Consider the following 288,358-nt stretch of genomic DNA (forward strand, 5'->3'; position numbering starts at 1 on the left):
AGTTGATGCCTGATATCTGGATTCCAGGTGAACTCCTTTCCTAACTCCACCATTTCTTTAATGTAACTACTTGGTAAATATATAGTGTATTATTAGAGTCTACTTTCTGAGAAACGTGGTCTTGGAAATCAGAGAGCTAATACCGATACGACTTTCCTACCACACAGCAAGGAGATGTAGCCAGATAGGACCTTCAAGTGCAGCTCCTGTGTATGTCACCCTTATCAACTTCTCGCAGAGCATTTCAGATCAGACGTTTGTTAGCAGGCGGTCATACGCCGATAGACAATACAGCTAGTAGTTAAGAGCATAGCTCTAGAGCCACATTGCGAGGGCTTAAATCCTGACTCAGTTATTATTTGGTGTGACTTAGGGAAGACGCTTACCTCTGGGCTCAGTGTCCTTATCTGTAAATTAGGTGTAATGATAAAATAGCACCCACCATATGGAAGCGCTGTAAATATTAAGAGTTAATACGTATAAAGTGCGTTGTTCAGAACCTGGCCCATAGTAAGTACTTAAAAGCACTTGCTATTATTCGTATACCATGGTTGCAAAGTTCTTATTCATGGAAAGAGCTTCTGGAAGCTTGAAACAAGTGGCCTATTCCCATTTATAACATTTGGATCCCCTTCAGAGCAAGCCCTTTCCCCAGGTCATGTAATGAGGCTCTCCGGGAGTGGAGTGTGGATTTGCACAATTGCTCTATCCTGTATTCTTTGCTCACTTCTTCAGCCCATTCCATCCCCCTCCGTCAGCAGCAGAACTTGAAGATCCCCAAAGCTGATCCGAGATGACAGTTCACAGCACAATCTGCTTATCCGTGAAGATCAGCTGCTGGCCTACTAATGTGGCCAACTTCTTCTGTCTTGGTCCTTTCATGACTTAGAAATACAAGTACCCTGAGGCACCCTGAGGGCTATTCGTCCTCACCTCCGTCACTGTGCAGCCCACGTTCTTGCCCAGTGTCATCCACCGACAGTTGCCGTATTCGATAAATGGAAATACAGGATACCCGGTTAAATTTGAATTTCAGATAAACAGTGCTTAATTTTTATTTGTTGTGCTGGTATCTGGCACCCGCCCACCGCGAGCATACTCACCACTAGGCTTCCTGACAGCAGCCCTGCCTAGCCCCACGCCAGGATACAAGACGTGAACAGGTTTGCTTCCATTGAGCCATATATGCCAAACCAAACACAAACTATATTTCCTGGCAACATAAACCCACAAGATGCTTGCAGATTACAGATCTGTGCTCAAATACATTTGGGAAACTGCATTCCCTTCAACTCCAATCACTTCCATCCCAGTTTAGGGATAATTCTTGTCTAATATTTTGGTTCTACCTTTTTTATTATCTACATAATAATATTATCTATAATATATTACATGTAAGACTATATATAACTTCATATATGCCATATTATCTATAGAATAAATTCATGTCAAATATTAATCTTATACATGGAAGTTTATTTAGATTTATCATATTTTTTTTTTATTTTTTTTATTTTTTATTTTTTTAAATTTTTTTTTTTCAACGTTTATTTATTTTTGGGACAGAGAGAGACAGAGCATGAATGGGGGAGGGGCAGAGAGAGAGGGAGACACAGAACCGGAAACAGGCTCCAGGCTCTGAGCCATCAGCCCAGAGCCCGACGCGGGGCTCGAACTCACGGACCGCGAGATCGTGACCTGGCTGAAGTCGGACGCTTAACCGACTGCGCCACCCAGGCGCCCCAGATTTATCATATTTTTAAACGATTTCCTTGCTCACCATTCCTTCGTATATCTGACACCTTTCTTCTGGGATCAGTTTTCTCCTTCCCTAAAGGATGTCCTTTTCATGAAAAAGAACTAAGAGTTCCTTTTAGTGAAATCTGTTGGTGGCAAACCCTCAGTGTTTGTGTGTCTGAAAATGTCTTTTTTTTGGCTCTTTATTGGAAGATAGTTTGATTGAGAATACAGTCCTCAATCCTAGGCAGAATCTTTCTCCCAAGATTCTACTCAATATCCCAGTTTTCCAGCTGTAGTGTTGTGACTAAGAAATCTGCTATATCATGCTGTCAGTAACAGACATTTCTCTGTATGTAATCTGTCTTTTATCTCTGACAAGATAAATGACCTTTTCTTTGTCTTCATAGACTCATTATAATAGGTTTAGACATGAATTTATTTTTCTTAAATATGCTTAGGATTCATTGCAATTCCTAAACCTATAGACATATACCTTCCATAAATTCCATACTATCTCCTGCCATTATCTATGTAAATTATTACTCTTCTTTTTTTCTGTTCTCTTCTCCTGGAACTCCTAACAGACATAGTAACATCTGCACATTTTCTGTTTCTTTTGAACTTTCCACATTTGTCTCACTGTGTTTCCATCTGAATAATTTTTTTCAGAATTTACCTTCTAGTTCACAAATTCTGTTTTTAGCATTAGCTTACCTGCTACTTAATCTGAACATTGAATTTTAATTTCTTTTTTTAAATTTTTATTTATATTGAGGGAGGGAGAGAGTGCAAGCAGGGGAGAGGGGCAGAGGGAGAGAGAGAGAATCCCAAGCAGGCTTCATGCTCAGTGCAAGCCCATTGCAGGCTTGATCCCACAAACTATGAGATCATAACCTGAGCCAAAATCAGGAGTGGGTCACTCAACTGGCTGAGCCACCCAGGTGCCCCAAATTTTAATTTTTTTAATCTTTATTTTTATTTTTGAGAGAGAAAGAAACAGAGTACAAGTGGAGGAGAGCAGAGAGTGAGGGAGACAGAGCAGACTCCAGGCTCTGAGCTGTCTGCACAAGGCTTATGCGGGGCTTGAACCCACGAACCGTGAGATCATGACCTGAGCCGAAGTCGGACACTTAACCAACTGAGCCACCCAGGTGCCCCCTGAATTTTAATTTCAATAATCATGTTTCTTATTTCTAGAAATTCTAGTTATTTCTTTTTCAAACCTACCTGTTCCTTTGTAAAAGCATCTTATTCTTCATGTTTTCCTTCTTTCTTTTATTTAAATAATCTAAATACTTTTATTTTATGTTTCATATCCAGTAATTCCAATATCTGAAATCCTTGTAGATAAAATTCTGATGTTGTTTCTGCAAACTCATAATAGTTTATTTCTTTACATGTTTTGTAATTTTGAGTTTTGAACTCATGTTCAGTGGGCTCTATCTATGGAAATATTGAAAGGCTTGGGTGGAGAATGAGTCCCTCCAGAAGGTAATGTTGTTTTCCTGTACCAGGAACATTAGAGCATCATAATCTGAAATTATAGTAAGTTAATTTCTTACCTTGTAGTTTCTCAAATAATAAAGGGACTCTGTTATTATGAAATATAATGTGAGACTCTTCCCACATAAATATCATAGCCCAAGATAGAAGTATCCCTTATCATCTCCCTTTTCTGGAATGGATTTTTTTCTGGTTTTTCCTTTCATCCAACCGAGTAGACATTTGAGGATCCAAACTTAATGGAGGTGTCTCAGTTCTAACTTCTGTCTCTCACACAGCAGCTGTTAAAACTCAAAGTATTGGGGCACCCGGGTGGCTCAGTTGGTTAAGCCTCTGACTTGGGCTAAGGTCATGATCTCACAGTTTGTGAGTTCGGGCCCTGCTTCCAGCTCTGCCCTGACAATGCAGGGACTGCTTAGGATTCTCTTTCTCTCCTTCTCTCTCTCTTCCCTTCCATGGCTTGTGCTACCTCTCTCTCTACCTCTCTCTCTCTCTCTCTCATAATAAATAAATAAACTTAAAAAAAAAAAAACTCAAAGTGCTGGGTTTCTAGGATTGGAAAATCCTCCCAGCTCAGGTGTGGCTTCACTGCTTGCTTACTGGCCTCCTTTCCTCCTTTGTATTTTCCCCCTGGGGATATCCCCAATTTGCATAGCTGTGCATTTTACTCCTATGTTTTATCCAGAATTTCTAGGTGTTTTGTGAAGAGGTTTTTTAGGATGTCTGGTTCAGAGTTACTAGAAAATGGGGTCCCAGACTGCATTCTCTAGCTCACTCTTGGAAATTCACATTGCATATCAATCAGCATATTCTGAGTCTTCAAGTAAATAAACCAATGAATACTTATTTAAATCAGTATTTCTGGATTTTTTTTTTACGCTGAAACCCACTGTTCAAATAGTACTTATCCTTTAGAGCTAGTAATTCCTGAATACTCTTAGGGAAACAGTGGTGTAATAATTTGAATTGTGATAGTGAATGAGAGTCTGTCTGCTACTGGACACAAGCCCTTCTTGATAAGCTTGGGGAGTGGCCAAGGACAACTGTGCAAACCAGTCCTCCTTGCATTGCTGAGGGGTTTTTGCTCTTTGTTTCGGGTCCTGTGTGGAATCCAGAAACCCTGTCTGTTTGCTCTTCTCCCTGCCAGCACACAGAACTAATGCTGTCTCTGTTTGCACAAGAAAAGAAAGGATGTACTTTCCATTCTAGCCCTTGTTTTCATGCCCAGAAGTTTCCATGGTATTATTCTGGATGCCAAAACTTTCCAAGCCCAGTGACAAGCAGTATTTGGGTACAACAGTTGTATAAAATCTGTTCTGCCATTTTTGAATAAGGAAACTTACTATATTTATTTTTAGACCATAAAGTGTCTATTTTTCTGACAGCTCAGGAACAACCAACATTGAAATAGAACTTTGCATGGAGCTACTCCTGACTGAGGGACAGAAGTTAAACTAGTTCTCCACAAGTTGAAAAAAGTTTAAATGAGCTGCCTAAATGGAACATAATCCTATGATTATGATGTTGAATTGAGTCACAGTGAATTAAATGGACAGGTCATAAATTTCTTTCACACTGGATTATAGACAGTCCATGTGCTTCTGGAACAAAAGTTTCCTGAATTGTGGAGTTTCATAGTTAAGAAAACTTAATCCTGTGAATATTTTCAGAGACTAGAAGAATAGTAGAGCACTGTTATGGAAAATATAATAACGCAATGTTAAAATCAAACTTTATATAGACAATAAATAGAAATAAGATTTCTCTAGAAATAAGACAATAAATAGAAATAAGACAGTCCATGTGTTTCTGGAACAAAAGTTTCCTGAATTGTGGAGTTTCATAGTTAAGAAAACTTAATCCTGTGAATATTTTCAGAGACTAGAAGAGTAGTAGAGCACTGTTATGGAAAATATAATAATGCAATGTTAAAATCAAACTTTATATAGACAATAAATAGAAATAAGATTTCTCTAGGAAATATTTTTATTGTTTGGTTACAGTAAAAAATTTACCAGAAGACCAGGGTAAAGAATTGAGTCTCTTCCAGCCCTAAGGTCTGTCTTTAAATTTCCTTTACTGACTTTAGGACTGCAGATTTACCAGCTAGGCTTCTAAAACAAATAATCCAGAACAAACAATGGCTGTATTATTGGCAATATCTCTCTAGGGTGACTGGAAGATGTTTTACCACATACTTGGGAAGAAAACCTGAGTAAAATGGTTAAAACTGTGTTCTTATACTCCCCAGAGAATTCTTGACATTGGTAGCAGAGGCTAAGGACGCTGATGCCGCCATTGGGGCTCACGGTCTTGCAAAGGGTCATATGTGACTCCCAGGGAACGAGCAGTATTAGCTTCAAGGGAAAAGCAGGAAAGGACTTGCCAACCTCAAAGAGAAAGAGAAAGTGGTCTTGATGTCATACGGTGCCAACCTGAGTCTGGTTCAAGGTGGACTTTTTTGCATCAGTTTGACATTGACATCATCTGCCCAGGGCATGAGAACATGATTGTTTAAGGCCAGGGTAAGCAGTTGTACCATTGCTAGGTAGAATCAACTCCTGTACCATTGGCTGAGAGAGTAGAATATTGATTAAAATCCTTTGTGTCCTGTTCAAGTTAGAGATGATACAGAGATAGGTTTACACCTGAGGCCATTGCCTGAGACAGCCACAGAAAGCTGTTCTCCATTCCCTATCCATATCTGGAATTGAATGAAAGAAAAATAATTCATTCTCTAGTCCCATCATCTTCCTGGGTTGGACATGTTCACTTCCAACCCTACTCTGGGTTGACTCAGACTGTCTGAACTTTTCCCTCAGCAAAAGCCCCCTGGGAGCAGGGAGGCATCATTTTGCTACCAGGCTAGCTTCACCGACTTACAGAGACAAGAGGATCTGCTACATAGCACTTATGTCATAGCCATAAACTATGTGACATCCTCACATCGCAGAGAAAGAATATGACGGAAGCACAAAAAACTCAACACAAACCAAGTGTCAGAGCTGTCTGCCTTGTGGCAATAACCTTGAGATGATTTCACAGGGGCAGAAAGCAACCAAATTCACATCCATGAAACTGTTCCCGAACCAGGCAACGCCAACTGCCAGACCACCCAAAAGGGGCAAAGTGGGTATGAAGAAAGAGGAAAGTGATTAGGTATAGACACTTGAGGGTTCTAACATGCCCAGTGGGCTCTTCACACCTGCATTTCTCCCTGTATCCAGCTCTGTGAACTTTGTCCACCAGCTGTGAGCTGGTTTAATATGGGGACATTATGCCTCATTCATCTCAAGCTCCCACATAGGAGCTTACGGTGCGTCCTGACTGCCTTGGACATATTCTCATGACTTAAAGTCCTACAAACACCCAGTCAGGAAAAAAAAAAAATAGGTAAAAGTAAATAATGGAAAGAAGGTTTACTTTAAAAGAAAAAAAAAAAGTTAACTTTAACTTGTTTGCAGTTCTTAATTGATGAAGCTAATGTTACGATGTTTACTAAATTTTGCACAGAAAAAGCTCTGTAACTGACAGATTTTATAGACAAACAACAGAAAGGCATTTTAAGAAGCACTTCAAATTCAACAAAGGTAAACAGAATTCATCATTTCCTCTCAAAATCCCACCCTTCCCGGTGTTTCTCTTCCATGAATGGCATCACCATGTATCTATTTTTCCAGACCAAAGATCAGAAAAGGTTTTTTTGCTTCCTTCCCCTTCCTCATGCCCCACATTCAAGTACCGAGCTGTGTCATTTCTATATTCTAGCAAACTTTTTCTTTATCCCCAGTTTCTCCTCCTTAGTTCAGGTGACCATCCTCTTCCACCCATACACCAGCACAGCCTGCTAGACTGTCTCCCTGATTCCATTCTTGCCTTCCCTCCTTCCATCTATCAATGCAACCAGGCTCTTTCCTCACCAAAAACCTTTCAATAACTCCTTAATATTCTTTCAGGAGTATGTAAACACTATCTCTTGGCCTATTGGCCCTACACAATCTAGCCCCTGCCTTCCCCCTAGATATTTTTCTTGCCCCTTTCCCGCTCATTCCACATTCTGGCCATGCTGTGTTCTCTCCCATCTTTGCACATGATTTCTGGCTAGTTCCTATTCAACTTCTGGTCTCTGCTTAGATATTCCTTCTTTGAGGAAGCTTGCTTGAGCCTCTAAGTCAGGTTAGATGGTGCCCCATGTAATTCTATAGGACCCTGTATATCTATCAGAACACAGCATGTTTATTGCAGGTTACTGGCCTATCTTTTCCCCAGAAAGTAAGTGCTATATAGCACCAATGCCTAGCAGATGGCGACCTCAATGAATACTTTGAATGAATAAGTGAATGAATGAATGAATGAATGAATGGATGAATGGATGAATGGATGTTCAACTACTTATACGACCAACCTCTTTTAAACGCTTTTAAGAAAAAAATATTTAGGTGCACCTGGGTGGCTCAGTTGGTTAAGCATCCAACTATTGGTTTTGGCACAGGCCATGATCTCAAGATTTGTGAGTTGGAGCTCCATGCTGACGCATCGGGCTCCATGCTGACAGTGCAGAGCCTACTTGGGATTCACTCTCTCCCTTTCTCTCTCTCTCCCCTCCCGCACTCTCTCTCTCTGTCTCTCTCAAAAATAAATAAACCTAAAAAAATTTTTTTAATATTTAAAGATATATCCGGGCCAAATTAGAGATAATAAAAATTAGCATAGCAAGGGGTTCCTGGGTGGCTCAGTCAGTTAGGTGTCTGACTCTTGATCTCAGCTCAGGTCTTGATCTTGGAATAGTGAGTTCAAGCCCAACATTGGGCTCCACGAGGGGTGTGAAGCCTACTTAAAAGAAAAAAAAAAATCAGCACACCAAGAATGGGAAAATTGTAGTTCAAAAGGATAAAAAGATCTCCCCTAATTCAGTTTTCACACCAACCTCAGGAATCCAGTTGAATTATTTATTTCCAAGTGGATCCCACAGGGTCAGGGTAAAGTCTGACCTGTGTTCTTTTAAGTAACTAGTCATCTCATTCGTCTCTTCCTTCCACAGTGTAATGCTTCTTGAACCATAATCTCCACATAACCAATCGGATGGAATCTCTTGACTTGTTTCATGATTATTTAAAACAATGATTGCTTTTGTTCTTCCAGAACTTGCTAACAATGGCTAAGTTTTTAGTTGGTTGAGACACTGTGCCAGAAGAAATACTTAACAAAAAGCTTCTCCCCACCCCTTTATAAAAGCAGAATTACATGGAACAACACAATGGATAATTTTGTGACTGAGCAATTTGAATAATGGCATTTTGGACCCTTAAATCTTATTTTAAATGATTCTGGGAAGTTTTTTTTAAATTAGGAAAATCTAATAAACTGCCCAGGGGTAGATACTACTCACCACATCTCTCTTCAGAGCATCAGGACCTGCCTATAGTCCTGAGTCAACTGGACTTTAAAATATGTATAATATGACCTTTACAATATGCTCTTGATCATGTAAAGATATATGGAAAAAAACTACAAAGAAATATATCAAAATATAAGGGGAGATTATTTCTATATATTGGGAATCTGGGAGATCTGAATTTTCTATTTTTTTCTACTTTTCTGTATTTTTGAGTGAGCATTTTTTTTTTTTTGGTAATCATTTAAGGTGGACATTATTTTTATAAAAATCAGAGCAATTTACATATGTCCATAATATCAACTAAGTGAAAAAGAAATGTTTAAGGAGAAAAATGGCCAAGAGAAAAAATACCAGAATTTAATAGTTTCTGTATGATTTCTGTTTTCTGGCTTTTTATGTTTTCCAAATTTTGTATAATTAACACAGCACATACTAATTTTTAATGCAAAAAAAATCACTCTATTTTCTTAAATTAAAGGTAAATTAATACAAGGCAGTAAATTCTACAAAAAAAAAAGTTGCAATAGTAAGCAAGATTATTGGAGGGGAATTCTCTATGAGCCATGTATTAGGAATGGCCTCATGGGAGACAGAGATTTGCAAAGCCTTAAAGTATGGGCAGGTGTGACTGGGTAGAGAGGAAGGGCGAAGGCACTTCAGGCCAGGAAAGGAGCCTGCTCACACAGTGGAGGTAGAACCTTATTACTCGAACGAATAGCTCATACAGGGCAGTAGTGGGTGATGGGCATGAAGTTGAGCTCCACTCAACTAGAGAGGGCTGTGAGTGTCCAGTGAAATACCTTGAGTTTATTCTGCAAGCAAAACATCGGCACTTTTTACCATAAATGCCCAAAGCAGCCCAGGAGTTGATTTGCAATTACAGTTGACCATGGAACAACACAGGTTTGAACGGCATGGGTCCACTTATACACAGAACTTTAAGAATAAATACAGAATAGTACTATAAATGTTTTTTCTCTTCCTTATGATTTTCTTAATAACATTTTCTTTTCTGTAGCTGACTCTTATAAAAATACAGTATATAATATATATAACATACAAAATAGGGGTTAATCAACTGATTATGTTATTGGTTAGGCTTCCAGTCAACAAGAGGCTATTATTAGTTAAATTCTGGGGGAGTCAAAAGTTATACATAAATTTTCAACTTCACAAGGGTGGGGTCATTGCCCCTAACCCCTGTGTTGTTTAAGGATCAACTGTATATTCAAGTGGTTGTTTCCACCAACCATTGGCCCAGTTCCAAAGTCAACAAGACTTTCACTGATGCCATCCCATTTCATTTTGTGGCCTGCATTCCACCTCCTACAGCCTTCTCTTTAATATTCTTCCTCTTCCTCGAAGGTCTTGATTTCCTGGCTACTTCCCCAACCTCTCCCATATAGTGACTTCCCTACTCTACAAAGCCATCTTCCTCCCATCCACCCCCATCCAAGAACATTGTTCTTCCCTTAATTGATGGTGGATAAGAAATTACCTAGCTCGGGGTGCCTGGGTGGTTCAGTCAGTTAAGCATCTGACTTTTGATTTTGGCTCAGGTCATGATCCCAAGGTCATGAGACCAAGCCCCGCATCAGACTCCTCACTGAGCATGGAGCTTACTTAAGATTCTCTCTCTCTCTCTCTCTCTCTCTCTCTCTCTCTTTCTTTTGAGGCATCTGAGTGGCTCAGCCAGTTAAGCGTCTGGCTTCAATTTGATCTGTGCTGACAGCTCAGAGCCTGGAGTCTGCTTCGGATTCTGTGTGTGCGTGTGTGTGTGTGTCTCTCTCTGCCCCTTCCTGGCTCATGCTTTGTCTGTCTCTCTCTCAAAAATAAATAAACATTAAAAAAAAAAAAAAAAGATTCTATCTCTCTCCCTCTGAGGCTCTTCCCTGTTTTCTCTCTCTCATTCTCTCTTTCAAATTAAAAAAAAAAAAAAAGAAAGAAATTACCTAGCTCTAGTAACTCATAATAAAGGAGAAATTACTTATAAATTGTAACATTTACTTTCAAGTGTGTACGCATTTTAAAAGAGGTCCTTGTTAACCCATTGTAGTTGGAACAATGGAGGGCAGGAGGGAAGCTTTTTAAGATACGTGTCTCATTCTCAAACAAATAAAGCCCCTTCAACTTCCCAGAGCCAACAACTTTGGAAAAGTTGTCAATCATTTTACATCCTTTTAAATTTAAGACGGAAAGCTGCAGGAAGCAGAATCCAGGTGATCCTCTGAGTTCGGGCCAACATCAGGGAGTGTTGGTACTATCACCAGATGATGCTCTCCTCACACTACACAGCTGGCCAGTGCCGGTGAGGGACACAGGTGAGTGGTGGCTGGACGAAGAAATGCCCGCCGTCTCAGGAACCCAGACAGAACCAGGACTTCCTTTGACCCCTGGAGTTGGATCACATGTTTTCCTGTTTATCCTACTGCCCTCCTGTTCAGGGCACACTCAACCTGAGCCCGTGCCCACATCCAGGAAGGAGAAGAGGAGATAGATATGCGTGGGACAGCACTCTGTGAGCTGGAAGGGGGGGTGATGTGTGGAACAGATGTGAGGGCTGGTTATTATTAGTGCCCTTGGTAAACAGGAGAGCAGCTTACCCGGGGATGCAATCAGCTGTTTTTGTACTGGGGCGAGTTCCAGACATGACTGCCTCTGCTCTCTTCCCAGCTTCATCTGACTGTCTTTGAAATTTGAAACTGCTTTTCCTGCTTCTAGTTTCTTCACTCTCAGTGTACTTGCTGAAGTCACGTATATAACAACAACAACAACAACAACAACAACAACAACAACAACTGTTGTAACGAACCGTCCAGGAACATTTCTAAGACTTCCTGTATTAAACTCAACCTTCTTTATAACCACCTATCATTGTTACTGTTTTAAAGATGAAGATCCTGAAACCCAAAGAGTTGGTCAAAAACAAAACTCGACTAAATACATTTAAATATCTGACTGGCTCTATTGAATCACTTCATGAATCCAGCAGCACCCCATCTGGCAGATAGAAGGGAGATCTAAAGAGCTACACGGAAGGGAAGGTTTTAAAGGCTGATGAGGAAGTCATAAACAAGAGACCGGAATATTCCAGGCAAGGTCTACCTTCCTCTGCAGGGAGGGCAGGGATCATGGAGATCACCTCACTAGAGCTGATCAGGTAGTTCTCAGTTGAGTGTTTAAAGGTCACATCCCCGGGAGGGGCTGAAACTGCAATTAGGTTACTATGTCTTGAGTGGCTGACATAGTACTTAGCACAAGTGACTCCATTTGGGGTCTGTAGTTTCTTTTTTGACAGAGTTTAAGTCATTATCCAAGGTCACCCAGCTGGTAAGTGGCAGGGTTGGGATTTGAACCATTCTTAACCACTCTGCTACACTGCCTCGTTTACCTGGCAGCGGAACCTATCCGGTCATTTTGGTTACTGGTTTCTTCCAGTGATGACTCGGTGTCTCATTGTAACCCACATTACAAGCCCCTCTGCCACTTGCCTGAGTGTCGCTGGGTCAGCGTTTCTCAGCCTTCAATGTACTTCCGGATTGCTTGGGGGATCTTGTTAGCATAAAGTTTCTGATTCAGTAGTTCTGGGTGAAGCCTGTGATTCTGCATTCCTATCAAGCTCCGAGGTGATGCCAAGGCCGCTAGCCCGTAACCAAACTTTGATAAGCAGACTCAAACTCACACCTGACTTGGTACAACAGATACACATTCCAGCTCTGTTTCCTTCTCTGCCATCAGCGCGCACTCACGGGGCTGCCTCCCAGGCACATGTGTCACCTCTTGGATCCACCTGATACACCTGTGAACATCTTCTCATTTGCAAAACCAATCTACGACCCCCGTTGCTGCCTCATCCTTCTCCTCCAGCTGTTTGTGTCTTCTGTCTTTCTGCCTCGCTCTCTCTCCCTCCCTCCTTCCTTGTCCCCTCTCTCTTTCCCCTTTGTATTTTTCTTCTCTCTGACCGGTAACAACCTCAGCTGAGTAAAATTCACTCCAGTTCTTGTTATTGGACTTCTCAGCAAACAAACGCAGCATGTGTTTCTTGCTACCCAGAGATCCTGTGATTATGATAATAAAGTCTACCACAATCTTTAACCAGCCTGAAGGCCGCTCGCTGCCGTGGGATGTGCGCACAACACACAGAGGAGAAACATGTGGGAAGAGAATTGGGAGTAGAGCTTGGAAGAACATTCTGTACTGTATGGGTTGTTTACAAGGGGCCTTGATTATTTATTATGAACGTTATTATTCTTCCCTATAATCACAAGAGAAAAGAAAACGTATCGTTCAACTTCAGGGATATTGCACAGCACTGGGAAGCCGCCAGGAATTGACAAACAGCCTGAGGAGCTAAGGAGGGCACCCAGAGCTCCCACCACCGAACCGGGCTGCCCACGCCTGACGGCCAACACGGCCACTGCAGGGTTCCCCCTTTACCACCACCCAACACTGCGACTTTTTTATTTCGTGGAAACCTCTGATAATTAGAACGTGGTGAAAGGGAGGGCCTTTGTGCATATAATCGCACGAGCAAATACCATCTCCTTTAAACTTCAAGGCAGCACAAAGGCATGTGAAGGGGACCCTAGATTAAAAACTACCCATCTGTTATGGACTCCATGTTTGCATCCTCCCAAAATTCTTGTGCTGAAGCCCTCACCACCAGTGTGGTGATATTCGGTGGTGGGGCCTTTGGGAGGTAGTTAGGTTTCGATGAGGTCTTGGGGGTGGAGCCCCTAGGATGGGGTAGGTGCCCTTATAAGGGAATGAAGGGAGCACAGCTCTCTCTCCTCCGGGTGAAGATACAGAGAAAACTCAGCTGCCTGCAACCCAAAAGAGGGTAGCAGAACCCAACTCTGCAGGCATCCTGATCATGGGACTTCCAGCCTCAAGCCTGTGAGACAGAAATTGTTGTTGAAGCCACCCAGTCTACGGTGTTCTGTTAGGGCGGCCTGAGCTAAGATATCATCTAAGAGAAGCATATTAAGAAAGATGAGTGCTGAAGAAATTATACAGAAATGAGAGGTAGGATCGTTTAGTGCAAAGAAGTATAAAGAACATTCGATATGGAGTTAGAAGGTCTGGATTCACATGCCAGCTCTGCCATAATTAGGGCTGTGAATTTGGGCCCCTTCCTTAACCTCTCTGAAGTAGTAACCCTTCTCTCATGGGCTTGCAGCAGGGATCAGACGGACTGGAGCACGTGAAGGGAACTTCCAGGAAGTAAGCATGCACTAAAAATTGGGGGAATAGAATAAATAAATAGAATACAGGAGGGCCTTTTAAAAGGGATGGTTCTTTCTCAGAACAAGAGAGATCCATGTGTCTGCATCCAAGTAGAGAAAACCTGCCCCTGCCCATTCCCATGGCTGCTGACCAGTTGACAAGAAGGGTTGTCTGCCTCACTTGACAGGACAGCATGCCTCCCACAATACCCCAAGGAAAACACACCTGTAGTTAGACTGTCCTCTGGGGCATCAAGAAGCTGGAAAAAAAAACCAAGGAGCCTGAGAAGTTTGCTTACGAGCACAGTTGGAAGCCCTTGATGAAAATACAACGGAAGGACAGGCGTATTTTTACATTAAAGGGTTTTTAAAAATACTTAAAATCAGAAGGTCAAGGCTTCAAAATGCATGATGACTGGATGCCTACCTCCATTCCCATCTGCTTCTGCTACTTCTGTGAACATGTTCTGACCTCAAACTGTGGGTGGAAATGCAGGAAGGATGCTGTCTGTGCGTGAGTGTGAGCCTTGGAACTTGCCTAGAGTGCTTCTGACGCCCTGCCAAGAAGACATAGACAGACACAGCCTCCCTATGCATCTCAACTCGCTAACGACACTGTAACTCTTGGAATGAAAGGGCCTCAGCATGTTCTAAATCACATGTCAGGTGTTACTAGAAAGAGAGCTCGTGATGATTAAATGAGGAGAATTTGAGGCAAATCACAGACTTCAATACCAAGCTCCTAGAAGAAAACAGTGACCAGCTTCAAGACCTTGGAGTGAGCAAAGATATTTCTGAAACAGAGCATAAAGAGAACTAATCATAAAAGAAAAAAGACTGATAGAAACATTTCTCTTTAGTATTACGAACTTGGTGTCCATCAAAAGACACCATTAAGAGATAAGAGGCCAATTATGAAGTGAGAGGCGATATTTGCAGTACATGTATCTAAGAACTCCTAGCCCACGGTGATAAAAGAGTACTACAAATCAAGTTTTAGAAGGACAAAACCAAAAGTTCAAGTGATCCAAAGTCTCGAACAGTCACTTCAGAGAGGACGATGCCCAAATGTCCAACGTGTACGTAGAGAGGTGCTCGACATCGCCAGTCAGCAGTGAAATGGAAGTCAAAAGTCACAGGGATACACCACCACTCACCCACCAGAATGGCTAAAATAAAAGACTGAGCAGGGAAGAGGATGTGGTGCAACGGGTACCGCCATATCCTACTGGTGGGAATGTAAACTGCTTCAAACATCTTTACGGGGGACCCCTGTGAAGACGGGCACTCCTGAGATAGAAGACACCTAGTGGAAGGGATAAAAATAAGGCAAGTGTGTTTGGGGAGATGAATATCAGAGATCTCTTATACCCTTGAGGCCACCTTTATCTACTGGTTGGTGCCCTTGGGGACTCCGGCTGGCCTTTACACAGTTCTCCTCGTTGTATGTTTCTTTCTCTCTTTCCCTTGGGTTTTTTTTTTTTTTTTTTTTTTTTTTTTTGGATCTCTAGGTCTGGGACCATTGATGTGGCTCCACTCTCACCACCACCCACACCCACACTCTCACTCCCAGTTCCAACATTTTTTTATGACTTCGGGGGGCTACACAAAGGAATAAGCAGCAGTTTCATAGATGTGCTTCCTATTGCTGCAAAATGCGTGCCTATGTCGCCCCTTCTCATGCTGTTAAGGTTTTGTCAAAAGATACTCAGGTTTATTGTACACTGAACTATAGTCTTTTCCTGTAATTATTCTTTATTAAGCTCAAATGCTTGTGTTTATCATCTTATTTAGTAAATTATCCTTGATCCTTCTTCACGCCCGTTGCTTGGTAATTCTGTTGTGTTCCTGGTGCCTGATTCCTGCTCCCCTTCCTGACGCCCAGCCCTCCTGCCGGGGCCTTTTCAACTTAACACTGTTCACAGTTTCATGAATTTCTCATTTAGCCAATGGCATCATTTTCCCAGAACAATTTGGGAATATTGGATCACAGCCTTCTTTCACAGCCTGTGAACATTTCTATGCTTGAAGTTAACGATACAGTTTTAGGGTAAATGTTTAAATCCAGACTAATCTCAATTTTCCTTAGACTTAGTACATAGTATACTAAGATTCATGAGAATTATTTTTCTGGATGGAGTCTGATATTTGGGCCACTAAACGCTTTCATGTGTTTAATTCAAGTGGTCAAAGGAAGGACAGATTTGCATGCAAGACCATTGCTAGGAAATTTATCCTTGAGGTTCTCAGTAATTTTTTTTCAGTGTCATAAACTCTGCCGATCTCCATCAGTAACTGGAACTTGCAGTACAAAAGGGAAGTTTCTTTTGTTTTGTTCTATCCAGAATTACAGGGATGGGTTCTCCTTCTGTTGCAGCCACCGCTTATTGCCTACTCGGTATTCATTTTCCCCTACCACCACCCCACTCCTTTTCTGAATGCAGAACCCTGATTTTGTTTCAGGGAATACTCAGCAATGGATCTTCCCCAGCCATGGCAATCTCATTCCTGATGGCCTGTGATTGGTCTAGAGATGACCGTCTGCTACAGTTCATTCAGCCAATGCCATGTAAGCAGACATCTGGTAGGTGGAGCTTCTAAAAAATAGCTGCCTTCCTGGTAAAAAGGTACAGCCCGGCTCCTCATGGCCCTTTAGTTCTTCCTTCTTCCTTTGTCCTGCCTGGAACACAAGCCCGATAGGAGAAGTGCAGTAGCCACCTTGTGAACGAAAGAGAAAGGCCAAGAGACATGCAGAGACATTGGCTTTAATGTTGTTGAGCCACTGAATTAATATCAGGCAACTGCCCACCTCTGACTTCTTTTTATGTGAGAAAAATAAACCTCTAACAGCTTAAGCTTATCTAATTGGTCTTCTGTTACTTGCAGCCGAAGGCATTCCTAGCAAATGCTCTCCTTTATCATGATGAGGTAAAGACGAAGTAATACTTTATTAAGCAGCTTCTGTACATCAGAGATTAGGCTGCTTTAAATATGTTAGCTCATTAGCTCTTCAGACCACTCTATAGAGTAGCTCTTAGCATCTATAGCTACAGATGAGAGCATTGGGTTCAAAGAGGTTGAAGAAAAGGCAGATCCAGGATGAAAGCCAGGTTTGTCTGACTCCAGTGTCCCAGTTCCTGTCACCATCCTGCACTGACTGCCAACAGCTGAGTAGAGCAGATGGAAGCTTGTACTATTTTAGCTAAAGTATGAGCCCTTGGGTAGTTTAAAGTAGGAGTATCTGGTTGTTTGTTTGTATTTGTTATTGTCTTTTTTATTAATACCCTTAAAACAGTGTTCTACAAAGGGCTGGTCTAGAAGAGGCTTCCACTGCCTTGGTTTTAGGTTCAAAAGTCAGGTAGAGGAATGTATGCCAATGAAAGTAAGCAAAGCCATAGGTTTTCCACTGGAGGAAAAATGACACAATTGTGTGTCACTCTCAGTTATTTCAAGCAATTTCATGGGAGAATGAAGGAGTCCAGTTTATTAAACACAAGCAGAGTTAGCCCTCCTTCCCCACCCACTCCGTGTAGGTAGAAGGTAGGATTTAGAAGATCCCAGCCCAGAAATATTCCCCACAGCCTGACATAGTCTCAAACATCCACCATTAAAGCTACAACAGGATGAGACAACAAAAACCTCAATTATAAAAAAACACATCTTCTTATAGGAATTTCACCTCCCCACCCCTTCTCTGGCCCCTACTCTTAACAGATTGCCAGCTGGTTATTTCATTAGTAGTCATGAGCCCAAAAGGAAAAACAGTAGGCAGGAAATAAGAATGCGTCATAGTGAACTAAGGTACAAGTGCATAAAGCCACAGAAGTAGGAGATAAGAGATGGAACACTGTACCATTAATAATATCTTCATTCATTCATTCCACAAATATTTGAGGCACTATTTTAGGTGCTGAGCACAGATCTGTGAATATGACAAAGGTCTCTGTCTTCTCAAAGCTTACATACTAGAACAGAGATATATCTATTTTTAAAAACCTAGGTAAATCTATTTTATGCATATGTTTTTTATGATCTCAGTGATAAACACTATGAAAAAAATTGTAAAGTTTCCACATAAAGAGTGAATGGAGAATGACCCTAGTAATTTCAAGTGAGAGAGTCAGAAAGGCTTCTTTGAAGAGGTAATATTTGAACAGAGTCTTCAATAATAGGAATGAGGCCACTATGCAAAGATTGGAGGTAGGGGGTTTTCAGACAGCATGTAGGAACGGCATGTGCAAAGGCCCTGAGATGCAAATATACCTGATGTGTGACCGTGATTTGGGACATGTTAACTGGGAGGTAGGAGATGAAGTTGGAGAGACAGGAATGCCAGACTGCATAGAAGTTTGTGGACCTTGGAAGAAGATGGAAGGCATTGGAGGGTTGTACACAGGTGAGTGACCTGATCTGATTTACCTTTTTCAAAGACTACTTTGTGGCTCTGGAGGATGGACTCTAGGAAGGCCAAGCATGGAGGCAGGAAACCAGCTGGGAGGCTGTTGCAGGAATATAGTGAGAGATGATGATTTGGATTCACTGTAGGGGTTAAAGGAAACAGGAATCAAAGACCATTCCAAGCCCCTTGTGGGATGGTGGTTACCTTTTCCTGGGAGAAGGCTAAGGTGGATCACCGGGGAAGGATACTGCAGGAGAGGGTAGGACTTGCGAACCAAGAGTTCCATTTTGAACAAGTTACATTGGAGAAACTTAGGAAACATCCAAATAGAGTTGCTGAGCGGGCACTTAAATAAAATGGCAGCACTCATAGCAACCACCACGATCATTAATTAGGCACCAACTATGCACAAGTGTCCTCACAAATGTCATCATGCTTGGCACTCCTTATATAATAGGCATTACCACTGTCATAACCCCAGAAATCCAAATTAGGAAAAAGAGACTTTCCCAAAGGTCAAGCTACTTGTCCAAGATCCTACAGCAGGTAAGTGGCAACCAGGTGGTGAACTCAATGCTAATGATCCCGAGTCCACTGAGCAAGAGGGCCCTTAGGGAGAACTTTCAAGACCCTTTATAAAGCTATTTGTGCAAATCTAGGGAAGTGAGGCAGGGGTGGGACTTCCCAGGGAGGCCACTAAACTTCCTTAGGGCTCATTCCCTGGGCTACCTCAATCCCTTCTTGAGGAGAAAGGGAAGAGATTTTTCATGGACTAATGTCAGTCACCCTGTAAGTTTATTAAATCTGAAAAGCTCTCCATTTTAGTGCAAAGATTGATTCTTTCCCATCTCCTCTCTCAGGGCTTTTTAAAAGTCTGACATTACTTGACCACATAGAAAATATTCTCAGATGCACTTGTGAAGGGGAGAGGGACTGCTCAATTTCTGGGCTAGAGAAAGGGCAGCCGCCAATGAGAGTGCATTAAGAGCTCTGCCTCTGGTTATTTAACCTCTAACGATTTCTTTAAAAGCTCCTAGAAACCTGTGTGGTGGAAAATAGTGAATCCTGTCATCACTCAAACTGAAAATAAACCATGATTCCATCTTCTAAGGGCAGCCAAGCAGCGACATTAGCAAAACAACGATGGATGGCAGATCCGGGAACCTCTGCCGAGGTCCTCACAGGAAGAAAGAGGAAGGTCAGACTCTGTCTTCTTGTTTCTTCTCACAAGAGGGTGCAAGCAAGTTCTTGTGAGCTTATAGGTCCATCGAAGGACACGAGGACATACTTTATACCCACACGGTACAGTAGATATTCCGGTCCGAGGTCTGAAAGACACCAAACGTGCAGCATTAAATGTTCCTTAGTCTCAAGGAACATTTTCTTTTTCAAATCCACATGGCGACACAATCCAGATTTCCAACTTCTGCCTCTCTTTCTCGGGTTTTCTCCCAGATAATTTAAAAGGGGGAAAAAAAAACAGCTCCTCCAACAGATCAACAGATTGTGATGAGTTGATGTTCTGAGCTTGAACAATGCTTTCTTTGGCATCCCCCTCCCCCTCCATCTTGCCTTTTGAATTATATTAAACCTGACATTATCCAAGGACTTTTGCATTCGCTGAGTTTTCAACTTGGTGCAATCTGCGGCCAATTCCAATAATGTGTCTGATTCATTTGTGCTGGAATCATGAGAACCCAGCCCACTGGACACCCCTGAGGCTGCTGCTCTGTGGATCTTTTCTCTTTTCTCCCCCTGCCCTGTTTCCTTGAGAAAAGGGATAAAGACTACACCTGACTACTTACTGGGTTATTTGCCTTATCTCTCCCCACTCCCCTGCTGCCAGTGAACTTCAAACTCAGGAACAGTCAAGCAGCTTATAAAATTTCACTTGCCCCTGTCAGCTCAACCAAGTAAACCTTCCTCCTGGAGGGGGAGCAAGGGAAGAGTAGACAAAACCCCAGACTCACTGATTTCAACTTCCTAAAGCAGCTGAGCTCATATGGTGTTCAGATTATTATTTACAAATTGGCATCTTCCAAAACAACCGTAAGTGTGTTATTAAGATAGAAGCCTAGAAGTTTCCATCCTAAGTAAGCACTGGTGCTTTAGAAAGGCAAAGTGGGACTATTGGTTTAGTCAGCTAATTAGCTGTTGCCTCCTCACCCGCTAAGAATTTTCTCATGCCACTAATTCAATAACCTAATTAACAAAAAGATATATATATATATATATATATATATTTCACATATGTTCTCTCTCATTTCTTTATCACAACTGTACATGAACTAGCTTTAGTATTACCTTTATTGTCTAGATGGGGAAAACAAGGTCGAAGAAGGTACTGCAAATTAAGGCAGAGACCAAATTTTAGGCTCTGACATTGAATTCCACATGTTTCTCCATTACAAGGGATCAGACAAATATAGCCTTAAACTTGTCTTAAGATTCTTTACGTTTTTAAAGTTTTTAAGATTTTGTTTAAAAAGTTTTTAAGACTTTTTAAAAGCTCAAACCAATAGCATAATGGTTGGTTTTATTCTTTAGCAGATGGAATCCTCTGAATGCTTGTCTACAAAATACTGAATACTTAAAGAATATGAGAGAGGAGAGCTGGGGGGTTTATCCCACCCAGAGATGAGCACACTTGCCTGCGTATAGTGGAAATCCATCCACATTTAATAAATGAATCAATTTCTGGGTGGTTATTACATAATTTGGTTAATCTATTTTATTTTATTTTATTTTTAAAATTTTTTTCAACGTTTATTTATTTTTGGGACAGAGAGAGACAGAGCATGAACGGGCGAGGGGCAGAGAGAGAGGGAGACACAGAATCGGAAACAGGCTCCAGGCTCTGAGCCATCAGCCCAGAGCCCGACGCGGGGCTCGAACTCACGGACCGCGAGATCGTGACCTGGCTGAAGTCGGACGCTTAACCGACTGCACCACCCAGGCGCCCCTGGTTAATCTATTTTAAAACAAAGTTGGGATAAAATTATATGCCAATTTCAAAAAAAATGTGAGTATTACCATATGCATAAGGAAAGTAATCGAGAAAAATATGTACCACGTGTATATTGTCTGACACAAAATAATTAAAAAGAAAAGAAGGAATAAAAAAGAAAACACATTATAGCATATTTGCATTATAGTTACAAGGGAAGCCAGACAGACCTATTTGTAAATTCCAGATCCTCCACTGTCCATGGTATGATTGGAGGCAGGTTACTTAACCTGCTGTGTCTCCTTTTGCTCACTTGGAGGTGATAATGATGTGTACTTCATAGTACTACTATAATGATTAGATGAGATAGTGCCTGGCATTCCATGAACTATTCTTACTATTGTTACTCTCATCCTTATTATCATTTCTCCCCAATTCACATTTCCGTGAGCTGAAAATCACCATGTCATGACCCCGCTCTATCAGCAGATATCATGCAGACCCGGTTGCAATCGTAAAACACAATAGCATTCATCACATGGAATATGGAACTAGAACTTTGTTTCCCCATGCTTGTCTCTCAACTCACCATTCATAATACATTCGTACGTACATTCATACATACATACAGTAAGCCAAAGAATTGCTGAGACAATAGTTAGATGGAAGAAAAAAAGGCAACCTGGCTTCAACCCAACTGTCATGAACCAATGGCAGATGGACGGATGGCACAAGGACTTGTTCTGTGAGTCTCCATCCCTGTCTGCTTATTTTCTGGCTTAGTTCGGGGGAAGGAGAAAAGAAGCTGTCCGCCTTTTACCTACTCTGAACATTTGATGGTAAATCATTGTTCACTAACTTCCAGAGGCAAATCAGGAGAGAGGGCAATAACAAGATTTAGGTTTTGGGTCTTTTTCTTGTTGTTTTTTTTTAATAGTCAACCGGAGACATTTCATCCCTGAGACAACAGGCCCCGTGGAGGACAGGGGAGACAGTCAAGGACTGAAAGTTGCAGGATTCTATGTAAATCCATATACTGAACAGCAAGATTCCCTTCCCTTACCCAGATCCCAGAATTTCCACAGCCAGGTTTAAAATCCTCACACAGGAGTTTGGAAGATCCTTCTTTGGAAAAACTCAACAAACGTGCCCAGGGGTCGGAGCAGCTCGGCTTCTGCACTGAGCGGGGTGGGAAGTTGCTACTGAAACAAATTACCACAAACTTAGTGGCTTAAAAAACATAAATTTGTGAGCAGGAGCCAAGATGGCGGAACAGCCTGGAAGGTTTTTTTGCATCTCGTGTCATGAACTACAGCCAGACCAACACTAAACCATCCTGCTCACCGAGAAAACTGATCTGAGGATTCACACAACAATCTGCACAACCTGAACCACAGAACTCGGCGGGTACGCGGTGCAGAGAGGTAAACTGAGGGAGAGAGAAGCTGCGGAGGGCAGGGAGCCGATTTTGTGTGCGGAGAGAGGACGGAGATGGGGGGGGGGATACAGGAAACGCACGCCCCCAAAAAGCAGCTGGAGAGAAAGTGGAAAAATGTAAATAGCCGCAGGGACCGAACTAAAAAGGGAGAAAGGAGAAAGGAGAGGGTTTAACTTCCATTAAGACTGTAAACAGGGGAGGGCAGAGTCTGAAACGCCGCAGCTCCATACCTGGCGGTGCTCTGGTGGGAAGGGCGAATCCCCAGGAGCAGAGTGGGGTCCGGGCGGTCCTCGGGCCACACGGGACAGACGGTTCCCTTGCTGGGAGGACATCTGGCGGAGACTGTGGCCTCCCGGTCCCAGCAGACGCCAGAGAACAACCACATTCGCTGGTGCTAGAACAGGGTCGTTGTGGGTGAAGCCTGATGCCAGACGTGCGTTGTGATTTTCCATAATCCCCGAAATGCCGCTGCTACACTGTCTCACGAACTTTTTCTGGGGCGGGCTGGCACCCGGCCGCAGTCTCGGGACATCGGCAGCAGCACAGTCCCACGAACATTCCTGGGGGCGGCCGGCACCCGGCCATTGCTCGGTGAGACCCTCCCCCAGAGGATCTGAGCAGGTCAAAGCCTCAGTCCCTCGGAAGTGAGGGGTCGGGAAACACAGCCGCATCTGAGATAAGACTCAGGCGGGAGGTATCGCCTGGCAACCTGCCAGCTTGGTCACCGACAGTGTAAAAGCGGGGAGCAGACAGAAGCGGGAGACAAAGGACGGGTGCATAATTGCTGATCATGGAGAACACAGTTTGGATACCAGAGGCTGGGTGGCTGGGGGACGCCATTTTCACCACTCCCGCGCATGCGCATGGACACCTACAAGCGCCACAACAATCCCTCCCAGTAATCTAAGCAGCGCCACCTAGTGGAGAACCGAGCCATTACACTAACCCCTGCCCAGCTGGGCCAACCTCGCTCTTGAGGAACACAAATCTCTCTGCCTGCTTCGTTAACGGACTATGAAGTGCTTCATAGGTTGACTTCTAGGGGAAAATGATGTAATTTCAATCATATTTCAGTCTATTCACTGGTCCATCTATTCAATTTTCCTTTTTTTTCTCTTCCATTTCTTTTATTTTTCTTGAACACGGAAAAAGAAAAATTTATTTTTCGTTTCAATTTTTATTAAAAATATCTTTCTTTAATTTTTTTCTGCTATATTTTTTAATTTCTTGTAAATTTTTCAAACACTACTTTACTTCCATCATTTCATTTTATTCTATTTCATTGTATTCATTTTTTCAAATTTTCAAACGTTTTCCTTTTTCTTTTTTTTCTTTTTCCCCTTTTTTCTCTAATCTATCAAGCCCCATTCAATGCCCAGACCAAAACACACCTAGGATCTAGCATCATTTATTTGATTTTTGTATGTGTGTATTGTTTTTAGTTTTTTAATTTTAATTTTTTTTTTAATTTTTTTTTCAACGTTTATTTATTTTTGGGACAGAGAGAGACAGAGCATGAATGGGGGAGGGGCAGAGAGAGAGGGAGACACAGAATCGGAAACAGGCTCCAGGCTCTGAGCCATCAGCCCAGAGCCTGACGCGGGGCTCTCACGGACCGCGAGATCGTGACCTGGCTGAAGTCGGACGCTTAACCAACTGCGCCACCCAGGTGCCCCTAATTTTTTTAATTTTAATTTTTTTACCCCATTAATTCCTTTTCTTCCTGCAAAATGACAAAATGAAGGAATTCACCCCAAAAGAAAGAGCAGGGAGAAACGACAGCCAGGGATTTAACCAACACAGATACAAGCAAGATCTCTGAACCAGAATTTAGAATCACAATAATAAGGGGTGCCTGGGTCGTTCAGTCGGTTGGGTGTCTGACTTCAGCTCAGGTCATGATCTCACAGCTCATGAGTTCTAGCCCTGCATTGGGCTCTGTGCTGATAGCTCAGAGCCTGGAGCCTGCTTCGGATTTGTCTCCCTCTCTCTCTGCCCCTAACCCACTTGGATTCTGCCTCTGTCTCTCTCAAAAATAAATAAACATTAAAAAAATTAGAATCACAATAATAAGGATACTATCTGGGGCTGAAAATAGTATAGAATCCCTTTCTGAAGACATAAAAGAAGTAAAAGCTAGTCAAGATGAAATAAAAAATGCTATAACTGATCTGCAGTCTCAAATGGATTGAGTGGCAAGGGTGGATGAGGCAGAACAGCAACTCAGTAATACAGAGGACAAACTTATGGAGAATATTGAAGCAGTAAAAAAGAGGGAGACTAAGGCAAAAGAGAATGATTTAAGAATTAGAGAAATCAATGACTCATTAAAAAGGAACAACATCAGAATCATAGGGGTCCCAGAAGATGAAGAGAGAAAAAAGGGGGTAGAAGGGTTATGTGAGCAAATCATAGCAGAAAACTTTCCTAACCTGGGGAAAGACACAGACATCAAAATCCAGGAAGCACGGAGGACTCCCATTAGATTCAACAAAAACTGACCATCAACAAGGCATATCATAGTCAAATTCACAAAATACTCAGTCAAGGAAAGAATCATGAAAGCAGCAAGGGAAAAGAAAGTCCTTCACCTACGAGGGAAGACAGATAAGGCTTGCAGCAGACCTATCCACAGAAACTTGGCAGGTCAGAAAGGAGTGGCAGGATATATCCAATGTGCTGAATCGGAAAAACATGCAGCCAAGAATTCTTTATCCAGCAAGGCTGTCATTCAAAATAGAAGGAGAGATTAAAAGCTTCCCAGACAAACAAAAATTAAAGGAGTTTGTTACCACTAAACCAGCCCTGCAAGAAATTTCAAGGAGGTCTCTCTGAGGGGAGAAAATATGAAAAAAAAAAGACCAAAAAGACTAAATGCAACAAAGACTAGAAAGGACCAAAGAACACCACCAGAAACTCCAACTCTCCAAGAAACATAATGGCAATACATTCATATCTGTCACTACTCACTCTAAACGTCAATAGACTAAATACTCCAATCAATAGACATAGGGTAACAGAATGGATAAGAAAACAAGATCCATCTATATGCTGTTTACAAGAGACCCACTTTAGACCTAAGGCACCTTCAGATTGAAAGTAAGGGTTTGGAGAACCATCTATCATGCTAACAGTCAACAAAAGAAACCCGGAGTAGCCATACTTGTATCAGACAATCTAGACTTTAAAATAAACTGTAACAAGAGATGAAGAAGGGCATTTATCATAATTAAGGGATCTATCCACCAAGAAGACATAACAATCATAAACATTTATGCTCTAAATGTGAGAGCACCCAAATATATAAATCAATTAATCACAAACATAAAGAAACTCATTGATAATAATACCATAATAGTAGAAGACTTCAACACCCCACTTAGAGCAATGGACAGATCATCTAATCAGAAAATCAACAAGGAAACAATGGCTTTGAGTGACACACTGGACCAGATGGACTTAGATATATTCAGAACATTTCATCCTAAAGCAGCAGAATACACATTCTTCTCCAGTGCACATGGAACATTCCCCAGAATAGATCACATACTAGGACACAAATTAGCCCTCAACAAGTACAAAAACATCAAGATCATACTGTGCATATTTTCAGACCTCAAAGCTATGAAACTCGAAATCAACCACAAGAAAAAAATTGGAAAGGTAACAAATATTTGGAGACTAAAGGACATCCTACTAAAGAATGAATGGGCTAACCAAGAAGTTAAAGAGGAAATTTAAAAGTACATGGAAAACAAAGAAAATGATAACACCATAGCCCCAAACCTCTGGGACACAGCAAAGGCAGTCATAAGAGGGAAGTATACAGCAATCCAGGCCTTCCTAAAGAAGAAACAAAGGTCTCAGATACACAACTTAACCTTACACCTTAAAGAGCTGGAAAAAGAACAGCAAATAAAAAAACCAAAACCAGCAGTAGACAGGAAATAATAAAGATTAGAGCAGAAATCAATGCTATTGAAACCAAAAAAGCAGTAGAACAGATCGATGAACCAGACGGTGGTTTTGAGAGAATTAACAAAATTGATAAAACACTAGCCAGTTTGATCAAAAAGAAAAAGGAAAGGGCCCAAATAAATAAAATCAAGAATGAAAAAGGAGAGACCACAACCAACACAGCAGAAATACAAACAATAATAAGGGAACATTATGAGCAATTATATGCCAATAAAATGGGCAATCTGGAAGAAATGGACAAATTCCTAGAAACATAAACTACCAAAACAGACTCATAACCAGTAAAGAAATTGAATTAGTAATCAAAAATCTCCCAAAAAACAAGAGTCCAGGGCCACATTGGTTTCCAGGGGAATTCTACCAAACATTTAAGGAAGAGTTAACACCTATTCTCTTGAAGCTGTTCCAAAAAATAGAAATGGGAGGAAAACTTCCAAACTCTTCCTATGAAGCCAGCATTACCTTTATTCCAAAACCAGACAAAGACCCTACTAAAAAGGAGAACTATAGACCGATTTCCCTGATGAACATGGATGCAAAAATCCTCAGCAAGATATTAGCCAGCCGGATCCAACAATACATTAAAAAAATTATTCACCACGTCCAAGTGGGATTTATACCTGGGAGGCAGGGCTGGTTCAATATTCACAAAATAATCAGTGTGATTCATCACATCAATAACAGAAAGGACAAGAACTACATGATCCTCTCAATAGATGCAGAGAAAGCATTTGACAAAACACAGCATCCTTTCTTGATAAAAACCCTCAAGAAAGTAGGGATAGAAGGATCATAACTCGAGATCATAAAAGCCATATATAAAAGACACAACACTAATATCATCCTCAATGGGGAAACACTAAGAGCTTCCCCCCCAAGGTCAGGAACAAGACAGGGATGCCCACTCTTGCCACTGTTATTCAACATAGTATTGGAAGTCTTTGCCTCAGCAATCAGACAACACAAAGAAATAAAAGGCATCCAAGTCAGCCAGGAGGAGGTCAAACTTTCATTCTTTGCAGATGACGTGATACTCTATATGGAAACCCAAAAGTTTCCACCAAAAAACTGCTAGAACTGATCCATGAATTCAGCAAAGTTGCAGGATATAAAATCAATGCACAGAAATCAGTTGCATTCCTATACACCAACAATGAGGCACCAGAAAGAGAAACCAATGAATCAATCCCATTTATAATTGCACCAAAACCCATAAAATACCTAGGAATAAATCTAACCAAAGAGGTGAAAAATCTATACAATGAAAACTATAGAAAGCTTATGAAAGAAATCGAAGAATACACCAATAAATGGAAAAGTATCCCATGTTCCTGGATAGGAAGAACAAATATTGTTAAAATGTCAATACTACCCAAAGCAATCTACATATTCAATGTAATCTCTATCAAAATAACACCAGCATTCTTCACAGAGCTAGGACAAACCATCCTAAAATTTAGTATGGAACCAGAAAACACCCCAATAGTGAAAGCAATCTTGAAAAAGAAAACCAAAGCAAGAAGCATCACAATCCCAGACTTCAGGCTGTATTACAAAGCTGTAATCCTCAAGACAGTATGGTACTGGCACAAGAACAGACACTCAGATCAATGGAACAGAACAGAGAACCCAGATATGGGCCCACAAATGTATGGCCAACTAATCTTTACAATGCAGGAAAGAATATCCAATGGAATAAAGACAGTCTCTTCAGCAAGTGGTGCTGGGAAAACTGGACAGCGACATGCAGAAGAATGAACCTGGACCACTTTTTACACCATACACAAAAATAAACTCAAAATGGATGAAAGACCTAAATGTAAGACAGGAAGTGATCAAAATTCTTGAGGAGAAAGTGGGCAAAACCCTCTTTGACCTTGGCCGCAGCAACTTCTTACTCAACACGTCTCCGGAGGCAAGGGAAACAAAAGCAAAAATGAACTGCTGGGACCTCATCAAGATAAAAGCTTCTGTACAGCAAAGGAAACAGTTAGCAAAACTAAAAGGCAACCGATGGAATGGGAGAAGATATTCGCAAACAACATATCAGATAAAGGGTTAGTATCCAAAATCCAAAAAGAACTTAACTCAACACCCAAAAAACAAATAATCCAGTGAAGGAATGGGCAAAAGACATGAATAGACACCTCTCCAAAGAAGACATCCAGATGGCCAACCGACACATGAAAAAATGCTCATCAACATCACTCATCCTCAGGGAAATACAAATCAAAACCACAATGAGATACCACCTCACCCCTGTCAGAATGGCTAACATGAACAACTCAGGCAACAACAGATGTTGGCGAGGATGTGGAGAAAGAGGATCTCTTTTGAATTGTTGGTGGCAATGCAAGCTGGTGCAGCCACTCTGGAAAACAGTATGGAGGTTCCTCAAAAAACTAAAAATAGAACCACCCTATAACCCAGCAATTGCACTACTAGGCATTTACCCACAGGATACAGGTGTACTGTTTTGAAGGGACACATGCACCCCCATTTTATAGCAGCACTATCAACAATAGCCAAAGTATGGAAAGAGCCCAAATGTCCATCGATGGATGAATGGATAAAGAAGTGGTACGTATATACAGTAGAGTATTACTCAGCAATCACAAAGAATGAAATCTTGCCATTTGCAACCACGTGGATGGAACTGGAGGGTATTATGCTAAGTGAAATTAGCCAGTCAGAGAAAGACAAGTATCATATGACTTCACTCATATGAGGACTTTAAGATATAAAGCAGATGAATATAAGGGAAGGGAAGCAAAAATAATATGAAAACAGGGAAGGTGACAAAAACATAAGAGACTCTTAAATATGGAGAACAAACAGAGGGTTCCTGGAGGGGTTGTGGAGGGGAGGAATGGGCTAAATGGGTGAGGGGCATTAAGGAATCTACTCCTGAAATCATTGTTGCAGTATAATGCTAACTAACTTGGATGTAAATTTAAAAAATTAAAAACATTAAAAATAATAAAAACAAAAACAAACAAACCAAAAAAAAACAGACCCGGGGGTCAGCAAACCTCATTCACAAACATAGAGCTTCTGATCAGGGATGAATTTCTAAAACATGATTGGACAGCAAAAGATCACGTGGTATTTGAGGAAAGCTCCTAACATGAAAAAGAGAGACCCAAACAAACAGCAGAAGGAATTTGAAGACTGCAGAAATGGTGTCAAAATCAGAAGAAAATTCCCCCAAAAGTACAGAGAGAAGAGAAGATATTGTATCCATGAAACAAGAGTAATCACAGAACAAGGAAGAAGTCTTGGAAATTAAAAAGAAAGAAAGAAAGAAAGAAAGAAAGAAAGAAAGAAAGAAAGAAAGAAAGAAAGAAAGAAAGAAAGCTAAAATTTAAAAAAAAAAATTGTTTTTCAAGTGAGACTCCAAGATAGTTTAGCAAAAAACAAATGAGAGAAAACAATACCAAGATTGGAGTACTGATCCAGAAGGTCTGTATCAGATAAGATTAGGTTTGGCTGCATATAACAGAAAACGTAAAATGCTAGTGTCTTAAATGTGCAAGGGTTTATTCTATCTTAAATGGAGCTAGGCATAGTAAGGTCAATATGGCAGCTCCAAAGAGACCCCCCATCTTTTTCTGTTTAAGTTTATGTATTTATTTTGAGAGAGAGAGAGCATGAGCAAGGGAGGGGCAGTGAGAGAAGGTGAGTGAGAAAATCCCAAGCAGGCCCTATGCTGTCAGTGCAGAGCCCCACGTGGGGCTCAATTTCACAACCATGTGCGAAAACCAAGAGTCGGACGCTTAACTGACTGAGCCACCCAGGCTCCCCAAGACCCCATCTTTTTACTCTGCCTCTCTCAGCATATGGCTCCCACCTTCAAATTCACATCATGATCCAAGGCAGCTGTACTCCAGCATCGGGAAGGCGGAAGCCAGGAGGGACAGAGGGCACTCCTCCCAGCTAAATCAGCTCCAAAAGCAGTGTTCCAATAAATCCCACACCAGCACTTTCACTGACATCTCATTGGCCAGAACTTAGCAACTTGTTTTCATACAGCTACATAGGAATCTAGGAAATGTGTTCTTTTATCTAGGCACTTTACCACAACCAACCAGTAAGTGTTTTCCTACCAAGGAAGAAGGAGAGGATGCAAATGTTTAGAGAGTCTTTATTACAGGGTCCAGTTTCTGGACCCTGTAATATAGTGTCCAAAGAAATGGAGAGAAACAGAGAAATGGATAGGCAGAGATTACTCAGAATTAGTACAAAGACATCACGTCTTTATGTTGATGGACTGCCAATTACCAAGCATAATGAATGGGAAAGGACCCCATGAGGGCCCATCCTAAGATTTCAGATTCCCGGACATAAAGAGAAGATCTAAGGTAAGTTCACAAACAAGTGATCGGGGCTAAGAAAAAAAGTGGGCTTGTCAACCGCACCCCTGGGACCTGTAAGACAGTGGAGAGGTGCCACTGAAATTTTGAGGAACATAATCTTCATCCTAGAGTTCCCTACTTGCCACAACTAACAATCAAGTGTGTAAAGTCTCAACCATGAAAGAATGTGGTGGGCAAGAAACCAAGAAAGAAGAAAATGTGGGTTCCAAGCAACAGGAGATCCAGCATGAGAGGAAGGGTAGGAGAACTCCCCAGACTGCCGCTGGTTACCAGGCCTGAGGAGCAAACAGCCCAGTTTGGAGGAGGAGAATGAATGGATGGATTATCTGAAATTTGTACTGAGAACCCATGGCGGGGGGAGGGGGGCGGTGTAAGAAAATTTAGCAATAGACACAAAGAAAACTAAACAAATGAAAAATGAAGTCATTATAAAAGCTAAATCCTTATCCACCATAATGGAAGTTAGGTGGTAATGTCTAATTGAACTATAGCATTTCATGCACATTACTAAAGTACGGACAGAGGGGAAAAAAAGAAAAAATCTGTAGGGGCTGGAAGTGGTTGTTTCTACAGAAGAGGGAAATTGGAGTAAAGAAATTCTTCATAAACCTTTCAGCATCACTTTTAAACTTATGTATATTATCACTGTGATTTTAAAAATCAGGTTTTGTGGGGCGCCTGGGTGGCGCAGTCGGTTAAGCGTCCGACTTCAGCCAGGTCACGATCTCGCGGTCCGTGAGTTCGAGCCCCGCGTCAGGCTCTGGGCTGATGGCTCAGAGCCTGGAGCCCGTTTCCGATTCTGTGTCTCCCTCTCTCTCTCTGCCCCTCCCCCGTTCATGCTCTGTCTCTCTCTGTCCCAAAAATAAATAAACGTTGAAAAAAAAATTAAAAAAAATAAAATAAAAATCAGGTTTTGAAATATGAAAACAAATAACCGTGTTGTTGTCCTTTTCCTAAGTTATCCAAATGTAGTGGCATCCTTCATTGGAATTACTAAGAAGAAAAATATTAACTGAAATAATTTACTAGATGAATATGAATTAATTTTGTCTTTATTAGGAACTTGATACCTCTACCAAGTGATCCTATGGATTCTAGAAATCAAAGTTTCTATATTCAAACTCAATCTCAGCACCTACAAAAAAATGCCCTTTTATTCAAGAAGGTCAACACCAGACACACAAATACACACAAACACAGCATTTCTGTCCATGTTTCACTGATTCTATTTGAAGGCTTTAGAACAAAAGATCCACAGGAATGGCTTACCAAGTACCAAACTATTAAGTTCCTGGGTCCTTGGAACACCCATCTAACTGTTGATTAAAAAAAAAAAAAAAATCCAGGGGCACCTGGGTGGCTCAGTTGATTAAGTATCTGACTTGATTTCGGCTCAGGTCATGATCTCAGGGTTTGTGGGTTTGAGTCCCGCATCAGGCTCTGCACTGACAGCACTCTCCCTCCCACTCTCTCTCTCTCTCTGAAAATAAATAAATAAACTTTAAAAGAAAAAGCCAAGAAGCGTTAATGAGATAAATTGTGGAAGGAAAGAATCTGTCAAACTGAACCAGGAAAGGAGACAGCTAACATAACATCTCTGCAAAGATAAGTATTATTTGAAAACTCATTGTGCAAATTTGTCATTGAGAACTCCAACTACTTCAAAGCCGGTTCCTGGGCTGATGAAGACAAAGGAATGTATATGTGCCGTGTTAATTTTACATGTGCCCAAGTACCCGGACGCTCGTTCTCTCTCTCGGAAAGACGAATTGATTGAAGCGTCCCAGGAAGCTTTTTTCACCTTGCAGATAACAACTAGAAGACTTATTGGACCTCTAAAGTGCGTATGATGAGATGGGCAAAATAAAAGCCTCCCTCCTTGAGTGAGTTCCTGCTGAGCCCAAGCAAGAGAAAGAGCAGGGAGGGTTTGATTCTGCCGTACCTGAGCTCTGTGCCTTTTCTCTCTTGCAATTTCTTGTAATTTTCTGTCTTGTAATTTCACTCCTAGTGACATGTCTTCTTATTTTCCAGATGCAGACTTTTCATATGTTAGCTGCCGCTAGTCCTCAATCTCACTCCAAACAAACACTGCATTTTGAAACCCAGTTGCCCTCAAGAGGAACATCACTCCTGGGTAGACCCATCAAACGAGGAGTGAACCACAACCAAGCTTTAGATGCCTGGGCCCCTGCACTCTGACCACTGGACTATGTATGTAATGACGAGGAAATTCGCTCACGAGGTAATGTTAAGTGAAAAAAGCAGAACATTTTTGTGTCCACATGTTATATTATACAGATGGGTGTGTGTGTGTGTGTGTGTGTGTGTGTGTGTTTCAGAGAGATACATTAAAATATTACCTGTGCTTATCTGTGCTATAGAATGATTATGGGTTCTTTGCAAATTTTCTTCTTTGTGATTTTCTGTGTTTTCCAAATTTTCTCTATTGGAAGCCAAGAAAACATATTACTTTATCATTAAAAAAAAATAGGGGCGCCTGGGTGGCTCAGTCAGTTAAGTGTCCGACTTCGGCTCAGGTCATGATAATCACAGTTCCTGAGTTCGAGCCCCGTATCGGGCTCTGGGCTGACAGCTCAGAGCCTGGAGCCTGCTTCGGATTCTGTGTCTCCCTCTCTCTCTGCCCTTTGCCCGCTTGCACTCTGTCTCTCTCTCTCTCTCAAAAATAAACATGAAAAAAACTAAAAACATAAATAAATAAAAGAAACGTTGAATAGAACTCTTTTTTTCTATTTAAATTTTTTTTAACGTTTACTCTTTTTCTGAGAGACACACAGAGTACAAGCGGGGAAGGGGCAGAGAGAGAGGGAGACACAGAATCTGAAGCAGGCTCCAGGCTCTGAGGTGTCAGCACAGAGCCTGACATGGGGCTCGAACCCATGAACCCTGAGATCATGACCTGAACTGAAGTCGGATGCTTAACCGACTGAACCACCCAGGCGCCCCTCTTTTTTTCTTTTTAAAGCCAAAAGAACTTCTAGCATATTTTCCACCTGCTTGCATCTTCTATGTTATAATACAAATTCTGGATGTGTGGAGATATACTAGGAGTTACACCCTGAAATTCCTATACATTTTTTTCTGGGCTGGACCACATGGTCTTTGGTATCATAATCTGGCTTCCCTGCTGAGGTTCCATTCTTCAGCAGACTTTTCTAGTGCGGTGCCTTCCCCCACCTTCACCACGTGCTTCCTGACTATTTGTTTGAATAGCCAAGAAGGATAAATATTTAAAGCTGATCAAGACGCACTTTGATTTATGAGCATCTCTTTTTGGGTGTTTTCAGGATCCAGTCCTTTATTCTTGCTAAGGAGCAGAGAGTTGATAGGCAATGCCATTAGACTAGTGTGCTATTCCTTTTTTTCCCCACATGACGCAATATCTTCCTTCAACGTTACATTATCTCAGGTCAATAAATCCCAACACTGGGGAAAAAATAGGAATACCAGTCTTTTTTAATGACAGGGAAGCTCAGCTACTCTGATATTTGAACTTGTCACCTTCTAAATGTGGAAAGAGGGGGACTAAGGTTTCTTTTTTTGAGAATTTTTTAAGGGAAGAACACTGTGTCACCTGGTTGCCTGACCTCTCAGTCAGAGAGGCTGTCACTCTCCTTTGTTGCCATTAAGTGGCAGTTTAACACCACGTCACCTGCCATCATCTGGATATGCAGAATTCCAGGGCTTTTGAGAACAGTTGCTTCTTGATCATCCTTGAGAACAAACAGGGTGTCTCCGTTTCGGCAATACGAATGCAACCAGCCCAAAATGAAAGGAAAATTTAAAGCATGTCTATTTAATCTTGGGCTGCTTTTTTTTTTTTTTTAACGTTTGAAACGTATCGCTATTATTCAGAAGTTTGCACAATTTTAAACAAAAGAAACAAAGCTACAGGGTTGAGCTCTGACTCAGGAATTGCTCCAAAACTGTCTTTCTTATTCTATCATTCTGGTCTGCCCTGCTCCATGATTTCACACCTTGAGGGTTTAGCCAGAATTCTCTCTCACCAAGACAGAAATAAAGCATCCATTTCAGCTGACTTGTCACCCCTAAGCTGTTATCTTTCTGGTGCAGAATATTCCCTGGACAGATGACAAAAAGAGGGCTAGATATTTTTTTGGTAACTAATTCGTCAGTTCAACATCTACTGAGTAGTGACTTATTGTACGACACCTAATGTGCCAGCTGCTGGTGGTACTGAGACAGTGACACCATTCCTTGCCCTTTAAAGATGAAAACAAATAAACCAACAGCCGTGACACCATGATCTAAGTGCTGCTGTGCAGACGGAGAAAGAAGGTGTTAGATATTCAGAAGAGGGGGGCCCCTGGTCCACGTTGAGCGTTCAGAAAGCTCTCCTAAAGGAAGTGGGCATTGATATTGAAAGGTGAAGAGGAGTGCTTTCTCCAGGTAGCAAAGAGGGAAAAGGGATTCTGACACAAGGAAACGGCTCCGGTGAAGGCAGGGTCGGGAGCATGTGGTGAATCCAAGGGTCTCAAGTCCCCTGGGATAGCGGTAGCCCAGTGTAATACGGACAAGGAAGATGAGGAGGGAAAGATGATGGGGGGGGGCAAATCTTGGAGGCTTTATAGGTAAGACTAAGTTATTTAGCCCTTATCTGGAGATCAAAGAAGAACAATTGAAAGATTTGAAGCAGGAGAATTAAATGATTAAAATTTCCCTTTAGGAAAATCACTATGGATACAGAGTAGAGAACAGTTGGAAGGAACAGGAAGAACACGGGAGCCAGAAACACCAGTTTGGAGATGATGGCAGGAGACCAGGCCTGCACTAAAGAAGGCACCTGGGAGGCAGAATGGACAGGGTTTTGTGATGGGTCAGATGGTGGTGGTGGAAGCGAGGGGAGAAGGTTAGGATGAACCGGGTTTGGGGCTTGAGAGAATCAGTGAGTGATCATGCCATCAACAGAAACCAGTCCTCCAGAAGGAGGATAAATTCTGCTTTAAAGGGCTTCAGGATAGCTTTTACCAGGATGGAGGTTGCATTGGCACAACTACGCTGCGATGGTGGTGAGTCATTCCTGTAGTCGTGCATTCAATGAATGTGCTCTGCGCCGGGCGCGATGCTGGCCAGTGAGACGAGGGTCCTACAGCCCAGGATCCACTGCTGTCCATGTGCCACTCCTTCACCGGCCCCGAGACTCTCCCGAGCCCATTACCTTCTGAGCTTCCATGTCATCATCTCAAATGTGGTGACCAAACCCTCAGCTGGTTCGCCTGACCGTTGTGATAACATTGGGGAAAGCCCTTGGTAAACTGTACTCGCTAGAAGCTGAGTGACAATTTCGCCTTGTAGATGGTTGGACCATGTTGGCCACGGGAGAGCCGAGAGAAACCAGGTGAAGAAAACTAATCTTCCCAGCAATGTGACAGACCTGGATGGAAGCGAGGAGGGAGCTCAGAAAGCCCATGACCCCCTTCCTACCCTACGCTGACTGTCTCCTTCCCCCACAGTGTACAGGGAGGTAACCTTGGAAAGAGGGATGTACTCTGAAACGGCGATGGGGGAGTTCGTAAAACTGAGAACAGTTGTCAGTGAAGTCACTCGTTTTAAATAACAATTCCTTTTAGTTGGTGCTTCCGGTGAGTACAGATTAAAATATGATTCCGTAAACCAGGTGAAGTTCCTTATAGTCCTGTGGTGCTTGGTAGTAAAACACAGTGCTTTCAATTGTGTGAATTTCACAGAGTTCGCCCCTTGGTGTTCTGATAAGGACTCTGAGACGTGGCGGGAATTATTACACTCATTTTGTAGATGGAAGGATTTATATTTGGGGGATCCGACAAAGCTATAAAGTAGTGAACGTCACACAGCTAGTTGATGAAACCTTGAATCCACACATCTGTGGTCTCGGGGATGAAGGATTTTTTGGTATTATTTTATATATTTACTTAGAAGGGTCAATAGTTTTGAAAACTGTGTGAAATCTTGGTCGGCAAATCCCTTCCCAGTTTCCCAAAGAACAAGTCTAAGAGGGTATTTTGGAGAGTTCCTGGTTCTATTTTCTGCTCCCTCTCTTTCCTGAATCTTGAAACCCATTTCTCTACTGGTTCTCTTAACCTACATACAACACGTTAGAGTCTCCCTGATTCTCTCTCCTCTTCTAGGTATGATGTCATCTCTCTCCTCTTCTTGGTCAAGATTTCTGGGGGAAACGTAGCTGGTCTACACCCCCCCCCCAGCTTTCCTGTATTTCAACCCACAAAGATTGGGCTTCTGCTTGGCCTATGGCACTGAACTTGTAGTTACCTGGGTAACTGACGACCTCCCATTGTCACACGTTTTGGCCCTTCAATGTGGCCACCAGGCGGCATGACACTGTTGACCATGTCTTCTCTCTCCCTGGTTTCTGTGCCCCCTCTCTCCGCGCTCCTTCCTTGCTCTCCCCCTTCTCCCCCCACCTCCTTTGTGGGCTGGCTCCTCTTTCTCTGACGGTTCAGTAAAGCCCTGTATTCTCTATACACCTTGATGATCTTCGTCTCTCCTTGCTCCGGACATGAGAAAGGTAGATCTCAACCTTTTTGTGTTTGCAGCACATTCTGGAACGGTAGAATTTGTGGAGGCAGCATGATGGAATTTAACCACACCCCCAGAGAGTGAACTATATCCCCTTGTTGCCCTTTGGCACAGTGTGGCTGTTTAATGGCATCGTTAAAATTGTAATAAATACTGCAACAGAAGGTTACATAAGATTATGAACGCTTATTACAGGAGAAGTTAAGGTAGTCAAGATCCAGGTTAAGTGATGACTGATCCAGGTTAAGTTCCATGGAGATCTGAAAAATGAAGAGGTGTTCATTTGGGTGATGTTCGCTACAAAAGGGAATAGCATGTGCAAAGGGCCTGTAACCAGAAAGAATGTTACCTGCTCAAGGATCTGAAAGCAGGCCCACAAGGCTGGAGTGAAGAGACTGGGATAGAGAGGCAGAGTGGTGGAGACTGTGAGGGCCTCCGACAATGCCCGGGATCTTAGCTGTTACCATCAGAGCAAAGGGACAGATAATGGGGGTGAATAATATCAGCTTTGGGTTTCAAGACGATCTCTCTGGCCACACTGTGAAGAAAGGCTTGGAAGAAGAGACACAGGATGTTTCAGAGTGACCAGTGGGGGGGGGGGGGGGCTGCTGCGGACACGCTGGAGAGAGGGGCCGGGCCCCAGGATCAGGTGTGGCACTGGTGCCTGTGGGTAAGACCAGACAGATCCAAGAGAAGAAATCCACCTCGGGGAAGAGTGATGAGGGAAAGGTAGCTGAGGAAGTTGCTGGGTGGTCCAACTGGACGGCTGGGCAGATGAGCGGCACCCAGAACGGGGTAGGTCTGGGAGGAAGACTGTGAGGATGGTTTCAGACTTGCGGAGTTCGAGGCTCCCGGACTGCCAAGCCCTGTCAGACAGAAATGGCCTCCCTTCCCCAATTTCTGACAGGGAAAATTCCAGTTCATCCGTGGAAGCCCAGCCCAGGTATTACTGTCCCCCTCCTTTCCCACACCCGACAGAGCTCATCATTTCTTCTCTTATACTACCTCACCGTCCAAGGCAAACTCCTCTCTTGCACGGAAGTGTAAAACTCCATTTGCAAGCTCGTGTCCTCTACTAAGCTGTTTGCTCCCTGGAGGCAGGGCTGTGAACTGATCTTTGCACTCCCAGAGCCAGTACATTATCACCATCTCACAGCTGCTCACAAACACGTGAAGAATTGATGTGGATACATGTAGAACACGCTTAAGATCTCTATAGCACCCGTCTCCTGACAAGCTCAGGAGGTCACAGCAGACGTAAACACGTTTCCAAGTCGAAGGTGCGAAAGGTGAGCTATTACAGGCGTTTGTGAGCATCTGGAAGAGAAGAGACGTTGCCCTTCACTGGGTCACTGTATCAGCTGGGGTTACATTTGGCTGCAAGGAACAGAAAACCCAGCCTCGGCTTAAATAAACGGGGACTATTTTTCTCACAGAGCAAGAAGTTCGAAGGCGGGCTATTGCTGGAATTGCTTCGAATGCCCAGCAGTGCCAGGCTGACTTTGTTTCCCGCTCTGTAATCCACATTGGCCTTGTGGCCTCACGCTCCTTGTCTCTCGGTTGTCATCTGGTTGCAGCGGCCCCAGGTCTCTCGTTTGCGTGCGGGCATAAAGAACATGGGAGAGGGAATGACAGAGCCAGCAGCCTATCTGTTTGACTGGCTCCCGCTAGGGCCGCTCCACACAAGACCGGACGGGAACTCTCTGGGCTCATGGAAATGTCTTCTCTGCTAATTTATCTTCTCTTCCTTTTTGTATTATAATTCTAGTCATCACGTGTCTGTTTAATGAGAACAAGCATTAGGGACTCAGAGGAGAAGCGTCTGGTTATGTTTCAGATTTTTTTTTTTTTAAGTAGCGTTCACCTGTGCACAATTGTTTATGAATTTTAGGTTTCAGATTTCATGCCCGGGATCATTTATTATGGTTCTCAAGGAGGAAAGGCGGGAGAAACACGGGACAAACAGGCAGGAAGCAAGTACCTCATTGGCTTGCACTGACTACCCTTATGCCCTTATACACCTAAATCTAACAGAAACCCATGTTCTTGACAACCCAGGAGTGAAAGACAGCCAATGTGAATTATTTGTCCTCGCTATGAACATGAGTAATTAAGAAACCAGCTAAGGGCTGTGTGGGAACATACTTTGACAGCAGCTCCTACAGAATCTGAACCCAAAGACAGGTTGCAAACCATGTGTGAGATCCTTCCTGCTGCCATTAACGGCTGCTTCCCGTGTTACCATGCACTTCATATACGCCTGGGCACACCGCTGAGCGCAGGTGTCTCCTCCACCCCAGATCAGAGGTGCCTTTAGTGTTAGAGACCCTGCCTCCCTCCCCGGCACAGCTTCAGGGCCCTGCAGATAGCCCAGCTCATAGCCGGTGTTCAAATACCGCAGGGCTGAGTGAAGGGTCCATGAGTACCCTCTTAGCTCCTCCACTAGTAGGAAGGCCAGAACACAGGACATAGGGAATCCTCACAAAGGATCACTGTACCTGAAGGAGTACATCCAGCTTCACACACACACTTTCTGTGGGTTCCAAGAGGCCTCAACATGAAGCGTCACTGGGATTTGCTGGCCACACCAAGTTCTTGGGGCTCAAACTTATTTCGGTTTTCAAACACAGTCGGCCTTCTCTTCCCTTGCTGCACCAGGGACAATCTACCTCCCCCGGCCACTCTTCCACCTGGCTAATTCATGCTCATCTTTGTTAGCTCATGTGTCCTAGACCTCGCCTCCTGGAGAAGCTTTCCCTGACCACACCCCCCCCTCAAGTCTGGATCAGGTGCCCCCTCTACGAGCACACGCTCTTGGTTCTGGATCATAGCTGCCCATTACTTTCTTTGTGGACCGTGAACTCCGAGAGGGCAAAAGGCGATTTTGTTCTCCCTTTTGTCACCACAGCTTATGCCGCCTCCCGGAGCATAAGAAGGGTTCCAACTATCTTGCGGTACACTGATGAAGCAGTGGCGTGTTCCCAGAGTGGCGGTGCCTTAGGCCCCCTCTCTCCGCAGCTCTGACTCCGGACGCGGACCGGGAGTGGCGCACCCGTGTCGCTGGGACCCGCCCCCGGGCTCCGGAGCCGCCCCGCCCGCCCGGCCGCGTCCCCGCGAGCTGGGCGGAGGCGGCTGGGGCAGGAGCCCGCGGAGCAGGTGGGGCGACGGCCCCGCCTCCGCGTCCCGGCAGCACCAGAGCCGGCGGCGGCGAAGGAGCCGGGCGCACCGAGCGCAGCACCGAACGCAGCGTGGTCGCGGGGGCGGCGCCTGGAGCACGGCCTCTGCTGGACTGAGCCCCGAGCCAGGAGGCGGCGGCGGCGGCGGCGGCGGCGGCGGCGGGGACGTCGGCCGGGGCTCGACTCCTGTCCGGCCCCCGGCACGGCTAGCGGCAGGTGGCCGTCCGCGCGCGTGTGCAGGTCCGTGCCTGGAGGGAGAGGGGGGACGCGCTGTCGCCGCGGCCGCTCGGGCCGGTCCCGGCGCGGAGTGGCCCGCGGCGCGGTCAGGGGTGCCGCGCGCTCGCCGGTGTCCGGGGATCCCCGCCCCCCACTCTGCCCGTCGCGCCGCGCCTCCGGGGCCGGGCCGTAAAGGGACCGCGGAGGGAACGAGGTCACCGCGGGGTTGCCTGGTGACTTCCCCCCGACCCGACTGTCCGGTGAGCGGCCCCTGGCGCCCAGGCCGCCTGGCCTGGTCCTCGCCCAGCTCTGCCTTGCTCTCTTCCCCGCTTCCCCCCCAGAACAAAAGGCTGGGGTCTCGCTGAGGAGGGGGCAGTCGCAGGAAGAGCTGGCGCGGAGTAAAGAGCTAGGACATTGCAGGGCTGGAGGTGGCTTTGGGGGTACAGAAGCAGCCCCCAACGAGGAAGCCAGTCTGGAGATGTGAAATGACTTGTCCAGGGTCACACAGCTGGTGCTTAGTGACCCGGCTGGGGCCAGACAAGCGAGTCTCGGGACTCCCCTCCCAGCGTTCATCTCCAGGCTCCTGAGGTCGGTAGTCTGTGCTCTGGCGATTTAGATCTGGCCACACATGGGATTTGGAGTCCTTTGAAGGAGTCAGAGAAGGTGGTAGAGCCTGTCCCCTCCCCCCCCCCCCCCCGAGAGGCGTGAGAGGAGCAGGGCTGCAGGAGAGGGCACTTGGGAAGGGGGTGTGAGGAACGAGCCCTGCCCCCGTGGGCAGGCGGGCACAGGCTCTCAGGAACAGTGCCTTCCTAGCACCGCGTGCCAGCCGCGTGGGTGTGCCTGTGGCAGGAGCCCGAGCCGCGTGGGGACCGAGTGCACGCTGCTCCCTGGAAAGAAGTTCTGCTGGGAGAGGCCCGGGGGAGCTGTTCCCGGCTGGCCCGGGCTGCCCAGATAGCATCCCTGACATTCAGGATGTTGTTGTGTTTTGTGAAGGCAGTATTTGGAAGCAAAGTTACTCTGTAGCAGGAAGTTGGACTGTCACTTTGCCTCCCCGAGAGAGCCTGGGGTCATTGGCTGCAAAATGAGGGCCTTGTTCTGCATGGACTGAGCGATTGAGAAAGTTCATTCCCCATCCCTTATTTGCAAAATCTTTTATCTCTTCAGGAGAAGGATTGGAAGTCTATTTCTTATGGTCAGCCACAGGATATCACTGGGACCCCGGCCTTCCCTGGGTTGGGTTGTTTGGGTTTGTTTGTGGTTTTTTTGGTAACTTCAGGCAAAGCTAATCATGGCAGTGCAGGAGCATCGCCCGTATTAGGAGCAGGGTTGCCTTTGGGCCTTGCAATGACCTGGACAGCACATGAGGGGGGCTTCTGGGGTGTTGGAAATGCTCTCTACCTTGCCTTAGTACCGATTCCACGGTGTAGACATATAGATGTTTATAAAGTCATTCCCTTGAGATTTGTGCGCTTGGCTTGTGTATGGGTTACCTTGATAAAAAAAAAAAAGTAAATAAAAATTTAATGCTAAAAATCCACTCACTGTGGTAGCACACAGATTAGTGCAGTTTTCCAGCCAGTGCATTTTAGAGACACGTTTCAAAACCACAAAAACCGAATCAGAAAAGAAAAAAAAAAAAAAAAAAGGACAGGGGAACGAACGAAAGTGTAGAAAAAACGGGAAATGAATTATACGCCGCAGAGACCTTCACCACATCACCCCGTATGAGTCAGTTCTTTAAGGGGGGGAGAGATTGTTATTCTGCCAATTTTACAGATGAGCAAATAAAGTCACACACATTTAAAACGCCTTAAATGCCTTACTCGGGGGAGCCAGGGTTAAGACCCTGGGTACACAGACTTCAAATTCTGTATGTATGATGAGAAACAGGCAATTTTTGGCCACCTGAAGCAGGAAAAAGAGACTGGAAGCCTGGCTTCCTGCCCTGCCCCCTTTTTGTTCCTTTCCAGGAGTCTCTGTTGTTTTCATATAATTGTGCGTGTGAGATTGTGTCACAGGCTGAAGTTAGCCAGCAGCAGAAGGGATGGAAGAAGCGTGTGTGTCTAAGAACATACAGTTTTAGAAACAGGAGAAAGCCAGCTGGCCTAGCCTGCCAACGCTCTTTTAGGGGATGTATTGTTCAGAAACCATAAAGAACAGGTTGCGATTTTGCAGTTACTCAAACACACACACACACACACACACACACACACACACACACACACTAAATAATATAATCTAGAAAAATTACGAGAAACCAAAATGTAGTGAACTCTAGAGAACACATAGAGTTTTCACCAGGGAGGAACAGTCAACTTTCCCACATCCTAGAATTTATAAAGATATGTTTGTTACTGCTTGAGTAAAAACAAAACCAGAAAAACCACACACTCTACAAGAATAACTCGGCAGATGAAGAAGAGTTGTTTTCTAGCCAACGTGTTATAAATAGACGTCAAATTTGGTGCAGAAATATTTGAAACCTGAAGGTACAGTAACATCATGTCCAGAGAGAAAACTTATCCTCATGTGTGGTCTTCTAGTGATTTGATATTTCTACCTATTAAAGAAGTAGAAACGTGTTTGTTTTACCAGCCAGTTTCATACTGAAGAGTTGGGAGGTTGGGCTTATTCTTGGAAGTACAAAGTTTTGGGTTAGAGCACATGGGTTATGTGGAGCGACCAAAGAGGTATCTCTAGGTGAATCTGCTTAGCCGAGTGCCATCAAGCATGATTATGCATCACAAAGTTATCTTTAGGAGACTTTTGCCTTGTCACAGTAGTGTTCCTGCCATCTGGCTGCTGGAATATTTAGAAAGGAATCGTAATGTTTGACTGACTTTGCTGATAGTATGACAAAACAAACTTTGAGAGGGAACTATTAAATATGAGTTAGGATCGGTGAGAGAATGATTGGTGACTTCTCATGTAGTCACTGTGACAGAACTGAAGAGACGTACTGTTCCCTGCTGATGCCCAGCAGGTACAGCACGTACGTTTTCCTACCGGCTTCAGCCAATAACACACTTGAAACTCCCCTTTTGCAATTCTTAAAATTTTTTTTAATGTTTTTCTTTATTTTTGAAGGAGAGAGAGAGAGAGAGAGAGACAGAGCATGAGCGGGGGAGGAGCAGAGAGGGAGGGAGACACAGAATTCGAAGCAGGCTCCAGGCTCTAAGCTGTCAGCACAGAGCCCGATGCAGGGTTCGAACTCACGAACTGTGGGATCATGACCTGAGCTGAAGTCGGACGCCCAACCGACTGAGCCACCCAGGTGCCCCACCCCCCCTTTTGCAATTCTAGTTGGGTCTTTCCTTAGACCTGTTCAAGTGGGAACCTGACCCAGTGTGCAGCAAGGGAATCGTGTAGTTAACTGCTGTGGTTAAGTGCCAATGAGATAAAGTGAAGCAGAGCAAACATGGGAAAAAGGCCAGGCGGACGATATGTGGAGCAGGTACTGTGTGGAAGATTTTCAAGTGCACCTGGAAGGGACGTTCATCGTGTATGGGTGATGTATTCCAATGAGACACTGAATCTGAGATGGTGACATCCAGGAAAGAGTGCTTACGGAATGTAAGCTCCTAGGGAGTAGCTACGAGGAAGCGGCAGCCAGCCTCAGTTCTTGAGCTTATGAGGACATGTGTCCATAAAAGTGTGTGTGTGTGTGTGTGTGTGTGTGTGTGTGTGTGTGTGTGAGAGAGAGAGAGAGAGAGACAAAGCAGGATTCCTGGGGTGCTGTCCACTGTGCCTTGGGAGCTAAAAGCTAACAGGTGCTCCACACTTACTATGTGCCAGGCTAGGCTAAGACCTTTCTATGTATGAAATCATCGCAATAGCCTTATAAAGGAGCTGGTTCTTCTTACTTTCATTATCAGTTGTGACAGAGAGACCAAGGGCTAATCTGCTCTTAGAATGATCATGTCACACCCTGCTCTCAGCAGTCTGCTATCAGCCCATTCATAACCCCAAGACACCCTCTACCTCCCTGACTCTCCCTTTTTGCAACTGAGCTCCTGAAGGGCAGGTACTTGTCTGCTTCGTCTCTGTTCCCAGCACCTGCACCATCATGGCGTATGATGAGTACTGCATGAACAAGAAAGTGAATGGATGAAAACCCTTATGTTCTAAGATCATAAGCCAATTATTTTTGGATTATCTGTCCTTTTGACTTTTACTGTCTCATTCCCCTCAGTTGATATGGATCGTCAGGCATGACTTTATGGACAAGATGTATAATAGATATCTCCTGTAAAGCTGTAGGATGGTAGGGGTCCCTGGGTGGCTCAGTTGGTTAAGTGTCCGACTTTGGCTCAGGTCCTGATCTCGCAGTTCACGGGTTCGAGCCCCAAGTTGGGCTCTGTGCTGACAGCTCAGAGCCTGGAGCTTGCTTCAGATTCTATGTCTCTCTCTCTCTCTGTCTCTCTCTCTGACCCTCTCCTGCTCATGCTTTGTCTCTCTTTCTCTCAAAAAATAAGTAAAAGTTATTTTTTAAAAAGCTGAAGGATGGGAAACTCAGCCTACAAAATCAGAAGGCCTCTGCTTCTTTTAGAAATTCAATATTATTATTTCTTTTTTTGTAGAAATTGTATAATTCAGAATACCTGGGTCTGAATCTTGTGTTCATCACTTGTTTGTTATATGATCTTGGACAAATAACTTTGCTATGCCTCGGTTTCCTCATCTGTCAAATGGGCCTGATAATAGTAGTTATTTCATATTTAGAGTACATAAGATAGGTTCAGTGCTTAGAATGGTACCTCATTCATAGCAGTGGTCAATAAATTAGCTATTGTTATTATCATCTGATGCTTTTATTTTTTTTTTAATTTTTTTTAACGTTTATTTATTTTTGAGACAGAGAGAGACAGAGCATGAACGGGGGAGGGTCAGAGAGAGGGAGACACAGAATCCGAAACAGGCTCCAGGCTCTGAGCTGTCAGCACAGAGCCCGATGCGGGGCTCGAACTCACGGATCGCGAGATCATGACCTGAGCCGAAGTCGGCCGCTTAACCGACTGAGCCACCCAGGCGCCCCTCATCTGATGCTTTTAAAAGTTGTCTGCCTTAAATATTCCCCATTCCATACACATTTGAGGAGTTTACAAAAATAGATAATAAACAGAAAATTAATAGAGAATGAAACCAGGGTAAAGAAAACACAGATTGGAAAGCAAGATAAAATCAGAGGTAACTTAGAGAATAAGCCTGTTTCATAAGATGCAGGTAGTTTCTAGAGATGAGTCTACTGTGAGGTCTAGTATGGTTTCTGGAGAGAAGGTTACAAATTTGCCAGAGCTTCCCAGTGGCCAGAACACAGAGGAAAGAAAACACAAATAGTTACTTGATCCACAGTGACCATGAGATAAAAACAGATCAGTTGCACAGCTTTTCCTGGTCCCAAAACCTGGGACAACTTTCTCCTGGTGGGTCTTCAAAGCAGTCGTTGCTGCTGTAGGAATCTAAGTGTTCAACATAGTCCCTACTGTGAACACAGTGGAAGTTTTGTGGTAGAAGGGCAATAATAAGCGTTTCCTAGAATGTTATTGACTATAGTTCTGGAGACCTAATCCCAGAGCACAGCCCAGTAAAAGCTCTTCTGTGAAGGACCAGCAAGCTGTGGTTTGGGGACATGCTATTTTCTTAGCTATGTTTACTGAGGGCCTAGGAGAGTAGAAAGATTCTTTCTTCCAAAGATTGTCATTCTTGGGAGAGTCAGGTGAACAACCCCATCTTTAAGAACATTCATTTTGACTAAAGCCATTTAAATATGCCAGATCAGTTGACTTCATCCAGAAGGGTGTTCCATGCACATATGCTCATTAATAGAGTATGTATTCATGAATTTTCTTAATGCGGATAGTCCCATAATCTCTGTTTAGCTGCACATTTTATCACAGTGTTTGGAAAAAGAAAAATCCAGTGCTTTGTACTACCTCTTAAACCCCTTAATGCTATCAGGACTTCTGGGTAGTAAGAATAAATACTTTGGTTTTAAATTTTTTTAGTAATCGAAATAATGGTCATGTCTTTTTAGTCTTACTATATGTTATATGCTAATATAATCTAATATGCCTAACAGTAAATATATATATATTAGTCCAAATATGACTTGTATCCATTAGGATTGCATTCAGTCGCCAAGCCGACCAAACAAAACAAAAACAACACACGCATAAGAATCTGACTTAAACAGTTATGTTTATTTGTCTTGTGGAAATAGACTCCCAGGAAAGGCAGTCCAGAGCTGATGGAAGAGCTCAGACAATGCTTTCAGAGAGTCTGTCTCTTTCCATCTTCCTGCTTCACCCTCCTTAGCCTATAGGACCTCATCTTACATCTGGCTGCTTCATGGTCACAAGATGGCTGCTGTGTCTCTGGGCTTACATCTGGAGTACAGTCAGGAAGAAGAGGAAGGTGTAAATATCCGAAGAGTGAGAGCCCTTCTAGTGCGAAGGTGTTACCTCTTTATTCAGAAAGTGATGCCCTCCCCAGCTGCTCCCACCTACATCTCGTTGACCAGGATGATGTCACAAGGTTGCTCAAAATATAGGGAAGTCTGAGAAATCAAATATTTTTAGCTGAGTAAATTGCAACTCCTACCCCCGCCCCCCCCCACACAAATTAGGGGTTTCGCTATGAGGAAGAAGAGGGAATGGTTATTGAGTAGACAGCAGTACAGCCACCTGACTTGCTGCCTTTATTAGCCATGCCCTTGACTTAATTAGAAATTACAGAAGACAACTCAGTAGTTTAAAGTGTTATGCGTTTCCAGATCTTCATACAATTAGCACGCGAGAATGAAGCATACCCAACTGCCTTATGTAAAGATTCCTGAGTCGCTCTCACCCGTCCCGATTCTTTTCTAAGTTTTGGATCTAAATTTCCATGTGCTGAAAGCACTTCATATGATTCAAAGTAAACCCACTTCTCCCTGCCCGTCTACCCCTGGTGCCCCCATCCACACACTTTCTCCCATCTTCCTTATTTAACCCTAGATTGTCTTGGCAAGGAGTACTGGGGTTATCCTGGGCTGATTCTTCTCCCCCATCTGAACATGCAAGCTAATATCCTCCTTGCCTGGATCCCATGATGCTAATTCAGATAATGTCCATCCTCGCTCGTATGGATCCCCAAATTTTTCCACCTGTTCACTGCTTCTCCCTATAATTCATGTTCCTCACGTGGCCCCAGGGTGCTGTCTTTGAAACCCAAAGTATTTTAACATCTTTCCTGTCTTTAAAAGCCTACAAAATGAAGTTCAAATTCCTTGACAACCTGGCTCTGTGAGCTCTATGCTGGCTGTGACTGGTTTCCACACACGCCATACGTGTGCGCGTGGCAAAGCTTTGCTCATACCCTTCTCACTCCCTTCCACCATGCAAGGCCTGCCTCAGGGTTTTCTTATGCTTTTTACTTGTCATTACCCATGGGAGCAGTTAATTCAAAGCACTTTATATTTCTATTAATATTTTTTTTTTTTTACCCTGGGGGCGCCTGGGTGGCTCAGTCGGTTGAGCGGCCGACTTCGCCTCGGGTCATGATCTCGCGGTCCATGAGTTCGAGCCCCGCGTCGGGCTCTGGGCTGACCGCTCAGAGACTGGAGCCTGTTTCAGATTCTGTGTCTCCCTCTCTCTCTGACCCTCCCCCGTTCATGCTCTGTCTCAAGGATAAATACATGTTAAAAAAATATTTTTTTAATATTTTTTTACCCTGGATTCTGTTTTCCCTGATATTAATCATGCTGCACTAGTTTTTTGAATAACAGCCTTATTGGATTGTAATTCACATACCATAAAATTCACGCTTCTCAGATGTGCAATTCAGTGGTTTTTGGAGTATTCAGAGTCACACAACCATCACTGTCATCTAATCTCAGAACATCTTCATCACCCCAAAAAAGAGACCCATTAGCAGTCACTCCTCATATTCCATCTCCTCAGCCCTGACAACACCCATCTACTTTTTACTTCTATGGATTTACCTATTCTGGATATTTCAAACAAGCGGGACCATACGGTCTGTGGCCTTTTGCGACTGGCTTCTTTCACTCCGTGTAATGATTTCTGGGCTCATCCAAGCCAACGCATGGATCAGTCTTTCATTCATTTTTATTGCCGAATAAGATTTCATCCCCTGGCCATTTTGTTTATCCACTCGTGGGGCGATGGACATTCGCGTTGTTTCTACATCTTGGTTCCGATGAACCACATCACTAGAAATATTCACGTATAGGTCTTTGTGTGGGCATAAGTGTTCATTTCTCTTGGGTAGATAGCCTGGGAGTAGAGTTGGTGGGTCTTACGATAACTGTTGGACATCACAAGAAACTTTCAAACTTTTCTGTGCCATTTTACATTCCCCGCCCCAGCAATGCACAGTTAGCTCTGCCTACGGTAGGGGGAAGCCTCTGCAGAGAACCTGGCACCCGAGCATGTTTTAGAGAATCAGTAGTCATTTTCCAGGTGGCAGAGGCTGTCATATGCAGCCTGACTAGCATGGGCAAAGACACAGAGGTATAAAGAAAAGGTACATAAGAAAACGTCCCGGGTGTGGTGTGGGTAAAGTATAGGATGCGTAGAGAAGAGTGGAGGATGAGATCTAGAACTTGCCTCCGTATTAAGGAGCTGTGAAAGGTGGTGTGTTAAATCGGGGAGTGATGCCCTGTGGTCTGAGAGGCGTGGCCTCTGGTCACTTGGCTGTCACTGAACTGTGCTTGCTGCCACGGGAAGGGATCTGCCTGGCGAGAGATGAGGTGGCTTCTGGAAGCAGACTGTTTGACGTTCTAGCAGAGCTTCAGGCAGGACGTGAGGCTAGAGGTGCCGGAATCTGCTGGGCCCTTCTCTGGCCCGAGCTGGAACAGTAGGAATAAGGTGAAAATACTTAAAGTCTCAAAAGTGACCCTTAAAAAGACAGGATTTGTCTCTCAAAAGTTTAGGAGGACTCATCATCCTAAGTGAAAAGTTACCACCTTCGCCTTAGAAAGTAAAAAGCACCCTCCTTATAAAATCTGACATCATCAAATATGTTAATTAAAGAGGTGGTAATTTATTTTGCAAAATGACTCCTTATTTTGTAACACTGATTACGGGCTTCCATTGAATAACAAACTCCTTTTGTATACTTAAAGCATACCCCGACTTTCCAAAATTAGAGATGCCGTTTTTCAGAAGGAAGCTGTTGTATAAAATGAGACTTACTTATAAATGTGTGATTAATATCATGTATTTTTAATAAGCTTTGTTCTTCTTTTAGCTCATTCAAAGGCAGCAAAAAAAAAAGACAGGAAATCAGTATTTTCTGCTTTCACCCTTAGGAACCTCACACACAACAATTTTTATGGCATTTAACTATAATTTAAATACCTGAGTCAATGATAAATATTATCAATATCTCCAATTTTCCCTTCGCCAAATACTGTTCAGATATTATAATGAATTCAGTGAATGATCTGGGAACAAATTTGCGTTTCCCTAAGAGTCTTCTAAAAGGAAACCAATTTGTGAGCTCATGGTAGGTGTGACTTACTAGGTTTCATATTAGATTGTGGTTAAAGTATGTCTTCATTGTGGAACTCACATAGACAAGTCTGCATTAATCCTTTAAGCATTTCAGCAGATAATTAACTACAATCTCCGATGGGGGCCGAGCAGATTCAGCCCCAGGAGCTATTGTCATCAGGGCTGGTGTTTCTCAGGTGTTAAAAGTCCTCCAGATCACAGATGTGAGAGGTGAGTGGGCACTCAGCTTAGTTTCCCTCTCACTTTTGTGCGTCAATTCCAAGTCCGGTATGCCATTTTCATGGATCCATACTGCGGAAATTAAATGAGTCTATAGAAAGCCTTTCGGTAAAGGCTCTTCCAGTGGTGTGGGACAGAGAGTTTCATCATGCTAGATATTCCGCAACAGAGCTTTTCAAACTTTCGCGGGCACAAAAATCACTTGTTGATAAGATACTCCCAAGGATTCTAATTCAGTAGGTCTGGGGCGGACACTGTGCCTTTCTTACATGTTTTCCACATTCTAGAGCCGCTCAAACTGTGGTGCCCAGGCCAGCAGGGTTGGTCTCACCGGGGAGCTGGTTAGAATTACACAATATCAGGCCCCACCCAGATGACTGAATCAGAATCTACATTTTTACAAGATCCAAGATCCGATGTGGGGGCTCAGACCTCATGAACTGTGAGATCATAACCTGAGCCGGAGTCGGACACTTAACCAACTGGGCTACCCAGGTGCCCTGTATTTTCAAGTGACTTAAGTTAGCATGGTGCTTAGAGCATGGACTTTGGAGCCAGGCACCCCAAGTTTAAATGCCAGCTTCCCCACTGATTTCCTGTGTGACTTTGGATAGTTTTCTTAACCTTTCTGTGCCTCCGTTTCCTCCTCCGAAGAATGAGGATAATAGTTCTCTATCTGACTGGGCTGTTATGGTGCTTAAATATACAAATATTCAAATATACCAAAAGCTCTAAGAACAGGATCAGACACATAGTAAGGGTTATGCTACGTCAGAGCTAACTTGTTTTACTATTCCCTAGAACTCAAATGTTCAAGGATTTTTCTATGTGGTTTATATTCCCCTCCCCCCCTTCCCCGCTTACTTAGGCCAACATGCCCCAACTCCCCCCAAAAGGCTAAATACCTCCAGGACTTGCATACCATTAAGGAGAGTGAGGATATCAACTTTCATTCGGCCAGAAGAGGACAGTGTTAAGTGGGAGAGGTGGCGTATGGGACAGGTGGGAAGTCCCAGGAGAGGACTCTGCCCATTTACTCATCCAACAGTGAGGAAGTGACAGCAGAAAGTGAGCACTCATAGATGATTTTCACCATCACCTGGAGAAAAGGGTTTTTTTTTTTTTTTCTTTATCCTTTTCCGTACAGCTTTGGCAGCTTTGCCACATGCTTTTCGAGAAAATGTCTTATTTGTGCCTTATGTGCTCACGGGCTTGTGGGTTATGATTTCCTGGCCGCAGGGCACCTTTGATAAATAAATGACTGATCTGTAGGGTGGCGGGACCCGGCTGAGACCATAATGCAAGCAATGGCTTGTCCCATGGGGCTCATTCGCCTTTATTAGTTCAGAGGTAAGAAATCTCTGTTCTTCTGAACCCCCAATTCATAGGCAAAGAAACAAAGAGATTCAGTGGAACAGTGACAAAACATAAAAAGTTATGAGTACACGGAGAACCTTATTTTCAGATTCCTATTGAAATGTATTTTAAGAACCAGCGAAAGAAGCTTTTGTCAAATAGTGGCAATAATCCTTCTTCCTTATGTTTTTAAAATAGGCACACATTCTATTTGTGAGCAACTGTAAACTACCCTTGGGGGGAGAAAAGTGAGTGTATCGTTTTGGCAAAAGCAGCTAGCGTGTAAAATCCCTTACCGTAAGTGATTTCTCCCTGAAAAAGCTCAGTTGGTGTACATATATGTGTAACTTTTTATGTTAATGCCATAGGCAAGCCCAGTCCACATCTCTTTCTGAATCCGGTGGGGCAGGAAGGGGAACAGAGGGGTAGGAGGGAGGGTTTACCATCTACCCCCCCCCCCCCGACTCCCGCTAGCTCCTGGTAAAGGGATTGTACTGTGGCGGTCTGCAGATCCTGTGGGACCTGCAGATGTGTTCTCTTGGCCCAGTGATTTTTAAAAGTGCTTTCTGAATTAGTTTAGCCACACTTAAAAACTGGATTTCACACAAAAATCTGGATTTGGGGCCTTTGAGCGCAAACTGGGAGGATGTGGCCCATACTGGTCTTGCGTTCCCGCTGAATATCAGTCAGCCAGAGCTCAACGGGGGCCTCCACCTCCAGACCCGGACCGTCACTCCCGGGAGCCAGGGTTCCCACACACCTTGCCCATATCAGTGGTCACAAGTCGGCTCCCTGCGCAAGGGATGCTGGGAAAAGGAGCTCCTGGCTTCTGGCTGAGGGAGGCAGGACTCCTGGGAGAAATTCCTCAGGCATAGGAAAAGTGTCCAAGAGGTGATGGATGGCCACAACAAGACGGACGTCCACCCGTACCCGAGAGAAGAGACACTTGCAGAATGGTGTCGTGCCATTTCAGCCCCTCTGTGGTTCCAGCCTTTCCTTCTTCTCCACCACGCCTACAGCGCCCCCCAGACGGCTCGCGTTCTCCCACTTCTGTATCTCTGCCTCTGTGCCCACAGCCCTCCTGGAGCCACCTCTGCACCTGCGGAAGCACGCAATAGCTTCTACCAAAATGTGTACCTATTGCCGCCCCCACCCCCGGCTCTGAATTAAAGGTGACATTCCTCGGCACTCCCCAGCCCTCACGTACCCTACTCCACCTTTTATTGTAGTTCTTGGTGGTGATAGTGTGATGATGAGAAGTACAGTTTCCAGTTATGCGTCTGCTGTGTGTCACAGCCTCCCTGATGTTCTTCAGGTACTGTCTTTTAGTCCCGATAACGAACAAGTCAAGCATTAGAATTGTTTCACAGATCAAAAAAATGAGACCCCCCACCCCCACCCACCGAGGCTAAGTGACTTGGCCAGGGACCACACAGCTGGGAAAAGCAGAGGCATGAGTAGGGCCCGGGTCTGTCCGACTCTCAGAGCAGCACGGTCCCCTGTGCTCAGGGGGTCTCATGTGGACGTGGCATCAGTTGTTGCCTGGACACCCTCTAACGCTCGCTGCTTGAACATCTAACCCGCATCTATCCCAACGCTATTTTCTAGAGTTATTTCATGAGTTGGGAGGAAATATCAAGGCCTTTGAGAATCCGGCTTTTTTTTTTTTTTTTTACCCTAGACACTTTTTAATACATTACAGAGCAAAATAACAGTTTTAAATGTGTCGGGAGAGCACAAAGCTTCAAAGAGCTCATGGGAACAGCCTGTGACTTCCTGGAGCTCTGCATTCTTCACTGTCAGATTTTAACAACTACTTTTCTAGATAATTACTTAATTATTTTATCTGTCAGGAAAAAGCCTTCACAGCCATCAAGTACTGCATGTAAAAATACCCTTTAATCCTCAAGTTTGAAAAAAATCACGCCGGCGATTTCAGCGAGCCGGAAGCCCCGTGGCACCTACTTACGCTCAGATCTCTCAGGATAAAGCTAACGGACGGCAAGCGGTGTTCAGGTTCAGGGAGAGCAAGTGGGAGAATGATACTTCCCTGAATCCGGTCCTTTCCACTTGAGGGTCTCAGAAATATTTAAAAACCTTTGCTAACTGGAAACAGAGAAGTCCTATGACCTGAATTATGCCAAGTTACTGAAACAAAGAAATGAGGTCTTGGATCCGGGAGGCCAGAGCGTTAACTCATCTCTGAAATTCACCAGAAACGAAGTAATGTGTCTGAGTCAAAATCCAGTTCCCCACCATAGGAAATGCCAGCGTCCCCCACAGAGTCGTTGAGGGCATTAAACAGAACGGTGTATTTTAAGTACCTACTACGGTGCTGAGCACATACAGGGGCTCAAAAAGTTACAGCCAATCCTTATTACTCACAGATTCCATAGTTTGCTAACCAACCCCAAAGTCAGTATTCACAGGCACTTCCGTGGTTGTTCAAGGACACGCACAGAGTAGGGGAAAATCTTGAGTCGCCCCGTGCACGGATGTCTGTTCCCAGCTGAGGTTGAACGAGGCAGCCCTCTGTATTCTTGTTTCAGGTCTCCTACTGTAAACAGGCGTTCGTTCCACATTCTGTGTAGTGCCATGTTTTTCAAATTTTTGTCTTATTGCTGATGAGTCTGCTGTCTTTTTTTAAATTTTTTATTTATTTTTGAGAGAGAGAGAGAGAGAGAGATGGGGAAGGGGCAGAGAGAGAGAGGGAGACACGGAATCCAAAGCAGGCTCCAGGCTCCGAGTTGTCAGCACAGAGCCTGATGTGGGGCTCCAACTCACAAGCTGTGAGATCATGACCTGAGCTGAAGTTGGACGCTTAACCAACTGAGTGTCCGGGTGCCCCTGGTCTGCTGTTTTAAATGTCCCCTCTGGCATATAACGCTGAAGTGCTGTCTAGTGTCCTTGAGCACAAAAAGGCTGTGATGTACCTTATGGGGAAAATGTGTGTTAGATAACCTTCATTCAGGCACGAGTTATAATGCTGTTGGCATGAGTTCAAGTTAATGTACCAACAATATATATTAAATTAGATGTCTTTAAGCAGAAACACTCATAAAACAAGATTACATATTAATGAATTGACAAAAATCTTGTGACCAGATGTCCAGAGGGGTCCAATCCTATGTTTCTGCAAAGAGCAGAGGTTCAGTATTTGCTAACTCAGTGCTATGGCAACTTCAAGAATATAACTACCACAAATAATGGGAATTGGCTATATTCTATTAGGTTCCTATATTAGGTAGCTTAAAAATTAGTGGCTATAATAGATTAACTCCAAACCCTCCATGACTTAACACAGTCCATTTTTCATTTCTGTAAAATCCAGTCAGGTGTTTGGCACATGGCCTTAAAGAGGGGAGTCAGGAACCCGGATTCCTTATATCTTTTTTTTTTTTAATTTTTTTTTCAACGTTTATTTATTTTTGGGACAGAGAGAGACAGAGCATGAACGGGGGAGGGGCAGAGAGAGAGGGAGACACAGAATCGGAAACAGGCTCCAGGCTCTGAGCCATCAGCCCAGAGCCTGACGCGGGGCTCGAACTCACGGACCGCGAGATCGTGACCTGGCTGAAGTCGGACGCTTAACCGACTGCGCCACCCAGGCGCCCCCCAGATTCCTTATATCTTGTGGCTGTGCCCACACATAGGACCTTTGCTTGCAGCCAGTGGATGGAGGAAGAGAGGAAAGCCGTGGGTAGAAGGTCTTTATGAGCCAGCTACAAGTGGAGCTCATCACATCTGCCTTCGTTCTCTTGGCCACAGCTCAGTCACATGGTGACATCTAACTTCAGAGGAGGCTGGAAAATATAATCTAGCTTCGTGCCGATCGGTTACATGAATAGTTTTGCCACAGTTCCCCATAATTATTTCCTCTGGTCATTTTTCCTTAGATAAATGACAAAACCTTTATGTAAGTGACATTGAAGCTCCTTTTTTTAAATGTTTGTTTGTTTGTTTGTTTAGAGGGAGAGAGACGTAGAGAGTGAACAGGGGAGGGGCAGAGAGAGAAAGAGAGAAGCCACACTGTCAGCACAGAGCACACCACAGGGCTCGAACCCACACGCTGTGAGATCATGACCTGAGCCGAAACCAAGAGTTGGACGCTTAGCCAACTGAGCCACCCAGGCGCCCCGACATTTAAGTTTCTGAAGTTGCTTCTCTAATCCCTTTTCAGTTCTTCACCAAAGGAAGCAGGTCTTTCTCCTCTCATTTGTTCTGCTTAAAAGATGTAAGCCTCACCTAATGAGACCTCTAGATTTTCTCTTGCTCTAGAATAGTTCAGCCAAGTCTTTAATCCCTACTGTCAATTTCTGAATGAAATTATTTTGCCACTGAATTAAGGATCATCATAAAAACGTATACCCAGGGCCTTTTATGAAATAAATTGTTAAAATACAAATCACTGATCATTCATATTTGCTCCAGCTAAACGGTGGGCTCACATCCAACTCGCTTTAGCATTCAGCCAGTAAAATGCCAGCTTCATCTGACTCTCCATTATTGTCTAGTGACAATTGACATTTTATTGTGTAATAAAATGACAGGGCCGCTACCTGGAAGGAGTACCAATGACCACCTGGGGTCTCTGCCCAATTTTAGTATAGTTTTACTCTCTGGACTTGGATGAGTTTTTTTTTTTTCAGTGTTTCTGTTCTTGTTTTACTGTCAAGGGAAGAAACAGTGACACATAAATTACCAGGCGTGAGTAACTTCCAGGGGAATACTTTATAAGACAATTGCGCTCTCCTACAGTGACCAGCTCACGCACCTCTTTGGAACTCTTGCAAAAACTATCAAGGGTTCTTGCCACATGAAAATTGAACTTACATGTATAGCCTACACCATGTTAAATTTTGCACAGTTTTAAGGGATTCTTTTTTTTTTAAGTTTATTTATTTTGAGAGAAAGAGAAAGAGAGAGAGCACAGCAGGGGAGGGACAGAGACAGAGGGAGAGAAAGAGAATCTCAGGCAGGCTCCACACTGTCCGCACAGAGCCCGACTCAGAGCCAAACCCGTGAACCGTGAAATCGTGATCTGAGCCAAAATCAAGAGTCAGGTGCCCAACTGACTGAGCCACCCAAATGCCCTTTAGGGGATTCTTAATCCTGCTGAAAACAGGGTAGTACCATATGATCCAGCAATTCCACTCCTAAGTATATGCCCAAAAGAATTGAAAGCAGAGTCTCGAGGAGATATTTGCACACCAGTGTTCACAGCAGTATTCACAGCACCCGTAAGGTGTAAACAACCCCAGTATCTATCAACAGATGAATGAGTAAACAAAATGCGTACACATACAATTAAGGAAAGACATTCTGACACGTGCTTCAACACGAATGAAGCTTGAAGACGTTAAATGAAATAAGCCAGATACAAAAGGACAAATATTGTATTTGAAGTACCTAGAATAACCAAATGCACAGTAATATGCAGTAGGATAGAAGCTACCAGGGACTAGGGGGGAGTTATTACTTAGGGTGTACTGTTTGGGACGATGAAAAATTCTGGGAATGATAGTGGTGTTGATTTCACAACATTGTGAATGTACGTGATGCCACTGAACTGTATACTTTAAAATTACAAAAATGACCAATTTTACACTGTATACCTTTTACCACAATAAAAAAAAAAATCACGCTGAGAAGAGGCCGGATTTAGAGCCTGGGAAGCCTGGGTTCCAATCCCAGTTCTGCCAGTTAATAGCTATGTGGGACTTCGGGCAGGCTATTTAATAGCTTTGAATGTCATTTTTCTTACCGATAAAACTGGGACTACACTACTGACCTCAGAGGCTTGTTGTGGAAATTCATGTGATTAGCTGGTCACATAGCAGCCACAGAGGTAAAGAGAACGCGTATTAAGTAAGCAAAATCCTGTGGACTAGATTAAGAACAAAGTACCAGGTTACAGAATTGCTTCTCGCCTCTAAGAGATAAGAATATTAACATTGAATAGTACAAATGCCGCAGGAGTTTAGAGCTAAAGAAACAGGCACAGGCCTTGTTCTGGCCTTCCAGTAACCTCAGAGACAGAAGGAACACAGAAGTACCCCTGCCTGAGTCAGATGTTTATTTCTATTTCCACTTAAACTGTTGTTAGGTTCTGACATAGGTTTCCCTCATTCTTCTACGTGGTGGGAATTTTATCTAGTATAGGCTTTAAGTATAGTTTATCTAGTGTAGGCTTTTTTGGCGTGTCTTGATGCGGATTCTGAGACACGCACATACACACACACGCACGCAAGTGGCCCTGCTCCGCAGAGAAATACACTTACTTGCAGATCAGACATCTTATAATGTTAGCTGTTTGAAACAGAACCGTACTTGCAGATCTGTGCTCCAAAGCCCTCTCTGTGGCACATACCAGTCTGTATAGAAACAACAACACAACAGAAAGAAAAGTAAGAGCTGACAGTAGAGAAGGAAGCAGGAGAATGATTAATGCACGTGGTAAGCCTGGTTCAAGGCTGGCATCGTGAGTAACGTTGAGCCCGTGACATTCAGAAAGGTGACATTTCATTCCATTTGTTCTGCTTAGGAAAACTGGAGCACGTACAGAATATTTTTAAATTGCATCAGAAATGATTAAAAGTGTGATGCTAAGGAGATCGAACGCAGTTGTTTGGAAAAATCATGATGGAGCGAGGTATTGCCGTTGACATATATTCTACTGACATTGAGACATAAATAGCTAAATTTTACCAGTTTTATCACATAATTCTGTCTAAAATCTAGCTACTTCTTCTGTGTCTAGCACTTGACCCAATGCCCGCCTCACAGTGGGCATTTAATATTCATAGAAAGCATGAATGAGTGAAAGAATGAATGAATGCACAAGGGAAAGAAAGAAGCCATCCATTACATGCATGTGTCTGCGTGTCACATATTAACCTGTACGTGGATAAAGACATCCGGATTCGAAACTCTCTCTTTCTCCCTTTCAGGGCAGAAACCATTCTCCTGGGGACCCTTCGTAAGCAAGAGACGCTGACGCTGTGACATATGCCAGTGCCACCACCACCACCACCTCCTCCTCTGCCTCCACCTCCCCCACCTTTGGGGGCTCCTCCCCCTCCCCCCCCACCAGCGCCCCCGGTAAGACCTGCTGTTTTGCAGTTTGTCAGTCTGGTTCACTGTTGAGTGTAAGCTGCTTTGAATGCACTTGAGCAGAAGGTTTTCAGTGTTCAGAACCACCTCCCCTATGGCAGGTGGCATTTTCGGGGCTGCCTCTGGGGGCTCCAGGGTCCGATTCCAAGCCAGCCCCGCCAGGTACTTCTCTCCCCACTCCTCCGGAGCTCTCCCACTTCTGTCTCTGTGTTGTATACAAACATCTGCGTAATTTTTCTTCTGAGTCCTGCTGCGCAATACAGCTTCCCAAGACCCCCTAACTGAGGCGAAGTGCACCAGCCGATGTGGGGTGCTGCTGAGTCGGCTTCCAGTGTGCCCTTTGGGTGGTGATCACATGGCTTGGGCTTCAGTTGCCTAGTTCTGGGTGCAAAGAAGAGAAGTGTCTTGCGAAATGCCACAATGAAACATAAATCTCTAAAGGAAACTTCCGTATCTACACAAGACTGAATTCAGTCCATTCCCGTCTGTGTTACTGGACACTCTTTTTCGGTGTAATAGTTTGGGTTTAGAAAAAGAGGCACAGAGGACAGTTACTTCGTTTTAGAGAAAGGACTTCTCAACCTTGGCACCACTGACATTTGGGGCCAGATAATTTTTGTCGCGGAAGGCTGTCCTGTGCCTTGTAGGATATTTAGGAATATCCCTGGCCTCTACCCACTAGAGGCCAGGAGCACCCCCAGTCGTGCCAATCAAACGTGTCTCCAGACTTTGCCGTATGTTCCCTGGGGGTGCGATCATGCCCCCTCTCATCTTAGAAGAATATCAGTGCTTAATGCTGACAGTGAACCTTTTTTTGGGAGGAAAACCTGGAGCACTTCTCCCCACTGAGCCTCCACTCCACGGGCCATTGCAGAGAGCCAGGTCTAGCACTGACCACGCCTCCTGTTTCCAGTGGAAAATGAAAGATACGATGCCATGGTGATGTGCACACAGAGACAGGGCTGCCTAGGGATGATATGAACCAAGTCCGCAGAAGCCAGGAATAGACCCTCTCCTGCCATCCCCCACCCCGGTGAGAGTGAGGGCATGCCTGGGTGCCACCCCCGGGACGTTTGCTTTCCGTGCTGACCGTATCTAACATGCCAGGGACGCATCCTGAAACGTGGCTCTTGCCCTTGAAGGGAGTGGAAAGAAAACACATAACGTGAATTATATCTAAAAGCTCTCCAACCAGTATAGGAAGAATAGAAGTAAGTGTTGCAGTTCCCCTGCTGAATTTGATCCCACAAGGGATAAAGGAGATGAAGTTTGTAAGTGAAGGAAACATACATGGGACTGTCACGTGGCTCTTGTGTGGACTAGCCAGCACTGAGGAAGTGCCACTTCTAACAAGTTCAGATACCACAATACACAACAGTGTAAACTTAGCCAGAATAAATAAATTTGTCAAGACCCATATCATTGGAGATTGGGGAAATAAGCCCTTTTAAACACTGCTGGTGACACTCCAATACTTGGGACTCAATAAACGTTGAATGAGTCTTTCTGGAACATTCTCTGGCGGAAAACCATAAAAACCTAAACGTATCATACTTTCTCCTCTGGTTATCGAGTAGTTTTGTTTTTGAGAATGACTTAAGAGTTTAACCCTAAAGGAACCATAAAGAATTTATACAAGGATGTGCACAGTAATGCTATGTATTCTAGTGAAAACTTAGACCTTAAATGGTTTATAAGAACTAAATGAGATTTAAGTCATGCTGTTAATTAAAAATTGCATTTTGTCATAGAGTTAATTAAAAATTACATTTATAACTGTGCTTATTATGGCAAGTAGTTATGGAATGATGGATTAGAAACAATGCACATTTTGTGTGTAATGAAATCAGCTAAATAATATGTATAAGTAACCGAGATCAGAAGAGAATGTTGAATGCTGATAATTTTAAATTTCATTAGGCAGTTCTTTTTCTTTAAAGATGCTTAAGTTCATAATAAAAATAATGCTACATTTGGTTAATTTTTTGCATTCCCTCCTCCATTCCTAATTTTTTTGAGGAGGAAAATAACCATGTAAATTTTAATAATTTTTTATAATCACATCTTTCTACAATCTGGAAAAAATATACACAATGAATATTAAAGGGAAAGAATTAACATCCTTAGTATATAAAGATCTCTTACAGATCAATATGGAAAGGATAAGTAGAAAAATGGACACAAGATATGACCAGGTGGAAGACATACAAATATTCTAACCTCACTACAATTGAATAAACACAATTTAAAATAAGGAGAAACTTATTTAAACAATTTAAAATAAGCCCCAACACGGGGCTCAAACTCACAAACCACGGGATCATGACCTGAGCCAAAGTCAGACACTTAACCAACTGAGCCACCCAGGTGCCCTGGTGATGATACCTTTTAAATGTTGGCTCAAATATCAGGAACCAAGCACTTATAATTTTTAATGGGAACAAAAATTGGTATAATTCCTTAAAACACAATTTGTTAATATAGATCAAAACCCTTTACAAAATGGCTATATTCTATGATACAGTTTCACTTCAAGTAATTCTCCTTCAGAAATGAATCATAGATGTACGAAATATTTAGCTATAGGATATAAATGAAAGCATGACTTGTAATAGCAACCAAAAAAGAAAGAAAAGAAACAATCTAAAATTTTAATACCAGGCAATTTCATCAAAACCTGATTATGCAATCCACAAAATACTAGGCAGCCATTTAAAGTCATATCAAAATTATTTTGTAACTTCCAGTGTAATGATTGACTCAGGCAAGGATCATCCATGAAAGCTAAAAACACCTCGTGAAACGTTTTGGGGGAATACAATGTGCATAGGATCCCAAGTATCACCCAGATTACTTCTAATTACAAAAGAGGAAATGTACTTTTAAAATGGTAAACTTAGTGTCGCCTATAACGGAATGACCTTATGTCACTAGCCTTTTGCAGTCATGCGACAAGAAATGCATAGCATCGCCCTGTAAAAATCACCTGCCAAAAATGAATGTACTCTGAGCAAGCAATTACACACATCCGGATGTGGGATCTTCTCCAGTAGAGGTTGGCAAACAAGAACGGAACCCACGGTCCGGTTTTTGTACAGCCCGTGAGCTAAGTAAGAATGGCTTTCACTTCTTCAAATGGTTGCAAAAAACCCAAAGAAAAATATTTCATGACACATGAAAATTATGTGAAATTCACATTTCAGCTCATAAAGGTTTATTGGACTGCAGGCATGCTCTTTTGTTTATATTGTCTGTGGCTGCTTTCATGCTACAGTGGCAAAACATCAATGAAATAACTTGTTATTCCCCCCAGAATGATTTTATTTTCTCATTCATCAGACTGTAGTTTTGAAATTACACCCCGTTATTATTATTATTATTATTACATTTTTAACTTCGTCAGTAAAAATGTTGTGGAAATTTTGTTCTCTTTTTTTGGTTGTATTGTACTTACGTAACACCGATGATTTTGCCTCTTGGCCCACAATGCCTAAAATATTTACTCTCTGGCCCTTTACAGAAAAAGCTTGCCAACACCTGTCCTACAAGCCAGCTGGCTTCATTCAGCCTTCTTTTGGTCACCTGCAGCCAATGATCTTGATACACTTGCACTGGATCTTGTCCCTCCCCTGTGCCACTTTGCAAGGACTTCCCGTCCCTCTCTTAACTGTTGCCCATCCCATCTCTCAGACCTCTGCTGTGCCCCTCCTGCCATGTCTCCTACTTTAGGATCTCAGCGTTGCTCTTCCTTTTGCCTGGAAAGATCTTTCTGTGCATCTCAGCTCAGATGTCACTTCCTTGGAGCACCATTTCCTCACACCCACAGTGGCATTTGTAACCTACTTTGAACCCCTCCTTCATAGCAGTTATCAGTTTTTAATTTTGTTTCTATTTGACTGGGGGCCACATTGTATGTTTTGTGTGGTCCTTTAGTTCTGTGTGCCTGGCTCATACACGGGCACTCTGCTCATTGAATGAATGAGTGAATACATGTATGCATGAATTAATATCTGCATGGAAGGGTTGAGAAAGGGAGGTAAATGTCTTCCTAACCAGTGGTCAGGACTTTAAACATACATGCTCATGGAGCAACGTGGCAGGTTGTTCTAGACGTAACCTTTGCAAGGACCGAGGGCATTTTGTGTGTTATGTGGGATTCCCCTGTCATGGAAAGCGTCCTGTCAAGCTTCGGCTTAGCTCTGGAAGATCTGGGGATCAGACCAGGGCCAAAAACTTTTTGGTTTCTTCCTCCCACCTCTCACCTCTTCCCTTCCTGTCCCTCCATCCTTGTCTCCTCTTCTTGGGTGATGTGCAGCTTTTCTTTTTCTAAAAACATGAGCGTGGAACCAGGAAGAAGGCAGATGGGACTTGCTAAAGTTTGGGAGCAAGCTTTAATTAAAAGCCAGACAGTCTTCACCATCTTCTTTCCCTTCTTTTCTTGCCCCATAATCCTCTGTCTTTTGTCTCATCCCTTTAAAATCCAGTAACAATATCAAAATTGCCTGCCTGGTGTATTGGTCCACTTACAAGGAAATTATTATTGTTTCTTTGGTTACAGGATGTAACTTTTTAAAAATCTAAAGAAAATATAATGGATTTGATTTTTGAAAATGCAGCAGACTTTTACTGAACTTTTGTTTTCAAATCTACCTACGACCCTTTTGTAGTGTCCAATATGAGAGAATAAACTCCTTGAGGGCCTATGGTTTTTTCGTTTTCTTGCCATAATCACATAACACTGTCTACTCAAGAGGAAGGAAATATATATGTCTCTGACCAACTGATAAACCGTTTGGAGTTGGGTTGGCCAAGGGAAAGCCTGATGGTAGGGTCATGGCCACAGCATGTGTTTATTTAAGAAGCAGGTTTGTAAATTCTTGCAGCATTATTTTTTAATGTTGCTCTTCAAGCTTAAACATCTTTTTTTATTTATTTTTTTAACGTTTATTTATTTTTGAGACAGAGAGAGACAGAGCATGAACGGGGGGAGGGCCAGAGAGAGAGGGAGACACAGAATCTGAAGCAGGCTCCAGGCTCTGAGCTGTCAGCACGGAGCCCGACGCGGGGGCTCGAACTCACGGAGCCCGAGATCATGACCTGAGCCAAAGTCGGACGCTTAACCGACTGAGCCACCCAGGCGCCCCTCAAGCTTAAACATCTTAAGGAAAAAACAATTCCCCAAGGAGAACTTGTATCTTATTATTTCAAAACAAAGGGGAAACTGGCTTGATAATCATTTATTTACAACGAAAAGCAAAATTCTAAGTAAGAAAACATCATGGTGCCATATATTTCTGCCTGTCCGTTCTGGAGATAACACTTACTAAAATGCTTCAGGGAAATTGCAGTGAGAAGCATCTTGTGGCCCCGCGCTTTTCTGTCCCTCCTTACCATTCGCAGAGTCTTTGTTGGCATTCGGGAAACCCTGCGATATTTTTTTCTCCTTGCAGTCTAAGGATTGCATGATTCACAGGCAAGGGGGACTTTCCAGTGTCAGGAAGTATCAGCTGTGGCTTACATTGGGAGGTTTTTCCCACCATCTCTGGGATGCAGGAGCTCACGTGGTGTAGAAAAACATGTCAACCTAAGAAAGAAAACGTGGAAAATGGAGTGGTATCTGAAGTCCCGTGAAAGCCTTTTTCAGAGTTTTGTGTTTGCTGTGGTTAAAAACAATGCAGAGTTGAGGGGTGCTAGGCGGAAGGGGGGCTTAGTAGAATTCCATATTACCCTATATTCTGGAAAAGGTCATTTGCATGTCTGCTGGTGTATTTGGAATAATGAGAGGTTAAAAAAAAATTCTTAAACACTGTCACTCCGATTTTCATGACGCTCTGACACTTTGATTAGTGTTGCTAATAAGGGATTGAGAACACTTAACCCGGAATTCACAGTGACCGCTGGGACAAGGAGAAGGCGTTTGCATTAGGCCAAGCTATTAGGAGAGTATTGACGTGTGGACTCTCCTTCACACATTGCAAAACTACACCTTTGTGTTCAAGTAATTTTAAAAACTTGATTCTCCCTCTCGTGCCCATTTGCACCCACAAGGAGTAGCACTGCTCCAGTGACAGCGGAGAGCCTGTCTTTTGCAACAGATCTACTTGGTGTGTGAGCGAGAGAGGTGTGGCAGGACCTGCCAGTTATCCTTCCAAAGGGCCATTCTGGGCGGTATTTAAATGTGTTTCTTGTTTCTGCAGCTGTGAGGTGGGAGGGGTGGCAGGAACAAAAAGGAAAAGGCTTGCAGGGGTGTGCTGGAGGCCAGAATTATGCAATAATAATGCCTGGGACTTGGCCAGAGAGCCTGCAAGCTCTCGTGAAAGGCTTTTATCAAATTTCATAGGAGCCCAGGAGCGTAAGTCACTGTCCTGCAGCACCTGAGCTGAGGGATAAGGCAGGAAGGTGCCATGGGAGTGTGAGGCCAAAGGGCCACTCGTGAAAACCTCGGCCGTCTCTGTAGCCATCCCTACCCAGAGATCCGTCTTATACCCCAAATCTGCTGGCCCTTTGCCTTTGAAAGCTTTTTAAACTGCAGCGTAACTAACAATTCCTAAAAAGCTGCAAGTGACCCATCATATGTATCCTGTCGTACTTAGGAGCGCCACTGTGGTTTGGAGCCTGGGATCTTTGGGGGTGGGGGGTGGGCCCCCTTCCCCCAAACTGCTCCTTCCTTTCTTGCCATAAAGGGAGAACACTACCAGTGTCAGGTTATCGCTGGCAGTTAGAGATCCAGCCCAGACGCACTAGAGAAAGCCGTAGGAGGGGAGACGGTGCTGGGACCCGCCGGCACATCTCTGCAGTCGGGTGTTGACGACCGGTAAAAGTCACATTTTCTGGAACGTTTAATGAAAAGCAGGTAGCATGGCGTGAAAAAAGCAGGCTACCTATAGGTAGTGTGGTCCCAACTATACAAAACTGTTTGGGAAGATGCTCACTCATGGTCTCATGGCTCGAGGTCTCTGCTGCTTGCAACACTGGGCACACAGTGGGGACTGAGCTCTGTGACCGCAGACTGTGCCCTTAACCTTGACCAAGCCATTATGCCAATTTATGGAGCTTTCGCTGCACAGACTTACCCAGTCTCTGCCTCTGAGGAGCCTAGAGCCTGAATCTGGAGAAGTCCGGTCTTGTCACTGATCACTGCTCCGTCAAGGTAGGACTGAGTGTGCAATTGGTTGTTCCCAGAGCAGAAACTTTGTGCCTTGAGTTGCTGCCTCATTATGTGCTTCCTGCATATGTGATCCTTGAGATCTCATCTTTTTTTAATTTTTTTTAACGTTTATTTATTTTTGAGACAGAGAGACACAGAGCATGAATGGGGGGAGGGTCAGAGAGAGAGGGAGACACAGAATCTGAAACAGGCTCCAGGCTCTGAGTGGTCAGCACAGAGCCCGATGCGGGGCTCGAACTCACAGACCGCAAGATCATGACCTGAGCCGAAGTCGGACGCTTAACCGACTGAGCCACCCAGGCACCCCTGAGATCTCATCTTTAAAGAGCCCTGTGTCCTCTAAATTAGTCACCTTTCATCCTAAGCTTGCTTCTCTGAGCATCAGGCACTGAACGTGTCCTGCTAGTGTTTTGAGATCTCTCTAGAACAGACAAGTTCAGAACTGAAAGGATCACGGGGCCCGTGAGCAGTTAGTGAGTGGCCCTGAGACCGTGCCTAGTACTGACCTAGGCACATAGTAGGCACTTAATACCTAGCCTTACTTCCTGAACTAGTGAGTTTTGCGAAAATACAACTTGCAAGGCAAACCCGCTGGGAGCTAACCAGCCAGCACTTTACGTCTTATACCTGCATAAGTCTTGAAAGCCAGAACACGTTCTCTGTTGTGTCAGAACAGCCTCAACACATTCAAATTTCAGTAAGAATGTTTTATAAGGCGAATGCAGTTCTAGCAGAAGTAACACATTTAGGGATAGCAAAAGTTAACACCCAGTTATTATTTTAAAAGCCATAAAAGCTCTACCCGTTCCAGTTTGTTACTCTTTTCAAAGAGAATAGACCTTGCTCCTTTCCTTTACATAAACACATTTCAAAACTCCAGGAAGGCGACACGATGTACCAGTTTTGGACATGGGAGCTGTAGATTTCCATTTTAATAAGGTCTGTTCACAATAGAGGAGTTGGAATGCGTTTTCAGGCTGGCGAAGGCAGGATTGCACCTGCTCCGTGTACAGTACTTAAAACATAAAGGTGTAAAAACATGTTTGTGTTCTCCATCGTCTGTTCAGCCCTCGCTGGGCCGAGCCATCAGGGTCAGCAGGGATCATGCAGTGATGCAGCGTGGTGTGTTAAAAATAAATGAATTAATTCAATAAATAAAATGAAAACATGTGGGCTTTAGAATTGTGCAGATTGGAAATTGAACCCCTGCTGTGCCACTTGCTAGCTATATGATGTCGAGCAAATGCCTTAGTAACTCTGAGCCTCACTTTTCTCTCTGTAAATGGGAATAATAATACAACTTCGTAAGGCACACTGCCCGTAGAGTGGTAAAGACGTGTAGAATGCACAAATCATGGGGCTATTATGAGGATCCAAGTAAAATACTGATAGAAGCTGTTGCTTATCCAGTGCCTGCTTAGTCAATGGTAGCTGCTATTATTTCAGGGACCAGGAAACAGCTGGGCACGTAACCAGATCTGGGACTGGGAAGTTGAGGGCAAGGGTCCCTGTGGCCAGTGTGGAGCAGGTGGTCACTCCCCAGAAGTCAGGATCAAGGTTGGAAGCCTGAGTTATTCTTTAAAGTGGGGAGTTAGGCCAGTGGTCGGAAAATAGTCCAAAAACATGGCAGAGTTTACCACGTCCGGGTTCTCAGGGTCTCCAACTCCCCTGTGCCGGTATCTGCTCCTGTAGCACGATTCCAAGGAGGTGAATGGTTGGCCTCCTCTCCTCTCTCGTGCCTCCCACGGAGCTGAGTGGCCTGCGACCAGGGGTGTAGCAGGAAATACCTGAAGTCAGCAACAGAGCCCTCAGCCATGCAACCGTGGAGGAGGAATAAGTGGAGATGTGGCGCGTCCTTTAGGACGATCCCGTGGAATGGAAGCCCGGTCCAGATATCTCCAACGTGTAGAGGAGGCTTTGTTTTCTCAGCTGCTGTTTGCTTTGTCGGTTTACAAGCAGCTGGGCAGTAGCAGACCAAGAGGCCACCCGGGGGAAGGCACACATTTCCATGGAAGGTTTCACGGTGATGCTCGTGCAAGAATTCCAGCGCAGCTGGCTGGCTCTGGACCCCTATCTAAAGAAAGATGTTCTCTGGGCCTTGTGACAGCTCTGGGAGGCTGTGATTCAGTCGTTATGGTGTGGTCTCTCTCTGCCTGGCCCAGACTTTCATTTAAAACTCTACCGGCCAGGGGGAGTTTGAACACTGATGGGATACTGGTTGATATAAAGAAATTCTATGCCATGGAAGCATAGAACGTCTGCTTAAAATTCTCTGTGTTGCCTCCTCCCCACCATGTAATGTGGCTCCTGTTTTTCTGGGGTTAATGTCACAGTTTTAGTGCCACCTCCCTACAGCAGATCTGCTGTCTCTAATCATTGGGTCACAGAATGGCTTGGTTTTTCCCTCCTAAGGCTGATCCCTGATTCCAGTGACTCTGAAGGGGAATGTCGGAGAAGCTGTGAGGCTGGCCATCACGATATCCCTTGCTACTTTTTATTTAAATAAGCCTTGAGGCCTAGTGCGGACGCCAGATAACAAACAGTGGTTTGTAAAACCGTTGCCTTTACCGTCCTGTGCCCTGGGACAAGGACACCTAGCACTAGCTGGTGTTTTCTGCTCCGAGCACGGAGGACATTGCGGGAATTACTAAGGCAGAACTTTCCCAGCCGACAACGCTTCCAGCACCAAGGTCACCCCACCCAGATATGGAAGAATTTTCACCTTCGACATTGTCTCCTCTCTGACTGCATGCCTCTTGTGATTGTGTTGCGGAAGGATTCCGGAGGCGGGTGAGGGAAGAGGAACTTTGAAACCAGCTCTGAGGCAAAAGCTTTGGCCCTCGAGGTAGCTTAGGAAATATGTTATAGCATAAAACAAAACAAAACAAAACCTTGTGGGTTCGGGAGCAGGTGAACAGCGCATCTCAAGAAGTCAGATCGCAGACATCCAGGGACTTCTTTAAATCTCACAACTGGGGGGCGCCTGGGTGGCGCAGTCGGTTAAGCGTCCGACTTCAGCCAGGTCACGATCTCGCGGTCCGGGAGTTCGAGCCCCGCGTCGGGCTCTGGGCTGATGGCTCAGAGCCTGGAGCCTGTTTCCGATTCTGTGCCTCCCTCTCTCTCTGCCCCTCCCCCGTTCATGCTCTGTCTCTCTCTGTCCCAAAAAAATAAATAAACGTTGAAAAAAAAAAATTTTTTTTTTTTTAAAAAATCTCACAACTGGGACGCCTGGTTGTGTCCCAGTCACTGGTTGTGATTTCGGCTCTTGATTTTGACCCTTGATTTGGCTCAGGTCGTGATCTCACCGTTTATTGGGTTGGAGCCCATGCTGCACTGACAGCACAGAGCCTGCTGTGGATCCTCTGTCTCCTTCTCTCTCTGCCCCACCCCTACCTGTGCTCGCGCTCTCTCTCTCTCTCTGCCTCTCAAGGTAAATAAATAAACTTTAAAAAATAAAAATAAAAATAAAAAAGTAAAACCCACAACTGTGAAATATAGACGTCTGCCCTTTTGGCCGTGCAGACTCAAAGTTTTTAGAAACTACCATTGGTTCCACTGGAGGAAGAAAAAGTACAGTCATGCTGGGGGTCAGATCTGCGACAGGAATAGAGAGCACAGCTGCCCCTCGAGGCTTTGTCACACAGGACAAAAATGGCCCAGTAAAACCCATTCCTTTGGCTCAGGGGGCCCTCGTGCAAACACAGACCAGGACTGGTAGGTGAGTTACTTTCTTTTTTTTTTTTTGGCCATTAATCCATAACTATTGCTTAAAAATATGCACCAAAAGCCCTTATCGTATCCAAAGGAAGGATTTTTAAAACCTAAGGGAAAGCTAAGGGAAAAAGCCTCACTGGAAATGTGACGTGTCCTTGCTCACTTCCTCAAAGGCCACCATGGAGATTTGCACCCACCGAGGGGAGCATGCGCCCTTCCTTCCCCCGTTTCGAGCAATTGCAGAAAGCTAGGGTCAGTATGGGTACAAGCAGAGACTCACCACCAATGGTAATGGTTGTTCCCAGGGGGCAGAGAGCACTGTGCCCGCTGCACACGGGTTACCACCACTCCTGACAGCCTGGCTTAGAGCACGGCCTCACTGGCTTGCACACTCGTCTCTCCGTGAGTACAGTAAACCCTCCTGCATCGGTTCGGCTATTGCCAGGCCCTGTTGTCAGTTGCACTCACTTTAGGGGCTTTGGGTCCAGGGGCCTTCTGTCTCTGTGCCAGGAAAGGCTGCCCTCAGAGGATCCTGAGAGTGGGGGTCGGGAGACAGAGATCGATAATCTTCCTTTCCCCCCGGGGCCCGACAGAGCAAGATGTGAGGGTCATTTCCTCGTGTCCAAGATTTTCTCTTTGGCACACTGGTTTTCCCATTTCCATTCCAGTAATTTCTAAGCAGCATGCAAACTCACACATCAGCTCCTCTTTCCCTCTTTGGAGATGTCACTTTAGCTCAACCTACCCTTCCTTATTTTGACCAAATACTTCATGGAATCAGCGATCCCTGACCCTCACATGGGCAAAACCATGACTGCTTCTCCTCACCAGGGCCATACAAAACCACCTCCTCCCTCCATTGATTTTACGTGAACGTGAACAATATGATTTTGTGTTCGAGGCGCATAAATATTCCATTAGTTACAGCGCCAGACTTGGCCTGTTTGGCTTGGATAAGAGCAGTGGTCAAGTGACTGACGTGGAAGGCTTGGCGAACTTTCTGAAATTCAATGGTGTTCCTTCCTGCTGCGCTTTGGCACAGAGAAGTGGGTTGGTGAGACCAGCCACGTGTCCGTGCCGGTTGGGCTGGCCCCGAGCAGGAGTTTCAGGAGCCCAGCTTCCCGCTCATCTGCCTCACCCGTGTCCCCTGTGTGACCTGGGGAGTCCCTGCCCTTCACCCTCTCAGGCCGCACAATGGGGACGGTCCTCTAGGGGAGAGGCAGGGGGTCGCTGTTGATTTTATTTCATTTGACTTTGTCAAGGACTTGCTTCATTTTGTTTTAATTGTTGCTAAGTAATGCCTAAAGAGTAAAGCTATTCTAAATCTTGAAACATTTGTAGGGGCGCCTGGGTGGCTCAGTCTGGTAAGCAGCTGACTCTTGATTTCCGCTCAGGTCATGATCTTGTAGTTAGTGAGTTCGAGTCCCACATAGGGCTCTGTGCTGACAGTGCAGGGTCTGCTTGGGATTTTCTCTCTCACTCTACTCCTCCACAGCTTGTACGATAGATATAGATAGATAGATAGATAGATAGATAGATAGATAGATAGACAGATAGATGTTTAGACATTGACTTCAAAGACTGGATTCTCAAGTGCAAAATGGGAAGAGGGTGAGCAAGGAGAGAAAAGTATCCTAGGGAGGATTTGAGGAACCAATGAGATTTTATTTGAAAACTCTAATCTCACACAAAAAACACACTCTCCCTTGATTTAGCTTTTAGGTGAAATGAACAGCTGTATTAGGATACACTATTCTAGGGGCACCTGGGTGGCTCAGTCGGTTGAGCGGCCAACTTCGGCTCAGGTCATGATCTCGCGGTCCGTGAGTTCGAGCACCGCGTCGGGCTCTCAGAGCCTGGAGCCTGTTTCAGATTCTGTGTCTCCCTCTCTCTGACCGTCCCCCGTTCATGGTCTGTCTCTCTCTGTCTCAAAAACAAATAAACGTTAAAAAAAATAAATAATAAAAAAAAAAGGATACACTATTCTGGAATGTTACTCTAAATTTTTTTTTAATGTTTATTTTTGAGAGAGAGAGAGAGAGAGACAGAACGTGGGGTGGGGGAGGGGCAGAGAGAGGAAGACACAGAATCCGAAGCAGGCTCCAGGCTCTGAGCGGTCAGCACAGAGCCCAACGCGGGGCTCAAACTCACGAACTGTGAAATCATGACCTGAGCTGAAGTCAGATGCTTAACCGACTGAGCCACCCAGGCGCCCCTGGAATGTTACTTTAAGGCCTTGACCCCAGGAGAACCAAGACCAGCAAGAATCACCCAAGCACCCAGTTCTCTGACCTGCTGTAACTTCTTGTATGTCGTCCCCTCCCTGGTGGCAGGCCCCCTTGCCCTCTTCATTGGAGGAATCGGTGTATTTTGCCAAACCTCTGGGTCTGTTTGCTACCAGATATTGTTGCCTCCTGCCCCGAACTTGGAGCTATTGCCACAGACCCATGATGATGGCTGAGTTACAGGTTTTGAGGACAAGTTTGGGAAAAAACGGGTGTGCATCCAAAATCATCTGCCATGGACATTTTTCCATGGCAATTATAATAGTACCTTTGGATTATTATTGAAAATAGTAATCCTCTAATATATTACTGTAAACAGCTTGACAATTTCACAACTTCCCATAGAGCCTCACTGGATCTTTCCTTATCCTCTGTGAGAAAGAAAAGAGCTTTATCTAATGTGGGTTCCCCTCGAAGTAGACTTGGAGAAAAGGGTCTCTAGGTAGTGTATTTGAGAGGTGATGCCTAGAAGCCCTGGCAAGGGAACGAGGAAGGAAAATAGAGGAGAGAGGAAAGCAGGTGAACGGTGTGTGGGAAAGTGGGGTGTCATCCTGCAGGGGACCCCTGAGAGACTCTAGAATCTGCCTGGATTGTGCTACTGACGGGCGAGGGGCTAGGGCTTTATCCACCAACCCTCGTCACCCTTGTCACCGTGGAGTGCATGCCCCTCCGGGGAATCCCTCTGACAGAGACCCACATGCAGTTAGCATGTCGGGGCGCTGTCTGGTGTCAGCTTCCGGGCGAGGCAGAGCAGGCAGGTGATGAGACCCAGCAGCATCTACTAGAATCATCGCCAATTCATGGCAGACGAACGGCGGTCCAGAGAGATTAAGTACTTGCTCAGAGTCGCACAACGGGTGGAGTCTTTGCACTTCGTCACCTGCATGCTGTCCCTTGTACCGCCCGGCCTCCAGGGCTGCAGTTATGTCAGAGATGGCTGGGACATGCCCTCCAAGCCCAAGACAGCCAGTGTTAGGAGGCCGGAGAGCAGGACTAGCAGAATATTTTCTCTGATGTGCTTCCCCCATTTGCATTTCCACAGGGATCTTTGCCCGACTAGCGTAGCTCCTTCTTTAGAGGTAACACAGCAAAGTGATGAAGATTTCCGAGCCAGCCTTCCTGTGTTTCTATCCTGGAAATTGAGGGGCCTTGGGCAAACTATTTAAACTTTCTGTGCCTTAGTTTCGTTCTCTAAGTACTACCTGCTTCGTAATGGCTGATGCAAAGACTGAATGAATTAATACATGTAAAGTGCTTAGCAGGGAATAGCAGCCATAAAAGTGTTAGATGGTGTTGTTATGGTGCATACGGACGGTCTTTTTCCTTTCACTGGCTTTAGAATTCATGCGAACTCATTATGAAACGAAAGCTCACAGTTCATCCCGCATTCACGTCTTGGTAGCATCTTGCCAAGTTTAAACGCCATTGCACTTGAGACAATTTGTGTATCGCCTGTCTTCACCCTACCTTGATCAACTCCCTAAGGAGGGAGGTCATGCGGCCTTACTCTTCACAGCATGAGCAGCGCCAAGGGTGGGTCCAGGCCTCGGGAGCTTCTCCGGAAATTGGTGTTCTGTGAATGAGAGCGCACCCTCCCAGGAGTTCGCTGGTGACACAAAGCTCATGTTACACAGGCAAGCCACCTGCTGGTGGTGACATCAGCATAAAAAGAATTTGAAAGGTTGAACCAGAGATGTACTCCTCCCAGAATTTTCTCTATATTTATAGAACACTATTCTGAGGCCCTCAAAAGAATTTTCAGCTGTGGCTCTGTCCTTTAATCCTCCGTGAGATTAAATTGGAAGCGAAGATACGGAGTGGGGCGTTCTGGTATGCAGTATTAACATCCACCAGCAATTATGGGTATTGTTGTTTCATTACAGATAACACTGTGCGGCAACAGGTGGGCTAATTTTAACATCCGTTTGACCTTGACACACTGTTCAAATGGGTCAGGGTCAAATTGGGTGTCATGTTTTACGTACGAGGACCTCAGACCCACCGCGGCACGCGGAGGGCCCTAAGGCAGAATTGACCTAAGCCAGGGTGTTTGTTCACAATTACCAAGTTCTTGCTGGTAAAGGTTGGAGGTGCCCAGTGGTGGGAGGTGGGTTATAGCTACACGACCTACACACCGAGTCACAGATTCAGCACGGTATGGGCTGTCCCCTTCCAGTTCGTTTGTTGAAGTCCTAACCGCCAGGACCTCAGAATGTGACTGCTAGGGTGAATGCAGAGAAAAGTAAGGTTAAATGAGGTCATTATGCTGGGCCCTAATCCAATAGACCCAGTGTCTTTGTAAGAGAGGAGATAGGGATGCAGACAGGCAGGAGACGGCCGCCTGCAAGCCAAGGGGAGAGGCCTCACAGGAAACCAACCCTGCAGAGACCTGGATCTCAGACTTCTAGGCTCAGTACTGTGGGGAAGTAAGTTCCTGTTGTTTAATAAATTCCCAGGCTGCGGAACTTGGTTACGGCCGCCCTGGCAAACGCATACACGATGCCTTCATTCGTCGGCCAGTGCAGAAACCTCAGCACCTCCACCATCTCGGTGACGCCCCCCTCAGCTACCCCACCGCACCTTGAGGACAGGTCACTTGGGGCAAATCTGGTCCCAGAGCCAGCCACCCCCAGACAGAATCTGCAGCTTGTTTCTTCACTCCCCTGCTGCGTATGCACGTCCTTTCCCCCAACTTTTTGTGCTTTTATCGATTGTTCTGTTCTTGCTTTCTCTGTTTTGTCTTCTTTTGTCTACTGTTTAGAAACACGCAGAATCTCTGATTCGAAGGGGCCTTCTGCCCCTAAGACCTCGTTTAAAGGCCTCCAAAAGCCTTTGCTACGAATGACATAAACTGCTGAGGTTGCTGCAGGAGTCATGCATTTCAGAATCAATGGACAGATAACTTCTATTTCTGGAAGCTCGGATCAAGAGTTGTGTCGATTCCGTGCAACCTTAAATCATTTTAGCATCCATTATGGGACGGTCTTCCAGCCATCACGAAGAAAAGCGCTCTGCTTGCTCACTGCATAGCCTTTGCTGGCTCCCTTCCCAGGACCTTGCTGTTACTAGCTGATTTCCTGCTGCAGCGGTGGGGTTCAGTTATGGCTGGAGTGCATGGGTGGACCCAGGGTGAGCCTTCGCAGGTCCTGGTGTAGACCTAGCCTGGCGAAAGTACAGAGTGGGTTTGGGTCTTTAATGGCACCAGAGAAACCACAAAAAGTGAACGTCAGTCCTCTTTTTTTCTTTTTTTTCCAATCATCTCACTCTCTCTTTTCTTGGTCTCCTTCACTTTTTTTCAGGCCACCTTCCCTCTATTACTTTCTCTCTGTTGCCAGAGTTAGCAGATAAAAAATACAAGACGCTTAGTTAAACGTGAATTTCAGCTAAACAGCTGTACTACAACTAAAACAAATCATTGTTTTAGTGTAAGTAGGGAACAGATACGGACATACTTAAACTTGACATTTTTCTTGTTTATCTGAAGTTCAGACTTAACTGAGTGCCCCGTTTTTATCTGGCAACTCTGTCTTTGTCTCGGAATATGTGTTCTTTTGTGTGTTTCTCTTATATATGGGTATGTATGTACATAGAGATGTAGCTGGAGAGAGATATCTCCCTCACAGGCTTTCCTTTTCTGTCTTTTTCCCCTGAAAACCCTACAGGCATACCCCCCACCTTCATTCATATGCACAGCAATGGTTATATCCATATTTCTCCTTCCACCTTTCTTCACTCTTCCACATCCTTTCCCCTGTTATATATCTCCCATATCTATCCTTAAAAACTATAGTTTTCCTTTCCCTAAATCTTGGTCACACTTAATAAATAACTTTGTTTCCTTCCAACTTTAAAATATTGAGGGGGCGCCTGGGTGGCGCAGTCGGTTAAGCGTCCGACTTCAGCCAGGTCACGATCTCGCGGTCCGTGAGTTCGAGCCCCGCGTCGGGCTCTGGGCTGATGGCTCAGAGCCTGGAGCCTGTTTCCGATTCTGTGTCTCCCTCTCTCTCTGCCCCTCCCCCGTTCATGCTCTGTCTCTCTCTGTCCCAAAAATAAATAAACGTGGAAAAAAAAATTAAAAAAAAAAATATTGAGAAGTAGATGGGGCGCCTGGGTGGCTCAGTCGGTTGGGCGTACGACTTCGGCTCAGGTCATGATCTCGCGGTCCGTGGGTTCGAGCCCCACGTCGGGCTCTGTGCTGACAGCTCAGAGCCTGGAACCTGCTTCAGATTCTGTGTCTCCCTCTGTCTCTGACCCAACCCCATTCGTGCTCTGTCTCTCTCTGTCTCAAAGATAAATAAACATTAAAAAAAATTTTTTTTAAATATTGAGAAGTAGAATCCTTGATAGCTCTCTCTTTAAATATTGGTAAAATAAGGTCATTATCAGCCTTGATATTCTAATTTGCTTTTTTTTTCTTCTGATTTATTTATATTTGTTTTGCCTTGCTGGATCACTGGACCTAAACATGAAAATGGGATCATACCCTTGTACAGAAGGGTGATGGCATAGGATACAGTCAAGTAAGAACCTCATGGGCGGCATAAGAAGTGTGAGGGATTTTTTTTTTTTTTTTTACTTTTGTTACCTTTCATTAGTAAATCTTAAAACCTATCAGTCAATAGGCATAAATCCCTCTAATGTCTGTTTTCTTACAAATCATTATGCTAGGCTGTGGGATGGCTAAATCAGTGAAGTCCTTTGGTCTTCCCCCTTGGATAAGACACATGGAAAGATCAGAATCCAAAGTAATATGTATTCATTGCAGCAAAGAATAAAGAGTGTATGGAGAGCCAGAACTGAGTGGCAACAGACCTTCATCATTAAGGGATTAGGTTAAAATGGCTGCCGGGCTCACCAGGATGGAAGACAGAGCAGGGGTGATGAGGGCGCTCACCCTGGGCACTTCCACCTTCTCTCAGTTTGCACCCTCAGCACCTCCCTTATCTCACCCTTGTCCTGGCTCTGCGACCTAGCGCAACTCAACTTTGCTCCCTCATAACCCAGCATTTCAGAGGGGAAACCAAATTGTTTCTCTTTCAGAAGCAATCATGGCACCATTTTTTCCAATTTGAGAAAAACATAAGTAAGTGACTTTCTTTTTCTTGATTTTTGTTTCATCATGCTCCACTTCATTCCACAAAAAGTTGACACAGCCGCTGTTTAAAATTCCACAAACTTTTCCTCAGCCCCTTTCACAGTGGTTGGCTTCTGTGGTCTGTTTGTTTTCCTTTTCTGGCTTATCAGTTGTCTAAATCAGTTGTTTGGTAACAAAAAAAATTCAAAAAACTGTGCGGGCATCCTCCAATGGTATCATAAAACACACTTTCTAGATTTCCAACTCTTGCAGACCAGCTGTTGGCCACCGATGGTATCTGGGGCTTCCAACCCTTCCTTGACCTCCCCCCTACCCCATGACTTTGATGACTAGAGTGCTTTGATATTATGATTTTCTTTAAAGTGTTTCCATTTAAATATGAGAATCTGAAATGTTTTTGTGTGTGTATGTGGTTTATTTTTAACTGACCTTATTATTCAAAGCAATTTTAGGTTCGTAACAAAATTGAGTGGAAAGAATGGGGAATTTCCTTATACCTCCTGCCCCTGCACACGTACAGCCCCCCTCCACCCCCCTGCTATCAACATCAGATTTTTCATCAAGACTTATATTCCGTGTTTTGTTAAAGATTCAGCATCTTTGAAACTATCTCTTTGAGGGCATGGTTACCCAAAACGAAGAGAATAACCAAAGATTAGTAGAATTTTTTAAGTGCTCATTTAAAAAAATGTTTGTGTATTAATGTTTTACAGTGTCTTACATACTTTCTGCCTGTAGAAGGATTATTGGTTCCTAAAATGGGATTAAATGTACCGGAGATCAAGTGGTAGCTGGCACATCGAAGGCGGTTGACGTTTGTTGACTGTATTGACATTCTATTCCTTGACGAAGCTTGTGACTTCCAGATGCTTCGCCATCTGAACAGTCTTTGGCCTGGGAGCCAGTAGGTTGGTGGTCTTTAAATGGCTTTTCCTGGAGCTGGGGTGCAGCCCCTTCCTTAGGGTGCAAAGGTGACTTCACCGAGTTGCCAAGGCGGGCAGAGCTCCATCAGTGCAAAGGAAGGACGGTGGCTGGGATGTATCTAAATTTGCAGAAGCAATTGTTGCAACAGCCTACCTCACTCTGGTTACACAGAGCCTCATCAGTAGGCCTAATTTTAGGAGGTGTAAGACGAAAATACAGTTGAGAGGAGTGAACTAAAAATAGCCCCCCCCTTTATTCTGCTACAATTCACTCCCTCAGCTGATAAGTCTGTTCAGTTTATGCAAAATTCTTCCCCCTGTCATAATTGCATGAAGACTTTTGACAGTTATTAAGCACAACGCAAACCTCCATCTCGTTTTGATTCACTGCAGCTGTCATGACCTTCAATTTATTTCTGCCGTCCTCTGGAATTGCTGGCATTCTGTTCAACAGATGCTACTGTATTTTTAAGGGAGCATTTGAGGTGGCCCCATTTTATTAAAAATACGCAGGGAGCGTCATTAATAAGAGTACGTTGTGTGAGGCTCAGGTGGGCCCCTTCTGTGATTCTCATGACAAAAATACTTTTTGCAAAAAAAGTGGACGCTGTATTTTCATGTTAAAGAACCTAATTTTATTTTAGTGAATATTCGGAGTGTTTATTGTATGGAAGACATTGTGCTGAGCACTGGAAGCATTGATGAAGACATAACTTCCGCCTCAAGGAACTTGGCTTGGGGAAGACAGATGTATGTCAAGATGTGAAATATGTGATCTCAGCAACTGGAGTCAGAATTCTTCTTAAGGAAGGACTTGTGTTGGGAACACATCTTGATAAACCCTGGACGGGTTGTGGGGGCGGGTGGAACTTGAAAGCAGGAATGAGGCAAAAAATAAATAAATAAGAATGGCTATACCGCACCACACAAAGCCAGAGGAAGAATGTGCTTCATTCATAAGTAGTTGGGCAGAAGGAAAAGATAGTTAAGAAGGGGGATGGGGGGAAGGGGCCAGAACACTGACTTGAGGTAGGTGGCTACGGAGATGCTGGGCCAGATGAAACCCTTCTGTGTTGTGATGAGCAAAGGCCATTTGAGGGCCAGGGATGCCCAGGGCTTGATGTGAGGTTGTTGATTCTTGGATTGAAAAACCCTCCTGTTCTCCACCCACATTTCAAGTAAGTCTGCTAGGCTCTTGAATGATGTGCGTGTTTAGGGGTTTCCCTGAGGGGGTGCAAGGGGGTGGGGTGGAAGAAGAAGGGAAAGGCTCATAGAAGGCTTTGACCTGTGTTTCTGAGACCATAAGGAGTAGAGCAGAGACATGATGTGTGAAAAAAGGAACCTGGAAGCAAATGTGCCCACAAGACATAAATTCCCCTGAAACTGCAGAAATCTTTGGGAGGCTTTGGGCTTCCCAAGGGCATCAAGAAGGGCTCTGAGCCAGTCTCCTGTAGATCTCCAGGGCTCAGGAACCCCCAGTTGATATCTGCTTATCTAGGTTAAACTTCTAAAATGCGTGGCTATTATACAGTAAGTGGATGAGAGTTGAAATACAGTCAACTCTGACTCTTGGAGTAACTTGGGCTTTTCTGTGAGAGGCTTCATAGCTAGCCCTTGGAAAATAGTCTGATTTTAGTTGGCAGAATGGGAGGAGAAGAGTATGTCCTGCAAAGAGAATGCATGAGTATTAACAATGAGATACCAAGTGCAAGACCCATATAGGGAATGGGGAACAAGGCAGGCATGGGCAGTGGGCAGTATATAAAGTGTTGGGGGTGGGGGAGGTGAAGACATGGAATGTGGTCAGATTCTGGACAGCCTTGAACACCAGGCCTAATGAGTTTTATCCTCATCCTGTGGGTGTCTCATCTAGATCTAAAGAAAATTGGACAATCAATGTGAAAGTTTAACTAAAGAATGAAGATTCTGAAAGCAAGAGGCCCATTAGGAGACCATTTAAATTCATGACTCTCGGGGCACCCGGGTGGCTCAGTTGGTTAAGCGTCCAACTCTTGGTTTCAGCTCAGGTCATGATCTCAACAGTTTGTGAGTTAGAGCCCTGCGTCAAGCTTGGGGCCTGCTTGGGATTCTCTCTCTCTCTCTCTCTCTCTCTCTTTTTCTTTACCCTCCCCTGTTCATTCTCTGTCTCTGTCTCTCTCTCTTTCAAAATAAATAAATAAACTTTAAAAATGCATATCACTGAAATAAACAATAAATAAGTTCATGACTCTCAGACTTCCCACCTCCTCCTACACACCTGAAGGTTGACGTCCTCCCACCGCTAAGAATGGCGCTGTGGTTTAAGTGGTGTGGGTGAGAAGTGAAGAGTAAGCTCAAAATGTGGTGGTGGAACTAGAAAGGGCGGTAGGAATTAGATATGTTTTGCAAGAGAAGCTGACAGTAAGTGAAACTGACCAGCTATAGAATGTCAAGAGTGTGAAATAGGGAGTCTTGGCTTTGAGCCTATGTGACTCCAAGGAGAGTGCTGAGATCCATATCACAAGAGGTGTAAGGAGGGCAGGTGTGTGTGTGTGTGTGTGTGTGTGTGTCTACACGTGCACTCGTGTGTTTGGGGTGTGGATGGGACAGAATGAGTTTTGGGGGGATGTGTTGATTTAAGATGCCAATGGAGCCCTTGCGGGGAGATGTTCAGCAGCCAGCTGGAAGCATATGCCTGGAGCTACACACTCAGCACATTCTGAAGTGACCTGTCTATGTTGCATAAATGCCAGCAAGGTGGCTCGAGTAGATTCCAGGCGTTTCTGCTCTGCTGGCACCTTTCTGAGTCTTATCCAGCCAGTAATATGTGGAAGCATCTGGCTTTCCCGCTGCTCCTGCTCTGTTCCTGCCCATAAGAGATGCTCAGGGACTGTGTGTTGTTGAGTGAGTGAGAGTACTAAGCCTCATGTTGACAAAGCTAGAAGAGTGAGAACAAGAGTTTATATTTTTCTTGTGGATTATGGCACGGAGATACCTTCCTGTATTTACTTCTATTTGGCTCTTTGTCCGTATACATATAAATGTGTCAAATGTTTTCCCGATGAAAGAAATATAACTTTACAAAAGAGGTTTAAAAAATATAGGGGCACCTGGGTAGCTCAGTCAGTTGAGCATCCGCCTTTGGCTCAGGTCATGATCTCATGGTTTGTGGGTTCGAGCCCCAGATAGGGCTCTGTGCTGACAGCTCAGAGCCTGGACCTGCTTCGGATTCTGGGTCTCCCTCTCTCTCTGCCCCTCCCCTGCTCATGCTCTGTCCCTCTCTGTCTCTTAAAAAATAAAACGTTAAAAAAAATTTTTTTAATATATACGAAATATATAGAGTCTTAATTCTGCCATCCTGCTTATTTCCTTTTTTCCTTTGTTTTGACCTGTTAGCATAATATTTTATGCCACTTTCTGATTGTCATTTATTTTAGATATTGTTTGTTTATCATTTATTCATTCTGGATATTGTCCCCCTAAAGAGCAGCAACCTGAAACTGTCTGTTTTTTCTTTTTTTTTTTCTTTTCTTTTTTTAGAGAGAGAGAGAGAGCACAAGTGGGGGAGAGGGAAAGGGAGAAAGAGAGAATCCCAAGCAGGCTCCACGCTCAGTGCAGAGTCCGACACAGGGCTTCATCCCCATGACCGTGAGATCATAATCTGAGCCAAAACCAAGAATCGGACGCTCAACCAACTGAGCCACCCAGGCGCCCCCTGAGGCTATGTTTGTCGAAAATTTTAGACCAAAAGTCAGACAAATACAAATTGAATTCCTGGCATGCAGCAGCCACTGGGTCGAAGTGGTGAAAAATGAAGGCATTCACACTTACCCCTCAGGGTTGCTGGGAAGGCACACATGTCAGAATAGGAAATATTTGTAATTATAGGACTACATTAGGCACAGAGCAGGCAGGTGAGAGAAAGACCCACTGGGGTTTTCAGAAAGTACTTCATGGAGAAGGTGTATTTAAACCAGCGGAGCCACTGAACATTCTCACCCAGAGGAGGGACTGGTGAAAATGGCGTCTGGGAAAGATTTTCTGGTTGTAGGGTAGGGGGTGGTGGGATGGGAGAGGGAATACCCAGAGTGTTTTGTAGGGATTCAGCCATGCAGTAGTGGGGAGAGCCTGGCATGGTTGCCCAAATGGGAGGGGATGTTATTCTAGCACTCCGTGGTTTCCACAGGCCCCCTGGGGGTTGTCATTCAGAGTGCTTTATTCTTCCCAGGACGTGTTCCTGTTGGCTGCTTTGCACGCAGTACCTCCTGGCCGACTCACCTTATTCCATGAAGGTGTCACGCACATCCAAGCTAGACGGTTCAGAACTAAACTTAAGTTCAAGATGAGGCGGGGGCGGGGGGCGCGGAATGTCAGCCTTTCTTCTTAGGAGGAACATGAGACATGGTTGTTTCTGGGTGTTCAAATTTACTCGTATTGTAAAAGAGTCGCTCTAGGGCCATGAAGTGATAAAGGGTCAGAGAGTCCCTCGGGGGGTAGACAAGCGTGGCCACTGGGGCTGAGAAGGACCTGGTCACTTGTTGCCCTCAGGATAATGTTATCTCTGTTCTGCAGATGAACAGAAATCAGAACTTGGTGAGGAGCCCAGTGGGCACATCAAATTAATACATGCCCGTGGTTTAGAAAGGAACCAGTGCAGAAAGGCAATGATAACAGAAGAGCGGCAGCATGAGTCCCGAGTTTAATGTTCACTTTTTGGTGGGGGAAGTAGGAGAGATGATAAATCTGTTGGGATGTGTTGAGTTGAATGGAGGGAATCCTCTGGAATCCTTATTTTTAACTGTAAGGAAAGGCTGGCTCCCACTGATGCACGTCTGATGGCTTCCTCCTTGGATGACTCACTCTACCAAGATCGCTTAGCCACTGGCAAACTGAACTCAGATGCTTCCTTAAGTGTTCACTTGGCCAGAAGAGAACAGTAGCTTGTAGAACCTGCCATCGAGCCCAGCCTTTTCCACTATGCCATACTACCTTCTTGCCAACATGCCGGTGACGATGCTTTTAGCGGCCCAACGGCGTTAAAAGAAGTGGCCCAAGGGAAACAAAGGATGTGAGCAGCATGGACCACAGAGCTATCAGGCAGGGTGTAGAGAATCACCTATTGGACAAAGAAGGATTCCTTGGTTGCCCCTCTTCATCGACAGGGCCCGGAAGTAGAGTGCGGTCCTAGGGTGATGACAGAGCTATAGAAGCACATACCCAGAGCAGTTCCGGTCTGGTGTCCTAGGGGCCAACCAGAGAGGTGGGGAAGCAGGTTCTGGAATGGATGAGAATATCACCAGATCCTGACGTAAGACCCTCTCGGTGTTGGTCAAGATCCATTTACATTATCATCTATGACAGGTACAAAGCTTTGAGAACATCTTGAGCTTTCCAGAAATTTCAGAATCCCCCCCCCTCGGTTGGTATTCGTGCCCTTTCATATTTGAGCAGTGTTCAAAATCTTTATCTGTTTCAGAGTCAGCAAAGGGAGGCCAGAAGCTGAAAACCCCTGCCTTTCGCCCTGCAGCCAGCAGGGGCGTGGAAAAGGAGAGTAGGGGGCTGACTCTTAGAAAGAAAGAGGTGGGCCAGTATGGTCCACCCACAGGAGGTTCCATGTTACCTGACGAGGGAGTTTCAGGTACAGGCTGTTTACGGTTGCGGGTATCAGCCTCGGAGCTAGGGTTACCCTGTGCAGTTTCCATTTTAAGTGCCCTCCGTCGTACTCCTGCCAAGACTGTCGCTGGCTCACGTTTGAGGCACCAATCAGACTGCTCTGAGTCCATCACTCAGCCCTGGCAAAGGCCTAGCACTTAGCTCTTCGGGCCCCAGCCTTCTACGCAGCAACACCTGCCCTTCCTTTTCCTTCCGATACCCCCTCCCTGCCCCCTTCTTCCTGCGCTGGCTGTCACACTCCTTGTCAAGCAACATCTACCTCGGTCACAGGCCAGAGGATAATCGGACCACTCCCCCACCCAGCTGCAGGCTTACCATGCGTTCCTGGGTTTTCACCTTCAATATTTGCCCGGGTGGTGTCATTACTAAGAGACTGTAGGGCCTGGTGGCCAAGGGACCCTGACTTGGCCTGGCCTCACCTTTCCGCTCTGCCCTCGCTAGCAGTAAACAGTGCACCTCATCTGTAAAGTGGACATAACCCCCTTAACAAGTACTTACATCATGGGGTGGGCGGGGCAAGTGCCTTTTACATGAGTTAATACATGTCAAGCCCTCGGAACGATGCCTGGCGCGCGCAAATGCCTTCCCGTTTCTTTTCCTCATTGCCGTTGTCATTGTTGTCACCCTATGCATGCTGCGGCCTCTGGACCCAGACTCCAGAGTGACCCGTGTGCGTAGCGGAGTAAAAAGAAGTAACCAGGTCTCAGGGAAAGTTGTCTATTTCAAAAGGAAGAGAGGAAGGAATCCGAGGTTTCAGCTGGGGTGAATGAGAGAAAGCCTTTAACGGAAACAGGGATGCCGGAGTGATGTGCTCCCTTTGACAGCGGTGTTAATTTATTAGTTTGCAGATAATCTGGTGGGACGAGAGCATGTTTCTTTTTGGTGGTTCTTTTGGTCTGGAAAAAAAAAAAAAAGGAAGGTATGAAACCTCAACCTGTTTTTGAGACACTGTTCAAACTATGATTTATTTATTAGCAATTCCTGGTGCCAAGCCCTGGACTCCTAATGCTGGCCTCTTTGTTTTTTTCTTTTTTCTTTCTTTTTTTTTTTTAAGTTTCAAGGTTGTTGTTTCTGGGTCCGGCCAAGGTTTTAAAATCAGGTTTTCTCATCATTTAAATTTTAGTCTTAAAAGCCTGGGAATATGGGCATCACTGAAAAAGGGAGATGGGTGCTGAATTCAATTCCCATCTCTCAGGACAGAGTAACCAAAGGTTAAAAGGGGTGAAGACAGCTTGAGGAATAGGGGCTTCAGCATAAAGGCAGCAGCTTCCCTTCCTGCCCCTGCATGAGCAGACAGATGTCAGAGAGCAAGGGGCTAAGGTTTATATAAAGTTCATTTGAATGAAGTGCTGATAGATTACTCACACAGTTTAAAAAAAAATAAAAGAGCTGGTGGGGCGCCTGGGTGGCTCAGTCGGTTGAGCATTCCACTTCGGCTCTGGTCATGATCTCGCAGTTTGTGAGTTCGAGCCCTGCATCAGGCTTTGTGCTGACAGTTCAGAGCCTGGAGCCTGCTTCGGATTCTGTGTCTCCCCCTCTCCCTTTGCCTCTCCCCCGCGGTGCGCTCACTCACACTCCTCTCTTTCTCTCTCTCTCTCTCTTTCTCAGAAATAATAAATGAGTAAACTTTAAAAAATAAAATTTAAATTAAAAAAAAAAAAAAAGCTAGATGTGCCGGTACTAAAAGGGGAATGGCTTGGTTTTTGCATGCAAAGAGTTTCCACTCAAAAATAAGGGGAAATGCAAAACAAATGATCTCACTTCCAGAGAAGTGACGGTTGGTCTTTTAGCTCTTTTGTAATTAAATCCGGACGCACCTTAAACAAACCTTAAGACTGTGGTGGTAAGATGCTTTCCTCAGGGGAAAGAGGCGGGGAGCAGAGCACCTGGAACTCAAAACGCAAAGTTCTGTGACAAAACATGAGATGTCCAGATTAGGAGGTTGGATGAGTTTTATGACCATGTTCTACAGCAGCTGGGACAGGTATCTTATCAGTGTAGCCACGACATGGGTTTCCAGATACACAGATTTCCAAGAACTGTACCTGGGACCTGAAGAGTTTAGTAGGATGTGACGGGAACTCTGGCGCTGGATATTTTTATTGTTTTAATTTGGGTACCGTTGACCTTGTTGGAGAGAAGAAACAACAGCTGAGCAAGCACTGCCATCAGCACTGTTCCTGGGAATTCGGAGACCCAGGCTTCTGCCAGACCCTCCGTGCAAATTCTGGCAATGCTGTCCAAAGTGAACTACGTCCTGCACCTCCTCATTGCTGGGTGTTCATCTGGACCTTCAGACATTTTTTTCTCGCTTATCCTTAACCTCCTACTCCAACGACCAGTTGGCCTACAGCCACCATTTGTCACCGACAAACTGTCCAATTCCAGGACACCAGTATGCATGGATAGCAGTTTCAAAATGGCTAGCCACTCCCTCTGTGGGAAATAACACTATCATATAGAGTCTGGGATTTCTATAGAATTCATTGACCTTAATTCTTAAAAGTTTTGATTCATTTACACATTTACTTGTATCACTGCCTTTTTTTTTTTCGTACGACACACGGTGAGATTATTTCATTCATTTGTAATACTCTTGGATAATTTTGTCACATTCTGCATTCTTTCCTGGGATATTCCAACTTCTTAAATGATTATTTTTATTTGTGTCCATACGGTTTACTGTTTACGCTATAAGAGTTTGTGGGTTTTGACAGATGCGTAAAGGCAGTTGTCTGTCATCAAAGTATCTGGGAAATGTGTCACCGATTGGGCCTCCCTGCTCCAAAGAATGCCTGATATGTTTACCTTGACCTTGTCTCTAGTTTTGCCTTTTCTAAAACGTCATATGAATGGAATCCCAGAGTAAAGGTAAATAAATAAATGAGGGGAAAGAACAATATACAAAAACTTTAATATTTGAGGGGCGCCTGGGTAACTCAGGTTAAGCGTCTCTTGATTTGGGCTCAGGTCATGATCTTCCAGTTCGTGGGTTTGAGCCCCACATCGGGCTGCATGCTGACAACATGGAGGCCACTTGGTGTTCTCTCTCTCCCTCTCTCTGCCCTTCCCTGTTCATGTTCTCTCTCTCTCTCTCTCTCTCTCTGTCTCTCTCAAAATAAAAAGATAAAACTTAAAAAAAATTGTTTAAACCTTTAATATGTGAAAGACCTGAGTAGTGCCATAGAGAATTACAGTGTGCTTTGGAGAGGATGTGTGGATCATATAAGGAAAAGATTGATTTGGAGAAGCTTACAAGAAAAAAGATTTTGTAAAGTAAATTTGGTTTTGATATAGAGTTTAAAAGAGAAACACAAGGTTGGGAGGTATGGCAGGGCTGGGGCCAGGGGTGCGTTCCCAGAAGAGGCAGAAACGTGAGCAGAGCCTTGGAAGTAGAAAAGGAACGCGGGAGAAATCTGGAGCAGTTTTAATTCCTCGAGAAATACAAAAGAAGGTTGAAAGAGTCCTTGGAGGAATGTGGCTGGATTCCTTGATTTGGGGCAGAATGGAGAGTCACTGAAGCATTTTGAGGAGAGTCAGACAATGGGTGCCTTAAATGCAATTATCTGAGGGTGGCCTTGAATAGACTGGGATCTGAGTTGTGGAGACCAGAGGATCACATCCAGAAAATAAATAACAAAGAATGCAGTTTTACCCTGCTATCCAAAGGTGGAGTTCCTTTGAAACATTTTGTAAGCCAAAATGTTGTAAACTCAGGCACCAATTACCATTCGTGTATATAGGGCCACTTTTGAGCATTCCCAGACCCCAAATACAACCTCTCTTAGGCTTTTCTGATACCTTAGGACACGTCTGACCAACGGGCACACAAAATAAATCAAGACAAAGCACAGGTGCTCACAGGCACAGTTCAAAGCTGTGGCGGCTTGCTGCTGAGATGCTGAGTGTGGTTCTCAGGACGGAGCTTGGCGGGGCGGTTCTCGCCGCTCGGGGTGCACGCCGCCTCTGTAAGGCTTGTTGCAAAACCAACACTGCGCGCTGTTTTCGCTTTTCACCTTGCTTCGTGGAAGCAAAAATCCTTTTCTGATTTCTTTCATTTAGTCAAAGTAGGCGCTAATGTAGGTCTTTTGTAAAAGTGATGTAGTGGGGACTTTCAAACAGTGGGGGATACCTATATGTGTATGTGTGCATGTGTATATGCAATACGTGTGTTCACACGTATACAACCATATATATACACACACATGTAAACACACACACATAGACACACTCCCTGACAACAGGATCCTGGCGGTCTCACCCATACTGAGTCCCCAACTCCTAATCTAATGGCACAGAGTCGGCACTCAGATCTTAAATATTATTGAGTCACATTAATAACCAACAGGTTTGCTCTATTATTTCTGTTTGCCCTCTTTTCAGGGTCCCTCTCTCCAGCAACTTCTGTAAACTACTCACAGATTCATTTTGCTTGGATGCGGATAAAATAGCTTTTTATTTTATTTTATAATTTAAAGCTGTGTTTTTGCCCAATGTCCCATCCACTATCTGTCTGTCGGCTGCCTTTTTAAATGTATGGCTCCGGTGTAGTTCAATATCTACTCCCTGCCTCTGAAACCCATCCCACGGGCCCTGTTGATACACGCCTCAGATCCCTCTTTCTCCGTATTTCTTTATTGCTACTCTTTCCTTTCCCAACCTGTATTCTTCTGTTTTCTTCCGATTATTCCCTACTGAAGGAACTTGGAATTCATATTACGATCAAACTTATCAGTGTTGCCAAAACAAGCACCACAGGTAAAGCTTATAATTAGGGAGGGACTGCCATATAGTGGAACTGCTTAGCTGGTGTGGGTAGGAAAATGCTGGCATTTATAGGTAAACTCAGCTTACAGAAATGCAGTTAAGCCCAGCAGAGCATATTAATGGAGGCTTTGAACTTTTTGTCCCAAGTGAGATGGAAAAACACTGCAAGTTTTGAGCAGAGTGACATAATCCGGGTGGCAGGTGCTCTAAGGGTGAGCGTGTTGCTCTAGGAACAAAAAAGGACTCTTCACCTGGCCTTCCAGGATCAGAAGTCCTCCTGGAATATAGCCAAGAGACAAGTGTAAAAAGAGCAGAGAGATTAGCTCAAGCAAAGGCCCAGGGGTGAGCTCCAGCAGGGAATGCTGGAGAAGTGGAGGGCCTCGCACAGTGTGAAGGTATTTGAACTTGATCCTGAGGGCCGTGGGGAGCCAGCAGAAAGTTTTGTGGTGGGGAAGGCCATGACAAGCGACATGTCCCTTATACAGTTCATTCGGAGAGCTGAGTGGAGGAGAGCAAGAAAACAGGAGGCATGAAGACCAGATGATGGAATCCCAAGGTGATGGTGGCCTGTGTAGGGGTGAGAAAGTTTTCCTTTTTTTCCCCCTCTAGGTTCTTTGGCTGGTGTACTAATTAAGTTGACATGAGACAGAGTAACGGGAGAGAAACGAGTTTATTTTGAATGTACAGAAGCTCATAGAAATAGGAAATTCAAGAAAGTGGCCAAAGCAGGCAGCTTGTAGACCTTTTATTTTATTTTTTTTCAACATATGAAATTTATTGTCAAACTGGTTTCCATACAACACCCAGTGCTCATCCCAAAAGGTGCCCTCCTCAATACCCATCACCCACCCTCCCCTCCTTCCCACCCCCCATCAACCCTCAGTTTGTTCTCAGTTTTTAAGAGTCTCTTATGCTTTGGCTCTCTCCCACTCTAACCTCTTTTTTTTTTTTTCCTTCCCCTCCCCCATGGGTTTCTGTTAAGTTTCTCAGGATCCACATAAGAGTGAAACCATATGGTATCTGTCTTTCTCTGTATGGCTTATTTCACTTAGCATCACACTCTCCAGTTCCATCCACGTTGCTACAAAGGGCCGTATTTCATTCTTTCTCATTGCCACGTAGTACTCCATTGTGTATATAGACCACCATTTCTTTATCCATTCATCAGTTGATGGACATTTAGGCTCTTTCCATAATTTGGCTATTGTTGAGAGTGCTGCTGTAAACACTGGGGTACAAGTGCCCCTATGCATCAGTACTCCTGTATCCCTTGGGTAAATTCCTAGCAGTGCTATTGCTGGGTCATAGGGTAGGTAGGCAGCTTGTAGACCTTTTAGACGAAGAAGCAGTATGTTTGTAAAGAAGCAACAAGACAAGGAAGTTTAGGCTTGGGGTAGTTCATTGGAAAAGAAGTAACAAGGTTTGTTTACACAGCCCTCTCAGCCTTGAATTCCCTATCGATGACGATAAGGTGCCTCCTTTCCTCCTGGTACAAGGAGGGTACTATTCACATGGGAAATTTATCTCCTGCAAACAGGGGAACAAAGGACGGTCAGTGTCCTTGCATTGGCGATTTCCTATGTCCCTTTAATTCAAAATAATCAATATGCCAAAGTGGTATATTTTGGAGCAGCCTGGGAGGAATGCCATCACCTGCATTAAGTCAGCATCGCAGGGATGCAGAAAAGGAACCAGGTTCCAGAGATCACTCAGGAAGAATCCGTAGGAGCTTGGGACTTGAGTAGCTGTTGGGAATGAGGAAAAGGGAAGGGTCTGAGATGGCCTCCAGGCCCCTGGGCAAGAAAGTAGCTGCCAGCCTACAGCAGTCAGTCATGCTGGGGAGGAGATGACTGCAGGGGATGTCCTTCACTGAGGGCTTGAGAATAGGAACAGATACACCTAGAGCCCCAACGAAGGGGCCTTTAATTCTGCTTTCCCGCCTGTTAAAACACAAAACTCAACTGAGTAAACATAAAGATCTAATTGGCTTTATTCAGTGATTCAGGAATCAAGGAGCATCCCTTAGAGCAAATAGAAAGGAGATGGGCAGAGCTGTACCAAGTGGTAAAGGCAGAAAGAGGGTGGGACAGGGAAGTCATAAACAAAGGAAAGGAATGTTTCAGGCAAGCAAAGGGCAAAGGGAAGGGCAGGGATCAATCACACAAATTACCTTATGGGTGCTGGTAGGATAATTCCAGATCGACTGGGGAAAGTTCACATTCCCAGGAAGGGCTGAGACTGCAGTTTTGTCTTGGTCTGCTCTCTTGGGGACAAGTGGCTCCGTTTGGGACCTGTTGTGCTGTTTTAGCCCTCCCTTTAAAGGAGGTAGCCCTGCACGAGGTACCTCTGTCCTCTAGGGACCAGTCACGGTCTGCATGCAGTGGTTCAGGAAACCAGGCTTTCGTAAAGGAGGTTAGAGGGTCCATTCTTCTTGCTTGTGGATTTTAATTGCCTATTTGGCTTTCTGAAAACGAGACCTACTGCTGTTGGATCCCAGTACACCTCCTTCTGGAACAGCCTGACTTATGCACATTTGGGGTGTCAGGAACATTGTGTCAGTTAATTTTCTGTGAAAATATTTTGTGTCTCTCTTTGGGATCACAGGCTCTCTGTGTTCTCCCACATAAAGATGGTAATGGCAGGCGGGAGACAGTGCTGGCTGTCCTGGGGATTCAGGTTTGGTAACGGGATCCCAGGACGCTGGCTGCTGAGAGCTGTCTTCCCCCAAGTTTGGAGAAGGCGGGAGTGGGCTGAGGGCCGAGGTAATGGGCAAGCAGTGTGCCTGGACACCCGAGAACTAATTTTAGGTTTAGCAGCCACATTGGAGAATGTACCTTTAGGAAGCTGCGAGGTTGACATTGTGCAAATACGATAGGATTTAGAGCATCCTTGAGATAGACAGCCTGCCAGATTTGGATTAACTGGCTGGGGTTTTTTTAATTGGTGTTTCTCACAGAAATCGGCATGAATCAGACAGATGCAGTAATGGCATATGGCAGCAAAGCGACAGACAGCAGGACATGCAGCTCAAGGTTTTGATCTGGGCTGGACTGCCATCCCCCACCCCATCCCTCCACTCCCCGCCCAAACCCCACTGGAACCTGATGGACTCATTTGCTGAGATGACAAAGGGACATGCAAACGCTTTTATAATTTATCGAGAGGGGAGGACAGACACTTCACCACCTTGGCCTGGTCAGAACTATCTTTGTTTTTGTCTTTGTGATCTTACTGGCTCACTTGGGTTCTTCAGCCTTTGCACGGCTCGGGATGGGCTAATTTGCATTGCTCTTCTGCTACGTGGCATCTTTTTGGGGTTCACGCTATTGCATTTGGAGCTCACTACTGGGGAACTGAGTCCACAAAAGGTTTATGTGGAACTCAGCAAATTGCCACACTCAATAACAAGGTTAAGAAAGAACAACAGCAAACATCGAAGGAATGTTTTGGTTTCGGGTGTGTGTGTGTACACACACGTGCACCCTTGCACATGCACGTGGGGCGAGGGAGACATGTTTGGTGGCTATATTTGTCACAGGACAGGTGTCCAGGAGTGGCTTTCTCTCTGTTGATTATATTTTTAGTGAGTTGCTAATAACCAGGATTTGCAGAGAATAAAAGAACCAGTGAATATTTGGAAATCTTTCCTTTTCTGTTTCTGTGCCCTGTAACCACAGTAACAAGACTTCATAGGGTTTTTTAAGAAGCAAATTATGATTGAATTGCTAATAAATATTGCAGATGGCGTAGAAACGACTGCCACTGAGTAACACAGTTTTCAGTGTGCAAATGAATATGTCCTTAGATGTCCTTTTGTGCAAAACCCATGAAGACTAAATCTACATGGTCCCCTTAGCCCTGAAGTTATTCATTCTGGACCTCACCAGAGAGGACGGACTGATGCCATATCCATATCAGGGGAGGGAGAGCCCTCTAGTGGAAAATCATCAGGGTAGACAGTACAGCAGGAAAGAAAGCCAAGAAGTCAAAGAAGAAATGTTCCATTTAGTCCCGCAAGTTGAACTGCAGCATGTAAACATGATGTGACTCGCCATGTCCTCCTGCTGACTTGGAAAATGTTTATCAAAAAATCTTGGCATGTGGAATCATCAAGAATATATTGAGGCCTGTGCTAAGTAGGTACTCAAAGTCATTATCCCAAGGGCTCTTAATGTTCTTCATAGCCCTCACCTAAAAGGTTTGGGATGGGCAAGATCAGGGTGTAGGGGGACACATTTTGGTGATAAATTAAAAAACCAAGTTTAAATTAGATGAGATGATCGGGGGCACCTGGGTGGCTCAGTTGGTTGAGCGTCCGACTTCGGCTCAGGTCACGATCTCGTGGTTCATGAGTTCGAGCCCCACATCGGGCTAGCTGCTGCCAGCTTGTCAGGGCAGAGCCCACTTCAGATCCTCTGTCCCCCTCGCTCCGCCCCTCCCCAGCTTGAGCTCTCCCAAAGATAAATATTTGAAAAAAAAAATTATATAAGATGACCCACTCGCCCACAGCGGGATTATTAGCGACAAGGTTTGTTCCTGGGTCCAGCTACTTCTTTGAACAGAAGAACACACCGTTCTAACCCTTGCCGTCCCCAAGGCTGTCACCTGAGTTGAGCCATGACTATCATTATAATGCACTGTGTTATTTATCTTGTAACTAGGAATAAAGCTCCAAAGCGCTTTCTCTCCCTAACCTCTGAAAATAATACATGTTGAGATTGTGATGCTAGATTTTTGCAAAAGTTTTCATACCCTCTTGACTGGGTCATGATATTTCCCTTGGCCTTTTATTCCTGCCATGAACTACTTGTAAATAAAATGAGAGGAAACTCTAAAAGATTTCAAAACTTGGCAGTTTAAAAGGATTTATGGATATTAATGGTTTCTATCGATAGACTTTAAAAGCATGTTGTGTGAGAAATGCCCTGTTGTACGTGTGCATTAATAATGCTTTCTAAAAACGTGTATCATCAGGGCTGGGGCCCCTTGCTCAGCTCTGTTACTGACTATTGTCCATGAGCCCCCGCCCTTCAAGGGTTCAAAAAGCATGTTTCCGGGCAGCAAGAACCCAGCTTTGAAGCTTATGTCCTTCAAAGTTCATGGAAGATACATCACCAGGGCAGTAGAGGCAGCCAGTGAAAATACACCCTCAGCACATTTTAGCTAAAACCACAATTGCCTTTGTTTCTAGTCTGTGACACTGGAGAGTCTCTGACTAAATAGCCAACAAAGCTGGATTGTCCTTTTCTGAACGGAAAATGGCTACAGCAAGGATTTGTAAATCCTGTCTCTACTTCGAGGACCATCTCAAGGTCTCTTACCTTCCTTTGCAGCCTGGCAAATATGGCCACTTCTGAACTCTCGGTGACCTTCCTCTCTGTGGGACTTGCATCATATGTTTACGATGTCATGGCTTAATTCCATGCATGTGTGCCCTGTCTCCCTGGCACACCCACAATGCCTTTGAAAGCAAGGTCAATGTACTCTACGTCCTGAGTCTAGTTCACGCGCTCATTCATTCGTCTGGTAGCCGCTGTGCCTACCTGTGGCCAGGTCCTGTTATACCCTCTGGAAATAATTCGTGAACAAAACGAACAAGGTCTTTTTCCTGACAGAGTCCTCTGGGGGTGGTGAACCCTCAACTCGTAACCACAGATGGAAATTTTCCACGAGGAGAGACAGATACAAGTTTACGTCAGGCGATAGAAGTTAGCAGAGGAAAAAGGAATAGGGTACCCTTAGAGAGAACACTGGGTGGCCTTGCTTAGATTGGGGGGGGTCAAAAAAGGCCTCTGAAGTGGTGCTATTTAAGCCAAACACCGAAGACACATGGCCTCCCCCAAATAGCAAGAGCTAAGAAGTATTTCTGGCTTTGAGAAATGTTTAACTAGATCTCGGTTCACATGGTATAAACCTTCTAACTGTGTTTCCTCCGGACTCTATCTTCCAGCACAACCCAACCCCTCCTCTTATTTGCCACCAGCCTACATATGTTCTTTCTGGTGCTCCCTGGTTCTACAAGCCCGTGGAGACCCCTACCATGTCAGCTCACGCGAAAATGGAAGTGTTTAAAAAAAAAAAAAGAACAACGAGATTCAACAGAGTAAATGTTAAAGATCTTATTTTATCCAGCGATCCATGAATTGGGCTGCATCCCATCCAGCAGAGAGAAGAGAGCCCCAAGGAGCTGTGCAAATCGAAAGACGTTTACAGGCAGAAAGGAGCCGACGCAGGAAGTTATACTAGCAAACAGCGGATTGTGTTATTACGTGCGGTTCTAATCGGATCCCTCTTATTCCCTTACAGGTGGGTACAGACGCTTCCAGCTTGAGAAAGGCAGACCCCAAAGGTCGGAGCGCTCTGTTGGCTGATATCCAGCAGGGAACTCGCCTACGGAAAGTCACACAGATCAATGACCGCAGTGCCCCACAAATTGAGAGTGAGTGAGTGGCGGGGCTAGGCCTGCTGTGAGGCGAAGGCAGGCCATGGGAGGCTCAGCCAGGCACCGCTGGCCTGCTCAGGGAAGTTACCCAGCACCCACTCTGGGCCATAGCAGACTTGCTCAATGCACAGGCCACGTGGGTGAGAGAATCGGAGCTTCCTTTCCAGGTCGGCAGATGATCCATGGTGTATCTTCTACCCCTGTGCAAACGCTAAACAAACAAAAACGTGGTGGGATAGCTTCTTTTTAACCGTGACAAAATCCACATAATATAAAATTCACCGTGTTAAGCACCAAAGCGTCCAATTCCGTGGCATTTACCCATCCACAGTGTGGGTGCGGCCATCACCCCTGTCTCGTTTCAGAACGTTTTCATCACTCCACAAGGAAACCCCGCGCCCGTTAGCGGTCACTTTCCATTCTGCCTCTCCCCCCATCCCTGGCAGCTGCTAAATCCACTTTCTGTCTCTATGGATTTGCCTCTTTGGGCTATTCCTATAAATGGAATCATACACTCTGTGGCCTTTTGTGACTGGCTCCTTCACTTAGCACGCTGTTTTCAAAGTTCATCCATACTATAGCACGTGCCAATGCTTTACTGTTGACTAATATTCCACTGTCTGGCGATTTCACTTTGCGTTTATTGACCGTGAGATAACCTCTAAAGATCACCTACCCTGCATCCTCATAGCCCTCAAACTCAGTGAGAGAAAAATTAAAGTGTCATCATTAAAATATGCCACGTTTTTGTTTTCACGAGGAGAAAGATGTACTCAGAATTCTCTCCTAGGGTCAGATGACTGCAGCTTTCTATGTATAGAGTAGAGATGATCCAGGCTGAGGCCTGATTCTGCTACCCGGCAAATCTGGGGATTTCTCTGAGGTTCAGTCTGCTTACCTACGAGATGGGGGAAGATGATCATACCTGCTTTTTTTGCTTTTTTTCATCAAGATTGCTGAAGGTTGAAATAATACATGCGGAACTATTCACCAATGTCGTCTCTCATTATGTCTTCATGTAGTTTTCAATGATGCACGTGATGGTAATTCCCAAGGATAGTCCTAAAAGTATAATTGTATCTAGTATCTGTAACTATATGTGTTAGTACACAAGGATAGACAAATTATTTTAGAGTATTTTCAGCAGTTGCAATAAAAATTAGTTTCCAGTTGGACCCGCTATCTAATTGGTTAAGCCCAGTTACCAGACAAACCCATTTGATCGGAACACTCGTTTCCTAATCATGCCAGTGAATAGGTAAATGTATATGAATACTCAGAATAATCTAAACCCATTCATCCACCAGTGGGCACTGTGCCCTGATTTCTCTGTGCAAGTGAGCTGCAGGCTCTGAACATTTCTTGCTAGGAACTCTTCCCTCAGCCGAATGTCTTCTCATCGTACACAGTTGGTCATCACACACGTCTGGAAGGCTGGAATTAGTGACCCCTGTCCCCCAGGGTTTCACGAGCTTTCTCTCCTGTAGAAGAAAAGATTCAGGGAAGGGTAGGGGGCTCAGGGAGTGAGAGCCAGGGAGACAGAGAAGGAAAATGCCAAAGCACAGATCATTGCAGACCTTCACTTCCTGCTTGCCATTCTGGGCCAGACTCTGTGGACGAGAAGTTAAAATTACCAGCTGAACTGAATCTCTGGGTTTTCTCTGTCTGGTCCTCCCACAACAACCGTCGAGTTGAAAATAGGGCCGGCGCCACACCTGCAGTGTGTGAGCGTTCTCATTCGAAAGGTGCTGCCGGTTCCCCTGCCGGCACCTACGGAACGGCAGCGTTTAGGCCCCTTTGTTTCGGCCACTCTTCAGGGTACTCGGCTGCTGATGGTCAGTTGCGTGGTTAGGTCCAGAGGGAACAGCAGACAGCACGAGCTGCAGCAGTCTGCGGGGCATCCGGGCAGAGGGCGTTTGGGAATGATGCCCACTAGAAGGGGAAGGCTGGAGGTGGGGGAACGAACGGGAAGGCTGCCCCAGGCGGTGCTGGACCACGGGCCTGGGATGACAACTGGCGGCTCAGCTCTGCTCACAAGTCCTCACCCACCTGCCTCTTCTCTGCAAAGGTTCTAAGGGAGGCAACAAAGAAGGAGGAGGTTCTGCAAACTCTCGAGGCGGAAGCACACCCCCAGCCCTGGGAGATCTGTTTGCCGGTGGCTTTCCAGTGTTGCGTCCAGCAGGCCAGAGGGATGCAGCAGGTAAGGGACAATTCAGACTGGCTGCCTCGTGGTCTTTCCCTCCTTAACGTGTGGAACCAACAGGGCGATCCTCACGTGCCAGGAGGGTGGTGACGTGTTTTTAGTGAAAAGTCGTATAGCAGTAGATCATGGATTGGGGAGCACGTACTGAAAGTATCCAAAGCATCATGCTCAAGGGGTCTTGTAAGTCATCCCTTTGTAATTACTGAAGAATGATTTGCCGTAGTGTGTAGTGTTTCGCAAAGCTGTGACTGGGGCTCAGACGGCAAAGTACGGATGAAGGGTATAAATCGCGTTAGAAAATCATAGTGACATCACTGTAATGTGAGTCATTGTATCAGTTAGGCATTGCTGTGTAACAAAATAGCCTAACACTTACGGGCTTTAAATAGCCACTTATTTCGCTTATAGTTCTGTGGTTGGCCATTTGGGGTGGTCTCAGCTGGGCCCCCTCTACTAGCTCCAGCTTGAGTAATTGGCTTTGGCTAATCTTACAGTTCTTGTTCTTTGGTGCCTCAGCTGAAATGACAGACCTGACTGATCCATACAGTCTCTCGGTATCTAGCAGACTATTTGGGATTTTGTGCACGTCGGTAGCAGGGTTCCAAGAAAGAGGACGGAAGTATATAAAGTCTCTTAAGACTTAGTCTGAGAATTGGCACAATATCTCTTCCTACCGCATCCTCTTACCCAAAGCAAGCCACAGGGCCGGCCCGGAAACGAGGGTGGAGAAAGACACTTCACCTCTTGATGACAGGATCTGTAAAATCACATTTCTTTTTTTTAACATTTTATTTATTTATTTATTTATTTATTTATTTATTTATTTATTTTTTGGGGACAGAGAGAGACAGAGCATGAACGGGGGAGGGGCAGAGAGAGAGGGAGACACAGAATCGGAAACAGGCTCCAGGCTCTGAGCCATCAGCCCAGAGCCCGACGCGGGGCTCGAATTCACGGACCGCGAGATCGTGACCTGGCTGAAGTCGGGCGCTTAACCGACTGCGCCACCCAGGCGCCCCGTAAAATCACATTTCAAAGATACAGAATCAGGAGGGAGTGGACAAGCAAAGCCATTTCTGCAACCAGTCTACTGCAGCCATTTGTGTGTTAGTGGATATCAGATGTTTTGAAAGCATCGCATTAAAATTGGGCAAATATATATTTATTGTGGGTAATGGGAATACTGTTTTCCTATTATTGTTCTCTTTAGCTAGCAAGCTGAAATAAACTCCAAGAATGTCATTAATCAGGGAACATCAAGCCCCAAGCATTGCTGGCATAGAATCTTCTACCGTGTGGCTTTGCTAATAACCTTTGGCTGGTGGTGGGGGGCGGTGGGGGGGTTCTGTGGCTGTTTGACATAAGGAGGTGCATTTGCTGCTGTCACCTACTGATAAAGTCCAGCAAAGATAAGGGCACTAGGGTGCTTTGAGGTCCAATTGAAACCCTCTCGGAAGCCATTTCATTTCCTCTTTTCTGCTAAGGGCTTGGCAAAGAGAGTTGACATTTCTCAAGGCCGCTTTCTTTTCCCAAATTCCTGAGTGGTAGCAAATAAACATCCTGTAGGGTATAAAATGTCCACTAGTTTCTCTTCACAGAAGAAAAGATAGGAGAAATACCCAGTCAGGTTTAACAGGGACCGGCCAAAGGAAGCCAGGTCGTCTCCATTCCTACCTGTCTCCTGTAGGACACAAGTGAGTGGGGTTTGAGCCACTCTGTGAAGACAAGCATTGATTTCTATAGAGGACATAGAAATCCATGATGAAGTGACCGGTGATGCATGCTACAGGATAGAATCTCAAAGACAGAGACAATAAACAGATGCATGGGCTGGGTGCCATGTCAGAGTAAGACCGACCATGGCTCTCCTCTCTCAAAACACTTCCATCAGCTTCCTGGCCATTCAGAGAGAAGGGCTCTAGTCTCTGCTACCTCTCCATGGTCTTGCCTCCCGCTCTTGCTAGCACACGCCCTCCATTTCAGCCACATTGTCCTCCTTGCTGTTCTTGCACACACCAGGCATGCTGTTGCCACAGGGCCCTTGCACTGACTGCTCTCTTGACCGGAAACACTCTTCCTCGGGTGTCCACATGGCTCATTTTCTCCCATCCTTCAGGTCTCTGCTCATGTGGCACCTGATCAACCTATCAGTGAGGCTTTATGCATCCAGCCCACAAAAAATATCAGTCCCACCCCCTGACTCCATATCCCCTCTACACTGATTTAATTTTCTTGTATTACTTTTCACCATCCGATATATATTTACTCGTTAGTTTATTTCTGTCGTCTCCCTCTAAATATAAGCTCTGTGAAGGCAGGAGCTGTGTTTCTTTTCACTGCCTTAAAAATGCCTGATGTATGGTAGGTGTTCAGTAAATATTTGTTGAGTGGAACGTATACGTAGGTAGCATGGTTGCAGAGAGCCATGAGGCCCAGAAAGCACAGAGTCTAGTGCTCACAGTACTTTTGGGAGTCCGTGAAAATGTTTGGATTTCTTTTAAAATCACTTTTAGGGTCAAAGATTCTATTTGTCTTTATAGCAACACGTCCCTAAAATGTCCTCCAAAGTCATAATGTGGCCTTGGCTTAGCGCTCCGAAGGAGTGGCCGTTAAAATAAGATAGGATGAGTAAACTGGATACTATGGAACGTGTAATGAGACTTCCACGCAGTCCGAGATCTTCTGGAAACACCCACAGATTGAAGAAGGAAAACATATTTCATCTGTTTAAAATTTATGCTTTTTAATGTTTATTTATTTTGGAGACAGAGAGAGACAGAGCATGAGCAGGCAAGGGGCAGAGAGAGAGGGAGACCCAGAATCCGAAGCAGGCTCCGAGCTCTGAGCGGTCAGCACGGAGCCCGACGCGGGACTCGAACTCACAGACCGTGAGATCATGACCCGAGCCGAAGTCTGAGCCGCCCGGGTGCCCCAAAACATATTTCATCTTTTGATAACCCCCCAGGCTCTAGATGCACTCAAGCTGGCCTTTCCCCACCCGCTTTGTGGCCTCCTTTTGTGTTTCTGTTTGGATTTCCAGGGTTAACGTCTATGTTATGAAGGAAAACCTCCTCCTTCCTTCCCTTGGCACTTACTCCCCTTGGCTCTCTCCACGGGCCCCCTGCTACCTGGCTTCCTGGCCTGCACGCAGGCTAATTCCTCTCTCCTGGGGGCCTCACCTCACACGTGTGCTGCCAGCTGTCTGCTTCATCCTGGAGTGGGCATGAGCATAAGCCGAATGAGGATTTGTGCCTTCCTTGCCTCTGCTGTTCATGTCACAATAAAGATAGGTTTGCCCACGTCTCATTCGCCTGGCCGCTTAGTCAGCAGAGGCTCCTGTGTTTTTAACTGACTCATTCTGAGCGTTTCTGAATCTTGGAGACATGGTGTCCTTAGTCACTTAGAAAGTCAGGATTGGTTACTCAGCGGCTGAATCTGCTCCTCCTCAAACTTGCTATTCCTTTAAAGTTCAGGGAGCAAGCAGTCATATAGGGAGGCCTCGGCCTGGTTAGGAACCTGCCTTGGTCCTCTGTCTTCATCTCTGTGTGCTATGGGAACAGGCTTAAGACCTTGAAGGCAGGAATCCCTGAGCCTGACACCTGCCCTAGGCCTCACATGAAATGTCTAATGTTAGAATCGCAGGGGGCGGTAGGTCCTGTCCTTGGAAAGGCCAGGCGGAGGCCCTCACTCCTGGCCACGGTCAGCCGGGTGTTATGGCGGTGCCTGCCTCAGGCCCCGAGGGGATCCAGTCAGCCAGGTGGATGCCTCCGTGCGAAGACATTGCCTCTTCCACAACCACCCCCAAAGGAAATCCTCAGCAGAGGAATAATGGCACCACCACCCTGCCTTCAGAGCAGCCATCCTGTAGCTGAGACGTGTAAAAAGCAGTGCTGCCCGGGTAACTGTCACATCGTAGCCAGAGGAGGGTCACCATCCTTTTGGAAAGCCCGATACTGTCATCCTGCCCACCGAGTTTCAGCCCCAGCGTCGCCGCCACCACACCTTGCCTTGAATGGCCTGGCTTTTGGGGTCAAGTGCGTTGGGGTACCATCTTGCACCTGGTTGGGTGAACGCACCCGGGGACGCACCAGCAGGAAAGCTCCGAACCGCTGCCAGATGCTGGGGTTTATAATCTGATTCGGCAGCTGTGTTTCCTGTTCTGCAACACCCAGGAGGCTGTCTGAGAAGCGACCATCTTTTCGAGCGCTCGCCACATGTTTTCAAGGGGGTTGTAAATTACAGGGGTGCAAGAATAGGAAAATATAGCTTCCCTAGAATTCCATTAGGGAGGGCACTATATTTACTTAGAAGGAGTATTTTAACGAGCCTCCTGAGGGGACGGTGATGCTCCAAAGACACATTAGAGCAGTGGCTGCAGAATTTCCATGCACTAAACAAGGAGAGGAACATTTTTGTCCTCGGCGAGGGACAAAAGGGTAAGGAGCACAGCAAAAGGGCGCACAGAGAGCGACAAGGCCCCTCCTAGGGAGCACCTCCACCCCAGTCTTCCATGAAGTATGCCAAACACACGTCACTGGGAGCGGCATGCTACTCCAGGTTTGTTGACTTCCAAAGAGGCATTGGGTTTCAAGTTGGGGTTCGTGGATCTGTGCGGTGAGGAAGCCAGGAGATCAGGAGACCGGGAGCCCATTGGAAATGGACATGTCTTCGGAAAAAGAGGCTTTCAAATTCCAGAGCCGTGGGACTGGGAGGTTCAAGGTCGTCGGACCTGGATCCCCAAGGCTGTGTGTCTTCCCACTGACTTCTGAGTTACTTATATATTCGAGGAATGATGGATCTTCTGGTCTTGATGCAAAACCGAAGTCCTTGTTCACAAAATGCTGGAAATGAGGAAAACCTCCCTAGCAAGGAGCTTCTGGTTGGTACGGCTGAGGATCCAAACGAGGATGTAAAGGCTGGGTACCCGACTGGATTGACCCAGTCGGTAACGGTGAATGAGTGTGAGGGTGGCCTTGAGGTAGGGGAAGGCAGAGAGGGTCAGAGCAGCCCTGTGCCCTGGGCTGGGAGACTTGTGGGCCCTTGGCAGGTGCGGGCAGAGATGGGCTGGAACAGGAAGGCTGGCACTTGCAAGGACCTTGGGGCGGGTCCAGCCAGCCCTCTCGTGGGACAGCTGCCGCACCTGAGGTCTCCCCGTGAGCGTGCAGGAAGAGAGCGTCCACCATGCATTTGGCTGACATCACGCTGGACGGCATCTGTCACAGCCGCCCACATACTCGGGTTCCTCCGTCCTCTGTGGCTGACCTAACTCAGAGCTTGTTTACTTCCAGGTGGCAAGACAGGGCAGGCCCCTGGCTCCCGGGCGCCTTCTCCCCGGCTTCCTATCAAAACTATCAGTGGCCCGCTTAACCCCCCTGCATCTCCCAGGCTAGGCAATGCCTCTGAGGTGCACGGCGCTGCCAGGACAGTCCCTCCTCGCCCCAGCATGCCCGCCCCACCGCCTCCTACCCCACCCCCACCTCCTCCGCCCCTGCCCCCACCCCTGCCCCCTTCCTCCCCCACCAAAACTCCGCTGGTGTCCCCACCTGGCCCACCCACCAAAGGGAACCCCCCAGTGGCTGTACCCCCTCTCCCCTCCGTACCTCCCCCTCCCCCCCCCTCCCCCAACTCCACCCCCCCTTCCCCTGGCCTCCGTTCTCAGTGACAAGGCAGTGAAGCCTCAACTAACCCCCTTGCACCTACCACCCATCCCACCCCCACTCCCTCTCCTCCCACCTTGTGGGTATCCAGGGCTCAGTGCAGATGCTACCAGCCCCGCCCAGGATGTGCGGGAGCCTCCCGCCCCACCGCCCCCGCCACCCCCACCCCCTCTTTATGCCTCCTGTACCCCGAGGTCCTCTGTGCCTGCGCCTCCTTTGCCAGGAGCTAACAACAGCAGTGAAGCCCCGCCCCCGCTGCCCCCCAAGTCTCCCAGCTTCCAGGCCCAGCCACCCAAGTCCAGCGTTCAAGCCTTGCCTACACCTCCAGCCCCTCCGGGATCCCAGACGTTCGTGCAGAAGAAGAGGCCCGGACGAGGCCCAGGTGAGCACCACTGTCCCTGTCCAGGGTGGCCATATCAGAGGATCACCCAGCCCTGCCAGTAATTATGGAGGTGCTAGGGACACAGCCAGAGGCCTGCTTCTAGGAGCCACTTGGGGACACCTTGAGATGTCTTAATTCTTAGGATTTTGTTTTAGAACCGAGCTACCAATACCCCTCGTGGAGCACGATGAAACTTGCTGTATGGGACTTTATGTTGTATTCATGTTAGAGACAGGAAACCAAGGGGGAGAGGGGTTGAAAGATTTGTCCAAGGTCGTGCAAAGCCCTCGCCAGGCATTCTGGCCTTAATCACCTTGCAATTACTAGCTGTGTGACCCTGAACAATTCCTTAGCCTCTCTGTGCTTTCTTCTCCTCATCTGTTAAATGGGGATACCAATAATTCCCACCTTGTGTGGTTGCTGGACCAGGGCCTGGCAACATTGAGCTCTAGAGAAGGGTTTTTTTTATTCTTACTGTCATCGCTCATTTACCCAAATCTCCTCTCTGCAGTGGAGGGGGCTGTGGATGCAGTTTGTTTCCAGAACCAGGTCTCTGCTGTAATTTCTGCCTGAGTTATTACAAGCTGGCCCCCAGCCACAATCCGCACTGGCCCTCCACAGACTGGATTAGCGTTCTGCCTTCTTTCTGGCAGGTTCTCGTGCTGACTCAAGAAAACTAAAGGTCTGCATTTCAAGCCAAATAGTAAAACTAATTCCTTCACATATCTAGCAGAGAGGGTGTTGGATTGAGCATGCGTACCCTTAACTGATGTCCAGATACTGGGGAGGCTTCATTCACCTCTGGTGTCCTTCTGAATGGAAAGCATACACACATACCCACACATACACACACATACACACATGCTCATAAACACCATCCACACACACACGCCAACACACATCCACATGCACACATACATATTCCTCGGTCTTTAAGAAAATCTTTTGATGCAGAAGCTTTCTGAAATGTGTTTCCTCGAATTAGAAATAATACAAGCTCATTGTAGAGCAAGTAGAAAGCAACTGAAATCACCAAAATAACATCACCCAGAAATAAAAGCTGTCCCATTTCAGTGTACTTCCCATCATTTTTTTTTCTGAGTATGTCTACGTATTTACAAAGTTAATACTATCTTGAATATATGATTCAAATATTTCTATTCTCTTTCTGTTTAATGTTCCATCGAAAGCAGTCTTGTCAAACCATTGAAGTTTATTCAGAAGCATATTGATATGATCAGCGGTATATACCAGATTTCTAGTATGAAGTTGATTCTATTTTTTTCTATATTTTTCTATATTTTTATCGTATAGTATTGCAGGAAATACTTTTGTAGCAATTGTCACCTACCTTTTGTATATTTTGAAAAGACAGTTTCCTGATAAGGAATTCCTGATACAAAGGGCAAGAATATTTTTTTTTTAAGTTTATTTATGTGTTCTGAGGGGAGGGGAGGGGCAGAGGAGCCTAAGCTCGACTTCTTGGAACCTTGAGATCATGACCTGAGGCGAAACCAAGAGTTGGACGCTTAACCCACTGAGCCACCCAGGCGCCCCAGGGCAAGCGTATGTGTAAGGCTCTTGGTCATGAGAGAGAAGGTTTGAGGCATTCTGTTTTCAACTGAGTGGTCACCATAAGGCCAGCATTCCTAGTAGTGAGACAGCTGCCCATGATTTCTTCATGGGATGGTGAAAACAACGCCTTAGATTCAGAGACATCTGAATTCAACCTGGCCTCCCCATCCACTCCTGTGTAATCTCTTGCCAGTTTTTAAATGTTTTGAACCTTGCTTTTATGTGGGGGGGGTGGGGGGGGCGGCAAATGGAGATAACACCTTTCATGGAGGATCGTTACGCATATTCAGTGAGAGAATGTGCCTGAAGTGCATTGTGTAGAGCAGGGGCTCACTGTGTCATCTCCTTACCATAGGAAGGGACAGTTTTTCCTCCAGAAGAGGAGTCAGCAGCCACCGTAGCCCCTTCACCCCTTTAGTCTGCTTACGGGGGCCAGTAAATCCTAGTGGGTCCTGATTCTGAGAAAGGGAAGACCGGGGTGGTAAGCCCAAGGCCAGGAGCAGATGCTGTTCTGGCCCGTCTCCTTGTGTCTTTGGATGTGAAACTTAGTTTTCCACGAACAAAATGAGGGCAATTTCTGCCTCAGGCCAACTGGGGGGCAGAGAAGGAGGTTGTAATCGTGGGCATTTTGTCACAGGTAATAGCGGTGTGGTGGTCATCGTTTCAATAGGTGAAGAGTAGAACGCCCACACTGACGTGCTCCTTCTTAATTGCCAATGAGTCATTCAACAGAGTACTGACAAGGGAGGGCGAGCCTCCCACAGGCATCATCAGGGCTTGGTGACGGAGGTGGGACTTGAGTTGGGCCCTGGTGGGTGGGGTGGGTTTAGGTATTGACTGGAAGGAGAAAGAGTGTCTGCCGTGCAGGGGAACCCCCGCGAGCAGAACCCCGGGGATAGGAGCAAGCCCGACAGCTTGTTCGTCCCACCTCCCTCTGCACCTCACCCACAGACAGTCCCTCCCTTTCTTCGGACTGGGCAATGGTTTCCCCTTCTTTGAACGGTGCCGTCTGATACTGAAGGTTGTTGTCACCATTAACATTGCCACAGCAGCTAACATTTATTGAGCCCTTCCTACACGCCAGTTGACTTCACTCATTCAACCCTCTCATCAACCCTAGAAGGTGGGTGTACTGTTATCCCCATTTCACGGTTGAGGAAACTGAGGCGCAAGGATGCTGTGTCATTATCCCTGCAAGAGAACTAGAATTCGGTCCCGAGCAGTTTGGCTCCAGAGGCTGCCTTTTCATTCACCGTAGCATACTACATCCAGAGATTTCAGCGCCTCACCTCCCACCGAAAGTTATAGCCTCTGCCATTCCTGTCTCTTAATTCTCTGGCATCTTTTCTATAAGGGACCAGTGGGGGAAAGCTAAATCCACCCCCAGCACCGCCTGCGAGGTCACCCACCACGGAGCTTTCCAGCAGAAGCCAGCAGGCCCCAGCCTGGACCCCGACACCGCAGCCGGGAGGTCAGCTGCGCAACGGAAGCCTGCATATCATCGGTAAGTGGGCCCGCCCTCGACCCGTGCCGGCTGCCAGTGAGGAAGGGGCTTCCCTGGCCCCTGGAGGGAGTTTGCCGGCCCACCATTTCAGGGTGCATGCTTCAGGGTGCAAGCAGGAGCTCACTCTAGCACAAAACAGCCCACAAGTTGGGTGAAATAGGGTTTCTCGCGAGGCTTTCTGGGAGGTTCCAGAACCCATTCCTCTAACCATCTGTCTGAGATGAGAAAGAGGGAAGAATACCGACATTTAAGCTGCGCATGTCTGCGTGTATGTGTCTGTCTCCACGGAGAAATCCAGGCATATTGGATTAAAAAAGAATAGAGTGATCTGGAAACGGTGAAAGAACGAATAGAAGGCCCACTAGACAGAGGGAGAGGTAGGGCAAAAATTTGGACATAGGAAGGAAGGTTCTCTGGGCTCAGATACAAAGCCTAGATCACAAAGCAGGGACTCAGCTCATGAAAGGGCTGAACGCCACCTGTCCTCTTGCAGTCAGGAGCTCAGGGAAAATCCTGTTCGCTTTGGGGAGCCCGCGTCCCCGCCTGGGGAGCCCGCGTCCCCGACTAGACACAGGCCGTGCTCCTTCCCACCAGCCGGGCTGCGGACTCCTGTTCTGCTCGCCCCTCCCAAACAAAGGCCTCCCCAGGGGCTCAGGGGTAGCTTCAGGCCACAGGGACTCTGCTGGTGCCGTGTCGCTGTCACGTTCCCCACCTCCGACTCTGGACCCTCGATAGCCCTGTGGCACTTCTGCCTTTAGAAGCTCCCTTAAGATGTTGGTCAAAGCAAACCGGAGTGGGTGATCAGGGAGAGTCTGTTGACCCCGCTTTTCCTGACTCCCCTTGTCCGAGCTAAAGAGCAAACACGGAGAGGTAGATGGGTGTCTCAGGGGCAATCGCCCAGCCGTTAAAACCCTTGCACTGGGCAGGCAAACCCGTGTGCTCCTGGAAATTTTCAAAACTTGGGTCATCACAATAGCTAGAGTAATTTTGCTGTTTTCCACGTGGGCAGATGACTTTGAGTCGAAATTCACGTTTCATACTGTGGAAGACTTTCCTCCTCCAGATGAGTATAAACCATGCCAGAAGAGTTACCCCAGCAAGATCCCCAGAAGTAAGTACCACCTTGGGAAGCCTCTTGGTTTATACAGAATTAAGTGCTTAGTGTGACTGATGGGCTACAGGCTGCCTAAAGGATGACGTCATGATTTCACTACTCAAGGGTACAGTGCTATCCATGCTTCTGCAAGCGTCAGAACATTTCCTGGCCCCCAAGGATTCATTTAGAAGCTTTTTATTCCAGCATTGATTGTTTGGCTTCGGATTTGAGTGCCTAGATTCACCACTTGTCCCTCCCCGCCTTAGGGCTTTTGACAAGGGAGCTGAACACCCCGAGACAACAGCAAAGTGGGACACGGGAGCTTTGTATTAATAACTAGAGAAGATTCTTAGAAACCCCAATTCAGAACTCTAGCAGACTGTGAAATGGGGAGTGTCCTTAGGTCAATGATTCTCAACCTTGAATACACATCAGAACAACCCAGAGAGCTTTTAAAAATCCCAACGGCCAGACTGCACCCACACCAACTAAATCAAAATATGCGGGGTGGGATCCAGGTGTCCATATTTTTGAAAGTTGCCAGGTGATTCCAATGTGCAGCCAAGGCTGAAAAATCTCAGCCTGGGGAGAAACTGCCTTCTCCCAATTTCATCGTGTGGACAGCCTCCAAGGAGAAGCCTGCACTCTGCTTACCTGTTTAGCCCGAAGAGTGGAAGAGAAAGAGTCTGGCCTGCCCCTCAGGGCCAAAAGGGCAGGGAGGCAAGTACTTTAGGAAAACAGGAAGCCAAGAAAAGCAAGATGGGTTGTGAACCACACAGTGATGCTGCCTGTCAGTTAATATGAGCCAGACCTGGTCCAGTGCTGAGCCAATCCGATTGGGCAGGAGCTGGTAAGAGGGGACAGAGACGGCAACATGGGGTAAGGGTCATATGTTTCCCACCCCACAGCATGGGTGAGGCCCCCAATCCCAGACATCTGTAGACTAGCATGGAAAACCGTCAGTGTCCTGGGTTAGCCCAAGACCGTGAACTGGGCTCTTTGACCTCTTCCTTCAGAGGAACTTTTGGCAAAGGCTCTTCTCCAGCGTTCATCTCCCTGCAGGCAGACCAGGGAGCTCGAGCCTGTGCCCTGCTCAGGTCACAGGTGCCCTTGGAATCAGCCTGGGCAGGTCTTTTTCTGCTGGCCTGTGGGATTGCACATTTAGACAGAAGTGGCCTTGTGTGCTTTTTTTTTTTTTTTAATTTTTCATTTATTTATTTTTTGGGGGACAGAGAGAGGCAGAGCATGAACGGGGGAGGGGCAGAGAGAGAGGGAGACACAGAATCGGAAACAGGCTCCAGGCTCCGAGCCATCAGCCCAGAGCCTGACGCGGGGCTCGAACTCACGGACCGCGAGATCGTGACCTGGCTGAAGTCGGACGCTTAACCGACTGCGCCACCCAGGCGCCCCGCCTTGTGTGCTTTTTAAATAATATGTAAAGTCTGCTGTGAACTTAAAGAGAAAGAGGAGGAAGAGAAGAGCAGGACAGAATGGAGGGCCAAAGATGAAGTCAGTACAAGGCTCATTTCCTTTCCCTAAGCAAGGGTTTGCTCACCGGCCACCTTCCTGCCCCAAATCCCACCGTTCTTTGTTATACCCGGACTGTAACACGTGAATGTGACACGTGGCCCCTACCCTAAACCAGAGGTCAGCAAACATTTTCTCTAAAGGGCCAGAAACGACATATTTGAGGCTCTGTAGGCCACACGTTCTCGGTCACAACGACTCGGTCCTGCTATTTTGACCTGAAAAGAGCCACGGACCACACATAAATGGATGGGCACGGCTGTCTCCCAATGAAACTTTATTAACAAAAACAGGTGCTGGCTGGATTTGGTCTGCCGGCCATACTTTGCTGATCGCTGCACTAAATTGTTCCAGAAAAGCGGATTCTTCGAAATCTCCTTCTTTTGTGCGGCCTTTCTCAGTAGCGTGCTGTGCAGTCCTTCGACCTTCAGACTCAGCAAGTTCTAAAGTTAGCCGTACTTTTGAGCCCAGGGTGCCCGGTCTCCTCCCTGAGAATGGAAGAGAAGCCACCACAGGAGGACACAGCTGGCAGTCTGCACTGCGTTCCTCTCATCTCAGAGAGAGGGTCAAATCAGTGCCCACGCGCAAAAAGATAATCTGAGGCTCAGGAAGATGCAGTTAAAAAAAAAAAAAAAAAAAGAGGAAACGAGAAAGAAAGCGAACTGACATCCCACAGACCAGAAAGGGTATTTGCAGTTTCAAAAATAAAATATGGTTTTAGGTTGATGAGGCACTGACGGGCATAAAATACTCCCGTGGCTTCCTAGCACAATTAAATTAGCATGTTCCTGCCATCCCTGTGAGCGGTAGGGTAGAACCTTGTTAATTCTATCAGTGTGAGTCTGATACAGTTCATGCCTGTCTGGTTACATCTCTCCTTACAGCTCTCTTCCATCTCCCCATTGACCTGGTTCCCCGAGATTCGCGTTCTTCATGTCTGGGGGACGGTGTTGGTTCTGTTTCACACTCTTTTGTAGCAATCCTGGCTTTGTCTCCTCCCGCTTGCTCGCTTTCTCTCTCTGCTCCTGACACACACACAGCCCACAGATCCCCTAATGCTTAGCTTTTCTACCTGTTCTCTTCACTGTCTCCGCCCTGCAGGTGTTAGCTGTTTTCTTCCTTTGACAGGGTGATTTTACCTAATTTTTTTAATGTTCTCAAAATGCATTAGCGGGCCCCTGGGTGGTTCAGTCAGTTAAGCGTCTGACTCTTGGTTGCGGCTCAGGTCATGATCTCGTGGTTTGTGAGTTCGAGCCCCACACTGGGCTCCATGCTGTTAGGGTGGAGCCTGCTTGGGACTCTGTCTGTCTGTCTGTCTCTCTCTCTCTGCCCCTCCCCTGCTTGCATTCTCTCTGTGTCTCTCTTTCTCTCTCTCTTTCTCTCTCTCTCTCAAAATAAATAAAATAAACACTAAAATTTTTTTTAATGCATTAGGTTCCTCAATAAGCTAATCATGTAATTACCATAGGACCCAGCAACTCCATTCCTGGGTATACAGTGAAAAGATCTGGGTTCAGACAAGACCTCCTACACACATTCACAGCAGCACTATTCGCAATAGCCAAAAGAGAGAAACATCCCAACGTCCATCAGCTGATGAATGGACAAAGAAAGTATATAGCCATACAATGGAATGCTATTCGACACTAAAAGGAAATGAGGTGCCATAGATTCCACAACACGGATGAACCTTGAACACGTCATGATGAGGGAAAGAATCCAGACACAAAAGGCCACATACTGTATGATTCCATTTGTGTGACATACCCAAGACAGGCAGACCCTTAGAGACAGAACGTAGATTTAGCAGTTGCCAAGGGCTGGGGGTATGAAGAACGGGGAATGACTGCTCATGGGTATGGGTTTGCTTTGGGGATGATGAATCTGTCCTGAATCTAGACAGAGGTGACGGTTGCACAACATCGTGAAGGTACGAAAGGCCATCAGTGGCAAATTTTACGTTATGTGCATTTTCGTGCAATAAGAAGAAAGAAAGAAAAAATAAGCCATCAGGAGAGATCTCTGGGGGAAATTACGTAGGTCACAAATGCTTATTAACATAGTGTTGATAGAAAGAGTGAAGTTATCATTATATTGATCCATACCTACTGAGGCCCTTACCCACTAGAGAGATTCAGATAAATGATCCCCCGCCACGCCCTCAAGAAATTCACATTCTGATGGAGAAAGGGAGGAGAGGCAGACACCTAACCCAACATTTCAGTCTGGCGTTCCCAGCAGTCATGTCAGTGAGAAAGTGGCTGGTTAGAAATTTGCTTACATCTCGGGGCGCCTGGGTGGCTCAGTCGGTTAAGCGTCCGACTTCAGCTCAGGTCACGATCTCACGGTCCGCGAGTTCGGGCCCCGCGTCGGGCTCTGGGCTGACGGCTCAGAGCCTGGAGCCTGTTTCAGTTTCTGTGTCTCCCTCTCTCTCTGCCCCTCCCCCGTTCATGCTCTGTCTCTCTCTGTCTCAAAAATAAATAAACGTTAAAAAAAAAAAAAAAGAAATTTGCTTACATCTCAACTCCTTTTTTTTTTTTAACTTTCATGGTTTGAAAATACAAAACATGAAATTTTCCATCTTAACCACTTCTGAGTGTACATTTCAACAGCGTTAAGTATGTTCACATTGTTGTGCAACCCATCTCCAGACCTCCTTCCATCCTGCAAAACTGAAGCTTCGTACCCAGTAAACCCATTAAAATCGGACTACTCTCGGTTCCTCATATAAGTGGCATCCTCTAATATTTGACTTTTTGAGACTGGCTTCTTTCATTTAGCACCATGTCCTCAAGGTTATTCACTTTGTACCATCTGTCGGAATTCCCTGCCTTTCTAAGGTTGAATAATATCCCATTGTATGTACGTATGGCATGTGTTCACCCATTCATCCATCCATGGACACTTGGGTGGATTCCACCTTTGGCTATTGTGAATAACGCTGCTGTCAACATGGATATACAAATACCTCTTTGTGTCCCTGCTTTCAATTCTTTTGTGTATATGCCCAGAATTGCTGGATCATGTGGTAACTCTATTTTTTAATTTTCTGAGGAACCACCATATTGATTTCCATCTTACATTCCCATCAACAGCACACAAGGGCTCCAGCACGTCCTCGCTAACGCTTGTTATTTTCTGGGTTGTGTTTTGTTCTACTTAACAGTCGTGAAGTGGTACCTTGTTATGATCCAGTTCCTATTTTAAAAGAGTTACTGGGGTGCCCGGGTGGCTCGGTCGGTTGAGTGTCCAACTTTGGCTCAGGTCATGATTACACAGTTCGTGAGTTTGAACCCACGTTGGGCTCTGTGCTGACAGCTCAGAGACTGGAGCCTGCTTCGGATTCTGTGTCTCCCTCTCTCTCTACCCCTCCCCTGCTCATGATGCCTCTCTCTCTCTCTCTTAAAAATAAACATTAAAGGGGCGCCTGGGTGGCGCAGTCGGTTAAGCGTCTGACTTCAGCCAGGTCACGATCTCGCGGTCCGGTCCGTGAGTTCGAGCCCCGCGTCGGGCTCTGGGCTGATGGCTCAGAGCCTGGAGCCTGTTTCCGATTCTGTGTCTCCCTCTCTTTCTCTGCCCCTCCCCCGTTCATACTCTGTCTCTCTCTGTCCCAAAAATAAATAAACGTTGAAAAAAAAAATTTAAAAATAAAAAAAAAATAAATAAACATTAAAAAATTTTAAAGAATAATACATAAAAGAGTTACTTTACATTTATGGCAAAACTAGCCACCACAATTTCCATTAGCAAAGAAACTTGTCCACCAAGTGCTGCCCTAACAGTACTGGGTGGTTCATGTCATGAAATCAAAGGATTAGATGTCCCAAGACTGAGAGAATCCGTAGACACTGACAGAAACTGAGCATCTATTACTGCCTTTGCGGAGGGCCGCAGGGCGGTGAGGAGTCCGCCCTGGGCTTAATCTTAGCCGTGCCTGATCATCACTGTTGACCTCACTCGTTCATAAGCTATCTTCCAACATCCCACTCTGTTACTACTCCTATCCTTCTAGATTATTCCTTTATTCCTCTGAACCGGCAAAGGTGTTATCGTGCCTATAAAGCATCTCCCTTGGCCTACTCTGGTCGTTGGGCTATTTCTCCGCTCACAGACAGTGCCATGCCTTCTTCCTCCCCTTCTGCCCTTTCAGGCATTTTCCCCCACCCCTACCCCATGGAAAGAGACCTTAGCAAGATCTCCAGGGGACCTCCATGTCACCAAAGCCAGTGGTCAGATGTATTAGCCGCAGTCCGTCACACCCTCCTTCTGAAGCACATCTTCACTTAGATTTTCTGGCATCCCTTGCTTTCTTCCCTCCTTCCACTTTGTGCTTGCTGCCTCCCCATTTTTTGGCACACCAAATACTTTGGAGTCCTCTCTGGCTTCTTTTCTTTCTCTCCTGCTCCACATCCAACTTACCAGAAAAATCTTGGGGCTCCTCCTCTGAAGTATATCTTCGATCTGATCTCTGTCGCCTCGTCTTCCGCCTCAGCCCGGCCGAAACCACTGTCATTTCTCATCTGGAGACTGCAGGCGACCTACCAACAGGCTTCCCTGCCCCATACTGCAGGCCCCATGATTTGTCTAGAGCCCAAGTCGAGTCAGGCCACCGTCTGCTTCAAATCCTCCACTGGATTCCTGTCTCGTTCTATATCCATTAGAAATTCCCACCTGACTCATCAGACCTACATGAAGTGCCCACACAACCAGCCGCACTCCCCACAAAAGCTCCTTTCGCTCCAACAGCACAGACAACTTGGAGCTTGTAGAAAACTCCAAGCGCACTCCCACCTCTGGGCTCTGGGTTTGTACTTGCTGTTCTTTCTGCGGGACACTTTCCCCTGATATCCATGAGACTTCCTCCCTGCCTCCTTTGGGTCTTTGATCTAATGGCGCTTTATCAGACACTTCTTCCCTGACCACTCTTTATTTGATAGCCCTCCCTGCCCCGTCACTCTTGTTCCTTCTGCTTTATCATCTTCTTCAATTAAGAAATGATATTGTGGGGCCGCCTGGGTGGCTCAGTCGGTTAAGCGTCCAACTTTGGCTCAGGTCATGATCTCATGTTCGTGGGTTCCAGCCCCACATTGGGCTCTGTGCCGACAGCTCAGAGCCTGGAACCTGTTTCAGATTCTGTGTGTGTGTCTCTCTCTCTCTGCCCTCCCCTGCTCACTCTCTCTGTCTCTCAAAAAAAAAATGAATAAACATTAAAAAAAATTTTTTTAAATAGAAATCATTTTGTGAATCTATGGAGAGGGAGAATAAGTTGTTGACCAAATCAACAGAAGAGAGAAGGGGCCAGAAGCATATACACTAAGTGTTGAGAGTGGTTAGCACTCAGAGGTAGAATGCTGGGTGGTGTTTATTGTCCTTATGCCTCACTGTTTTGTCCAAGTTTCCTGTAACGAATACTTGTTACTTTTTGAGCATTAACGCTAATTTTAAAATTCCAGTTTATTGGGAGGGATGCTTGGGTGGCTCAGTCGGTTGAGTGTCTGACTCTCAGGTTCGCTCTGGTCCTGATCTCACAGTTCTTGAGTTGGAGCCCCACAGGATCTGCACTGTCAACGCAGAGCCTGCTTGGGATTCTCTCTCTCCCTCTCTCTCTCTCTCTGCCCCTCCTGCACTCGTGCACTCTCTCTTTCTTTCAAAATAAATAGGGGCGCCTGGGTGGCTCAGTCGGTTGGGCGTCCAACTTCAGCTCAGGTCACGATCTCACAGTCTGTGAGTTCGAGCCCCGCGTCGGGCTCTGTGCTGACGGCTCAGAGCCTGGAGCCCGCTTCCGATTCCCCCTCTCTCTGCTCCTCCCCTGCTCACGCTTTGTCTCTGTCTGAAAAAGAAATAAAAACATTAAAAAAATTTTTTTTAATAAATAAATAAACTTAAAAAAGAACTCCAGGTTATTGGGGGAGAGAATCTGATTGGCCGGTCCCTGGCCTGAGCACCTGTGGAGGGGAAGTGTGGCCCCACGGTACACAGGGTGACCCCACTAAGTTCTGTACAAGCGGATGTGGTCCAGGAAGGAGTGGCGGGGTTCACACCAACCTCAACCATGACATCATGGCGGGGAAGGAGAGGAAAGGCCAGATATGCACTTTCTAAGGTTTAAATCTGGCAAATACTAGAATTGTCATTTCCAGCGAAACCCGTCATTTGCTTTGTTTGGAGACTGTGAGAGGCCTCCAGCATCGGAACGAAAGGGCCATTTGAGGTCATTCAGACCAACTCCTTCACGTACAGCTGAAGAAGCCCGGGCAGAAATCGAGTGCCCTGCCCCTGGTCACAGCTGGGGCTCGCACCAAGGTCTCTGCTCCGTGTCCGGTGTTCTGCACACCTTCCTACCTCTCCCCCTGGTGCCACGTGGACCTCAGCTTGGAGAGCCCGTCCTGGCCCCAGGCTGCCAGTTAGTTGTGCTTCTCCTAGGAGTCCACCCTTGTGCTAACCCACCCCCCCCCCAGCATGCTGAGTCGCTGCAAGGCTGGCCGGAGTTCTGGAAGGCTCTCAGAGAGACCCAGCTTGAACGGCCAGCCCCGTCTGTAAATCCTCCCTGGCCCTTCTCCAGGTCTTGCAGAGTCCAGCCTCCTGTTGGCTACAGAATGATTTTCCCCCCCTCTGGCATGAAAGTATTTCTGTGCCGAAGGCATCCTTCCTGAAAAATGTGACTTTCCTGGGCCTCCCCAGCTATACTGGCATAAATACAGCTCCGGGAGCCCGCTCTCGAAAGGAGAATGTGATGGATTGAATTGTATTTTGTGAAATAATAGAAAATGTATATTTCACCTGTGCCCTCAGTTTCCGGCACAAAGCTCCTAGAACCCTTGTCATTTCCTGAGGGATAAGAATACTACCAGCACCTTTTGTTCAAATATTTGGTCTTTGACCCCGGTTCCTGACACAGAGCTTCTGAATCCCTTGGAATATCCTGGGTGATAGGAACCTGTTTTGTTCTAATGAGGCAATGCCTGGTGGGATCCTGGGTGGGGGTGGGTCGTCAGAAAGATGAAGCCATCATTAGAAGCTTGGAACTTTGAGCCCCAACCCCCTTCTTCCTGGAAGGGGAGAGGGACTGGAGGTTGTGTTAATGAACGATCACGTCTACCTACAAGGTGAAGCCAGCAATAAAAATCCCAAACGTAGGGGCTTCGGAGAGCCTCTAGGTTGGTGAACACATCCGTGTGTTTGGCAAATGGTGCATCCATGATGCACCCAACTCCACGAAGACAGAAACTCTTGCTCCCTGGGCCCTTCCTGACCTCATCCTATATACATACCTCTTCTTTTCACTGTTCATCTTTATCCTTTAGTACACAATAAACCAGGAACCACCATCCCCACCCCCCCAAAAAAAAGACAAAGAAAGTATCTCTATGCCTGCAAAAAGACACAGGCTGGCTTGGATTATGAAATAAACAAAGCTTTGTCAGTAACTTGGGGCCATCTCTTTGCTAGGAGGCCTCAGCAGTGGTCACTCAGGCTGCTCTCAGGGCCCTAGACGCGTGGGATCGGGTAGGAATATAAACTAGTTCTTTTTTTTTATTTTATTTTTTAAAAAATCTTTTTAATGTTTGTTTATTTTTGAGACAGACAGAGCATGAGCGGGGGTGGGGCAGAGAGAGAGGGAGAGAGAACCCCAAGCAGGCCCTGTACTGTCAGCGCAGGAGCCCGACGTGGGGCTCAAACTTACGAACCGTGAGATCATGACCTGAGCCGAAACCAAGAGTTGGACACTTAACCGACTGAACCACCCAGGCGCCCCCCCAAAAACCTGTATCTTAACAGATTCTTAAGATGACTTACATGTTCATTGTAGAAAACTTTAAAGTATTTTCAAGAGATTCAAAAAAAAATAGTACCTCCAGGAGGAATCAATATATTATTTCCATTTTTATTTTTTTTATTTTATTTTTTTTTCAATGTTTATTTATTTTTGGGACAGAGAGAGACAGAGCATGAACCGGGGAGGGGCAGAGAGAGAGGGAGACACAGAATCGGAAACAGGCTCCAGGCTCTGAGCCATCAGCCCAGAGCCCGACGCGGGGCTCGAACTCACGGACCGCGAGATCATGACCTGGCTGAAGTCGGACGCTCAACCGACTGCGCCACCCAGGCGCCCCTATTTCCATTTTTAAAATAGTTCCGGTCATCCTATTTAAACAATTTCTAGCCTGCTTTTTTTCTCCTAAGTTTCAAACATCACCCCAAATTACTTGGGCCTTTGTAAACATTCAAATGGCTACTTCATACCCCGTCCGAAATTGTGAACCCTGGATTTCCTAAATAGTTTTGTTGAACACAGGGTGTTATCAGTATTTCACTACCATAAATGATCTGTGATGAGTAGTTCTGCTTTTCAGTTGCTTTGTAAGTAGCACAGCAGCCTGGATTGTTTGGAGGGACAATGCCTGTTTAATTCGGAGTCTGTGACAGAGGCAGGACAGAAAAGCCTCGTACTTCATGCAGCAAAGAGGCATCAGGGACACCATTTGGAACACGTGACTCACAGGAAAAGTCCCGGAAGGCCTGGGAATGTGGATTTAAAACCAACCCATATATATGCACATACACACATATACGTAAGTCAGTGCCAAAAAAAAAAATCTAGCGGGATAAACACCAAGCGTTAAATAGTGGTGACTTCAGGATAGAAAATGGGATGAGAAAGAGGGCAGGCAAAGACGCACTTGAGGTTGTTTTGCGTTTTTATTTCCTATTTCCCTATACCCTTTGAACCTTTAATGAGAATATATTTATGTGTAACTCGTGTAATATTTAAACAAAGCGTATTTTAGAGAATGAGTTGGATCCTCACGGAATGGAGCCTGATTTATTCAGCATATACTTACCTTTTACTCCTTTTTTTTTTTTTTTTTTTTAACCAGCCCCAGCACGGTGCTTGGCACATTTGGGCTACCGGACAAATGAGCGAGTCTGGAGGGGGTGGCTCGTTTGGAGCTAAGAAGCGCTCACGTGCATTTAGACGACAGGCCTTAATAACCGGTTCTCCTTCCAGCAGACTGGTCGAGATGCCTGGGCATCCAGTCTGTGACATGGAAGCAGTGGGTGGAAACGCAGTCTAGGGCCAGGAGCCCGAAGGTTTCGGGTTGACGGGCTCGTGTTACCCTTGATTCCTTGGCTGTTGCTCTAAGCGCCCGTGTAGTCTGCGTTTTCTCCGTGTAGTGCGCGGCGGTCCCCGGGCCAAGAGACGGTGAAATCGTTCTTCTTTCAGGCCGGACACCTGGTCCCTGGCTCCATGCCGAGGCGGCAGGGCAGAGCTCGGATGACATCAAAGGCAGAAATTCTCAGGTAACGCGTCCCTCGGGTCTCTGAACGTAAAAACCGGGAGCCCCCAGAAATGCTGAGCGTGTGCTTTCTCCTTGAAACTTCACATCTTTGCACAGACTCTTTTTTCCTCAGGGAAGACCATTTGGTGCAACCTTTGTTTGCAGCTAGAATGAAACGCTTACAGTTTCAAGCTCTGAAGAGTGAAAGGGGGAATCCCCATCACATCCAGAAGCAAGGTTGACAACCCAGAACCCCCTGCGAGTCATTCTGCAACAGTGCCCCCATTTTCCCCCCCCCAGTTCATTCTTCCCTGGTTCCGATGGCTTGGGAAGCCTGGAGACAAAACCCTGTGACATGTATCCAATTGAATTCAGATTCTGTATTGTCCATAGAATGCAGGGTATCTTAGCGCACCCATCGGGGTTTTTCTCCCATTGACAAAATAGCTTCTTTTGGCCAAATTTAGTCACAGTTCAAGTCCTGGTGGCTGGAGGAAAGCTGGGAAGAGAACCAGACAGGTTCTTGTGGGATAAGAGAGTCTTTGACAAAATGCCCTCCTTCTCACGCAAAGCAGCTTGGACAGACTATCTCCTGCCCCTGGGCGGAAGTGACATCTCTCACTGCCCACAACAGGGTCTCATCATTAAAGGCCCTTTATCACTTTGCAAACAAGCATTTAGTCCTGCCTTGGCCTCCTCCCGTTTCACAGTTCTTTGTGGCAAAGAGGGTGGCCTCCTGTTAAACTGGCCCCTTCTGCAGCCACATGGGACAGCATGGCAAGGGACGTGAGAAGGGGAACAAGGTCCTGGATGCCAGGATGGTTTCCTTGCAGGAGGACGAACACCCCCTTTTCTAACAAACCACAACTCGTCTAAGAATTGTGATAACCACTCAAATGATCACAGGCTCAAAACTGGGTGTATGGTTGTAGTTAAGGGAGAAGCGTATATGCATGGGACAAAAGACAGAGGGAATAGACACAGAATTAACAGGCAGGCACCCTGGGAGATGAGAGTTGATTTTTTACTTTCTTCCTAGCGCATTTCTGCAATTTCTGAAGTTTCTGCAGAGAATACATTACTCTTGTGGTCAGAAAAAATATAGTAATAATCAAAATAATAGCCCCCACATTATAAAGTTCTTTACATTTTTTCAGATCACTTGCATATGTGATCTCCTTTGATCCTTTTAGGTACCTTCTGATGTAAGCTGGAGAGATGCCTTTAATGACATTTTTTTTTCAGACAAGGAAACTGAGCCCCGAGGGGCTAAGGAACTTTCCCGAGGTCACATGCCCAGACTTCTGACTCCTTGTGCGGTGCTCCTCCCGCTGTACCTCTCTGCTTTTCCTGGTGTGTTCGAATCACCAGGATAGGAGTTATCCTCACCCTCAGGCACAGCCAGAATGATTAACCATGGTGCAGCGTCCGGTCTCTGGCCTCATGGCAGGCACACACTTAAGTCACCAGAGCCCATGAAAGTCTGGTCCAGGATGGATTGTGAAGTCTCTCTTGGGCATCCCGTAGTCAAGATGATCTTCTTTTACGTCTAGCGGGACACGGGACACCGTGTGAATTCCTTTTCACTTCAGTGAGACAAAAAGCTATCACCCGGAGGGATCACAGGGTTGTAGACAAAGCAAACTGCCCCAGGGGGCACTCTTCTTTTCCGGCTAGGAGGCCCCAGTGATCCATTCGAGGGTGGGAGACCTGAGCTGGAAATCTGAAGGCCTGGGGCCCTCTCTCTTTCCCATTGCCTTGTGTTGGGATCTCCCAGAAGTTCCTGGCTTTTCTTGAGTTTCTGTCAGGTACTGGTGTTTGGTCCCATAAATGTCTATAAGATGGCATTAAGCCTTCATTTGCCATCAATTACATGTCCCATTTCATCCCGCGTCCACCCACAGCCCCCTTGGTAGAAATCAGCCCCTTGCGTATGATGCATCAGGCCCTGGCAGCCTTACGTGGATGCAGAAAGGCTTTGGTGCCCAGTCCCAGGGTGGGTTGTTTGTGTGTGAGGCGTCTTCTCGGTCCACCTGGTAATGTTCTTGTCTTTCCGCAGTTATCTCTAAAGACCCTCCGGTGAGAAGGCAGATGAAGCCCATGTCCTGTGAGCCACCTGGGGTTCCATACTGCCAGATGGGCGTCCCCAGGACAACGTGTCTGTCCTCACCACACTCGAGTTGTAATTCAGTTGACACACAAGCTCAGAGTGGAGCATTTATTTATTGTAAATACGTAGTTTGCACAGGCTTTAAGTCAGTATGGTAGTCGACTTTTGAGTAATTTAAACACACACACACATTATGTTTCTCCAGTTTTTTTAAGACGCATCTTGTCATCCATCTGTCGGTACAGACAGAGCCCTGTCCCCCCACCCCGTGGTGTCCATTCCATGACTGTAAATATGCGTGCAGGCTGGCCCTTCCTAGATTCTGAACCGTTTCTAGAAGATTCCTTAGTTTGCAAGTAGTCCCGAAGTCGCAGTATCCATGACAGCTTCTTATTGGCATGATTCTATATTCTCATCGTACAAATCGCAAAATCAAACCAAATAATGCCTTATAAATGATGCAGCTCAGAGAGAGTAGTGTATCCCCACACCCAGACAATGCCACACAGCCTCCAGTGAACGAGATGCCACGTCTCGCTTCCGTTTTGCAGTACAGGGATTTTTTTTTTTTCTGCCTAATGTAAATATAACGCAAAATTAAGGCAAGAGTGGGCGTGGCCCCTCCAATGCCAACCACAGGGCCCTTTTGTAACTGAATGACCCTACAAGTAGCCAGTGCTCTTTACCGTTTACAGTGCCCCTCCCCACCCACGTTCCCATTCCTCCTGTCCCACGAAGCCCCTAGCCCCAGTCCTGGCAGCCAGGGTAAGGCGAGATTTATGAGATTTTGGCATTTTTTCTGCAAGTTGGAAACATACATAACTCCTTATTATAGTCAGTTACAAAGTCTATCTCAGAGATGTTTTTGTTTTTTATCTTTCGCCCCGGGAGCAGGATTTCCATGGAAAATATGACACGAGAAAGTATAGACCGAAGCATGTTAGCAAATATCTGCCTCACATACCTGGTGCCTCACCCCCGCCCTTAGGGACCCTGGAAGCACCCGCCAGGCTTCCCTTCCCTTCTTCAGCTCCCTTCTGAGCTCAAGAGGACCTGACTGGTCTGAGAGCAAATCCCCCCTTCCCTGCCGCAGGCACTTCTCTGTGGGGGAGAAGGGTGGAAGTACAGCGGCCCCCGAATATGAAACTGGTCTGGACGGGCTCTGACTGCTGTTCTCGCACCCTTTTTCTTGAGCTGGGAAGAGAACAGAAGTGTGTTTTTGCTTGCACCTGACCCCCAAATGCCCCCTGTCCTTGGAGGGGAAGCTATACCAGAAGGAGGACAGAACATAGAAGGAAACAGACCGACCCCGGGGTCTGTGCTCAAAACAGGTGGAGATGAAAGGAAATCGAGAGGGAGAGGCGGGCAGAGCAGTGGAAAAATTAATGTCCTCTAGAACAACCCACTCAGGTGCTCAGACCTGAAGGACAGCGTGCCCAGACCAAGCCATCCAAAAGAGGTTTCCGGTTAGGAGGGTTTTGGCAGACGTGAGTGCATACACTCAGCTGTTGTCCAGAGTAAAGAGTAAGATGGCGTCCTACAACTGAGCAAGGTCAAGTGCCCTTCTCTGGGGAATCAATCATGCCAAACTGTAACTGCTAAATCAATGGAAAAGCAGCTTTTGCAGGTCATTGGCTCTGGGCATCGCCGATTTGTTTTACTGGCTCCGGAAGCTTTCCAAAAGGTCAGAATTTCTTTATTATAACGGCATCCCCTCTGTCTCCCTCCCAGTTGCGTAAAATAATTACAAGGGTTTTAATGATCACGATTAAGAAGGCCAAAGACAATTCCACCTTCAGAGTAGACTGACTGCCCTGATGAGGTGTTTATACACTCATGTTCCACGCCACTGGGACAGAAATGAAAAATAAAGCCATCAAGGACAGAGGGAAGGGAGGAGCAGAAACCAAAAATTGCAATTAGGGAGGAATCTCAGGAATCTGGCATCACACCTCTCCTCGAGACCTATCACTGAATTTCACACCCTTCGAACTCAACTCATGTGGTGCCTGCCTCTGGCAGGACAGGTTAAGCCCCCTGACCGTAAACTTTTGCAGAGGCGACGAATCACGGCACCCTCACTGCTCTCAAGCGTCTCGCTAACACTGTCGCCTGTGCCCCACCCCCACCCCGTGTTTCATATGTATTTTGTATTTATTGATGTGCCCTCCGCAGACTCCTTTCTTTGTACCTAATAAACTTTAATAAGTGGAAATGCTTCTGCTCGTGTCCTTGTTATTAAACCCCGTCGAGGGACACCAGTACCAATCTAGGCCAACCATTTTTAAGGGTTAGAAGGGCTTCTATTCTAAGAATGGCAGGGAACGGGAGATACTCACACGGGAACCAACACCTGCTGCAACATGTTGTGTCCGAAATGGGGCCTTTCTGTTCTGAGCTGACGCTTTTCACTAACCTACGACATGGTGTTTTCCTAGCTTTTGTGGCTCAATGGAACGGATGGGTATTTGGGAAAAGCAACCAAGGGAAAATCTTTCTCAAATGTATTTTCCCTTTAAAAAAAAAAACACTGCTTATTTATTTATTTATTTATTTTGAAGTAGAGAGAGCAAGCATGAGCAGGGGAGGGGCAAAAAGAGAGAGAGAGAGAGAGAGAGAGAGAGAGAGAGAGAGAATAACAAGCAGGCTCTGAGCTGACAGCAGAGAGCCCAACGCAGGGCTCGATCGATCTCACGAACCGTGAGATGGTGACCTGAGCCGAAATCAAGAGTCGGGACGCTTAATTGACTGAGCCACGAGGTGCCCTTCAAATACATTGCCCTAGAAAATCAGTAACACTGTATTGTTTTATTAATGTAAAATGGGCAGAGACCGTTGCTTACGGAATTCCTCTGACTCGTGTCAAAACGAAACCACTTTTGCTCTTAAGTGCACTTAGTGCCTGCCCCCAACTTCACAAACCCCTCGCAGAATCTTTACGAGGCAGTGTCACCTTGATGTGCACTGTGGTGTTTTCAGGGGGCCTGTGGCACAGAGGAGATGCGGTTCACCTGCTAGGTAAGCTGGCTTGGGGCCAGACAGAGAGCTGAATCTCTATTTTGCCTGTGACGAGTTGGAGGATGTAAGTTATGTGACCCGTCTGCGCCTTAGTTTCCTCACCTGTAAAATGGGGGCACAAATAGGTACCTAAGCATACAGTGGTGAAGTGAAGTTAGACCTAGACAAGCCCTTAACCCCTGGGTCCCAAGAGACCCAGGTACCGGCACAGCCCAGCTCTAGGGTACAAGCAGTGGGCTCATTACATTGCCGAGTCACAAACAGAGCCGTCACTGGCTACCCACACCCCAGCCCTTCGGCTTAGATGGTAGCGAAGAAGCTCAAAGACCACGCTCCACTGGCTCTGCCGTTGGATAACAAGGAGAGCGCAGTCGTTAGAATTCATAGACGTTCCAGGAATAAATCTCATCTAGAAGCGAATTTCAAACCTAGCTGCTACACACACTTTGCATCCAAATTAGTTAAAGACCTGACTTGCTTTATCTGCCCTCTTATTAGTAGAGGTAGAGATAAGCCCTTTAATGACCCAAAGGGCCAGCGTGAGTAGAGAAGGAAAGCAGTGGCCGAAGAGAATTGACAAAGGGGATGATGAACTTCAAAGCCATGGGCTGCAGAGGTGAAGAAGCTGTCGTTTTAGGCACCCCTGATAGACTTCAGGGTGGGAAAGGTGGTACCTAGAAGGGTGAGGGAAGCAGCTTCATAGGAAGGGCTGTGGACTCCAGAAGCAAGATGTGAATTCTTACACCGCGTCCCAGAGTTTTGGGCGTCCTTCATCAACCTGTTTTGTTATAGGTTGAATGATGTCTTCCAGAAATCCATATGGAGGAGTCCTCGCTCCATCATCTCTGGTATCGATGGGGGAATCGGGTAGCAGATGTAGCTACTGAAGATAAGGGGGTACCGAAGCAGGGCGGGCCCTAATCCAGTATGACCGGTGTCCTTGTAATAACAGCAACGTGGACACAGACACATACACTGGGAGAACGCTGTGTGAAGACGAAGACGGAGACTGGGGAGATGCTGCAGGCCAAGAAATGCCAAATGACCCCCAGCAAACCCCCAGAAGCCAGGGCGGAGGCATAGGACAGATTCCCCCTCACGGCCCTCCGAGGGAACCCCACCCTCACCGACACCCGGGTTTTGGGTGTCTCACCTCCAGAACTGTGGGACAATAAACTTCCGTTGTTTAAGCCACCCGGTTCGTGGTGGCTTTGTTACAGCAGCCGTAGCAAACTAATACGTGCTCTGTCACCTTGGAGCTTTGCAGGACAATGTCGCGTTTGTGGGGAAGACGAGAGTTGGAGATACAGGTTAAAGAGCCAGCAGTCCTTTGTCGTATCAACGAGGCAGTCATCCACTCTGACCTTGACACAGGTCACCTTGTGACCGTGACGAAGTCCTATTTTCACAAACAAGACACTCAGTTGCTTTTTGCCTGTCACGACGGAGACCAAATCATGGAAGCAACCTGGCATTTCTAGGTCGCAAGAGTGGAGAGAGCTAGCCTTCCTCTTACGTGGCATCGTTTCCTCTTTCGGGGCTGCTCTGGCTTTAGCCTTGAAGATGCTCGGCACAGAAGGCGGCAGCCGTTCTAACGAGCTCGACTCCCGTTTCTAGTGTGGTTTTGTTGAATTGTGGTAAAATATGCGTCAGGGAAACTTACCGCCATAACCATGTTTAAGTGCACAGCTCAGGGATGCCCGGGGTGGGGGGTGGGGGGCTCAGTCGGTTAAGCGTCCAGCTTTTGATCTCAGATCAGGTCATGATCTCACGGTTTGTGAGACCGTGCCCTGCAGCGGGCTCGGCACTGACAGAGCTTGGGATTCTCTCTCTCCCTCTCTCTCTGCCCCTCCCCTGTTCGTATTGTCTCTCAAAATAAATAAATAACCTTAAAAAAAAAAACTAAACTAAATTAAACTAAAACACTCTACCTCTCAGACAACAATCCTCATTCCCCAGCCCCCCCCCCCCCCAGCCCCTGGCAGCCGCCATTCTACTTCCTGGCTCTGTGAGTTAACTGCTCTTGGGACCTCACGTAAGTGGAATCATACAATATTTGCCTTTTTTTTTTTTAATGTTTATTTATTTTTGAGACAGAGAGAGACAGAGCATGAACAGGGGAGGGGCAGAGAGAGGGAGACACAGAATCTGAAACAGGCTCCAGGCTCCGAGCTGTCAACACAGAGCCCGACGCGGGGCTCGAACTCACGGACAGCGAGATCACGACCTGAGCCGAAGTCGGCCGCTCAACCGACTGAGCCACCCAGGCGCCCCAATATTCGCCTTTTTGACACTGGCTTGTTTCACTCAGAATAATCTCAGTGGATACTCTCATTGCTTCCACACCGTAGCCACTGGGCGTAATGTTGCTGCTGTGAACACGGGCGTAAGAATACCTCAGACCTGGCTTTCAGTTCTTTGGGGCATATGTCCAGAAGCAGAATTGCTTGGTTATATGCTAATCCAATTTTTCCAATTCTTTGAGGAACTGCCATACTGCTTTCCACAGCGGTTGGTTGCACCATTTTTTACGGCCACCAGTACCATACAGGGTTCCGATGTCTGCGCATCCTCACCGACACTTATTTTCTGCTTTTTGATGGTAGCCAACCCGATGGGTTGTGCTTTTGTGTTTATTTGCAAAGAGTGAAGCTACTCACCAAACGGTACACCATGTTGGAAACACTGAGCTGACTGGGTTTGATGAGGAGTCCGGTCAGAAAAACACATCCCCCTTCATACATGTTCTCTTTTGTGACTGATGCCCACATTTATTCATGAAACACAAGGATGTTAATTTCAGTATTTTTTTTTTTTATTGTATGCTTGATGTATTTAGAGACAATTCCAAGGGCAAGCACTGGATAGGGAAGTTATCTGGTTTGTCGATATTTGTACAAAAGGCTGTTAAGACTACACGGTCGGTTCCCACTGCAGGAAACAGAAAGATTTTCTTTGTCAGTATTCCCTGCCAATAGCATTTTCCAGCTCACACATGGAACTTCTCACAGCACGATTGCAAACACATACGTAATGCATTCCCATGAGAAATCTGCAGGTGACATCTCGGAATGTTGGGAGTCGGTCAGATACGGCACGTTTGGCACAAACCGTAGGAGGACAGCTGGGGCTTGGGACCGTGCAGAATGAAACGCCACAGCCACAGGGAGGCACAGGGTGGTGCTGGGACAGCAGATACACGTGACCTGCCACCCCACCCCCTCCGTACGGGAACAGCCAGCCAGGGGGGCTCCCCCCCTCCCTCCTTCCTCCGTGTGCTTCCTGCCTAAACCTGCGAGCTCAGCTGAAGACCTCCCCGACAAATGACTTGACTGTTCTTTAGTCAAGGATGCAGTGAGTGGTTTCATAGCAGACACATTGGTCCCACCCGGCTTCCCTGCTGGGGCCGGCCAGAGCTGTGTGACACCTGTACCAGTGTGGGATGACATAAGTTAGGGAGCAAAGTAGTTTGCCTGGTTGGCAATTCTTTTTTTTATACCTAGCAATTCACCCAATAGCGAAGGAACTTCACTGCTAGTATCTACTAGGCACACACCTGCTCTGTTAGCTTGTAAGGAAGACCGTCTAATAAGAACACTGTGTCTTATGTTATTGGGCACTAAAGAATCACCAGAATTTCAAGTATATGCTTATTCTACTGAAAGTTCCAAACCACCTCCAAGAAGGAAGAGTACTACCTCTGCTTTGCTAATTTACTTTTACTGGAGCCTCTGCTCCCTTAGAGGATGAGGGCTGTCTTCATCTACGGCAATGCCATCTACTAGACAAGACTAAGCGGCTTATGGTTGGTTACAGGGCATGGGATTGGGGGAGAAATGCCATCCTTTACGGTCATGTCTTCTTGCTGCACAAAGCACGCACACCTCCCCCGTCCAAGTCTTAATGGACACACAAATGGTTCTTTCAGGAAGCTATTTACACGCTGACCTTTAACCATTGTTTTCTTAGTTCCTCTTGAATATTCATTTTCTCCATATTGCCTTTAGAAAAGCAATCCCTGGTCAAGAATTCATCCATGTAATGATAAGCATTTTTCAAAAGCGGGGTCTGTTTGGAGAATTTAAAAAGAAACATACCTTCCCCCAACAGCCTGTTCAAAATCCAAGAACGAATTTCAAGCAGTGGACGTAAGTAGAAAGAAGTCACTAGAAGGGAGTCCAGCCACATCAACAGATTCTCTACTCTCTTCTCGTCTTTCTCCACACCGCCCAAATGCGCAAAGAATTCACCCACGCTATTATTGGGGGTTTGACTGTACATAGACCCCCTCTGTGCCTGACAGAAGTGTCCCAGCCCCCGTTGAACTTCTTGCCCGGCCTAGCCATGGAGGGCTGCCATGGCCCACGGTGGCCCAAGACTGGGGCACCACAATTGTGATGCACACCATTAGCCCAGACAATTCTCATTTAGCGTTGGCCCTTCTTTGAGACGCTGGACAAAGGTCAGCGTCCCCTAAGAGAAGTAGCCATTGTATTTCCCACTTCATGGTGGTTAGGAAATCGCATAGACTGGCTGGCCCACAATAATGTTTGGCCCATAATAATGAAAGCAGACCCCTGTGTAATCTATTCTCACCAGACTTCTTTTGGTAAACCCCAAATCACCTTGGGTATCTCAGGCACGTCAGGTCCGATGAAACGTTTCTATAATAGGTAGAGGTGAAACCACCTGGTGAAATCTTAGGGTGGCTTAACACATCCCCTTGTTTTAAATAACCACCTAGCAGGTGGACCTGGGCGGGGTGAGGCACCGAAAACGTCACCTCCAAACCTCCCCTCCCCCAACTTAGCACCTGTAGACAGATGCTCTGAGAGTGGCTGCTCCATCTACCAGAAGACCCCGAGTTCGTCACCCGTGAAAGCCCTGATTGGGTCACGGCAGCTACGAGCCGCCACGAATGGCCGTGTTGACCCTGTCAGCTCTCAAACGTCCCTCCCGTCTCCCACCGCTTGTCGTCTGTGATTTTACGTACAGAACTCACAAAACTGCTGAACCGAAAGCTCGTGGTGCCTTTATACCTACACCCTTGGAGGGGAGCTGGTAGAGAAACCAGCTGTGTCCCGATAAAACCCGTGACCCTCCGTGTCTGCATCTGTATGTGAGACCCACGTCCCCTCCGGCCCTTATTGCCTGTCGTGCACCGCTGTCGGTGCAGAGTCCCGAACCCAAGGTCACTTCAAAGATTACTGACACTCCCAGTATTTCCACTTGCAAATTCCTACCAGTGACGGAGCACGACGGGGCCCCAGCGGTGGGGGTGAGGCTGGAATAGTGGGGCTGCCCTTCTTCCAGGAGCTGCTGACCCTTCGTCATCTCTGCCCCCTGTCCATCTCCGGAGTGGGTGAGAGTTTCGCTAGCTGGAGGGGAGCCCCCCATACCCTTGCCCGCCGCGGCTGCCTTCGCCGTGAGGGCAGCTACCAGGACACGGGGCACGAGGAACGAAGGGAGGGCCAGGGAGAGCCAGGTGCATCGTACACAGCCTTGTGGGATATAACAAGCCGGGCAGGAAGGCTGGGGGTTGGATCGCTACCCTGCGGCGACCTGCTTCTGCCTCCATCTGCCACCTCCTTGCCCTCTGTCTCCCCGATGCCCGGCCCATCTGGTCTTCCTCACATGCTCTTCTGTGCTCTGGTGGTAAGTCAAATACTTCGTGTGAACGCGACACTGGAAACAAATCAGTTTAATTAAAGTCTCCGCTGAGATAATGTAGTCGCTGCTCGGATTCCAGCTACTTTAACTAGCATCTGAACAGCCAACGGTCTCTCCTTTTCTCTCCCTCGTTAGCTGGAGAGATACGCAGCTTTGTGGGGGGGCGGAGAACCACGCCACAGGGCCATTTAATTAATCCCGGAGTAGATGGCCATAACCAGGCCCGAAATCGTTTCTACGCAAGGCCAAGGGGTGGGCGTGCTGCTGTGCAGCGAGAGCCTCGGGCCTTTGGGGAGAGCCACGTGGGGATGTGGGGAGGCCACGCGCATGGCTGCCTCGGAGTCTCCAACACGGGCAGTTCTAGCTAACTCCGCTAACCAGCTCTCCCGTGCTCAGGAGCCGTCTGTGGGTCCACTGCGCACAAGCGCAGCAGAGGACAGGCCCCTTAGAACCACGAGAATCAGGATGAGCTGCGACTAGAGAGGAGCCCCCTTTGTTCCTTCCCATTGGTTGTGTCCTTCAGCAGACACATCTGCAGACGTTCTGCACGACGGGCTTGCGCTCGTGTGAAGGGGAGGCCGGGAAGCTTCCCCCTCAAGTTCACACACAAAAGCCCCGGGCCTTTTGGTAACCTGAAAGGAACCATTACTGAAAGAATGACTAAGACTTAATAGATTTTGCTTTTCTTGCACACTCAGCACTGTGGAGCCCCCTGTGAAGGCCTGACGAACGCTCGTCCTCCGTGAGAAGGCTAGTGTGTCCACGGTCACTGAAATACAACGATAGCAGCTGAAAATCCACAAGTAGTCACACAATCGAAAGACAGGCAAATGGATACACGTTACACTGCAAAGGGGGAGCTACGTTGTAGAAGAAGGGGACGTTGCTGGGATTGAGGGCAGAACACAAGAGTGTGGCTTTCACACGTCTGAACTTTCTCGTTTTACTCAAACAGGAGAGTGGTTTGTTTTGCTGGTAATTTAGTAAGGTGGGAACGTTTAAATAAGAAGGGGAGAGGGAATGCTTACTTCACTTAAAGAACTTAATCTCAGTGTCAACACAGTCATAGAAAAGATCCCCCACTTCAGTGGGGTCCAGAGGGTCAGAGCTGGTCAGAATTTCTTCCATGGCTTCCAGGCCTTGCTTCTCTAGTTCCAGCATGGTCTTCCTCAGCTTGCGACCTTGCTCCTGAGGAAGGGCGGGAATAGCGAGAGTCACTACGATGGACAAGAAAGCCTCTCAGGCGCCTACCCACCCCATTCGATCTGTTTCCCCGGGGCTGCCGCAGGGATCATTCTAGAATGCCAGTGCGGTTATGGTACTGCTCTGCTTGGCATACCTACCTCCTCACTGCTTTTAGGATAAAATCCAGACTCTTGAGTGACATTCAGGAGAGGCCTTTTGTAACCTGAGTACGAGGCTCTTGCTTGCCTCACCTCCCGCCAGGCCCCCCAAAGTCTCCCTTTCTCTTTAGCCAAACTGAATTAATTGCACTCTTCCAACCCATGATACTCCACCTTGCCCTTCCTCGGCACTTGGTCAACGCGCACCCATCTCCGGGCCTCTTTGAACCTTTCCTCTGGGCTCACTGTCCGTGCCTTTACTTCTGCCGTGGTTGTTCTCTTCCTGTCCTGTAAGGGTCTGTCTGCTTGCCCGTGTCCCCCATTGGACCACGATCTCCCGGGAGTGAGAACTGGGCTCATCACCAGGCTTCAACGCCTGGGACACAGGAGGCACCCCCGTAAATGTTTGCTGAATGGACGAACGATCAGTGAATAAACACGTGCCGTGTCTGTTGCCCGACGTACATTCTTCTGAGCTGCTGAGATTTCTTCTTCCACTCGCTTAGAGTGTGTGACAGTGAAAAGCTTCCATTTGCCCAGTTAGTCCCAGAATGGCGAAGCCGCCGTCAGCAGCCGTCCCCCACTTCCTAACACGGCCTTGACTCAAAGCAACGGTCATGTCTCAATGTCAGAGCCCACCCACCCTCGTCCGTCTCATCTCCGTGGCATTTTGTGCAGAAGGGCTCAAACACACGCCCCTCTCTCCCTCCACCTTCTAGTTGCCAGCGAGCCCCGAAACGACGCACCGAGTGGCATTTTCACTCCGGGCTTACTGTCATCCACCTGGAAGACAGGCACTGCTGGGAACCTCAATAGACAGCCCCAGACAAAAGTCAGTGCGGTGGAGCGGAAGCACTCACGGTTCCACGGAAACATCCGGCAGGGAAGACGGAGGTGAAAACACCAGGTGACTCTGACATGTCAAAATGGACGTTTCTGTGGCACGGAAGTGCAAAGCCTATGGATGGTGAGACTGCCCTTCTCTGAGATGCTTTCTGAAATCCCTTGGGTTTACTGCTGATGGCGCCCTTCTTTCTATGCTTTTTGTATAGTCCACCATGCCAAGCACAAGGAAAAAAGCTCACCCGGTCCACGCAAATGCAAACGCCAATTTCCCTACAAGGTGTCCCTTTCTTCAGGACAAACTAGACTCGTTGCAAGTTGGCAAATACATGCTTGGGAAGCAGAGGGGCGTCTAACTGCCACGTTCCTTCCCCTTCCCTTCAGCAAAACAGAGTCTTGGATTTTATACGCAACCCGTCACTAGTGGCTGCTGTGGGCATATATTGGGTGTAGGTCTCGTTTGAATTGATGTCTTGTAACTTTATTTGCCAAAGCTTTGTGGGGAGGGGCGGGTGAGCTGCACCTTGGAGAATAACTTTTTTTAAAAACTAGGAATCTGGGGCGTCTGGGTGGCTCAGTCGGTTGAGCATCCGACTCTTGATTTTGGCTCATGATCCCAGGGTCGTGGGATCAAGTCCTGTGGAGGGCTCCGAGCTGAGTGTGGAGCCTGCTTAAGGTTCTCTCTCTCTTTCTCCCTCTCCCCTGCTCGTGTACACACTCTCTCTCTCAGATAAAAATTGAATTCAATTTAAAAAACTAGGACTTTGAGAATCTTTTTTGAAAAACTTTTAAAATTATAGTAAAATACACATAACACAACGTTTGCCATTGCAGCCATTTTTAGGTGTACGAGGTCAGTGGCATAAGGACATTTGCACTACTGTGCACCGCCCCCTCCTCCCCCCCCCCCGCCCCGTCTACAGAACTTTTTTGAAGGATTACTTTTTTTTTTTTAATTTTTTTTTCAACGTTTTTTATTTATTTTTGGGACAGAGAGAGATGAACGGGGGAGGGGCAGAGAGAGAGGGAGACACAGAATCACAGAATCGGAAACAGGCTCCAGGCTCTGAGCCATCAGCCCAGAGCCCGACGCGGGGCTCGAACTCACGGACCGCGAGATCGTGACCTGGCTGAAGTCGGACGCTTAACCGACTGCGCCACCCAGGCGCCCCTACTTTTTTTTTTTAAACAACACATGATTGCGTCTTTAAGGTATTGCCATCTCGTACCAACGTTTTACCCCCAAAAGTACACAAAGACTTTTAGACAGCAGAAAAGCAGTTACCCCCACCAGAACTGCACACATCTATTATTCCCAGGGAACATCCCCAGGGAAACAGTAAATGAAAGAGGGATATTCCCAGCCCACTGAGTTCTAGGACAACATTAGACGTGGAGGCTTCATTTCGTTAGGTTTCAAGGGACTGGCCGGAAAAGTGAACAGCAGCCTTCTCGGAAGGCCTCAGGTCCCCGGGTTTCTGGAAGGAGGCGTACTGGCGAGGAGGGAAACGATGTGCGGATTAACGCCTTCCTGCCTCCTCGAGCGCAGACCGCGCCCCCTTCCGCCAGCCCACCCCTAGGCTCACCTGGTCGCTTTCGATGACAGCGCGTGCCCACTGGTGGGCCTTGTAGAGCTCGTGCCGGCGATCTGGCTTCTCCTGGAACCGAGGCTCCTTTTTGGCAGGGTCGTCGTCCCCAAAACAGGGAGATTGTGCTTTGGGGACAAGTTTCACATCATCCACAAAGATGAAGGGCTTGAATATGGACCTGGGGAGAAAGGAGAGGTGCTTCAGCCCAACTGAGCTTGAGGCGTGAGGACACCAGAGGCTGTCCTTTCGTTAGGCCAATGCTTCCTGAGCCAGCTCCCGGCGGCTGGTGGGTGGGGGCCGAGACAGACACAACTGCGTATTTTAGTAAATATTTTAGTAAAGCTGTCATTTGCCAGCTGCAAGTTCTTCTATGAGCAGCAAGGAGACATCAAAACAGACTTGCTTTGTTCCTGGAAGAACGTTTGGGAGGCCCCTTTCGGCTGTACAAAGTAAGGCGAACAGACGCGTGGCGTTTGGAGAAAAGGGTGCAACGGGCCATCCATCTAGGCTGAAAGGCGTCTGCCTTTCTCTACCCTGGGGCAGCACCTGCAATAACAATAGAAGAGAGAGGACTACAAACACACCCCCAGGTGTACGGCTCGGATCCGGGTTATTTTCTCTCCTCTACGCCGGTGCCCTGGCCACCATGCTTCGAGTGGGTTAGCAGTGAGCTGGGATATTGACTCCTTCAGCCCTGAGGTGGCGGGGCTCGAGGCGGCCAGGGAAGCCCTGCCAGTGTGCCACACAAACACGTTCAGGTGTGCCACAGTCTGAAAAGAACTGGGAAGCGGGGACCCTGGCTCCCCGAATTGTGTCCTTGGACCCGGGGCTTCGGCATCACCCTCAGGCCCCGCCCCCATCCTGCTGAATCAGGACGTGCACGTCAACAAGGTCCCCAGGGGATTGGGGAGTCTGAGGAGCAGGGCTACAGGGACAACAGGACGGGCTCTTCCCCCATCTGAAGCGCCCCTCCCCCACCGCCCCACGCCCGCTATCTGGAGATAGGATGTTCTATGAAACTTCTTGTAAGCCAAAATGGTATAGAGCAAAGAAGCAGTTACAATTTCATAAGAGCGAGAAGCCTCTTGGGATTCCTTTCGGTTAGTGAAAATAGGTACTGTACTAACGCACGTCTTTTGTAAAAGGGGCGTGGCAGAAAAAGAACTTGCGGATAGCGGGGGAAATCTGTCATGAGAAGTAACCTCTTAGGTTAGTTCCCTGAGGAGGTCACGGGAAAGAGGGTCAAGAGAGTCAAGACACCGAACTCACTCTGCAAGACCGGGCTCGGGCTAAGTTGATTTGATTATTACAAGCAGCGAGACCTTCATACTCCAAGCTGGGGAAGTGGGGTGGGCCTGGTTAAGGATGGGTGCCAGGTACCCTGTTCATGGACCTTCCCTCCCCAGGACATGGGGGGGCTGCCTTTCATAGAGGGACCACGAAGTGCCACCTCCTACAGCCCCTTGAACATCCATGGGTCGTTGGCCCTTCTACTGAATGCTCAATACAATGCTGCATTATCCAATTAGTCATTCAGTTGATTCTGCAAAAGGGCTGCAGGGTGAGGGGTCCCAGGAAAAGGGTAACAGACGGGGAAGGGTGGGGAAGCGGGAAGAAAACGGGGGGGAGCAAAGAGTCCGGCACAGACATGGCAGACATGGCTTCTGGGGCCTTCTGGTCTCTTACAACACAGCGGCCTCACAGGAGGCAAGCATCCCATCCTTCAGGACCTGATAGCACAAGGGGTTCCTGAAAAGTCGGCGCCCATCGTGCCGCCTGCCAGCAGACGTTAATCTGCAGCCTCCTGGCCCAGCGCAGAGACCCTTCTGTGGGACCCTGGCTCTGAGGCTCCTGCTATGCAGCCCCAAGCCCGCACAGTTCACGTCCTCTGGGCCGCAGGGTCTGTGCCGTGGCCAGAAAGGGGCAGAGTCGTGACCTCCGCAGGCTTACGCTGGGCAATGAGGTGGCCAGGCTCAGTCACTGGGAGGGCGTTACTTTACATCTCAGGACCATTCTGCCACGGTGGCCCCGTGGGCGAGAACCACGGTTCTGGGGGGCCAGGAGGGGCACAGTCTGGTATCACTCGTCGGGCTGAGCACGGATCCCAGATCTGCCTGACTCGTGACAGCGGCGGCAGGGCACTGGGCTGGGCCTCAGAATGAGGGTACGCGACTCCTCTCTACTCTGACCAGCTGTGGGGGCACTCGTGCTCCCTTGTCTCTGATTGGGACTAAAATGATCTCGAAGTTCCCTTCCAGGTTCCAAACCTATAAATTTCTATTTGTATGTCATGCAGTTCATGAACTTATGACTCTGACTTCATGACGTTCATGCTGGGGTGCTTGGGTGGCTCAGTCGGTTGAGCGTCTGACTTTGGCTCAGGTCACAATCTTACGGTTCGTGAGTTCGAGCCCCGCATTGGGCTCGTTGCTGTCAACACAGAGCCTGCTTCAGATCCTCTGTCCATTTCTCTCTCTCTCTCTGCCCCTCCCCTGCGCTCTCTCTCTCTCTCTCTCTCTCTCTCTCGGATCCTCTGTCCACCTCTCTCTCTCTCTCTGCCCCTCCCCTGCGCTCTCTCTCTCTCTCTCTCTCTCTCGGATCCTCTGTCCACCTCTCTCTCTCTCTCTGCCCCTCCCCTGCGTGCGCTCTCTCTCTCTCTCTCTCTCTCTCTCGGATCCTCTGTCCACCTCTCTCTCTCTCTGGCCCTCCCCTGCGCGCTCTCTCTCTCTCTCTCTCTCTCTCTCGGATCCTCTGTCCACCTCTCTCTCTCTCTGGCCCTCCCCTGCGCTCTCTCTCTCTCTCTCGGATCCTCTGTCCACCTCTCTCTCTCTCTGGCCCTCCCCTGAGCTCTCTCTCTCTCTCTCAAAAATAAACATTAAAAACAAGAAGTTCATGCTAAGTACAGTCATGGTCTTTTGCATCCAATACATAGGATAACAGGGTAGTAAAAATCAGAACATTCCAGTTGATGGAATTGCCAACCCACTCCACCTCAATAAAGGTGCCCAGTGGCTTTTCTAAAGCAAGAAAGTACCGTATGTTTACTAGTTATCCCATCTATCAGTTTTCTTTCTCAAAATAAATAATAAATACGATGGGATTCCCATAATACTCTAATGCAGCCAAAGCTCTCCAAGGATTTTTCCCCCAAAGTCTGTAAGGAAGTCAGCACCCTCAACTGCTATAAACATGAAGCATAGATTTGTCAAGTGGTTAAAGGGAGAGTTTTTGAGACTGAATAAATAAAAAACTACTGCTGATAACAAACTGCAATAACACTAATAATTATTTAAACCTGAATGTGGGAATTATAATTCAGGGTTTATTTGTGCCTATGTATCCAAAAAAAGCAGAATGTGGGTAACTCAGTGGTTCCCAAACCTTCTGATTTCTCGCCAAGCCTTATAAAAAATCACACGAACAATACAAATAGGTGAGGAGAATTTCTGACATTTTCCCACACTTGAAGTTCAGATCGAGGGGGGTGCCTGGGTGGCTCAGGCGGTTAAGCGTCCAACTTCGTTTCAGGTCATGTTTTACAGATCGTGAGTTTGAGCCCTGCATCGGGCTCTGTACTGGTGGTTCGGCGCTTGCTTGAGATTCTTTCTCTCTCCGTCTCTCTCTCTCTTCCCCTTCTCTACTTACTTTCTCTCTCTCTCAAAAATAAACTTTTTTTTTAAAAGCCCAGATGGTAGCTTCTTAAATGCCACTTCATCAAATGTATGCTAAGTAACGACCCGGACATTAAATGACTTGACCAAGGTCACATATCCAGCCAGCGGCAAAGCTGAAACTGTCATCTGAGTCACAAGGCACACCCCTCCCAGGCCACCGGGACAGGGCAGGGCATACTTTGTCACACTTGTGGAACCCTCCCAGAGTGTCCCAGGGATGGCCCTGATGTGAGGCACACCTGAGAGGGCTCCAGAAAGCCGGTTCAAAGAAGCCTCCTAACCCGGAATTCACCCCGGGTCACTCGGCCCCTGCATTGTGTGCCGTGACACGAACACAGGATAATAGGCCCAAAAGGGGAAAGTGCTTCCAGCGGCAAAGAGTCTCCCATCAGCTGGTTAATGAGGAGGTTTAAGGCCGGTTGAGCGACTCTACAGGGACAATCCACCGTCAGGAGGGACAATTAAACAAAGGAAGCCATGAGCAACATAAAGGAAACCATATGACCACGACCCTCAGCTCTCCCTGAGACAAATCTAAGGCACAGTCTGATGACAGGGACCAGAGCGTGGTCTCCCACGCTCTGTCTCAGAAGTCTGCAGAATCTTAGCCTTCGAGCCCAGAGACCTGCTCCCTGGGAGGCGTCCTGGCCTCATCTGTCCCTTTTGTCTTCCAGAATCTTGTGACGCACGCACCGACCCAGTGTAAAAAATGTTTCCCTGTCATTTGTTTTCTCATTTGGCAAGAAAGCATAATTACCATGGAAACCCCTGACGTTTTATAGCATGTCATAACTTTCAAAGCGCTTGCATTCAGTTCTCCTAGTACCCCTATTTTTCTATTCGTTCACTTTTCTATTCTATCCATTCAACACGCAAATACGTGTTGAGTAATGATTGAGTACCCGTTACCATTCTAGGTACTAGGGATATAGCAATGAACAAGGCAGGGAAAACATTTCCATCTCATTTTACAGATGAGAAGACTGAGGCTCACAGCAGCTAAGTGTTGGGTCCAAAGGCATATTCCTAGTAAGTGGCAGATGGAGAACTAAATTCAGGTCTTCTAAACTGAGGTCAGTTTTCCGCCCACGACCTCACACCGTTATATTAACCTTCTGTTGGTTCTTCATACACACTGTGCAGAAAAAGAAAAGCCTTTTGGTGCTTTGGGATTTTTTTTTTTTAACATTTTTATTTATTTTTGGGACACAGAGAGACAAAGCATGAATGGGGGAGGGGCAGAGAGAGAGGGAGACACAGAATCGGAAACAGGCTCCAGGCTCTGAGCCATCAGCCCAGAGCCCGACGCGGGGCTCGAACTCACGGACCGCGAGATCGTGACCTGGCTGAAGTCGGACGCTTAACCGACTGCGCCACCCAGGCGCCCCGGTGCTTTGGGATTTTATCATCAGTGGCCAGCCGGCACTTCTGACCTCAAATATGGCTCTATCCTTAGGAAGGTGCAGAAACTCCCCAAGCCACTCAGCCAGGCTTATCCCGCACCCTGGAGTCCCCCAGATCCACTGAGGGGAGTCTGGCACAGAGCGGGGCAGCAAAAGGCTCCTGCGTGGGTGAATCTGCTAAACATTCAACCAAGCTCAAAATAACCCAAAATAACCAGTTTTCTCTCAACTGCAGGCGTCTCTTGAATGGGTCGCTCCAGCTTTACTGTCGGTCACTTTAATCACACGATCTCAGCCGCATCTGGCTGAGGGCAGGACCTATCAGCGAAGGGCCTTTCTATTTTAAAGGGAAAGAGAACTCGTACATTTGGGGCATGGGATGAGCTTCGGGCTGGATCCAGATGCTCTGGAAGGTTGTGAGGTCAAAGGGCAGGAGAGAGGAGGAAGCTGGTGCCGTACGCATCCAGAGTGAAATTGACGGGGGTGCTATTTCACACGGGGCCCTCACCTCTGGGTACGTCTCTGCTGGTTGTTCCCTGAACAGCACCAGGGATCGTATTTACCTACGCGGCCGCGTCTAAGGTTTGTTAAGTGTTATCTCCACCAACAGACAGGCCGCTCGTCACTACATTTGAATTAACCAGATGAGACAGTCTCAGTTGACTCAGCTTCGCCTCTCAAACTTAGCACACTGGGAGAAGAGAAGAAACACACACACACACACACACACACACACACACACACACACACCAGGTCCCCTGCAACTCCCCAGCTATCGGCCGCTAGTTAAATTAGGCCCAACATCCCATTTTCCTAGAATTTCTTCCCTATTTTCTGTTTCCTGGGCCGAAGTCCACAGCCTCATACGATGAGAAAATGGGTTGGGACACAGCCTTCTAATATTTAAAATGGAAAAGTTTTTTAATTTTCTCCCCCTCTTGGTTTCTCCATCCTGTACCCCGAGTGGGCTTTCTGTGGGCTTTCTCAGATGTGGGGCCTCTTGGCGATGTGCCGGTTTGGCAACCATATCTGAAAAAAATAAGCCCCGATCCATGGCGTCTGCCGGCTTCTGTGGTGTGAAGGTGCCCACTGTGACCCGTGTCACGTTACCGGTGTGACGTCACTGAACACAGGGTTGGGAAGAGACACACCTGCTCGGCTCTCACGGGCTCCAGGACCCCGAACTTCACAGTCTCAATGTGCTAAGGTCCCTCTCTCCCCTTTCCCTCTCCATTCTTCACATCAGTGAGGCTTTGGCAAGTGCCAGCTTCCACGAAGGAAATGGCTTCCAAAGGTCAGAACCAGAGCACTGAAGTCAGTCGCTGTCACCACGTGGATAACTGAGGCACCAGCTGACTCAACGGAATATTAATAGGACAGAACCTGCCTCCTCAATAAAATTTAATTAAAGGTCCTTTGCATCTCCCTCTTTCGCTCTCAAACTCTGACTTTTGCGCCTCCATCCAGCCCTCAAACTTGCACAGAACCTGGTCCCTCCTGGAAGGGGCGGAGAAAGAGGAAAAGAGAGCGCGAGAACAAGTTATTTCCAGAGAAGGATCTGTAATAAGTCCACCGAGCAAAGGGCAGAGACGTGTCGAAGCAGACTGAGCAACAGTCAGATGGTGTCCTTTGGTTCCGAACATTAATTGGGAGGGATAAAGAACACGGTCCCGCTCTTAAATCACAATCTTTCGCAAGCCCCCTGCTTTGAAATGATTTCCTGAAAACATCTCTCTACTGTTCCCAGCGTCAGCAGAAGCCAGCTAAAATCTCCCCCATTTACTACCTAAAAACCCAAGAGGAGGTAATTATGCTTCCTGCTGACAAAATAGAAAATGTTAAACATGCCCAATTACAGAGAAACACTGAAATGGTGAATAGGAGAAAAGATTCTGTGACAGTTCGAACAGTCACAGTAGGAAACGCAGCTCCCTCAGCCCTGAAAGATAAAAAATGAATGCCTTAATCTTCTTCAAGCTCTTTTCAATTAATTTAACCATGAATAACTTTCTTTTAAAATTACTTGAAATCTTCCAGATTAAATATAAGCAGGCTATTTCCCAGCCCATTTTTAGAACCGTACGGGGCCATGTACTTCAGTCTAGGAAATGGCATTCCTTTGTGTCAGTGTTCTGGCCTCACACAGCCCTGTCTTCTAAGCACAGCGGGGGCCGGTGCCTGAGACATGAGGAGCAAGGCGGGGACTTCAGGCCTTCCTCAGCTCAACCCACTCCTTCAAAGGCTCCTGCCCGCTAAAGAACACGGCAGGGCATTCTAGTCACTCTACAGAAGGGCTCTAAGTGCCCACGTGTACCCCTGTGGTGCGGCACAGAGCGCTCCCAAGAGGCAGCGTTCGGGGCAAGCTAAGTCGGAGTCCATGAAGGGAGGCCCAGACAACAGGGAGAGGAAGGACGCGCCCCAGAGCTGGTGGACGGACAAGAGGGCGGGAGCAGGGCCACCCATGAGACCAAGCATCCAGAGCTTCGAGATAAGGTCAAAAGGAAGCAGCCGGGGTCAACCAGGAGCGCACCCCGGGAGGTCGACTGGAATACCATGGAGAGGAGGTTCACTGTGGGAGGCCATGAGAGGGTGGCCAGGCTTGTCTACTGGAGGAGTGGGGGGTGGGGGTGGCGGGGAGAGGAGAGATGGAAACATAATCTACAACAGGGTACCGTTTCATGGCTCTCTGCATGTGTCCATGCCGTCTCCCTACCCAAAATGTCATTCCTGCTTTTCATTCCTAACAAACTCTTCCTCTTCCCACAATGCCCGGCGCTCAAGAGATCCTTCCTCAGTGAAGCGTGCTCCTTCATCATCTCCTCCAAGCCACCTGTTACCTTGCATACACTTCATCCCTAATACCCAATAAGCATGATATCTGGTATACAGTAGGTGCTTCATACATGCTTGTTGAATGAATACATGAGTGGACGAAAAACTAGGAATAGCTTATACTGAATTTAATAGTCAGGTCCTGCTAGAAGGATCTACTGATATTGGCAGTAGTTTAAAAGTAAGTCCGACAGGTCAAGAGAGGTACTCAGCTTTTCCCCTGAGTCATCTAAGAAACCATCCCTAGCTAGACACCATCATTGTCTTCTATTCCTGAAACAGTAAGAGGAGAATAAATATGTTTAGCTGAAAAGGGAATGAAATTGAACAGCTGCAGATTTCCTGATAGCAGTCAAAGATCTGACACCCGATATACAAACAATGATGAGTGTTTTCAGCCAAGAGAACCCCTAAAAAATACCACTGAAACTATCAGAATAGGACATCTTCATGGTTTTCCAGGCTGAGGGTCAGTCTTAACCTGACACATTCGTAAGCCCACCTTCAAGATTCTGATACAACAGGTTTGGGTCAAGGCACGTGTATTTTTCAAAAACTCCCCCAAGTGCTTCTGATAATGAACTGAATTAGAAACCACTGGAAAGCTGTGTCTAAGCCACTGATGCCATGACTTGCAGTGTATATGACCGAACGTTACCAGGGAGTGGGGCTGCTGTCTGCCTGGCAAATCAGAGATAGTCTTAATAAAAGTAGGGGCGCCTGGGTGGCGCAGTCGGTTAAGCGTCCGACTTCAGCCAGGTCACGATCTCGCAGTCTGTGAGTTTGAGCCCCGCGTCGGGCTCTGGGCTGATGGCTCAGAGCCTGGAGCCTGTTTCCGATTCTGTGTCTCCCTCTCTCTCTGCCCCTCCCCCGTTCATGCTCTGTCTCTCTCTGTCCCAAAAATAAATAAACGTTGAAAAAAAAAAAAATTAAAAAAAAAAAAAAAAGTTAAGCCTACTGTCTATTTACTTGGATTATCTCATTTAATCCTCCCAACAAGCATACGAAGTAGGAGCTGACATTATCCCCAGGACCCCCAGTCTGTACAGCACACTGAAGCTTACAGAGGTTAAGTAACTTACCAGCCACTCAGTGAGAGAGATGGAACTCAAAATCCTGACAGGTGATTCTAGAGGCTGTGTTCTTAAACACTGGGCAGTACAATGCCTTTGCTGAACGTAGGCAGAAAGCAACTCCCTAAAACACAATGTCTTACAAAGTTGTCGGTGCCCGGAGGCGCCTGGATGGCTCAGTCGGTTGAGCGTCCGACTTTGGCTCAGGTCACGACCTCGCGGTTCATGAGTTCGAGCCCCGCGTTGGGCTCTGTGCTGACAGCTCGGAGCCTGGAGCCTGCTTCGGATTCCGTGTCTCCCTCTCTCTCTGCCCCTCCCCTGATCACGCTCTGTCTCTCTCTGTCTCAAAAAGAAATAAAACATTAAAAAAAAATAAAAAAATAAAAAAAAGAAGTGGTCAGTGCCCTTGACGTTGCCTCAATCTGCATTGCCTCCGGGCTATTTGGTCCTCTAACTTACAGGAACTGATTGTTTTGATCAATCTTGGGCATTCCTGCATCTGTCTCACTGTGTGTTATGTATGTTTGCATCCCTCATATATGTTTGCATCCCTCATGCATGTTTGCACAACGCCTGGCCCATGATATCAACTCAATAAATATCGGTTGAATTTAAACCAATTTGATTCCACGGATGTCATAAAAATGATATGACTCCAGCCAAGAACTCCCCTTTGTCAAAGCTCTTTGTGCTGCATTGGCCACGTTGGGGCCGACTGAAAAATGTGACTCGGCTCTAGAAAAGAGAGGTACAGGGACGCAGCGCGGGCGCGTTGGATGAGCTTTCGAGGAGCGCATACTTCCTGCCAGCACGACTGTGTCTCAAACAAACCTGGAAGGATCTGGGGTCCCAGTGAAGTAGTGAATGCACGGCGAGCTTCTATTCTGAGGCAGAACGGACACTACACTGGCTGTGGTGAGGAAGGACTCGGAATCTATACAGACTCCGCCGGCTTTGTCCCGTAAGATGTCAATCATAGTCTGCACAGTGATGCTTTCTGTAAAGAAAAAAAAAAGAGAGAGAGAGAAAGAGAGAGAGAGAGAAGCTTTAATAGCGGCAAGTTGTGAACCAAAATCCATTTTTTCCTTTTCTTCTTAGTTACAGAACCCTGGACTATAACTGCCCAGCTACAGACGATATTTCCCAGCTTCCCTTGTGCCTCGGGCGGGGTCACGTGATAAATCCTGACCAGTGGGAGAGGAAATGCTACGTGCAACTTCCTCGTCACCTCCATACAAGGGATGGTTCGCCCTTCACTTTGTTTGCCCCTCTTTCTGCCGCCCAGGACATGCCCGCAAGTCGGACCACAGGTGGAAGTCAAACGTCGCGTGTGGCTGTCCTCTGGTGCCGGGTAACCCACCAGCCCTGGACTGGCCATATACATCTAGACCATAACACGGGAGAAAAATAAGCTTCCATTTTCTTGAAGCCATATTATTTTGGAGGCTCTTTGCGCTAAGTAGCACTTAGCAATTTCTCAACCAGTACAGTATGCAATAGAACGATATCCATAGGAAAATATGTGCAATCTATGCACAATCCACTAAGCAAGTTCTCTCATACACACTTGCTGGTTACAGTCAGCACTGTATTTGGAGAATGACCTCTCTGCAGTGGGAAAGAGACACACAGAGAAATATGCAGAACATTCACAGCCATTTTGAGTACTGGCTCTGACTTCAGATAAATGCGTAAACAACTCCTTGGCTACAAAGGACCCCGGTTTTACGTTTTCTCCCTCTGATCACGATTCGTTAAAACACTATTCTTTCCGTCTATGTTCACAGAGATGGAATCAAAGCGTCACACAAAGAAGAGGTGCCTTAAACTTCACTAACACAACTCACGTCCTCTTTGTACATTTCCAATTGTAATATGCCATACCTAAAAGGATTAATAAAGCCTTGATTTCTTCAACTACCCGGTGTTAAACATTTTTCATTGTCTTACGAATGAGTTTATTGATTTAAATCAGGACCCAGTCGGTTGATAACAGCTGAAATCTTTTTTAATCTCTGCCTCTCACTTTATCCCCTTGCATTTTTTTTTAATTTTTTTTTTTAATGTTTTATTTATTTCTGAGACAGAGAGAGACAGAGCATGAGCAGGGGAGGGGCAGAGAGAGAGAGAGACACAGAATCCGAAACAGGCCCCAGGCTCTGAGCTGTCAGCACAGAGCCCGACGCGGGGCTTGAACTCACAGACCACGAGATCATGACCTGAGCCGAAGTCGGACGCTCAACCGACTGAGCCACCCAGGTGCCCCTATCCCCTTGCATTTTATTTGTGGGGTCATTTCTCCTATAGAGTTTCCCACAGTCTGCACTTTGCAGACAGCAGCCCCTGGTGTTACTTAGTATGTCCTCCCATCTTCTGCATTTGCTGTAAACCAGTAGCTAGGTCCAGAGGCTTCATCAGATTTAGATTTGATGTTCTGGCAAGACTGCTTCATACATGGTATTATATACTTTTATCAAGCTGGGTTTGTTTGTTTTTTTAACTTTTGGAGTTTTTTTTGAAGTTCCCATTTTATTTTTTATTTAAAAAAAAATTTTTTTTTAACGTTTATTTATTTTTGAGACAGAGAGAGACAGAGCATGAACGGGGGAGGGGCAGAGAGAGAGGGAGACACAGAATTGGAAGCAGGCTCCAGGCTCTGAGCCATCAGCCCAGAGCCCGACGCGGGGCTCGAACTCATGGACCACGAGATCGTGACCTGAGCTGAAGTCGGATGCTTAACCGACTGAGCCACCCAGGCGCCCCATGAAGTTCCCATTTTAAAATGGATCACTGTCCTACCTTCCTACCCTTAATACATTAAGTTCTACAGCCAATGTGACGTGTTCTTCTACGTTAAGCATTGGCAAACTTTTTCTTAAACAACCAGACAGTAAATATTTCAGGATTATGGGCCCCACCACCTTGCTGTAACCTACCTGTCGCAACTCTGCAACTGTGCCAATGTGGCATGGAAGCAGTCATAACCAGCACCTAGATAAATGCGCACGGCTGTGTTCCAGTAAAATTTTATTTGCAAAATAGGGGATTGCCAGCAGGTCCCAGTCTGTTGACCCCTGTTCTAAATGATCACAGGTCTAACTTACAAAACGCATGTATCACTGGCAACTATAAAATGTGGCCTCAGTGGTTTACTTGGAAGGGTTTCCGCTCGGGCACGGAAGTAATAAGCTATCCAGTCACCACGTTTGCCTCAACATGGATTCTGATTAAGTCAACAGCTAGGTGCGAGATAGAGGGTTTGGGAAGAGAATTCAGAACAACAGTTCCAACTCAACAAATGTTCACGGAGCAAAAGACTATAATGGAGGGGATTCCCTCCACGAGGGGATCCCAGTATGAGTGAAAGACAGTGCCCTGCCCTCCAGGCTCAGCAGGCCACTGAGAAAGGAAAATACAGGAAGACAAGGCAATGAGTGAAATACACAAACGCTGAGGTAGAAGGAAGGCTACAGTAAGTTGTCACGAAGACAAGTACAATGACTTGAATCAGAAGGAGGAAAAACCCTCGTGGATGAGGAAGCATCCTGTAACAATAGATACACGTCATCCTGCCTGCACATCAGGGACATCAACACAAGTTCGTCTCTATGTACAAGGTCCGTTCTCATTTCCACCTCCTTGCTCACCCCCCGAAGTTCAGACAAGTTCTCTGAAACACAGCTGCAAGACAACAGGTATGAGAGGGAGAATCGTAAGGGATATACTAACTCACCTTCTTTCTTTTCTAAGCTGTCTTTGCCTGCACAGCAGTCTAGGTGGTCATCAGCTGGAGAAAAAACTTCGGAAAAATTGAACTCGTCCTCTCCCGTCCACCAGCCTTGACTCTGAGCATAACTCCTGAGCTCAGGATGCTGCGCGTCTATCTTAGTGGTGAGCGAAAGCTGATTGCAAATACACTTCACTCCCTCTGTAGAGAGTGCAAAGTCCGGTTAGCTGGAAAGATACTTAGAAGGACTTAATCAAGAAATGGAAATTTACAGCGAATCCTTTCTCTGCAATTCGACTTTAGAGAGAGGAAATGATTCTATTTTGAAGAGAGAAACACAATCCTTGGTCCTCTTGTAAGAAGACCTCCCAGAAGGTTTGACCAGTCCTGACCGGGCACTACCACATTTTAAAGGAGCAATGGTCGCTGGATCTAAAACTCACACTCAGAAGGAAACCTGTGCAGCTCTCATTAGGGCTAAATAAACCCCAGGCATCTATTAACCATAGGAAAAATGAAAGGTTTCTTGAAAGAGACATGACGCGACTTACAAGACTTACGAACATCACAACTATAGCCCTGCTTCTTCCCCAATTTAGGCTTCCTCCACTTGAAGGAACACTTTATGCCTCCACCCTCTGCCCAAGTAACATCACTTTTGGAAAATACAAAGATGGCACCTCTTCATTCAACTTTTTTTTTTTTTCAGGTCCCAACATTTAGAAAAACACAGTGGCACTGATAATGAATTGTTTTAAAAGAATGGAATGTACCTGCGAATATACATCTCTGAGGATATCAGTATGAGCGTGTGTGTGTGTGTGTGTGTGTGTCCATGCGTGTACGTGTATATGAGTGCAGAAATTCTATGGGAATTTTTTTCTCATAAAAATATAAGTGCAGCTAAAAGAGTCTAGAGTCGGGAGCGCATGAATGCTGAGTGCACTCCAGCTTGATGAAACTCCCCTATCGGCTGGCAGGCTTCCTGTGGCTTCTTCCAAAGCCTCAGCTGCAAATACACTGAGGATGACTTCATTCTTCAAGATGCTGTCTAGAACACCAAGAAGTTATGAGTTGTAGCTCAAAAGAGGCCATCCGTACTTGCTGCTTCCAGAGAGCGTGCTGATCTTTTAAAAATTCTTAGGAGAATGAAGTAGAGAGAGAGATCAAACCACAAGCTGCAAGCCGTTACTGCCTAAAAACCAGTTTCTAGAGACAAGGTCAGTGCTGGACAGGGTTCTTCCAGTATGTTCTGCTCCACTGATTTGTTCTCCCAAAATAAGTATTCCTAGCTGACGGGCATTGGCCTTCTGCCGCTCATCTTTTCAGAGGACAACACAAGAATAAAACTACTTAAAAAAAATTAAAAATAAAAAGGAGCTTTGGCCTAAAAAGGGGCTTTTGGCATTCTTCATGCTAAGCTATCCACAAAAATCCTGTGAGCAATGCCACAGATATTATTTTCCTAAAGGGCTGATTTATAATGTATGTTTGCTTTCGGGGCGCCCAGGTGGCTCAGTAGGTTAAGTGTCCGACTCTTGATTTCGGCTCAGGTCATGATCTCATGCTTCATGATCAAGCTCTGAGTCGAGTTCTGTGCTGACTGTGCACAGATTCTTGGGATTCTCTCTCTCCCTCTCTCCACTCCCCACCCCACCCCCCGCAACTCGCTGTCTCTCTCTTTCTCTCAAAAGTACAGAAATAAACGTTAAAAATAATATATGTTTGCTCCCAAGAATGTTAGCATTCAGGGCCTAGTTTCATCAAGTCCTATTGCAATCACACTGCTGCTGGGATCAGAGGGCATGAGATCAATGAGTCCAAGGAATGAATGGCTGAGTTTTTATTTCAATGTTTAGTGAAAGCACGCATTTTGAGGAGATGGGTGTTTCAAGCTGCATCTTGAAGAGAAACTGAGCTTCTGAAATGCAGGTCTAGATCAAAAAGTTTTAAGTTCTATGTAAAAGCAATATATGACTGCTTTTTCAGCATGGACCACTAGCCCTCCTGCCAGAAACACTGGAGAGTAAGGCTTCAGCTTAGAACTTTTTTGATAAAAAAGTTTAAAGTTCTTGCACTGCAGCAGGCTCAGTGATCCAGCAGCCACACCGGCTGTCTCAGTTCTGTAAGTGCCATAGGGATGGGGCACAGGCACCAGGAGGTATATGCTGGGCACGTGGGGGTGAAGAAACTCTCTGAGACTGTTGCAAGGGTGCCACCAGCCCATTCGGTGCCCTTGTGAGAATGCGAAGAAGCCACCCTCCTCCAGGCAAGTGCCGCAAGCCAGCCACGTAGAGCATCCAACACACCCCTCGTCCACAGAAACCCTCATCACTGCACTGACTCAGGCCACAGAAGACCTTGACTCTCAACTATCGCAGTAGATCTTCTGCTTCTAACTCAGGTCAGCTTTGGTTCCAATCACCCCTTAGGTAGGTCTGGAAAACAGGTTTCATCCCTATCATCAATTCTGAGGAACTGGAAGAGACTTCCTGACAAATTCAGTTGAGAAACTGAAGCCCAAGTTTAGGTTCAACACGAGAAGAGGGTGGCGATCCACTAGCAGCGTGTGCCGTGAGCACAGGAGGGGAGAAATGGCGGCACACGGTCTAGGTACTTGTCATCCAGTCCTGAGGAGCGTCAGGGGGGCTTCACTGGCCGATTCTCTCCTAGAATTCCTTCGTCCTCTCGGAAACCCTTTAACCCATGCTGGGACCTCATCCTGTCTCCAATATGAGGCTGCTAAGTGATGAGACAGGACAACCACAACCCCCTCTAACATCTCCTTCTTCGGAACTGTCTCAGAACAAAGTGCTGCAGGGAGCACAGAGCCACAACTGTGTGGGCACAAGATCTTTCCAAATGGATCCCCTAGGCCTGTGCTCTTCTAGAAACACTGTCTCACAGAGAAATGAGCTTGTCCCAGAGGCAGTCCATGGTCCTCACACAGATCCGAACGCCTCTTTTCGAGGAACATTCCAAGTGTGAGGAGCCACAGGGCTACGAGTGATGAGGGGCAGCTCCCTGTTGTAGGGGTTCACTCACTAAATGGAATGGGATAATCACCATTCCTTTGGCCAAGTCACAGAGTAACCATTTGGGTCACAAAACGGCCGGTAGCCACAGCCGGGTCCTGCCCAGAAAGCAAGCGGAAAATAAGAAATGTCACGAGCGTGTCTCCCAAGTGTTGACACCTCTGCAGCCCAGGTTCTTTCTAGAAGCAGAGCCCAGAAGTGAGGATACGGCACAGAGGGGGTCTGCCGCACCAGGGTGACTCCTACGCGTCCAGGCAGCATCTGCCTGAGCCTCTCTTGCCCTCTAAGCACCACCCCCCCCGCCCCCCGCCCGTCCACACCGCTCACCTGTGATCTGCTCAGCAGCCCAGTACTTCCCCACGGTCTCCAGCACCCAGGCTTCCTCGCGATCCACAATCAGATACGCGCTTTGGAAGCTGTGGCAGGCGTGTGCATCTTCGTAATAATTGCCACCCTGTCCGTGTTCCTCCAACAAGGCGACGATGACATCCAAGGCTTCTTTGGCTGTTGTCCCTCTTTCCAAACCAAGCCTGAAGTAAGAAGACCGGAAGTCTCCCTCAGTCCTTTCGTACGCTGTGGTTCTCCCCACAGTAACCAAAGCCTGGGGTGCAGCTGAGTTATGAAGCACGCCGTCACGTGTAAACGTATGAAATACGCAGGCCGATCCGCAGATTCACGGCACTTGAGCTCAGAATGCGTCTCTCACGCATTCGGTTCCAAATCGTGGGGGTGTTTTCTGTCTTTGGGCACCCCCCATCCCCCCCCCCCCCACACACACACACACAAACAGAAGACTCAGGAACCCAGTGGCTTCTCCCTCATGAAAGGCAGCTCAGCCAACGCTCTGTTTCTTTTCTGACTCTGACTCCCATGATGCCGGCCAGCTCAGCTCTAGCCGTGTCAAGACCCCCTTTCTGTGGCTTATTCTCCTTCCTGCCTCCGGGCAAAAGGACACCTGTGCACAGGGCAGCCTTGATCTCTGTTACTCTACACCAGGCATTTTGGTTGGTAACAAAGGGTTCCATTGCCAGCCCTTGTCCTCGGTACATAGGTTTTACTCCGTCATCTCACAGGGAATGGGTGCCTGGTAGGACGTGATCCATCCTTTTCTGCGTATCTCTCCTCCTACCTATCAGCCTGCCTCTCCTGGCGTGGCTTAGAGCGTCACTTATCAAAAAGTACCTATTTCTTCTGAAACGAAACAGCAGTCTGCTCCCAGCCCTTCCAAGTAATCGGCCCCCTACAGAGGGCACAGATACGGCCCTCTGCGTGACCTCGGGCAAGTCCCATAATATGTCTGAACTCCGCGTTATGTCACCTATAAAACAGGTACCTAATCCCTGGGCTCTATGAAGACAGGTGTATGAGATACTGACTGTGAAAATACAAACACAACTGCCCAGGACCAAGGGGGTCAGTAGGTCTGAGAGGCAGCACGCTGTGGCCGCAAAATAATGGCTCAGAGATACGGGGACCTGGCTCCCAATTCTATGTGTGCCACCCACTGGCAGTGTGACCTTAAGTAACATAACCTTTCGGGAACGTGATTTTCTCATTTGTAATGTCAAAACGGGACTACGCCCCTCTCGGGCTGATGTGAAAGAGGATGGCACTTGAAATGTACTCAGTAAATGTCCACTGACTCATCTCTTGCTTCCAATCATAATTCTGGCGGCAGGAACACAAGCGCCTTAGAACAGAGACAACGGTGCCCGCTAAGATAGCAGCATAAGCCAGCTCTGTGGGAATTTTCATCATGCGAACAATCGTCTCTAAAACTCACCCAGCCTGATTCTTGCTGAAGGAACCTCCACTGTCCTGCCGGGGAGAGCAAAAGATAATGCTACAGACTTATTTCTCTCTCTCTCTCTCTTTTTTTTTAAGTTCACGTATTTATTTTGGGAGAGGCAGGGAGAATGCAAACAGGGGAGGGGCAGAGAGAGAGGGAGAATCCAGGCCGTCAGCGCAGAGCCCGACGTGGGGCTTGAACTCGCGAAACCCTGACGTCCTGACCTGAGCTAAAATCAAGAGTCGGTCGCTTCACTGACTGAGCCACCCAGGCGCCCCGACAGACTTGCTCTCGCGACAGGCTTATCTTCGTAGTCAGATAATTATACATCCATTTATTGGGTATTTCTCAATTTTAGCTTATTTAGGAAGATTTGGTGAAAAGGCACTGATTTGCAAAGCTGAACCCTAAGACCTTAGCAGAGTGATACAAAATAAACTTAGGAGACGGTTGGCTTAAGCAGACTTTTCTGTTGGTGGGTGTCATCTTCTCCAAAGAGGACCGACAGAAGCAAGCACTCATCTGCTCTTGAGGATCCAGAGGAAACAAGCATGCGATATGAGCACCTCTCTGATCTGCCCGAGCTGTGCCCCGAGGAGGGCCCCCTTCTTCCTTTCACAGATGCCTAGCAGCCTCTGGTCACATTGCCTCATGCATGCATTCCAGGCAGAAGCCTTGTCCCGGGGCCTTCACAGGGCTCCAATCTGCCCAGGCAAACACGTGCTAGGAGCGTGGGAATACCTAGCCAGGGGCACACCACCTTTGGAAGCCGTGACTTCTCTTTTGCAGCTTCTAGCTCATTCTCCTGCCGTTCTGCCCGCTGCATTCCACACTGAGGCGCCAGTACGCGCACTTGCCCTCCCACAAGCCAAGAACCTTGGCTCCGGGAGGGTCCTTAGTGCCCTCTGCGTATGGCGTCGGCAGCGGGACCTCAGCACTCATCCACAGACACCACTCTGATCAGAGGACCAAGGAAAACGATACACCTGGCCACTCCCACTTAGCCTCTGTGCCATGGGCCAAGGACAGGACAGCCTGCTCCACTCTATCGGGACGCAAACAACAGGAAGACTGAGGGGACAGGTGCACCCGGGCCACAGTAGTCTAGGGCCACAAGTTACCCGATATCAAGAGACCCGTTCCAAAGCCTTTCACAGTGCTCTGGCCCCATAGATGGGGCAAATTCACACGACTCCAAATGAGAACAGCATCTTCCTGGTCCCATGCCTACTTTCCCTTTGGCTGCGTCACCTCACTATGGGCATGACCGGGGCAGGAAAAGGGATGGAATTAGCTGGGCCAAGGTTAGAGTCTCACTCTGACATCTACCTTCAGTGCAGTTCAGATCCTTTGAACATATGAGCTCGGTCCACGTTTTTCTGGATCTTGGAGTCAGATGCACCCAAGTTCAAATTCTTGTTTTATGAAAACTACTTGTAAGGATCCCTACTTGCAGCCCATGACTTTCACGCAGGTATGTCAAGCCCACTGTGCCCATTCCTGGAAGGTCAATAGACCTATCCATCGGTTGGCGGAAGCTACGGACCACAGAGGTCTCTGTGTAAATGCACACTTTCTCCCTGCAAGTCCTACAAAGCGTCAAAACCGCGATTGCTTGGTGTAAGATGTTGGCTCTGGGAGGTTCTTTAGAGGTCATCCGATCTAAGGCCTCCCTTCGAATAAATGCGGAGACTGTGGCCCCGAGGGGTGCTGTAACTCGGGTGAACTCACACGGAAAACCAAGGTCCCTGGCTCCCAGCCCAATATTCTTTCAACGAGGCCATGAGTCTGTTGCATTTCACGATCTCCGAAAAAAAGAAAGCCAGTTCGGAGTGTCGTTTCGGTCCCACCCACCCTCGCCTTTGGTGGTTCACTCCAAACTCGGTCATTGATCAGCCACCGCAGGCCAGGCACACAAGTCCCAGTGCTCACGGCATTGTGGTGACCAAGGAGAGGCCCCCATCCCACCGAGCCCACAACGCGCCTGCTGCCTCCTGTTATGTAGTGGCCGGTAGAGAAGGAAAAGGGAAGAGGACAAGTGAGATGAAGAAGGACAGGAGGGGCATATATCTCTTCTTTCTTCCTTGATATGTTATGTATTTTATATGTAGCCTTCCCTCTTTCGTATATTTTAGCTACATTTCAAACCATGAACCACCCACTTAAAATACACCGTTCAGTGATTTTTAGTACATTCACACATCTACCACCACAACCTAATTGGGACATTTTCAACACCCCAAAAAGAAGCCCCATATCCATAAGGAATCACTCCCCATTTTCCCACCCCCGCCACAGGCAATCACTAATCTATTTTCTGCTACTATGGATTTGCCTGTTCTGGACATTTCATGTAAATGCAATCATACAACATGCGACCTCCGGTGTCTGGCTTTGTTACTTAGCATGACGTTTTCTTTCTTTCTTTCTTTCTTTTTTTAATATTTATTTATTTCTGAGACAGAGAGAGACAGAGCATGAGTGGGGGAGGAGCAGAGAGAGAGGGAGACACAGAATCCGAAGCAGGCTCCAGGCTCCGAGCTGTCAGCACAGAGCCCAACACGGGGCTCGAACTCACAAACCGTGAGATCGTGACCTGAGCCGAAGTCGGTCGCTCCACCGACTGAGCCACCCAGGCGCCCCTAGCCCGATGTTTTCAAAACCCACCATGTTGAAGCATGTGTAAGCACTCGGTTATTTTTTATTGCTTAATAATATTCCACTGTAATCCACCTTTTTTGTTTTTTCCTATCACCTCAAACTTATCAAAAGACACATGTCTCCTTTGGGAGGACCGTGTTACAAAAATATGAGGTTTGGAGGGAAATAAATCCCGTTCCCATTCCCCCACCTGTTCTGAGCGGTTGTTTCAAAGAATGACTGTGTGGTACCTGACCAGATCCATTCCCAATAAGGCTTCGGTCTCAGCTGCTGGTTCTCTGGCATTGATGGCTTCATTGGCTATGCACACTCCATGCTCATTGGCTCCCATTTCTGCCCCCCAAAGCCAGGCAGGTCTGCTTAGCACAATAGCATGGGTCCTGGGAACTTGGTCGATTGAAATGTACGTGCACTAGAAAACAAAGACAGGAAAGAAAGGACCATCACCTGTCAGGAGCCACTCAGTTTCCATCTTGGTACTTAAGCGGAACCACTACATCAGTTGCAAACAGAGCCAGAAAATGAAAGGCCTTGGGAACACAAGACTTAAAAGATACCCCAGGTCTCAACGCAAGCTCAGAGGTCTCTAGAGTGAGGTGCAGTTGTGCCAATCAGGTTTCAGTCTCCGGTTCAAGCCCAGTTTATCCACAGTGCTCTCACATTTATAGCAATCAGCTTCTTTTTTTTTTTCTTTTTAATTTGTTTTTAACGTTTATTTATTTTTGAGACAGAGAGAGACAGAGCATGAACAGGGGAGGAGCAGAGAGAGAGGGAGACACAGAATCTGAAACAGGCTCCAGGCTCTGAGCTGTCAGCACAGAGCCTGACGCGGGACTCGAACTCACAAACCGTGAGATCATGACCTGAGCCGAAGTCGGACGCTTAACTGACCGAGCCACCCACGTGCCCCAGCAATCAGCTTCTTGAAACAGGTATGCAGCCCATCTGTGCCCTGAATACGCTGTCTGGTCATTTCAGCAGGCACAGATGCTTCAGGGCACAAGCATTTCACACAAACATAACCATTTATTCTCATCTGCAAAATTCCTTCCAGATCAGTGGCTTTCAAACTTCTTTAAAGTTATTGAACCTTACTATAGAAGAAACTTTACTCAGAGGCCTAACATAGAAAGCAGATTAAAGGAAAATGTGTTGCCTGACGAAGATGGGGGTGGGGCCGGGGGGGTCCCTATGCTCCTGGCAATGATCCCGAGGGCTCCCTGGAACCTAGTTTCATAACCTTCACGTTTGCTCTAGTGGTAGAAAAGGGAACGTGATGATAAAACTTTACATTTAACTAATGCATTAAATGCTCTCTTATACACTGTGCTTCCCTGTCTGTTCCATCTGATTCTCACACTAAGCCTATGCAGTGGACACAGGGGAAGAGAGTCCCAGAAGGGCATGTTTCTAACTATGATCAGGACAGCAAGACGCACAGCACGTGGTGTTGTATATCTTACCTTCTCCAGGCTGCTGTGTCTTTACCTGGAAAATGAGTGAGCTAATCGAGAACAACCGATTTTGTTTTTCAAAATATTTTTAGCCTTAGAACCCTGCCTTCGCACGAACTCTTACGTAGAAGCATGAAGACAGTAAAAGCGGGCACAGTGCGTTGAGGCAAATGGAAGTTGGGTGGTGGGACCAGCTAACTCAAAGCCCGGCCTGCTGGTTCTACCCTTTCCCTCCCCACGATGGACCCACGGCACAGACAGCTCCCTTGGAGAAATGAGAAAAACGTTAACCTGGGTGGCCCATAAGGGGCCTGCTGACTCTGGCATGGAATCCAGGGCTCTAAGCTGCACAGCGCTATTTGGCTCTCAAGGGAGAAATTCGTCACCTGCAGCAACCATTTACATTTTAAATTGGGCACTGAAAGCATCGGCTCAACTGTGGCCTCGGATCTTTTTCTGATTCGCGACCCAGTTGTATCGACTGAACACAGCCCGGGACGTTACTCTGCATTGATTTTCCATAACGTCTAAGCCTCGGGTAAGAGCTAAAACGCGGGCAGCACGCACACTCGTTGGTCAGGTGACATATGTATCTTCATAATCCATGGAAGGTGCTGCTCTGCACTGGGATAATGTTATTTCACTGGATAAATCCTGGTAAGACTGAAAGCTAATTAAATCCAGAGGCTGTCAAGAGGCTCTTGAGTTTTTCACGGCAAATTGATAATGAAATGCACTCTTGAAATGTTTTCCCTAGTTCCTGAACGTTGTTTACTTTGAAAAACGCTTCTTTTACAGCAAAAACCTAGCCAGAGCCATGAACAAACTACGGTCCTCTGTGCTCCTCTAAATGTGATAGCAGTTTGTATCTTAAAATTGTATTCTTCATGTAAAAAGCAGTTCAGGCATCGACCAACGTTTTCCAAACCCCTCTGTGTACACTGAGTCAGTTCCAGTGATAAATTCTGTCTTGAAAAGAATGAGTAAATATGGAAGGAATTTAAGATTCTTTAAAAAAAACATTTCTTTTTTAACGTTCATTTTTGAGAGACAGAGAACGAGCAGGGGAGGAACAGAGAGAGGAAGATGCAGAATCCGAAGCAGGCTCCAGGCTCCGAGCTGTCAGCACAGAACCTGACGCGGGGCTCGAACCCACGGACCGCGAGATCATGACCTGAGCCGAAGTCAGTTGCTTAACCGACTGAGCCACCCAGGCGCCCCAGGAATTTAAGATTCTTAAGCGCAGATGTATCATAAAGTTATTTTTACGGGCAAGAAGGAAGCAAAAAGAAGAATGGGTTTATTTATCTGTTCTCAAATTCGTGTTTACACATTCGTTTCCATTTCGCCAATTATTTACAGAGCACCAACCACACAGAAGGCATTTTGTGCTTAGCACTGTTTGCAGATAAATCAGGAAGGATGCCTAATCCCTGTTCTTTCAGTTGGGAAACAAGGAGAAAGCACACATGCAAATTACCATGACCACCAGGCCAACCTCAGCAGGTATCACCGAGGCCTGTCAAGTTAATGTGTAATCCATCTTTCCCCCTCCTCAACCTTGTACATCTGAGCAATCCATTCCTGCTTTTTTCTTCCACATTCCATTCCATTTATCCCCTTCCAAATACTGTATAATTGGCTTATGTACTGCATATACTGTTTATGTATGTTATCTCCCCCAGCCACAAGGTAAGCTCCATACGGACAAGGAGATATATTTGTGGTTTAGTTCAGTGATATATCCCAAATCTGGTACACACTAGGCATCAACAGATCTTTTTTCAAGGGAGGGAGGGAGGGAAGAAGGAAGGAAGGAAGGAAGGAAGGAAGGAAGGAAGGAAGGAAGGAAGGAAGGAACAAGTGAATAACAAAGAACAGAGGGACACAATACAGGTTCAACAGAAAGAGGGAAATTATCTAAGTGGCCAGAGGATTTATCAAATGAGTGACATTTGAGTTGATCTTGAAAAAACGGGCCAGACATCGAGATGCTCCTGACAGAGAGGTAACAGCCAGGGAAGAGAGAGACAGAGACGGGGCCAGGAACATTCCCCCCTCTGTGCCACTCACAGAAGCTATTGCGAAGGCATTGAGTAACAGCACTGCAAAAGCTCAGTTAAGTATTGACTGATAAAAATGTTGAAAACTGAATCCAAAAGACCATATGGTCTTCGTGGGAGTTCAAAATATTTGCAGCCAACTTGACACTTTTTAGCCAAACTCGGAAGGAGGAGGAAGAAAAGAGATACCCAAGTAGCCAGATGGGCCAAATCGGCCCCTCCTAAACACCAGGCGGAAAGCCAATGCACCAGACAGATCCCCCTCATATGCTACAGAGCAAAGGGGTTATGGAGATGGGGGTGGTGCACCAAGCCCTACGGAGCCTGTAACACACACACCCTTAGGGCATCTCTGTCACGGACTGCAGCAGTCTGGGCCTAACAAGGACCCTTCTGTGGCTACAATTCACACACACTCCATTGTGTTTGAAATCTGACGAATCACACCCAGATCAAAGAGGATGGTCACGACTGCTTATCTAAAATCCTTGTCTGGGAGCAAACCTCGTAAATAGGGAACGTTAACACAAGATATAATTAGCTAAACTGTGTAAAGTCAGCCATCTAGAACATGAACTCTGCAGGCAGTCATTTCTTTTTTATTTTTAAGTTTATTTATTTATTTTGAGAGAGAGAGAGAGAGCAGGGAGGGGCAGAAAGAGAGGGAGGGAGAGAATTCCAAGCAGGCTCTGCACTGTCAGCACAGAGCCTGACACAGGGCTTGAACTCACAAACCGCAAGTTCATGGCCTGAGCCAAAACCAAGACTCAGACGCTTAACCGACTGAGCCACCCAGGTGCCCCCGTCACCGTTTTTCTTTTTTTTTTAATAAAATTCACTCATCTTCACAACGGCCACATCACTATTGAGGAGGCAGACGGTAAGTGGGAGTGGGATCTCAGGCAGCAGGGAAGGTCTCACCAAAAAAAAAAAAAAAAAAAAAAAAATCCTAAATGCACCTGACATGTTCTTTCAGCGTGACAAAAGCAGTTTCACTCCTCAAGTCAAAATTCCTAGCCAGAATTCCTACCCAACACAAAAAGGGGAAAGAACACGTTCACCACGCAAAAGCTCAATCTTTACAGGGATGGTTCTGGCCTCAGCTTCGGTGATTAAGCCGCTTAAGAGGTTTGCAGAGAGAGAGAGAGAGATGAGCAAATTGTCTTGCTGCCCACGGCCACTCCCAACCAGCCTCTCATAAAACAAATCTGTCAGCTGTGTGACTTCTGGGTGCCAAGGCCACATAACAGTATATGGCTGCCTGGAGCGGGGAGCACGGAGAGGCAGGCTTATAAATGTCGGCACTGTCTGCTGCTGGTCACTGAGGTTTTAAAGGTAGTGTCTGCACTGAGCCTGTCGCTCTTTCAGGTGGCTCCAGGGGACACGTGCCAGGTTGGAGGATAGAAAAGATGAGCCTTGCCTGACAAAGCCCTGGGGACGGCGACAAAAGACAATTCCCCTGCAGGGCAAGCCCTTTATTATTTTCTGTGATTGGGTCAAAAACGAAAAAGCAAAATCAGCTTCACGCTGGTGCCTACCCCTTGCACATTCCGGTGCACACCCTTCCTGGATATCACCCAGTGAAAGGGGAACAGAGACACTCACACAATAGACGTTTCAATTAATGAAATGCAACCATTGTGCTTTCCTACTGTACTCAGATGGTGAACACAGCCCTGGCACCACCAGTGAAAAAGCACTCTGAAATGAGCTGATGACTCAGCCAGACTTCCCAGGGTGGAGGGGGGGGGGGGGAAGCAGGGAAAATGGGACGCTTTGGAGGAATATTTTTAGGTTTAGAAAATTTGCAACTCTAAAGCAGCACTGCTCATGATCACTGAGGTTCTTGGGGTTTGTTTTTATCTTCTTTAGCCCAGTGTCTTGCCGGCTACTTGGCCGGTTTTTGAAAATGTGCCCTTAAGGTTCATAGGACTCTAAATAATGACCAAACAAAGAGTGTCAGCCACATTTTAGAAGCAGGGCCTTATACTCCCTTGAGGACGTAAGATCTTTGAGAATGGGCAAATGCAAAGGCCTGGGGTCGGAAACAGGCTTGGGACAGGGGACTGGTGGAAGGAAGTTCCCTGCTAAGCCACGCTCCCCTGAGGTGAGGGGGACGCGCCTGCTCTACACAAGGCTGGAGGCTCCTGCTCTGGGGACAAAGAGCAGATAGGAAGACCGGCCCCCAGTCCCCCCGGTGGCCACATGGAGCTTTGTTCAGCTCTCTTTGATTCCAGAATAACTCGTGATTTCCCACCGTAAGAGGGAATCTTCGGAAATGAAATTCAGACACTCTCCCCCGCAAAACACACACACATCCCACGAACCACAAATATAGCTGCCATCTGGACAATGTTACTAACAATGTTACCAGCTATCATTAATGGGTAATTTTCTATTCTTCTTGAAAGTATTTTCATTGGGCAAGAAAAAAAGGAAGTGATCTACCAAAAGCCTGCCCCAAACTGTGGAAGTTGTATAATCTCACTGGGGGTCCTGAACCCAAACAGAACTTTATATAGAGGAAAATATAAATAAATTAAACCTAACTTAAAAAAAGAGAGAAAGAAACAATGAAGACTTTAAACTTTAAAGGAAGGGGGAAAATGGAGAAGAGGGTTATTATATTATAATAATAATAATAAGAGACTCTTTTAAAAAGCATGATGTGTCAAATCTGACTTGGCTATCAAGAATTCTGTCTCCACAAATGGTGACATAATTATTCTCTGGGCACCAAATATAAATCAGGTCAACTTTAATTGAAATTCACTGGTTTTTGTATGGGGCACCTAGGTGGCTCAGTCACTTAAGCGTCCAACTTAGGCTCAGGTCGTGATCCTGCAGTTTGCGAACTGGAGCCCTGCATCAGGCTCTCTGCTGTCAGCACAGAGACTGCTTCAGAGCCTCTGTCCACTTCTCTCTCTGCCCCTCCCCCACTTACGCTGGCGCTCTCTCTCTCTCTGAAAAATAAAATAAACATTTTTTTAAACAAAGAAATGCATTGGTTTTTGGAGCAGTATTCTAATGTTGGATCCATTTTTTCCTAAATAGAAAATCCATGGGGCGCCTGGGTGGCGCAGTCGGTTAAGCGTCCGACTTCAGCCAGGTCACGATCTCGCGGTCCGTGAGTTCGAGCCCCGCGTCAGGCTCTGGGCTGATGGCTCAGAGCCTGGAGCCTGCTTCTGATTCTGTGTCTCCCTCTCTCTCTGACCCTCCCCCGTTCATGCTCTCTCTCTGTCCCAAAAATAAATAAACGTTGAAAAAAAAAAATTGAAAATCCAACCATATGAAAATAGGCATACATACCCACCTACAGGCACGCGCGCGCACACACACACACACACACACACACACATCCCATACACACAGAGAACATCATGATCCAGGAAATTACTCATCTGCTTCCTCAACACTCCTATCTACGGAAAGGAGCAGGGCTTGAGGAAAAGTCGAGATGTGCTCTGTGATGCGTAGTGGTATAGCATCCTCAGAGAGCACAAATGGATATACACAGATCCATGCTACTCTGCATCCAAAGTGAAATTGTTAAAAAAAAAAAGAGAGAGAGAGAGAGAGAGAAACTAAAGAACATTTAAAAAATGCTCCAATCTTTCAACTGTGGAGCTAAACAAAAACATGCAGTGTAATTTCAGAAATGGAGGAACTCTGTTAAAGGATCCTATTCTTTATTCATTTATCCTTTGTCTCAAGCAAAGAGAATGTGACGGAGAGTAGATGGTGGCTGAGTAGACTGATGGACAGACAGAAGGAAGGAGGACGGGTGCGTGAGTGGACAACTTGGACGGGAGGACCGCCTGGAAGGACGGGCCAGCTGGAAGGGTAGGCGGGTCAGTGGATGAGTAATCAGGATGACTTTTAGTGCACAGTTATTCTCAGAAAATGAATTCCTGGAACCTCAAAACTCAAGTATGAGGTTTCTAGGGAAACTGCAGAATATATACGTTTAAAAAGTCGTGAAATGGCTAAGAAATACATGGGAGTTTATAGGAAGTTCTCACTCTTCACAGTTTAGAAAAATAATTTCTGTATGCCAATGAGAGCTTTTATGAAAGTTACATGATAGTTGTTGGGCTCATAACCCCACCTATGGAAAAGAGCCCACCATTCTGTACTTGGGAAAGTAACAGAAGGAATTAAAGGGGTAAGAGTAGAGGCACCTCGGTGGCTCAGCTGGTTAGGCGATTGACTCTTGATCTCAGCTTAGGTCTCGATCTCAGGGTCTTGAGTTCAAGCCCCATGTTGGGCTCCATGTTGGGCGTAGAGCTTACTTTAAAAAGGGGGCGGAGAGAAGGCAAGAGTAAAATTGAAAAGCAGATTCAGAACCAAATGCTAAAGATAGTCTGGGAACTGAGACCTGGAGTCACAGAAGCTCTCAGCACTAGTCAATTCTTTAAAAAAAAAAAAAATCTCTTTTTACAATGTTCTCCTTAGAGTTTATAAAGTACTTTCAAATATCAGCTCCCATGTGTTTCACCAAAAAATCTGTAAGGCAGACACAGTGGGTGTTATGATCTCCATCTGGCAAATGAGTAAACTGAGTCTCAAAGAGACTCAAAGACCCAAGATGCAGGAAATGGGGAAGACAAGACTGGAAGCCAAGACCCTTGTGTCTGAGGCCAGACTCATCCCACCGGTTTCAGGCAATTGTAAATTTCCATTGATTTATAATGGCAGAACAGGCACAAAGTACATGTTCACAGAAGGAGGGCAGGCCAGTGGGAGGTGAGGATATTGGTATGTGGGCCCTGAAGGATGCATCTACCAAGGAGAGGAGAGGACAGGAAGGGCATTCTTAACAAAAGCACAAAGAAATGCAAATCTGTTACTTGTTCAAGAAATGACGAGCAGCTCAATGTAGCTGGAGCCTATGGTGCAAGCTGGGAGAGGAAGACTAAGAAGGAGGGCAGAAAAGCAAGCAGGAAATTGTACAACCCTTCTGGAGGGCTATTAGTACAAAAACTTTACCCCACGACCCAGCGATCCTGCATCTGCCAGGTGTATCTAGAGACTATACCCGCACACGTACAGAATGACTTACATACAAGGTTCTTCATGACTGACTTCTGGACTAGAAAACAGGCCCAGTGTCCACCAATAGAGGACTGATTGAAAAATTACGGAATGTCTCCACAATGGACACTATGCATCCTTAACAAATAATAATAAGATGATCTCTGTGTACAAATGTAGAAGAATCTTTAGAAAAGATTTACTAAACTTAAAAAACGTAGACCTTTTTTGTGCATTTGAAATTTTATATTTAAAAATCAAGTTTCAGGGGCGCCTGGGTGGCTCAGTCGGTTAAGCATCCGACTTCGGCTCAGGCCATGATCTCACAGTTTGTGAGTTCAAGCCTCGCGTCGGGCTCTGTGTCGACAGCTCGGAGCCCGGAGCCTGCTTCGGATTCTGTGTCTGCCTCTCTCTCTGCTCTGCCCCCACTCACACTCTCTCTCTCTCTCTCAAAAATAAATAAACATTTAAAAAAATTGTTTTAAATCAAGTTTCAGAATAGTATATATAATGTGCTACTTTTGTGGCAAAAAGTAAGAAGATAAGGCTAAGTATTCACACTTGTTTGCATTTGCATGAAACAGTGGAAGGATGTGCAAGTAATTACTAAAAAGGGTGATGCGGGATGGGAATCAGACTGAGTAGCAATACGGGAGAGTAAACCTTTTTTTATTTTTTTTAATCTTTTTTTTATTATTTATTTTTGAGAGAGAGAGAGAGGGAATGAGCAGGGGAGGGGTCAGACAGAGAGGGAGACATAGAATCCGAAGCAGGCTCCAGGCTCTGAGCTGGTAGCACAGAGCCCCATGCGGGGCTCGAACCCACAAACTATGAGATCATGACCTGAGCCGAAGTCGGACACTTAACCGACTGAGCCACCCAGGCACCCGAGAGTAAACTTTTTTAATACCACACGGATACATTACCGATTCAAAATGTAAAATTACATTAAAAAGCATCTTTACTTGTTAAAAGTATCCCAAAGGAGTTAAAAGCCTTATGTCCGTATAAAAACCCGCACATAGGAGGGGAGCAGGGCTAAAAGGCGAAACAAAGCACAACGTGCACATAAATGTTTATAGCACCTTTGTTCATACTTGCCCAGTGTTGGAAGCAGCCAAAATGTCCTTCACCAGATGAGCGGAAGGCTAAGCTGTTGTGCATCCAGACAGGGGGATACTTTTCAGAACTAAACTTGCACTATCAAGCCTGGAAACGGTATGGATGAACCTTCAATGCGTACGACTAAGCGAAAGAATCTGCAAGGCTACAGACTGTAGGATTCCAAATATATGACATTCCAGGAAGGGCAAAGACTGTGGAGACAGTGAATACATCAGTGGTTGCCAGGGGTCAGGAAGAGAGGAATGAATCGGGGGAGCGCAGAGGATGTTTGGGGCTGAGAAAGTATTCTGTAGACAATATTTTCTATACCTTATGCCGGCTATAATGGTGGATACACGTCATTGTCTACATCTGTCGAAACCCATGGAAATACACAACACGAAAAGCCAACCCTAAGGCAAATGATAGACGTTGGTTAGTAATAATGTATCAGTCTTGGCTCATGGATTGTAACACTGGACCACACGGATGCAACATGTTAATAATAAGGAAAACTAGGAGGTGAAAGGGTGAAGGGTTATATGGGAACTCTCTGTCCTTTCTGTTCATTTTTCTGCGAACTGCAGTAAAAAAAAAAAAAAATTAAGTCTACCAATTTAAAAGAAAAGAACACAAAGGGAAAGTGAGCCGGGTGCCAGTCAGAGAGAGTTCTGAAATGCATACAAATCAGCCTGGACTCTCATCCTGTAAACACAACCGTTTTTGAAACAAGGCAGGGACAGAGTTTTGCTCTGAAAAGAAAATTCTGGTGACCCTGCAGGCTGAAGAATCTAGGAAAAAGAGAGAGCCAGGGATGAAGAAGCAGATTATAGCAGCAGAGAGGTGGGGGTGGGTCCGAATGAGCCAGGGGCCGTGGGGAGGGCATGGGGACACAGCAGAGGAAGCCACAGGACTTGACGACAGCCGTCCCCATGCATCCAGAGGTGTGTGGGAAAACGAGGGTCAACGTTTCCCTCTGGTTTCTACATTAAACTATGGGGCAGACAATGGTGGTGCTGACAGACGAAGAAGAACAGAGGAGATGGGGAAGATGAGCTTGGTTTTTGACCGTGACGTTATTTTATTACTCACAGGATACGGATGTGGAAACGCACAGAGGCAGCTCCAGACACAGGTGGGCAGCACAGAAAAGAGGTCAGGCTGCCTTCGAAACTGATTCTGATGTGCGTCGAACCACATCACGTAACCTCCAGCACATGGGAGTGACAATATACTCTGAGTCAACAAGGGAAAGAAATCTAGCCTATTTTCTAAACTTGACGGTGCCCGTGAAAGGAAAATATTGCTTTATTTAGCCTATCCCTCCCAAAAGAAAACAAATTTTTCTAAAACCTCTATTTCAGACATATTTATAAGTGGCTTTTGTGTGATGCTGTGGTTACTATGGCTACTGACAAGTGATCCCCAAATGCAGTGGTGTAAAACAAGCATTTATTATGCTCACGAGCTCGATGGGTCAGGAGATCGGACAGGGCACGACAGAGACGACACTCTCCACTCCACACTGTCTGAGGCTGGACCCGTCTGAAGGGCCATTCACTCGCACATCTGGCAGCCGACGCTGGTCGCTGGCTGAAGGACTCCGGTTCCTCTCCATGTGGGCCCCTCCCTGTGCTCTCTGTATGTGGGCTGGTTTTGGGTTCCTTCCAGTCTGGTGCCTGGATTCTCAGGGCCAGATCCCAAGAGACAGAGACACGTGTAGGCGCCAAATCCTTTCGTGACCCAGCCCTGGAGGTCACAAAGACTCACTTCCAGCATGCCACGCAGGTCAGAGCAAACGCAAGCCCTCACCCAGACTCATGGCAGGGGAGGGGGGCATCAGCCTCACCTCTCCACGGAGGAGTGTTCATGACACCGTAAGAAGTGCGTGTAGGATGGGATTTGGTGCAGCTATCTCTGGGAAATTAAATCTGCCCACGTGAAAATCCAAGTATTGTTTCAGTCTGTATGACTCTTCGGAAAAAAAGAAACATTTAGGGAAGACAGGCAGGGAAGGTCACTAATAAGTCAAACCTGTCACAACTCAAACCTGCAAACTTCATCCACGCAGAGTCCACTCTGTTCCAGGAAGAGAGAAACATTCAAATCCAAATGACACGGACAGTCAAACATTCAGGAATCGAAAAACCTAGCATGGTCGCCAGAGAACCCAGTGTTTTTCTCCGCCTGTATAAAAGAAATGTCCTACTGAAGCTTAGATGCTTGGACCCAGTTAGTGGCGCGAGAGGAGAGGCGAGTGGTTCTGGTGAATGTCCTGGGGACACAGTCTACACCTCCCCCATGGCACACAACCCATGCCAAGTCATGCCCCATGCTGCCTGGCCGCTTCCTCGCCCCTTTTCCATTCACCCAACATAAGCAGCTCCTTGTAAAGTTCTGTTGCTGTCCGGTGCTGCTTAGCTGTTTTTAAAGGACTGAAACAGACAAAGATTCAGGTAAGAAAATAAAATACGCATTGACGGATGCCCATTTAAAACCCAGCACAGTTAGCAGAAAAATCAGTTTATTTTCCAAGACCCAGAACACCAAAGAGCAGAAGTTGTGTCAGTGGAAACAGCTTGTTAATTTACTCACCCAAAGTTTTTTCTCTAAATTCTTCACCCTTGGGGGACCAGGGTGGCTCAGTCGGTTAAGCCTCTGACTCGTGATTTCGGCTCAAGTCATGATCTCTCGAGTTGTGAGATACAGCCCTGCATTGGGCTCCATGCTAAGCATGGAGACTGTTTAAGATTCTCTCTCTCTCTCTCTCTCTCTCTCTCCCTCTCTCTCTCAAAAAAAAAAAAAATTAAAAAAAAACCTACCATTAAAACACACACACACACGCAAATAAACATACCATAACCAAGAAGTTTATTCCGTGAACACAAGATGGTTCCATTTGTCATATAAGTTGAAAGAAAAAAATCCATGTTACTGGAAAAAAACAAAAAACCTTTAACAAAATTCAACACCTGCTCCTGAGGGGTTCTTTTTAACCACTAAAAACAGAAACTGATGTATACTTTCTAAAATACTTAAAATAAAACTGTGTAAATCTCTGTCCTAAAGCCAGCCCTTTAGTGACTGGAGAGACGCTGAAGGCTGCCTCACTCAGGTCACGAACAAAGGCAAAGATACCCACTATCTCCACTAAATATTAACGTCGGATCCAAGCTCAGCCAATCCATCAGACAAGAAAGCAGAGATGTAAGAACACTCAGACTCTATTCGCAGGTGCTGATAACAATCAACCTGGAACACCCAAGAGAATGCACGATAAAAGCTGAGACAACCAGTGAAAGAATGTAGTGAAACAGCAGACTAAAATAGCCATCACGAAAGCTTGACGATGCACTCTGAGCATATGGAGAAGTGCACTGTCACCCTCCTAGGAGAAATGCAAGTACTCCACCTAGGGAAGGCAATGTGATAATAACCAAACAATTACAGACTTATCTACTATGTGATCCAACAGTCCCATTTCTAGGCACATAACCCAAAGAAGGACTGACAAAAACTGATTTTTCAGCACTCAAGGCAGGAATGGATAGATCATTTTTTAACAATGATACACATACACAAACCAAGCCCAGATACTGTGACAGATACACCGGGCTATTATTCACTTCAAAATACAAGAAAATATTTGCAATAACAAAAGGCTGGAAAGCAACCCAAGTGTCCAGCAACATGGGACTGATTAAACTATGATACATCCATAGACTCCAACACTCCACAGCTCTAAGTGAGTAATGAATACTACCCCCAGTTACCGTATGGAGTGATCTCCAAGATATGATTTAAGTTAAAAAAAAACAAAGTGGGGAAAAGTGTACAGGGCATGCTACCCATTCAAGAAAGGAGAGGAACTGGGATAATTGTGTGTGTGTGTGTGTGTGTGTGCGCGCGCGCGCGCACGCACGTGCAAGCATGCGTGCACAACTGTGTACACAGATAATTTCTTTTAAATTTTTAAAAATTTATTTACTTATTTCAAGAGAGAGAGCATGCACAAGTGAGGGAGGGGGAGAGAGGAAGGAGAGGGAGAGAATCCCAAGCAGGCTCCGTGCGGTCAACGCAGAGCCCGACATGGGGCTCCACCCCACAAACCACGAGATCGTGACCTGAGCAGAAATCAAAGAGTGGGACTTGACTGAGCCACCAAGGTGCCCCCATATGTAGTTTTTCAGATGCGCAAACGAAAATATTTTTCAAAACGTGGAACATCTATAGGAGAAAAAGGAAGTAGAGTAAATGAGACAAAGATAGATACTAGACTTCTACGAATATACCTTATTTTGTACATTCGACTTTGGAGCCATGTAAATATTTTACTTAACAAGGGTCACAGCAATGAACGTGGTATTCTCCACGCGATCCGGTTTCTAAGGCTATGAACAAAGCCACGTGGGAACAGGAATCAACAGAACTAACAGGACAGTCCTGACCGGTGAGCAGGCTTAAGGAAAGTGTGCTGGGCGAAGCCAGAGGCAAGAGTGAGTGGTAACGAGAGACTGTAGCACAGGACTTACCTCAACCTTGCTCTCGGGTTCATGATCAGCAGCCGAGAAATACACAACCTCCTGTACTTCATCCCTGGGCCGAGCTGAGTTTTTCCCAAATACCACCAGACCGTCCTTAGCACGTGGTGGGAAGGCCACAAAACAGTAACTTGGAGGAGCGACAGCCATCCTGCAAAGGGAGAGAATGGAAACAGCCCTAAGGTGGAACATTCGACAGTTTCACCAGTGAAAGCAGTTTTAGTGTCGAACTGTGTGCGGCTAGTTCATTAAGAGATCCCAGCTGGCACAGGAAGGTAGGGCGCCTGGAGCAGAACTGCGGAGACCAGATAGTGGTTAGTGCTCCGTGGGATTAAACTAGCTCAGTTTTGCAACAATCCGCAGTGGCAGCCAAAGGGCAATGATGTAAGAGAACGGAAAGGAGGCTATTGTTCCCGGCAGAAAACACACAGGGCAATCTGTCCCAGTAATAGAAAAATCATTAAATGTACTCGTAACAGTGTCCTCCCCAACTGTCTTGGAGCTCGAGATGTGTGGCTTCTCGGGATGTAACGGACTTCGGGGTGGTGATGGGGAAATGGGTCTAGAGATAAAGTGAAAGATACTCCCCCTGTTTTGTATATTTTTACTCTACCTCCATGACATAACAGTCCAGGATCTCTTGGTTTTCCTCCAACCTCTCCAGTGTTTCTGGGCTGGCTTGTGCGCTTCTACCTGGCCACTGAGCGTCCTCACTGCTTGATTCTTCCTTCCTCATTTAATGCTCTTTTCTTCCTGGAAAAACTCATCCATGACCATTGGTCACTTAGGTGCCCATGACCTGCACATCTGACTCCAGCCAAGTTCTCTCCTTGAGCTCCCGACCCATAGGCCCAATGCCTCCCTGATACCCAAAGCTGACTTCATCCTCTTCTTCCCTAGACTGGGTCCCTTCCCACAGATCTCTATCTCATTGGCCATCCAATGAACTATCCATGTCACTGGAACATCTGGAGCTCAAGAACTATCCTTATCATCTGCTTCTCTGTTATCTAACATACCACTAAATTCCACCTGTAGATTCGATCTTGTAAATCTCTTTGGAAAGTATCCACTTCTCCCCATCTCCACTACCACCACTCTGCACCAAGCCTCCAATACTAGCCTGGATCCCCACCAGTAGTAAGAAGTTATTGCATAGCCACCATTATTCCCCCTCCAAAACACTGGCACGTGCCAGACAAAGTGATCTTTTTATTATTTTTTTTAATGTTTATTTTTGAGGGAGAGAGAGAGACAGAGTGGGAGTGGGGGAGGGTCAGAGAGAGAGGGAGACACAGAATCTGAAACAAGCTCCAGGCTCCGAGCTGTCAGCACAGAGCCCGACACGGGCTCGAACTCACGGACCGCGAGATCATGACCTGAGCCGAAGTCGGACGCTTAACCGACTGAGCCACCCGGGCTTCCCAAAGTGGTTTGTTTTTTTTTTATTATTTTTTTTCAACGTTTTATTATTTATTTTTGGGACAGAGAGAGACAGAGCATGAACGGGGGAGGGGCAGAGAGAGAGGGAGACACAGAATTGGAAACAGGCTCCAGGCTCTGAGCCATCAGCCCAGAGCCCGACGCGGGGCTCGAACTCACGGACCGCGAGATCGTGACCTGGCTGAAGTCGGACGCTTAACCGACTGCGCCACCCAGGCGCCCCCCCAAAGTGGTTTTTTAAAAGGAAGATTTGATCATGTCAGTTGTGTCACCCTGCTTAAAATGCTTCAGTGATTTCCCATGGTTCCTAGAATAAAGAACCAAAATCCGATCAAGCTCATGCCTCCTCCCCAGCCCCGTCTCATGCCACTCGCCACTCTGTTCTCTCAACTCCAGCACACAGACCCTTTTCCAGCCCCTCTGATCCTCCCACAGCCTTTGCACATGCTTCACCCCTGTTCCTGAGCACTCCTCTCTCTGTTCCTTATACCAAAACCATTTGCCTAGTGAACTCCTACTCCTTCACGCACCAAACATCAGTCGAATTTACATCGCTGTATTGTATGCTCTCGCAGAATCCCCTCCTTTTCCTTTATAGCAAATCTCCACCTGAAATCTTTATGTAATGATTTTACTACCAACAATCAACACTTGGTCTTTCCACCCAAAGGCTAAGCAATATGAAGGCAGGGAAACCACGTCTCTCTTGCAGCGCCGTAAACCCAGCTGTGCGCAATGTCTTCTGCAGGGTAGATTTTCAAAAAATAAGAAACAAGTGCTCTTTTCGTCTTTTTTAAAACCGAAGCCAACTCTCTACAGCTCTTTCTCACCACCATGCCTCTGCACCTGGCTGGGACTCCCTGCCCGGGTCTGTGCCTTTCCTTCAGGATCTGATTCAAAATCCCTTCCTTTCAGGATGCCTTCTACAAAGGACTCTCATTTCCTCAGCATCCATAAGGCCTCCAGTCTGTTCTAAGATGATGTGCATTTGTCTGTAAATGTTATTGAAGCAGTTATTCTAGGTCTTTCTTACACATACGGACTTTTGGTTAACTTCTCCCTGCTTCAAATGTTTCAAATAAAGATGCCTGAGGGCAGGACGCAGGCCACCCAATCCCAGCAGCCCCTTTCCCAAACCCCTACTATAGGCCCTCGACAAACATTATCTATTAAGCCAACCGTCATATGTGTGTCGTCAATGTGTTTTATTTAATGATTCCAAATGCAAGTGAGAAGTAAAGCAATGATCCCAGCAAAGCCACCGGGATTCAAAACTCAGCCGCACCACCTACTACTGTGTGAGCTTGAGCAAGTCACTTTCCCTCTCTGGGCCTAGGTTTTCCCTTCTGCAACTGTTTTGCCCCAGGCCATAAGGTTATCGTGAGTATCAAACGACAGTGATGCTTGAGAACATACTTCACAAAGCTGTGAAAGCTACGTGAGCATAAGCTATTTTCTTTGGGTTTTGACGGTTCAAACAGAGCGGCATCTCAAAATTTCTACCAGTCAAGCCAGTCAAATCCACCTCACTCATAACTGGGGCAGTTACCCAGTCGCTGAGTCGGCAACGTCTCTGTGAGGGACCGTATTGCTATGTCTGCATCCAGGCTGCTTCAGATTCGTCTGTACGTGCACACCCTGGGCTGTCCAAAGTCCTTCCCTGCACTGGGCACCCGAGGGCACCGACAAGCAGAGGAGCCCGGAGCTCTAAAATAATCCCCTCCGAGCTCAGAACACTACCCCGCTCATGCTGTGAGAAAGAACCGGCAGGGAGATTTAAAAAAAAAAAAAAAAAAAATTCCAGTTCCTTCTCCAATTATCCTTTTCTATTTTCCCAAGAACTGCATTATCTTCAGACTTGAGAAGCAGGGAGAAGTTAACCAAAAGTCCGTATGTGTAAGAAAGACCTAGAATAATTCGAAGACAAAATGCTTCAATAGCGAGTTGCTAGAATTTGAGGGTGGGAAGAATTGCTGGCTGAGCCAGATAAAGTGAAACAAATCCGGAAGATAAGATGGAGAAGGGGTGCATTTACCTGCGTTTGTAATGCCTCTCCTATGTGACACGACTCCCCTTCCTCCCCTATCATTGGGTCATTTCAAAAGTGCTGGTGTCTCCCCTATGAGCAGGGGTCCTTAAAAATGGTAGCAATGCACTGGTCTTGCATTTATGAGCTGTATCTGTAGGAAATAAATAAAACAGGGCTTTGACAAGCACCTATTCTATTCTTCTGTCAGGACATCTGCTTGGTCAGCGAGATGTATGGGTCACGTGACCATGACCTGGCGGTAGGCAACACAAGCCCAGGGGTACGTGGGCCCAGAGAGGCTGGCTTTTCCACTGAATCTTGTGAAAGACTGGGAATGCCAGAAGGGAGCAGAATTGTAATGCCTATTTTTTTTTTTTTAATGCTAAATGAACCAGCAAACTGTGTAACACCCAGTAGCAAACCAGCCAAGGGTAACTGTCCATTTATTTTTCCTGGATCACCATTCTAGACACTTACTAGCCCCAGAGATGACTCTGCTGGATCCTTTTCCACTCTCTAGATCAATGCTGTCCGGAAGAACGTTCTACATTGGTGGAAATGTTCTACCTCCAGCGTCCAATATGGTGGCCATTAGCCTCATAGTTAGTGTGATTAAGGAAATGAATTTTTATTAACAACCTTAATTAGTTTAAATGTAATTAGCCACACATCTCATTACCAAGTAATAGGAATGCTATTGGACAGAGCGTCACCATAACCTCGCAATAAACCCAGAAATGAAGATTTTCACATTAAGCCTTCCAATAATCCCTTAAGTGCTTCCTTGGGAAGCACTCCACATAGTCTAATGACAAAATACGCTCTCATCCATATAAACTGAATTACCAAAGAGGAGATAGCACGCTTCGAGAAGACCCCAGAAAACAAACATTAGGAAGTAGCTCCCGAACTCACCTGGTGGACTGAGTTTAAGCAAACTTGCTCTCAAGAAGCTGAAGGTGATCAAAGCCCTGGGTACCAATTCATTTCCCTTGATGTGAGTCTCATATTCCTAACCCTGAAAACACCATGTGTGTGTTCCCATTACTGCCTAGAAATCTTTTGGATACTTCTCTGGTCAATTCCACTTTTTATCCGCCAAATGAACTAAATGAACAATTCCACTTTTTATCTCCTAAATGAACTTTTGAGACTTTCACTTCTTTTCAAACCTCCAACCACCTCCTCTGAGCAGACATCTCACCTCCTCCTCCACAAAGAAGAGATGGCTGGGGGAGGAAGACGGTGTCAGATATATGATAAGCAGCTTTTAAGGTCCTGCGGCTGGAGAAAGGGCAAGGAGCTAATAAATCAAAAAGCCAGAGCTGAGGCCAGAGAGAATGGGGAAGAGGCTGGAGAAGCAGGGAGACAGGCCAGTCCATGTTAAGCCTTGAAGACCACGGCAAGGATTTCAGTGTCTATCCCATGATAGACACGGATGTCTAACCCACTGGAGGCTTTTAAGCCGAGTTTTAGGTAGAAGGTGGAGCCAGGGCACATTGGCAATTTTTCAAAGAAGTTGGCTGTGACAGAAAGAGCTCCTTAGATGTAAATGAAGGGGTTGACAAGTAATTCTATTTCCATATATTCACCCTAAGGAACGATCAGGAACACGGACAAGGTTTATGCACAAAAATGTTCAACACAGCAGTACTTATACAGGTGTAAAACTGAAACTTAAGTGTCCAGCATCACAGTAGCTGAAAACTCATGCTACATCAGTGCCATTACAAATGTTTGTGAAGTTTTTCAATGTTCATTGATTTTTAAGAGAGAGAGAGACAGAGAGACAGAGCACAAGCAGGGCAGAGAGCGAGGGAGACACAGAATCCAAAGCAGGCTCCAGGCTTCGAGCTGTCAGCACAGAGCTTGACATGGGGCTTAAACTCACAGACGGCGGGATCATGACCTGAGCCAAAGTAGGACACTTAACCGACTGAGCCACCCAGGTGCCCTGAAGAATTTTTAACTGCATGGAGAAATGGCTGGGGAGGGAGATCCAAAATAAATTATTTTAATTATGTAAAACTATGCATAGAAAAGACTAAAAGGAAATGTGCCCAGGTAGGAGCCTGACCACTGAATTCTTTCTAATTTTTTCATATTTTCCCTTAATTTCTAATTTTCCTACAAGTATTTACACTTTATATACACACACAAAAATGAGTTTTTAAAAAATAAATCCAAGGGGGGTGCCTGGGTGGCGCAGTCGGTTAAGCGTCCGACTTCAGCCAGGTCACGATCTCGCGGTCCGTGAGTTCGAGCCCCGCGTCGGGCTCTGGGCTGATGGCTCAGAGCCTGGAGCCTGTTTCCGATTCTGTGTCTCCCTCTCTCTCTCTCTGCCCCTCCCCCATTCATGCTCTGTCTCTCTCTGTCCCAAAAATAAATAAACGTTGAAAAAAAAATTTTTTTTAAAAATAAAAAAAAAAAATAAATCCAAGGGACAGTACCGATTTTAGAATTTTATTTTAAAGAAAACACTTTGTCTCTACTTCTGTGTCCTGACACATCTAAAATTCAAAACTGGCAAATTCTTATCAGTTATGACATTCTTATCAGGATGACATTTTTAAGAAATGTTTATTATTTATTTTTGAGAGACAGAGAGCACAAGCAGGGGAGGGGAAGTGAGAGAGGGGGACAGAGGATCTGAAGCAGGCTCTGGGCTGACAGCAGTCAGTCCAGGGTGGGGCTCGAACTCACAAACCATGAGATCATGACCTGAGCCGAAGTCGAATGGTCAACCGACTAAGCCACCCAAGCACCCCAGGACGACATTTTTTTATTGAGGTGCAATTGACGTTCATTATATTAGCTTCAGGTATACGACATAATGATTCAGTATGTGGACACATTATAAAACGATCACCACAATAAATCTCGGTGACATCTGTCACCATACATAGAATTTTTTTGCTTGTGATGAGGACTTTTAAGATCTACTCTCTTAGCAAGTTTCAAATATGCAATACTGTATAATATATAGTGTTAACTATAGTTGCTATGACGTATCTTATATTCCCAGGAGTTATCTATTTTATAACTGGAAGTTCATGCCTTTGACCCCCTTCACCCATTTTGCCCATCCCTCATCCCCTAAGGATGATACCTTTTATTCGGCATTATCATAATTATTCTCTGATACTTTCTTTCACTTTTTTCTACAGCCTGCCTAATTCAGAATTCCTCAAGGAGCACACAAATTTTCATTACTATTATTCACACAAATAGTGGGGAGGCCTCTCGCGGCGTTGCCCCTCTGTTGAGGCAAAAAGAAAAACGGGCTCTTCAGGAAGCCAATTCTCTGCCGACCCTGAGATGAAATGCTTCTGGACTTGATTCAAGGAAACTCCATTTTGTCCCTATTATCTGTCAAAAACACTAGTTAACATACCAGAGAGTTACACGATGAAAGAAAAAAAATCGGACAAGTTAACTCGTCTACATACCGTATAAAACATGCATTTTGACATCTGTGTTTACAAGATTTTTTATAAACTATTCAATTTTTCATGCATGACACCAGAAACTAAGGGTTTTTTTTTTTGCCTTTTCCCTCAATAACCTTATAGAGTATTATGATGTGATATTCCCCTCCACAAAGAAAAGTAAACTAAAATTCAATGAACTCCCAATCGCACATGCTAATATAGAAATTTACTGCATGAAAAAGTGTTCATTTGTTTATGTTTGGCTTTAAAAAACAGTATAACCATTTGAAAACGGGTTTTTTTTTTATCATAACTACTCTCTACTTAAACCGGCATTAAAATGAGTGGACAGAGGTTCCTCAGAAATAAAGCCTGAGTGATGGCTTTTAAAAAAAATCTTGCTTGTTTTGAGATGCAATTCTTTTTATTATTATGATTATTATTATTATAAATGTTTTTTCACTTTTGGGAGAGAGACCGTGAGGGGGGAGGAGTGGGGAGGGGCGGGGGTGGGGGGAGGGACAGAGGATCCTAAGTGGGCTCTGTGCTGACAGCAGTGAGCCCGACGCGGGGCTCGAACTCACGAGCCTTGAGATCATGACCTGAGCTGAAGCCGGATACTCAACGGGCTGAGCCCCCAGGCGCCCCTTGAGATGCAATTCTTAGCCACTTTCTGAGTCATCCCATGAGAGATGGGGAGCAGCATTCACCCCAGGCCTGAAATGGAACCTAGCTGTACCTAAAGCCGTGTTTTCCAAACGGCATGTTGCGGCCCTTTTGAGGGTTACAAAATCGACTCAGTGGATAGGATCAGTGGTTTTTTGTTGTTTTTTTTTAATAGACAAACATTTTTTAATAAAACAATATATGCATCACACTTAATAAGGGTAAGTGTTGTTACAAGAAACTTTTAAGTTCAGGTATATACTTGTAAACATGTAAGTGTGTGCATAAACTGGGAGGAGATACAATATTTCTCTTTCTTACTGCGGGTCTCAAGCAAAAATCTTTAAAAGCAACAGGCTTAAAGGGTAGGTCTACTGAATAAGGCTTCTTTGTGGTAAATACCAATTAGGATTCTTGCCAAGTAAGCGATAAACTAATAGTTCCGATTAATGAAACACTGCAATTTAACTCCCATGGATAGTTAAACTGACAGGTGCTTCCTAAAACGTACTTGCTAAGAATGTTTTAAAGTACATTTATCTGTAGTCTGTATTGTGTATTTTCTCAAACTGGATTATTCTTCATGTCCTATGCTACAGGAAGACTGGAGGCTGGGCTAAGGATACAAGTTGCAACTATTAAAACAGAAGGTAGCTGCTATTGTTTCTGTGGGGGAGAAAAGGAGTCGGGTTATTCATCAGCTGGAATGGTAAGAAAAAAAAATAGCCGGTACTTTTCCTTCTCCCAGCCCCCCCCTCCAGCCACTTCTCTGTATAAGCCACTTGTCTTCTTTCAGACGAGCCCTGTCCAGTAAAAAATTTCTGCGATAATGGAAATGTTCTGTATTTGTGCTGTCCAATCCAGTGGCCACTAGCCAGATGGGGCTACTGAGTACTTGAAATATGGCCAGTGCAAGTCAGGAACTGAATTTTTAATTAACTTAAAATTAAGATAGCCCATGTTACCCTAAGTGAAATAAGCCCGTCACACACACACACACACACACACACACACACACACACACACACTATATAATCTCACTTATATGAGGCCCTAGAGTAGTCATATTCATAGAGAAAGGTGGTTACCAGGGGTGGGGGGAGGGGGAATGGGTATAGGGTTTCAGGGTTTCAGCCCCGCAAGACAAAAAATTCTGGAGATTGGTTGCACGACAATGCGAATATCCTTAACACGACTGAACTGTGCGCTTAAACAGCATGGTTAAGATGGTAACTTCATGCTCTGTGTATCTTACCACAATTTAAAAAATTTAATTAAACGGTCGTATGTGGCTAGAGGCCACAGTACTGCAGGTGCACAGCTTTAGAGATTGCTGCTGTCAGCTGTGGTGAGGTCCCCCAGAGCTCAATTTCTAACCACCATTGTCCTCCTTATCAAACTTTTCTTAGGAGTCCCGACTTCCTCGTGGGAACAAGATATTTGAGCTTCCTTGGAGTTCACTGCACAAGAAGGGGGTGGGGGCGGGGGGGGGGCGGAATCTGCACCTTCACCCTCTGGCTGGTGCCCACAGGCTGGGTACAGGCATGCAGGGCTGGCGCACCGCACCCCTGTAACTAGGAGACCACTTGCAGAATGTCTAGACAAGGAGGGAGGAAGCCGCAAGCGAGAAGAGGTCTTTGTCCTCAAGTTCAGGGAGTTGTTACTGCAGGGCATGAATGCTCTGAGCCCGGGTAGGGGTTTTCTTCGCCTGACTGCCAGACTGCCCTGCCCTTTTATCCCAATGAAGCTCCTGAGTGTCCCTCATCAGTCACCTTACCCAGTAATAAGAGAGGCTTAAACTGCCTGAGAGGAAGAAAATGACTACCTCTACAAGCTAGAAGCTTATTAACTGTCTCGCAAGTAACTGTGACAAAGTGCCTTTACTTGCACACAGAAACGAAACCCAAATGTCCGGCCAGGCTTCCTTACTCCCCAAGCTCCCAGCTTTCCCGAATGGACCGGGTAGGCTTAAATCTGGTGTCTGTGAATTACCGGCTTCCAGAAAAGCCAAGAAGACCTTATTTTATGGTGTTATTTTATTTCCTGATAAATTCATTTTTATTTATTTTTTTTTAACGTTTATTTATTTTTGAGACAGGGAGAGACAGAGCATGAACAGGGGAGGGTCAGAGAGAGGGAGACACAGAATATGAAGCAGGCTCCAGGCTCTGAGCTGTCAGCACAGAGCCCGACGCGGGGCTCGAACTCACGGACCGATAAATTCATTTTTTAAATGATCGACATTCTTGCTGAACTGAAAACAGGACAAACGCTAATAATCGCTTACAAATTGGTTTTTCTGTCGGGTATCTACTGTGGGAATGGTAAAGAATAGATACAGTGTTCGGGAAAGGAATTCTCTAGCTAGACATTGGATGTAAATGCTAACAGAAGCTGATGAAAGGCTCATCGAGCTCTGCCTGAAAGAAATACCCTACTAAGTGTTTTGTTGAAAGCTCAAGATAGTGGGGCATATGCTTTGGGAGTCCAGAGCCAGGAAATCCCAGCTTCTAATACTCTGTGCTTTGAATGAGGAACGATTTAACAAAAGAAAGACCATATAGGTTGTTAAGTAAGCAGGCTTCGGGGCCAAGCTTGGTGTGAATCTCAGGCCCGTGTCACCTTTCTCTGACGGGGTAACGACAGGGTTATGGTGAGGGCTGAAATGAGCAGAGACTTGCAAATACTTACCAAGTGCTCAGAACACCATGTGGGCCACCGCACGGGCTCGAGCCTCACGAGGATGAGAAAAAGGTACACAGATGAGGAGGGCTGTTCCTTTGTTAACGTCTGATCTGTTCAGACTTCAGAAACTGGCTTTTTCCTTGAAGTATTAAATGCTCTTTCATCTTTTGAAGATTTGCCTCGTTGCCAGTGGATGCCTTTTAAGAGCTACTTAATATCCCCTTTCTTTAATTTCAGGGGCAACTCGTCCCTGCCACACTTGCCCGCTGCGGTCTGCAGAACCAATCTTCAACCGACATAACTTAGGGCAGCATGAGGAGGGACAGGGGCGGCAGGCGGCACATTTGTCTGGTTTGGCCCAGGGTGTTGTCCTAGATAGTGTTTTGTTTTGTTTGTTTGTTTGTTTAATCTGAATTAGCAGCTAAACATGTTTGATTCTGGGGGCGCCTGGGTGGCTCAATCGGCTAAGCATCCGACTTTGGCTTAGGTCATGATCTCGCGGTTTGTGAGCTTGAGCCCCACGTCGGGCTCTATGTTCACAGGCAGGAGCCTGCGTGGAAGTCTCTCTCTCTCTCTCTCTCTCTCTCTCTCTCTCTCTTTCTCTCCCTCTCTCTCTTCTCCTCACTCACTCGTGCCCTCTCTCTCTCTCAAAAAAAAAAAAACAACTAAAAAATAGAACATTTTCAATTCTAGAGATTTTTCATAGAAATTCAGACACTTCTGAAATCTCAGAAAAGATCTGCCAACGCTGGGCACACATCCCCGTGTGACATCAAGACTGGAGCTGAGGAGGGGGTCCTCTCCACTGTCCCCTCCACTCCCTGACACGGAGGCCAATGAAAGTGCCACTTAGCATCACCCACGGGCTATTGCTTTTTTTGTTCTTTCTTTTTTCATTGTCAGGTCAGTTGTCCTCCTTTACGATGCCCGCTTGGCCCTGCAGCCCCATGTGTACACAGGCAAGAGAATGATACACTTTAAGATAAATAGGCCCTTGTTTATATCCTGAATCCACCCACTACCTGTAAGAGACAAGCAGGTCATGAGCTCTCTGAAACAGAGTTTCCACATGTGAAAATGGGACTAATACCCCACATACAACACAGCACTCCAATTTATGTGCAAGCATACAGAAGGCACCGGGGCCTGTGGCTGTACACAGCTTACTTTTATTTACAAATAAACGTTTACTTTCCTCGCTCTTACTCACTGGTGATGGTGTGCCACCATTAAGCCAATCCCTCAGTGGTTTGCACCCTGGCACATCAGATACACATTCCATGGTGTAACTAAAATGTGCTTAGAGAATCCGGCCAGGGGGAGTCTGGGTGGCTCAGTCGGACAGGCAGCCGACTCTAGCTTTCAGCTCAGATCACTATCTCACGGTTCATGAGTTCGAGCCCTGCATCAGGCTCAATGCTGGCAGTGTGGAACCTGCTTGGGATTCTCTCTCTTTCTCTCTGCCCCTCCCCAGCCCATTCTCTCTCTTTCTCTAAGTAAATAAGCTTATAAAAAAAAAATCAAATTAGGATGATAGAGCCTCCAGATCTAACCATCAGTTTACAGAGAATGCAGATAACATCTTAGGGATGCAATCAGGAAAGTCTAGACTATGAGAAATTACAGGACAAATCTGACTTCTTCTATAACAACAACAAAAACTGCAAGGGGAAAAAAAAAAGATTAAGAGACAAAGTTACTTAAGAGATGTATCAGCCAACTGCACTGACTGGAATTTATTTGGATCCTGATTTAAATAAATGATACAAAAACTTTATAAGACAATTGGGGAAATGTGAACACTGACTGGATATTTGATGTCATTAAGGAATTCTGGTTTTAGACAGTATAACACTGGTTATGTCTGAAAAAAGAGCCCAAATCTTTTAGAGATACAATCTGGGGTATTTCCCTGTGAAATGATAGGATGAAAGTAATCCAAGGTGGGAAGGAAGGGTGAACATTCAGATGTCACAAGTTTGGCTATATAACAAAAATGGCTGAAACGGGGTGATGGGTACACAGTGATTTACTATACTGTTCTCTTTACTTTTGTATATGTTTGTAACTTTGTATAATAAGTAACTTTTTAAATGTTTATTTATCTTGAGAGAGAGCGCGCGCACACACACGCGCGCGCACACACACACACACACGAGTGGGGGAGGGGCTGACAGGGAGGGAGACAGAGAATTCCAAGCCGGTTCCACACTGTCAGCGCAGAGCCCAACTTGGGGCTCAAACTCACGAACCATGAGATCATGACCTGAGCTGAAATCAAGAGTCAGACCCGGGGTGCCTGGGTGGCTCAGTCAGTTGAGCGTCTGACTTTACCTCCGGTCGTGATCTCACGGTTCGTGAGTTTGAGCCCTGTGTTGGGCTCTGTGCTGACAGCTCAGAGCCTGGAGCCCGCTTCAGATTCTGTGTCCCTCTCTCTCCACCCCACCCCTGCTTGTGCTCTGTCTCTCTCTGTCTTTCAAAAATGAATAAACATTAAAAAAATTTTTTTTTATTTTTAAGAAGAGTCAGATGCTTAATTGACTGAGCCACTCAGGTGCCCCATATAATAAATAACTTTTTAAAGTAAAGCACATGATAAGATGTTTAAAATTCTGTTAAGGTTAGAAATAGCACTGGACTGATCAAAGACAGGGAATATTTTCTTGGAGTTATTACTCGTAACTTGTTTGAGGCTCAAATACCTCTTTGAGGAAGGATTACTGGAGCAGGGGGTTGGGGAGGGAGCTTAGTTTGCCATGGTATATTAGTGCAAGGTATATTAGTGGGGGGAGTGAGCCCCTGGATCCCACTACCTTGCTTTATTTCTCTCCCTCAAGTTTCAAAATACCTGTCAGACTGTAACACCCATGAGGCAAGGACTCTTACATAAGCCCTCATTTCCCTGGCACTTTGGCACCTAATAAGACCTCAATAAATGTCTGTTGAATGAACGAAGGGGAAGGGACAGAGCTGTATTTTAATCTTCAGTGAGAGAAAAAGAGCAGGAAAACGTAATTTGGCCAAGGTGCTCCCATGCTGTGGTTCAATCCATGGTATCCATATTTAACCACGCATCCAAATCATCTGGGGAGTTTGTTAAAATGGCAGATTCCTAGACACCCCCATCCTTGTAGATTCTGTTCAGTGCATCTGTATGAGATCACAGGAAGCGTATTTCTAACCAATGCCCCGGTGATTCTGGTGCAGCCAGTCCAGAACGGGTGTGCAAAACCCACTGGTACAGGTTACTTCACCTCTGTGCTCCTCAAAAGGATTCGTCATTTCTTGTGCCTGGTTCTTTGACCATGTGTTTCAGCACACACAGAACAGTGCAGCGAAGCCCCTGAAGGCATCCACCAGCCTCAAAGGCCATCAGCCTGCTGCCTTCTTGCTTCTCAATTTTAGTTTTAAGGAAACCACTTAATTTTAATCGCATGTTGCTGAATTCAGCCACAGCAATGGTGGCCATACGCTCCGCCTTCGGGTAGAAGGCGGGTGAAACCCATCCCTGGTTAACTTGCGAGAGCAGGATTTCCTCTTCCCTAGTATGACAAACAGAGGTATGGGAGGCTACGTTTCTTGGTCTCTAGCTTTAAAACGGAGAAATCAGGGGCGCCTGGGTGGCTCGGTCAGTTAAGCGTCCAACTTCACCTCGGGTCATGATCTCTCGGTTCGTGGGTTTGAGCCCCACGTTGGGCTCTGTGCTGCCAGCTCAGAGCCTGGAGCCTGCTTTCAGATTCTGTGTCTCCCTCTCCACCCCTCTCCCACTCGTGCTTTGTCTCTCTGTCTCTCAAAAATAAAAAATAAAAATGTTAAAAAATAAAAAGTAAATAAATAAATAATAAAATGGAGAAATCAGAATACATGATCATCAGGAAGACCTGGATGGTTAACTGTTCTGTTTTGCAATTTTTACCACTTTAATTTTTTTAACATTCTTATTTTTTTTTATTTTTGAGAGAGACAGAGCATGAGTGGGAAAGGGACAGAGAGCGAGAGGGAGACACAGAATCCGAAGCAGGCTCCAGGCTCGGAGCTGTCAGCACAGAGCTGGACGTGGGGCTCGAACTCACCAACTGTGAGATCATGACCTGAGCCCAAGTTGTACCCTCAACTAACTGAGCCACCCGGGCACCCCTGCAATTTTTACTACTTTCAAGAAGTAAAGTTTCATCCAATTCTTTAAAAAGGCCTTTAGGGGCGCCTGAGTGGCTCAGCCGGTTAGGCGTCCCACTCTTGATTTCCACTCAGGTCATGATCCCGGGGGTAGTGGAGCCTGTCAGTGGGGGACCTGCTGAGGATTCTCTCTCTCCCTCTTTCTCTGCTCCTCTCCACCCTCCCTCTCAAAATAAAATACGTAAAAAATTTTTTTAATTTAAAAAATGAAAATGCCTTTAAAAAAAAAAAAGTGTTCTTCATTTAACATAGATGCAAGATTGGAGGACTCCTCTGCCTTGGACAGAAAGTGAGAATCTGAGCCAGAAAAAAAAGAAGAATTAAATGTCATTTCAAGTAACGGAATATTTCTAAGTCGGTAAGATGGCTAAGAAATATCTCCTGGATGATTTTTTCCAAACACACTTACTTGTTATCCGTTCCAAAAATACTGCAATAAAGGCGACTAGCTAGAAAAAAATGAAAAGAGCGTCTATTTAAAAGCTGTAAAACCTGGGGCGCCTGGGTGGCTCAGTCGGTTAAGCATCTGACTTCGGCTCAGGTCATGATCTCGAGGTTAGTAAGTTTGAGCCCCACGTCGGGCTCTGTGCTGACAGCCGGGATCCTGGAGCCTGCTTCGGATTCTGTGTCTCCCTCTCTCTCTCTGCCCCTCCCCCACTTGTGCTCTGTCTCTCAAAAATAAATAAATGTATTAAAAAAATTTTTTTAAAACCTGTAAAACCAAATGTTCAGGTAATTAATGACTTTTCGACTTCATCCTAACCCCTAATAATTGGAGTGCAAGAGTCAGACACGGGGTGCCTGGGTGGCTAATAATTTAATGAACCGCCCCTGCTGCATTCCCCTCCCCCAAAATACAGCCGCTTAGATGATCGTAAGAATCAAAAAACAAAACAAAACAGATGCAGGACATGTAAATGGCTATCTATACATATCATAGAAAGCTGGAAAACATATAAGTACACAGAATCAAGCTGGTGAAAGGGAAGAGGTCACGCAAATTACATACGGTATCATTCAAGTTACGTGTATTATCTAGACAGCTGTTTCAAGAAGATCATAAGGAAATGTAACAAAAATTTTAAGAGTAGCAGTATCTCTGGGTTGTAGAATCACAATTCGTTTTCTTTTAATGCTTATTTGTTTTTTTTGGGAGAGACAGAGTGCGAGCTGGGGAGGGGTAGACAGAAAGGGGGACACATGATCCAAAACAGGCCCCTTGCTGACAGCAGTGAGCCCGATGCGGGACTCGAACTCACAAACTGTGAGATCATGAGCTGAGCTGAAGTCAGACGCTTAACTGACTGAGCCGCCCAGGTGCCCCAAGAATCACAGTTTCTTAACCTCTATATATTCAGGCATTTTCAAATTTCCCATGTAAAAGTATAGAATTTGTAACGAAAATATTTTTTTGAAAAAAGAAAAGGAAGAGTGGCAATCAGAATAATCTATTATCCTAGCTCACTGCAGCTAATAAATATGATATTACAATAGGGCCGAGGCTTGGGAATTAGGGAGAACTCTACAGCTCAGTCATGGCCAATGAACTCATTTTAACTTTGGGCCACATCTGATTCTGCTTCATTTGCGATATATGGTCACAATGAGAAATATGAATAAAGCAAAATGCCTAACGTAATGATTCACGTGATAGACTGATAACTAAGGAAATGCAGAGCTTTCCACCCATAGTCAATTAGAACGTTGTACATCAAAACCTGCATTTATCCATAAGGTAAGTTAGGTGGTAAAATGGTCACTTTACAAAATTATTCTTCAAATCCTTCCAGAATTTTTCTATAATAGAAAATATTCTAATATGATGTTTTCCGACTTTTAAATGTCAAGAAATGTTCATGGAAACTCTCACCTAACAGTCATTGCAGTTGGCTGGGAAAGACATAATGAATATATGTTATGAATTCAATAACACTTCCAATGGATTTGTATGTACTAAATGGCAACAGAATCCTTACATGTTTGAAAAACAGTGGTGCAGATATATATGGCTCATTATTTAGTCTGTGTACCTTCAAGGTTGGGACACACGTGAATTCAAGGACCATCTGCAAAAACCGCACCACACCCAGTGGTCTGTCCATCACTCTAGTGCATTTAAAATATGGTACCACTTAAAAGAAAACTCAGGCTGCAAGATTGGCGGCTATCATGACTCCTCTACCTTGGATACTAAGTGAAAATCTGAGCTAGAAAAAAGAAGAACCCGTTTAGGGATTTTAGAGGGAAGGAAAGAGGAGAGATTAGTTGAATGGCATCTATTTCTCATGGATACAACAATTTTTTTTTTTAATTGCAAGAAAGAGTAGATAAGCGGCACAAGAGAGATTAATTTTCCGCTCAAGCTAGCCAAGTTAGAAAAAGATAGTCAGATCGAGTTCATGGTAAAGAAGATGTTTTCAAATACATGATAGGTTGGAAGAAGTTTTCCATCTTTCATAGTAACATAAAGAAAGAAAATGGCTTGCATCGCATGAACAATACAGGTGAGACTGTGCAGTTAGGATAAACTCTCTAAGAGGTTACGTTATAGCTTTTTAAGAAAGGATCAGACAGACCCCAATTCCAGGTACAGTTCTTCCATTTAAAAGTGGAGTTCTTGGGGCGCCTGGGTGGCTCAGTCGGTTAAGCGGCCGACTTCAGCTCAGGTCACGATCTCACGGTCCGTGAGTTCGAGCCCCGCGTCGGGCTCTGGGCTGATGGCTCAGAGCCTGGAGCCTGCTTCCGATTCTGTGTCTCCCTCTCTCTCTGCCCCTCCCCCGTTCATGCTCTGTCTCTGTCTCAAAAATAAATAAAAAATAAAAAAATAAAATAAAAAAAATAAAAGTGGAGTTCTTGTCTATAAAAGTCTTCATCTATAAAATGTAGATGAGCTGGTATGAGATCAAATGAGATAATATATGCAGCCTAACTAGAAGAGAGAAACACTCAAGGTTTGGTCCTTTAACTTGTTCTTAAAGAACAGTGTTCTTGAAACATAATGATAAGGGAGATGGAGGAAGAAAAACGTGTGCGAGATAGGCAGGTATCCGGTGAGCTGCCAAAAGCACTCTCCGTGGGAAAGACCTAGAAGCTACTAAGCAAGCCGCATCTAGGATCCTTTCATTTGCTTCTGTTCTCATTTCTAACATTGCTGCCATTGTGTCCACTAATTTGGCAAGGTTGCTTTGAATTATGACCTTCCTATTCCCACCATCTGTTTTCTTCTCCCATCTAAATAATGCATTGTCTCTTCTGATCTTTTCCCATTAATGTAATTTGATATGTACCTGTTAACTCTGCAAACTGGGATTTAAAAACTCTTCTCAATCATTCTTAAAATGGTGATTTACACTCTGTCCCTGTAAAACAAATTAGCTATTCCTTTTCTACAGAAGGCATAAAGTAATAAGAGTTAAATCTTGCTAGTAACCAGAGATTACTTTTTTTTTAGGTCTAGCAAAATTTGATTTAAAAACTACTTTGTAGGGGCGCCTGGGTGGCTCAGTTGGTTAAGAGTCCAACTCTTGCTTTCGGCTCAAGTCATGATCTCATGGTTCATGAGTTCGAGCCCCACACTGGGCTCTGCGCTGACAGCACGGAGATTGCTTGGGATTTTCTGTCTCCCTCTGTCTTTGCCTCTCCCCTGCTCGTGCTCTCTCTCTCTCAAAAATAAAATAAACATTAAAAAAAATTAAAACTACTTTGTAAATACCCGTTAATGCTAGAGCCATTTGCTCTGTTTTACCATTAGGGAATGTATCCCATTTTATTATCAAAAGAAACTTATATTCTTATATGTGAATATATACATGGATGTGTATATACATGTATATGTATACACATACATTTATATAAATATAAGTATATACAAAAGAGGGAGAGAGGAAGGAAGGGAAGAAAGAAAGAATGAAGGAAAGGACCAGGATTAATGGATTAATATGTCACTAACAGGGGCGCCTGGGTGGCTCAGTCAGTTTAGCATCTGACTCTTGATTTCAACCCGGGTCATGGTCCCCAGGTCGTAGGATCAAGCCCCGCATCAGGCTCTATGCGCAGCATGCAGCCTGCTTAAGACTCTCTCCCTCTGCCTCTCTCCTGATCTCTCTAAAAAAAAAATTTTTTAACCTAAGAATTGGCAGTGAAAATAAAGATGGGATACAGAGTAAGAAGCTTTAAATTTTACTTTATCTAGTTATGTCATTTTAAATTTATAGCAAGCTCATATTACTTTATTGGGTTTTTCATTATTTAAAAAATCTGATTCCCGGGGCGCCTGGGTGGCGCAGCCGGTTAAGCGTCCGACTTCAGCCAGGTCACGATCTCGCGGTCCGTGAGTTCGAGCCCCGAGTCAGGCTCTGGGCTGATGGCTCAGAGCCTGGAGCCTGTTTCCGATTCTGTGTCTCCCTCTCTCTCTGCCCCCTCCCCCATTCATGCTCTGTCTCTCTCTGTCCCAAAAATAAATAAACGTTGAAAAAAAAAAATTTAAAAAAAAAAATCTGATTCCTTTAGTGCTTAACAAAGACATTTCATTTAATTCTTTCAGGTCACTAGGGCGCTTCTGAGCGCAATTTCAAAATACACTAAGATTTTACTTTGAGAGGACAAAAATATTCAGAAGAGCCTGGGTTGCTACATTATTTTAATTAGGATACTTAAGAAGTCGGATGAATTACCAAGATGCATCTTGAGCCCCTAACCACCTACAAGCACTATGCCCAACCCAAGGGAAAACGGAACTAAAATGATGTTTTCAAGATCTTTATCACCTAGAAGAGGGGCTCCTAAACACAACCGAGAGAGAAGGGCAGCAACCCAAATTAAAATAATGACTGCAGATGCTTATGGGAGTTTTCAAGCAGGTGCAGTTCACTTTAGCGGAGGATATCAAGCACTGGTAGACTTAGGCTAAACATATAACTATTAAGAACAGAAGAAGGGAACACTGACCTTCTCAAGCTCCCTCTCTCTAGGTAAGGCTCGAGCCGGGAGGCCCTCACCTCCCTCCCCTTCCAGCCACCCTGACTGAGCGATGTGACATTGCATCCAGTGTGGCGCACCGCCATCCCAGACTGGGTTGGTGACATGGGGAGCTTCTTTGGGAGGGTGTGACTGATGGCTACATCCCTCTTGCCGTCTCGGATGCCAGGTCGCTTCCCTGTCACAAAGAGAATGGGATCACCTGATCTTAGCCATCCCTTCCACTGACAAGAGCTTTGTAACCATCCCTAAGAGTTGCAGAGAAGAGAGTTCCATATAAGACCCCAACTGGGGGTAAGGATGACAGTGAGGGTAGAAGAGACACACAGAATGATGGAAAAGGACGTGTCTATCCTTGGTACAGGGCAGGTGCAAAGTGCTACAGGGTTGTGGACAATCTACCTCAGAGGTAAAGCAAGTACAGATCCTATCTCATTCCCAATAACTCTTTTACATTTCTTGGCTCTTCCATCCATTTGTTTCCCAAGTTCAGTTGAACTTTTTAAAAATTCGGCAAAATGTTTCCAGAGTCCCTCTGGAATATACCTAAAATATTATTTTAATGTATAATCAAGGGGCGCCTGGGTGGCTCAGTTGGCTAAGCGTCCAGCTTCAGCTCAAGCCATGATCTCTCAGTTCACGAGTTCGAGCCCCGTGTCCAGCTCTGTGCTGACAGCTCAGAGCCTGGAGCCTGCTTCGGATTCTGCGTCTCCCCCACCCTCTCCCCCTCCCCTGCTTGCGCTCTATCTCTATCTCTCAAGAATAAACTTTAAAAAATTTAATATATAATCAATATACAAATTATTAATGAGGTATTTTAAATTCTTTTTTTCATATAAATTTTGAAATCTGGCGCATAGTTCACACATCTCAGTTTGGACTAGCCACATTTCAAGCGCTCAACAGCCACATGTGGGTAGTAGCTAGTGGTTAGTAGTTATTGAATTGGACAACACAGACCTAGACTCTCATTCCAACGAAAATGGCCCCAAACTTTCCTAAGGACTGATTATTGCTGGATAAAGAGATCATGAGTGACTTTTTAAAAAATAACTTTGGCAGGGGTGCCTGTGTGGCTTAGTAGGTTAAGCGTCCGACTCTTGGTTTCGGCTCTGATCACCATCTCACAGTTTATGGGTTCGAGCTCCCCGCTGTTGGGGCAGACCCTCCTTGAGATGCTCTCTCTGCCTCTCTCTCTGCCCCTCCCCCCCTCAGAATAAATACGTAAACTTAAAAAAATAAAATAAAATAACTGGCTTACTGTTCTCCAACAAACACAAACCGCACATGTTTACGTACTTCTGAAACGCTTGACTTTAAATATCTTTGACATACCAGGGGAATTTAAGTGAATGAATCTTGACAACCATGCTCTAATGCAAGTTATTCTTTTTTTTTTTTTAATTTTTTTTCAACGTTTATTTATTTTTGGGACAGAGAGAGACAGAGCATGAACGGGGGAGGGGCAGAGAGAGAGGGAGACACAGAATCGGAAACAGGCTCCAGGCTCTGAGCCATCAGCCCAGAGCCCGACGCGGGGCTCGAACTCACGGACCGCGAGATCGTGACCTGGCTGAAGTTGGACGCTTAACCGACTGCGCCACCCAGGCGCCCCAAGTTATTCTTTTTTAAACAGCATGCATGGCATCATCATCAGTCTTCACTTCCACATATCTATCCATACCTAGCTCCTATCCACTTCACCATCCCAAACTATTCTCCCTGTTCCCAACACACGCACCCCCTCCTTCTGCAGATCTTTGGGTTAACGTTACGGAATGCCCAGAAGTATTTTTCATATCCTCACCACCTCTGCGCAAATACTTACCCATGCACACTTCCCGATGTGGCGACTGGTATATGACCAAGAGAATTCAAATTCAGATTCTAGAAAACCCTCTGTACCCAGTGCCGTTTCAACATTCTTTTAAAACAGGCTCGTTATTTACCTTTTACTTAAAATGAGACGTATTCAAAAGCTATCACATATCCCACTTTGGTTTCTTTTAAAAAGCAATTCACCTAATCGTTCTCCACAAACAAAGCCACTCATGTTTTTCATCCGAGAACGCATCTCTCCCCTTAAAGAATATGCCTAACTTATGTTTTTGGTGCTTAAATATGATCTGGGCAGTTATGAGACCTGGAGTTCGATCCTCACTGCCAGTTGCCAACCAGCCATCTGACCTTGGGCACAGCCCAATCACCCTGCTGGAATCAGCCTCCCAGGCTGTAAAAAGGGGGGGGGGGGGTGACAGGAGAGTGCTCTCTTAGGTGGCTTCCAGCTCGCCATTCCTGACCTGAGCACTAATCTTCATCTATTCTGTTACCCCTGAAAACACTTGCCTTCTCAGGCATCCCCTCCTTCCTAAATGAGAAGATGGCTGACGGCACAGCAGTGAAACCGGAAAGAAACGCTGTTTAAAAAAAAAAAAAAAAAATCTTAAAATGAGTCACCTTTCAAGAATGTATCATTCTCTGGTGCCTGGGTGCTCGCTCATGGAGCTGTATCAGTACTTCCAATGAAATTTGCTCTGAAGAACCTGGCATTTGTTATGTACTGTTCTTGGATGATGTTTACACTAGACAGTCATCTCGTTTAAGAGCCACTTGTAGGTACAAAACACACAGAAGTTATGCATCGAACAGACATAAGCAGCCACATAAATCGTCCTTAGTGGAGCCTGGAGAAAATCAGATCAAAATCACGGAGTTTTAATTGGGTCTTTGCACCACATTTGGTACGTTAGAGAAGATACTTACAGCTCCCTAAACTTGCCACTTCACCTCCCCAGGACCCCGCCGCCCGCTAAAATTTAGCCTGCTGCAAGAATCAGTCCCTACCCCTTAGGACCAGCCACAGCGACACCCCGGAGAGCCTTCCCTGCTGCAGATTTCCCCACCAAGGCATCAGTCAGGGGTAGCTGAGGTTAGCTGTGGTCTGTCTGTACTGCTGCTGCCTGGCCTGATTTTTCATGCTGCCATTTTAAATTAACATAGGTCTCTTCTGCAACCCATGACATCTTCTGGTCAAGCTGGGAACACAGGAGGCCACCGGGTGGCTGGACACAAGTGTAATTCAAGACAACTGCAAGTCAGAATTAAACAGCAAATCCAGAAAGAACCGTTACCAAGTCGGTTTTGAGTCACAGCAAATGACAGCTTCCCTGGATGCACTTGGGTTTGATGGACATTTTAAACCCCTCAATCCGAGTTCTCATCAATTCTCTAAAGTTCAAGCGTCCCTCCTGCTCTGCAAACCACCCTCGTCTCAGACCTCACCAGTGATGTCGCCAAGTAAACGGCTCCAGGACGGACAAGCGAAGCGAGGGCTGAAGTGTATAACCGTAGCAGAAATACAAGGATGCCTTCTACCAATAAGTGTCCCGGCGCCGCGGCGTACCTACCCTGACACCCCCCACCCCCAAGAACCTCCCCGAGGTGGCTTGGGGAGGGGGAGGGGAGTTGTGGCAAGTCCTGCAGCCCGCACAGACAGCAACAGCCTGCGCGTTTGCCCTAAATGGGGGGGGGGGGGGGGGGCAGTGCCCTGGACCTGATTCGTGATCACAAACCGGGTAGACGTGGGCGCAGAGCCAGGTCAAGGACAGCGGGCCCCACCAGGCAGCCATGTTCGCGCTACCCGGGTAGCAGGTGCCTTACCTCCCGGGAAGGTGCCAGGCCCACTCCACCACCGAGCGAGCTGCGAACCCCGGGAGCAGCCCGAGGGGTGGCAGGGGTGTGTGTGGGGGGGTGCGGGCACAGACCCCAGCGGGGCAGCAACTTGGCTCTCAGGAAATGGAAACAGGAAAAGCGCCCGGAGGTCGGGGCAAAGGATGGGGTTGGGGCGTAGAGCGGGGGGACGGACTCAAACTAAGCGGCACTGCCCGCGCCCCGGGGTGAGGCGTCCCTCTCCGGCGCCCCCTCAACCTACTAGCCCGAGTCATCCACCACCCGGAGCCTCCAGCCGGCCCTTGCCACCACCCGCCGGAATGCCGCCCGGAGTAGCGCTTCCCGCAGGTTCGGAGGGGCCGGGGCTGGCGACGAGGCACAGGGGACGGCGATGGCGGACGCGGCCGAAACGCTCGGGGAGAAGGGGCTGCGGACGCCCTGCGCTCGCAGCCGTGCCCGCCGCGGCTTACCTGCGGGGCGGCGGGCTCCGGGCTCTGCTCTGCGGCGCGGATGCTGCGGCCGCCGAGGGTACGCGTGCTGCCGCGGCCGCGATTACTGCGGCGACATCGGGGGCTGCAGCTGCAGTGGCGGAGGCGGCCGTCGGGCGCTTCCCCCTCCCCAGACTCCCGGCGCCTGGGCCCGCCGCCCCCCACTAACAGCTGGCCCGGCTCACGTGACCGCGGGGCCCACCCCCGCCTCCCCCACCCGGGCCCCGGGGCCGCGCCGCACCCGCTGCGTCTGGGCCGCCGGGGCTGCAGCGCCGCGCTCGGCCCGATAGGGGAGGGCGCCTGGGAGCAGGGGAGCGGCCGAGAGGGCGACTGTCGCCGCAGAAAGTGGCTCCTTCTTTGCTCGATTTTTATTTCTCGGTCACGTCCGGGGTTGCGGCTCTCTAGAAAGGGGGAACTCGGGCTTTACGGAGCCAGCCCCCCCCCCTCACAGCGCACTCCCGGACTCGGCGGTTGGGTTGCTACGTGCGGGCCTCGGTGCCCAAGCAAAATTTCCCCGCGGAAAAACGTGCCCTGTACTTTGTTGACAAACATGTCCTAGCCGACTCCCCGGTTTTAAAGGTGCCGTCCTGCGTCATGTTGATAAACGAGACCCTACCCTGGGTCCTTGGACATGGAAACCCAGAGGTTAAGGAATTCGCCCAAGGTCACAAGGCAGTAGTAAAGCCCAGATTCCATCCCAGGGTTAATAGATCCACAGACAGGTGACAGGTGTGTTGATGGTCAGGACATGACCATCGTCTGTTACCAGAATAGAGACGCTTTTACAAATTGACAAGAAAAGCGCAACTCAAAGGCTACGAAGAGAGAATTCACGAGAAGAAAACAAACGCACACTCAGCACATGAAAAGATAATTCAAGTTCACTTAACTGCAAATCAAACACACAAGGCAGAATTTTCCATCCATCAGATTCGCAAAAATAAAATTTTATAACCTCAACGGGGGACAATTTTGCAATACCTTCTCAAATAACAAATATGTATATATAGTCTTTAAGGATTCCACTTCTGTAATTTATCCTATAGAGACACTGATACAGGTGTGAAATGATATGAGTACAAGGTTACCCATTGCTACATTATTTGTGCTAGCAAAGACTGGAAGCAAATGTCCATCAATAAAGGACTGTTAAATATATTACAGCACATCAGTACAATGGAACGCAAACCAGCTATAAAAATTTTTTAAATGGGGAGGATCTGGGACACCTGGGTGACTCAGTCAGTCGAGCAACAGACTCTTGATTTCGGCTCAGGTTATGATCCCAGGGTCATGAGATCCAGCCCCCCGAATAGGGCTCCACGCCTAGCATGGAGCCTGCTTGAGATTCTCTCTCTCTCTCTCTCTCTCTCTCTCTCCTTCTGCCCCTCTTCCCTGCTTGCACATCCCCCCCCAAATAATTTTTTCTTTTTTTAATGGGGACGGTCTATCTCTATGCACTGATATGAAAGATTTGCAACCTATACCAAGGGAGGTGGGGGGTCAGGACCATGTGCAGAATATCACGTGTTATTATCTGTGGGCAAGAAATATGCTTGTACTCATATTTGTAAATGCATGGAATATCTTTGGAAGGAATCATAAACTGTAATAGTAGATGCCATCAGGAAAGAGAACTGAGTGACAGAACACAGGGAAGGGAGGGAGATTTTTTTCTCATGTCTTTTGAATGTTATTCCTATGCTTGTGGTTTGCCCCAAGAGTGAATGGAGTGTAGGAGAAGGCTGAGGGAATCTGTGGAAGTACTGCAGGACAGAGCAGTGGTCATATACTCTTGGAGCACAAAGGGACCTTATTGCACATTTAGGCCAACCAAGGAAACTGTCCTTTTACTGTTAACCTATTTCTGTCTTTAGATTAGAGTTGGTGTTTGGGGTTTTGTTTTTTTTCAAAGACGTAACATAGTTGGATCTTGTTTTTCATTCAGACACCCTCTGCCTTTGAATTGGAGTGTTTCCATCAGCGGCTGTTAACATTTGGCAAAGTCTGGAGATATTTTTGGTTGTCAAAATGGCAGAGGTGGAGGAGGTCTCTGCTGGTATCTAGTGCATGGAGGTCAAGGGTGCTATTAAACACCCTAGGATGCAGAGCACGATCTCCCAAAACTAAGAATTATCTGGCCCTAAATGTCAATAGTACTGAGGTTGAGAAACTCTGATTCAGACCATCTATATTTAATGTAATTATCAGTATGGTGAGTTATAAATGTAACATCTTGATACTTCCATTTATCTCATCTGTTTTTTGTTTGTTTGTTTAAGTTTATTTATTTATCTGACAGAGACAGAGACAGTGTGAGTGGGGGAGGGGCGGAGAGAGAGGGAGAGAGAGAGAATCCCAAGCAAGCTCCATGCTGCCAGCGCGGAGCCCAATGCAGGGCTCAAACTCATGAAACCATGAGCTCATGGGCTGAAACCAGGAGTCAGTCACTCAACTGAGCCAGCCAGGTGCTTTTTACTTGCCTTCTTTTGAAGAACTGAGATTTGGGGCGCCTGGGTGGCGCAGTCGGTTAAGCGTCCAACTTCAGCCAGGTCACGATCTCGCGGTCCGTGAGTTCGAGCCCCGCGTTGGGCTCTTTGCTGACGGCTCGGAGCCTGGAGCCTGTTTCTGATTCTGTGTCTCCCTCTCTCTCTGCCCCTCCCTTGTTCATGCTCTGTCTCTCTCTGTCCCAAAAATAAATAAACATTGAAGAACTGAGATTCTTTTTAGTATTCCATTTTTAAATCCATTATTGGTTTCCTAATCATACTGTGTGTTTTACTTTTTTTTTTCAATTTTTTTAATGTTTATTTTTGAGAGAGAGCAAGAGAAAGAGAGAGAGAGAGTGGGGGAGAGGGAGGGGCAGAGAAAGAGAAAGAGAGAGAGAGAGACAGAATCTGAAGCAGGCTGCAGGCTCTGAGCTGTCAGAACAGAGCCTGACGCGGGGCTCGAACTCACAAACCGTGAGATCATGACCTGAGCCAAAGTCGGACACTCAACCGACTGAGCCACCCAGGCGCCCTTGGGGTAGCTTTAACTCTATGGCTACTTTAGCCCTTTTACTAAGGTATGACTCACATAGGGTCTCTAATAAATGTTCCATGCAATCGATAAGGTGATCCTGGCTGGTAGAAACGTGAACAATTCCCAGTTTTGTGTGAGCTCTGCAAAGTTTTTGGTGCACAGCTCCCAGTAGTTGTTTCTTCCTCAGCCTTGTGGAGATTCATCATTTGCATGCATAAACTGGTATTCAGTTGATGACTAAAATGCAAATTTCTAAATTTCTTTTCCATTTAGTTTTCTGCAGAACTCTGCCCCACATATTCCAACTGCTTTGACCTTCCTGGACTCTGATCACTCTTTCCTCAACCGCACAAAACAACTGGGCTCTGTTTTTGTTTCCCCTTGTCTTTGCCATGTCTGGTTCAGGAATTGCCTCCACACAGAAGGCTAAGGCGATTGTAGGTCTCTTCTCATTTGTTTCCTTTCTCTTGAGAATCACAGTCCCGCTCTGCCTGCTGACCAATGTCTGACCCACGTTGTCTCATCTATTTTGCCCAGTTTTCTAGTTGCTTACAACAGGATAGCAAGTGCCATAGCACATTTTCCTTCCTAGGAAGATGTGGAAGGCCAGGAACACTAATCTTCATACCTCTGAGGAACCAAATGGACTGATACAGAATCAGCTGGCCCATTATTTAATAAACTATAAATGCATAGTTTATTTATACTTCTAGAAGTTCTTCAACACGTCTAATTTAACAAGAAACATTTATGGAACGCTTGTAGCAGGAATTGTACTTCTGCTACAAAGATGTAAAAGGCATCGTAGCCCCTCCTCTCAGGAAGTCAGAGGCAGGCAAGGAAATTAATTAGAAATTAAGTAGAAAGGTAATATATGCATATATTCCACGTTCCCGTCAGGGTAACATAAGAATTAGGCACAGATAAATATGTGGATCTAGCATATTGGGAAATGTAAACAAGTATGAAAGATGATCATAAATGAGGGTTACCCGAACACAGACCACCTAAAAATATTATCGATGACAATGTTGCCTTTTCTTCTAAGCAGTGTTACTGTCTGAAGAACCCCATACAATGATTTCGAGGAGCTGAAGTACGTGTGTAATTGGGAAATGCCTTTAACACATTACTTATAGAGGTGTTTTCCACTTAGTTCTTCTTCTGGTGTATAATTGTAGCAGGAAGAAAAAGATCTGTCACTGGGCAGATCTCATGGGGATGAACAGACAGTATTACGTGAACGAGACACTCACATAAGGGTAAGAAAGCCCGTGTAATTGCTTTGTATGCAATCTTATGAGAATCAAAAGAGGTCTGAGAGCAAAGCCATCAGAAAATGAGAAAGAAAGCTAGTGAAGATTAGTCAGCCACCTGTCTTAATTCTATGACAACCATGTTTAGGAGGTTAGTTTTCCGAATTTGGTTACCATAGAAACAAACCTTTTGAATGCCCTTAAATCAATTTACAGAATTACTGCCCATATCGAGTATAAGCAACACTGAGAGATTTTAAGTACTGAAATCTATTTTTAAATTATCTTTAGAATTTAAATGATCCATCGAGCCCTTTGAATATGTAATTTGGACGGCCATAAATTATCCTTTGGCAAAAGGTATAAAATTGTATTTATTGTAACTAGGTGATGGGCTTATAAATTCAATTACTCAAGTGTGTCATTTCAGTGAATGTCTTCTATTTAATTTGAAATAACAGCTCCTAAATGTTCTGGATCTGGTTTTAAAAACAAATTATGTATGCTTCACATGCTCTGTGACTGTAGGAGTCATTCATGGGTTTAGCCACTGTACAGATGATTTAAAGGAGAATCGCTAAGACCTTGTCTTGTCATCATCAAAGAACAGACTAAAAGATTCTATGACCAGACTGGGAGCTTCAACCTAATCCTGTCCCCCTGATGTTTTCCTAGTTTACGTGTGTGGAAAAGGTCCACCCCATGCTACCCACAGTTTTAAAACAGAACTTGTTTTTAATATCCTGGTGATACCTGAGGCCACCTTTTAATGGATGAAAGCTTATCCAGAATTGTAGACGTTGAGCCTCTTAGATCTGCAATGTTAACACCACTGTTCCCTCGAGATAATACAGGACTTTCAGCAGAAGCTATTATTAGTGGGGCGCCTGGGTGGCTCAGTTGGCTAAGCGACCGACTCTTGGTTTCGGCTCAGGTCACGATCTTGCGGTTTGTGGGGTCTGGCTCCAAACTGACTCGCGCTGACAGCACGGAGCCTGCTTGGGATTCTGTCTCCCTCTGCCCCTCCCCTGCTTTAGTGCGCCCTCTCCCTCTCTTTCTCAAAATAAATAAATAAACTTAAAAAAAAAAGTTATTATTTTCCAATCTTCCCGAGAACTAAACAAAGTCTTGTCTAAATTGCTGTAGGAATTTTGGGTTCAGTTAAAGGAAGACTTATTTCATGCTATCAGTGATTCAGCAATCACCCTACCTATTGAGAGAATGTATAAAATTTCTGACTCCAGAGGAAGAGTATGTTGTTTTGGACATGCATCTAACTTTCATGAAAGAGCAGAAGATTGGTATCATTTTGTTTCCTATTGGACTAATTACCTGGCTTTCAGATAATTGGAAATAATCTAACATATGGAGAGACTTGAGTGTTTAAATTCCTAATTATTCTTCACTCTCCTTTCCATTGACTTTCTACTTTTCAGTCAAAATCCAGGCCCTAGGTTTTTACTATTACATCCCTCATACCAGCTCTTACACGCGCAAAGGATTTAGCTTTTTGTGTACAAAGAGTGATTTATTCCTTGGAGTTGGAATCTGTGTCTGGTTCATTTTGATTTTCAAAAAGCATCTTATCATATTTTTTTGAAACGAAAATTGAGCAGGAATTGTTTTACTGTCCTATGAATTTCTCAGATAGTCAATCTTTCTTGACTGTGAATATAAAGAAAGGATTGAGCTTTAAGAATTATCAGTGAATTTCTAGGACAGGCAAATAAAGCAGATTGGTGGTTGCTTCGGGAGTTGGGGAAAAGAGGGGATTGACTACTTGGGTGTGGGAGTTTCTTTTGGATAAGAAAAACATTCTAAAATGGATTGTGGTGATGGCTGCACAACTCTATATGCTACAATTTATTGAATTGTAAAAAAAAAAAAAAAAAATCACCGTATTACATGGTTTTATTTTTTAAAAATGCCCTACCTCAAGAAGAAAAAAAAAAAACAACCATTGAACATTGCCCAGCTCAGAGTAAATATAGGTCAATGATAAAGAGTGAATAGTTTTGAAGAATTATTGCCATAGTAGGAAAATGTTAGGAAAAAAGAATCCAAGGAGCAGAGTTGGTTTACCGTTCAGTCTTAATGTGAGCAAGAATCAATTAACTTTAGTAGGCTGCTTAATTTTCTTAAAAATGTTTCTTACTTTAAGGCAAATCTCCTGTATGAATATCAGTCCTCTTCTTGGTTATTCTACACAAGTACCTTACCCATTCAATTTAATTTAATTTAGCTTCTAACTTAAGAGCTACTTTAGAAAAAAATCTAGGAGTGCCTGGGTAGCTCAGTTGGTAAAGCAACTGACTCTAGATTTCAGCTCAGGCCTTGATCTCACGGTTTGTGAGTTTGAGCCCCGCATTGGACTCTGTGCTGACAGTACAGAGTCTGCTTAGGATTCTCTCTCTCTTCCCCTCCCCTGCTCTCTCTCTCTCAAAATAAATACATAAACTTTAAAAAATATATAAAATAAACAAATTTAGACTGTTTCAAAATGTTTTCTGCACAAAATAGCTACACAACAATACAAGATACGATTATAAAGGGAAAAGAAAAAAAAAAACACCTGTATATGGTTGAATGTTATAATATCCTAGTCTCCTGCCCAGAGGTAAAATTATTATCAGTTATATTAACATAAAATACATTCCAGCAGAGCAAGGCCAACGAATGAGAAAATGTTCTGAGAAACTGGAATTAAAGCCCAAAGGGTCTCCCTACCTTTACTTCATTCTTTATAATAACGAGAACTGTCCCCCAATACCTCAATTCACATTGCGTGTGAAATGTTTTCACTGCAACTGTTCACCAGAAAAGAAATTACCTCTATCCCTACAGCAGTGTGGAATTTTAAATTAAAGAAATGACTTGTAAATTCCCAGAAATCCCCAAGTGAGATATAAAGACCAAGGGGACAGCATTCACTTTACTCTAGATTTTTAGAGTAAAAAACCTCAGCAAACATCTCATGTAATTTGTTTTTATTTTTTTAAATTTTTTTTTCAACATTTTTTTATTTATTTTTGGGACAGAGAGAGACAAAGCATAAACGGGGGAGGGGCAGAGAGAGAGGGAGACACAGAATCGGAAACAGGCTCCAGGCTCTGAGCCATTAGCCCAGAGCCCGACGCGGGGCTCGAACTCACGGACCGCGAGATCGTGACCTGGCTGAAGTCGGACGCTTAACTGACTGCGCCACCTAGGCGCCCCTGTTTTTAGATCATAAAATAAAATTGTTAGTCTAGGTCCTAGGCACTTAGATTGGCTTTGTAAATTATTGGCTGACTCATACTCACTACAGTCATCCATTTTATGCCAGAGGCTTTATTAGCAGTACAGGAACACAAAGAAATGGTAAACAAAAGAATCCTTGATTAGTGTGCTAGGTGTTTTCAGATCTCCAGAATCTCCCAACTGTTTGTATGCTTTTCTTTTCCTTAACAATAACCTATGTATATCAAAATGAGCCACTTAATCCCTTGGGTAAACCAAAGCTGAAGGAATGAAAAAAAGATTATTGTTGGTTTTACATGGAGAACTACTAGGAAATTTTACCTAAATTATAAGTGAAACATAGAAATATAGGCAAAGTACAGAGAGACAGATTCCAAATCAACCAAAAGGAAATTTAACTGCATGGTATAGACAAGTTTTCAGAGAAGGGAAATCATGTACTAGAGAGAACATTTCAATGACTATCTTTGATACGAAACTATATATATACATATTCATATATATGTATATAATCTATTCATAATATATGTATACATTATACATGGCACATAGTTTATACACTATATACAATACATACATATATTTATTTTTTAAAGGCAATCTCTTGACTGTATATTCTTCTAAACATGTGGGCTATAGATAATTCTGAAAAAATAATAAAGAACAATAATTTGGGAAAGTTTGGGTCTCTTTTCTCTCTTCTGGTAGGGAAGATGTTCACAAAAACATACTTACTGATGATCTAACTTTTTGCTGTGAGAATTTAGAGTCATAAAAAATTCCTAACCCTGGGGAAAATAGTATCTCCAGACAACTTACCCTTTTGACTGTACATTCAGTTTTAGGCACAATTCGTTTCCCCAATGACCAATGCTTTACAGAAAACAAGAAAGAATATTCAAAGAAAAATATAGAAGATCGTATATTCAAGGGCAGGGAATTGGTGACGTGAATCATCTCTCAAATTAAGAATCTTAGACCACCTGCATCAGTGTCATCATCTAGCAAGTGGGCTAAAATGCAGAACCATGGGCCCAACCCAAGAATGAATCAGCATTGCTGGGGAAAGGGGTCAGGAATCTGCATATTTCACACACATACCATGCATCTCTGGTGTATGCTAATTTTGAGTCACTGCTACATTTCTGCAACATTTAGGAAGCAAAGCAAGCCTCTCATTATATTTGAGGATGGCACTAGGAAACCAGTGTTTATAAGGTCTTTGTCTTCTGTCAGCCTGGAGCAAGGAGCTGAAGGCAGCAGAGGCAAGGCTGAAAGCAAAGGCAAAGCAGTGTTTTAAACAGAGAAAAGAATTTACCCTTCAAATAGACTCCAAACCCTTATGGAAGAATGTATGGATTTCATCGTACTGAAGAGAATATGCAAATCTTCCTAAATAGAATGCTACAGATATTAAGAGAGAAAAGTACCATAATTTTCATGTTTCCAAATGGGCATAGGAATGTATAATCACGCTTGACATTTTAGGTTTCATTTCAAACAGAAGTGGGTAAGAGACAAAAAGAAAATAAATCAAAACATCCTTATGACCAAGTGCTCTGCAACTCTGGAAAATAAGTTGCTTGTTATTTTTTTCCCAGGGTTATTATTACGATGATAAGTCCCTTTTTTAATAAAAGGGTGAGAGATGTATTTTTTTCCATAGCATTCCACCAAGTCCCTTTTTCTCCTCTTGCAGTTTCCAAACAACGCTGAGAAATCATCCATACCCTCAATTCAGTAGGGACAGACAGCATGCTCATATCTAACAGCGCTGTAGACGTAAAGAATTTCCTATATATCATGAAGGGGTACAAATTCATTTCCACAAGCAAAGATTCAAATGGCTGATTCCCCTTCTGAATCAGAAATCATTGTTTCTTGTTATTTTTATGACAACCCAGCATTTCATTTAATTACATTTTACAGTGCTCACTCACTCACTAGGCATTAATCATCATAATGTCTACCTGTGACAAAGTAAAATCCCAAACGAAAACAATAGTGAGAACTACCACCCAAACCACACTGAATAAAACCCAACACATACACTTTCTCTGGTACCAAAATTCACTAGCAGCTGTTGCCCGCGATTCTCAATGTTTCATGCTTATTTCAAAACAATTGAAACCAAAGCACAGTTTTTCTTACACGTATCTCTAAACAGAGCAGACAAGGGCACCTGGGTGGCTCAGTCAGTCGAGCGTCTGACTCTTGATATGGACTCAGGTCATGATCCCAGGATCTTGCAATGGACGGAGCCCCACGTCAGGCTCCCCACTGAACATGGAGCCTGCCTGGGATTCTCTCCCTCTCTCTCTGCCCCTCTCCCGCACTCACACACTCTCTCTAAAAATTAAAAAAAAAAAAATTAATGTCAAAAAACAGATAAATAAACAGAGCAGATAATCACGTTCCATGCGTCACTACACCCCTCTCCTACCATGACCTATCCATCTTCCCTATCCAGTTTCAACATAAAACCTAGAATAACAGGTAAGAAAATCAATAAAGCTGCTAAGGAAACTGGCACTTGAAGAAGGTTTCACAAAACCAATCATTCCCCAAATAAAGTTTATTTTGAAAAGAATACAACATGGTCATATAAACTTAAGTAGGACATATCTAGCAATATTAATGAGTCAAATTATATTACAAGTGAGGTCACAGTTCATGTCTGATTATTCCCACGAATGGAAAGGGGTACAGGTGTAGCTAAACCAAAGGCAGATGCTTAAAAACGACCATAACCTATTTATACGCTTTCATTTCATGTTTGTGTCTAAAGATTTAGATGAGAATTTACGTGAACTCACATATAAAGAAATATGCTGCCCAAATAATCACAATTCTTTTTGCTTTGCCTGCTTTACCGGAGATAGCATCGCCAATAACGTCTATACAAGGTGCTACCACGTGACAAGCTCTCTCCTTCCCGACGAACACAGCATAAAGCTTTCTGTATTGCGGTTCGTAACTCCTCCGGGTTGAGGAAAATAGCAGTGACAATTTAAGAGTTTTTGACATATAGCTGATTTCATCAGAAAAAAGGTGTTATATATGTTCTTCTCAAGAACTTTATGGTCTGGTGAGGAAAATGTCAACAGATAAGTGGCAAAAGTAGCCTGTATATGATGCAATAATTGTTCATGACTCTCTAAAACAAAACAAAACAAAACAAAACAAAATTAAAAAACCTAGAGGTAAACAAGCATGAAAGGACTAAGAAACATGCCTGGATCTTCTCACAGGACAGGGTTTTTGAGGCAATTCAGTGCTAACCCCAAGACTATTCAATGAAACCAGAGCCTTTCCTAGATCAGGGGAAGAATTCAAAAGTACCTACAACAGCCAGTTCACCATCTTCAAAGGATAAGGAGCCAAAGATAAAAAAAACAGAGCTGACTGCTTTGAGAGCAAAGTGAAGAGAGAATTAGGTCCAATGAGTTCAAAGGGAAGTTTTGCTTTTTCACTAGTAGAGGGCAAAACAAACATACTGAACTTGGGGACTGCGATCTGTTTGCACAAGTTAGCTGTTGACCTCGGACAAAACAATCAATCTCTTTGAAGGGTAATGTCCTCATCTATAAAACAGTTACATTAAGATCCACCAGTTTTTTTTTCCCCCCCACAGGGCTCAGAGCAATGAAAATCAAAGACAATGATGCACTTGAGATCACTTTGTAAATGATAAAGAACTATTCTTAGTAAATGGAGATTTGGGAGCTTTTTTAAAGGAAAAGGATAAAAGCCAATTTCAGGTAAAATTATAAAATCATCCATTTTTTTTTTTTAATTTTTTTTTTCAACATTTATTTATTTTTGGGACAGAGAGAGACAGAGCATGAACAGGGGAGGGGCAGAGAGAGAGGGAGACACAGAATCGGAAACAGGCTCCAGGCTCTGAGCCATCAGCCCAGAGCCCGACGCGGGGCTCGAACTCACGGACCGCGAGATCGTGACCTGGCTGAAGTCGGACGCTTAACCGACTGCGCCACCCAGGCGCCCCAATCATCCATTTTTTTGACGCAGGAAAGATTTCTATCCAATAGTAGCGGCTGTGGATCCACGTCATGTTTTGATGAACAGAAATAGGAAATTTTCGATTGGCTTACTAATTTCTCTCATGATACAATGTTACTGTAGTATAATACATTAGTAATAGATTTTATTCATTAATAAACCAGGAAGGGTAATCTGCTAGACTTAAACATTGACTAGTTACAACTCTCTACCGCAGCAACAATGTTTTGACCCGTTATTACAAAGAGCCAGACACATAAATAATTTGTCCAATTTCTCATTATAGATTATTAGTCACTAGGAACCAAACTTTATAAAACTTAAGTCCTGGGCAGAATGTTTCAATGTATACATATTTATAAGTTACTAACTTTGTTACTCACTTCAGCCTTACACATCTCAGTAGAGCAGTAACTGGTTACAAGCCCAAATCAACAACCAGTTTCCTCTTTTCCTTAAGCACAGACTCAAAGGCAGTTACAGACCCACTGTTTCATTATAACATGAAAATAGTAAGCCTTGGGCTATTGCAAAAGGTTTCTCAAATGTCAGTATCTAACTTGGAGAAAATAGAGGGAAGGAGAAATAGAGGGTGCCGATTTGTTGGGCATGCTTCTGGGTGCAATGTTTTAAAATTACAAGTAAGCAAGTAAACCATAAGGCTTCATATGTGAAAGTGGAAAATAGTTCAGCAGTCTTCCGTTCAAAGACAAATTAATTTTTTTCTTCCCAATAACTCACCAGAAAGAAATGGGCACTTAGGAATCTTAAGGGGTTTTTCAAATAATATTCAGAAAAAAAAAAAAAAAATATATATATATATATATAAAACCAGAACAGGAACAGCACATTATTTAAAAATAAGACCTTCTTTTAAAATGGTTGCCCTGTCTTTAAGGATGGATGCCATATAAAATGGGCAGATGTATCTTTATAACTCATCATGTTTATATGTAAATTCTCTGGCAGATATAAATCCATCTTTGTCTTCATCTTCTTTATCAAAAATATCCTCCACCAAAACATCATGATGACTTTCATTCACCACTGCACCATGCTTTTCAAACTCCTTCTTTAAATACACTTTAACCTACAAAATAATGGGTCTCATTAATAATTCTAATTCATAAGACACCCACACCAAGCCTGTTAATATCACAGAGTGGACTGGTAGTTTACTGGATTATATACAACAATGACCAACCAACTGCTTTACAATATATCATTGGATATATTTCCAATGACAGTAAAGGAAATTTTTTTTTCTCCTTAAAAACTGTTGCTATACTGCTCCAATATAGGCACAGAATATTGCTCAGAGGCAAAGATAAGGTTTATATCATCCAGTAGGGCACCTGGGTGGCTCACTTGGTTACACAGCCCAGTCTTATTTTGGCTCAGGTCATGGGATTGAGCCCAGAGTGGGGCTCTATACTGACAGCTCGGAGACCGGAGACCGCTTGGGATTCTTTCTCTCCCTCTCTCTCTGCCCCTCCCCCACTCACACTGTCTCTTTCAAAATAAATAAACTTAAAAAAAAAAAAAAGAAAGAAAAAGAAAAGCACCCAGTGAAAGGATACTACCTGCTCTTAATCTGAGTCTAAATAAAGCCAAGCATTTGAAAAACTGTAGTCTTTCATTCCATTGTATTATCCAGATCTCTAAGTAGGGTCAGAATTCCAGGTACTTCTCTCTTAAAATCAGATTAAAGAATGGCATTTAAAAAATTTATTTAAAAATTTTTTAATTTTTTAAATTCCAGTATAATTTACAGTGTTATACTAATTTCAGATGTACAATATAGTGAGTGATTCAACAAGTCTATACATTACTCAGTGCTCATCATGATAAGTGTGCTCTTAATCCCCTTCACCTATTTCACCCATTGCTCCCACTTGCCTCCCCTCTCCTAATGGCATTTTTTAATTTAAGTAAGTGTCTGGTAATAGTCCATGCTGTGGATCTGGCTATGACCATGCCTCATGACCTCCCAATCTCAGAAATTAAAGCAAAATCCAACCTGATGAGTGCTTACACTAAAAATTTTCACTCTCATTCAGATATTTAAAGACATAAACAAAATCCTGTTCCCAATTACCCACTAGATTGACCATAATGCAGTTTAACCTGTATTTTCATTTTTAATCAGAGCTCTATTACTCCTTCTGTTAGATCAGTAATTTCAAGTCCTCCTTCCTGCCCCTATCGCCAATATACAAACATAGGACATATTTATTTTTAAGATTAAGGAGATTTAATGAAGTTGTTAAAAAAAAAAAAAAAGGATGATAAGGCCAGATGGATTAATGTAGAATATATCCCTAGGATATACTGTGAGAATAAAGCAAGATGTCAAATATTATGTATATCATGCTATTTTTTGTGTAAGAAAAGAGGAAACAGGAATATGCATTCATGTTTGCTTGTATTTGCATAAAGAAACACTGGAAAGATACATTAGAAGCTAATAAAACTGGATGCGGAAAGGGACAGATCACATAGAAGAGGATGTGGGTGGGAGAAAAACTTTTTAATAAACACCTTTTTTAATTGGATTGACTTTTTTTTTAACGTTTATTTATTTTTGAGACAGAGAGAGACAGAGCATGAACGGGGGAGGGGCAGAGAGAGAGGGAGACACAGAATTGGAAGCAGGCTCCAGGCTCTGAGCCATCGGCCCAGAGCCCGACGCGGGGCTCAAACTCAAGGACCGGGAGATCGATCGTGACCTGAGCTGAAGTCGGACACTTAACCGACTGAGCCACCCAGGCGCCCCTGGATTGATTTTTTTTTTTAATGTGCTGTATATTTAAGGTTTTTTAAATGAAAGGTTACTGAAATTTACCTTGGATAGAAAAAAGTCCTATGACTGGTAATAGTACAAGGTGTTATAAATTTAGTAGCTGTAGATCATGACCCTATGAGTTCATAATAACTTCGCTTATTTAAGACTTAATCATTTCCTGGCCATTAGAATGAAATTGATCAAAACATAAAAAGGGACTTGATTTCTGACCAGCCAGGCCACAATGGAGAATATGGGCAGACAAAAAAAACTGAGTAGCTCTCTACCTCCAATCCTTTCCTCACAACAGCCAGACTAAGACAGGTGTGTGTAAAAATGGCTGCGAAAGCCTAAATGAATTACAGGGAGAAGACTTCTTCCTTTATCCTTACGCAAACACCAGAACTAAGAGGGGGCTGGGAAAGGTCTTCCGCTCTAGAAAATCCAGACCAGAGTCTCCTTTCTCCAGGTGCTACCCAGAACAAAAGAACCCAGCAGGTGGGCCGTTTGCTGCTAAATGCCAGGAAATTACAACAAAGTGCATTTAACAGCCAGTTGACAGTTTTAAACAGAAACTGTGAACAGGAGATATTTCTCCAGACATCCACATTTATTTCTTATATAGCAACTTCAAAATGGGAATTGTCTTAGCAAAATGACCTTTCAAAAACTCAGAAAGGGGGAAGGATACAGTAAACCTTAAACATGGTGGGGTAGGGGTGGGGGGAGAGGGAAGCAAAAGAATGAATGCTGTTGAGTCTCAATATATTTCTCTTCAAAACAATGATTTCCTATTTTTAAAAAAGCCAATATTCAAAGCATCAGTATTATAAGAAAACTTATAAACAATATTTTATCCAAACAAAAATAAATTTTCTTTAGAAGTATATTTTTTAATAAGTGAGAAGACACAAGCAAACAAAGGAGTAAGAAGAAGGAAAGATCACCTCATCTTTAGAGAGTTTCCAGTCATCATTAAGATCCATTTCTTGGAATGACTCATGGGATCTTGGTCCATTCCGAATCTCCAAGAGATCAATGTTGAATATCAGTGTACTCTCTGGGGGAATTTTACCTGACATGAAGAGAGACGGAGGTTAACTTTTACTTAAACAATCCCAAAGTTTTGATGACAGGAAACTTATGACACTGAACAAAATATTCTTTTGATTGAATTAAATGAAGAGCCTTCCTAAGGCTATCACATATGATGTAAATTACTTGTAACTATATGTTACTCAAACAAATAGAATAGCAAAGGAATAATCCAAACTGGTAGATCAAAAGCAGTCTGTGTTTGGCTTTGCAATTACAAACTGTTTCGTGCACACAAACACACACATACATACAGATGTGCCTAATGGCCTGGTATTAAATTTCAACTATGATTAAGATATTGTATATTACATGTCAAGAATGACTTAAAGGGCTGTAGATAATTCAGAGTTAATTATAGTACAAGTGATTTAACTAACTTTGGGGGAGGGACGGTGTCACAAAAGTCCTGACCTAGATATACATAGAGTAGTAGCATTTCTACCACTAGGAGGCAGTATCTAACTGAGAGAGATCTGGTGTCCCAAGAGCCAGTATTAAAGCTTAAACTTGCCCCTCTTTAAGCCTATTTCCTCATTTATAGAATGCATTTATAAAATGCAGAATCTGTTGGGAAGATGAAGGAAAATAAAGCTATGCAAAGTATTTAGCATTCTGCTTCATAAATAGTAAGCTCTCGATGTATTACTAAGACATAGTTCTCTTATAAGCTTTAAAAACAATACAGAAAGTTTCAACAATTTCAGACTTGGGAAACACCTCCTCTGATATAGAACATATATATAATTATATACATATTCTGAAGAAATTTCATGTGAGAGAAGAAATTAAAACAAATTTCTGAGAAGGGAGATAAAAATCTTTTAAAACATGAAAAGAGCTCTATTAAAAGTCCCAGGGGCCTTTTCAAAAAAATACTTTCTGGGCAGTATGAACAATTTTTTTTTTTCAATTTGTTTCCTTATAACTGTATTTAACATAAAGGTCTGGGTAAACATTACAAATATTTCTTAGTCCCCCACCCCCCATCCAAATCCCACATATTTCTGTCAAAGAGCATTTGTTAAGTATTAAAGAGAACAAAACTTACACTCTGTGCCCAAGCTTACCATTCCAGATCTAGACAGAGAAGGGGCATGCACTAGGTCGTTGATAAAACTGGTGTCTTTCCAAAGGAGACATGCAAACGTGGTACCAAATGACTACAAAATTAGTGTTAAATACACATCAGCAGAATTAGTTTCATGGCTCTCAGTCTGGACGAAATGACTCAAATTTAGAACTCTGCTTGTCCTACAGTAAAATTGAGTTAAATATAGTATGGAGTAAGAGTAATGGATTAATTCTACATATACATTAAAGGTGAGGCAATAAAGATACAGCAGGAAGGTGATGAACATCAGAGAAACATTTTCTAGATACCTGATTTTCTTTCTCTAAAGAGATGATTATCATAATAATTGAATTTGGTTAGTAAATTCCATTCTATGCATAAGATTTATATAGCAAGTTCCATTTTAGAATATAATGTTGCAAGGGCACCTGGGTGGCTCAGTTGGTTAAGCATCTGACTTCGGCTCAGGTCAGGATCTCACAGCTCATGAGTTCGAGCCCTTCCTCGGGCTCTGTGCTGACAGCTCAGAGCCTAGAGCCTGCTTCATATTCTACGTCTCCCTCTCTCTCTGCCCCTCCCCCACTCATGCTGTCTCTGTCTCTCAAAAATAAATAAACATTAAAAAAAAAAGAATATAATGTTACACATATGGCATTTACTTTCTTCTCTGGAAACTGGGGTTAGGATTCTCACTTTGTAACTGGTTAAGTTTAGACCTAAGGATACTGTGAAGTCTGTTATTGCTACAGTATCAGAGTGGTTCCCTGTCTGGTTCTGGTGACTACTTAATAAATTTTTTTCTTCATTATGTAATACATGCCCATTGTAGAGAATTTGGAAGAGACAGAACCAGAAATAAAAATAATTCCGACCCATCCATTGTTATCATTCTTAATTATTTCCTTGTGATTCAATCTGTGTGTATATACTTTTTTCTAATACTTACTCTTGGATATAGTATAGCTTTATTTTCCACTCTTGTATATAACATTATATCTTACCCATTTGGATATAATTTTTTTAATCCTTGAAATGCCATTTTTTAATAACTGGGCCATATTTTAGTTAACCCTTCTCATTACACATTGAAGTTGATTTCAATATTTTTGCTGTTAGAAACAATGTAGTGGGGCACCTGAGTAGCTCAGTCGGTTGAGCTTCAGACTCTGGCTCGGGTCATGAACTTGCCCCGTGAGTTTGAACCCCGCATGGGGCTCGCTGCTATCCGCACAGAGCCAACTTCACAGACTTCAGATCCTCTGTCCCTCTCTCTCTGCCCCTCCCCTGCTTGTACGCTCTCTCTCTCTCTCTCTCTCTCTCAAAAATAAACATTTTAAAACAATGTAGCAATGGACATGCCTGTCCACAAATATTTCTCCTGATACCTGATTATTCCCTTAGGTTAAATTAGAAAGGAAATATATCTTGTGCAGGAAACGTCATCTGGCCTCTTGTAAATAGCCCTTTGGAAAGCTGCGTGGCTCCCCACTCACACAGCAGGTGTACATCCTGGAACAAACTAGCACAAAGTCTCCTGGAATCAGCTAGCCTATTTGCTTCTATTTTATAACACTCATTTCATGTCACTCCATCAGATTTTATAAGTGAATTATAAAAACAGTTATAAAACAACTTTAACACAAGAATGAAAACAACCCCCCCAAAAAAACCTTTGTTATAGAAAACTTCAGTTGTGAGCCCCCTGCAGCCCACATCTAAACCCCATTTAATACCTGAATAATCTATATTTCACATGTTCAACTCATCGAAACACTTATGTGGAATAATCTTTCTTTTTGGTGTTAAAATAAATTGATGAGTTTCAGCTGGGGAGGATGAAAACGTTCTGAAACTGGATAGTGGTGATGCTTGTACAACAGTGTGAATGTTCATAATGCCATTGAATCGTACAGTTAAAAGTGGTTAAAATAGGAACCATTATTTTGTAAGTATTGTGCCATAATTTTTTAAAAACCATTCTTTTGGTTAATATGGTGGTAAATTGTTAATGATAGAGTTAAAGGTTCCAGAACTTTGTATCAGTAGTTCAGTTGACCATTAAGACAGAATGGCTTTAATTTGCCCATCTCAAATGATAATCAAGACGCAATCATACTTAAAAAAAAAAAAATAATAGGGGCGCCTGGGTGGCGCAGTCGGTTAAGCGTCCGACTTCAGCCAGGTCACGATCTCGCGGTCCCTGAGTTCGAGCCCCGCGTCGGGCTCTGGGCTGATGGCTCAGAGCCTGGAGCCTGTTTCCGATTCTGTGTCTCCCTCTCTCTCTGCCCCTCCCCCGTTCATGCTCTGTCTCTCTCTGTCCCAAAAATAAATAAACGTTGAAAAAAAAAATTAAAAAAATAAATAAATAATACACATCTTCTACTTCTGGGGGAAAAATACATACTAGTTACGCTGACTTCTGTCTCCTAATCTAGAGAAGAACCCCAATGCTGTAGTAAAAATGCGAAATTGTTATTACCTTTTCCTTCTTTTCCATAGCCCAGGGCAGGAGGAATGGTGAGCTTTCTCTTCTCTCCTACACACATTCCCTTCAAGCCCTGGTCCCAACCTTTGAGAGCCTCCAGGATACCCAAGGTAAACCAAATGGGCTGACCATTGTTATGTTTGTGACTACAATAGAAAGAAAACATATTAGAACTCTTTAGTAACTTTCTTTTTTTATTGATGTGGGAGCATTTTATTCTACCAATAAGTGATTCAGTTTGGGAATTAACAAAAACAGCTATACACATACACACAAAACCAGGTTAATTTTGTAATGATTTAATCCACTGCCCCTATTTCTTGATGCAAATTTCATACAATTGAATCAAGTAGAGAAGGGCAGAGGGAATAATAAAAACAGTTAATAATTATTTGAGATTTACTGTGTACCAGGTATTACCCCAAATTCTTTGCCTCTTTTAACTCTGTGAGAATGATCATATGAGGTAAGTACCATCATTTCCCCATTGTACAGAGGAGGAAACTGAGGTTAAATGTGCTGATATTTGATCTAACTCCAAAGTTCAAGGTCTTAACCACAGCGATGCTGTCCCAGGAATGTCATCCCGGGCAGAAGAGGGAGAAAATCATGGAAAATGGGTGAATTTGGGAAGAAAGAGAAGTTAAGAAGTTACTGCCAAGACAAGTGGGTCCACACCCACATGGACACTGGAGAGTCAGGAGCACAGCATCTTCTAGTCTGCCTATAAGCCCTGCTGATGTACAGTCTCGCGATAGCTCTGTCAGGTGGAAACGGCTGCTCTTCAACCCGAACCCCACCTAGATGCTGCCTGCAGGCATTTTCTGTGGGGCTGTGCAGGGAAACCTGGGGGAGTTGTCCCTCAAGGACTGAGGAAGAAGGAAATGATCAAAATATCCTGGCTTAGGACCTGGAGAGAGGCCAGCCTAAGAAACCCAGCCTGCCAAGCTACTGGGGGGCCTGAGGGCTGAATAGCACGTGAGCCCCAGTTCGCTCCTTTTTGGTACATACGGAAAGTATTCTCAAGGATATTGTATAGGTGAGAATGAGAAATCACTCTACTAGGTTTCATGGACACCATGGTTAATTACTAAATCTAGGTAAAAGCCATTACCTCCTCTTTTCTTAATTTCCCCCTATGACTAAAGAAACAAATTGCCAACTGTAGAACACTTGGGAAGGCTGGAAAAGAATAAAGAAGGAAGAAAACAATCTGCCACCCAGTGCTGACTACAGTTTTGGTACATTTCTTGTCACAGCTAAAGGATTTAAGCTATTTACCACACAGGCTATTATTCTAGACATGGCAAACATGCTTTACAACAGATCACTTGATGGTACTGCTTCATAAAACTCAGGGTTAGCAGTTCCTGACCATTTACACTGAGGCCGCATGACAACCGTCCCCTCATCAGGTACCAGAACTTTATTTATTTATCTTTTTAATGTTTATTTCTTTTGAGAGAGAGAGGGAGAGACAGAGTATGAGTGGGGGGAGGGACAGAGAACAGAGGGAGACACAGAATCCGAAGCAGGCTCCAGGCTTTGAGCTGTCCGCACAGAGTCCAATGTGGGACCAAAACCCACAAACCCGCAAGATCGTGACCTGAGCCGAAGTCAGACGTTTAACTGACTGAGCCACCCAGGCGCCCCCCTGCTTTTTTTTAATAGGTACTAGAACTTTAGTAGCAAACTGCTAAATAATATATGGCTACCACCAAAGGCCAATAGGTTTTTCATTCTGAGACCTGAAAGACATCAGGCTGTATCTAAAAGAGATCAGACTAAAAATAAAGATGCAGTTGAAAATTTTAAATGCAAACGTTAATCTTGTTTAACATCTACTGTGGCACTGGCCTTGTTGCTAAGAAGATGGAGCTGTTGAGAATTCTATGGCAAGCCACTGTTTCAGAAATTTTTGCAAAGGCTAACAGAGTTCAAAGAAGAATGCCATTCATTTCTCCAAAACCTGACAGACCAGGTCTGAATGCTCAATAAAGGCAGTTCATCCGAAAATGAGGTCTAGGATGGGCCACAAAGTTTCACTACTTTAGTTCATGCCATTTTCTCTACCTGGAATGTCCTCCTTGCCCCCATTCTCCACCTGGAAGGAACCCTCCACCCATCTTTCAAGACCCATCTCAATTATCATCTCTGGGAAGTCTTTCTCTTACCCCACCCCCCAGAGCATCATTAATGCCAGACTCCATTATGCTTTGCAAACACTTTCAACACTCTGTACTACATAGCATGAGCTATTTACTTGTCGTCCTCCTTCCTGTAGATGATGTACTGCTGGAGGACAGGAGCCCACTCTTAAGTCACCTTTGCATCCTCAAGGCCTGACTTGTGATCACTCAATAAGGGTTTGTTAGATGGACAGATAAATGAATGGACAAGGATGGAGAAGCCAAAAAGTTTTAATCTCCCTAGTCTCAAACACAGGGCCTAACATAAAAGAAATGCTCAATAAAGAATCTTGGAATGGAATGAAGAGAATCAATGCCTAATTAGAAATCGTTACCCTTGTAAAACATCCATGTTGCAATTTCTTTGTTCGTATAGAACAGAAATAATGATAGTGTAACCACCTGAAAATCATTCACTATAGTTATTGGATTAATCTTTCATGGCCATAACCATACCCATCAATGAAATCTTTGAATTTCTAGAAAGAAAAAAATAATGAAACAAATCATGGTACTATACCTTGACCAAAATGTCATTTGTACGAACAAAAATTAAACAGATCGATAGGCTAGCATTAGCATATCCTACAACAAGCAAATAAATGATTGTGTATTCTGCCCATGAAGTCCCTGCGAAAAATTTTAAGGAAATTTCACCTACACCAAATTCAAAATGGAATTGAGTCATTTTCCCTCGGGAATGGAGTTTGGGAAATGAAATTCCTTTACAGTTTTTTTCTACTTATTGCCTAATTACACACCTAGATACTTCTGCAATATGTCAAAGATTCTAGTTCTAATTTTTATAGTAAAAATTAACCTTTATCCTTACCACACGTTTCCAAGTTCCAAGGAACTTCAAAGGCACTGTTATTGTCTTTATTGTTTTTAAACAAATTGTTTGTCTTGATTGTCTTTAAACAATTTCCTTTCCCAAAGAAGGAAATAACAGATTTCAATTTTTCAAAAGAGAAGTGAAACCTGATACAGGCTACCTTTCCTGCCAGAGAGCTCGCACAGGTCGATGGGTTCTTCACTATTTTACCTGCGAGGTGTAATTACTTACGTGGAGTGAAATAAGGAGCCATCCTTTTCTAAGTAGCCTTCATAGTGGACCAACATCAAATCTCCCCCTTTGGTCTTGCGATGGCAGATGAACGGCTTCTGGAGCACCTCAATCTTCACTTCTGGTTCAGGGATCAGAGCCCCACTCAAAGAAGTGACCAACAACGTCAGCACCGCGTTCCACAAAAAAAGCCTCATGCTGCTGGCGCAGGAAAGTTCCTACAAAAACAGAGAAAGGGCCCCCGACCTCATAGAACTAAGAAAGTATTTGAAGGCTTCAAGACAACGGCCTTTGGCAAGTTCATGACTACCGCTTCCCAGCAGACGTGGCACACTTACTACGACAACTTTCCCACGTAATGCGAACCCGCCTCTAAAGCGTTAAACCCCAAACCCGGGCCTGACTGGCTCTCACAGGTTGGCTCTTGGGAACGATGGCTCCCCATTGGCTAGCAGTGCAGTCCGCCGGAGCCTCCCAAGCCAATGATGCTGCAATAATTACAGCTGGGCGGAGCCAGGACTTGGTCAGGCCGCGAAGCACAGGGAGGGGTCCTAGAGAAAGGCGGATTAAAGAATTCCACAACCTTGGACTTTGGGAGATCCCTGGGGAACGCAGCTAACCGGAAACTCCTCCAGCAGATTTACAGCTGTGAAGTTCCCCGGCTGAGCGTGCTGAGCCCCCAGGCTAAGTGAAAAGGTAGCGGTATCCGGAAAGGCCTGTTTACTCTTGCGCACTCTGAGAGGTTACTCCCCGCCCCTAGGAGTCCACAATCCTGTATTGTTACTTAACTTACAGTATAAACGATAAAGGCTTAAATATTTCTGTAGGGTTCGCAAAGCGCATTCCCGTTGCGTAAACCTCACTACACTGCCAGTAAGGCAGGTTCTTTAATCCTATTTAAATGATAAATGTATCTGGGCAAGGAGAGGTTAAGGGTCCTGCTTAAAATTGTTCAGCCCCAAAGCATTTGAGCTCCGCCTTCAAACCCGGTCTTCTGATTCATTCTACAACACCGCATAATGTTATGGCTGCTAACAGTTTATCTCTTAGTGACTTTAATGTAGAAGGTAAATAATAGCTTCTATCGAGGAGACGGACGTGCAGACCTCCACTTCAAAGAAGAAACAGTAATCACAGTTACGAGTTACACTGGCTTATCTTAGCTTAAAATTATTAGCTTTACATTTTTCGCCTAATTTCAAAAGCAACACACATGTTCATTACAGTCGATTTGGAAGAAACTGGAAAGCACGAAAGTAGGTTTTCCAGTTAAAATAAAAGAGCCGAATTAAACATGAATTTCAGATAAACAACGAATCCGTTGTTCTGTATTTTTGCTAAATCTGGCAATCTTATGCCAAAGAAAAAGAGAAAAAGAGATCGCCTATAGCTCCACCATCTACAAATAATCATCTTAACATTTTGGTTCATGCTTCTGTGACATAGGCTTAAAAGAAATTAGATCAGATTGTACACTTTCTTTCATAACATGCTCTTTCCACTTAATCTATCGCTAACATTTTCCCTGGTCAAACATCCTTGGCACAGTACTTTCTCACATTTTAATATGCTTAGGAATCCTCTAGAGTATCTGTTAAAATGCAGATTTCAACTCAGGAGGCCTGGGCTCGCCGTGAGTTCCTGCAATTTTGACTAGCTCCTAGGTGATGCTAATTCTGCTGTCCATGGACCGCACTTCCAATAGCTAGGCCTTAGAGTTTAAACATGCTTACTAGCCACACTGTATTCTATCGTGAAATTCCCGTCAACTCCGTACGCTCTATTGCTAGCTGCCTTGATTTTCTGGCATCAATTAGCCTTGAAACAAGATTTGGACCCTGGGGGCTATAACACAGGAGGCACCCTAAGGGGCCACACTGACCCTCAAACATCCAGAGGTGGGTACGGCCCCACCTACGGTACCATTAAGTCTGGACTGTGTCCCGCATCGTCTCATAGGTCGCCTACTCTCAAGCCCACTTCCTAGGACTCAATTTCCCTGCCTGCAATTCCCGCTACGTCACCCCGCCGCCGCCGCAGTCGCAGCCAAACCCCGGAGTGGACCTTGGGAATGTGCGCGCGAGCGGCGCATTAGGCATGCGCGAGCGGGCCCCGGGCCCGGCGCGTCGAGGATTCAGGTAGCGCGCTGTGGCACCGCCAGCCACCGGTTCCCTCGCTACAGTGGCCCCTTGGAGGCTGCAGCCACCACTCGGGCCCACCCAGTGCCTTCGCCTCCCTGTGAACAGCGCGCCGCTCCACCGCACGGGGGCCCTGGCCGGCCGCGTCCTCACGTGCCGAGGCCGCCGCAGTGACCCCGCCCCCGGGCCGAGGATGTGAGGCTGGCCGGGTGTCCCCGCACCGGGCCCGGGCGCCGGGAGTCGGCGGCTCGGCAGCTCTGGGCGATGGCCCTGCTGCCGGTGCTCCTCGCCTCCTGGGGCCTGGGGCAGTGAGGGGGCCGGCGGGCGAAGGGAAACGGCCCCGGCGCGGCGGGGGCCAAGGGGCCGCGGGCGACATGGAGGGGGTGCTGTACAAGTGGACCAACTATCTGAGCGGTGAGTGGGGGGCGCGCCAGGCGCCGGGTCCTTTGTTTGAGCGGCGGGAGGGCGGCGTCGGACGCGCGTCCCCGGGGGTCGGGGTCACGGCCCCTAGTGAAACCGGAGAGGCCTGCACGGGTCGGGGATACTTGCCCAAAGCCGTTCTCACGGGGCCGTGTCACCCATGCTGTAAGGACACAGTCCTCTGCTGGGGCTGGGTGAGGCCCATAACTGCCCTTTCGCTTCAAGGAAAGCTACAAAATACAGAGGTTTGGGGTGACTGGAAAGCCTCGATGCCCTCGGCGTCAGCGGGAAGGAGGCGCTGACTCCCGCAGTGGGGGTCTTCTGGGAGCCTATCGAATTCTGGCGAAGGAGCTGGTCTCGCCCGCCCAGCAGAGAGGTTGGAAGGTTTCCTATGAATGCTAGAGGTGACTTGGAATTCCAGAGGTGAAAGGTCCTTTTTCAAACAAAGTCCCCAGTGCAAACACTTTCCCTTTGTCACTTTCGGAGTCATCTGCGTGCGGACCAAGATACCAGAATTCCATCTCAATAGTTCAAAGCTCCAAAGTATGTACACGGTTTTTGCTTGTCTCACTTGAGCGGTCTTTTTGTTTTACAGACCCAGAAATTCCCACAAAGTGAAACGGTAGCAACTGTTTTGTTGCACTGCTGAGCAGAATGGCTTAAAAATATACTCTGCCCCCTTTCCAATGTGTGGAAGTACCTTCCTTCATATCTTGTAAGGTCGTAACTATTCTCCAACCGTGAATATGATTCAGAACAAGCATATTTTCGTTTTTGCAACCAGTATTTAGTAAAAGCCTTCTGCATGCTAGCAACTGTGTTAGGCACCATTTTGGAATTAAACTTTATTATGGAAAAAGAGCTGGGCACTTTTAATTTTAAAAGCAGTGTATTTGAAACCAGAGGTATTCCCAGTATCTCTTATAGTGGGAGAGATATATTTTCCCAGCCTTTGATAGAACAGGACAGTTAAAAAAAAATTCATTAATGTTTATTTATTTTTGAGAGAGAGAGAGAGAGAGAGAGAGCTCAAGCAGGGGAGGGGCAGAGAGAGAGAGGGAGACACAGAATCCGAAACAGGCTCTAGTCTAAGAGCTGTCAGCACACAGCCGGATGCAGTCTCCAACTAATGAACTGTGAGATCATGACCTGAACCGAAGTTGGCCGCTCAACCGACTGAGCCACCCAGGCGCCCCAGGACTGGACAATTTTTTAAATGTTTTAGTGTGGTGATGCTCTAGGGTAGTTTAAGGACTCATGTGTCTTTGAGGATCAGTTGGCATATTGACTTTGATGAGGTTACACAGCACAGCCAAAAGTGCACCTGTTGGCTGTACCCAGAATCTCTTCCTTTTGCAGACTGTGGTTAGAGGTGAGTTGTTTATTTTTCTGATATTCATTAGTAAAGACTGAGTGAAGAAAGGTGTTTTAGAAGACCTGGCCTTGGCTTTTGAGGACTTCCTTTGATGTCAAATGGTTCAATTAGATGTGGGTAACTCGTGGCTGGGCTTTGGTGAATGTCCAAGGCTCATTAACACTTTACTAATCTAAAGGGAGCATGCTTGATCAGGTAATTTGTCTTTCAGGTATCTCCAAGTTCTGAGATATATGGATCTTAACTCCTTGAGTAAAATTTAGTGCCTGGTCTTTCACCCCTTTCCATTACACATGCTTTTTAACTTTTTTCTTTCATCCTGAACACTCTTCCTTCTTTTCTTCCATCCCCCTCCCCTGCCCTTTTTTTTTTTCCTCACTTTTCTTACTCTCATCCTCCTTTATATAGAAAGTTTAGTCTGTGTGTATAGTACCTGCTTCCTGGTTGTTTTTTTTTCCCCGACTGTTGTTATGTATTCTTCAATACAGCAAAATTTCTCTAGAAGGATCTTTTGGAATCTTTATCATGTGATGCCTGTACCATCTGTCTAGTTGGAAAAGAGTCTCCTTTTTTCTGCCCCAAGTAAGAGAAGTTAATTCTGCGATTGGTGCCAGGGTGGAAGCCCTAAAAACGGGAGCCTGGAGCCATTGCCAGAGGCAGCTGTCCTTGTATCATGCTGCTTGTTCCCTTGACCTACATGCCACCTCATTGTGGGCATAGTGTTCATAGAAGCCCATCACACCACCGGGTACTTTTACTGGATATACTTAGAATTATTTTTTAGCACACTGTCTTTCATCAGGAGATAAATTTACTTTGGAACGAAATGGTATAGCCTAGGAGGAACAAATGCATTCTCGTTTCTTCCACGCTCCTATGTGAGATAGTTTCCCAAAAGAACATAGTGTGACTGTTAATGACAAGCTTTGATGAAGACATTACTACTTTTTCTTCTTCTGATGCTTGTTTTTAAAAGTTACATTAAAAAAAAATTTTTTTATGTTTATTTTTGAGAGACAGAAACAGAGCATAAGCAAGGGAGGGGCAGAGAGAGAGAGAGATACAGAATCTGAAGCAGGCTCCAGGCTGTGAGCTGTCAGCACAGAGCCCGACGTGGGGCTTGAACTCATGTACCGTGAGATTGTGACCTGAACTGAAATCAGACGCTTAACCGACTGAGCCACCAAGCGCCCCTAAAAGTAACATGTTTTCGGGTTGCCTGGGTGGCTCAGTCGGTTAAGTGTCCAACTCTTTTATTTATTGTTTTTAACATTTTATTTTGTTTTTTGAGAGACAGAGGACAGGCAGGAGAGAGGCAGAGAGAGAGGAAGACACAGAATCCAAAGCAGGCTCCAGGCTCTAAGCGGTCAGCAGAGGGCCCGATATGGGGCTTGAACCCACAAACGTGAGATCATGACCTGAGCTGAAGTTGGATGCTCAACCAACTGAGCCACCCAGGCACCCCAACGTCTGACTCTTGCTTTCATCTCAGGTCATGATCTCACGTTTGTGGGTTCAAGCCCCACATCAGGCTCTCACTAACAACATGGAACCTGCTTGGGATTCTTTCCTCCCTCTCTGCCCCTCCCCTGTGCTCTTTCTCTCTTTCTCTCTCAAAATAAATAAACTTTTTTAAAAAAGTAATGTTTTTCCTTAGGGTTTTGCACACAGTAATTTTAAAATAGATATCCCAGGGGCACCTGGATGGTCAGTCGGTTGAGCCTCCGACTTTGGCTCAGGTCATGATCTCACGGTCGTGAGTTTGAGCCCCCGTCAGGCTCTGTGCTGACAGCCCAGAGCCTGGAGCCTGCTTCAGATTCTGTGTCCCCCTCTCTCTTTGCCCCTCTCTCGCTCACACTCTGTCTCTCTCTATCTCTCTCAAAAATAGATAAACATTAAAACAGATATCCCAGCCACAGTTTTTGTTCATTGTGAATTTTTCTCTAAATGGTCATATCTGTTTGTGTAATTTTGTCATGCCCACAGCTTGATATGGGAAGCCTTTTGTCAAATCTGAGTAGAGAAGTTAGGAAATCAGTTTGTTAGCTGATCCTTTTAATGCTTGGAGGATATTGTTAATTTCATTTGCCATCTACTGTGTTGTTACCTACTCTTATGTTAGGCACAGGGCAAGCAACACTGAACAAGACAGACACAGTCCCTTCCTTTCTTGAGCTTACAGTCTGATGGGGGAGAAAGACGTTTATTGGAAGTACTTAGAAGCGGGTTCCAAGTGTGTGTGAGTTGGGGAGAAGGGAAGAAGAGAAGCTAGTTTGGGTCACTGGGGGAGGCTTCTCTGAAGAAAAGATTTAAGCAGAACCTGAAGGATAAATAGAAGCTAGCTAGTTGGTGAGGCCAAGGCAGAGGTGCATTTGGAGGCTGTGAGGAAGAACTTTTTAGCTACAGGGAATGTCGGTATGAAGGCCGTGAAGCAGGACAGAGGCGAGTGAGTGAGGAAAGGAAAGAAGACCTGAAAGGCTGCAGAGCTTAGTGTGAGGCTCCAACAAGGCTGCAGGGGTGGATAAGAAGCTTCAAAGGCCCCTGCCTATCTCTTATGCATGGTGTAAACACCATGGGGTGGTAGGAGTATATGAAAGAGAGAGAAATGATGAGAGTGTTTAAACACTTACTTTGTTTGCATTTATTGTACTTTGCCAAATACTGTAGTTATTTTGTGAGTTTCTCTTGCCTCTTTAATCAACCGGTAGGTATCATTTACTGAAAGTTGGAAACATCATCAAACCCAGAGAATAGCATTTAAATTGCTTGCATGAGTATAGTACTAAAATAGAGAAATAGAAACAGTCTCTTTTCCTAATACACTAGGCATATGCAGGTACCCTGTGCTCCTTAAAAGGAAAATGAAAAAAGAGAGAGAGAAAACTTACGTGTATTTTCTTTAACAGCCCTGAGCCATCCCACTTTTTAAACATCAGAACACTAGACATTCTGGAATTTAGCGTCACACCTTCTCTTTAGACATTAGAGGATTAAACCTGGAATGAAAAGGAAATATGGATCAAACATTTCACAAATCCCTATATTGTGTGAAATGTAGAGCTAGGCATTGTATGTTTGTTATTCATATCTTTCAAGCCCTAAAAGTTGGTCAAGGAATATTATACCTGCTCGGTTGTAAATTAATAGTAGAACCATAGTTGAGGCATTAAAGAGACCTAAAATCTGATACCAGCTCTGCCGCTGCAAGCTTCAGACTCACTTTACCATTCTGAGCTTAACGTCTTCCTCCATAAAAATGATGAGCTTTACCAGTCAATAATTATAAAAATAGTAAAAGATTTTGCGACGTTCTAGGCACTATTCTAAACATTTTACGAGTATTAACTCATTTAATCTTCACATCCATTTTCCAGATGAAGATACTGAGACACAGAAAGGTCAAGGAACTGGCCCAAGGTCACACAGTTAGTAAGTGGCTCCGGAGTCATTGCTCCATTACATAATACCTTGAAAGGTCCTTCCTGCTTGATCATTATATAATTCTAGCTGATTCATAATGCACCTATATTTAAAATATGTTGACCTAGAATAGCAGACTCCATTTGGGGGTAGGAGGAAGGGAGGAGTTCAGGAGTGAGGAAGACTTTGCTCAGTGTTGTGCCTGTGTTTTGTCACAAGGAAATTTTCTGAACTGTGCTGTGAGCTTTCTACTTTGCCATTTTAGGTCCCTTTCCTGCCCGTGCGGCAAGCGGGAGGGCTGCTGCCCTGAGCTCTATCCAGCTGCAGGCTTCGTGGGCCTGGCCAGCAGGTTAGGGCACAACACATTGCAGTACTGCATTCCAGAAATAACAAAAGCTTGCATCATGCTGACCAGATGGTTGTCTGGGGAGGTGCGATAATTTTGCTTACTGCCCCCCAACGCAGGTTTAGGAAGGTGACTCTTGCCCGTATACGTTTGTGCTGTGTAAAAAGGACATCTGGAATGTGAGTGATCCAGAGCAAGATTCTCATGGTCTCGTAACCACTGATCAGCATTTTTTGTTGTTGTTTTAACATCTTTATTGAGATAATAATTCACCCATCATAAATTTCACCATTTAAAGTATACTGGTTAGTAGTTTTTAGTGTGCAGTCATCGCCACAATTTAAAAATATTTGCATTATCCCCAAATGAAACCCAGTTAGCATTCACTCCCACCCCACCCCACTCTTACCCTTGACAACCACTAATCTTCTGTCTGTGTAAACTTGCCTATTCTAGACATTTCATATAAAGGGAATCATACATTTTATGTGTTCTTTTGTGACTGGCTTCTTTTACCTGGCATAATGTTTTTTGGGGTTCATGAATGTATAGCATCTATCAGTACTTCATTTCTTTTTATTGCAAATAATACTCCATTGTATGGATATACCATATTTTGTGTATCCATTCATCAATTGGAAATTTGAGTTGCTCCATTTTTTTGGTTATTATGAGTAATGGTGCTGTGAATATTTGTGTCGGGTTTTTGTGTGGACATGTTTTCATTTCTCTTGAATATAAACCTAGGAGGGGAATTACTGGGTTGTATGGTAACTCTTTTTGTTTAACAGTTTAGGGGGAATTGGGACACCTGGGTGGCTTGGTCAATTAAGCATCCAACTGTTGATCTCAGCTCAGATCTTGATCTCAGGGTTGTGAGTTCAAGCCCCATGTTGGGTGTAGAGATTACTTAAATAAACTTAAACAACGACAACAACAACAAAAACACCACACAACCAAACTTCTCCAAACTGGCTGCACCATGTTACAATCTTATCAGTAATGAAAGAATTTCTTCACATTCTCACCAACACTCAGTATTATCTGTCTTTTTTCTTATATCCATTCCAGTGAGTGTGAAGTGTTATCTCCTTGTGGTTTTGATTTATATTTCTCTGATGACTGATGATATTGGTCATCCTTTCATGTGCTTATGAACCATTCATGTATCTTTGGAGAAATGTCTATTTACAGCCTTTGCCTACTTGTTGTTTGAGCTCTTTTTTCATTATGGAATTATAATTCTTTATTCTGGATACAGGTTCCTTATCTAATATATGATTTGCAAATATTGTTCTTGTTCTGTAGATTACCTTTTACTTTTTTGATGGTCTCATTTGTAGCACAGAAGTTTTTAATTTTGGTGTCCAGTTTATTGATTTTTTTTTCTTTTATCGCTTGTGCTTTTAGTTTCATTCTTAGGAAACTATTGTCTAACTTAACACAAAGTTATAAAGATTTACGCCTGTTTTCTTCCTGAGTTTTTAGTTTGAGCTCCTACATTTATGTCGGTGGTCCATTTTAAACTAATTTTTGTGGGACGCCTGGGTGGCTCAGTCGGTTAAACGTCTGACTTCAGCTCAGGTCATGATCTCACTGCTCGTGAGTTCGATCCCTGCATCGGGCTCTGTGCTGACAGCTCGGAGCCTGGAGCCTGCTTCAGATTCTGTGTCTCCCTCTCTGTGCCCCTCCCCTGCTCATGCTCTTTCTCTCTCTCTCTCTGTCTCTCAAATATAAAATAAAACATAATAATAAATAAATAAACTAATTTTTGTGTATGATGTGAGTTAAGGGTCACCTTCATTGTTTACATTCTTTGCCATATCCAATGTTCAACTCTTTATTCATGATTTCAGTGACAGGGCCATGGGCCAGTATATTCAAATGCTTTAAATGAAAATGGTTGAAGTCTGTAAGCCCTGAGTTGAAAGTTCTGCTCTGCTACTTACTAATGCTGACACCTTGAGCAAGTTACTTAATCTCCCTGAGCCTCAGTTTTTTGTTTTGTTTTTTTTTTGTAATTTTTTTTCAACGTTTATTTATTTTTGGGACAGAGAGAGACAGAGCATGAACGGGGGAGGGGCAGAGAGAGAGGGAGACACAGAATTGGAAACAGGCTCCAGGCTCTGAGCCATCAGCCCAGAGCCTGATGCGGGGCTCGAACTCACGGACCGCGAAATCGTGACCTGGCTGAAGTCAGATGCTTAACCGACTGTGCCACCCAGGCGCCCCCGTCCCTGAGCCTCAGTTTTAAGATGACAGCAAGAATAATAGCCATACTACGTTTTTTACAAAGATGAAATGGATAACATATATGAACCTGTCTAGTACATAGTTCACTTACTGTTAGATTATTTGGACAACTGTTTTGATTAATGATGCCAGAAAAATTCAGTTGTTGGTTTTGTCTGTATGCAAATTGAGTCTCCTCATTGGTTCTGAAAGTGTATGTATTCTGAATTCTTTTTTTTTATGTTTATTTATTTTGAGAGTGAGAATAAGCATGAGCAGGGGAGGGGCAGAGAGAGAAGGGGAGAGAGAATCCCAAGCAGGCTCTGTGCTGATAGGCCTGTGCTTGAACCCACAAACCGTGAGTGAGATCATGACCTGAGTGGCTATCAAGATTCAGACGCTTAACCAACTGAGCCACCTAGGTGCCCCTAACCTGAATTTTTTAAATCCTCCTTTTGGAAGTTGGAGTGATATAATCTATAAAGGAAAATACTCCAATGAGCCATCAGAATCTTGGAATTGACTCTGTAGTCCTATGACAGTCATTGTTTTGAATGAATGCTGATTACAGATCACATAATTCTGTGTACCACTGTAATGTTGCCTCTAGCAAAAATTAATAATTTGTTAAGGAACATAAGAGATATTAGACCGTTGCCTTATTGGCACTCCCTCAAAAGCAGCACCAGTCTTTCCATTAATTCTGATGTGTGATGTGGTTGGAGATGTTAGGAGTGACCATGGTCTCAGGTCATTGATGTGGTCTGTGGACAGGAGGCCTGAGGACCATTGTTCTTAGACAGACTGTACTCTCAGTGTTCAATCTTTTTTTTTTTTTAATTTTTTTTTTAATGTTTATTTATTTTTGAGACAGAGAGAGACAGAGCATGAACAGGGGAGGGGCAGAGAGAGAGGGAGACACAGAATCTGAAACAGGCTCCAGGGTCTGAGCTGTCAGCACAGAGCCCGATGCGGGGCTCCAACTCACGGACCGTGAGATCGTGACCTGAGCCGAAGTCAGCCGCTTAACTGACTGAGCCACCCAGGCGCCCCTCTCAGTGTTCAATCTTTACCATTTCCTGTTACTATTACTTTCATATTGTTTAGAATTGAGCAAAAGCCCAGTTAAACTCCATTAGGAATAGATTTGGAACAGGTAAGAAAGTAGGCATCGGAGCTTTGCTGGACAGAAAACAAATGAATAGACAACAGGGAGGTCCAAAAAATACTGTGATGCTTGGGCATTTCTCTCCCTGGATCCATTTTCAAGTTGGCTGGTGGAGGGTGTGACAGTAGCAGAAGAGATGGAAAAGTGGGTAACTTAGAGTTAGCCAGAGAGAGGGCTGACCTTTCTCAGTATTCGTGTTACATCAAAGGAAGCAAAATATCATTTGCTTGAGAATCTACTCCTTTAGGTAGAATTGTTCCTGTATAGTCCAAGACAAGGATGGCTCTGTCTTGATTTTTAAATACCAGAGGAAAGGTTTCAACAGTCTACTTTTAACACAGTCTAATAGCTCCCCGTCAGTCATTCATTCACTGAGAATGGATGGAACACTAGCATCAACTCTTACTATACCCTGTGTGGATATTAGGGATACTGTTTTGAGTAAGACATGATCCCTGTTCTCAAGGAGATAATAGGCTTGTGGCTGTCCTTCTTAACTATGAAAAGTGCCTTTCTAAATTCGGCTAAATTCATGATTTTGTCCCTTAAGCCTTTACATGGTTGCTTCAAGGCTATGGCTTGACAAAGCTCAGAAGAGCTACACTGCATGTAGCTGGTCCCTAGGTGTAGGGGGTTAGCTCTTACCTATCATCCTCTGGAGTCTTGGAATTTTAAAGGCAAATCTGGGGCATCCCTGACAGGCTGGAATGTTAAAGTCTTTGGTCATCCAGGTTGACATCACAAATATCTTTTTGCTTTTTTTAATGTTTATTTGTTTTTTTGAGAGAGAGAGCGAGAAACACAGTGTGAGCAGGGGAGGGGCAGAGAGAGGGAGACACAGAATATGAAGCAGGCTCCAGGCTCTGAGCCGTCAGCACCAAGCCTGATGTGGGGCTCAAACTCACAAACTGTGAGAGCATGACCTGAGCCAAAGTTGGATGCTTAACTGAGTGAGCCACCCAGACGCCCCATGGGATAGGATTAGATTACCAAGCCAAGCCAAGCCAAGCCTGAGAGTTTTGAATTGGTGAGGAGTCACTTGGGATTTCTGAATAGGAAGAAAGAACAGGTAAAAACAGTACATAAGGAAGATTCAGCTGGCTAAAACATGATAAGGGAGGAGAAAACACTGAAATAACGGGAACACAATGATGATGGAAGGGGAGGAGGGAGGCAGTATCCTCCATTTCACAGATGAATAAACCAAGGCTCGTAAGATAAATAATTGACTTCGAATCACACAACAAATAAACCTTGAGCCAGGTCTGCCTGGCTTTTGTCCTTCCCATGATTTTACACCAGACGCCTCAACATGGGCATGGTGTAACGGTGAAGGCAAGAGTGGAGAAGAGTGTGATTGGACAAGACTTAGTGACTGACCTGGAGGGATGGGGCAGAAAGTGACCCTCAGGTTTGGAGCTGGGGTAGTGAGAGGTTGCTGGGTTTGTTAAGAGTGACATTATAATCAGAAGGAAGATGATGTGTTAAACGTTAGGTACTCAGTTTCATCCGTCTGTCTGTTTGTAAATTGGAAAGTAATGCCCAGAGGAATTAAGTGACATGCTCAATATGACACATCTAGATGTCATGAGTCTGAACTTGGACAAACAACATTTCCTATTTTCTTGAGTAAGGTGATGGTGGAACATATGAGAAGCATTGCCCAGAACAAATGAATATAACAAATGTCCAGTTTGATAGCCCAAAGCACAGACAGAGGTAACTTACAGCAGGCTCCAACAGAAGGTTCTAAAGAGAATTTGATTTAATATATTGTAATTATAGTCTCCTCACCATCTGCATGCCTTACTCCCCAGTAGGCTGTCACTCTTTGAAGCCTGGGATCATCTTTTCTCGTAATCTCCAAGCCTGGCAAATTATAACTGCTCAAAAAATGCTTTGTGAATTAATTAATGGTAAATTAAGAAGCCTGTAATTTAGCTAGTGCTTGGTTATTATCTGTTACTATTAGGGATGTCTCTTCCTTCCTCCTTCCCAGCTGCAGCAAAAGTCTTATGACTGACCTGGCAGAAGAACCCCCAGCCTTGTTATCTACTGTCCTGTCTGGAGCTCCTCTGGGGAAGCTGAGCTACGGGCAAGGGTTTTGATGAGGTAGAATATGGCTGAGCACCCATAGCTGGACACGGAAAACACCAAGACTGTGGCGGTCAGGACTGAGTAACTGCTTTGCTTCAATTTAGAAATGGTAGATTTTCACACCATTAATGTATCTGTAAAATATCTAAAACATGATATATTATGACCATCATGTAATATATATGAGTTATGGACACAGCAACCATTAATTTATGGTGAACAAATTAAGTCTTGACTCACCACTTCAGAAAGGTTGTTAATTCTGTGAAGAAATTTAATTTTTCTTGACACTAGTTAATTTCTCTTGAAATAGATGCTGCGAAAGAATTAAGTTTCCTGTTACTTTGAATCAAGATAGAGGTTTACAGGTTTTGAAAACTGAAAGAGACTATTAAACTCATGTTATAATTCTGTAGAAAAGGAAATGAAAATCAAAAGAAGTTCGAGACGAATTCAGCCCTTTTGCTTCTTCTCTTCTGTTCCCACTTGATTATGGTCACTAGTTTTTCCTCTTATGTTTGATGAAGAAGCACCTTTTCTTCATTTTTTTCTTTACTTTTGGCTTAATTTTCTATAAGAGATTTAAATAGCCCCTTCTTGTGTTTTTCTGCATTTCTAAACAGCAGTATTTCATTATGGATTTTTAAAAATTTACAGTGTGTTAATGTGGGTTTTTTTTAATCTTGTTTTTATTTTCTGTTAAGCAATAAGATTGTAAACTTCTGGTTTCCCATAATATTTAATTGGCAAAAGTTCTGAAGAAACTACAATGGGTTTATAGGCAGAGTGATGTACCCTAGCATGAGGTTAACATTTCATTTAGTGGGTGTCTTACTAGTTCTATTTAAGAGTATTGTTATTGGGCCAAGATGGAGTAAGTTCACTGTAGTCTGTCTCCCACTGAGACTAAAACCTGAACAAACTACTCAAGTGCCTGAGAACTCTGAAAAGTAAATTATAGCAAGCCGACTGGGGAGAGAAGACAAAACGTTAACAACCACCATGGTAAAGGTGAACACTCTTGAAACAAATGGAAAGATACAGACTCTTAGCAGAGAAATAGAAACTACTAAAAAGGACTAAATGGAGATTTTAGAACTAAAAAAGTATGATATCAATATTAAAAAAAAATCACTCAGTAGATGGGCTCAGTAAAATATAAATGACACAGGAAAGAATCAGTGAACTTGAACATAAGTCAATAGAAATTATCCAGTCTAAAGAACAAAGGAAAAAAATGAAGGGAAATAAATGAATAAAACCTTAGGGATACAAACTTCTACTTACAAATAAGTCCTGGGGATATAACGTACAGCACAGTGACTATGGTTAATAATACTATGTTGTATATTTGAAAGTTGCTAGGAGAGTAAATCTTAAAAGTTCTCATTAGAAGAGAAAAAATTTGTAACTCAATGTGGTAATAGATGTTAACTAAACTTATTGTGGTGATCATTTTGCAATATATACATAAATCCTGTTGTTGATGTTAAATGTCAATTGTACCTCAAAAAAAAAAAAAAAGCACATAGAGTCAGGGACCTCGGAGACAAGAACAAAAGGTCTAACATTTAGACTTTGGAGAAAGGAGAAGGGTAAGGAGTAAGACATTGGTGAAGAAAACAGTCTTGAAAAAATATTAACTGAAAACTTCTCAAATTGGGCAAAAGCTACTAATTTACAAATTCAAGACACTCACCAAACTCCAAGCCGTGTCAGCTCAAAGATATACCATACATATAATGAAACTGCTGAAAACTAAAACACAAAAAAAACAAAAAAACCTCAAAAGCAGCAAGAATAGAAAGACACAGTACGATAGGGAAACAGTTTCAGTATCTGGGATTTCTTACCAGCAAATGTGGAGGCTAGAAGGCAGAGTTTAAGAGTTAAGGCAAAATAAAATCACCCTTAGACGAAGGAAAATTAAAATGTTAAAAACGGTTCTTGAAGCTGAAGGGAAATGATACCACAGGAAACTTAGAACATCAGGATTAAAAAAAAAGCAACAAAAGTGGTAAATATCCAGATAAATGTAATAGACTCTTTCTTCTCTTTAAGTTCTTTAATATGTGTATGACTGTTGGAAGCAAAAATTATAACCTCATCGGGCGATGGTTGTTATATGTAGATGTAATACATATGGTAACTATAATATAAAAGGAGAAGGATAAAGGACTTCTTTGGTTTTAGGTTTGCATATTTTACTTGAAATAGTAAAATATTATTTCTAAGTAGGCTGAAAAGTTAGATGTCTATTTGTTAAGCCCTAGAGCAACTAATGAACAAATACTAAGAGATACAGCAGAAGATGTGGATAAAACGGAGTCATATAATCCAAAGGTCAGGAAAGGGAGGAACAAAGTAACCAAAAACAAAACAGGAAACAGAAAATTAATAAAGCAGTGTCCCTAGTTCCAACTATATTGATAATCTGTTAACTAACTGTAAGTGATCTAAACAGATAAAAGACACAGATGGTCAGATAGAATGAAAAACAAGACCAAACTATATGCTGCCTTTGAGATCTTTAAATATAAAGATACAGATTAAAAATGAAAGGATATACAAACATAGATGCAAAAATCCTCAAAAAAAATATCAGCAAATTGAATCCAAAAGTGTATAAAAAGAATTGTATACCATGACCAATTAGAATTTATCCCAAATGTGCAAGGCTGGTTCAACATTTGAAAATTCATCAATGTAATCCATTCTATCAATGGACTAAAAAAGAAAAATCGCATGGTCATATCAGTAGACAGAAAAGCCATTAAGCAAATCACCATTCATGATAAAAACTCAGGAAACTAGGAATGGAAGAGAAGTTTTAAAGAGTATTTTTAAAAAATCCACAGCTAAGGGGCACCTGGGTGACTCAGTTGATTGTCCGACTTGGCTCAGGTCATGATCTTGCGGTTCATGAGTTCGAACCCCACAACAGTCTCACTGCTGTCAGCCTGCCATTGCAGAGTCTGCTTCTGATTAATCTTCTGTCTCCCTCTCTCTCTAGCCCTCCCCCTCTTGAGCTGTCCCGAAAATAAATAAATACTAAAACAAAAACAAAAACCAACAGCTAACATCATACTTTATTGTGAGAAACTAGAAACTTTCCCGCTAGAATCAGGTATAAAGCAAGGATGTCTCCTCTTACTACTCCTTTTTAACATCATACTGGAAGCCCTTGCTTATCCTGTAAGGCAAGAAAAAGAAATTAGAAGCATACAGATTTGGAAGGAAGACATAAAACTGTCTTTGTTCACAGGTAGCATCACTTATGTAGACAATCTGAAACAACTAACCAAAAAAGTGGAACTAATAACAAATGTTAGCAAGGTTGCAGGATACAAAGTTCATGCGCAAAAGCCCATATTCATTGCCTTCCTATATACCAACAATAAACAAGTGGAACTTGAAATTTCAAACACAGTACCATTTACATTTAAACCCCCCCGAAATGAAATACTTAGGTATAAACCTAAGAAAATATGTATAACACCTGTATAAGGAAAACTACAAAACTGGTGAATGAAATCTAAGAAAAACTAAATAAATGAAGAGATAGTCCATGTTCATGGGTAGGAAGACTCAATATTGTCAAGTTGTGAGTTTTTCCCAACTTGATCTATAAATTCAATGCAATCCCAGTCTAAAGTCCCAAGAAGTTATTTTATGGATGTCAGCAAATTGATTCCAAAAGTCATTTGGAGAAGCAAAAGACCCAGAATAGCCAACACTATCTTGAAGGAGAAGAACAAAGTTGAAGGACTGATGCTACCTGACTTAAAGACTTAGTGTAAAGGGGCGCCTGGGTGGCTCAGTCGGTTAGGCAGCCGACTTCGGCTCGGGTCATGATCTCACGGTCCGTGAGTTCGAGCCCCGCGTCGGGCTCTGTGCTGACAGCTCAGAGCCTGGAGCCCGTTTCAGATTCTGTGTCTCCCTCTCTCTCTGCCCCTCCCCTGTTCCTGCTCTGTCTCTCTCTGTCTCAAAAATAAATAAACGTTAAAAAAAAATTTTTTTTTAAAAAAAACAGTCTTAAAAAAAAAAAAGACTTACTGTAAAGCTATATAATCAACAATGTGTGGTATTGGTGAAAGAAAAGACAGATCATTGGGGGGGAAAGGCCCAGAAGCAGACCCACATAAATACAATCAGCTGATTTTTGACCAAGAAAGAGAGACAATATAATGAAGCAGAGATAATCTCTTCAACAAATTGTGCTGGACCAACTGGACATCCACGTGCAGAAAAAGTTAATCTAGATACAGACCTTACAGCCTTCACCAAAATTAACTCAAAATGGATCATAGACCTAAATGTAGAACACAAAACTGTGAAACTCCTGGAAGATAACATAGGAGAAAACCTCGATGACCTTGGCATTTTTATGCCTTTTTAGATATAATCCCCAAAATACAATCCATGAAAGAAATAATAAGAAAAAATAATTAATAAAAATAATTTAATAAGACTTCATTAAAATTAAAAACTTTTGCTCTGTGAAAGACAGTATCAAGAAAACTAGAAGAAACATCACACGGGGGCGCCTGGGTGGCTCAGTCGGTTGGGCGTCTGACTTCAGCCCAGGTCATGATCTCACGGTTCGTGGGTTCGAGCCCCGCGTCAGGCTCTGTGCTGACAGCTCAGAGCCTGGAGCCTGCTTTGAATTCTGTGTCTCCCTCTCTCTCTCTGCCCCTTCCCTACTCACACTGTCTCTCTCTGCCTCTCAAAAATAAATAAACATTGAAAAAAAAATGTAGAAGAAACATCACAGACTGAGAGAAAATACCTGTGAAAGACATCTGATAAATGGACTATTATCCAAAATATACAAAAACTCTTAAGACTCAGCACTAAGAAAACCAACATAAAAATGAGCCAAAGACCTTACAGACACCCTACCAAAGAAGAGATATGGATGGCAAACGAGCTTGTGAAAAGTAGCTTCATGTCATATGTCATCATGGAAATGGCAAATTAAAGCACCAATGAGGTACCACTACACACCTATTAGAGTGGCCAAAATCTGGAATACTGACACCACCAAATGCTAGCAAGGACATGAAATAGCAGGAGCTCTCATAAATTGCTTCAGAATACAAAATGGTACAAAAAGAAAACAAAAAACAAAAAAATACAAAATGGTACAGCCAGCGACTCTAGAAGACAGTCTGGTGGTTTCTTACAAAACTAAACCTGCTCCTACCATATGATTCAGCCGTCGCTAAATTTTACCCAAAGCAGTCAAAACCTCATGTCCGCACAAAAACCTGCATAAGGATCTTTATAGCAGCTTTATTCGCAATAGCAAAATTTGGAAGCAACAGGATGCCTTTCAGTAGGTGAATGGATAAACTGGTACATCCAGACAAGGGAATCTTGTTCAGTGCTTAAAAGAAGTGAGTTGTCAAGCCATGAAAAGACATGGAAGAATCTTAAATGCATATTACTAAGTGAAAGAACCCAATTTGAAAAGGCTACATACTGAATGTTTACAATTATGTGACATTCTGGAAAAGACAAAACTATGGAGACAATAAAAAGATGAGTGGTGCTGCAGGGGCAGGGGTTGTAGTGGGAGATGAAAAATGATGGATACATATCATATGTTTGTCTGAATCCATAAAGTGTACAGCAGGAAGAGTGAACATTGAGATAAACTGGACTTTGGATGATTATAATGTGTCAATATAAATGATAAAAAAAATGAGCTCTTCTGGTGAGTGATGCTGATAAGGGGAAAGGTTATGCAAGTATGAGTGAGGGGCATATAGGTAATCCCTGTATCTTCCTCTCAGTTTTGTTTTAAACCTAAAACTGCTCTAAAAAATTAAAGTCTTTTAAAACATTAAAAAAAAAAAAAGATAGGAAAAGGTACCATGCAAACACTAATCAAAAGCTGAATTGGCTGTCTGAATATTAGACTAGGTAGATTTCAGAACAGAAAATCTCAAGGGAAAAGGAAGACACTGTGTAATTATAAAAGGGTTAATTCATCAAAAAGATATAGGAATCCTAAATGTATATATATCTAGAAACAGAACGTCAAAATCTATGAAGCAAAAACTGATAGAACTGAAAGGAGAAATTCACAATTATCCTTGGAAACTTCAACATTCTTCCTGTCAGTACTCCCATCGAACAAGTAGACAGTAAATCATCCAAAGATAACAGAAGATCTGAATACTATCAACTAACTGGACCTAATTGACATTTACAGAGTGATCCCTCGAACACCAGCTGAATACTGTATGTTTTTCAAATGCACCTGGAACATTCACTAAGATCGACCATATTCTGGGCTATCGTAGAAACCCTGCCCAATTGAAAGAATGCTCCTGTCTTTAACAGAAGTAAACTAGAAATCAATGACAGAAAGATGTGAGAAATCCCCAAATATTAGGAAATTAAACAATATGTTTCTGAGTAATCCGTGGGTCAAAGAGGAAGTCTTCAAAAAAATTGCAAAATATTTTCAACTAAAATGAAAACACAACAGTGGTTGGCCAGGGGTACAGTGTGGGGAGAGGGTTTGACTACAGAGGGGGAGCACAGGGGAATCTTGAGGGGAGGATAATGGAATTTTTCTGTATTTGTTGTGGTGGTTGTTAGAGGATTATGCATTTATCAAAACTCAGAACTGGTAACCAAAGAAATTTCACTACATGTAAATTTTAAAATATTGTTAAGAATTTAAGTGCCGAGTCAGCAGAGCATGTGACTCTTGATCTCGGGCTCGTGAGTTCATGCTCCATTTGGGGGTAGAGATTACTTAAAAATAAGATCTTTGAAAAGAAAACAAGAATTTATGTTTCTTTTTAATGGAGTGCAGTTATTTTTAGTGATATGTTTGGATGAGTTACATGTCACAAGGCTGCTGAGTATGGGAAGTTACAGTGTTTTTTAGACATAGGTGTGACTCACAAGTAGTCACTTTTTGGTTTGGATCTTTAAGGTATAAGAACATGTCTAGAAACTGATTTTAAAGTGGTTGTTGTGAAATTAAAAAGGAAGAAACTATAGTATAAAGTTAACATGAGCTATGCTGTTTTAGATCCAAATATATGTACATTTTTTCAAGAAAACTATGCTTATTGGAAAAAATCCATATTGCTTGACATTAGTTGAGCTGAAAAAGTGAATTTTGCAAACAGTTGCTGTCAATTAAGTATAGATTAAGTATAGAAAGACATTGCACTATATGAGAAAACAACAGGCTGGTAACAGTTTTGGAATAATGATCTTCCAGTCTTTAATTTCTTTGAGTAATGTTATATTGTTTTTGAGTATAAATTTTATACTTCTTCTATTGAGTGTATTCCTAACTATCATTCTTTTCGATCTTACTGTAAAAGGAACTGTTTCCTTAATTTCACTTTCAGTTCATTGCAAATGTATAGAAATACAGTTGATATCTGCATATGGCCTTCTATCCTGCAACGTTACTGAAGTTATTTATTCTAATTTTAATTGAACTCCTTAGGTTTTTGCTTTGATTTGTTTTGAAATATGTAAGAGCATGTCTGCAGATGAAGGTAGATTTGCTTCTTCTTTTCCAATCTGGATACCTTTTATTTCATTTTTTACCCTAATTGCCCTTGCTAGAACCTCCAATAAAATATTGAATAGAAACGGCGAGAGGAAGCATCCTTATGTTGTCTCAGGGGAAAAACCTCCAGTCTTTTGTCATTAAGTACGTTAATTGTGGGTTGTTGTTTTGTTGTTGTTTTTTTTTACATGCTTTATCAGGGTGAAGAAGTTCCCTTCTATTCCGAGTTTGTTGAGAATTTTTATTGTGAAAGGATGTTATTACATTTTGTCAAATGCTTTTGCTTTTTCTACATTTTCAACATAGTGAAGTTGATCATGTGATAGTTTGTAAATCTTTTATTTAGGAATAAATCCAATTTAGGCTTGAAGTTTAAAAAAATGGATATTGGCTCACTTTTTGACTATGAAAAAGTTCTTATCTATGGGTATAATATGCTCTTATTGCGGTGTTCAAAACTGTCGTCTGGATTTGCTTCCTTTCCCTGCCTCCCTCAAGTCCTCCCACCCCCGTTCGCTTAGTGGGTGAATCACGTTTAGGTCCCGTGTGGTGGCAGAATGACTGCTGACAGCTCCAGGCAAACATCTTCAAGACCAGAGCAAAAAGAGGCAGTCTCCATTTCTTTCCATCTGTCTCCAGACCCAGCAGAAGTCTCAGGTTTATTTATCTCTGGTTGGGTCACTTGCCTGTCCCAGAGTGTATCATTGAGGACAGGGAATGTGAAGCTCCATTTAAGCCTGAATCACATGCCCCACATAGAGCCAGTCAGCCCCACCCAAACTACATGGATACAGTGTGGAGGAGGAGAATTTCAGTAACAGAGGTGTTAAGGGTGGATGCCAGGTTGCCAAAAATAAATGTCCACTATACCTTTTATAGTGAAATAATCCAGGATAATGCAAAGTATGTGAAATTGGCATTTAAATACTTCTATTTCCCGACCCCATCCCTGGCAGAGGTAACTTATATAAGCTAAAACTTTTCTTTGCTCTTTGAAATCTCTTGTCTAATCCCTGCAAGCAGAGAGTTTGGCTGACACTACATTCCATCTCCAACAGAGAATGGCCAAAAAAAGGGGGGGATGGGAAAGTGGGGTTGGACCAGAAGATTAATCCAATGGTAATCTAAGGGAGCGGGGACTGGTTACACCCACAGTTTTCATCTGCTGTTTTGTTACCTTGAATATTTGATCATTTCCAAGTGTATTAGCAAGGGTTCTTTAGAAAAACAGGTCCAATAGTATATACAATTGTATATGTATTATATACATATATGTATGTACTTGTAATATGTGAAGGGATTTATTGTAAGAATTGGCTCATGCAGTTATGGAGACTGGTCCCATGATCTGCTGTCAGTAGGCTGGAGAACCAAGAAAGCTGGTGATGCAATTTGATCTGAGTTCAAGGGCCTGAGAGTTAGGGAGATGGATGGTATTAAGTCCTGATCTGAGTCCACAGTCCCCAGGGCACCAGTGTCCCAGGGCAGGAGAAGGTGGATGTCTCATCAAGAAGAGAGAGCAACTTCTCCATTCCTCTGCCTTTTTGTTCTACTCAGGCCCTCAGTGGATTGGATGATACTCACCTGCATTGGTGAGGGGAGTCTTGACTCAGTCTACTGACTCAAATGCTAATCTCTGCCAGAGACACCCTCACAGACAAACTTAGAAATAGTGTTTTACCAGCTATCTGGGCATCCCTTAGACTATCAAGCTGAAACATCAATCAAAGTAACTGCAGATTAATTTAAAACAGGAAGTGGATTAATGGCCTCTTCATTCTTGCCGCTTTTCTCATACAGTTATTTCTGAGCTGTAACTGAGCTTTCTGGGAAATGGACACCGTGAAAGAGCAGTGCATCCCAGTCCTTCTCTGGACTGTCCATCGCTCTGCCGGTAAATTTCATATAATGGGACTGAGACTTCTGTGGTTTCTTAATGTGCCTTCTGAGATTCCAGTAACTTTATGATTTAAAGAAAAGGTTTTTTTGATCATGGTTTTTATAGTTACAGACTACAGGATAAAATAACGATATATAGAACTTCCCCTAGTACAATTATAACTTCTAGGTAAATATAGAACATGTTACAGGGAAGGTGCTGTTTCAGTTGCTATTACAGTTCACCAGCAACTTTCAAAACCTAACTGCAGCTGTGCCGTGTGTGTGTGTGTGTGTGTGTGTGTGTGTGTGTGTGTGTGTTGAGGGAGAGGAGGAGCTCTTTAACTTTTTTCAGATTACTATAAGCTAAACCTAGTTTAGTGCCACAGTTTTTCAATTTGTAGACATTATTCCACATTTCAGTAGCTGAAATCAGGAAGCAGAAGCAGCGCCGTGTCATTGATTAATGGCCAGGTATTTTTTTTTCTTGTGTTAAACAAAATAATGGTATGTCTTAAAATTAATGGTGTGTGATGATTAATTTTTTTGTTATTATTTTGATTTCAATCCAAGTTAGTTAACATATGATGTGATGACTAATGTTATGTGTCAGTGTGCCTGGGCCATGAGGTGCCTGGCCATGTGGCCAAACATCTTTCTGGGTGTGTCTGTGAGCGTGTTTCTAGACGAGATTGACGTTTGAATTGGTGGACTGAGTATATTGCCTTCCCCAGTATGAGTGGGTCTCATCTAATCAATCAATGACCTAAATAGAATAAAAAGGCCAAGAAAGAGGGAATTCCTCCTGCCTGAGCTGCAACATTGGTCTTTTCCTGCTTTCTGACCTGGATGGAACCACAGCTCTTCTTGGGTCTCAGCCTCTTGGTTTGTGTGAATCAGTCATCGGACATCTGTACCTAAGCAGCCCCTAGGGCTCTGCTCAAAGCTTTTCCTGGCCTTCTCTCTGTCCGCCTCAGCCCCAGAAGAGTGTCATGAGAAAAATGTATCCCTAAAGGGCTATAACATTTCAGAGAAAAAAATATGTGTATATCTGACTGAGGAGACTGACAAGGCTTATGCAGAAATAGTCAGAGATGACATTTTAGAAAAAAGATCCAACTCAGGCAAAAGCCCAGAAGCAGGAAGATAGCAAATAATTTTGGTTGCCTAGAATATAAATTTGCAAGAGGACTAGATAAGATGTGTATTTCAACCAAATATGGTTTGTCCCCTGAAATTCTCCAAAGTAAAAGTTGTTAAGCCCTTGAATGTTTTAAGATTATTTCATTACAGTGGATCAATGCTAAGTAATAAGTCAAAGTTACCTTCTCCTAGGGCTCATACGCCCCCCCACAGGCTTATTTGCACTCTGTAACTCTCTATGACGTTGAAAGGGCTGCAGGACACGGGTATAAGAGCACCTGGCCCTGGGGGCCCCAACAGACCAGGATCTGCCATTCCCTGCTGACAAAATCCAAAGACAGAGAGATGAGTAGTGGTGACACAAGAAAAGAATTTATTTCAGTGAGGCCCACACCGGGAAGACAGTGGACTGGTATCTCAAAGACTGTTTCCATAGTGCTGAAAATACTTGTGGGTTTATTATGTAAGGAAAATGTGGGGGAAGGGTCAGTGGGTACCAGTGCTGGGCAGTAAAGGTTAGGTCAGTCACTATCTTGGGGTCAATAGTGCAGGGTCTTGCTGGAGTCAGGGCAGTAGTTAATTGCTTGAGGGAGTAGTTTCAGTTCCCATCACTGGAGGCTTTGCCCGTGGGGTCTTTTGCCTGAGTTAAGAGAGATAAGCTGGAAAGAACTTAATCAGAAAGTACAGACTGAGCTCAAAATGGAGGTGGTTGAAGTCGTCTTTCAGAGCAATGTAATCTTTTGCCTTATTTCTAAGTTCGGGATAATTGTTCTTAACCAAAGGAGAGAAGAGCAAGTATATGAAAACGATAACGTTCATGGGGCGCCTGGGTGTTCAGTGGGTTAGGCATCCGACTTCGGCTCAGGTCATGATCTCGTGGTCCATGGATTCAAGCCCCCACATTGGGCTGTGTGCTAACAGCTCAGAGCCTGAAGCCTGCTTGTGCTCTGCCTATATCTCTCTCAAAAATAAACACTAAAACAAACAAATAAAAAGAAAACGATAATGTTCAGGAAACAATAATCTTTTACCTTAAAAAAATTAAAAATCAGGGGCACCTGGTTGGTTCAGTTGGTTGAGTGTCTGACTTTGACTTCGGCTCAGGTCATAATCTCACAGTTCGTGGGTTCGAGCCCCATATCAGGCTCTGTGCTGACACCTCAGAGCCTGGAGCCTGCTTCGGATTCTGTGTATCCCTCTCTGCCCTCCCCCACTCCCATTCTCTCTCTCTCTCTCTCTCTCTCTCTCTCAAAAATAAATATTAAAAGAAAATTAAAAATCAAAGATTACTAGTACTATATTAATGGAAAAAGGAATAAAAATCATCGGTAATCCTATTAACTATCATCAGAATCATCACTATATTCCTGGCCCTTGCAGACTTCTGTACATTATGTGACTAAAAATATATGCCCCTATGGGTGTTTGTTTCTAATTTTAAAAATGAGATCACGCATGCTGGTATTTTCTAACCTACTTCTTTCCCTTAGAATTTCCCCTGGAATTTAAGCTCCTCGGAGCTGGGACCCAGCTTCCTTTATCAGGTCCCGCTCCTGTGTCCTGAGAGGCACCTCACATGTAGGCCATAATTGAGACCTGCTCTTGCTTCTGTTTTCAGGTTGGCAGCCTCGATGGTTCCTTCTCTGTGGGGGGATATTATCCTATTATGATTCTCCTGAAGATGCCTGGAAAGGTTGCAAAGGGAGCATCCAGATGGCCGTCTGTGAAATTCAAGGTGAGAAACCAAGGCATTTCTAAGTTTTCTTTTTCTTTCTGTCTCCCCCACAAAGTAAAAAAAGGACTGGCCTCTGCGTGCCTTTCTCTGCTATTCCTGTAGTACAGAGATACATAGTGTTATGTCCCAAAAGAAAGCCTTACGACTAAGACCTAAAACTGCAGACAAGTTTTACAGGGAGGTTGTTTAAAAGGTACCCAAATAAATGAGAGCAACGCGCTTCCCACACATCTAGTGCTCATTCTTGATTCACTTGCTCACCTGAAGCCAGGGACTTTTTGCAAAGTTTATGTAAGTCTTTTTACTGCAGCATCAAACACTTCTGTGTGTAAATCAGGACACACACACACACCTTCTCACCACCACCACATTACTTAAAACAAGCAAACGCATAAAGACCTGCAAATAGCCTTTACTTCTTGGTTTGGAGACATCTTGAGACATGCTGAGAAGATGAGGCTTCAAAACAGATTAGAAGGATATTTTGGGGTGAGGTAGGGGGGTGAAGGAGAGTGTGGTTTGCTTATTTCTTCTCCTGAAGGTCTCTGAGGCAATTCTCACACTTTTGATCTAACTTGTGAAGGACAGTAGAAAAGGAAGAATAGTGTGTTCTTGATTGCTTTCCAATAAACCCAAGAAGGTACAGGGGCACACCCTTACTTACGGGCGTGCAAGCCTTTTTGGCCTCAGAGCAGCATACTTTACACACACAAGCCAAAAGAGAGATTCTATCTCTATTCTGATAAGGAGAATTGAGTACTTCTTTTTTAGTCTTGGTGATACCTTGGAGCCAGCCAAGGTTTTTCCTTCTTATCAGCAGAGGCACCTAGAAAGAGATAAATAAACAGGGGAGGTGGTAAGGGCTGGCATCCCCCCTTGGAAGAAGCCTTTAATGACTGGCACCAGTTGAGCTCAAGAATTTGGGTAGGGTAGGGCACCAGATAGAGCTCTTCTAAGTTTCTTTTATCTTCAATTTGTTTTTCATGTTTGTTTATCCTTGAGAGAGAGAGAGGCAGAGCATGAGCGGGGTAGGGACAGAGCAAGAGAGGAACACAGAATCCGAAGCAGGCTGTAGACTCTGAGCTGTCAGCACAGAGCCCGACGTGGGGTCAGATCATGACCTGAGCCAAAGTCGGATGCCTAACGGACTGAGCCACCCAGGCACCCTAGCTCTTCTAAGCTTCTGACCTCCCTCTGCCTGTTCTCAGTTCATTCTGTAGATAACACGCGCATGGACCTGATAATCCCTGGGGAGCAGTATTTCTACCTAAAGGCCAGAAGCGTGGCTGAGAGACAGCGGTGGCTGGTAGCCCTGGGGTCAGCCAAGGCTTGCCTAACAGACAGTAGGACCCAGAAGGAAAAAGGCAAGTATTGATTGTTCTGTGGTCTGGGAAGCTTGGGAATCACCCACTGGCCTCTCTGGGTTCCCATATTTGTATCTTGCCTCTGACCACCTAGCCAGCTTTTTATATCCTGCAAATGCCATATACATCTGGAATTTAAACCACCGTCTGTATCTAACTCCTCTCTCTTGGCATCTCATAGTAGAAAGAGTACAGGCGTTGGAGCCAGATACAGCTGGATTCAAATCATGGCTTTGTAGGTACTGGCCTTCGGCCTTGGCATAGGTCACTTAATCTCTCTGATTCTCAGCTTCCTCTTATCTTAAAAAGATGTAAAAGTCTACATTAGAAGGATTGCCGTAGGATTCATCATTATACGAAACTGTCTGGGACCCGGTCTGGCACAGGGTTGACCTTTGGTAAAGAATAGCTGAGCCTTGGATCAGGGCACTTTCTGCGGTAGGACCCCACTTTCCCCTCCCTTTCCCTGGGGTGGGATGGATACTCATTGCCGGGTTGCTGCTGCTTAATGCTCATTAACTTGACATCGTTGTCTCCTGAGAACCATGGCACAGCTTTCTATGTGGACTATGGGAAGAGTGCCTGAGCTCTAACCACCACCTTCCCAGCCCCCCACCCATATATATGCACCTAGAGAGATAGGCGGGAGATGAGGCCTCTTTCTCATGACAGGTGTGGCAGATGTGCTTGACTCTTCAAGTAGACACAGTAAAATGGTCTCTTCCTTGGTTGTTTTTTAATGCTAACTCAGGAGCAAATTCTAGACACTGTCAGCTTTGACTCAGATCAGGTTGTAACATGCAGCTTTTTCATGGGACAAGAAACAGAAGTGATAATGACTAGCTGAGCCCTCAGTGAGGGAGCAGCTGGAGCACTGTGCTAATGAGGTCTCAGCAGGTGCACAGAGGGTGTCATTAGCTTTGACAGGTGGCATGCTGAACCAGTTCTGTGAATTAACAAGCCATCTTATTAGTGGTAATTGCATGTTACAGAACAGTTTCCCAGTTTTGAGCACTGTTAGCAGGTAGATAGCTGTGACCCCATTTTACAGATAGGGAAAACTGTAGCAAATACCAAAATTCTGAACCATTGACTCTTTGCTCCCAGTTCTGACATTAAAGGATAAAAAGTATGCTGTGTCCTTCTTCCTGTACTGGTGATCATTCAGTACCTTGGCCCCAAAAATAATATAGATTACAAAAGACCAGAAATCTCTTTATTCTGTTTTTCTTGTCCTCATATCTTCGCTCGTATCTTATCTATAACCCATACCATAAACATCTGACTTTAGATATAGGTTATATATTCCACTCCATGGTATGCTAACTAGTAAATTGTTTATTTATCCTGATAATTACATTATTATCATTTTATTATTTAGAGTTTGCTGAAAACACTGAAAACTTGAAAACCAAAATGTCGGAACTAAGACTCTACTGTGACCTCCTTGTTCAGCAAGTAGATAAAACAAAAGAAGTGACCGCAATTGGTGTGTCCAGTTCTGAGGTAAAATATTACTTGTCTTAGCCACATGAAAAATAGTGCCAGATGTTGCTTACAGGTAATGCTTACTCTCACACAATCCCTGACTGTTTTGGAATTTACTATTTTTCTGGAGGAAAAAGTAACAAAATTCAAGAGAGAAGAAATGTGCATTTTGGGGATACCAAAAAATGCATTTCAGCATATGGAGGCATATAGTTTTCCTTCACAGAATGAATTCAGGATTAATTGATACCCTTTGGAACCTTTAACATTGCTGCTGGTGTACTAAAATATGCTTCTGCCCATTTGCATCACTTTTTAAAATACAGCCTTACCTGTCTAGCACAGCTACTTCTGTAGGTGTGGCAACTAACGTGCCAGCATCATGTTTTTCAGTAATGTGTATCTGTCACCTTTGATAAGACTAACAAGATTTTATTTTATTTTATTTATTTTATTTTTATTTTATTTTATTTTATTATTTTATTTTATTTTATTATTTTATTTTACATAAGCTCTATACACAACATGGGGCTTGAACTCTCGACCCGGAGATCAAGAGTTGCATGCTCTACTGACTAAGCTAGCCAGGCACCCCTGTAACAGGATTTTATTGGTGAAATAGTAATTGTTGCTTTAGTATAGACTAGTGCTTTCAGAGATGGAGACACAGCTTTCTTTTCCATCCATTGTCAGTAAGGATTGTGATTTTTAATGTTTATTAATAAAGCTGTCATTCATTCATCCTAAAAAATATATTAAAAGGCCTGTCTGGTGTTGGGTATTGAATGGCTCACACTACCCCTAGAGGGTCTCTGTTCTACTCTCAGAGTAATTATAATCTAAACAGCAGTGCCTACAAAATGAAGAACCTGCGGATTCTAATTAATGGTTTTAGTAGAAGAATATTATGTTACTAGTGGTATGTGTGCTTTCAGTGTTTCTAAAGAAGGGTGATTTAACTCATTTTCATTCACCTCCTTTTGGGTTCTCCTATCCATTCAGCAACTGCCTGTTGTGTACCAGACGCTGTGCTGGGGGAGGGGAGGAGAGGGATACCAAAAGAACATTTCAGTCCTGCTCTTGGGGTGTTTATAGGTCAGAGCAGTGATTCTCAGCCCAGAGCAATTTTGCCCCGCGGGAGACATTTTTGGTTGTCACAACTGAAAGAGTGCTATTGGCATCCACCATATAGAGGCTAGGGTGCTGCTTAACATCCTGCCGTGAGCAGGAGAGCTCTCCCCCTTCTTCCCCCACTACAAAAATGAGCCAGCCCCTCATGTCAGTCGCGCCAAGGTGGGGAAGCCCTCCTGATCTAATGGGAAGGGAAAATGTGAACATAACAATTTTTAATTCAGGGGTGCCTTGGGAACTTGCTCATGAAACTATGGTTGTGATACTGTGATTTATAATAAAAAATATATATTTGGTCTTCATAAGAAGTATGTATTTGGCAGAGATCCTAAAACCCTTGAAATTTCCTGTGATGAGAATGATTAAGTTTTCTCTTAAAGTGCCTAAGCCAGAGGCCTGGTTGACCTAGGACCCAACCATGTGATTAGAGGGTTAGAACATTCACATCCACTCACCCACCCCCACCCTCATCTCCTGGGAAGGAGGAGGGGCTGAAGATTGAGTTTAATCCCAAGTGGCCAATGATTTCATCAATATTCTATGAAATGAAGTTTCCATAACCCCAAGAACAGGGTCCAGAGAGCCCCTGAGTTGGTGAACACATGAAGGTTCAGTGAAAGTGATCAGAGAGCGTGGAAGTTCTGAGCCTGTTCCCAGGTGCCTTGCCCTATGCATCTGTTTCTGCGTTGTATCCTTTTCTAATAAACTGGCAATCTAGTGAGTAAAATGTTTCTCTGAGATCTGTAAGCAGCTCTAGCAAATTAGTCAACTGAAAGGAGGGGGTTGGAACCTCCAGTCTGTAGCAGGTCAGTCAGAAGCACAGGGGACAAGCTGGACTTGACATTGGTGTCTGAAGTGAGGGTTGTGGAGCAGCCCTGCCGGACTGAGCCCTTACCCTGTGAAATCTGACACTTATCTTCAGGTAGATAGCATCACAATTTAGTTGAATTGTAGACACCCAGCTGCTGTCAGAGGTTTGCTTGGTGGTATGAGAAAACCCATGCATTCATAATCACTGTCAGAATCATAGTGGTCCACAACCAGTAAAATCACCTGCTAGCTTGTTAGAAATACAAAATTGAAGAAAATACAGAGGCTACTCTTAAAAGAGAAAAATTCAACTGAGTAAATTTTAAAAATCTTACTGACTTTATTTAGCAGCTCATGAATTGGGCAGCATCCCATCTAGCAGATAGAAAGGAGCTCTGAAAAGCTGTACAGGGCTAGAGATTTTTATAGACCAAAGTGAGCAGGAACAAGGAAGTTCTACTGGACATTTGCTGATTAGTTAAAGCAGGGTTACTTTCCTCATGTAGAGCAAAGGGAAATCTTGGAGCTGGGTCAGGTACCTTGTGCTGATTGCTTGACCCTAGGCCTGCCTTGTCTAGGATAACCAAGCATAGACACTTGGAGATTTTGAGTCGCTAATGTGAGGCTTAGCATGAGCGACTCCATCTTGGGCCCAATCTAGTTTCTTTTATACCACTAGATGTGTCTACTGTACTCTCTAGTTGGGGTATGACCTCAATTTCCTGAACAACTTACTAATACCAATATTCAGAGGAAAAACACCCTGAGCAAGTAAAATAACTGGAAGAAAAATGATGTTCAAAAGAATTACAGTTGCTAAAACCTCTCAAACTCATCTGTACTGAAATCCAAAAACCTCATTTGACTGAGGGTTGATGGGGGGTGGGTGATGGTTATTGAGGAGGGCACCTTTTGGGATGAGCACTGGGTGTTGTATGGAAACCAGTTTGACAATAAATTTCATATATTGAAAAAACAAAAACAAAAACCTCATTTGAAAGTAAACAATTTATGGTTTCTAATGCTTCTCTTCTAGAACCTCATTTTTACTCAATGGGAGACATTTCTCCATTGATTCCACAGTTCTTTAGTCTGTGTGATTCCGTTTCATGCCTGCCACCCCCTTACATAAGACCTGAGGGCTCTGTGCCCAGCACCTGGCACAGTTCCAGCATCTAATACTGTTGAACTGAAGAAATTTGTTGCCTTCATCTGGAATAGGGGGTGTGAGTGTTGAAGGGTCAGATTGAGGGTAAGGCTTGTCTATGGTTAGTAGATAAAGTGGACACACTCGTTATTTTTCTTTTGTAATTGATGTACATATTTTCCAGCAAAGTAGGTGGGTACATTATTACTACACTGTGGATAAAAACCTCTAAGGACATTCCACAATTGGGCTCTTTCTTTTTTGGCAAGGTAAAGGAGTCTTCCACTCTCGTTGTTTCATAGGAGGGAATTGATGTGGGAACTTTGCTGAAATCAACCTGCAATACTTTTCTGAAGACTCTGGAAGAATGCATGCAGATCGCAAATGCAGCCTTCACCTCTGAACTGCTCTATCGCACTCCACCAGGTTCACCGCAGCTGGCCATGCTGAAGTCCAACAAGGTAAAGGCCAGCTCAGGTTGGCCGCAGGAGGGCATGAGGAAAAGTTAAAAATGATATAGTGAACAATGTTATCCATCCCCCTTTAGTGGCTGAGAAAGACATTTTTTTAGTAGACTTCCCTTTATGTCCACTCACATATTTCGGTCCTCAGTCCCCCATGTCCATTTGTTTTGGCAGTTTTACCACCTAAACCTCTGATGTAGCTAGCCTCTTATCAGCCTCCTTATCCAGTGAATCTTGCCAAGATTGGTAGTTGCCTTCTAACTAGTTGCTTTCACCCTGACCTTCCAGGCAGCCGATGGTATTTCCATTCATGCAGTATAAACTGGACCACTTTACCCTACACCACGCCATGCCTTCCTCATCGCCAAAGGCTAAAGTCAGAACTTAACCCCTTCTCACACCACCAGCCTCTTTGTCATTACCTGGCTGAACATACTAACAACATATATCCCCCCCGTGACATCTTTGCACCATTTCCCAGTGCCAAGAGTGCTGTTCTTTCTCACTTACCTTTCCCTGGTTAGCACTTCCTCATCCTTCAAGATTGAATCTCTCCTTTCCTGAATCCCTGAGTTGGTCTAGGAGCTTCTCCTCTATGCATGCCCCTATTTTAGCATTACTCTGTATTGAAATTACCTTAAGGGTAGGAGCCTCCATACTGTTTATATTTCTAGTATTTGAAACGATGCTGCATCAGAATCTTAATTACAAGAAATCCAACCACCAAAAGTTTGGCTATGGTAATTAGATCCTTCAAAAGACCCATCTTTCTTTTCCTTAGAAATTTGGGTACACTTGTTTGAAAAAATACAGAGGACTGGTTGAGATCAATGACTCCCTTTGGGGAACAATCTAAAATTATTCCTTTGAGTGGAGCAGTTATGTTATGGTCATATTTACCACTTTTATATGTGATAAGACTCTGAATATGCTCTGTTGGAAATTTAACACGAAGCTTTCATTTTTTTGCTTCTTTTAAAGATGAAACATCCTATTATACCGATTCATAATTCATTGGAAAGGTACAGTAACTCTTTTGGTTTTTTCTTCTTTCTAAAAATAAAAAAGTAATTTTTTATTGTTGGTTTAAAAGAAATAAAAATATGCTGATCATGATTTGAGGTGGTGCCAGAAAGAAACAGTATCTCATCTTCCACTTTGGGGTGAACTTGAAGCCATGCAGATCTTACACTCAGCTCTGACCGCCCAGGGAGATGTCTGCATTCTCCCTCATCTGTGGATGAATCTGCCCTCCACATGTTGTAACTTTTCATCACTCTAGTGTGCCGAGGGTTGGAACCGCCTCTCGTGGAGGAGCCAGGCATTGACTTCAGTGTGCTTTTATCCAGAAAAGACAGTACGATTTTATGTTATTTAAAAATAAAAAGCTTAGGTAGCTTTACAAGTTGAATAAAAAACTTAATATCAAAATCTAAACTATTCCTCTAAATGATCCTTCGATTTTAGAAAAAAAGTACACATTTTCATAGTTGTGTTCTTATTATTTGGGGTCTTTATTCAGTTATTATTTTGTATAAACATTCCTGTATTTTGACTTACTCCGTATATTTGTCCTTTCAAATTAGTACTTAACATTTCATCTCTTTGTATACTATTGTTTGCTTTAGTACAAGGATTGTTCCAATTTGGTTACCATTTTTTTCTTGTTCTAGATATTTCTACTGGGAACATCTTTGTAGATTTTTTGTGTCTGACATTTCCTTAATATACTCCTACATTTTTAATTGCTAAGTAGAAATATGGCATTTCTTTAAAAAATAAATACTTTTCCTGGAGTCAAATAGCTTAGCCCCTTTGTTTTTATTAGAAGGAAATATTTTTGTTCTTATTTGGCTAGATATAATCACTTACGATAAGGTATCATGGTTGTCCCTTTAACAAAATCAGCTCTTCTACTTGCCTGTTAAACATTTTTCCTGTCACCCCAAAGAGCAGCCTATTCTCAGGATGTATCCTGTGTTCTCCTGCTTCTTTTCTGTCACACGTAACTTTTTAGGGAGTATTCTCCCCTGACCACAGCATGTAGCTTCTGGACAGTTAACTGGTAGGCGAACAGGTAGGAGTGGCCAGTGATTCTGAGAGCTGAAGAGAGAGAAAAAACTTCCCAGGGAGAAGCTGAGAAAAGCTAGAAAACTGTTAAATGTGTCCATGTAGAAAACTGATTGAAAACCAAAGAGCTGTCAATGACTGTTTCCTGTTGCTGGTGGGGAGCAGGAAGTTTGAATCCGCTGAGGGTCCATGGAAAGCCAGGAACGGCTCTTTGATTTCAGACCTCCAGTTGGCAGACAGGCCTGCTTCCGTCACAGGCACATACCTGCCTTGGAGGCAGGAGGCTGAGACATTTGGCCAATTTAACAATAGTGGTTTCTTTTTTTTTTTTTTTTAACGTTTATTTTATTTTTGAGACAGGGAGAGACAGCATGAACGGGGGAGGGTCAGAGAGAGAGGGAGACACAGAGTCTGAAACAGGCTCCAGGCTCTGAGCTGTCCGCGCAGAGCCTAACGCGGGGCTCGAACTCACGGACCTCGAGATCATTACCTGAGCCGAAGTCCGATGCTTAACCGACTGAGCCACCCGGGCGCCCCAACAATAGTGGTTTCTAATCACTGTTAAAAGTAGTTGGTGCTTGTGAACCCTTCCTCTCTTTCAAGATCTACCTGTACAGTCTATTTAAGACCAAATAATTGGACTTTTTGCCTTTTTTCCTTATAAAAAATTTCAGGCAAATGGAGTTAAACAATTGTGAAAATGGATCTTTACATATGGAAATCAATGATGATGAAGAAATCCTAATGAAAAATAAGAGCTTATATTTGAAACCTGCAGAGATAGATTGCAGCATATCAAGTGAAGAAAATACAGACGATAATATAACAGGTAAAAATGAAAGTAAAATCTGAAGCAAACCATTGAACAGTAGGATCTTGGGAGTTTGATTCTTTATCCATGATGTGACACTTGAGGCATTGGCCTCAAGACAATGTGCTAGGAGTGCCTAAGGCAGACATTAGCTGGATAACATAGGTCACTCCACAACGTTGTGCCAGCCCATCTGACCCAGTGTTGAGAAGGCAGAATGAAGAGAATTGACCTATTCACTGTTCTGTGATGTTCGTGGGCTGCAGCGAGCAGCAGTGGGCAGCAGCTGTCTGTGCTGACTTTTTAGAGAATAGGAGGATTTCACTGGCCCTCTGCTCTAAGTCTCAAGATCCTTTGAACTTAAACTATGATGTCAGACTTAACAGAGTATAAAGTTATGGCAGTTCAGGTTGCTGTCCTCCTGGTTTCTGGTAAGGCCTGCGGATATCACCATTCACCAACCACCAGCAGGTTTTCACCCAGCCTTCTCTGTGTCCCTCAAGCCAGAGTCCTACACTTCAGGTCAGAGCTTGTAGTGATGCCGCCCTTTCAAATTTGCTAATTCCCTTGGCTCTAACCACTAAAACCAACTTCAGATCAGTCCAAGACAACTGTATTAGAGCTTTTAATTGTGTTGTAAGTGTTTAATAATTATTTTGGAAATAAAATTTTAAATAAGTTTCTTGCTCATCTCCCCGGAAATAACAAAGACCCTGTTTTTTTCCAGATGAGCTGGGGACAAAGAAGGAGGGTTTTCATAGCTAATAATCTGAGGCAAGCAATCCACACAGTGCTGATGTCTTATCCCTTGAGTAAATAATAAAGACAGGGGAATTTCTGTGGAAACAGTACTGTAATTTATTTGACCCGATAATTTTACTTCTAGGAATTTGTCTTCAGGGATAGTCAAGTTTAAGGACAAATATCTGTGGACGGGGATGTTCTTTATGACATTATAGTGATTTTCATTATTCATGGTAGTTATAAAGTCACTGTAGACACTGAGTTAGTAAATACTGAACCATTGCTCTTAGGGGAAATACAAAGTTAGGTTCCTGCAAACCCCTATTCACATTTTGGTCGTCGACTGATGAATGTGTATAACCTTGTTTTATGTGTGTTTCTGGTTAAAGACCTCTTACTGAATATGTATTGTTAATTCATTAACATTGAACCCATGGTCAGCAGTACTATAATGGCAGTGCTTCATTCGTGCCTGAATGGAGCTCACCTAACACATGTATTTTCTCCATAAGGCCCGTCACAGCCTTCTTACACGTCAGAGCACGAGACAGCACTGCATTTGGGGGCACTTGCAAACAGCAAAATCAATAACAGAACACACAAAGCGTGACCCTGTATAAACACACGCGTATGGTGTGAGAACTGAAGCAAGAAGGCAGTTTGTCACCTTGGTTGACCTCAGCTGGGAACGTGTATATCAGGCAACTCAAATGTTTCACCACTGTACACATGTCTACAAATGACTGCAAAAGTGCCACAAGCATTGGTTTTAGGATCACAGATAAACTTTATCAAGAATACAAATTTGCAAATACAGAATACACTGATAGTGAGGATCGACAGTATTTATAAAAACTGAAATTTTAAAAACCACGTAAGTGCCCTCCACGTGAGCTTGATGCAATATTATATAGTCATTAAAATGGTATTTTAAAAAGTATTGAATGATAATGAAAATATTCATGATAAGCTGTTGAGTGAAAGCAGTTTACAAATCTACATGTATTTAAACCCAAATTCGTGCATGTGGTGTGTGTGTGTGTGTGTGTGTGTGTGTGTGTGTGTGTGTGTAGTATTTCACTGATTTTTATTTCTGTGTATTACTCCGTGTTTTAGAAATACTCGACACTGAATGTGTGGTAAATTTTATAATAAATAATAAGTATCTCCTGTTCACAGTCCAAGGTGAGATCATGAAGGAAGAAGGAGAGGACAACCTGGGAAATCATGACAGCAGCTTGGCACAGCCTGGATCAGACTCCTCAAGTAGCTCTCCAGAATCCCACTGGGAAGAAGGCCAAGAAGTTATCCCGACTTTCTTTAGTACCATGAATACCAGGTATCGTGTACTTTCTAAAGTCACTGACAGTTGGACACCAGCTTCCCTTCTGGAAGTCAATCCTGGTGCTCCTTTCAGATGATGGCGTACTATCACAGAATAGAGGAGATGCTATACCACGTGTGTGCTTTTCTGTTTACCTGTCTGAAGCAGTGGATGAGAAGAATTGAATTGAGACTATACTCTGAACAGATTTTAGCTTGCTTTCATAGACTGTCTTTGGAAAATGATTTTATTGCACCATTTTATAATAGAAAAGCAATCACTGAAATCAAGCCAAATGACTTGCCCTACAGAGGGGCAGCTGTTTTCATGGCTACCTCTGAATTCAGAGAGTGCTAATGTTGTATTTTCAATCTTTCCTCCTCTATATCACTCTGTATCATTAGCTTTAGTGACATTGAACTTCTGGAAGACAGTGGCATTCCCACAGAAGCATTCTTGGCATCGTGTTATGCTGTGGTTCCAGTATTAGGTAAGGTTACTGCGTTTGTCTTGAATTCATTAGTCTCTGGAATCTGTCTCACTGCTGTTGTTTTGCAGAAGTATCCTGAACTGTACGTACAATGAAGTGACCCTTCTTAGCTATTTCTGCATGTCACCAGCCACGTACGTTAAAACTGTGTGACCTTAAGCGTTATTCCACGTTTCCGTTTTATTCCTGCTTGTGATTAAACGTTGACCACAAAGTAGTATAAGGAAAAATAGGAATTTTGTATTCCAGAAATCATACTTAAAAGCAAGCAAGAGTGGAAGTAGTAGAGGAACAGACCTTCAAATCCATTGGTATAATGAAAATAATTTTACCAGTTAAAACATTTTTTTCAAGGGCTTAAAAATTGTATGTATAAATTTAACTCCAAATTACATTTACTTTTTATATAGAGTCAGTAGAACCAGGAATCACTAACATGTTGAAATTTGCTTCATGACCTATTTAGCTGTGCATCTTTTTTAATTCACATTTTTAAATTTTGTGTATCTTTTTTGAAATTGAGATATAACTTACATAGAACTTAAGTGTTATGATTCAGTGATTTTTGACAAACACACCTACCCCTATGTAATCCGTATCCCTATCAAGACTAGAATGTCTTCAGCACCCCAAGGCGACCATTTTATTGATTTCTGTCACCATAGATTAGTTTTGCTAATCTTTCCTAAAATCTCATGTAAGGGGAATCATTATCTACTCTTTTGGATCTGTTTTTTTCTCTCAGTATAATGTTTTCATCCTTATTGTTACATGTATCAGTAGTTCATTCCCTTTTATTGCTGAATTGTATTCTATTAAATGAACATACCACAATTTGTTTATTTATTCTTCTATTGATGCACCTTTGCGTAGTTTCTTGTTTGGAGCTATTATAAATTATATCACTCTGAATATTGTGTCTGTGAACATATTTTTTCATATCTTGAGTAAATACCCAGGAGTAGAATTGCTGATTCATTGGATTCATCTGGTTAACTTTATAAAAAGTGACTGCACAATTATACACTTCAAGCAGCAATGTAGGAGTATTCTGGTTGCTTCACATCTTCACAAACACTTGGTGGTATTGGAGTTTTTGGTTCTGGCTATTCCTGTGAGTGTTTAGGTATCCTTGTGGCTTTAATTTGTGTTGGGGAGGAAGAAGTTTATGCCCTTAACGTTCTTCTAGCTGGCCCAAGAATCAGATTGACATGAGACAGAATAACAGGAGAAAATCAAATGTAATTCCATACATACAGAAAATCCACACAGACATGAAATTTCAAAGACAGACAACATGAGACTTATATGACATCCTGACCTAAGGAAAGGGGCAGGGGTCTGGGGACAGGATACAAAACAGAGGAAGATCATTAGTAGGAAGGTGAAAGGAGATGGTTGGAAAACCAAGGCTGCGCTGTTATGCAGATAAGTTTCTTAAGTAAAGAGGAATCTGCTAATTGCTTTCTTCCTGGAACAGGCTTTCCTTTCCAATGTAAATTTAGGCAATCGAGGGGAAGGTAAAGAATTTTTCCTGAATCTGCTGGGTTTTGATTGCTTTTCACTCAAAATAATCTTCATGTTCCAAGTGGTCCATCTTGGTGTGGCCTGCCCTTGACCCCTACACTTCCCTGATGACTAATGATGTTGAACATTTTCTAATATAATTTATTGGCCTTTGCTATCTCCTTCGTTGTAAAGTCTTTTCCAATCTTTAATCCATTTTTAAAAGTTGGTTAATGTTCAGGGCTCCTGGGTGGCTCAGTCGGTTAAGTGTCTGACTTCGGCTCAGGTTATGAACTCACGGTCTGTGAGTTCCAGCCTCACATCGGGTTGTGTGCTGAAAGCTCAGAGCCTGGAGCCTGCTTTGGATTCTGTGTCTCCCTTTCTCTCTGCCCCTCCCCTGCTCACGCTCTGTCTCTTTCTGTCTCAAAAATAAGTAAACGTTAAAAAAAAAAATTTAAGTTGGCTAATGTTCTTCCTACTGAATTGTAAGGATTCATTATATATTCTCAAAAACATGTCATTGTAGACATATGTATTATGAGTATTTCCCCCCAGATTGTGGCTTGCCTATTTCTTTTCTTAATGTCTTTAAAGAGCAGCTTCTAACATTCATGAAATCCAATGTATCTGTTTTCTTTTTATAGTGCTTTTGGTGTCTTAAGAAATCTTTGTTTATGGGGCACCTAGGTGGCTCAGTCGATAAAGTGTCTGACATTGGTTCAGGTCATGATCTCACGGTTTGTGAGTTTGAGTCCCACATTGGGCTCTGTGCTGACAGCTCAGAGCCTGGAGCCTGCTTCGGATTTTGTGTCTCCCTCTCTGTCTGCTCCTTCCCTGCTCGTGCTCTCTCTCTCTTTCTCTCTCAAAGATAAATAAACATTAAAATTTTTTTTAAAAAAAGAAAGAAATCTTTGTTCACATCCAAGGTCATGAAGATATTCTCTTGAGTTTTTTTATACCTTTTAGTTTTGATTTTATATTTACATTTATACATCTTGGACTTAGTTTTTGTATGGTGTGAGGTAAGGGTTGAGAGTCTTTTTTTTTCCCTTTGTGATATCTGGCTGTTCAAAAACCATTTCTTGAAAAAACATTATTTTCTCTTTTATATTATTTTGGCCACTTTGTTGAAAATCAGTGAACCTTTTAGGTGTGGGTCTGTTTCTGTGCTGTCTTCTGTTCCAGTAGTCTGTTTATTTTTTCTTATGCTAATACTTATATTGTCTTACTTACTTGCCTTTATATTAAAGCTTGAAATCAGATAATGTAAGTCTTCCAATTTTATTATTCTTTTTCAAGATTGTTTTGGCAATTCTAGGTCCTTTGCATGTCCATATAAATTTTAACTTTTCAATTTCTATTGAAAAGGATTTTGATTAAGATCATATTGAATCTGTAAACCAATTAGGAGGAAATTTACTTCTTAAATAATTTTGAGTCTTCTAATCTGGAAGCATGCTATTTCTCTCCATTTACTTAAGTCTTTATTTTCACAATGTTTTGTATAGTTTTTAGTGTAGGTGCCTTATACATTTTTGTTAAGAATAAATTTTAGAATTTTATGATTTTTGATGCCATTGTAAAAAGTATTTCATCTTCCAGTTGTTGATTGACAGCATACAGATACAGTTGACTTTTGTGTATTTTATAATATTTTATAATCATGAGTGAGTTAATTTTGTAGAATACATCTTCAGTGTTTATTGAAGTTGTATCTTTTTTTCCTGTACTTTTGTTAATAATAGTGAATTACATTGTTTGGATGAATTTAAGTCTACTGTCTTGCTATTTCTATCATCTTGCTGTTTATTTTCTATTTGTTCTATCTGTTCCTTGTTTCTTTTTATTCCCTTCTTAAATTCTAGCCAATCAATTAATTTTTTATTATTCTGTTTTATTTCCTATTTTAGCTTTTTAGCTACCTATCTTTGTCCCTGCCTCTTCCCTTTTTCTTTCTTCCTTCCTTTCTTTCTTTTTTTTTTTCTTGGATCAATCAGGTGCTTTTTAGAATTCCATTATTTTTTCTCTTCTGGCTTTTTACCTCTACCCTTCGTTATTTTTTTAGCTGCTCCTGTCCCACAGAAATATTCGAACCACATACATGATTTTAAATTTTCTGGCAAACACATTAAAATAGTAAAACGAAACAAGTGAACTGATTTTTTAAACTAATTTTAGTATATTTTATATAATTTAGTATATCCAAAATATTATCTTAACTTGTAATCAATATAAAGAAATGGCTAATGAGATATTTTGCCTTCTTTTTTTGATACTGAGTCTTTGAAATCTAGTATTTTATACTTCTAGTACATTTCAAGTTGGAATAGCTACATTGCAAGTGATAGGTGGCCACATATTTAGTGGCTGCCATATTGGACAATGCAGCCGTAAAGATTACAATATGCACTGTGAACATATAAGATTATCCTCACTTGACACTTACTTAGGACCTTATTATAGTTACCCCGGAATGGTGTGTAATAGATAAAAGTGATGATAGTGTCCTAGAAGCCTTTGAAACTTATGTTTGGAAAATGATTTAAAAGCAAAAAAAAAAAAAAAAAAATGGGGGGGAAAAAACATGCTAAATTTTGTCACTGTAAAAAATACTTTCCACTTGAAATCGTTGCTTTTTTAAAGATGTTTTCAATCTTTTCTTCTAGACAAACTTGGCCCTACAGTGTTTGCTCCTGTTAAAATGGATCTTGTTGGAAATATTAAGGTGAGTGTACAAGCTTGTCTCTACAGAGACCATATCATATATTTGGAGGGAGTAGTGCATGGAATCTCATTCAGAAACACATGATTGTTGACTTTATACTCAAGATGAAAAGTACAGGCCAGCTGTGAGAAAGGTTCTGAGGCAGAAAAAAAAATACTTTAGAAACAGTATTTTTAAAACCTTGAGACTATTTAATTCTAGCTTAAGCCTCATGAGAATTCTCAAACAAAGGAGTGCCTGGGTGGCTCAGTGGGTTGAGCATATGACTCTTGATTTCAATTCAGGTCATGGGATCAAGCCCCGCATCAGGCTCTGCACTGGGCATGGAGCCTGCTTAATTTTACTCTCTCTCTCTCAGGGTGCCTGGGTGCTCAGTCGGTTAAGCGTCCTACTCTTGGTTTTGGCTCAGGTCATGATCTCACGGTTTGTGGGTTAGACCCCACATTAGACTCTGCACTGACAGTGGAACCTGCTCGAGGTTCTCTGTCTCCCTCTCTCTCTGCCCGTCTCCTGTTTGTTGTCTGTCTCTCTCAAAATAAATAAATATATTTTTTAAAAAGGATTCTTTCTCTCTCTCCCTCTACCCCTCTCCCCTGCTCTCACTTTTTCTCTCTCTCAAATAAAAAAAAAAATTTAAATAAAAGAAACAGAATTCTCAACTAAAACATATTACCTTGAGAACATAAGGAAAAAGGTAATAGAGGCTTAATTTGTTTTGATTTCTTAGAGGCCTGCTTGACAAGTTTATGCATCTCCATGTTATACTGGTTTACTTGATAGCTTTAGCATTTTTAACTTAGATTGTTTCCCTGCTTTTCCTGCAGAAAGTAAATCAGAAGTATATAACCAACAAGGAAGAGTTCACCACCCTCCAGAAGATAGTGCTGCATGAAGTGGAGGCAGACGTAGCCCAGGTTAGGAACTCAGCTACAGAAGCCCTGTTGTGGCTGAAGAGGTGAGGCAGCTGGGATGGGGCAGCAGTTGAAATCCAGCTCAGTTGAGATGCTACCAGCAAAAAAAGTGCCCTGCAAAGACTGCTTCTGAGTGGGGGATCTAACCCAGTAGCCTTCTCTAGAAGGCCTGATGAAGAGAACACCAGCTCTTTTTTGTCCTTCCCTTCTGATGATGATAAACGTTGTTAATATTAACAGTATATGTAAGATAGGAATCTTAAAGGGTGATAGACTTGACTGGTTCTCTTTAAGTCAGTGGGTCACAAACTTTGGCAGCATCCAAGTCACCTGGAGGGCTTTCTTCAAAATGTGGATTGCTCCTGTCCAAACTCAGACTTTCTGACTCATTAAGCCTAGAAATGGGGGCCCAGAACTAGCATTTGCAACAAGTTCCTAGGCGGTACTGAAGCCACTGGTCCTGGGACTACATTTTGGAAACCACTGTTTACGTATATCAGATGAGAAGGGTCTAGAACAAACTAAAGGGAAATGACAGGGAAGAAAGGACTGCTATGTAACTTGACCTCTTGCTGTGTCCAAGATATTGAAGAAGCTGGTATCTGCCATTTCTTTATACTCATTCAACATAGTGGACGTTGAAAATAATATTTCTTCCTCTCTTTTGTTTTAGAGGTCTCAAGTTTTTGAAAGGATTTTTGACAGAAGTGAAAAATGGAGAAAAGGATATCCAGACAGCCTTGAGTAAGTGTCCTTTACATTTTGATTGATCCACTGAATAGGATATGGAATGGAGACCCCTAGAGGAGGAGACTGGGAATAGGGGAAATTTCTGCTTTTCCAGATTTCATTTGGTTTCTTTTCTATTTCATTGTTATTATTGTCTGTTTCTTATATGCTCTGTTAAAAAAAAAAAAAAGAACCCATGAGACTGTGACCTGGTAATCTAGATCTGGCTTATTAAAAATCAGTATATCTTAAAGAAGAGCTGAATCAATGCAGAGCCATCTCTTAATAGGAAAGCGTAATATTTTCAAGAAGTGAGTTCCTCCTAATCTTCAAATACAGTGTAGTTCTATAAAATCAATATCCCCAGAGAAGCTAGTTTTAGAGACCATAACAGAGAGGGCTTGGGGAATTTGCTCTGGAGTGAAATGAAAGATGGGGGGTCGTCGTCGTCGTCGTCATCATCATCATCATCATCATCATCATCTTATAGTCCTCAAATGCCTCGTGTTCGTAGTGGTAGACCTGAGACTAAGATGGTCAAAGGAGGCCATCCTGTATCTCCAGCATCTTAATGCAGTGGCTGAATATTATAGGCGCCTAGTAAACATTGGGTGGGTGGGTAGATAAGTGGTGGATCTATCAGATTAGTTTTGGAAAACACTAACGACTCGGAAGCATCCTTATAGTGTTCCTGACAGAGTGACTGAACTCTCACTCTTAGCCTAAAGGAAGTTCTCCCAGCGCCGGCCTTGAGGCATGAGGGGTGGGGAGTGGGGATTGAAATTCCATCTTACTTTGAAGCGCTATATTATTTTGATGTAGAGTAGTATGTGGTCAAGCTCTAAGTAGCCATGATTATAAATAACGAAATGAGTGTATTAGATGCTTCTGTTTGGGAAAGGGAGCCAGTATTCCCTGCAACATTTGTCAGTGTCAGGAGTGAGCTCTTCCTTCTGTTCATCTTCCCTCTGGGCCATGAGTCCTGAGGGATTCTGCCCTCCGTGTGATTTTCTGAGGCCTTCCTATCTAGAAACTTGCTAATGTGCCATGAAACAAAAAAAGCTGGGTTTTTTGTAACACTTTATGAAGAATTTAGACAACTTAATCCTCATATCAATCCATTTTACAGGTACCCCAAATTCTGAGAGATTAAAATACATGCTAAGGCCACAAAAGATCTGGAAACAGAATCACTTTGGGCCCCCTGCCTCAAAAGTCTTCATTTCTCCACAAAAGGTCTTCTCCACCAACCCTGGGCTACCTGCATTTTCTGGGCTTCTCATATATCCCTGAATTCTAGGACAGTCTGCGATATTCTCCCCTATGTGTCCTGATTTCAGTACTAAAAGTATATTCACCATAGCAATTCGTGCTCCCTAATCAGTATCCTCAAACTTTATGACTTTTGGAAACATTAAGATCTTGGGCTCTCTGGATCCCACCACTTGATAGCACCATTTTGGCAATTTATTGACCTTTCTGTTTCTCAGTTTCCTCATCTATAAAATGGGGATGATGATACCATTTCCCTAAAAACGTTGTCGTAATGATTAAACAGGTTCATGCATATAAAAAGATTAGAAAAGTGGCACATAATAAACACTTAATAGAAAATAGCTTCTCTTGTTTATATTTTCATCATCATGACGTATGAAGTTGATAACCTGCCAGAAAATGGGGCTTATTTGTCCCAAATCAGAAATGAAAACTTTACAAAGCTCTGGTGCCAAACCAGAAATTTCTCTCTATGCGAACTTCCTAGCGTGGAAATTTCACACTTGTAGGTTCCTCCACTGCAGGAAATACAGAAGCTGTGGGATTCAGCAGTGTGCCTGGCGGGCTCCACCTGTCACATGATGCTGTTGCTGTGTTGCGGCTGTCTGTGTGAGGGGCGGGGGGGAGTGCTAGCCTCCTTCAGCCCCCTCCTGGAGGCGGAAGAGAACTGCTTACAGGACACACAAGTGAAAACAGAGAAGCTTGGCCCCCTGGAGGTAGGGAGGAAGTCGAGGATATCCCCCTTTCTGCCGACCTCCGCCCCTGAATCCGCCCTTTTTCTCCCCTACTTTTTACTTGATTTGGAATCTGGGCCCTCCCAAAGAGAGGGCAACCTAGAAAGGGAAATGCTGCTTCAAAACCAAAGTCAGTTTTTCCTTCCCTCTCTTCCCCTTCAGCACGGTTTTCAATGGGAAGGAAAAGAGGGCTGTAAATTTGAGACTTTCCTTCTGATGTTCAAGATGGTTTCAGAAGTCTTCATGATTTAAATCCTATTTTTGCTTGTAGGAATTCCCTAGTTTCCTGCTGCTGTTCAGTATGAAGAGAAAGTTCCTCTAAGCAACCCACTCTCCCCTCTAGATGCAGACGCAGCAAGCTCTGAGCAAACAAATAGTTTTATAACAAGGGTTCACACACTAGCTACTTTGAGCCAACAGGCTCCTTGATGCGAATTTCTTCTGGGCTGACCGTGTCTCTTCTCATTTTGAAAGCATTACCTTTATAAGTAGAACTGATATCTTGTCTGAAATTTAGGAATATAGGTAAAAGAGAGGGTATATGCCTATATTTGTATAAGCAAATTAGCTTCCATGTTTTAAGTTCTAAAATTGAATGTGAATCATTGTAGTAACAGCTACTATTTACAGAGCACACAGTGTAGGAATGGCACCAGTTTCTTGATAAACATTTCATTTAATCTTCCAGATACTCCTTTTTTACAGTGAGTAAACTGAGGTCTAGAGGGGAAAAGTACCTTCCCTAAGGTCTCCAGTCTAGATCAGTGGTTCTCAAAGTGGTCCCAGGAGAGCATCTTCATCACCTGCAAACTTAGTAGAAATGCAGACTACCAGGCCCCACCCACACCTGCTGACAGCAACTCCAGGGACACGGGGCACTTAGCAAGTCCTTCGGGTGATTCTAATCCATGATGAAGTTTGGGACCCACTCATCTAGAGCTAGGACGTTGAAGGTACCTGTCTGTCACTAGGCTACATTTTGATTATTTGCGAATTTTGATTGCATCTGAATGATTAACAAATAAACTGAAAAAAAAGTGCTGAAATTAGTGCCATAGCACTAATCAGTTAACTTTGCCTCCTTTTCGTGATAATTAGCTAGTTGTCCAATGACAGGAAAGTTTTCCTAATCTAGAAACAGCAAGATAGTAGGGATAAATTACGGATAGATCTTGACTAGTACTCCCAAATTTGAAAACACTGCTTAAGACAGGTTTTGAGGTAAATGTTCATAAAACTTATATGATCTCAATGGTCTTCAAAGTGGGGGGGGTGACACAGGGGCGTCTGGGTGGCTCAGTCAGTTGGGCGTCCGACTTAAGCTCACGTCATGATCTCACAGCTTGTGAGTTTGAGCCCCGTGTCAGGCTCTGTGCTGACAGCTTGGAGACTGGAGCCTGCTTCAGATTTTGTCTCCTTCTCTCTCTGTGCTCCCCACCACCCCCCCCAACTTGTGCTCTGTCTGTCTCTCTCATTCAAAAATAAACATTAAAAAAAATTAAAAAAAAAAAAAGAGAACGAAAGAAAGAAAGAAAATGGGGGTGGGGGTGATATACATAAAATCCTAAATGATGCATTGGAAGCCTTGACATGTATTAACTCTCTGGAGAATGTAAGTATAGTCATTATATTGCTGAAGTTCAGTGGCCTAGACTGAGTATCCAGCATCTGGAGGCCTTAGGCCTTATACTGCCCCCTTTTGCATTTGAACCGTTACTTGGATTTCCTGTCATAATGATCAGAGCGGATGGTCTTGTGTCAAGGGCTGCTCTTGAACCCGTAGATGCCCTACGGCATTCTCTAGAGTTCATTCTAAGGGAAGAGTTAGGTCCACAAGGCAGATGTGTTGAATGGTCCACCCTATAGCTGAACCCCTTCATTCGCAGATGCCACATCAAAATGAGCTTTTGGAAAGCCTCCTTGTAAGTAGAAGGCAGAAAAGTTGCTCTGGCATTCCTGTACCATTATACTAAATGTTACATGCTCTGCACTGTCCCCTAAACGGGATAGCATATTGCCACATCCCTCACCCCGGGATGATTCCATCAATGTCAGGTAGACATTGACCCAGAATAAAAACTTTAGTAGGGTGCTCAGTTGTGTGTTTAATATGAAAGGCTTTTACAGGCAAGAAGAGCTGTGTGAGAGAGCTAAAGTCGGAACTCATGATCTGATATTTAGCACCAAATCATAACTTGACTAGTTATTCTGAAAATACCGTGAAATAGGAATCAAATCCTGCCCTCTCCCAAACCACTCACAGCCTGTGCCTTTCTTGAATGGCAGGCTTGGCTTACAATGCATGTTTTTGTCTTCATAATGCCTAGAGTTAACAAGGGGTAACTCTGGGGACTTGCTTCACTTCTGTCCATTGGTTATTATTTGACTTTCCTTCATACATTCATTTTGTCTGAGGCTTGGTCACTATAAAGAATTCAGTACTCTCCTAGTAGCTCAGTTTTTTGTTATTTTTTGTTTTATCATAAATATTTCAGACATTTTGCAAATATCTACCATTTGACCAAATATATAAAATAGTTCTATAGTGTACCCATGTATCCCTTGACCCCACTAGTCCTTATATTCTCCAGAGAAGATCTTCACCCTGAATTTGCTATTTATGGTCATATGCGTTTTTATAATTTTCTGTACATTTATGTGTCTATAAATAGTATTGAGGATTGTACTGCAAGTGTTAAACTCATATACTGTACATTGTATACAAATTCATTCAGTATTATTTTTCAGATTTATTCACTTTCCAACCTCTCTTGGTTCCTGATTCTTGCCGAGCACTGGCTAGCATGGTCCATTTGCAGAGCTAAGATGATTGTCATCTCTTAAACTCAGTGAATGATTGATTCCACCTTTCCCGGCTTTGCTTATATACTTTTTGCGATCTCTCTTAAAACTTAGATTTGCATTTCTCCTTTGTCTTCTTTACAACCCAAAGTAACTTGACAAATTCTTAACCAGTTACAGATTGACAGTAGAGAAACTGTCATACTCAGTTCCTGGACAGAACAGCGTGTACCAACAGTAAGGGAAAAGTTGTTCTCTCTCGCATGCTATAACAGGTTTAGGCAAAATCAATCACTAAATACCTCAGCAAATTTCTGGAGCACCTGGCTGGCTCAGTCAGTGGAGCATGCGACTCTTGATCTCAGAGTTCTAGGTTTGAACCCCACACTAGAGATGTGTGTAGAGATGGGTGTAGAGATTACTTAAAAATAAAATCTTTTATTATTTTTTAAAATATTTACTTTGAGAGAGAGAGCACAAGCAGGGGAGGGGCAGAGAATGAGAGGGAGACACAGAATCCGAAGCAGGCTCCAGGCTCTGAGCTGTCAGCACAGAGCCCGATACAGGGCTTGAACTCACAACCTTACCTGAGTCGAGGTCGAACTCTTAACCGACTGAGCCACCCAGGCACCCCAAAAATAAAATCTTGTAGAAAAATAAAAATAAGTAAATGCCTCGGCAAGTTTCTGAGTTACCAGTAAAGAAATCGGATTTATTTTATTTCCATAAACAGAATAAGGTTCTGATTCTTGCTGGAAAAGGGACATTTTTTATTTTCATTATTTTGTTTCACAAAGAGTACACGTTAGTTTTTTAGCAGAATGGTTTAATGTGACAAGAAGAATGCCCCAGTTCTCATTGCTTTTAGCTTTGTGATCTTGGGCAAATCACCATCTCTCCGGGTCTTCTGTTTCTTCTTTTGTAAAAGGAAAAGAATTGGGCAAGGTGATTGTCATGGCTTCCTACTCAGAAATTTTGACTCAGTCTCTGAGGAACTGACACATCTCAAAGATCTGGGAGAAGGGGATCATTTATGTCTCTCAGAGGCCAAAAATACTTCCAGGTTATAGAACATGCATTATGATAATGAATGGATATTACAGTGAAGATTAATGTGTTTCATTATCTAATCTTCTCTAGGTAACCAAAATAGGTCAGGCTTAGACTTCATTTTATTTTAATGTAGCCTCACGTGGCAGGGATATTTGCAGCCCTAGAAGTCAGCTAAGGACTTTGGCAAGACTTTTTTTTTTTTTTTTTTTTTTTTTTTTAAACGAATTTTCTTTCATTTGTTGGTTTTAAATTGCAATAGTGTTCTTCCCAGACCTGGGAAGGGACCCAGCCCAGATTCTCTGGTTCCTTCTTCTCCTGTTAGACCAGCCAGCCCACATTTTACCCAGCGGCAGAGTTCTTCTCTGGCCAGGTGTGGGCACAGCGAGGCAACTGCCTCCAGAAGGGCTGGGCGGGAGGACACTCCCCCGTCCTGAGCCCAGCCCACGTTATTGGGACTCATGGCACCCGTGTTTTCCTGCTGTCCTAAGGAAGGTGGCACGAAGTCGAGTTTCTGGGCTTTTTTAAATGGTTGACTCAAGTAGCAAAGCGTAGGAGAGGTGTAAGCCCGTGAGGCTGGCGTAGCACTGGATCCCGAGCCTTTGTAAACAGGCAGCTTGTCCAGCCAGGAGTGCTTTGGAGCCCGAGACTGAGGACCAAGACGGCTGTGTTTGCGGCCTAGCATAACGAAGTGTAAATCTCACCTTGTTACTTCCCTGACCACAATTCCAAATCAGAATGGTCACGACTGTTAGGAGAAAATAACACAGTCTGTATAGGAAAAAAGACTAAGAGAGTGAACCCCCCGGAATGCCCACCTGGTTATCTCTGGGAGGCATGATTATAGGTTTCTTTAGTTCCCTCCTTTGGGTGTTTTCCTTCTTTTCAACAACGAGCATGAGTTACTTGTGAAATTAGAAACAAGCAGTTAGGTGTTAAATTTTTTTAGAAGCGCCACTGTGCCTCCAGTGGGAAATCCAGAATCCTTGGCACAGCATGTAAAGGCCCTCACCCTTCGGCCCCAGTGATCTTCAGCCCCAGCGAACTGCTCCCCTGTGCACAGTATGCCACCGTCCCTCACAGTTCCTTGGTGCTCCCTGCGGCCCCAGCCGCCACCCTTCTCTCTGCTCTCGCCAGCTTTTGGGACTCCTTTGGAGATTTCCTTGTCTACATGCCCACAGGCTGGGTTCGTTTCTCTCTCTTCTCTGTGTTCCTACAGAAAGAACTGAACACAGATCTTTACTATAGCAGTTGGCAGTTTACATGATAACACTCTGTCAAATGTCTGGCTCTCATAAGTCCGGTAACTTCCTGAGGGCTGTGGACTGACTGATTTTAAATCACCTAAGGATTTCCCCTGCCTTGCCCAGTGGGCATTGGTAGACCGTCATCCCATCGTGGACATCCACTGGCAGAGTTGAACATCGTTGAGTTCCGTCTGTTTATTCATAATGGCATTTAATTCTTCACCTGGATTAAGATCACAGGAACTGAAGTGTTCCCAGTATCCTACCCCTGTGACTCACCTCAGGATGGAGCACCCGCGGACCTGTCCGCTGACTTGCCGGCCCGAATGGCTCCTTGGAAAGGACGGCTGGAAAGTTGGTTATCTTCCTGATGTACCTCAGAGGCTGTGCCTGGTATTTTCTGCCCATCTGCACTGTACATTTAGTAGGCCAGCAACCCTTCCTTCACTAAAGCCTCACAGACCATCTGCAATGTCCCTGATACCATCTGTCCCCTTAGGGAATCAGATTTTAAGAGTGGCTGAGATTGAAGACTTGTATCTGTGAGCATGCCCTAAGTCTATTCAGACTGTTCCCCGAAAAAAACCCAAAATTAATCTTCCGTTCTCCTGTAGACTGCTCACAAGAGTCTTCTTCATACTTGAATTTAGTAATTCTTTATCATTTCTGCTTTAGCTTTACCAGCTGGGGTGCTGGCATTTCCACCTGTTCCTAAAACTTCAGATAACCAGAGAAATCTATCAGATTTCAAATGTACAGTCTTTTATGTCAAATATAAATTGTACTTTATGCAAACTTGAATTATATAAAATTGATAGTAATATATGCTACAAGTATTAAGAAAGGCTCATGCAAGTTTTAAAAATAAAAGTTGACACGAATTACATAATGTCAAAGCTAGAGGGCTTGAGTAAATTGTAAGATGCATTTAAGCTACAGCCACATGGCAGCACTGTTTTGGCCAGTAAAATGCAGATACCTGATATCCTTTGACAGGATTCTGTGAACCACACTGCTGTTGACCACATGAAATGGTGGTTGTGGCCTTGGTGTCTGTTTTTGCATTATTTTAACACCTGCTCTTACTATAATTTGAAACATTTTTACATCCTATTGTAATGTCACCTAAACATTGATTAAATGGTGGTAGTACTTGTATCAGTCCGGAAACTAGCTCATGGAAATAAATAAGTGTGGGATAAAGCTTAGATATGATAAAACATGCTGAATAAGGTCAGACAACCCCCGTGACCCCCTGTGCTGTCATTTAGGAATGAGTAAGTACTGTGAGCACTGGAGACGCTGCTCAGAAATGAAACGGAGCGTTAATGTAAGTGCACTGTGGTGACGTAGACCTGTGCCTCCCGAGAATGCACTTACTCCTGTGGAAGGATCTGTTCTGAATTTTGCGTATATTATTCAAAGCCTTCAGGAACACATCCCTTGAACAACATGCAGTCATTTTGTTCTTCAGATTTTTTTGTAATTAAAATTATTATATGCAAGTTTTTAAACGCCATTTTCAAACACATTGGGACAAAATTCATAGGTTTCTATCTTTAAAGTCTTAAATGTGAATGACTTTTACTAATAGGTCTCACCAAGTACTTTATAACTAGCTTAGTAACTTCAAGCCATTCTTTCCACAGTAGCTTTAAAGGTTTCTAGGTTTGATACTGCATATCCAGGGTCATAGGGACATCTAGAACAAACATTTGACATCCCAGAATAGAATGTTAGAACTGAAAAGAAACTCAGAGGTTACAAAGAGGGAAACAGAGAGAACAGCTAAGGGACTGGCTCAGGGTCACACAACATTCAGAGAACTGCATTTTTATATTCTTTTTTTTTTTTTTTAAACATTTATTATTTATATTTGAGAGACAGAGACAGAACATGAGCAGGGCAGGGAGGGGAGAGCAGAGAGAGAGGGAGACACAGAATCCCAAGCAGGCTCCAGGCCCTGAGCTGTCAGCACAGAGCCTGACACGGGGCTCAAACCCGCGAACCGTGAGATCACGACCTGACCCGAAGTCGGACACTTAACTGACGGAGCCACCCAGGTGCCCCTGCATTTTTATATTCTTATAGTGTATTTCTATTTGTATTTAGTGTAGCTTTTCCAGTATCCTCTCTGCACGTTTATTTCCTGATATGTATGGGACTTTTCCCACCATGAAAATAAAATGAAGTTCAGATACATTTGCCCAAGGGAAGAGTGGAACTATCTGTTTCTTAGGAAAAAAAAAAATTGTGTAAGGCTTTTTTCCTATTCAAGACTCTTGGGATACACAATCTTGTAATTAGACTTTTTTCATCAGCTTGTAATACTAACAGTATCATGCTACCGTGTACATTAGAAAGGACGTGATACAAACAGCACATCAAATTCTGGTGAAATTGTGGTTCATGGCGTTTTTCTTCTTTTCAAGATAACGCATATGGTAAAACGTTACGGCAGCACCACGGCTGGGTAGTTCGAGGGGTTTTTGCGGTAAGTGATCCTGCCTTCTATGTTCTGATGGTCACAGCAGGGTGGTGTGTGTGTGTGTGTGTGTGTGTGTGTGTGTGTGTGTGTGTGTGCGTGCGCGCGCATAGCATTTCTATTTGCTTTGTTCTCAAGAATAGGAACATAATGTTGCCTATTTAAGTCTATGTAGATCTTTTTTTGTGTGTAAATGTTGGAAAAAAAAAAGCGTCTGGAATAAAGAAGACTGTTAACATGCTTTCCCCTGTCCACCTCCAATGACATTGTGGGAATTTGCCACAGAAGTGGTTGCCTTTCTGATAAGGGAGTAAAGGGTATCCGTGCAGGGATAGGCAGGAAGCTGCCAAGAACTCACCAATGATGGGAGATGAGTGGGGCCTTCAAGCTCATAGCTCCCTCTGCTGCCCATTGTATTCCATCCTGTTAATTCTAAGATTTTAATGGATTTTTCTTGCATTTAGTTGGATTTCGTCTTTGACTAATTGTCTAATTGGGTGTGCCAGCAGCTAGGGCTTCTCAGACCATTATTTTCATTGTTGGAGACGTTTGTCCTTGTGTGTTTGGCCTCCTGTTACTCCGCCACTCCTTCCTTGCCAGCATGTTGACCTAAGAACAGACGCCTGGAAATCGTAGTCCCCTGGACAAATCACTTAGCCTGCTTTTGTAAAATAACAGGAGTAGATAGATGGCCCCTTTATGTCCTCAGTAATACTCTGTGATTCTGCTGAGGAGAGGTCAGCCTTAGTCAGGGACAGCTGTGAAAAGGCAGAGTGCCGTGTGGTGGTTCACGAGCAGACACGTTACCTGCGAGTGTTCTGCAGAAGGTCGTGGGGCAAAAACAGCCTTGCACGTGTCTTAGTAATTAAAGGATAGGAGACATTATTTGCCTGAGGTGAGAACTCTTTAGTCATGACTTATCAGGGGGCAGGTAAAGAAAGCAGGAAGAACACAGTGGAAGAAATAAAATGGACTGAACTGGTTTTGGAAGGCCTGGAGGTGGCTAGGCCCGTACCCCACCGCTCACCGCCGTGGGAGCTAGGCCGGCTGCAGCTACAGAGTGCTCACGCTCACCTTCAGTATATGTTTTGTAATCACAGTAATAGCTGCCGTCTGGCCGTCGGATACCTTTGTGAACCACGGACAGTGCTAGGTACTTCCACGTTCATTATCTTAAGTAATCTCAGGATTTACTCTCACCGTTCTACAAGTTCAGAACTATCCGTTCGAGTCCCAGCGTCCCATAGTGCAGCCGTGGCAGAGCCCAGGTCTAAACTCCCTCCGCTGTCTCCAAGGCCGCGTCACCACCGTCTGCAGGGAAGACCGCGTCCGACAGGCTGCCGCTGAGCAGTGGATGCAGCTACATTCATTGATCCCGGAGTAAACACTGCTTGCGGGGGACGGAAACCCGCGTTCCCCTGGTTAGATGACAAAGCACAGGAACGCTGAGTTGCCCTATTTACAAGAAACAGCTGTGTGTTGTAGTTGTTGTTACGGTATAGGAGTCAGAGTTTAATCCTGAAATATTAATGATCCAAGAGACGTTGCCAACAGAAATGCAAACGTAGCAGAAAATTTAACATAAGCAAGCCTCTTTAAAAACAATTTTTAATTTATAGCATTTTCCCCAGCATATAGGACTTTAGACTCATTAAAAAAAAAAAAGTAGGGGCGCCTGGGTGGCGCAGTCGGTTAAGCGTCCGACTTCAGCCAGGTCACGATCTCGCGGTCCTTGAGTTCGAGCCCCGCGTCGAGCTCTGGGCTGATGGCTCAGAGCCTGGAGCCTGTTTCCGATTCTGTGTCTCCCTCTCTCTCTGCCCCTCCCCTGTTCATGCTCTGTCTCTCTCTGTCCCAAAAATAAATAAAACGTTGAAAAAAAAAATTAAAAAAAAAAAAAAAGTAGAAATCATGGCAGAATAGAAAGGGAAAAAATTTAAATTGTCCATCTTCTCACCACTCCATACAAAATAACCATTTTAACATTTTCGTGTTTTACCTTCTTACCTATTATTTGTATGGATATTTATATATTCTTTTAAGATTATTCTATTTAATTTTATATGTGTATCTAAATATATATCTACTTGTAGGGATTTATATTTTTATATGTACATGTTTGTTATATGTGTAAAATTATTTTGCATACTCTGTATATGCATGTAAATTTTTTTATGTTTAGCTTGTGTGATTTTGTATTATCCTCCCCCCTCCCCCCCACTTAACAGAGTCAATCATGGCCATTTTTAAATGCCATAAGAGTTTTTGAAAATCACTATTTTTAATGACTGCATAATACTTCCCTAGTATGGAGATAATATGATTTATTTGCCCAATCCTCTGTGTTAGACATTTAAGCTGCTTCTGAGGCTGTTGTCAACAGCACTTGTTTATGTGCATTTTTGAGTAAAACTTTTATCTCCTAAAAAATAGGTTCCTAGAAGTGGAATTGTTATGTCTAATACCAAGAACTATTAGAACTTAGAATTTTGAGCACTTACTGTGTGCCAGATGTTGTCTTAAGTGCTTTACATACATAAAATTGTTAATCTCCTAATTCCTAAGTATGTTCTCTTACTTTCCCTGTCATAGACAAAGAAGCCTGAGACACAGAGGTGAAGTAATACACCCGAAATTATAGAGAAAGAACATTTTGAAGGTTCTTGATAGTATTGCCAATAATTTTTAAAGTTGCTGGTTTTTAAGAAAATAGATTGTGTTGAGCATTTGGCAACAGCCTCGTCAACAGAAGAGCTAACTCAGCCCTTGGAGCCTCTTACTTTTACTCTCCAAGTCACCCCTGCTTTAGAAAGTGTATTGTTTCTGAAGGTGCTAAGTAATTAGCAGAGGCAAATTCATTTAACTGTCTTAGTTCCTCAGTGAAACAGCTTCTACACTCCGGGAATTTGATTCATTTACCAGCCAAACAGTGAACTTTTATCTTCACGCTGTTGTAGTTTATGGCACTGAAGCCCAGTCCAGGCTCTGCCTCCAGCGTGATTTTTAATCATTGTTCATTTGACCTTTTTGGTTTCCTCTTCAGTTGAGTTCTATCACTGGTTCCTAAGTCGACTTGACTGCATCATAGTCCTGTAGGAACCTTTGGAGAGATACATAGTCTGAGGCCCCACTCTGGAGAAACATTTCAAAAATTTTATTGTACCTAAATACACATGCATAGGGCTTAATTTTTTTTTTTTTTTTTATCAAAAGTCCAAAAGTTATAACAAAAAATAGCGGCCCCTGCCTTCTGTCCCCTCCTTCCCAGACTTACTCCAAAGAGGCTGCCACCTTCAACTACTGTGACTGTCTCTTACAGTACCTCTGTAATCCTAAAAATGTTTACTGTTCTTTTTGGCCTTATCAGTTTTAGCCAGTAATGTTGACTTTCTGTTATAGATTAGGATTTAGCTGTCTTTAGACCTTGCTATCACTACCTCACTTCCCCTCCCTCCACCTTGCCAATATAATTATATTACAAGTTAACATGATAAAGATGAGCCAAAAATGTATGGGTTTTTTTAATTTTGTTTTTATATTTTCCTTGCATCATCAAATCTCTCAAATCACCACCATTCTGAACCCACAAATATATCATACTATCTTACTATATGTCTTGAGTTTTTTTCCATGAGACTTCCCTTCCAGAACTTTCTAAACTCTGTGCCAATCTTAATTCGTTGTTCAGGCCTGTTGAACTGCTGTGTGTCCTAGGACTCTTCCTTACAAGTTTTTCTGTACAGAATCCCCATCTCACACTAGCTTCCTAAGTTCTGTTACCTCCTATTTCTTGATCTAATCCCTTGTTTTAGTGTTGTCCCCTAGTGGCTTCTGAAAAATGGTACAAGGGAGCTAAACATCTGAATTCCTGCCTTCCTGAAAATGTCTTTATTCTGCCCTTCTTTTTTTTATATGTATATTTTTTTAACATTTTAATATTTTTGAGAGAGAGGGTGAGTGTGTGCATGAGTGGGGGAAGGGCAGAGAGAGAAGGAGACACAGAAGCAGAAGCAGGCTCCAGGCTCTGAGCTGTCAGCACGAGCCCGACATGACGTGGGGCTCAAACTCACGAACCATGAGATCGTGACCTGGGCCAAAGTCAGATGCTTAACCGACTGAGCCACCCAGGCGCCCCTATTCTGCCCTTTTTTACTAGAGTGGTGCTCTGGCTTGTACAGAATTCTAGGTTAATAGTAATTTTCTCTCAGAATTTTGAAGGCTTCCTCTGTTGTCCTCCAGCTTCCACTGTTACTACTGTAGAGTCTAATGAGTTCCTGTTCCATTTACATAGACTGTTCCTCATCCCTCAGGGTGCTTCCAGGATCTTTATCCTCACATTCTAAAATTGCATGACCTTCTCCTTTTGTCTTTTTCATTCATTATGCTGAGTGCTGGGTAGGTCTTTAAATGTGAAGGCTCCTGTCCTTCAGCTCCAGGAGATTTTCTCACATTACGTTGAGATAATTGCCTTCCCTTCATTCTCTGCTCTCTCCCTTGTACTTCTGCCATTATTTGAGTATTTGGTGTGTACCAGAAAGTGAGCTCAGCATGTTGTACATATTACATTAATCTCTTCAAATAAGGAAAGTGGTACCAGCCCTCTTCTACAGAGGAAACGCAGGCTCTAGGAGGTTAAGCACCTTGCTCAAATTTCTCGAGCTAATAATGTGGGAAGATTTGGGATTTGAATCCGTGTCTCCTTCACCCAAGCCTGTGCTTTAACCACTGCATGATAATGCCAGTCAGCCTCCAACTGCAGAAAGGGAGTGGGGCTTATTCTCAAAGACTTGTCAAGAATAAGAAGGCTCAAGAAAGCAAGTGTAGCGTAATTAATTGAAGATTCCAGAGTCTCCAGAGATCTCAGCAGAACCAATCCAGTGGATCCAGCCAGCAGATTTTGGCAACCTTAGGGAACAACTGGCCTACGAAAGGAAGAGAGCCATCCAGAGCCTAGGAACTGTTCCATCAGGGAAGGGGTGTGGTGTGGCAGCATGGTTGAAAAAACACAGTCGATCCTGAGTTCAGATCCTGGCCCTGGCCCTCGTTAGCAATATAATGTTCATCTGTAAACTAGGGCTATAAACAGTACAGGGTTCTTACACAGATTAAGTGGGATAAGATACGTTACAGCATCAGTGTACAAGCAGACAACAGGGGTAGCTCCCTTCCCTCTGAGAAAATCGTCACGGGTGCAGAGGAAATATTTCCATGTCGGGGGAAAGAGGGATAGGCAGAGAAACATACGGATGGGACACAAATAGGAGAGTGAGGTGCCCTGGAAGGCTGGCCACGTGGGAACAAAGCCTGGGGGAGCAGCATGCACGCAGGTGGATTCTGAGCATTCAGAAGGAACGGTCTGGATCATGTGAATGAGAAGGAAGCTTTTCTCAGAACTTCTTCCTCAGCACTCCCTGATTTGTTGGCATCATTCATCCGCAAGATGGCCCAAGTACATACTTGTTTTCTTAGAGCCTGTGGCTTGGAAGGGTGTAGTATCACCCCCCTCATGTATGTGTGTGAGTGTGTGTGCACGTATGCACTCATGCATAAGCGTAAAGCGTGCAAGAGCAAGAGACGTGGTGCAGATTCTCACGGGCAGTTCTTTTGCAGTTAGCTCTGAGGGCGGCTCCGTCCTATGAAGATTTTGTGGCCGCGTTAACCATCAAGGAAGGCGACCACCAGAAGGCAGCATTCAGTGTTGGGATGCAGAGGGACCTCAGCCTTTACCTCCCTGCCATGGAAAAGCAGCTGGCGATACTGGACACTTTGTACGAGGTCCACGGACTGGAGTCTGATGAGGTGGTATGACGTCTGCAGGACCGCGCTGCCTCCTACCTTCAGGGAATAAAGTCTGCTAACGTGTTTTGTTGCCCTGCTTCATTCCCAGCAGCAGCTTCGACCCTCTCCAGCCCCGTACTTGGTGGGATGGAGAGAAGGAGGCAAAGCCTAGTGCTTTTATATATAATTTTTTTTTAATGCGTATGTGTTCTGTGTGTTTAAAAATCAAGGTGCTATATATTTCAGTTCAAAGGGCCTCCTGGAAACCAAATCATAGCTGTTATATTAGAATTGAACAGCAAGTTATAAGAGCAGATTTGACAAATGAGTTTGTCAGTATTGTGTTTTGTTTTTACCTTTCACGCCCCAGCTGAAAATGAGCAAGTTCTGTAGCAAGGACTGTAACACATAGCCAGTGTTTCGATCAACTTAGACTAAAAATTGGGGGGAAGGCTAAGCCCCTTTGTTGAAGCTATTGAAATGTGGAGTTGGTATTCCTAGACGTTCAGAGAATCCTCTCTCCCACGGCTCTGTGGACAGGAAGCGCCTGTGTAGTTCAGGTGTTTGGGGCATTGGTGTGGGCATGTCAGTGTCGAGGAGTGCCATCAAACACGGAGTGCCATCCCTGTCCGTGGGGGGGAGACTGTGGCTCCGAAGGGGTGAGTGGTGTGGCCTGACCCCAAGCAGGGGGACAGTCTGGCAGAGATGTGACAGGTCACCCGAGATGACCCCTATCTAGTGCCCACACTTAGCCGGCATGCTTTCCCCTGCACCATCTGAATCAGACAGTACAGTGAAACTGTGACATTCAGACTTTAGGGCTTATTACCCATTTCAGAAGTAAGGTGTAGAGGTTGAGGAGTTTACTCACAGGCATATAGCTTCTACTTAGAGGAAGCTGATGATTGCAAAGTGTGATCTGGACCACCTCTGCATCAAAATCACATGGACTGCTTCTTCAAACAGCAAATTCCCAGGCCTTACCCTGACCTACTAAAGAATCAGAGTAGTGGGGGGGTGGGACTCAGGAACCTACATTTGAATAAACTTTCCAGTTGATTCCTGTGCACCCAGGGTTGAAGAACTACAAGATTAAATTCTAGTTTAAATTCTAGTTTGCAGAACTCTTCTGCATGAACTAAATGGTGTGTCCTTTCTTTTCCAAAGAGGAAGAGACTTTCATTGAAATAAAATAGTTAAAGGGAGAGTGAGACGTAGAGCAAGTCTACTCACCATTTTCTTAACTGAACCAGCATCGGCGCCCAGCCATGAGGCTTGAGCATCGCATCAGGGACCACGGTTCTGAATGTGCTCTCTGATCAGTCTTGGTATCATCACCGATAGTGCAAAGCAAGCTGTCTTTACAGCTTTAAGACTGTATCAGAGTTTAAAGGTAGGATTTAATCTTGCATAATACAACCCTGGGTAGGCGTTCTCCTGGAAAGCGTGTGACGCCAGGGGTCTCCAGTAGGCCAAACTGCCAAGAGTGGGTGTGGGAGGAGAGTCATGGAGGCTTCCCCCCCAGAGGCTGCTTCCTTCTAGCAGCTGGAAGAGAAGGTCCAGTGGAAGGTAGTGCCCCAGGGTAGAAGGTGAGGGCCTTTAAAGGGCACAGGTGCATGCTACCTGAGCAGCCCCAGGTGATTCTCTTCCAGGACAAAGAGAACCCTCTCCTTAGGCGGAGGTTCGTGTAGGGAGGGGTTTTGATTTTGTCTTTTATCTGTCTTTAAATGAATTGGCATTTATTTAGCTCGGATTAATGAAGCAGGTATGCAACTTACGTGAGGACTTCTGGAAAATGCTTAAAGAAAAACAAATGTTTAAAGGCTGGGGAAACGGTGCTAAAATGGTATCGCTTCTTCTGTATTTTAGCGCTTGTTACTGGCAGCTGCCAAGGCCTGTGTGTCGTTTCCCCTGCCCCCACAAGCAGCTAGTGTGGATCTCCTCTGGTCAGTGCGACTGTGACGGAGGAGCCGGAGGCTACTTCGGACTTCCTGCCCTCCCCGTAGCCTCCCGAGAGGGAAAAAGAAAGCAACAGCCAGTCTGTGCTCGAACCCTGAACGAAGGCACTTTAGGCATTGTGCTGTTGCAAGGGGGTGCCACCGGGAGACTGTAAGTATCCCTTCGGAGCAGCTGCTGCCGCCCCGTCACCCCCAGTGAGCTCATGTGGTCTCTTGGAGAGGGTGCGGGTACACGGCGCGTGCCTCGGACTCGCCACCCAAGCTCTGGATACACACAGACAGAAGACAGCTGCTCGACGTGGCCATTTCACATTTCTATAGGTACGGCCTTGGTTTCCATAACTTGGTTTTCCGGGGAAGAGGAATTTAGTATTATCTGGGATCACTGGGAACCCAGATCAGAATAGCTTGAGTCTTGAATAAGTTACATTTTGTACTCCCCCTTTTCCCACCCCCGTAGACAGGCGTAGTGTTTTTGACAGGTATTTTCCTCACTGGAGCATGTTAAATGTGCCCAAGATGTATAAAGCTCGCAGGGTCCTGAATAAAAGGAACTGGAAATTGAACCTCGTACTACGTGATAAATGCAACTTGACGTGCAGTTTGGCACAGTCAGAGCTTCCTCCTGGACACACAGCATTTGCTTCTAGTTGAAGTTCTAATCTGCAGGTACCGTCTGAGATGGGAACAAAGAAAAGATAGTTAAGACCTTTTCTGCATGATCCTCCAAGATTTCTGGGACTTTTAAGCTTTCTTTCACCCAGTGAGAGATGAGAAAACATTAGTATGCTTGTCGACAGAGGAGTCACCTTGCCCTCATTGCTCAAAACATTTTTAGGATTCCTTTTTTGGAGTAACCTTTAGAGAGATCCTGAAGAAGAAGGTAATTTGTCTTCTAGGGGTTAGTAGAAGCTGATAAGTAACATAACAAAGTGCTTGGTGCACGTAATTTTGTCACGTGCTCACCTCTCCCCATCCTCCCACAGGAGAAGCCAGGCTTTACACTTCAGGGGGATTAATACACGTTTGTCCAACTGAACAAACTCCTTTCGATGCTGGCAATTATCATTATTATTATTTTGTCCTTTGAAAGCAGATTTGCTTCATTATAGCTAATCCTGGTGAAAAATGTTAAGTTGGAGGGATACCTTTTGGGGACCAAACCAACTTACAACCATGAGGTGGAGATGATTTTCTTGTCAGCTCTTGATCCAGCTCTGCAGGGAGTTCTGGAAGCAGGGCTCTCCGGAGGTCGAGCATCTGAGTCCCCAGAGAATTGACTTTGAAAGGCAGTGTTCATTAGGATGTGTAAGTCGTGGCTTGAGGCACCTTGTCATCACTATTTGCATGTCATTTCTGAACAGAGAGTTTCCTCAAATGTCAGTTTGCACAATAAGGGATATCTGGACTCCAGAACTCAGCCTTGCCGCTTTCTGTTACTGGGGATAGCCAGCAGTGCCCCCTCAGAGCACCGGAGCCACCTCCCACTCTAGCTGTTCTGCCCCACTCCTTAGCAGCTTCCTCTAACTCCTACCTACGTGGAGCCCCTGCTACGGACCTAGCCCACAGTCAGGTGCCCAGTCGCCGGGGATTCTGTTCTCTTGGACTTCATTCAGGAGCTTCTTAAAGAACCCCCGGTCCCATTTGTAGCTGTGAAGCAGGTGACCGCCACGTGCGGAAAGTGACCTGTCATCAGATGAGTGCTGCCGGGAACGTTTGCGGGCATCTCTTTTTGATTATTAATTGCATCTGTATATATACCCAAAAAGTCCATGCTTTCAACTTTATATTTTTGGAACAGTGTTTTTAATGAACAATAGGTGGAAGGAGCCAGTAAATAAAGTCACTTTTCTTTATTAAATTTGAAGGAAATAAAAGAGCTAGAGTAAGAGGTCTCTTATTAATGGGACCTGATCTGATTAGGAAAATCACATAGATGAAGAAATATCGTTTAAGACAGTAGAGAGTCAGGGGGTCGTGAGCAATATGAGATGATGTGAGGCAATTTTCTGAAAGCTTTTTATGTTTCTTTTCTATTTAAACTAGTACATCCCACAAGAAGTTGGTTACTTAATGGTGCGTTTCTGAATCGATTAAAATCAGTTACTTCAGGTTTTAGTCCTAGGTTTTACAACTCTTCAGCTTCCCTATTCTGATGTTTTATGGGTGGTTTTTTTAGGGTAAACCGTCAACCTTTTTTACATTTTAGGTTTAGAATTTGTAAGTAAAATATGTTTTAAGCCATCGTTCTGTCAGCTGAGCTAATGTGCTTGGTCTTAGAGGGTCTGACTTCAGATGCCCTTTGTGATCTGGTACAGTCTGTGCACCAACCTCAGTGTGTACAGTAAGTCTTGTGTCCCTGTGAAGTGTATATGGAGGGCTTTCTTTAGAAATACGTTCTGCTTCTGGATGTCCCTTTGTAACCTGCAGTTGCTTACTCAGGGCTTTCATAATAATGACATACAAACTACTCAGTAGCTGTCTAATCGTATTTTAAGACCGCTTACCAGTTACAAGGTTGTTAGGGATCCATTCAGCACTTCATGAACAAACTGTTCGCCGGACCTTCTCTGTAAACGTTCCCGGTTCCCACCCTGTTGCAGCCAGTAGTCCTGTGTATGGAGGCCACTTGCATGACTTCTCTCGTCGCACTGCTGCTCTAAGGCACTCCAGGGCATGATTAAGTGATCATTGGCGGTACGCATGCATTGATCCTTCTCCTCCGCTGTTCTTCTATAGCCTTTCATTCAACGGAAAAAACATACCATGGCTCTGTAATGCAAAAGTTTGCAAGATTTTTTGGTTGCCCTTTTTAATCACTTCTCTTTCAGAGCAAACAGATGTTTTCAGCTAAGCTATGTGAGAACATAAGGAAGAGATCCTGCTTGTTTTAAGCACCGTTCTTTCTATTACATATATTTTAAAGTGTGGTCATGTGGTCAGTATTTCTTCCCTGTACTTTATAAACAGCAACCACCCTGGGACGGTTGGCACCCCTTGCAAAACTAATGAGATCACAGACTCCTGTGTACATGTCTCTTCATAGGTGCGTGTGGAGTCAGTGATGACAAGACGGGTGACCTAGAAGTATTCTGTTGCTTCCCAGAAGGCTGATGAGCCAGTGTCATGGCATGTTTGATGTCTGAGTCCCCAGTGTCATGACAGTTTCACTAGAATGTCAGTAAACAGCCCAACTACCTCATGTGAAATTGGCTGTGGACAATCTGTGTCAGATGAGACATGTATTTAAGGTTGATTTAATCTGGTTAGTAGACTGGACAAAATGATGTCTCTCTAAGGAAAAAAACATGAGACCAGATGCCAAAGGCTACAATGTACATAGATTTCCTTGGATTAATTTTTTAAGTCGGTGTTGAATTCCAGCCCCAGTATTCTTATCTTGAGTGTTTATGGTCTCATAGATCCACGCACTTTGAATACCTGTCACATGCAGTCTTGTGTTAACTGTTCTTGTCCTAAAGCATTTTGAATGAGCAGCATAATGACAGTAGAAAGCGAGTGTCAAGTAGTTTGTTGATTTGTTCATTTTAATGGGCCTTTACTTAGAATATAATGTGTTGGAGCCTTTGGGGACCAACCAGTGAATGAGAATTTCATGTTTGGTATTCATGTAAAAACTGTCCAACTTCTTACTCTATATCTTGTGGGGAGGGTTTTACTTTTTTTGCAAAAATGTTTGAAAACATCTGTCAGATTTTATATTCGTTAGTTATAATAAACTTATTTTTAAAGTATTTTATCAAGTGCTTCTCTTATTTTTAAAGTATTTTTTATCAAGTACATCTTCTAAAGATTTTTCTGTGCACTTCTGAATTGAATATGCCAATAATAAGTCTCATTTGTGGAACACATACTGTTTGCCAGGCATCATTTTAAGCCCTTTACCAACAGTAACACATTTAATCCTACTCACTCTGTAAGGCCAGTACTGTTGTTATCCTCAGATTACAGATGAGAAACGGGCGCAGACTGAGGAAGCCCCTTGCCTAAGATCCCACAGCTGTTAGGGAATAGAGCTAGGCTACAAACTCAAGCAGCCTAGCTCCGAAATCTTTATAAAACTGGTTAAAACCTAAACAGAAATTAATTTTGAAGCATCAAAAGACCTCGGTAATGGCATTGCACTGGGTGTGCCTAGCATTCTAGAACCATTAGCTCCTTTCACAGTGGCTCTGTTCTTTGGCCCGGTTTTAATTCTGTTTTCAGAAAAACCACAAATGCAGAACAGATAGATGAGTTTGCTATGCCTAATATGTGAGTGGCTGTGTGATTAAAAAGTTCACGTTCAATAGGCAATGGTTTTTTCGAAATCACTTGATGCCAAAGTAGGGTTGCACCTTTTGGGTTTTCTCTCTTGTATGCTTGTTGGTGGATATTAAATACCTGCAGGTAGATGGGTCTGCATGGCTGGTGTGTGAAACCACACTGTCCACAGAGAAGCTTCCTGTCAATTGCCCGCATGAGGCCTCCTCTCCAGCCACCTCTTTATTTTTACTTTTTTAATGTTTATTTATTTTTGAAGGGAAGAGAGACAGAGCATGAGCAAGGGAGGGGCAGAGAGAAAGGGAGACACAGAATCCGAAGCAGGCTCCAGGCTCCGAGCTGTCCGCCCAGAGCCCGACGTGGAGCTCGAACTCACAAACCACGAGATCATGACCTGAGCTGAAGTCGGACGCTCAACCGACTGAGCCTCCCAGGCGCCCCAACCAGCCACCTCTTTAAATACATGATCTGAGCCAATTAGAAGTCAGGGAAGCAGGATTGAAGGAAGAGAAGCAAGTGAAGTTGTGGTAGGTCCTTGAGCGCAAGGTTCACGTGGACTCTGCTGGAGTGGCCGTGTTGGGCCACATGCAAGAGAGAGAAGAGACAGCTGGTAGAGACAGAAAACAGATGGTGTGGGCCCACTGAGGAACCGTGTAGCTGCCAGGGCACCTACAAACTTTCTCGGCAGGCTGACTTTCTCTTTCCTACTTCCAGTGCTCAGGAGACCTGCTTTCCTGCCCTGGGAGTCCTCCCCTGGAGAAAGGTGGACCTTTACAATACAGCCCCAACTCTCCTTACACCTCCTCTGGTGGGCGTCTGTCCCTTGAAACAATCACTATGATGAGCATATGTGTCTCTGTTCCCCAATGAATATGGGCACATCTTTTTTTTTTTTTTTTTTTTTACTTTTGTTAATGTTTATTTTTGAGAGAGAGCACGAGCAGGGGAGGAGTAGAGGGAGAGAGAGACACAGAATCCGAAGCAGGCTCCAGGCTCTGAACTGTCAGCACAGAGCCTAACATGGGGCTCGAACTCACAAACCGTGAGATCATGACCTGAGCCAAAGCCGGGTGCTTAACCGACTGAGCCACCCAGGCACCCCCCCGGACAAATCTTTTTTTTTTTTTAATTTTTTTTAAATGTTTATTTATTTTTGAGGGAGACAGAGCACGAACAGGGGAGGAGCAGAGAGATAGGGAGACAGAATCTGAAGCAGGCTCCAAGCTCTGAGCTGTCAGCACAGAGCCCGACGCGGGGCTCAAACTCACAAACTGCGAGATCATGACCTGAGCCGAAGTCGGACGCTTAACTGACTGAGCCACCCAGGCACCCCCGGGCAAATCTTAAAGAAAAAACAAAGTGGCCTACATTGAAGAACCACCACCCTTGTCCCCCTTGCTGTATAAAAACGGAAGTGCCTGTCCATACCTGAAGTCAGTTTGTATGAGCTCTGCTTGTTCTAAGTTATGGGCACTTTCTCCACAGAACCCTAGGAGCTTTTTTGCAATGGTTTTGTTCTCACAAACCTTAAACTTCAATACTGCCAGGGACGGCTGTGTGAGGACCAGCTATCTCCTGCCTTCTCCATACCTACCAGGAGCAGTGCTATCAGAAGGTGTGTGAAGAGTCGGCTTTTGTCCCTTAGCACCGCCCTCTGTAGTACTTGGGAGCCATGGAAAGATAAGCTTCCTGGAGGATGAACCAAGGTGTGTTCAGAAAGAGAACATGTTTCAATATCTGTCCTGAGTTCCAATGGGTAGGGGATAGAGTAGCCTCCTGATCATGAGGGACCAGCTGACGAGAGGCTGTGTCTGATGCATGTTATTCTTCCAGAATCTGTGAATCCGAGTACATTTTCTGTCTCTTCTATTTTTCTGCAGTAAACACAGGTTCACTTGGAAAATCTGTGCCTAGTAGCTGTGATGGAGAAACCAAAAGAACAATTAGGTAGGAATGGAACCGTCCTAGAGTTGGTGTTTGTATTTGTTCTTACGTTCACATGTGTCAGTTAGATGTCTGAGACCCTTTATACAAGCACACATCACACCCTTCATACGTTCATACACACACACACACACACACACACACACACACGCACACCCTGACACTGTCCTCATCACCATCATTCTTTCCAGAGGCACAAAATGGAGATACTGCCTTTGTAGCAGGGATGGTTCAGGCTGAAAGAATCGATGAGTGTGAATGGTCTGACATCAGCATTGGACTGGAGACACAAATCACACTTAGGTGGTTTGCTGTGTAATCACATCTCCTTTTTTTAGAGAACAGAATTGTCACATCTTTGCTAACACTGAGTGTGCGGCCAATTTTAGGGCTTGCTGCTTTGGCCTGACAGTCCAAGTTGTTGAAAAGTTTTTAGATGTTTTAAAAGTCAGATCTTGATTCAGAGTTCTGCATGAGATCACCTTCGACATTCCCCCTGACCTTTACCTTTCCACTGACCGTTACGTGTCACTGACCAAACCTTCCCCCAGGTTTTGTGAGTCACTAGGGCAGATGGGGCTCAGACTTTCTGCCTGGCTCCTCCTGATTTAGACCTGGCTCTCTACCCCCCTTCTCTGCAAACTTGTTAAATTCATTCATGTCCAGATAGCAGCCGCAGATGCTTCTGCGATAGCAGGCTCCCACGTGGACAGCCCTTAAGTTACCTTCAAGTACAAGCCGCTCACCTGGATTGTGGTCTTGAGCTCCAACCAGACCCACTTGCCTTCTGATCTTCTTAGATGTCCTACCTTCATCTGAAACCCTCAGTCCACACTCGGTCACCTCTTAAGCTTTGCCATTCACGTAGGTGGCGTCACTATTATTCCAGTCACTCAGGCAGGAAATTCTGACACCCTGAGCTTCTGCCTCACTTTCACTCTCTCTACCCAGTTGGCTAGGAAGGCCTGCCTCAGCCTCCTCACTCCAGTGGCTGCAGCCTTGACCTCTGAATTCGGTGCTCTTGCAACCTGTCTGCCACTGCCTTCCAAATCTGAAAACACTTCATGACTCCTTGCCGTGGTTCAGATTCTTTCACAAACTTGGAATGCCCTTTTCCCTTCCCCTTCCTCAAAGCCCAGATTGAACCTCACCTCAAAAACTGCCCCACACAATAATCCCAGCCATTAAGTTCACCTCTAAACACCTGCGCTTCTAAACAATACCCCATAAATTAGAACTTACGGATAGGAAGCATGACTCCCAAGAGAACTAGACATTCTTTGGATGAGTCTTTTGTTTATTGGTTGTAGCACCTTCCTCACTAAATCGTGAACTTCACCTTATTCAAGTCAGGGCATCTAGCACCCGACACTGCCTTCCTTGCCCATGGAAGGATTCTAAAACTGTCTTAGAAGTTGGGCATTACCTCACACGGTGCTCCCCTGGTTCTTTAGGTGTGTTGGTTCCATTATCCAACTAGATAAGAACATTCTGAAGCAAAACCCTGTGCAACTCTCCTTTCCTGCTTCCTCTGCTACTCAAATACTCTGAGTGCCTGACCACTCAGTATAAGTATTTTGTGCTTTTTATATTGTGCTGTGGGTTCGGTCTTCGGCTTTGTCCGGCAAAGCTGAGGTCAGCAGAAAGGATTACTCAAGACTCCGTGCAAGTCAAGAGAGGTGAGAGAGAGGCTAAGGGAAGTCTCCCTGAGCTGCTTTCAAGCTCCCACATTTATTGAGCATACATCCAGGGAAACATTGTGCGATACGTCAGTGGGCTGCATGTAGAAAGCATGCAGAAAAACAAGGCGGTTCCCAAGACTGTAAAAGAGCAGATGCAGAAAGCAGGGTGGAGAAGAAGATAAAATATTCCATAGATAACATGGTCTAAGGAATTCATGAGCACAGGCAGGACCCAGCCCCTATATACACGTTAATTAGACACTGGCCTGCTGTTTTCAGCAAGGCCAGAAAGCAGTGTTCTTCTTTGCAGTGTGTTCCCTATGTTCTCCTCACCCAGGACATAGCTCTTTGATTTCCCACATATTACCTTAATTAATGCAGGTATAAAATGTTTTTTAAATGGTGCTTATGTGTATCAAATTAGGAACAATTAGAAGACAAAGTCCAGTTCATAGTTTTCAGCTCTATACGTTTAAGTAAATCACTAGAAGGACTTAAAAAAACAAGCAAATAAAAACACTGATGTTTAAGCCCCTCCCGATCACTTAAATCAGTCTCTGGAAAGCAGCCTGACACTTGTATTGGTAAAATCTCCCCAGTGATTATAATATGCAGCCCGACTGAGAACCCAGAGTTGCTGGTTTTGACATTTCAAATTGTGCTTTTGGGGGGTGCCCTGCTGACTCAGTCAGTAGAGCATATGATTCGTAATCTCAGGGTCATGAGTTCAAGCCCCACATTGGGCATGGAGCCTAGTTAAAATTTAAAAATTAAAAAAAAAAAAAAAACACCTTTTTTTAAAAATAAATAAAATTGTGCTTTGGGTTTTTTTGTCTTTTGGTGTGTGTGTGTTTAGGATAAGTAAGACCAGATCACAAAACCTTCATCCCCTAAATCCTAACAAAATGAACTACCAAAATAAGTAAAAATTTTAAAGGTGAAAACCAGTTAAAAAAAAAAAATACATATATATATATATGTGGGAAATATGTTGATGTTGTTCACCATCAACAAAGCAAGGGAAGGAGCCCAACCTTGCCATTAAGCCCCAAACTCCAAAAGATGATCACCAAAGAAAAAGACCAGATTTTCTGGCAAGAATGAAAAGAGTTCCTAATCCTGCCACCCTATTGAGGGCATTTGCAAACTCCAGAATGCTCATTAAAACCTCAGGTTTTGGAAGGCAACTGATTGGAGAGTTGGGGCAAGATGAGTAGACATCTCTTCCTTCCTCTGAGTAGGGCTGGCATGTGTGTGTGTGTGTTGGGGAAGGACGGGGGAGTTCTTGGAGAGAGATGGGTGAAACACGAGAACAAGAAACAGGAAAAACCAGCCTGTCCCGAATTAAGAGACAAAACCACATCCCAAAGGTCTCCTCCTGTAGCAGATTCGTCTCCTCTCCATTCGGAAGTTACCTTGGTGCAGGAGTTGATGCAAGCAAGTATCAGAAGACAGAGCAGAGTCTAATCCTTCCAACCAAAAATGTGTACGCACAGCTCCTCCTTCCTCCCACATGCAGACACAGACAAGCAGGTTGGTTTGGCTGATACACACTGCTATGGCTGTGCTGGTCATTAAAATATCAAAATACTTCCATACCTGGAAGTAAATGATCGCTGACGGAAGCAGCTCACACTGCTCTGGCCACCCTAGCCCCTCTCACAAGAAACCCCCCAACTCCAGACCACCGACCGGCAATGAGAGAAGTAACGTGTGGCCCAACATGGCGTCTTCGGGCTCCTACCCCAGGGCTGTGGCCACCCTCTCTCCTGTTTGTTCAGTGTCTGTGTTGTGCTAGTTATTAAGTACTTAGAAATCATCATAGAACAGAAGCCCAAGAGAAGAGAAGTCGTCAAATAAGACAGCATACGTGCCAACAGTATATCAAAGCAAATAAATGGTCTGTACGGAGCCACCTTCCACATGAGCAAATCTAAATAAAATGACCCAGCGACCACGTAAACACACAGCCACCAGAATGGGTGGGGGAACAGATGAAATCAGTTGGGAAGAGAAGCTCACCTAAAGAAGCAAAAGTTCCCACAGGTATACTGTGTTCTCACAAGAACTCAAAAGAGCATGAATCCAATAAGACGAAAGCTCATATATGAGCTGATTAAACAACAGGATGAAGGCAGACTACACTGCAGCACCCGAGTGGCTCAGTGGGTTGAGCGTCTGACTTCTGCTCAGGTCACGATCTTGCGGTTCATGAGTTTGAGTCCCGCATCGGGCTGTGTGCTGACAGCTCAGAGCCTGGAGCCTGCCTTGGATTGTGTGTCTCCCTTGTTCTGCCCATCCCCCGCGCACGCTCTGTCTCTCTGTCAGAAATTTTTAATGTTTTATTTAGTTTTGAGAGAGACAGAGCGTGCGCGGGGGAGGGGCAGAGAGCAGAGGGAGATGCGGAATCCAAAGCAGGCTCCAGGCTCTGAGCTGTCGGCACAGAGACTGACACGGGGCTCGAACTCGCAAACCACGAGATCACGACCTGAGCTGAAGGCAGACAAACCGACTGAGCCACCCAGGCATGTCCCCCCCAAAAAGGCAGGCTGAAGAGGGAAGAAAACAGCTTAGCCAAAATAACACTCTTCTAGAATAAATAAGTGAATTAGAAATAGCAAGAAACATGGTTGAAAACTAGATACCATGGAAGAAAAGGCTTGAGGTTGAGACGACTGCAAAAGCTACAGTAATTCTTGAGACGACAATTGTAGGAAGACAGACATACCCTAGCATATGCGTATTTGTTGACCAAAACAAGGAACTAAAAAAAGTATTGAAAGATATAATACAGGAAAGTTCTCCTGAAATGAAGGAATGAATCTTCAGATTGAAAAAGGGTCCTATATTCTAGGCAATCTGAGAGAAAGCACTTGACACGAAAATATAACCCGATGGAGTCCATAAACTTCAAGCCTGAAAAAAATTGAGGCCGAAAAAGCAAGCCAGCCAAGGGTCTTAAACTTCTCTACCACAAGATTCAATGCCAGGAGGTAATGGAGAAATATCTCCAAAGTTCGACGTGGGAAAAAGAGTGACTAAGTAGGTGATTGCCAGCCACGTTGTCAAATACAATGTGAAGAGTGCAAAACTCAGGGAAAACAACACCCACAAGCCCTTCTTGAGGAAACCGCTTGATAGAAAAGGCGAATCAAATAGCTCAATAACGGAGGAGCTTGTAACAAAACAGCGGGTGATTTGCATTGAATTCACATAAAGAACGAAGGCCAAACTGGGAATTGCGTTGTAGATTCAGACTGCACGTGATATAAGCCTTAATAATATAACTAGTAAATTGGGGGTGGGAAAGGGAAATATAAGCGTGTCAGTCTCTTCATAACAGAGAGTTGATGTCGTCTAAAGAAACAAACACGCGACCTACCTCTTGAGTCTGTTGGTAACTTTTTAAAAAATAAGCTTGAATAGAGTTTTAAATACCTGTTGGGGGAAAAAAAATATTAAGTTTAGTAGTTGTTTCAATTTACTTTGGTTTCTGTCTTAAATGCAGGCAAAGGAGCCAAGTGTTATTTTTTAAAATAAATGTGATTAGGAATAAATATGATGAATGAAAATGAACGTAAATCTATGACTATAAACGCCTCTATCCTTTCGTTGCTATCTGTGTAAGAAGGAAAAAGTCAGAAATGATACCCAACGAAAAGTTAATGGTGGTTATTGTTAGGTGGGTATTGATTTTGTTTTAGTCTCTTCTTTTTTGTGCCTTATTATACAGAACCATGCTGTATTTTTATTTTAAAATAGAAGGCGAGGGGGTATTTTTAAAACAAGGTTAAAAAGCGTTGTGTAGTGTAGGTGGGTGCCTGTTTTACGCTGATCCTTGTAATGACATTGCTTTGTAACTCCTAGCAAGATACTCTAAGCTTTTAACTTAATCCCACCACACTTCCTTTTTTGGCACTGGCTATTTTTCACTCATGAGCCACTATCTCTTTTTTTTTTTTTTTTTTCAACATTTATTTATTTTTGGGACAGAGAGAGACAGAGCATGAACGGGGGAGGGGCAGAGAGAGAGGCAGACACAGAATCGGAAACAGGCTCCAGGCTCCGAGCCATCAGCCCAGAGCCTGACGCGGGGCTCAAACTCACGGACCGCGAGATCGTGACCTGGCTGAAGTCGGACGCTTAACCGACTGCGCCACCCAGGTGCCCCGAGCCACTATCTCTTTAGGCACACAAAGATACTACTCACCTAGGGGCGCCTGGGTGGCTCAGTCGGTTGAGCGTCCGACTTCAGCTCAGGTCACGATCTCACGGACCGTGAGTTCGAGCCCCGCGTCGGGCTCTGGGCTGACGGCTCAGAGCCTGGAGCCTGCTTCCGATTCTGTGTCTCCCTCTCTCTCTGCCCCTCCCCCGTTCATGCTCTGTCTCTCTCTGTCCCAAAAATAAATAAACGTTGAAAAAAAAATTAAAAAAAAAAAAAGATACTACTCATCTAAAACTCCCATTTTACGCAGCTGAGAAGTGCTGCATTCTTTTGGTCTAACTGGAAAAATTGAACGCCATTATGATACCTAGTGACCTGCCCAGGACATCTGAAACAAATGAAGAAATGGAAAGAGAGACTGTTTGGAGTGACTGACAGTAAATCTTACAAGAAGGAAGCCAGAAAGACTCAGCACCGTAGGAATGTTGCACATGCATTGGCTGCAGTCCATCGGAGGAGCTGAGAGGTTTCTATCTTCGTGCCTCTGTGAGTCTGGAAAGAAAATGTCAACCCTGTCCCCACCCAAGTGAAATCGCTGGGCAGTAGAGCTGAGCCATGCCAAGGGAGGTGCCATGCTGGCATCCTGACCTCGGACCTCCCGCCTCCAGCGCTGGGAGAAATACAGATCCCTTGTGGAAGCCAGCCAGCCTGTGGCATTTGGTTCTAGCAGCCCGAGCTGATGAAGACAATCCCTCTCCTCTCGGGTTACAAACCGAGATGGCACGAGAATGACTCATCCGCCGCCTGCCCTCCCTTGGCTGCCAGGAGGTCCGCTTTGGGAGGAAATGAGGGCAACAGAGAGAGCTGAGAGACGGCAGCACCCAGGGGTGGAGAGCCCGAGCAAGAGAGAATATGGAGGGGTGGATCAGACCATGCCTGGGGCCAGCTCCACGCCTGTCCTTCCCAGCGGCACAAATCGGTACCTCCCCCTTTATTGAGATCTAATTGGAATGAAGTCTCTGTCGCTTGTAACTGAAAGAAGCTTGAGACCGTTTTAAGTAAGTCCAGAGACATGTCCCCTTGGCCAGATTGCCCTATTTCTCTCTCGATGCTTCCTGCCTCCACAGAATATATGGGCGTATTCTTTTGTGGTTAATAGAAGGAAACTGAGCAGCAGGCGAAAACTGGAGCCGCCTGGGGGTCCCATGAAGTCAGGACTATTTGGTACCGCGACAGCATCAGGACACTGGGGCCGACGCTTCGGGTTCCGCTGGCCTCGACCTCCTTCCTAAATAACAGCAATAATGGTGAATATGTATGGACTACCCAGAACCGTGTGAACAACTTCAAATAGGTCACCTCGTCCACCCCTCAGCACAAGCATGCAGTATATGTTATTATTGGCACCATTAACACGGGGGCGGGGAGGGCACTGAGACTTGGCAGTGTGGCTCTGTCGGCCCAGGGAGCACGTGCGCGCCAGGCGGGACCGAGACGTGAGCCCACGCAGGCTGACACCCGGGCCCACATCTTCTCGCCGCACTTGGGACGGGAGAGCAGAGACTCTGGGACCCGCCAGACCTGGGCTCGCATCCCAGCCCGCCGCACCCCAGCCGTGGGGCTCTTAAGCGTGCTCCTTACCTTCTCTGGGCTTCCCTTTCTCCGCCGGAAACCAAGAGGAGGCGGTTGCATCCCCCCCACCCCACCCCGTTCATAAGATCCTTGCAAGGAGTGAAGGAGGCCGCGTGTGAAAATCGCTGGGCACGCTGCCTCGCTCACCCGGACAGGCACGCGCGCGGTGGCACCTTCAGGGCCCGCAAGGCTCCTGAACACGGAGTGGGTGCTCACCCTTTGTGCGGGCCCTTCTGGACCCTCCTCATCCTCCTGGCGGTGAGGGGGAAGCTCCGGACGGGCCTTGGCATGGACAGATCTGGATTCTGGTCCTGCCTTTGCGGTTTGCGGTCCGGGTCACCTTGAGCGAGTCCTTTAACCCCTAGCGTCTTCGTTTCCTCATCTGTCAGACTGAGGTGGTGGTGTCAAAGACATGTCTCCACAACGGGACAAGAAACAAAAACACTGCAAACGAATGAATAGCTGTGGGATGCAAGTGTTGCGATGGGTGCCTTGTGAACGCAGGAGTGAGTCCGATACACTTCCTGCTCTCCAGGAATTTGCGGTCTAGGAATGGAGATAAGGCGCCTTCTTGAAATAACTGTGCTATAAAACAGAATGTAACACAAGCTCCACAAGAAGTGTAAACAGGGGCACCTGGCTGGCTCTGTCGGTAGAGAGTGCAACTCTTGATCGAGGGATTGTGAAATCAAGCCCCAAGTTGGGCGTAGAGCCTACTTAAAAAAAAAAAAAAAAAAAAAAAAAAAAACATTAAAAAAAAAAATGCTTTAGGAGCCCAGAGCAGGGAGCATATCGTTTTAGAGGATGAGAGCATAGGACGCAGGCTTCCTAGGGGCCCACAGAGAAGCTGGGGCGTAAAGAATGGTGTGGCAGTTGGCATTCTCTTGGTGGCAAGTGACTGGAGACCTGACAGACAC

At 44.6% G+C, this 288,358-nt stretch overlaps 4 protein-coding genes and 1 long non-coding RNA gene across 9 annotated transcripts; 2 read left to right on the top strand and 3 right to left on the bottom strand.

Moving 5' to 3' along the window:
* The first annotated feature begins 45,017 nt into the window (after nt 1-45,017).
* Nucleotides 45,018-120,618, top strand: WIPF3 (WAS/WASL interacting protein family member 3). Its single transcript, XM_047095236.1, is given in 9 exon segments — nt 45,018-45,050; nt 95,068-95,200; nt 97,272-97,403; nt 102,695-103,013; nt 103,015-103,445; nt 106,375-106,524; nt 107,534-107,635; nt 118,374-118,450; nt 120,488-120,618. Coding segments are annotated over 9 exon segments (1,401 nt in total). The 3' UTR covers nt 120,512-120,618.
* Nucleotides 120,619-126,368: 5,750 nt separating this feature from the next.
* On the bottom strand, nt 126,369-191,090 carry SCRN1 (secernin 1). Its single transcript, XM_047096963.1, has 8 exons — nt 190,938-191,090; nt 167,383-167,542; nt 153,426-153,607; nt 149,073-149,275; nt 145,717-145,911; nt 142,815-142,980; nt 132,999-133,179; nt 126,369-130,414 (listed from the first exon to the last, which is right to left on the bottom strand). Exons 2-8 carry the CDS (start codon nt 167,539-167,541, stop codon nt 130,256-130,258), a joined length of 1,245 nt encoding a protein of 414 aa, XP_046952919.1. The 5' UTR covers nt 167,542; nt 190,938-191,090; the 3' UTR covers nt 126,369-130,255.
* An 11,336-nt stretch (nt 191,091-202,426) lies between these two features.
* FKBP14 (FKBP prolyl isomerase 14) lies at nt 202,427-213,531 on the bottom strand. The gene is made up of 4 exons (XM_047097156.1): nt 213,194-213,531; nt 209,933-210,084; nt 206,231-206,358; nt 202,427-203,588 (listed from the first exon to the last, which is right to left on the bottom strand). Exons 1-4 carry the CDS (start codon nt 213,388-213,390, stop codon nt 203,430-203,432), a joined length of 636 nt encoding a protein of 211 aa, XP_046953112.1. The 5' UTR covers nt 213,391-213,531; the 3' UTR covers nt 202,427-203,429.
* A 1,794-nt stretch (nt 213,532-215,325) lies between these two features.
* PLEKHA8 (pleckstrin homology domain containing A8) lies at nt 215,326-277,489 on the top strand. Its single transcript, XM_047095772.1, has 14 exons — nt 215,326-215,745; nt 238,578-238,694; nt 239,903-240,058; nt 241,440-241,564; nt 244,937-245,095; nt 246,080-246,120; nt 247,843-247,997; nt 249,903-250,062; nt 250,452-250,537; nt 254,710-254,768; nt 255,593-255,723; nt 256,353-256,423; nt 265,949-266,010; nt 271,609-277,489. The coding sequence occupies exons 1-14, from the start codon at nt 215,706-215,708 to the stop codon at nt 271,804-271,806; spliced, it is 1,560 nt and encodes a 519-aa protein (XP_046951728.1). The 5' UTR covers nt 215,326-215,705; the 3' UTR covers nt 271,807-277,489.
* Nucleotides 277,490-279,307: 1,818 nt separating this feature from the next.
* Nucleotides 279,308-287,953, bottom strand: LOC124523850 (uncharacterized). Of its 5 annotated transcripts, none has more exons than XR_006965116.1 (5): nt 287,658-287,953; nt 287,038-287,097; nt 286,258-286,361; nt 285,027-285,082; nt 279,308-279,935 (listed from the first exon to the last, which is right to left on the bottom strand). It is a non-coding gene; the product is annotated as an uncharacterized LOC124523850 (long non-coding RNA). The 5 variants fall into 5 exon arrangements; XR_006965117.1 differs by having other exon boundaries at nt 287,451-287,953; XR_006965113.1 differs by having other exon boundaries at nt 286,258-287,097.
* Between the last annotated feature and the right edge of the window lie 405 nt (nt 287,954-288,358).

This window comes from Lynx rufus, unplaced genomic scaffold (assembly GCF_022079265.1).
Source record: "Lynx rufus isolate CCGP_SWC_20201006 ecotype Redwood Valley unplaced genomic scaffold, mLynRuf1.p SCAF_4, whole genome shotgun sequence".
NCBI lineage: Eukaryota > Metazoa > Chordata > Mammalia > Carnivora > Felidae > Lynx > Lynx rufus.

Bases quoted from the DNA above. Each gene is read 5' to 3' on its own strand.
- SCRN1 (XM_047096963.1), bottom strand. From the start codon at position 167,541: ATGGCTGTCGCTCCTCCAAGTTACTGTTTTGTGGCCTTCCCACCACGT. The intron at 133,180-142,814 runs GTTTGTTTGAGA...CTTTCTCCCCAG, and splicing joins GGGACCCCAGATCCTTCCAG to GTCCATATTCAAGCCCTTCA. The intron at 130,415-132,998 runs GTGAGCCTAGGG...GCCCTTCCTCAG, and splicing joins CTGTCATCGAAAGCGACCAG to GAGCAAGGTCGCAAGCTGAG.
- FKBP14 (XM_047097156.1), bottom strand. From the start codon at position 213,390: ATGAGGCTTTTTTTGTGGAACGCGGTGCTGACGTTGTTGGTCACTTCT. The intron at 210,085-213,193 runs GTAAGTAATTAC...TTTCTATTGTAG, and splicing joins GGCTCCTTATTTCACTCCAC to TCACAAACATAACAATGGTC. The intron at 203,589-206,230 runs GTGATCTTTCCT...ATTATTTTGTAG, and splicing joins GGAAACTCTCTAAAGATGAG to GTTAAAGTGTATTTAAAGAA.
- PLEKHA8 (XM_047095772.1), top strand. From the start codon at position 215,706: ATGGAGGGGGTGCTGTACAAGTGGACCAACTATCTGAGCG. The intron at 238,695-239,902 runs GTGAGAAACCAA...GCCTGTTCTCAG, and splicing joins GGCCGTCTGTGAAATTCAAG to TTCATTCTGTAGATAACACG. The intron at 247,998-249,902 runs GTAAAAATGAAA...TCCTGTTCACAG, and splicing joins TACAGACGATAATATAACAG to TCCAAGGTGAGATCATGAAG.